Here is a 286,972-nt window from a genome sequence, read left to right on the forward strand (position 1 = left end):
CTGTGTCCAGCCGCAGCATCAAACTTGCTTCAACAGGAACTAGAGGACTGGCCAGAAAAACCCTTGGCCTTGAGTGCTTCCAGGGAGGAGTCTGCATACACACTCAGTTTCTGACTGCCTGCTGGCCAGTGTAATCTGCATGTTGGTGAATCCAGCCTATGCCAACTTAAACACGAGTTTTGTCTAAAGTTTATGTCTGTTTCTGGAGAGTACCTGGCTGAAGTGTCTTTTCTTCATTTGAAATAAAAATGTGTATATTGAAAGATGCAAAAGACGTTCAAGAAATGCACAAATCATTGTTTGAGGCAGGCTGAGCAGTGGGACTGAGTTAAGTAATGGATAGCATCTGTTTTGATTTTTGAGGGTTTCTAAACTGTATAGTTACACTAAACAATTTTGAGTAAAGAAATCTTTCCTAGGTAGCTTCCAATTTATCCCTTTGCTTGCTCAATCAGTATTGCTGTGCTCTGCCAAACATCAGTGCAGTTGTGTGACTATAGCTGACACTTTTAGCTAGATCAACCAATGCTTTCTCATGTTGCAATATATATATATAAGTAAATAGATTCAGGGACAAATTGTCCAACAAGAATCTGTAGCACAGAAGGGATTCTGGAGTCATCTTCAAAGCGTATATTGATATTTTTAAAATGACCTATGAGTGTCCCTCTATTTTGCAGGGAGTGCAGAGGGATTTTCAGTATGATAGTTAGGTTATTAAATTACTGTTGGAAATGTGGAGCTGACCTCCAGTGGCAAGTATTTCCGTGAAAACATTGGCATACACTTCATTTGGTGAACTTTCGTCTATTGTTTCTTTTCTAAAATCAAAATAAACCATAGAAATACATTGGATGAGGCATGAAAACAAAATAAGCCTATTTTGTTGCATTGTCTGATAAGCAGCTCAATCTAGCTGGTAACAAATGTTGGAAACAGCTACTTTTAGCAGATACTTGATGTCCAAGATGCCTTTGAGCTTGCACGTAAAATGAGATGAAGTTACCATTCGTTTTCTGCTGATTTTTGACTAGGGCTGATGAGAGACAACCCCCTGCACCAGCATTTCATTGCACAGTGCTGACTGACAGAAATGTGTTGCATTGAGTAACACTGTGAGAAGGTCTCTGGGGATGGGATTTTGGGCTCAGAAAGGCAGAGTGAGTGGCAGGAAGGTGATGGAGGAGATGGACACCCAGAGCTGTGACACTTCCCTGTAATGTGCTTGGTTTGGAGATCTGCATGGGAGTGCATCTCACACCTATCGTCCTGATGACCAGATTATACTGGCAGGAGCTCTAATCTGGTGAATGCTTCATTGTTTATACAAATTAACTGGTTCCAGCAGAAGGGAGCCAAAAAGAAAAAAGCCTTTAGGGAGCAGAAAAAGGACTTGAACCTGAGCCTCTTGCACTGAGATGAGGAGTTACATGTGTCCTTTTTAAATGAAAAAGACAGTTTTGATTTTTGACAATTAACAAAACCAACCCATGGAGTTCATATGATGGATTACTCAGTGCTTTCAGGCTCTTTATGGAGAATTTTGATTCAGCCCTTTAATGATGACCTCAAAATTTAAGGCATTTTCCTTATGACCTCCTAAATTTTCAGACTCAGGGTGCTAGAATAAAATATTTACAGTCTCTGCTGGCCTAGGCTATGTGACACTGTTTAACCAGATCCCCATCTCAAAAGCAGTGCTAAGCCTCTCGACTACCTTGCACTGAATAAACCCAATCTGATTACTAATGCTGTAACCATCTTTGGATCTCCCAGTAACTTTCAGGACAAAATCCTGTATCTGGCAGTTTTCCTGGGCAGAAAGGCCCCAAGATCCAGTTCTTTAAGCCCAGAAATTCATGCTAGAGTAGCATGGCTCCAGTCATTTTGTGAGAGCTCATTAACCCCCAGAAAAGAGAAAGATATGATAAAAAACAATGGACACCAGAATAGCAGAGATATGTTCTAAGGACAGGAAGTGTTATTTTTAAACTGCTTCAGAGGGTTAAATCAACAAAATCCTAACTGTTCCCTGCAGACTCCATTCACATCTCTTTGGAAGCATGAGGTCTGGACAGCATCCCCAGGCCAGATCGCACATCCTGCTTTCTGAGCTGGGACTCCTTGGACGTGCCTGTAGAGTGGCTGTGAGCAAACTGGCCCCTTTCTGCATTTGGTTTCTGGTGCTATGGCTCAGTCCAAGTCACATTCAGCAGTAGTGTTTCCACCAGGTATCAGATTCTGCAAATAAAAGCCCTCTTTGATATTTCACATTAGCACAGTGCAAGAAAACTGGGAGGCCAGATCACAAAATAGATTAAACTGCCAAATAACGATTATAGTGTAAACTAACAATTAAAATGCAAAACAGCAATTACAATGTAAAATAACAATTACAATGGAAAATAGAGCTCGGGGGAGGAAACATCAAGGTCTACAAACCAAAGCTAAGATCACTGCTATTTGTGCTGCCTTTCCTAGTAATGGAAAAATGCTGAGATGATTCTAAAAGCAAAATAATAAAACATGACCCAGGTCAGCTCCCTGAATCCTGATGTTCCTGATGTGTGGGAAACAGAACTGCATCTCTGTCATGCACTCCAATTCCATTTCTTTGCAGCAAGGTAATCAGCAGTTTTGCGGTCATAAGTTAAAGCTGAAACAAAGTACTACCATTCTGCAGATGCAAACAGAACGTATTGACACATACAGGGCCCTATGTTTTACAGTCACTTAACTGCTTTGTCTCACCACAAGAAAACACGCAATTTGCTCATTGTTTTGCCATGTGCTCCATAGCATTAAGAAGAGTGATCATTGATAAAATGGTAATAACTAGAGGGGGAGTGCAGCTCCATTTTCTCACTTCAGCTTGCCAAGATATGGGGAGCTGACTAAGCACTGTCCAGGCTTGGAGTGGACAGACAGCAGATCTGGTTATCTTACATATTGAGTGGAAATACGCCAAGGGGGAACTGCAATCTGAAACTAGCTCAAGTGGTTTGGCACAGAATGTGATATAACCTTCACATCAATAGCATTACCCATGAGATGCAAAACAAAGGCCACGCTATTGTATAAAATCATTCTTCCCTCTGGGCAGAAATGGATCTTGCTTCCTCACTGCTTGCCAGCTACCCAAGTTGGTTAGTAATTGTTTAACTTCATGCTGATGAATGAATGGTAAAACTGAACCAGAGCTGCAGAACACAGTTCAAACAGCAAGATAAAAAGGATGGATAATGCACAGAGAGCAGTGTCCAGAAGTGAAATGTGAAAATGATGACAAATGAGAACTAAGTTTCTAAATGGCAAGAAAGCAACACATGGAATGGATAAAAATTGAAGTGAAACATAGAGGGGGTAGCACCACGTGGCCTCTCTTGCCACGTGTTGCTGATTTTCTGGACATTTGAGGGTAAATGTTCGGGTTTGCCGTTCTGCATCACTGGTGAACGTATTACCCTTTCTGCTCCAGAACCAGCCTGGAGGTTTGACTCTGTGGGCACACTGCCAGCCTCGCTGGGGACGGGTCAGCCCTTTGGATTATACACGAGTTGGGCTTTATAAAGCTGGTAGGACTTCTAGGGTTTTTCCTAGTCTCTTCTATTATTCTCCTACTGAAGTTTAAATTTTGCTTGATTTTACTGGATGTTCCTACCAGTTTTGAGTTGGGTGAGTTTTCTTCTTAATAGAGAGGGCAAAAGTCAGTTAGCACCTATGGAGGAGGAAGGGCTGTCTGCAGGAGGAGCAGATATCTGGTGAGTTCAGACCATGATCTATAAGGGACAGGGGAAAGAAACTTTTCTCTTTAAAAAGTAGTATGTTTAAACCTCTGAAAATTAATGTTCTGCTCTGTGTATTTTGTGTAGCAGTGTAAAGTGAGGACCTCTTGGCTCATAGTTGTGAAGAGCGATGTGATGTGTTAGCTCTTCTTTTTCCTGCAGAGAAGAAAATTGAGTCATTTTATGGTTATTTATGTCAAGATGGAGCTGTGGTTGTCCATGTGGCACAGCAGCTTCTCCTGCAGGCAGTGCCATGGATGTCAGTAGGAGTACTTTTTTGGCATGGGATGACTCAGAACAACCTGTAACCAGCAGCAACCCATAGATTTGGGGACATTCTGCGTTGTATTATGTCTCATTAATTCACACATTCAGAGTTTAAAGGCTAGAGGGGACCCTTAGATCATCCATACTAGCTCCCTCCTACCTCAGGCTGTTTAACCTCACCCATCCACCCCTTTGTGAAGCAAGAAATCTGTATTTAGCTTCTTCCAGGAAGGCATCCAGTCTGGATTTAAAGATACCAGGAGACAGATGATCCATCACTTCATTGGGTAGTTAATTTCAGTTTAATCCTCCTTGCTCTGAAAACACTATGCCTTATTTCTCATCTGAATTTGTCTGGCTTTAGTCCCTACCCAGTCATTCTTGCTGTCTTCCCTCATTCTCAAATAGCCTTTATGTGTCTGCTATTTTCTCCCCAAAGTTTCTTCTTTCCTGTAGCCCAAGCATTTCTTAATCTTCAAAAGAACACGCTCTGTGTGTGCTGAGCAAGCACTGAGGTCGCTGTGCCCTCCTCTCCAGTGAAACACCTCCTGCCTTTCTATGTCCTTCAGAAGTCAAACACCAGTGTAGTCCATGGTGTTGCAGCACTGTCCTCCCTGCTCCTGCATGCCCAGGAAGGACTGTGCCCTCCTGCACATGCTTCTTGGGACCCTTTTTGCCATAGCATCCCTCTGGAGGTGCATGACATCCCACCCCTTGCTCTTAGCCATCTGTGCTAAATATAGCCATGGTAAAACTCATTTTATCTCGCTAAAGTAAGCAATCCAGGTGACAGATTGCTCTCTCCATGTCTACCACACTGCGAACTCTCAGTTTGCACCCAGATGTTACCAGTGATATATTTTACCTCTAATCAGAAGTTTCTAATCAGCTTCCTCATAATTTCTTTTACTGTACTCGTGAGCTGCAGCAAACCAATATGACACATGCTTTTGGAAAATATCATTTTAGTAACAGGAAAGAATTTGAAAACCTTGAGCCAAAGGGGTTATTTATATTTTTACTTCTACTTTTGTCTTCGACAGTTACATCTCTATCTGCTCCATTGGCTGCTGCACGGAGCAGCTTCACCCCGATCCAGGATTGGTTCTGAGGTTATGAACATTTACTCACTGATTCACTCCATGCACTGGGGCTTTTGTGAAATGGATTCATTTAGAAGTTTAATTACTGGAGATTAAATATATGACAGCAGAGGTAAACTGGAACATAATACTGATGCTCAGCCAACCCTGATGCTGCATATTTGACTCACTCAGCAAAACCCCACCAGATTTGTAGAATCACCAGTTACCTATGGACATTTTCAGGGTGCTGTTTGTAAGAGCTGGCTTTTTCATCTGTGATTTGTGTGATGTCGGAGGATTATGTTAAAAGTCCTAAAGTCTGCATCTCCTTTCTACGGCCTTGAAAAAGCACCCAGCTGTGGACTAAAGACAGTTAATGCTATATCGATAGTGGCCCTTTATGCAGTTTTTTGCAAGATGCTTTTCCAGTTTTATTTTACTAACAAAAGCATAACAGACATAGGTCAAAGCCCACTTTCAGCTTTACTGTGTCATAAAAAGTTATGATAGTTGATGGGAAAAGACAAAAATATGTTATTTTAAAAAGACTGAGCAAAAAAAACAAACCTAAAAGACAGGGGAAAAAGAGCTATAAATTTTTTTTTCCAAACTATTTTAATTAAATTTTGTAATAAGCCCAAGAAATCACCCATACTGATTGTGAGGAAGCAATCTGTGACAACCAAGGTACTTCTTGTTTTCCCCAGACTGCTAAGGACTGTGGATGGACCTCACCCATCCATTTGCTTGACCGCTTGCTTGCTCTGAGAGCAGCTCAGGTCCCAGCCTCTGACCAGTTCCCACCTGTGAACATCTTACACGGGATCACACTTTTCCCTTGGGATGTGCATTGGGTGCATGAGTGGATTTGCAAACCAGTATCTACCTGCCTCTGCTGCAGGGGCTGGGAAGAGTGCATGCAGCTAACACTGCTCACTTGGTGCAGAAGGGATGGGGCAGCAATTTGCCCCTGTACGTCTCTTGTGTCTGATGGAGCTGGAAGAGCTCCAAAGGCACATTTGGAGACTCATCCTCCTCAGGATCATAGAGTGACACTGAGATGTTGCCTTGTTCATCTACTATGAAAGACCAGCTGTGCCTGGAATACTCCCTATAGACACCAGTCCAAACTAAACCCTGTTACTGAGAATTTTCACCTGCCCAGAGGATGTGCTCCAGCACTTAATGAGCATTATTGCAGGGAGCAGCCTGAGTGGAGCTCATCCACCTGTGGTGGAGCATTAGGAGTATGAGCTGGCAGCATGAAGCCCATTAAAAGCACTGATGATTCAGTCTTGTTTGCTTGCTGGCTGATGAGGCTTCCTGGAGGTGGTGTGGGCTGCAGAGGGCCTGTCCTCTAGTCCTCCCTTTGTGGGTGTTTTGCAGGTAGGTGTGAGACTCTCTGTGCACCTGCAGGGTCACTCATGAGGGGGAAGAGTAAAGAAGCAAGGACTGAACTGTACAGGTTGTTTCCCTGCTGTCAGTATGGCTGTGTGATGGTTCTCCTTGCTGTATGCAGATGGTTCGCTTTCATACTCTCAGACCAAGGGTGCTGTTCTCACTGCTCCTGGATGTGCATTGCAGTGACTTTCTACTGGCACTGCTCAGGGGTAAGCAGTAAGCAGGAGGTTTGCAGACTGCATTTAGCTGGTCCTCTATTTCCTGATACAATTTTAGCTGGCTTTGTCTGGGCCATTCTTTTCTTGCTTCATCTGAAAATACAGGTCTAGCAGTTGGTGCAAGCAGATGTTGTAATGCCCCCACTGATTTCATTAGCCTACACTGATTCAAATCAATATAGGAATGGTTTTTAAACAAGGGAAGGGGGGAGGCCAGAATGGATTTGTCATGCTATGCAGAGTGATGTGCTCAGACACAGATCAATTCTGGCACTAGCTTGGATTAGAAGTAGAAAGGGCTGGCAGGTCCCTCGTCTTAAAGTTGGTTCTTCTGCCACGGCCATGGTGACGCAGATTGACCTTGTGCTCCACATGTGTGCTTGCATGCTATGCATCCCTTGAATAATAAAATATATGATTTTCTGGATTTGTAATTAGAAAATCCTGTCTGCTTCCAACATTTTCCAGCAGTTCAGCTAAAAGTTAATTTTGGGAAATGTGGAATCAAGTGCTGTACCTCTGGATTCCAGAACACATCCCTCCAAGAGATGCCTTTCTGGAGACAGCAATATACCACAACCATAATTTTGCAAGAAGAAACAATAGCAGCATCCTCATACATCAGGGATTGCTCTTTCATGTGGTGAGGTCAACACCACCCCCACTGCTCCATAGGAGATTACACTTCAGTTGCAAAGCACCGAAAGCATGAAAATAAATCACTGCTTTGCCCTGTCCAGTGGGTCAGAGCTGGGCAGCCAGGAAAGGCTCCAGCCCCCTGGTTAGGGGTCTCCCAGCACCTCCCCAGCAAGCTAAGCCTTGACTGCAGACATGCTTTTATGGTTATTTTTAATACATTTCAGCTTCTCACTGTAGGTTTTGGCACCCACACCCCCTCAAGGATCTTGCGTGCTGCTTGGTTCAGCACAGATTGCTGGATTGGGCTAAACTGTGACCTTTTAGTGCTGGGGTGGCAGCTGCTTAATCATATCCTCTGTGCAAAGGATGCAGGATCACACTTGCAATCTTCATGGCTAAGAAGAGCATGAACTTGAAGCATACTGAGGGCAGCTGAAAATAATTACTTTCTAACTGGTCTGGTGGAGACTGGCCCTTAGAAACCATTTGATTTGTGTAAGTAAGTTTCCTATACTCAAATGTACGATGTGATGAGCCGCAGTGCTCCTTTCTATAGTTCTGTGGTCTTTATGTCACTGTGATTTGAGCCAACTTTTAAAGTTCACATCGATATGCCAAGGAAAACTTCCTTAACAAACACAGTTCCTGCATCTGTGCAGTAGTTGGTTTTCAAAGTTAAGCATCCCTGCTGTTGCACGATTTTTTGGATGCCAGCAGTGATTAGACATTACCGTGGGCTAATTGCTTGTACAGTTTCAGTTTTTACCTTGCAGCCACCTTGAAATTTACAGCTGCAACAACACGAGCAAACCCTGTGCTCTCAGCAAATACAAATTAGTCCAAAACAAAACAAAACTGCTTTTTCTTGTGCTTTGTTTGCAGCTGTTTATCCCAGAATGGGAGAGCTGCTTACGCCCGTCCATTTGAACTTTATAAACAGACATTACCCAGGTCTATGGCAACATATATTTAGTGTCAGCCCTGAGCTTAGCAAAGGCACCTTCCCTGCTCAGTGAGAAATACTTGCATTTACGATTAGTACTGTGGATCTCAAGGTTTTTCCTTCAATGCAAGGGATGGTGAACTCTTTGTGGACAGGATTTGTGACTCGTGTTTTTTCATGTGTTTGATACTGCTGTTCAAACCAGATTTATGCAAAAGGAATTCTATTCCTGCTGTAATTACTGCAGGTGCACCTAGGAATCAACACACAGGGCTGCAAACACATTGAGGGATGTAGCTGAATTGTAGAATAATTAGGGTTCGAAAGAACCTTAAGCTCATCTAGTTTAAAGTTCATCATGCTGCAAGTGCTGCTGCTCAGCTCTGGACTGGGGCACATAAGCCATGGTTTGGAAGTGTTGTGGACATCTTTTTCCCATGAATAGCTTGTGTGGGTTTTAAGGGGAAAAAAAAAGGCATGCAGACACGTACCCAGTGGTGACTCTCTGGGGCAGTGTCGCACAAGGGTTGATGTCTTGGTCTCCAGAATGAATTTCTGTATTAACCAAGCTGAGTGTCCCTAGGACAGAAGCACGTGTACATCAGGGTGTATAACCTCCCTGTGGCAGAGCATCTGTAGATGATATGACGTGTTTCCAGCTTGTCCTGGCTTCAAAGAGCTCCCCTGGCCCAGGCGTTGCCACCTGAAAGAGCGAGGAGGAATCACCTTGCTGCCTTGTGCAGATTTTGGCATGCCATTATTAGATTCAGATGCTGGAACATATGCTAATGCTGGAGAGCCTTGCATCATGCCTGCGGAGGTTTGCTAATTCCAGATTTCAGAGCCTCCCTGGTCTTGCCAGAACATCAAAGCTTAGCAGAGCATTGCAGCACAAGGAAATTACAAAGGGCAGTACATGGCAGGTAATGGATTAGGGTCTTTTAGAGGACTGAATGTTTAGATCAGTAAAATGATAGGTAATTATGAACGCTATGGGACTTGAGATGATTCCAGGATTCATTTATGTCTAGCTGCTTTTTCTCTTGTCAGCATTTCCTCTGTCCCTTCCCCGGTATTCCCTATGGGCAGCAATGCAAGAGGCCAAGTGGTGCCTGAGAGGCCAAAACTGCTGCCCATCTTCTCCTTTTGTTCCCATTATGGATCTGCTTCCAGGTGCTGTTGGGCTCGATCCTGCACTGATTCCAGAGGCTGCTCTGTTGTTAGCAGTTCTTAATCTTGCCTGCTACAAAAAACATATGGCAAATTGGTCCTTCTGCCCTGTTTTATGGGGACAAATCCCCAAGCAAAGATCAGCACGTGAGCTCAGACACACACGTACCCCCATGAATGCTAGTGAATGCCAAAACAAAACTAGGAATAAGTAACAAAATCTGAAGCCACTTTGGTAAACTCTGCTTTTAAAAGCATATATTTGAGTAATTGTAACAAGATGTTTAAATAGCCTGGGTCAGTTTTAGTTCCTAATTCTAGGAATGGCTTTAATACAAAATGCTAGGCTGCTGTTTACTGGACATGGACAAAGTGCAGCCTGGTGAAGCGGGGAAGTGGATGGTTATATTGCATAGGTTGAGGAGGCTATAACTTGGCTTTTCTCTCTCCAGGCATAACCAGAGCCAATAATCTGCCACTCAAAAAGCTGCTTGAAGTGTTGATGTGCTGGTGAAAGCTGGGTGGGTCTGTAGCAAGGGCTCTCCTTGCCTCCTGGCTCAGCAGATGCATGTGCCCACTGGTTGGGCTGCTCAGGGGCAAAAAAAACCAAGCAAACAGAAGGTCATAAATTTGGAGTGTACTAACCTGCAACAGCTAGTAAGGCCAGAACAGTCTCTGTGCTGTTTGAGTTAAGGCACAATTTCTTGAAGCATTTTCCATCTATTGTGACTTCTAACAACATCTGTACTCCCGCTACTTTCTACCTTCTAATCTCTACTTCTCTAGAGCCATTGCTGCTCCCACCTCTCCAAAACCCCTCATCCTCTGTGGACTCCTAAAAATCAACAAGAAGTCCAAAACAATGCCATTTCCAAACAAAAACCATCAGCAGAGTTTCCCCCTGTGGTCCTGAGATGTTACACAAGTACTGTAAATGTTACGGGGAAGGTTCCATCCTATTTCCCCAGGGGAATTCCTTGACTGTATAAAGATTCAGGATTTACTATGTAATCCAGGTACCTTTTGATTTGAGCTGTGGCTGTGTTAGTCACACAGGAGAGGAGGTAACATATTTCATTGGAGCTGTTGGGAATTGGTTGTGGCCAGGAAATGAGAAAACGTGGCTGTCCCTCACCTACCTTTTCATTGCTTTCCTCCCTCCATGCTCCAGGCTCTCCTAACACATGGGGAGGCGTTCAGTGGCCTCAGGAAAGCATTTGTGCATGTGCTGTGCTCTCTTTGGAGATCAGGTAATATCTTGCTACTGTTAGTAGCAAGTACATTTATTTCCTTAGCCAAAAAATGGCAAAGCTTGACCTGCAACACTGGTGTCTCTAAAGCTTTGACCAGTAGGTCATTACAATATCTGCACCCCAGAGCACCAGCTAGTCTGTTTATTGCTTTTCTTTCTCTCCCTCTTTTTGTCATGAGCAAGAAATAAGAAACTGTCCTTTCCCCTACTTACCTCATTAGGACTTTAATAACTGAAAGCACATTTTTGGCAATTAATGTTGGCAGTCATCAGCATTTCTTTCTTTTTTTTCAAACAAGTCTGAACCTTTGCAGCAGCCTCAACAAAAAAAGAGGTTTGGGTTTTTGTTCCCCTGTCTTTATTTTTGGAAGCTTCAAAAAAGAAAGTCTGTGCCACTGTTGTGTAATGTTCTTGAGTGGAACAACTTTCTATACAGCTAGCAAAATAAAGGGGTTTACAGCTTTTCCAGCTGTTTTCTGTGATGCAATGTAAACAGTAAGAGTGATAGCTTTCCTTGGAAAGGCTCTGTGCAAGCCATACAATTGGATTCCAGCATGATAAGGTTAGGCTATGCTGTCTGCTGCTGCTTGTTGTTCTTCTCAAACTTCTGAGTCAGCAAAAACAGCGAAGAGAAAACATGCTGCTATCTTACCATCGCCCGTTTTCATTCCTTCCCCATGCCAGAAGGAATGCAATAAAATTGATGTAGGGACACAGGGAGTTACTGAGGAAGTTTTTGTGGCTTCTAGAGGAGAAGCTCTGGGCCTTGTATTGTGGGGAAAAACCACTCTCGTGGCATTTCCAGAAATAAAAACTTGCAGAATAAGGGAGAATTTGTGCCCGTGCGTAAGGAGAGCTGTGCAAAGCAGGCATCTATCCATCATCAGTACTAGTCATAAATTGCTTGGATTGGCCCTTGCGATGAAGTGCTGCATGGATAGATGTAGCCATGGGTGCTCTGGTTAGACACCAGGCAGCTCTGGTCTCAACTGAGCCTGGTTTTTACCCACCACATAAATTTTTCCTTGTGAAGGCACAAAGCGTATGATTTTGCCATAGTGGGGAAGTTGGAAACAGGCACAGGGTGAGAGAAGTGGAAGGAGGTAGTGTACCATTGAGGTTGATTAGATGCTGCTGGCCAGAAAGCCATGCTGGAGTAAATCTCAGCAGACCTAAGAGTTGGGGATAGAAGCTGAGCTGGAGCCAATACAACGGCATGGAGCCATAATACCATCCTGAAATAGTGCCCAAATGACAATGAAGCACCAGATTTAGATGGTGAAAGTGCATGGTTTTAGTGTCTAAGGTAATAACCTGCTTTGTTACTGAGACAGTGCTCTCCATGTGGGAGTGAGCTAGTGGAAAGCTCAATAAATCTTGTCTGCAAGAGCTGCAATTTCACATGCCGATGAAGCATGAATGAAGTCAAAGACTTGAGCTGAAACATCCTCTGAAAATGGATAAACCCTTCTAGAGCTCAGAATCCACTTGAGAGCATCTTGCTGAGGATAAAACAATCAACAAAGTGAGTCTATTTCCTTAGTTGTAGGGCTGAGCTTTCTAAAGCAACCATGGCCTTTTATTAAAGCCGAGGTAAAACCATGGAGGAGGCTCTGTACTGCTTCAGCTCCCATTGAAATCCACAAGCCCAAGATGCCTTTACAGACCTAGACATCACATACCTGCAGATGCCTCAGCTGTAAAGGTACATTTCTTGTAAACACTGTTATTTTATTGTTGAACTTCAAGAGGAAAACTCAAGTGAAAGATGGCAATGCTGCCACATCTGATTGCACTTCTCCATTACACTTTATCCTTCCACGATCTCTTCAGCTGGTAAGAAATGACAGGGTCTGATGATGATTTTGTGCCAAGAGAAATCATCTGAACCTGAACATAGTCTTCCAATGAGATTTTTAGTGAATTACAGAGGTGGTTTCTTTTTCCTCTCTGTTTATGTGCAACAAGCCCTCTCCTGCCTCCTCCACGCCTGTCTTTTTCTATGGCTGCAACGTCTGGTCATGCCCTGCTTCACAGAGAAGAAGCCAGGCATGTCTGAAATGTTTGTAGCTGTTGTTGCCAAGAGACAGGAGGAGGCTCGTTGGGTCTTGGAGCCAAACTGTTAGCTACTGAAAGTGTACCAAGGCAGGGGCTGTAAATGTGCAGTGACAGGTCCCTTCTTAGTGAGAGGAATGAAGGGAACAAGCAGCATCTTCAAAGCAATTTTGGGTCATTCCTTTAGGCAGACTAAACTAGAAGACAAAGTACGTTGATGTCAATGGTGGGTAACCATGCAGCTGAGAACAGAAGAGCAATAGCTCTGGTACTTTGACTTAACTGAGACACTGGTATTGATTGAAGGATTCAGTAATGATGTTTATCACAGTCTTTCCCCTAAAATCTCCAATTCCTGTTGAATCACCAGCTTCAGGAAAAACAAACTAGTATGAAGAGCTAGGAGAGAAACAGGCTTCCTGTCCCCAAAGATTTTCTAAATTTCAGAGATTTTCCAGTTCTGCATCAACACAAGGCCTTCCAAAATGATCTACAGAAAAAAAACTGAAAGAAGCATATTCAGGAACAATAGAGAGATAGAGGGCAAGGCCAGTTGCGTGGGCTTTGGGAGGTGCAGTTTGCTGTGAATAATGGTTCAGACTCTTGAACTTTATTCTCCTGTGTTCCTGACAAGCTGCCCAAGTAGGCAATTCCTTAACCCCTGTGAGTCTCTTACCACAGAGTAGGGCCTTTGCTGAGGATTACTGGCCAGGAGCTGAGAAACCTTTCTTGAGCAATGTCTCATCAGCATCAGTACATTCTCACAGAGTCATTTCAGGAGCTGACATCTCACAGTATAGATCTTTCACTGTCAGAATCCCACACTCTTCCAAATACAATATTCTAACAGGATTAGCAGCAGCATAAACACCAACTTTGATGAAAGATAGATAGTCAAACAAATATTAGAATACTGTGTCTCAGTGGTGCTTTCATGGTATCATCCAGTAAGCAATACATCAGTTTCCTGCAAGACTGCTAGAGCTTTCCATCACCTATGTATACTGACTGCAGTGCGTTGGGATCTGCAGCTAATTGAGAGATGCATCAGGACAGAAACCATCTGATTGTTCAAATACCCTTATTCACCTCTGCCTCATATGCCTGTTCCATGCACAGTACAATTTATTTTAGCCCGATACCAGCTATTCAGGGGAAACTCACTTGTACACAAGTTTCTTGGAGAAACTCCTGCAGCTCTTTTAGAAATGAATAGCTATGGGTATTCTGTCATTGAACCTTTTCAGACAGGGTTGAAATAAATTCTGTTATCAACTAATGATTCCTGCAGTGTTATCAGAACAGTGTTGTTAACGTGACACTTTATTGCTGTCCTGCCCATAGCTTCAAGATTTTTAGTGTTCGTGTTTGCCTAAAAACCTCAGCTTCTCTTTTTCGATATACAATTTTCAGTCTTCATGGTTAGCTTCATCTTGGGTTTAAACATAGAATCATAGAATCACAGAACAGTTAGGGTTAGAAAGGACCTTAAGATCATCTAGTTCCAGCCCCCCTGGCCATGAGCAGGGACACCTCACACTAAACCATGCCACCCAAAGCTTCGTCAACCTGGCCTTGAGCACTGCCAGGGATGGAGCATTCACAACCTCCTTGGGCAACCCATTCCAGTGCCTTACCACCCTAACAGGAAAGAATTTCCTCCTTATATCCAATCTAAACTTCCCTTGTTTAAGTTTTAACCCTTTACCCCTTGTCCTGTCACTACAGTCCCTAATGAAGAGTCCATCCCCAGCATCCCTATAGGCCCCCTTCAGATACTGGAAGGCTGCTATGAGGTCTCCACGCAGCCTTCTCTTCTCCAGGCTGAACAGCCCAACTTTCTCAGCTGATCTTCATACGGGAGGTGCTCCAGTCCCCTGATCATTCTTGTGGCCCTCCTCTGCACTTGTTCCAACAGTTCTATGTCCTCTTTATGTTGAGGACACCAGAACTGCACACAATACTCCATGTGAGGTCTCATAAGAGCAGCGTAGAGGGGCAGGATCGCCTCCTTCGACCTGCTGGTCACACTCCTTTTGATGCAGCCCAGGATATGGCTGGCTTTCTGGGCTGCAAGTGCACACTGAAGCCGGCTCATGTTCATTTTCCCATCAACCAACACCCCCAAGTCCTTCTCCGCAGGGCTGCTCTGAATCTCTTCTCTTCCCAACATGTAGCTGTGCCTGGGATTGCTCCTTTAAGTCTCTATATCCAAAAAGCTAAATAAAAAAATCCCTTACGTGTTTTGTTCATTCAGTTTTTAATTTTGTTTTTTAAGGAAAACTGTTGATCCTAAGTGCCTTGTTACTGTGAAAGACTAGCAATGACCAAGGGTGCATTACTTGTATCACCTTTGTATCAAAAAGAAGCATGTGCTACATTAAAAGCCATATTGTTTAAAATTAAACTTAATGTTATTACCATGGAAAATAGAAGGAAAGCTTTATTGCAAATACAGTTTACCAAGACAAATCCAAGACCCTGGAAATCTCCAGTCTAATTGCTGCACAGGTTGATAATGGAATGATTAATGCTGAGACAAAAGTGCAGAGCATTAGACTAAGGATGCAGAAAAAGTTTTTAGGCTAAATTACAGCTAATAATTATAAGCGTATTATTCAGCGACAATGCAAGAGAACCTAAGGATGGAAAACTTCACTCAGCGATGCTTTGAATAGGCATGGGCAGAGGAAATATGAGTTGCCAATGCTGCAGCTGTTGAGGTTACCGTTGTTGGTGTGTCACCCTGGGACCCTGAGCAAGGGACCTGCCCCACTGGGGACAATGCAGACCTCTCTGTGGGCAAGAGCAAGGTCATGCCTGCCAAGAGCAAGGTTTGCCCATTGAACTGTTCCTTTTTCCTTTCTAAATCATTGTTTTTTATTATCTCCTTCCTGCAGAGGCCCCTGGACTTTGGCTCAGCTGGTGAAGGGTGGGTTTGTAAGTCAATTCCTCCAACAAGTACAACCTGGTGCCTCTTTGCTGTTGCTGTCATAAAGGGCTGCACAAACTGGCACCAACTCTCCTGCTAACCAGAAGTCTGATTTCTCCTTCCAGTGAGGGGCAGCTGAGCTTTGAGTCTATTAGCTTTGGCAAGCTCAGTGATTTCTTTAATCTTCCAATATGTCTTTTTTCCTCCCTCCAAATGACCCTGGATCCTTTACTAGAAGGATGTTGTAAATCACTCCAGAACCTGGAGGGAAGGAAGTTAAGACACTCATCCAACTTCTAAACATGCATCTGAAATACCTCTTTTGCTCTAACCGGTATCAAGGATGTTTTCACAAATTGCACTTTATGTTTTTAGGAAATGGACATGAACTTAATAGCTTCCTTATTGCTGCTTTTTTACTCCCTCTAGCCAGTGCGTGTATTCCTTGACTATGCAGTGTGGCAACTCAAAGTCAATGGTAACTGCATGGACACCTGTAGAAACTTGGCCTTGGATGTACTCATGGCCTCTTGGCAGGCCTTCTCCAATTTATCTGGGATTGAACCAGCAGCAATTGACTTTCAGGAAAGGACTAGTAATTTCCTTTTCCAAGCTGAGTGCCGGATTCTGGCAGGACACAAATGCCTGCGGTGGAAGAAGAGCAAGGCTCAAACTTGTCTGTCAACTAGAGCTGCATTGTGAGACAGTAATGCAGGGCAAGATGATTCATTTACCCTACTTCCTGCTGGAGTGACATTTGAAACTTGTTATATTCTTTACTTGGAGCATGATAGTTCTAGGCTCTATTTAGAGTGGAACACAAGGAGCCATAGCTCCATCAGCAGCACTCAATCTGGGACCAAAGGCTGGATCACCTATACCTTGGTGCTGGCCAGTGCCTGACTCCATGGAAAGCTGGCACCGTCTTGCCAGCAAGAGCAGATTAGGCTGCTTGGCTGTAAAATGTTCATCAGTGTCTGTTCTAGCTGCAGGTGGTGGTGACAAGGAGCTCCCTGGCTGTGCATTAAACCCAGCACCCCTCTTTGTGCTATTAAGTGTGTTCTTCTGGGCTGACTAAATTACCACTGGACATCTGTAAAACACATTTATGTGGCTAGAAGGTTTCTGTAGACAAAGATGGGTTAGCTCTAGCTACCCTCCCACTTTAGCCCTAGGGTATGTTTCTGGTGTGGATGTCTCCAGTGACAAACGACATTCAAGAGTTAACAAAAGGCAAGAGAAGCATTTTTGGTCTGTGTTATTCATTAGTTGCTGGAAGCTTGTGCCAAACAAATTCTTATTGTTATGGTTGATTTGTGTGTAGATAGCAATGGATATACCTCTGAGAGAAAGGGAATTCTGTATATAGGAACCTGTCTCCAATGGTTCATGTTTTTATGGCTTTCCATGCACTGCGCTGAGTATTGCACGTTATTAATATGTATGCTATCTGATTGCTGAAACCCAGGGGGATACATTTGCTTTTCCTCATTCCTCAAACTTGCAAAAGTGCATTCATATGTTCCAATTTTTTCATGGTTACTGGCTTTATTGGCTTTGTTGGACTATTCACAATATTGTGTTAGGCATATATGCTTTTTGGAAGGAACAGAACCTTATTCTGACTTTTTTCATAAAGAAAAAGATGTGATAGCTTTGGGACAGATGCAGTTCTTCTGTTCTCTGTCCCTGCAGTGCATAGTTTTGGATTCCTCAGCCATGAATCCTGTACCTCTATACTGCAATTACTTAAGGAATAACTACAAAATAGCTGTATACAAAGGCAATAGAGCACCCAGGACACACTCTACCCTCCTGCACAAAGATATAGATTAAGAGTTCCTTTAGACAAGTGACACTGCTCATGCACAGGAGTCATGCATGGATTGTTAACACTGAAATGCATACACTGAAAAGTGTGCTAAATATTAGCAAATTTCACAAGTTCCTTATGGTGCAAGTAATTTTTCTATTTTTTAAAGGCCATTCAAACAATATAAAGCACCAAAACCTTTCCTGTTAGCAGGGGCCTGTTAAAACTGGGAATCAAATTTACCTTCTAGCAACAGCTAATACTTGGCAAACAAATGTCTACTGAGCCCATCTGCTGAAGTATTTATGCCTTGCTCTCAGTCTGTATATGAAATATACTGCTAACATAGCACTAGTCTAATTTAAAGCTGGGAGTGAAGCCATTGTGTATAGCAGAAGGCATGAGTGGGGGAAATCCAAAGATATTATTTTCCAGGCCATATTTGTTTTTAAATCCAAGACATGCTGCAATCTGGTTATTCCAGAGAGGAACAGGAAAAGGGAAATTTCTCAAGAAGTATTGTTATGAACCATGAAGATAAATCACCTTTTTCAGAGCTGGCTTAGCAGTAGTCAAAGAGCCGTAATTCCTAAGCAGGGAAGGAACTCGGTGTAACCCCTGTTCTGCGTGCCAGCCATAGTCTGTACCAGCAGAGCATTTGTTTAAAAGCTTAGTTCCTCCAATACCTAAGGGAATCCTGGTGAAAGGGAGCACTAATGACATCTGAAGTTACTAACTATTAAAAGCAAGCCTGCAGTTTAAAGCTGGCAGTGCATGAATCTTTTGTGATTAGAGGAAGAGTAACAGATAAGAAGATAAAGATATCTACCCGCTCTGACTCACAGTATTTGCAGGGCACAAAGGAGAAATGGAGAACTATGCTGTTACAAACAAGCCTCACTTCATCTGTCCTCTAACATTTCAATTGCTTTGAGTCATGACCATGCTTCACATATGCAGTTTTAACCACTAAAGGGGCAAGCAGAAGCTGTGCTCATTTCTGGCCATCCGACTGGGTCCGAGTTTGATGCCTGTAGGAGCAAAACACAAACAGTCCTCTGAGAGCAAATTCCAGAGACATCCTAGACTACAAGTGTTTGCTCCTAATGCTGTGATACTCCAAAACTCCAGGATGGGGCTGAATTCCTTTGGGAAGGGAGCATATCGTTGCAGGAGGATTCAGGTCTTTCCCAGTCTTCACACACCACCCCAGTACTGCTGTGGGACAGCCTTTTTGATGGACACATTATCTTTTACCACTGGACAAAGGGGCCCCTCTCCTGGAAGAGATCTCCTGGGGAGGTATTTCATCTGCCATCCAATCCCTTCCTACTGGCTAAACTCAGTCAAAAGGCACTGCAGGATTAACCCTTGGAAGTCTGGTTCTATTCAGGCATTTGGGTGACTTTGGTCAGCAATGGCTTTGCAGACTTTAGGCAGAAGCAAGCACAAGACGATGTCTTTGATTTTGCTCTTCAGTGTCCACAACTGAAAATGAGATCTGAAGTGCCAAGAAAATGAGAGCAAAAATAGAGTACAGAAATGTGTAACTCATCTAAGGTACTAGACAGTGACAGACTATATAAAATGTTATTGTTCAACAAACACTGTCTCTAATAAACTCCATTTATTAGTGTTAGCAGCTTGGCAACTTGGAAACCCCAGACTCCAGTTAAGTAAGGAAACAAAAAGCAGAGCCGTATGATGATACCCATGAACTACGCAGCTGGTTTCTGTTTTTAAAGATATTCTACTTTCCATATTAAATAAAGCTGCTTAGAGTGCAAAAAATCCCATATGGCTTTCTGGAAACTGAGAACCAAGTTCCAAAATAAAAAATCCCTGGCTGTGTACAGCCGTTAAAAAGAAAAGTGTGCTTCTTCCCTAACTAGCTACTGTAACATCAGAGATGAACCCACCCCGGTGGAGCAGGAAGTGGAGAGGCCTTCTGCTTCTGTTCCCAGTAGACACTTGGAACTCTGGAGATGCTGCAGTGGGAGCTGTTGATGTCCAGTATGATATGTGTGTAAGGCCAGGTCCTGCATCCCTACCTGCCATAGATTTCAGTAGGAATGGAAAAACCTCAGGGTTTAGCAGGAAAGCTCTTTACTCTTTTATAACAAGTTGACCTTCTTAACATCCTGGTAAGTGCAGTTTGACCTTATATACCCATTTCTGGTTACAACCAACGATTTCTGTTTAAAGATGATTTACAGAGCCATAAAAATATTGCTATACTTTATAAATCTTACGTATCTTTGTGAAATGAAGATATATGAAGTACTACCATTTTTGTTTGAAAGTATTTAAAGCATCCCCTAATTAAACTTTCAGTTCAGCTACTGATGACAGTGAAAGAGAAGATGGTAATTTTGCCATTGTTTTGGCCAGTCTCCTTCAGTATTTCACTTTCAGTGGTTGTCTGCTTTTTGATAATTTTGTTACATGCAAAGTCCTGGAAAGCTTCCAGCTCTCTGTATTGCAGTCAGCACGCTAGACACCCCCTGAAAAACACACTTGTGGCATTGGCCTGTCACTATTGCCAGTAGTTGGTTCTGCTTGTGCGTAGTGGTTACATGTACCTATGGCCAGGTAAAAACAGCTTAAGTTTTCTTAGCATGGTTATTATAATTTGTAACACTACCATGTGCTTTCAGAGTTCTTCTGCTCTGCTGGTTTCTGTACAGACACAAGCTGCAGGCCCAGGGACACACGTACAAGGGTGTTATTCTGGTGTCCTGGACTTCTGAGGTAGGCTGGAGTGGTCAGATGGTAATATTTGTCTAAACCTACAGATGTCTCATTCATCTGGAGGCTGGAACAGGCACCTGCAAAACACTCATCCAAGTTTAGTTTGGATTTTACTACTGCTTCTGTGGTGTTTTCACCTGAAATTTCAGGTTTGAAGCCACCTTTCCTGCCAGTGTCAGGATTCACAAAGGACATGTGACGTGGTAGCCCCACGTCATCGCTCTTCTGATGGGAAAGTTCTATATAAACAGCTGTTCTCATGGAATGTGACAGCAGCTTTAGAAACAGCCAAATGATGCTTTACTGGGGGTTTTATAAAATAATTTTGAATGTAGAGCATAATTGTGTTCTATCATGTGCTGTCATGAGTAGCCTTTGAAGAATAACAAAACAATTTAAGCAGCAGCACTTCAATTTGGGAAGGAGTTTTGGCAGACTGAATAGCTTTAGGAAGCAAATCTTTCCAGAGGCCAGGATGTAAGTAATAACACATTTATACACATGTGGATTAATATTACAGAGATAAAAAAGAAGTCAGAGAAGGTTGTCGACATTGTCCATCAGAGTAGAGATTACTGGTGAACTGATGTTCCTTCTATGCAGCTCTGCACACTGCTTCAGCTCTCCAAAGCCTTTGCAGGACTATAGTGTCATTCACCTTGTGCTTGCAAGCTATGAGGGGGGCAAAAAGCCTTCAGGGTAGGTGGTAAGGAGATAGTGATTGCAGGATTCAGCCTGTGGGTGGCCTGGCTGGGGGCTGAATGGTGGTTGAAGCACGTCTGCAGATGGGTTCCTTCATGAAGAGCTGATTTGGGTTAACAGTCCCAAAGCCCTCATTGCAGAGTACATGGGCTGCAATGGCAGCAGTCAGCTCATCCCCTGATAAAGAGGGAAGTGCTATTGTCAAAACACAAAGCTGCGTCTGGAGGGCTGGAAAGTGGAAAAGGCAGGATGGGAGGGAAAAAGGGATTCAGCCTCCCAGGACAACCAGATAAAAAGCCTTATATAAACTTTGTAGTAAAAGGTGAGTCTGCATTCAGAAGTGGCAAGATGAAACAGTAACTTCTTTCTCTCTCATAGCAAGGAGATAAGGACAAGGTAAGCAGGCTGCTATTTTGGGGAAGTGAGCCCCATTTTCTGGATCTGCTGGCCAGGGGTCACGTTGATCTCAAAGAGGAGGTGAGTGACTTTTCAGCTTCAGTGAAGAAGAAATGAGGAGGGATTCACTGGAGTGTGCAGGGCTACAGCTGCAAGTCTGGAGACAGAAAATCTTGCTAATTATGGACCAGGTTATTTATGAAGTGGGGGGCTGCATCTTGCAGGAGACAAACAGCTCTAACCCTAGAGAAATGCCTCCTGAGAGCCAGCAGCCTGGGAGATAAGCAGAGAGATCCCATGAAAGGAAAGTAAATAAGTAAAACAGAGGAAGCAAATGGCAAACAGATGCTGTCTGAAGGCATGAGCATCCTGGGTCACAGTATGCCCTGTGGAGAGGTCATGTAAAAATGGTCCATGTCTGAGCTATGGTGCAAAGGGTGGGGAGAGGAGCTTTGCCTTGTTCCAAAGCTTCAATAACTGCAAGAGCTGAAAGAAGAAGAAAACAGTCCAACTGAAGATGCTTGCTGTGTGGATTTGTCAGATCCAAACTCAATTAAATCCATGAGGCAGGAGAAGACTGCCAACTATCCAGCCACATTCGCACTTATGGTATTGAATCAACCACCTCTTTCCTGCCAGCTGGGCTGTCATCTGATAAGCAGAAAAGAATGAGGCTGCAGGCATATAATAAAACCATTCTGAAGGCAGTGGTGAAACACAGGCTGGTGATAGAAACCTCCAGAGCAGGTGAGGTTACCACTTGGGCTCCATGAGAGCTGCTGGCACAGAGGAATGCCACCTTCAGCAGTGCAGGAGGAGGCATGGGCTTGCCTGCAATACAACACTGCAGAATGCTCAGCTTAAGGGCAGGACAATGTTCCCTCTGCGCTTTACCTGGGGCACAAGGCTTTGCCAGGCCTTATTCTGCAGAGGCTGATGGATTCAAGGAGAATTTTGTTTAGTCTTGGTGGAGCCATTAAATAGTGAACTGGCAAACCTTCAAAGAAGAAGCATTAATACACCCATAAAAAGCCAACACAGACCGGATCAGCAGCCACATAAAGGAAAAAAAGAAAAAAAGAAACAACTTTGGGAAAAGCAAAGAATGGCTTATCTAAGTGTAAGAGCCACATAGCTGAACACTGGAAAGAAGTTTGTCACCACTATCAGTGCCTCGGGACAAGCCAGCTCATATACCCAGAGTGAAGCATCCTGTGGATCAGAGATCAAGAGCTGCTGCTGGCATCCTGAGCCAAAGGAGCAGTGTCAACACCAGTTTGGGGGAGCTGGCTTTCTGAAAGACAAGCAGGGAAGAGCTGTGCCCAAAAGGCTGAAGATATATTTTCCATAGATTCAGAACCCTCCTTCAGCTTCCTGCTTTAAGTCTTGGGATGGATGGTATAAATCAGCCTCAAATGAAGACAGGCTGAAAGATATATAAAATATCTTAGGGTATTAAGCCAGTAACAAATCAAAATGGATCAAAGCAGGGAGCTGCTGTGTGTAACACAGACTACTGCACTGCCAATTCAAAGATTAATTCTGTTCTGATTCAGTCATGGACCTGTCCTCGCCCTGGCTGCCTCTGTGTCTCTGGGCCTCCCTCTGGGATACAGGTCTCTTCTGCAGGTCATTGAAAGTGCTGACGCATCCCACATATTGTCCTCAACCAGGTTGAGGCCACAACCAAGTGGCTTCAACAGCCACTCAAGAAAAGCCTGCCACTTCTGAGGAATATGAAATGCATCCCTTCAGGCCCCTCTGTTTCTGCCTCCTTAAGATTGAGCCACAATTTGAACACATTTGAACAGCCTCTTTTTCTACCATGGTGCCTCCACATGCAACTGGAGGGAAAAAAGAAAAGGTTCTGCATCTGCCCTCCAGCAGGTAAGCAACAGTTTTTACCCCAGTGCAGTGGTACAATCTTTCTCAGATGTTAGGCAGTCCAAAACGTGATGGCTTTATGGTGAAGACTTACAAAAACATGGTGTGGGATACAGCTTATTTTCAATGGAAGAAACATTACAGATATGATTTACTTTTCTTTTACGAAAACTACATGTATTCCCTGGGAAAGGGAGAACCTGATCAGAAAGGAAATGAGAAGTGATTCCATCCCAGGGTTCAAACAGGACCAAGCCCAAGCCCTTTGAATATCTGAAAGGGGCCAATGCAAACCCAACAGAGACTTCACCTTTCTCCTGAACTCTATTTGAGTAGAAAAGTAGATGTTTTCTTTCCACCTCCCAAGTTCATGAGTTTCCCTCAGCCCAGTGAAAGAAGTGATGTATTTTGAGATACAGCTTGTTCAGAGAAGCCCTAAGAGATCGTGAGGTTTGGAAACAACACTTGGTCGAGACCCAGCAGAAGACTGCCAAGTACAGCATCACCCCATGAAACAGCACTGCCAGGTACCAAGGAATATGATAAGTAACAAGAGCCTGGGAAGGGGGGTAAAGGAGGCAAGTAATGAATGTACAGGTCTTGGAGGAAGGAAAGAAACAGCCTGAACTGAGAGGTTTCAGTGTATAGAAGGTAACAGGAGCGCTTTGGAGAGAGCTCAACACACCTTGGAAGTGTCTTTACATGTCTGATCCAGGTTTAGTGACCCTGTAAGGCAGTTGGCATCTTTGGTAAGATCTGATGGTAATGTCATTTAAAGAGAAAAGAGCTGAGGCCAAGTTTCAGATGTGCAGGCTCACCAAGGGCTTGCACCTGCAGTCTGCTGTATTACACATGCAGTCACTGTAAGCACATAAGCACATTAAATGCAGACCTTAAGTGTACCGCTGGCACATACACTTCCAGGCAAACGGTCAGCACTTCTTTAAAGACATTGCAGTGTATTGTAAGTATATAGTTCTGCTTTCATTGTGCCTCCAACCATGTCTTTTTCATAAAGAGTTTATTTCACTACTTAACTGACATCTAACCCTGGTGGTGGAGGGAGTACAAGTTGCAACTGGCTGTACCCATCATACTGACCTTGCTCCATTACCTCTCATTTGCACAGCCCTTCTGACACAGCTGTGATATTACCAGGCTGGGACTTTGCCTCTCAATTTTCACTGTAAGTGTGCCAAGATGGCTTTTCAATACTGTGCTTTAATCATGTTGCATCCTTTAGCGTTAGTGGAAACATGGCTCAAAAACCATGTCTCAGTATACCTCATGATTAAAGGACCACCTTACCGCCATTGTACTAAAATAGGTACATTCTGAACTGGTACAAATGTTGGGATTCTTACTTCTGGGAAGTAAACCTGAGCATCTGAGTTGTACCAGATACTGTTCATCCTTTGTATCCTCACTTACTTATTCTGTTTGCTCTTTCTGTTGTGCATTCTCTACTGCATTAGTACTATGATGATGCTACCTAAAATTGCTTCATCATTTGTCTACTGAATTAAAAGATCATCAGGGCATTAAAATGGTATTTAGTAGCTGCTGTTTACACAGATTGGTCATTAAAGATTCCAAGCTCCATTTAGCTCAGCACTTACAAAGCAACTCATAAAGCTAAGACTGCAAGGCCTCCCATTCAGCAAAGCATGTGCTTACATTCCATTAAATTCAGAGTTTTAGGCTCATCATTTTGACTTTTGCCATTGTTCATTAGACATTGCAGCTGTTTCTAGTGGTTGTTGTAAATGACATCTTTTCTGATGCCACAAAAAAATCCAGAAAATATCATCAAAGTCAGAGGGTTGAAGGCCATTTTAGAAGCCAATGTCCACCCAGCTGTACCATAAATGAGCTTGTATTTACATTCACAAGCTTTATACTTGTGAGTGAAAGTCACAGTGTGGGCTGTTCATTGCCATCTTAGAGGAGGCAGCAAAGAGGCAATGAAGGGGATACACCTTGACCGCTGCTGACTCAAGTGTCACCTTTCTGCAAGGTTGAAAAAATTAAAGCAAGTCACTGAACACCTGCATCACTCATTATGTTATTCAATGGAGCTTTTTGTGTTGGCTGCTTTGTTTCTCTGTCTCTATTGATGCTATGGTAGATTAATTGGCAGTACTGCAAATGTTCACAGCTGTCTACAAGATGTTGGTGAGTGCATCGTGTCAGTCAAGCATGCTATCACCAAGGAGATGAATTTATTTCATTCCTCAGGAAGACAGTTCTGTAATGTGACCTAATGAAATAAAATCTTTCAGCAAGCATTGGGATCATATCCATCAGTCTTCGGGTTAAACTAAAAAAGCTAAGCTTGGGCTGGTATTTTATCATCTTAACAGCTGTGTACTGAAATTTTAATAAAGTGGTCACGAGACAAATCTTGTGGCATAATATACGCAAGATGCTTATTAAACTTCAGATGTATAGAGCTTCTTACATATCTCCAATCTGGCCAAAAGAGGGTGAGTTTGTATATTATATGTATGCATACATATAGAGGTATGTGGTGTAAGAATTATAAAATAGCATTATACCTGTCAGGTAAGGTGATTATTATTCTCTGAGTCACCTAAATATTTCAGCCAAAGTGACTCCAATATGTGCTTCAGTTCACTGCTGTGCTTTTGTACCTTGTGAAACATGCACAGGCTGAATCAGTTGCTTACAGTCACTCTGGATTCAGGTCTTTTATGTATCTATTTATTTATATATATATAGGCTGACTGAATAAGCCTATAGCTCAAAGTGGCAACCTCTGCTCATGCAAAGTGCTGTGTTTTCAGGCCTTGCTTGCAGGTGTGCTGAGGCAAGCAGTGATGGGGAGGGTGCAGCATGGCCATTGGCCATAAACAATGCTGCCCAGTTGTAGCCCCTTTGCAAACCAGCTCTAGCAGAGCAAGTGGATCTTTTCAGATTCAAAGGAAGATCAAGGTGCTTTCATGCTGTGATTAATGTGAGTCTAGCTGTTTGCTCTGAGAGGGGAGGTTATAGAAACTATCTGAAGGTCGTGGTGGCTCCTTTGGGTTATAAAGTGATCTGTGGTACATGAAGCTGGGGTGAAAGAGGTACTGCTGCTCTCTGGAGAAAGATAGGCTACCTTACACTCTTTCTTGCACAAGGGCAGATGATCTGCATATGTGTGTTTATCACAGGCAATGAATTTGTGTATGTATTTTAACTTAAACTGTTGATGGAATTGGAAAACTCTGCCCTGTTTTGTTCTTCTAAGGAGTCTTTGCAGAAAGTCTAGTGTTATACTTTCTGAAAAAGTGTATTTCTGTTTTTTTGCTATTGGTCTTTTATAACAAAAGCAGTAGAATATATCCTGTTGAATGTTCAATTGACTTACCATAACAGACTGCCTGTTAAGTGTAGCTCAAATGGAGTCATTACACCCTCTATCAAGTTTCAGAAAGTGGTAACCTTCAATTATGTCTACAGAGACTTGTTTTTCAGGTGACAGAATATATCTAAGAACACTAACCAGATTCATTTTGATTTAGTTCTAACAATCAAAAAGAGCTAAGCTACCCAGAGCAAAAACATTTGACCAGCTATGAAACTTCCACTTTTTACAGTGCAGCCTAAATGCCTTTATAGAGCTCATTCTATGAGACCCCTGCTTAAAAGCATATTACAGGCTTATTGTTGTAGTTTTTTTCTTGAGTGACAAGTATTACTTGAAATGACAGTGCATCAATGTCAAGTGCTCTCAGCATTTCTAAGTTTTTTGGAAATAAAGTAATAGAAAACCTAGATAATATGTGTATGTCAGGGAAATATGAAAGAGGGAAAAGGAAATTGGCTCACTGAAACTATTTTACTTTATTTTTTTAATGCAAGTCTGAAGAATGACTCCTTCCAAATAGTGGTTTCCTGAATGCCATAAATCTTTCTGTTTTGGCAGCTTGTCTTGTTACTAGCTTTGAATTATTCATTCAAAATATACACTCTTAGTAGCATTCAGTTGTGATTCTCAGCCTTCACAAGACAGAGGTGTGTGGTTGAGTTGGTAGCCTTGGCTCAGTAGAGATGTGTATGTGTATAACTTTCGCAGTAGCCATGATTCACAACCCAGGGCTTGTTTCATAGCCCTTCTCAGCAAGCTGTGATGATGTACTCTGTTACTGGAAGTAAGTGTACATTGGAGGTGGAGAAGGAGATTTGTGGGGCAGTTTAAAGAGGCAGACTTCAAAATAAATGAGGTGATCTGGAAATATGCCCTTCTAATTAACACTGTGGCTGCTGAAAAAGCAGCTGAATCCCCACACCTTGTGTGGATTTCTTTCTGCTTTGCACAGGAAAAGCACTGCAGGGAGTTCTGATGTTCCAGCTAAAGGAGCAGAACTTTCACTGCAAAAGACAGGGCACAAAAGACTCTTGGAAATGGGATTTATCTTTGAGGAGAGCAGGGCTCTTTTCGTACCACAGCAGTTGGTGTGGGTGAAGCTAGTTGAAGGCTTTTCAATAGTTCAGGGATTGTACAATTCTTGTCCTAAAGAAGAAGTTACTAGCTTGGGTTCTCCACTTCTGCAGTTACTGGGGTGGCAAAGGTATGTGAAGGTAACTTAACCCTTTCCTCTTCTTTTGAAGTTATTTCTCCTTCCTATAGATGAGTAAGCAGACAAAAGCCTGGCTCGCCATGGCTGTGGCATCAGCAAGGTGGGTAGATGCGTTCCATCCCTTGGACGATGCTCTTCCCCAAGCTGCTGTTCTGCTCCCTCAGCTGCCTGTTCTGCCTTGAAGGTGCCACCTTGTTCATGTAGATTGGCTCTTGTTCATGCACATCCATCCTTTAAAGCTCTCTTGGGAGTGCACAAAAAAGGAGCTATTTACTGCCTATTTTTCAGTGTGTGCTGAAATGAAATATATATTCCATCATGCACAGTACAGGTCAGGAGCTTGCTTTGATGTAACAGTTGAGGCAAAGAGCTCAGTGGGAGTCAAAGAAAAGTGAAAAATGAACAAACCCAAATAAAGGTATTTGAATATTCTAACTTTAGGCTGTAAACCAGTGATCGACCATATGAGGTCAGAGAAAAATGTTTCCCAGCACAGCTCATGAATACTTATTGATTAGGAGCGTTACAATCTACACAGTAATGCCATGAATGATATTTGACTCAAGTGGACATTAATCTGCTCGTAGAGCAATGCTCTCGTTGTCTTCTGCAATAGCAAAGAAATTGATCAAATGGCTTAATACACACTTGAACATCCGTATTCTGAGTTCAGTCATTTGTAATGCTATCACATGTAATTATTGCTTATAGTATTGATTTCTTTAAAGGTCTATCAGTCAGACTGAACATTCCTTCTGTGCTGACCTACTTAAAACTTTGGTTTAGACTCTCAGCTGCCAGGCAGCATCTGGTGTTCCATCTGAAAATCTAGCTTCCTTTTTCGCAGACCCTACAGATTAATGTCAGACAGGTCCCTAATTCTCAATTATGTTAGCACTCCTTCTTGCAGTTAAAAGAGAAAGGGGTGAGGAAGGCAGGGTACTTGGTGTTCTCAGCCTGGCTGCTTTTATAGTTGAAAGCAGGGAAGTTTGAGTCCCCACCCCCATGGGACTTCATTAATACTTCTTGCAGGTGAACTTAGCCCCTCACAAAAGGGTTCTTTGTATTTTGTCTTTAACCAGCTCTTTGTTTGGGCAGATATCCAGCCCAGTGAGAAAAAAATGTCAATATTCTCTGTTGAATCAGTGGCATTTTCCTGCTCTAAGTTTCAAAAGGGAGTTTCAGAGACAACATGGTTATAATTGGGTGTAGAAATAAATGCATGGGATATATACACACGAGGAAGAAGTACAGAATTTACACTGAAAATGCAAGTTTCTCTTAACAAAGAAAAACTAGATGTCAGTGGGATTGTTTAATTAAAAATAAGCCACAATTGCTTTGCCCAAATGGATAAGGGCCTGACACAGCTGAGCAACTGCAATTCTTATTTACAGTATGTGGTAATATGAAAATAGCCAGAAGTTGCCCTTAAACCTCTGACCTGATGCTGACTTTTTTGCTATGTGTATATGGCTACAGAAGAGAGGAGAAATGCAGAACTCTCTTAATCAGAAATGCTTTCTGGAGAGTAGAAGTTAATGGTGCATTTGGGAGCATCTGTACCTGTGAATCGCTGCTGGCACCACTTGCTCTGTGGGATGGACTGGGACCACCAGCAGCAGCTCTGCATTTGTCCTGTGTGCAGCAGAAGTTTTCCTGATCCTCTAAACCACTGCATGTAGGTTGTGTGTTAAAGCCTTAAGTGGCTCAATTCTGCTTATTCTTCGTCTGGCCTCTCTACCAATAGTTGATAACCCAAAGAGCCTTGTACTGGTAATAACATCTGGAGAGAGGCTGAAAACGGGCAGATTTAATATAAGCTTCTGATTAGGCTTGCAAGAATAGAGGACAAATACTGTGCAGTATAAAGCTCTCTGGTGCCATCATGTCTCCTGTCACCGTTATATCTGAGCAGATAGATATAGTGCACATAGATAGAGGCTTTGATATAGTTATTCTTCTAATGCAGATGGCAGAGAAATGGGTGGAGAAATTCTAGCAGTGAGGCATTAAAGCAGCAGGAGTGACATCTGGATTCCTCAGAATATTTCAGTACCTAATTAAGGACAGGACAATGAATACAGCAGTTTAAATGTGAGATTAGATGTCTCACTAAATGTGCCAGGCCAGATTACTTTCTCTAAAACAGTTTATAAATGACTGTCTCATCCTGTAGGTGTTGCAGTGAGGTTCCTCTTCCTTAATGCAGATATTCATGTAAAAAAATTTGTTTTCCCCTGGTAAGCTTGTCCTCTGTAGTTATGAAAGTGGAAAGAGGAATAAGAAAATTGCTATGCTAGGCTAGTTTTGATTGCTGAGTTTGAATAGACTGTCTTCTCCTGGAAAGACACCCTGCACCTAAGCATACGATGATTTTTTCCTTCCTTCCATAGGGAGAATACGCAACAACCTTGGTAGACAACCATTGCACTTCATTTTGCTAATCTGACGCTGAACTGAGACCCATCAGTAGCTCATCTTCTTCTAAAGAGCAAAAAGAAGGGGTGGGGGGAAAGTCTAAAAAAGACCAAACGGCTTGCAGTTACTTCATCTCTCCAGAATGTAAACTAAAGTGAATCTTTGATGTTACATGCACAGATGTTGTAGTTGACATATCTCATGGCAGGCACCAAGCAAGAAGTGACGGAATGGCAGGAAGCTGAGTAGACCACAAACATCCAACGCTACGGGGATGCCCTGGAGCGGCAACCTACACAAACACAAGGATCTAACTCCACTCTTAATGAAAGCAGTGCTTTCCAATATACACTAGAAATCTGGGGCTGTACTTGGAGTCTGAATTTTAGCTGGGGTTACTGATGCTAAAGTAAGTCTTGGGGACAGCAGTCAATGTGCAAGCACCCTTCCAGAGAGAGGTGCATCTATTGCAGTCTGCCTGGATGAAATAAGATGTGATATCTGGGTTCTTTTTAAGGAGTTGCAGATTTTAGGACAACAAAAAGCTAACATATGTCTGTTGTTTGTCCATGAATTTAACCATTATTTTATTAGCTAGACAGATACTACTATTTTGCAATTTATAATGCTTTCTGTTCTTGGAGTATGTGTTAGCAGGGAGGATGTTTTCCTCTTGTCATACAAATAAACTTTTGCAAAAAAACTATTTCAAAGGATATTTGGATTTAATGGCAGACTCCTGACTCCACATATTTTATGCTTAGTCTTAAAATAGAGTTTAAATTAACCAGTTCTCATCAGTTACATCCATACTTCAGGTCTGGGATTTGAATGTGCAGTGTTACAGCTGTCCTGTAAGGGCGTCAAAGAAGGGAACTATAGACAGAGGTTTTGAGGGCAGTGTTGCATGAGAAATAAAAGGAATTGTGCATGTCTATAGTCAGCAAAATGTGGCAAAAAATCCCAAACAAAACCATTTCTTAATGGTCCAGCAGAGCTTGGCTTTTCTCTTGCTGCAAAATAACTGCACGTGTTTGTGCAGTCCTCCCATTAAAATGTGTGTTGAACCTTTGTGTTGTTCACTTAATTCCCCTTTTGAATCCTGAGTGGTTTTGGGAGCACTGTCTCGTACCATGTTAGCAGCAGTGCTCCATCCTCTGAATGATTTATGTGGCAATGCTAGAGTTTACAAGCTTAAAATTCTTACTGCAAGCACTGATGCAGCAAACTCCAGTGGAAAAGTCTGGCTGGAACAAACTCATTTCAAATGCAATCATAATGTTCACAGGTGATGTTTATTTTTCTCATGCTCTTCTCTCCATTGCCTGTGTGCTTCCCTCTGTACTGCCGTGATGAGATGCTAGCATGCTGTTTAATGAAAACCCAGTGTTAGACCCTTGCATGAATAAGTTGTTATATATGGTGGATGTAGCTGGACTCTGAGTGCATCCACAAGGCTACTGTTCCTTGTCCTCAATACAGTCCTTTAGTTTTTTATGGGTTTGATGCTGACAGTGGGTTGTTGTAATTTCTCCAGACTTTATAGTTTAAAGTTCAAGATATTGCAAAAAAGTATATCAAAATATGTGAAAACTATCAAGAAATGTAACACATTAGCTGTTAAATGTTACTAAGTAATCACCAATAGTAGTATTGGGAGGGAGAGGGAGTATGTTTGTGTGTTCCCAGCGGTGAGTCAGAGGGGACACACTTGGGACAATGCACTGTTTCTAATCAGTTATACAAATGTTGGTGAACGGCAGCGGATTTATCATCTGAAATTATTCCCCCCAAGTAGACTTTTTTTATTATTGTAATACCAGGAAACTAGTCTCCTTTTTAAGTGCTTTATTGAAATCATCTGGATATACTCTACCTAATAAAATGGTAGTCTATGGCTGCTGCACTTCCTGTGAGAAAGAATTAATCAGATATGCATAGACACTATAAAGGGGAATGGAAGTTGTATCAGTTGCTGTAACATAATGGAAAATATGTTGGATCCAGGTGTCAGTGGGTGTAAGGTGGTTTAGCACCGGGCTGGTCACTGGAGCCATATCCACTTTCATCAGCTGAAGATGGCGTATTTGTGTTGCAGTTGCTCACATGCTCGAGACAAACCAAGCAGGAGCACTGGTACAAATGTTTCGGGAATTATTTCCCTTGCAGTCAGCAAAAGCAATATTTGGAAGCTGTTCTGGGTAGAAATCATTCCAAGTGAGACGCTTGAAGGCGAGCAGCTTATTGTCTGCCTCTTGTAAAGAAAGACGTGGTGCATCGCAGGGTGCTTTGGAGATGTGCTTGTCTGAGCCATCTCGGATGACTTACTGTCTGATCTGTGCACAGAGCAACTTTGGCTTTGCTGTACAAGAGAAGCAACTGTGGATTTGGTTCCCAAGTCTGAAAGTGAAGAAACAAAGCTGCTATTCAGGGTGTCTGATTTTGCACTGTGCAAGCAAATAATGGCTTGCCCACATGTCACCGGCCATCTAAAACTCCAGGATGCTCCACAGAGGTGCAGAGAGCTCTGTAGAGCCACTTGTATAATTTAAGCCTGTATTAGGAAAAAACTTCCTTCTCAGTTGTTCTGTGTATGCTATTGCAGTTGTCTCATTGCAGTGATACCTCACAGCTCACTAATCAAACACTAAGTGACGTGGCTAATATAGACTATGTGTTTCTCATCCAGGGGCAAGTGGTTTCCCCCCCCACACCCTGAAACTTGTTTGCTTCTCTGCCTCTTACAGAAGAGATATCTGATTAAAAATGCCTTACTTCGCCCTCAGAGAACTGTTTTTTCAGTGGATGAGGAGGAAGCCAGTAAAGTTAAATTGGTCAATGCTTTTATGCAGATCATTTCTTTCTTTACCTCCTGGAGATAGCTGGGGAAAATTGCTTTGCTTTTCCAAGAGCCAAATTTAGCGTTAAAAAATGAGGATGTGGTCTGCCTGAGTATTCTCCTCATCCTGGTACCTGGTGGATAAAGTGAAAATGCTATCAAGAAGAAGGGAAATTCATAGAAGACCAAAATGATGAGGACTCAGAGCATGAGGAGATCAGGCTGCAAGGCAGACTGATATGGAAAAATGTAGTGTCTGGCAGTGAGATAACAGGACTTGTGTCTGTGGCCAGATTGGTTTTGATGAATGACCAGCTTAGTGACTCACTTCTTAGCTATCTAAAGAGATCCCAGTTAAATAGCGCTTACACTCAACAGTCTTCCCTCTCCCACTGTGAATTCATGGCTGGAAAGCGCTTGAATTAGCTCTGTCCAGGGTAAAATTTTGGTTTGGAAGACTTGCTTTATATCAAAACCATATTTTTCTTGTTTGAGAGAAAAGAATTTCCAAAACGACTTTTGTAGCATCCATCTTAAATAAGCAATAGATAATGTGGTGCCCTGTGGCCCGGGCTAGTACTTGTCTTCAAAGGCAGGAGCACTTAAAATGTAGTAACGAATGGGCCGTTTACTCATTTGCACCTTTCTGGAGACGCATACATTAGCAGTCAGTCTGGAAATGTCATGTGGTTGTGGATTCTTGCTCTGAGCTTATTTTGGCTTATTTGTCCCTTGTCAGGCCAGGCTGGCAGCTGCCTTTGGGACCTGATTACTTAATGCAGTGGCTCCCAGACAGGGAGAGCAGTGTGCCTGATGAGAGGGTCATCAAGGAGGGACAAGTTCAGGGATTGTCTGTGACTTCCCAGCAAGGCAGAGAATAGTGCAATGGCAATGGCTTGTCCCCTTTTGGATGCTGGCAATGAGATACATTTCTTCTTTGTCTGTTATTAGGTCAAAGTGTAAAAAAAAAGAAAGCCTTCCCCATGCTACAAAGCCCTGTGAGAATAATGGTTACTGTGAAAATCCTTCTGTCTGGTGGATCTGTCCGGAAGTCTAATAGTTTGCCTGCATGAGGGCATTCAGGTGACATAATACAGGGTAATTAAAGTGAATTTAAAAGGGTATTATGCTGCACTACCTTGTACTTATAGTAAGACAGCTTCAGTTCTGGATAAAGTTATCTGCCCAGAGGTCTGCTGCAGTCTTAACTCATCCACTGTGATTTTGCTGAGTGTCCCTGCATAGCTGAGGAGAGGCAAGATGGATCAGCAGACAAAGGAAAGTGCTGCAGATCCTTCTCTCATCAACTGTATTAATTTTAGCTGCTTCCTCAAGCCAATCCCCACCCACCTTTCAGCCTCAGTCCTGATAGCCTCCTATATTTCCCTGCCCCAGAAGGTCCCCTTCATCCTGCTCACTCTGTAGACATCGCAGTTGTGGAATTGCATGGACATTTTTTATGGTTAAGTTGAAGTCCCTTGTGCACCCGTGTAAATTTGGCACTTAATTTTTCATGTTCTTGAGCTATGTCCGCAAGCCTCTGGGTGCCAGTATAAATCTCTGAGATTTTTCCTCTTTTTTTGATTTCTAATTGCACAGAGGGTTTGTTTCTGATTTGCAAGCGTGAGGAGAAACAAGCTGCGGTCCAGCTGTAAGCTGTAAGCCCTGTGCATTTTTCTATGACTTTATTCAATAGCACTCCTCAGTAACACAGTGCCTTGCACTGAACCTCCAGAGCTTGACTCCTGCACACACCCAGGCAAGACAAAATATCTGTGGAGAGCAGTTAACTTTTGAGTCCAGCTTCAGGCTTGTTCCTCTGGCTACTAGGGACAGAAAGGCAGGCAGGACACCAGAGCTAGAGCAGTCACTCTGCTTTTATTGGTCATTTTTGTCCTGTTGAAGACAAACTACTGGGGTTTTTTGGCATACAGGTGATATCTGACTGTCATGGACTAGAGAGCTAACAGCATAGCTAGCATAGGGGTTTCATTCTGCTCTGAGTACAGTGAGTAACCAGAGAGGAGGACTCTTGATTCAGAGCCTAGGATGAATCTGCCTTCTGCAACCTACAGTGGTCCATCAGAGAAAGGTTTCTGGATTGGGGTTTTTTTGAGACTCCTCACAAGCAGCCATCTATAAATCTGCTCACAAGCAGGACACATTTAATGGTGTTTAGAGAATGATTTAACCTCAGGCAAGTTATGAACAGAAATTTCTATTAATGTACATCCCAGCCCTTTGCTAGCTGAACTCACTGGTAGCTTGAGTGACAAGAGTAAAGTAGTTCTTATTTAAAAAACAGCAACAACAAACAACTTATTGTGTGGTCTTCGGGGAAAAAAAACTACTAATTCAGTTGTATTTGTTAACAGCATTGCTGTTTTGAGCTTTTCCCAGCATCTTCCTGTGCTCTGCCTGAACTTTTGTTTTAATTGAAATCAAGGTATGCTGTATTTCCCTCTGACTCGTGGCTAGCAAAAATGTGAGGCTACAGAGTCTATGCACACTCCATCACTTGCTCAAGAGGCTGCACCATTCAAGTGAAGCATACTAAAAACGTAGCCTCTGCCTGTGGCCTTGACTCAGCCTTCCTGCTGCCTATCAAGAGCAGCTACGCTGCAGCAGCTGAAACAGTTGGGATGGGGAAACTTCTGCTGCAGAGAACAGGGAGAGATGCTCTGTGCTTGGAGAAAATCGAAATATTCAATTATGGCTTTCACTGTGGGCTCAGAATTGAAAATCTTGTTGTGGCATTTGTGAGAGGGGTTTCTTTTCAGTGTATTGTGGAAACGCCTCTTCTTTTGCCATGTTTTAACCTTCATTTTGGCTCTCCGTCCATCCAGAGATGGTGCTGAGGCAAATTTTGAATGATGAAAGTTGCATCCTTCTCTGCTGTAAAAATTCTTAATCTCTGTTCAAGGAAAAATCCCTCTTTTTATCAAACGTGCCCAGCCAGAATTTTGGGTCGCTGCTATGGATTTGGTACATGAGGGCTTACAAAACATGCCACTCCATCCTTACTATCTGACATGGGCAGTAGCTCTGCTTTTGGTACTCTACATATCAGTCTTTATCTGTGCCTCAGTGTTAGCTCTGTCACTTGGTTTTCAAATGGGAACACGTCTACTCCCTGGCAAGGAAATGGGAGATATCATTTCCACCAAATTGTTCCACTTAAATGACTGAAATACTTCCAGAATAGAGAAGTATCTCCTATTTGGTACTCCTTTAGACTAGAATTAGCTTTTGCCTACCTGATTTCTTATCAATGGCTCACTCCATCCATTCATTGCCATCTCTTTTCTTCTCATCTCTGTTTCATGGAAAGTGGAATTTCTCGCCATACATTGCTTGGAATATGATTGCTGCATTACACCTCAATCCTATACAAGGATCCTGTCAGTCCCTTTTTTCTTGCACTGAGACTACATAAAGTCTGGGGATGTTCATTTAGATCTTCTGGTGCAATTGACTCTTGTAGCATGTCAGAGGATATCAGATTTTGGCTGTTAAGTGGCTGATCTGGGAGGTGCTATGGCAGAAGAAAGAAGCTGGTCCCTCAGGCAGGGTAGATATCCTTTCTTATCTCTATTTAATGAAGGTGGGTCTGACTTTAAACATGCAGAAATCTAGTGAGGATGTGAAGTGACTTGTAGCTGAGCCTCTTCTTTCCCCCCTTTTGCTCATTTAGTTTGAGATTCCACATTGTTTCATCCCTGAAAAAGAAGCTCTTGTAATACTGGAGCATGCAGTGTGGGTGGCTTGAGGAAGCAATGCCTGTTTGCTCCCAAGTCAGACAGGGATGTGGGGAAGTAATAGTAGTAAATGTTTGTTTCAAAGCAGAGATCTTAGGTACTATTTCCTTCCTTGCTATTATCTTAAGAGAGGGTGAATAACATAAACCAAATGACAATGTATCACACAACCAAGGAATGTCCTGCAATGTGCTCTCAACTGGAGTGCTGGGGAGTGCTGGAGTACAACAGCCAGGAGATGCTGGGCTGACCTCCATGTGCATGGCTCTGCTCCAGTCCCCTCCTCTCCTTCAAGGAAAAGGGGAATTTTAGGGGAGTGCCATGTGTGTGGCAGAATCAGCTCATAATGTACAGATCCTCTCCAACTGTTGCCCTGGGGAGTTGTGTTATGTTATGCAAAGCTGCTGTACAGTCATCTTTGCCTCCTCTGCCTGTATTTCGCACAATGTAGCTGATCCTTCACCTCTGCTCCATCTTCACTTCACTAGCTTGTTTTGCTCTCTTTGGTGATTTCCTGAGTATGTTTTAATTGATCCTGCCTCCTCCCTTTCTTCAGTCTCCTGGCTACTGTTCATCTATTCTTCATGTACAAACATAAATAAACAGTTGAAAAGTGGTACAACTCCAGGTCAGAGCTCAGCTAATGCTTTCATCTTCAAAGGGTTCAGCTATCTGGACCATGAGCTGCAAGTCATGCCCACCTTAAGATGCCTTTGGCACCAGGGCAGATACACTTGTCGACTGGATAGGATCCTAGGTTTTTCCCCTCAGGTTCAAAGGCAGGTCTGTTACCTCTACAGCCACTCACCACTTGGAAATCATTTAATCTGAATCATTTTCCCTCTGTGCAAGGTCTTTGTTACAGGAATGAAATAATCAACTTGGTTTGTTTTTTTCTGTCTTCTGAGAAGAGGGTAGGAGTGATGTCTGGGTGTTGTATGCACGTTTGGTGAGAGGCCATTCTTTGTGCTGTTTCAAAGAGGTAATTACAATTGTAGCTTATAAATCACTGGGGAGGTATAGCACTGTCCCTTACTAATGCAGCTTTTTGCAAATGAGTGCTGATTATGGGCTTCCTGATGGTGTAATTGTATCTGGTCTGAACTTACCATACGGATTGCATACTGCTCTGATTATGTATTTGCGTCTCTGAGGCTGCCAGATACATACAGGGAAGCATGTGCGAGCTGACCTCTAGCAGAGGTTCCTATAGTTGCGGTTTCCTCCCTCTCAATCTCCTTTCCAAGCAGTGCTATTGCTCAGACAAAGTTTACCACCTAAACTAACTCAGCAGGACAGAGGACAGTTGTGCTAGGGTACAACTTATCCTGGGGGAGGATATTTTAGCCAGTTTGTTTAGGTAGTGTAAGTGGCATCAATGCTATGAGGGGATCCACTAGGGTTGCAGCCAAAATTCAGTGGCTTGTGTTGTATTAATAGACCCATTAATGACTCTTGAAGTATTAGACACAATAGACTGAAGTTTGAACTTAATAAAAATCTGGGAGCAAGTTGGCACAGTCAGTTCTAGTTGTGAAATATCTGCAGTTTTCTGAGCATCATAAAAGTATCATGACTCCACAATGCTAAGTGATGGTTGCTTACACAAATTAATGCCAAGGAAAAAGCTGAGCTGTTTTGCTAACAATGTTTCCTCCCCTTACAAACAGAGGAAGCAGTGGCTTTGGGATTAGCACCACTTAACGCAGCACGAGAACAATGCTATCTATATTTTGGGCTGCTCAAAATACTATAGGGAAAATAATCTATTGCTGGATTTCTTTGAAATTGGCAACCTGGAGCCACGTCCCATTAAACCCACTGGCTCCAGGACTCGGGAGGTCCTTCCTTTGGTTGATAAGTCTACATTGAGCAGTTCCCTTCTCTGCCCACTCGCCTTCCTGTTGTATGTTCCCCAACCATTTGGCTAAAACTGGTCTGATTTTTCACTGGATTATTCAAACCAGAATGAAAGGGAACCTGTCGTGTGTTGGTTAGGGTGCACTCCTGGAAGTGGAGTTACTGGAAATGAGGCGTTTAGCGACATTTTTGACATGGTATTGTTTAAATACAGGATAAATACTTAGGTTAGGCTGTCAGATCCTGTTGTGATGACAAGGTACCCAGGTACTACAGTATGTTTAGCTGTCTACATAGATGCTTATCTATCTAAATCTAGTATGGTTCTAGCGAGACTTTTCTAAAGTATCCAGAACGCCAGAAACAGCAACACCAGGGGTATGTTAGCATTTACAGATCACAAATAGCTTTTTACAGTTTGGGTTCCTAAGATGTTTGTGAAAGCAGACTTTAGACTCCCAGGCACCTTACTTGTAAGTCACTTTAATATTATTCATCCTGGAATAGGGCAGTAATTCAAAGCAAAAGTTCCTAAATTACAAGCTTATGCTCTAATGGGAAGACTGCAGATATGTTTTACATTCCCAGTTGAGAAAAGGGTTGGGGAAGAAAGAAAAATCATTTACGAAGGAGGAGAGAAGGGGAAGAAAGGAAACCCTTTGTCCAGTTTGGTAATAGTTCGCTGTCTGCGCGGGGGTGGGGGGGGTGGGTGTTGCTTCAGATATAGACAGTCCATAGAAGTCACTCGTAAAAGTCACATAAAGATAATAACTTAGCCCATCTAAAGAAATATTATATCACATCACTTGTAAATTGAGAAACTCTGTGGTATTGTTACAAAATTCTCATGAATATCCAGTAAATAGTCAAACAATGCTGTTTCTTCATGTCTGAAATAAGCTTGTTAACTTTGTTTTGAACTTTAGCTATAAACTTTAAAATAGGTTGTCTGTATGTTTATGTGAAGTGTCTTTCTGCCATGTATTTTCCCATCTTAACTTTCTCTGACAGTCATAATGCTTGGAGAAGGGATTATATTTAAATCCATGAGTTGAATTCAGGAGAGATGTGGCATCAGATTTAGCCCCATTACTCTCACAGCTGGTCTGTTCCTCAAAATACCATAGTCACATGTGCACAGCTTCAGGGATTTCTGCTCTAGCTTCCCATTGCACCTATGTCTGTGATGGATTTCTGCCATCATTACTATTTGACAGTGGATAGGGATAATATGACGTTTTCTCTCATGGAATCACTGAATAGTTAGGCTTGAAAAGGACCTTAAGATCATCAGGTTCCAAACCCCCTGCCACGGGCATGCTTGGTGACCTCAAGTATTTGCCTGTGTGCTCCATCCCATGTGGTTACTTGTCACTGGCTGATGTTGGGTATCCAAGTAGCCATTCCAGCATCCTGATTGCTCAAGACTCAATGACCTGTGGTCATACTTGAAGAGCAGAGTTACCCCAGTCCATCTCTGATGCGTCAGACACTTTCTTGTGTCAGTAGCTTCATGCGGGCAAAGAGCTGATAGAGACACAGACACAGCAAGGAGGATGTCAGCCTCTGCTATGTATGATTTTGCCAGCATTGTGAAATCAAGCCTTTTAAATTGAGTGCTGCAATTGTGCCTCATGGTGAAACCAAGCATAATATGCCCACATTTGTGCTTTGTGTTGTGATGGAAAAGGCAATATATATGAAATTGCCTGGCTTTGTGTGCAGTTCCCAAAATCTTTTCTTACCCTTCACACACCTGTATTTTTTCTGCATTCAGACTATGTGGTTTTATGTAATTCAGGAAGCAGACTTTTCTAAGGGGAAAGGTAATACATTCAGTCTTACCTATAATTTAAAAATAAAACCAAAAATGCTACAGAGCAGAAAAGAAATCACTTGGTTTTAGATGTTAGGAGGAGGGTAAGGGGCTATACACCTGAAAAAGCATTTGCATTTAAGTGTACATTTCAGTATGGACGTGATGTTCAAACAATTCAGATAGATAATTTCATTGTGCATTCAATTATCCCAGCTCATAAGAAATTAAAGTGAGCTAGTAATTACCTTCCAAGTATCTGTCAGTTCTCCGAGTAGCACTGAAGTGGGCTTTAATGGCTCATATGCACTGTATGCCTCTCAGCATGACAGCATGAGTTTGGCTTTGCTGTTGTTATGCTCTATTTCAGTGTATCAGTAAGTGTTGGAAACTGGAGACAGATAAATCTTTCCTTAAAATATGTAGCTAGCACAAGAGAAGCAGAGCCAGTCAAGCACTTTGTAAGCTGTTATCGTCACTTTTTATATTCAGTTGCAGGGGAAATATTTTGGGGTACATTAAGATCATGATTACACGATAGTCCACCAGTTCTAATGTGTTAAGTAATACTGTTCTTCACAAAACTTCGCTTTTCTACTCCTGTACATCTTCAGTTTTGGCACTTTACCAAGGTTGGGGATCCTAGCTCTGATATACCCTTCCCTACCAATGGTTCATGTTTTCTACCACTGCCTTCTGGTTTGGGGTGAAGGCTTATTGTAAATTGGGCTCCCACACAGACATTTACACCTCCTTTCCCACTCCCCTAATTTGGGGTGATATTCTTTTGGCCAGATTTTAAAATCCACTGAAAAACCTGGTGTGCCTACTGATGCCTAAAGGGGAGCTTTCAGGACACTCTGCGTCTTTCAGATTTGGTTTATTTGTATATGTCTCTAGAAAGGAACTAAGTTCCTATTGAAAAAGCAGAGCCAGAAAAACCCATTTAGCCTCCTAGGAAAGATTTAGGTGTTTGCCTTTAAACAGCAAAATATAAAAAGCTTTAATATAAATACATCCTGGACTTCACCAAAACTTGTTTACCGTTAAAGCTTAGCTCTGAGCTTGCCATTACAAAAGCTGATGTAAGCATAGCAGAACCCTATAGCACATACTTAAAAGCAATTTACAGTACTGAGAATCTAATAAAGGTAGCTGACAAGATAATTGCCAGATTATATGAATGCATTACCACCACTCTCACACAAATGCTCTTTAATTATTTTTTGGCATCCAAGGAAAGGAAGAGAAATGCTGAGTTAATAGGCAACATGTAATCCATCTGTGTTTGTTTTGGTGCATCCTGGATTTATGGAAGATACTGACAAGAGATGTTGCCTGGGGTACAATGACCTTTGTGCACAGGGAAAAAAGATTGCCACTTGCTAGACTAATAGTGTAAAACAAGAGAGTTGCTTGTCTTTGGATTATGACCCGGTCACCTAAAGCATGTGGGAAAAATGTGTTTAGATAAAGGCTACAAAATTGTTAACACTTTTAATTATGTTTAGATTACAGAGCATTATGCAACTAGCAGTGTCCATGTTATTGAAAACCTTATCAGCTGCCATTCAGTGAATGGCCCCACTAATAAAGTGCTTCATGGAATTTTTGCATGTATTTGTGCCTGGTGTTTGTCCAGCCACATCTTGGGGGTTTCTTTCCGAGGCATCCATCTGATCCTAATCCCAGCCAACAATAGCCATTTTAGTCTATTATACTCTATCACACAGTAATTACAGAAATTATTTCCTTGCTGTCATCATCATTGCCTTTGTAAGCACCACACGGATGAAAATAAGAAAAATATTTCTTGTTTAGACACTCATTTGAGCTATTATTCAGCCACTTGTCTGTTCTGCTTTATTGATCTATTTAGAAAATGACTTCAGGTTACAATGATATGGAACTCTTTGACAGCATCATTGTCTGATGCCAATTTTTTTTTAAATGAAGTTAGTCTATTTTGTGAGGGTTGAAGGTAAACTGTTCTTCATTTATAATAATACCATGTTTAAAGCTTGCTGCTTCAGATGGTAAAAGCAAAGGGCTTAATGAAAACTGACTTAAACTAGGGTAGGAAATACTGGTCATGCATTTCTTACAAGTAGAACAGACAGATGAATAATTCTTCTTGTGAAAGATGGTTCGCTGGCAGTGCAGAACACCAGGTCTATGTGACCGTGTATTTCTCCTTGCTTTAAGCATTCAGCATCCCTGAAGTACTCTGTGGAACCAAATTAATTTGTCGTCTTACAGACCTAAGGTTGGAGGTTTGGTACTGGGGAAACCATCAAATGGGGTGGTGGGAATCAGTGTCAGCATTCATCATTGCCACTTTTATGTGCCAGGGGAGGGAACACAGCAATAGAAGAGGAGAGCAAAGAGGCATGGAGAGGAGCTTGGAGAAGAGGGGATTACTCTTGTGACTGTGCCATAGCCTCATGCAGATCACGCTCCTCTTCTGTAAAGAAAGGGTGACATCATGCACACATGGGGCTGGAGACATCTGGCACAAACTTGTCTGATATCTTCTGATACCTGGCACAACCAGGTTCTTTGGGAGAATAAAAGCAGTAATCCTCTCCAGTTGCTCTATGGAGCAGAGAAGTGATGACAGATAGTAGATATCTGCTCGCTGAGAGTTGGTTGGAAGTCCATTTCTCCCAGAATCCAAAAGCTCGGGCTGTTTCTTGGCCCAAATCTATTTGTCTAGGTTTCCGAGTGAAAGCTTTCAAGAAAAACAAAGCCTTGCTCTGAGGTGTTATTTGAAAGCCCTGATTTTGACCTGTGCGGCTGGGAATATACTTGGAAAAAGTTTTGAGTGGTGATTGCTGTTCAAAAGCAGACAGGAGGGCTCCCCCTTTCCCCCCCCCCCATACTTCTCTTTCTTCCCCTACTTCTTTCCTCCCCTGCCCCTTTCAGACTACTTTGTTGTTTTTCCAGCAGAATAAGGCAATCACATATTCAGTCACCAATGTCATGCTCTTTGGCGAGATGTAGAATGTGGGATGGAGAAAGAGAATGGTAGAATTTCAGATAGTTGTTATATCTGGAAAAAACAGGCAACCCATTTAAGAGGATTTGTTCTCACCATCCCAGCAGCTACCAAGGTGCTTTCCCTGGATAGGAATTTTGAGACCAGCTTCCTACTCAGTTTTACCATTTCCTACTCAAATCCAATTTATTTCCACTGGCATCAAAGGGAAATCTTACTGCTTCTGTGTGTTTGCCAGCATGAGAGCAAAGCCTAGAGCTCTCAAATCAGCATACACCTTTTTTGGGTACAGTAAAGGGGTATGTTTGAAAGCATCATATTAGAGTTGTCCCCAGCACAGAGGGGTTCATCCTTACATTAAGCTTTTATGCTCACAAATGCATGATTGAGGAGTATAAGCTGATTTACCAACACTATTGATCCTTTAGGGTACTTAAACATGTGCACTCCACGGGCACCATTGTATAATGAACAGTGTAATTGCAGAACCTTTACCAGAACACAGGCACTGAAGTGATCTTGATCTGCAAGCATTGGCTTCTGTGATCATTTTGGTTTGCAGGCTCTTCGAGCTGAGCTGTACTGCGGTTGATGGTGAACAGTAAGAACAGGTTATCACCCTTAAACAAAACTCATTCATTTCCTTTATTCCTTTGTATTTTTATCCAACCAACAAATGAGGGTGAGGCAAACATGTACTTGGTGTGTAAAGATCTACAGAGGGAGAAATAATTACTCAACAGAGAATCTTCAGAGTTACTTTAAAGGTTTGTTACTTCTTCCCACACACAATTTCTACTTTCATAAATCCGATGTTTTCAACAATGCTTTGAATAATCTGGACATATGCCACCAGATTTTGGTTGAATTTCTCCTCTTCTTTTATGAGAAACACAGTAAGATCAACAGGCCATGTTTTTACTTAGCAATTTTGTGTATCGCTACTTTTAAACAACTTTACAATGATGAGTGAATCATTTCTCATGATATTTTTCTTATCTCATAGGTCTCTGAATCAGATTTCACCCCTGTGCAGTTAAGAATTCAGCACACTTTACTAAGGACAAAATAGGTGCTTAAATCTAAGGGTGGTTTTATCAGATATAAATGACTGTAAATCTATGCTGCTATTGTTTTCTGAAGGGTCACATGTGAGTCACTTTATTCAAGTGCTGTAGAGGTCCTGAGGTCTGTGAAATCTCTAGCGCACATAAAGTTAACCTTGGATAAGTGGTTGTGGCATCTGGTCTTTGGCTTCAAGAACAGATTTTGTAAATATAAACATTGCCTTTCTTTAGTATGCTCCAATACTTGCTTAAAACGCTGTTTGTGTGAAATTCCTAGCAGAGAGATTTGTTAGCAAATTACATTTGCAGAGCAGCAAAACCAAAGCAAACTCATTTGCAGGGTAGAATAAATGCACACAGGGTACTACATACAGCAGCCATCCACTTTTCACTGACAGCATCTTCATTTTAACATTATAGTGAGTAAAAGAAAATATCACAGGGCACAGTAAAAGCTAGTCTAGGATCTCTCCCTTTTTCTGGGGAGAGAGCAAGTATGGAGACTCCCATCACTGATTTTCTATTTAACATTCATGGTGCTTCAAGTAGTTATGCTGCTAGCAGGTAGAGCATCAACTGATTAAAGCTCTTTCTGAACTATTTCTCTTTTGCTGTAACTAATAGGCATAAATATTTACTCTGTAGTTATCAGTAAAATGTATTTTTCTCCAAGTACCAATAACAAATCTATCCCCTAATTAAGATGTAAAACAGCTGATAGCATTCATAAAAAATTTCCCTTTGACAGATAAAGAGAACAGAACAGTGCTGGTTTCACGGACCCTTTCAGAGAAACAGGAAAATAGGAAGGGAGTTAAAAAACTTTATTCTACATGCACTTTGACTCCCACATTGTTTTCTGCTCAAGATTATAAGCAATGTTTAGTTGAGAGGCTTCAGATTTGTTATTTCAAATGCTGTAGGGAATGAGTATTGAATTAACATTCAATATTAATCTCATGGTGGTACATCAGAGGCACCTCCAGCTTGTGCCCCCCAAGCTAAACCCTGTTGCAGTCACTGGAGGTATGTAACCTTTCAGCTGCTCAAAGATCATTCAGCAAAAATGTCATGAAATACTCAGCTCTTTATGATGTCTGCCTATGTGGTGCCTGTCAAGAGCTGTAAAGATGGATTGGTATCAAACAACCACTGTTTGGGTCCAAAAGGCTTTTAATAACTGTGTTACGATGCCTAGGAACTGCTCGGGGATTCTGTAACAGTAGTTAATGAATGTGTCTTAGTGACTAGAACAAAATAAAGTCAAGGCAGGCTGAAGTCCTGCAAATGGTTTGTAAATCCTAAACACGAGATCGATTCTATTCTTAACTTCATTCAACAGTGTTTAAATTGATATGTGAATAAGAGTGATAGAAAGATGGCTTCAGTCAGCTGTTGTCTCATGCTTTTGAGAACAAGCAGACTCAAATTCAAAGCATCTGTTGCAAAACTAAACGAATTCAGGTTGAAATTTATTTCTAGAAAAGCTGTCCATTGGGACATTCCTGTAGTAAGTCGAATATTTATTTCTACTGCGAGACATAATTGCATCTGCTGTGCGGTTTTGATTTTGGAATGTCTGAGGGCCAAATCTCAGTTGTTCTAAATGGGTATAGCTATTCTCCTTTATTTTGTTATGGAAAACTTTGCTTAAGATATCAAGCCATGAGGGAGATTTCTTGTGGGGATAAGATTTTGGATAGGTTCATTTTTTGATGGGTTTTGGAGTTTCTTTCCTCATGGAGATAGGGCCAAACTGCAAGTAGAATACAGACAGAAATAAATGTTCTGCTGTGGCTGTTAAAAACACTGATTTAAATATTTTCCTTAGTTTTTTGGGAAAAAAAAAAAAAAGGTATTTTCCTTTGCTCAAGTTTCTATTTCCGTTGAGCACATTAACATTTCATTTACAGCCTAAACATTTTCATTCAACATAGTGCCACTGCTCCTTGTTGGGAGCATGAGAGCTTGATGCTCTGGTCCTTCGCTGTGCACTAGGGTCCTGACTGAACTGACATCCATTATGGAGAGGAACACCAACTGTTCCTCTGCCTGATTTCCACTGACAGAGATTTGGGTTTGGGGGGCAGGGGGAGGAGTTGCGGGTATTTTGGGGTTTTGTGGGAATTTATTTTTGGGGAAGAAAATTTATTTGGATGTACGTTTTATCAATGTCCACAGTAAGGCCTTTTGTTCAGCAATAATTTTGCCCTTGAGGGAAGGGTTATATATGGTGTTACTTCCATAGTCTCCCAAAGTATCTCCACAAAGCTTCTCCATTGTAAATTATTGCATGTTGGAGAAGGTTTTTCAGGGAACATCAGGATGCAGACAGCGTAGGCACACATCCCTTTGCACGCCTCATTGCTGATGCCCCATGCTCTGTGGATCAAAATGTGACAGTGGTGAGATACCTTCATAACGTTACAATTTTAATTCAGAGGGTTTGGGACTTTCCAGGATTTTCAGCCTAACTTTGTTTCTTAGTTCTTTGTCTAGCTACTTGGTGCATGAAATAATTGAAATAATCAAATACTGAAATAATCAAACCACATTTGGTTTGGACATCTATTCAGGAGAAGGCTTCAAGTTCAACTTTGAAACTAGTTTGTGTATGAGAAATCTTTTCCCACTAGTTTACTTTGGCTAATAGCCCAATAAGCCTTACTTGTATCCTAGCCAAGATTTTTCATGAAGCATCAATAATTTACTGAGTACGTATGTTAATTTTTTTCCCATGGGACTACCTTTCTCCTGCAATCCAGTCTGGAAAAGAGACTTGCCACTAACATGACCTTGACACTTTGCACATTTCCTATACTTATACTCTTGGGTTCTTCAGAAAGCCAGCACCGGTGGGTCAGCATACAGAACTGTGAGTAAAATGCAGCTTTACAGTTGTACAACTCTGATATGAAAATCGTGATTTAAATAAATAAATATGGATGCTGGATGTGTGCCAGAAGACAGAACAGAGCTGGTTAGCAGAAACTAACTGCTTCATTAGCCTGATAATATGTGCTAGTTGAAGCTTCTGAGACTTAGAAATCGATTTCTAATTACAGGGAGTCAGAAGTGAGAAACTCAACTGAGGGACCTCTATCAGCTGTCTAACTCATCCCAGACCCTCATTAGGGAGTAGGTGTGACCAGGCTGAGGAATTGGATGTCTAATATTTGCCAGAATGTATCTGTCACCAGATTTTATTATGGGCTATAGTTGTCATTCTTCAGAATAGATAGGCCACACTTCAGTCTATGTTGCCTGCTGGAAAGCTTATGCCTTTCAGTATCAGAGTTCAGCAAATGTTGGAAAGGGTGGGAGAGGCTGAGAAGGGTGCATCTGGGGGAGCTACGTGTAAAATTTTCATTGTTAAATCCCCATACAGGGGTGCTTTCAGTGTGGACATGAGTCCTAAAGACTGATGTGTATTGGAGAAGTTGGTACTGAATGAGGTTATACAGCAAATGACTTGTGGAACTGCTTACCTACTCCTCAGGCCCAACTATGTCAAATATTTCTTTTCAGTTTGTCATGAATACTTATTGACAGAGGATGATGGATTGATTGCTTATCTTTAGAGACACAGCAGCTTTTGCTGTTGGGTCTGACTTGATGTAGTGATTTGTCAGCATGTTTGCCCTACTTCTTGAGACTGGTGAAAGTGCCAGCCAGTGAAAATAAGATGAAACCTGCTACATTTTAAATGAGGTGTTTCTTGGCCACTGATGACTGTGTGTAAAGTGCTCAAATTTATTGCTCTGAGGACTGAAGACCAGTTTCATGTTGAGTTTTAACCAGACAAACTGAACATGCTTTGACTTTCATCAGAAGATAGGCAACCCAGGAAGAACACTATAGTCCTCAGCCCACTGATTTTTTTCCTGACTTCATCCTCAAAAATCCTGTCCTTTGCTATTATAGTTTTCCAGGAAATCTATCCTTACCACACACTCAACTAGTGTCTGTGAGTTATTTACACTGTATAAGATTGCCCAGCTTGAAGCAGACTTTCCAGCAAGGGTGAAGGGCTCCAGCTGCGTAGGTCCTTTAAGAAGTCTTAAATTTGACAACCAAAAGTCATGTAAACAACTTAGTCATTACACCTGAAGCTCTGTGCTGTTGATTAGTCATCTAAAATAGCACCAGTTCCTTGTTTCTGGTCAGGCTGTGCATGGCTACAGGGGAGGTACTTAAATTCTGCTTGTGCTTTTGGGTAGCCATCCTCAACACCTTTTGGGTCCGCACACTGTGATGTGCTCGCACAGCTCTTGCATGGTCTGGGTTGTAACCTGTTTTCTCTCTTTCCAAAGAAAAAAATGTACCAGTTTCTCTGCCTGTTTTCATAGGGTACTGTGTTAATATTGACAAAAAAGATGGTTGCTGAAGAATACTTGTGAATGTGAAACAAAAGCTTTCATGGGTCTGGGTTTTATCTTAGTTACTTAGACATTTTGGATTGAAAGTTTAGTAGAAATGAACTTTACCTTTAAAATGAACAGAACTGCTTTTTCCATAGCTGTCGACTGAATACTCTTTGCTCTGGATCTCCAAGAGCTCTTGTGAAAGTCTTGCTTCTCAGCCACCAAGTGTGATTGACCAAGAACCAAGATCTATGGGTCAAAGTCACTATATTACTTTTACCTTCTAATCTAACTTGACTGACTGACAGGTAGGGTGCAAATGGTTTGTGGTAGCCCCACTTGTTGATGTCAGGACATGATTTTGTACTTTATTGCCTGTGGTGTAATTCTTCTTGTATGCTCCAAGTCGCTGGTCTAATCCTTTATGAATCTCAGTCTAATATCAGTGGAGTTTGACATCTGTAACCTTCCTTGTTTTGTCATGGGAGGGAAATCTCTTTTTCTGTATATTAAGAAAACCCCAAACGAACAAAAACCCATTCAAAACTGCTTTGATTGCAAATGCTACACAAACATTCTGAATAACAATGTGCTAGACGAAGCACAACAAGCCACTGCAATTTCTGAGTTCATATTTGGTATTCAACCTGCAGCAGGAATAACAAACTTGATAGCTTTGTTCACTATTTTATTGAGGACTGTCACTAACAATGATAAAAATGACAAGATGACAAGACCACATGTGCACTTAAGGGAAAAAAACCAAAACAACCCAAACCATGCAGGATAGTTCAATCCATAGATTCAATTTTCATGCTCTTGCAGTCTCTAAGGACTTGTATGACTGACAACTTTAATAGCAAAAATCTGGATCCGAAGGTCTTCCTCCACTGACCCAGTAAACCTTTGCCAAGTCATGATGGTTGCCTGATGCACAGCCTGAGTGTCAGCTGAAGAAAAGAGGAACACCTGGGATTCAAGAGCTGAAAAAGACATTTAAAAAGGAAATACAAGCTGAAGTGGAAGAAGGTCACAGGAAAAGAGCAGAGACTGGGGTAGGTAAAACTAATAGCATGGAGGAGCAGACATCATTAGAGATGAGGCTTCTCCTGCCTCGTGGATCATATGGATTTCCAGCCTGTGTTTTGTCACTAGTGATACCATGCTATTGTGATATTACTAATTTAAGCCTCGTTCTTCTCTAAATGTCCATTGTGTAGCAATGCTCTGAGCAATGGGCAATCTTCTACCTCTGAAAACAGTATCCGCATCTGGGTGCAAGCACCAGGCAAGAGGATGAAGCAGAGAGTAATGGCTTGTAAGAAAGAAGGCTCTGCTGTCAACTGGGAATGCCACAGAGCTGATCTGCAGATTTGAGATCCTATTTAATGTGATTTCCAGCAAATCTTTAATTGAGTTCATGATTATGGCTGACCAGCATTCTTACGTCGCTTTTATCTGGATTTCTCAAGTCTCACCCCATAAAAAGTGCTTTTTATGAAGATGTGGACCAGCCTACTGCACAAGTGACACATCACCTCCTGAAATCTAATAGAGCTGTCATCCTCGTGTTACTGTTGTATCTGTTAAAGCCATCAGCTTAACATCTGTCCCTCTGTATTTTATACATTACAAATCCACCCTGCCAACTCCCTGCACCAAGCCAGGTTCCCGGAAATGCTGCATTTCAAATGCTTTTAGAGTGGGAGGGAAAAGGGAGTGTTTCTTCATTTTTCAGTCAGCTGCATCTGATAAAACAACAATTTGTAGCACTGGGTAACCCCAAACATGTAAAAGCTGGTTTGCAAGCCATGCTGCAGTGTTATAAAAAGGACTGGAGCTCTTCAAACCCCATTCAATTGGAATCACATTGGGCCCAAATTTGCAAGAAAACCACCTAATTTCAGCGCTGAAATCTGTAACAAACTGGAAGTAATTCTCCATTAGCATGGAATTCATATAAATCAAGGCTTCTGCTTCCAAAATTGAATTACCCACAACAGCACAAGCTATTGTTGCTTTTAGGAGCAGACATTCAATACTAAGTGCGGTCAGTTCCAGGTGTTCAATGTTGTAATGAGGGCCAGGTTTTTTTGAGACATTTAGATACGTTAAACAGCATGTTGAACTCTTCTGAAAAATCTGGTCCTGTCTTGGCTGCTATGGAAGGGATTTTTGCTCTCAAAAATGCCCCCCAAAAAACCCTGAAAACCAAACAAAAAACTGATCTTTTTTTTTTTTTTCTCATTCCTGGTATTTTTGCAAAGTCCATTTTCTGCCAGGATCCTTGTGTTTAGTTTGATGCTACCCACAGGAAAGAAATACAAAGAGCTCATGTGTCGGGGCTAGCAGCAGAAAGCTGGAGAAAACAGTGATGAAATGGAGGGATCAGGAAGGGGAGCAGACTGCAAAGCATGGCTGGAGGAGCTTGCTTATCAAGTCCCTCTTCCCTGCCACACGTGGCTAACACAACTTCATCACATCCACATCAAACAGAATTTCATCTTCTTCTACTGCATGAAGAGCTGTGCACATTGCTATTAAAATCAATCAGTTTTCATAGCATTAGCTGTAGACTTGCAAATGCAAACTAACCAGTTGTTTTTCTAACCTTGTTTTGGTGCTTTATGCAGGTGCTTTGGCTGCCCCTTCCATAGGGGTCACAAACCAAACCAGCTGCCAAATACTTATGCAAAGCAATTAATTTCTTCAGTACTTTTAAACAATCAATGTGCAGATAGTGTGTTTCTGTTCGTTTATGGGCTGTACCTGACTGTGGGGCAGTTCTAGGCTAGAGTCTGTCTTTCTGCTTTCAACTTGGGAGTGAGTGAAAAGAGAAGAGCATCCTTTCCTAATTCTAAATTTTCCTCATGTGTTGTAGTTTTGTTTTTTTTCCTCATACCCCTTTGCTTAGACATAGCTGGAAAGTCAAACCATGTGCAAAGATGCTGTGTTTAGTATACTTCTATTGGGATTGACATGGGATATGGAGTGTTTGAAAGTTCATCTAGAGGGAAAAGTCGCAGTGCAGGTAGTTTATTAGCTGTGATGGCTCTTGATACCTTGAGAAACTCACCCTGTTACACCTGCCAAGAAAGACTGTCTCCTGGAAAAGTGAAGGCAGTTTATCTCAATAAATACTTGGATAAAGCGTAAAGCACGCTTGCTGGCTGGGTACCTGCAATCACAATGGGTTAAGACTTAACTGTGTGTGTCTGCAGCCTGATTATGTGCTACTGATAAACTTGTAATCAAAGAAGTAAAACTCTTTTGAAGATCAAAGTAACTGTTATTCACGTGGATGAGTACAATGTATCTGATTGCAGTCAATGGTCTAGCAGCATCTTGCAGCATCAAATATAACCAGGGAAACAAACAGGGGTGGTTAGGATGGGTGGATGAGGCTTTAGCAGTCTCTTCTTGGGCACACTGACCCAGTACTAGAAACAAAATACACTTTGCTGCAGTCAGCATTCGTCCAGTTCCTCTTCTAAACTGAGTTTTCAATCAGCTGGAGAGACCTAGGCAGATAGTGAAACTGTCAGAAATATTTTGTTGTGGAAAGCCATCCCGAGGTCTTGAGAGAAAGGAAAGCTATACTTTCTTTCACTGCTTCTTATTTTCCATTGCAGACATTGCCAAGAACCAAGAGGGGGGAAAAAGAGTCTTACTCAGCTAAGACATCTCTCATCCTTATGTTTTTCAGTGTTATTCATGTTTCATGGCTTAGGCTTCATCCTAGTACTAACATACTTTCTAGTGTAGTAATACTAACAATTCAGAGCTTTCAGTGCTCACTCCTCAGAGGATGCATTCGCAGCATCCCTCATCAGGACCATAACCCTGTCTCTCTTCTGAGGTTTGGGGGATGAGGGGCATTTCTGTAGACTCTGGGAACAGAGTTCAGCGAGTCCCAGAGACAAAAGTAGCTGCATGCCAAGAGCAGTGTTGATGGGGTGTGGAGGAGTTTGATTAATGTGCTGAAACTCAAGCTGTGTCTGCCAGAGGCTGGTACCAAAATAACAAGAAAAGTTGCAACAAGATACATGTTTGAGAAATGCTATAGATGGCCTCTTGTTGGCTGGGTCACAGTGAGGAGAAACGTGCCGCCTTGTATGTCTGTCCAGGCCAGACATTATGTTGCTGGTAGATATCAAAAAGTATGAGAGGAAGGGTAAATTGAGTATCTGGCGACAGGGGTTTTCCCCAGAGCTACCTGAATAGCAACCACAGAACAGGCTTTTCAATCTGAAGAAGGTCAGATGCACTAAAATGTGCCATAACTAATCTTTCCCTCATATCCTTTATTCTAGGCAAAATTGCCTGTACCTCTCAACACCTCCAGGAATTGTGGTGTAAAGGTCTGCACAATAATCCCAGTCTCATCTAGTGCTCGTGCTCTCATCTTTCGATCCCTCTCCTCTTTCATATATTCCAGCAATGGATTTCCCAGATAACTCCTGTCCTATTAATTAGACATGCTGTCACTCTTTGCCAGAGGAACTGTGTAGCACCTGAAAACCTGAAGGGGAAGAAAAGAGTTATTTCTTGATAAATGGTTTCTAAACTAAGAAATGTAAACACGTGAGTCAAAAGTACATCTCGGGGAAGAGGGAGGCTAATTCTAAGACACAGTATATTGCAAATTTTGGCTGCACTAAGATGTTCGTTTATCACTGAATCACAGAATGGTTTGGAATGGGAGGGATATTCAAGATCACCTTCCACTAGAGCAGGGTGCTCCAAGATCCATCCAACCTGGTCTTGAACTCTGCCATAGCTTCTCTGGGCACCCTGTGCCAGTGCCTCAGCACCCTCACAGGGAAGAACTTCTTCCTAATATCTCAATCTCTCCTCTGTCAGGTTAAAGCCATTACCCTTGCCCTGTCCCTTCATGCCCTTGTCAGAAGCCCCTCTCCAGGTTTCTTGCCTCCCTGGAGCCTTCTCTTCTTCAGGCTGAATAACCCCAACTCTCTCAGCCTGTCTCCTGATTATTTTCATGGACAATGCTTCATGAAGAAAAAAAAAAATGTGGTTATAAGAACGTTCTGCTCTTGCTACTTCCTGGTCATGGTGTGTTGTGCCTTGTTCTTGCTGAGATCGAATGGTGTCATTCTGATAGAGTGGGAAATGGGCTGGTTGACCACTTCTATTAGTTTTCACACACTCCATGTAACCAAGGACTGAAGCATAATCTGTTGGCACAAGGTTGACTGAACTAGGGTATAGAGACAAAGAAGTGTTTCAAATACTCGACATTTCAGTCTTGACCATGGTTTATATCTGATGTAATTTGGAGGTTTATTTTTATTAGAATCTGAATAGTCATTTCTGATTATCAGGCTGCATAGATCAGAAATGATACTTCAAAGCTGAAGCCATGCAGATTGCCAAAGGTAACACACTGTCTTTGCTTACTCAGGTTTTCAGTGCTGAACTTATTTGAAGTTGAGCTGAACCATGGAATATTTGTTTAGTTTGCAAATGTTGTCCACCCATCTGCTTTAGGTTTTGTTTGATTTCAAGAAGGGTTGGATGGTTTTGGCTTTTTGGTTTTTATTAAGGACATTGGGTACATTAATCCTCCGAAAAACCAAAATGCCCTCAAGATTAATTACATATATGGGTCAGCTATTTGCTGCATTCTACCCATACGAAGCAGGTGTTTGGATTGGCAAGTCATCCAGAAGCAAGGGAAGGACTTGGTAGATGAGAAACAGCAGCCTTTTATTTCATTTTTCTTCAAGTTTATGGTGAATCCAAGCTCTATATTTTATCCAGGAGTCAACTGCTTTGAATGCTGTGTTCTGCAAACCAATTCTCACAGGAATGGTTTCATAGAGTCATGGAACAATTGAGGTTGGAAAATAAAATTGCAATCCCTGTACAAAGCAGCATCATCTGCTTGTGTGTCTTCATCATAGCCACACATGAGATAGCTGGAGAAAACAATTAGATGCACCCATCCTCAGCTCTGTCTTTTCCAGGCTGAATAAATGCCATTCTCAGTCTGTACTGTCCTCCAGCTGCCTTGGCTACAGAACATTCATGTCTTGACTGCAGTACTCCAGAGGTAGCCTTTCTATAGGAATAGAGGGTAATAATTATTTCCTTGACCTGCTGTCTAAGTTCTTGCAAGTTCAGTGCAGTATGTGGTTGAGTGTCTTTGATGGCTCAAACCCAATTCCTGTCCACCTAGACCCCACCTCGTCCTCTGCAAAGCTGCTTCCTATTTAGATAATTTGCAGCATGCATGCAGATTATTGCTTCAGGTACAGGAGTTGGCACTGACTTTGTTGAATTTCATGAGGTTCCCATCTGCTGACTTCACCTGCCAGTCAAGATGTAACTGAACAGAGCCTTTCCCTCCGGCATATCAGCCATTCCCACCAGTTTACTATCTCATGTGAAAATGCTGAAGGTGCACTCCATCCCATGGGCAACATTGATGTTGCTAAACACAGTGATCCCAGTATCAAACTGTGAGGAGCTCCATTGATGATCAGCCACCAGTTGAGTGTCAAGACCCTGATTACTACTCTCTGAGCCTGGCAGCCCACTTGTTGGTTCCATACGTCTCCACATGTACCCTGAAAGGTTGGCTTGGGTTAGAGGACAGTACAACTGAGGACTGGAGAGAGAAAATGGGAAAGTAGTGAATTCACGACTAGAAGACAAGCATCATTTGCTAATGGCTTTCAATGGGAGGCGGTGAGCTCACTCTGTTTTCTCTTGGGGAAATCTGCAGTAGCATATTTTGGTGCTCCTGATACTTGGAACCCAGGATTGTTTTCCTAAGATCTACTTAGCAAATGAATAATGCTTCCAGCAGCCACCAGTGCTGCAAATTTGATACAGCAGGGAGCCCTCTCATTAGGTAGAAGGGATTCAGACTACAGAGGTTAAATGCAAGTGCTGGAATCCCAGGCCAGCATAAAGCTGCTCTTAAGAAGAGTTTGTTTGCCAAATGCTGATAGACAACTGTCTTTTCCTCAACAACTAAACTCTTGTTTAGCTTTATTTCAAATGTTTACTTTTCTGCTGGGATTTCAATAAAAGACCCTTGTCCTGCAGCAGCAGCAGCAAGTCATCCAGCACAAGAATGGGGTCTGTAAAACTGTCCTTGTTTTGTGCTTGTGTAGGTCTTTGAGTGAGAGAGCACGCTACCCATCTTGTGGTTTGCTTTTGGAAGGAAGTTAAGCATACATTATTTAAGTTATTTGTGTTATTGTTAGGTCACCGGGACAAAGGGGCTGACTGGTAGCAAGCATAAGGTAGTTGAAATATATGCTCTTATGAGTATTTCCTAAATAAATCCCCACCCTAAAACAACCCCCCAGAACAGGAAAAAAGGGGGAAATAAAGAGCGAAGATTAGTTGTTAGGTTTTGAGCTGCTTTGGTTTCTGAGTTGTCTTTTTTCTTCTGAGCTCCTATTAGAGTCTTGCATCACTTGCATCCAGTCCCCAGAAATAAGGCCGCTTATTTAGTTTCTCTAACAGAACTGTTGCTCTTGAAAATTAAATTCTGCAGATACATCACTGATATATCAGGTCCACCGAGAAGGCATGCATCCAGTAGTTGGAATTGCTCTGCTTTCCTGACAGCTTTTCCTTCTGCTACTGCATGGGGATCATCTCCCCATCACTGAACTAATACTACAGCAGCACTGAACAGGAGCAGAAATCTGTATTTTGAATTTCTATTTGATTTCTCTGTTTTAATATTTAAATGGTGTTGAGTAGTGAAAAAAAAGCAAGCTTCAAGTATAGGGCATGAGCAGGTCTCAAGCTCTGCAGATGCAGCCCCAGTACCTGTTGGGTGCACTCAGTATTCATAGTTTCTATGATGTTTCAACAGCTCCCACAGCATCCAGCCCAAGTGCAACACTGAATTCATCTCTTCCCCTGCCCCCTGAAGAGCAGGGAGCCGCAGAGGCAAAACCTATGGGTCCTTCTCCCCCACTGATGTTGACTAAATCCTGGGAGAGGGATTAAGGAGACCAGTGAAACGTTTAACCCTCCTCTCACCACAAGAGCAGTAGGGTCCTGGCGTGTTTACTTAACAACTGGGCATGTGCATCAAAGAGGCTGGTATATGAGAGTGGGAGAGAGGCTGAGTTTAACAAACAGTGCTTAATCCAGTTAGCTCTTGACACTGATGAAGGGGGCACAACTTGGAACTGAAGAGTTTGTGCTTCAGTATTTCCTTTACAGGACTGTAAAAGCAATGTGTTCCCTCTGAACAGCAAGCATTAAGGATCCTTTGCTGCTTTTAGGAAGGCAGCAGTGCTGCAGCAGATTTGTATGGTGTTCCCACAGCAATTCCCACTCCTCCCTGGAGCTTTCTGAAACCCCTCTGCCTTTTGATAGTGGCCCAGCTCCCCAGTTCAGTGCCTCGTCTTTGTGCAGGCACCACAGAGTCCTCACTGGAAGGGAGATAATACTTCCTGAAGTGCTCATTTAGCGCAGCAGGAGACAGGCAGTCAGCAGCATCCACATGGGTTATTAAGCTGCACTGGAAAGAAAGAGCAAACTGCAGAGTTGTATTAGTTTATGTATTATCAGCATTTGTAAGGTACCTGTTGCCTTAGTAACGAGGAACAATGCATATAGCTTTGACCAGGCAAAATCACCCTCTGGTCAGGGAAATAAAAAATTCATGGCCTCTCCTCCGGGGCCACTCCTCCTGTGCTTAGGGAGAGGAGCTTAAGAGACAGAAGAAACTGAGCTGGTTGTTATGATCATACAATCCTGGTTTCTGTTCATTCACAGCTCCTGGGAACCCTGCAGAGCTGCTAACAAGCTGTGTGTATATTGAGAGCACGTAAGAATATGTTGGAGGCAGGGGGGACAGAGGGGGCTCACGTAACCCAAAGCATGTGCAGTGCCTTTAAGTGCAATGGGCTTGGGGTTATTCATAGCTGTCCTTTAGGTGTCCCTCCTGCCCTCATGTCTAAAGGATCTGCCTGTCTGGGAGCATTAGTGGTACTTCTCCTGGCCCCATCCACCCTGGGAACTGGGCTGTTTCTGTGTGAGAGGAGTGACTGTATCCACTATTTGTGTGGCAATTCCATGTGCTGCACTGTTCTTACTTCTCTGAGTTTAGTATTTTATCATTAAATGGGAGTAATGGTATTACCCTACCTCATAAGCTCCCATAGGTCCCACAGTAGCAATTAGTCTTCTAATGTGGGCTGAAGAGGTGAATGCCTTAGACGCCACTCATGAGTGTAGGTCCGAGCACTGGCATAGTGTTCCCACTGGGGTATAGCAGGGTTGCACTATCTCCAGAGCAGGGATCATGGCCCCAGTATATGACCCTCTGGACTTTCAGATGCTTGACATTTGATATTTCCTTATGGAAAACTACCCTCTCTGTATAAATACTATAACAAGATAAACATTGTGCTCAGCATGACGACCAAGAATAATACTGCAAGGTCAACATAAAGGCTGGGATGGGTTCAGAAGACAATGACGACTTTGTGTCAAAATCAGGGGACTCATTGCACAGGTCCTGGCAGTTGCAGGAGATAAAGCAGCACTTTCTATCGCACGTGGGTCAGCTAGCATGGACTTGTTCCTTTTATTTATTCTATATGCAGGCTAATGACAATACAGTTATTGTTCTTACGCCTGTTTGCAAAGGGAAATGAACTGATGACAGGATTTTAGTGCCTTTTCATAAAGCACATGGGTCAGGTTTCTTTATTTTTGCCACTTTGTGCAGTACATCTGGTCTCACAAATCTGAGCTGCAGCTCAAGATCTATATAGGCAATTCAGAGCTTTGTTGTATTATCTTCTAAAGGACGATAAAATAAGTCTCCACTAGGGTGAAATAAGAGGTGAAATTCTGATAGTTTTAAACCTGGCAGCCAGAGAAAGCAAATCCAATTATTTGTGGCATTGAAGGTTTCTATACATGGTAGGCAACAGCACTAAGCTTACTTCAGTTTGGCTTGACACGTGTTGTCACAATTGTTAAACAAACATTAAAATCATATAATCTATTACTGTTCGACCCTCCTACCACTCTCTTTGTTGCATCAGGAGAGATTTATCTTCACTCTGTATCAGCCACTACAGTGGTTACCGCCTCTGTTACCTTGACTATAATTTTAATTGCCTATAGATGCTGCACTGATCTACTTTCTGACACTGAAAGATTTAACAGTGGAGTTAAGCTTCAGAATCAATGTTAACAAGTCTTATTTGGGACTATTTTATTTAACAGACTCTCATAGCTACTAGGGGTAATTTACAAACCTGACCTTCACTGACTGTCTGGAAAAACAGAGAATTGGCAAATACATTTCTTCAGCAATGGATCCTTCCTGATTGGGAATTACCCTGGCCTCTAAGTCATGGTCACAGCTTCACCTGCCCCAAAGCACTGCTGCTGTAACTTTTCACCAGATGATTTATTGCCCTCTGAAGGGCAAAATAAAAGCAAACTTCTTGTTCAATACACTTTAAAATGTGGCAGCAGAGGTGGAAGTAGCTGATTAGTTGCACTGCAGAGCCTCTTCCCATGTCTACCCAAGCTGATAGGGTAGTTTTAAATGTCCCAAGTAACAGGAGTCTGAAGCAAACACTGTAAAAGATATGGTATGGAACAGGTAGGCTTTGATGGAGACATGGCTGGCTAACCTAACAGGCATTCTTTGGCTTCAACAGCTCTGCATTGTGTGCAGTGATTTAAGCTCAATATGAAGGTTTCTGCTTTAAAAAGTAAAGGGGGAGGGAAATTGCATTACCATTCTGTTCCAGCAGACAACATGCCGTTGGGATCATACTCCCCAGTGAAAATTCCTTAGACACAATCTGTCTGTTCTTACCCATCATATTTCTTTCCATGCCAGTGGCTGGCAGGGCACTCCCATTCATACACAAAATCCAGGCTTTCTGGCTGCAGTGGCATTTGGAAAGGTGAAATCATGCAGCTGTTAGAGAAATTCACTTGCTCCTCATCAGAAAAGTAGATGAGCATTTTACAGATGATGGGTTTGGGCAGTAGTTCTGAAGTGATTCCACTCTGCTTTCTTCTACCTTCTGATTTGAATGCTGTAGATGCAGTATGTGCTTCACAGAAAATGGTATAATAAAGGGTTATTAGGCAATACAAGTGTGTTAAGAAGTGCTATCCACAAATCAGTATAAAATATTCCAGACTATTCTAAGACCCTATTACAAGAAAATTTAAGGATTTTTCATCAGTTGATTAACCAGTTACGAAACTGTGCCTCTTATTAAACTTTCATACCACGCATTAAATGTACAGTTGAAAATGAAAGGCAACTAGGCCATTTATTGCAAAACCAAATGATTGAAATGATAAAAAGGGGGTTGTGCTTTTGTGTGGGGATACTGCCAAGAGGAATAGGAAGAGCAGTCCCAAAAATGGGAATGCCACAATATGCTTTTACTCCAAAACAGAATCTGCTGTGTTAGAAAAATCTATCGTGGGGATTTGAGTGAAGTATTATCTAACCATCTGAGACACAGCCCTATAATTCATGGGTCATTGACACAGTAGAGAAGACCAGTTCTGGCTATTGTAGCAGCAGAGGGACTCTTAATCCATGGATTATTAACGTGGAAAATTGAAGGGGCTGTTACAGGCTTGTGGTTTATTAGACTATTGTGGATTTAGGGAGCTTTAATTTGAAGATTATGGACACAATGGAGTGCAACAGATCCCTTGACAATGTCAGTAGCAAGGCTTTCGTACAGGGGAAAGCTTCTGCCTGAATTCTGGTCTTCCCCATCCCATAGGATACTGTTTAGGGAAACACTTACAGGGCTGTAATCACCTTTGAAACTCATTTGATCAAAGCAACTCAGAAACCCACTTCTCTGAAGAGAATGTTCCCTGAACTATCCCACTTGCTAGCATTTGATTTACATTCAGCGTTGCTGTTTTGTCTTGCCAAAATCTGATGCTGTACATCGTTAGGTCCATGGGATGTTTTGCAGTACTAGTGAGCTGACTGAATGTCACATATTAGAGAAGACTAAAAAGTAAAACCTTGGGCTTTCACTGGCAACAGCTTTAAGAAATACCATTCTCCCCCTGATTGCTGAGCAAGCTTATCTGTGCTACTCATTCACCTTGAAGGACTAAGAGAGATTTGAGGAATTTGTGGGTATGAAGAGATGCAATGAAGCTTGAACACAACCACAGCTCAAAAGACAACCAGCCTACTCCAAAAGTCAATCTGGAAGAGTTTCTCCATTGCCCAGGCATCTTTTACATTGCATATTCTCCTTCTATCCTATTCTGTTCCAGAAACAGGGAGGGAACCAGAAAGGGTTGGTCTTAAAGTGTGGTGAGGAAGACTTAGAGTTGGCATTGGGGTCAGCTTTGTGACTGCAATGGTATTTGAGAATGGAAAGGCTTTGCCTCTGGAGAGCAGGACCATCTGTCACTGCAGTGTCTGAGCAGGTAAATCATCCACTCGGAAGGTCTCAGCAGTGGCATGCTCCACTGCAGAGCAAAGGCATGAACAGGACAAACTTCCCACTCAATTCTCTGATTTATGTCTGCAATAAAAGAAGGAGCTGTGAACAGAGCTAACAGAGCGGCTGCTTGGATCAAGGATCTTGATGTGTCTTCTGTGCACCTGCTTGGCTGAGGGTGTCTATGCTTGCACTGGTCAGATTTGCAGCTCTTGCATGAATGTCTGTGGCTGTGGGTGGATGGAGGCAGCAGGGAAGAAAGCCAAAATGCCATGTGTCCATGGCATTGTTTGTTTTATTGCACTGTTGTCCAGAAAAAGTACAATTAGGTCATGGAGCTCCTTGACACTGGAAGCTGAGGAAGTCAAAGCATGAATGGGATCAAAAGGAACTACACAAATCCATGGGTAATGGCTAATAAACGGCTTTTGAATGAGGGCTCAGACACAATGTTGGGATAGAGATTTCTAGAAACAAGGAGGACAACAGGAGGAACAGCCATGCTTGTCCTCTGCTCTAGGCTATCTCCCTAAACTGGGTACTGCCTACTCTTTCTACTTGATTTCAATTTAGAGCCAGGCAGAATCTTAAAGGCATTTCCAGGGAAAAGGACTAAAGGAAGAAGACATCTATAAGGTATGTGAATTGGGGAAGGGGAAGTGAGAAGGAAGTGGAGAGGTCTCTCTGGCCAAGAGAGAAGCAGAGAGGTGAAGTGAATGCTGCCATTTATTTGCCCACTCTCAATGGGATAGTGTCATAGGCACTATATAATGACATTCACAGTGTGAGGACAGGCTGAAGTCAACAAAGCTGTGCTTCTTCTGTTTGTCTCTGCTTTGCAAGAAGGGGATGCTGGAGGAGAAAGCATGTGCAGGACTTCAGAAACTGACTCAAGAGTTTCTAGAAGTGGCCTTGGGCACTAGGACAGTCTATATCCTCTGATGCTCCCGTGTGTACCAAAGGGTTGGTTTATATACAGAGTCCCAGTAGTTGTGCAGAGCTTTGATTAAATCGTTGTAAAATTGAGGTATTTCACTAGCTTGAGCAATTATTTTAATTAAGAAAACATATATTTACTTGAAATAAACTCCCGTTTCTCAACTATGCTTATGTTACGCAGATAGCTTGTTTTATATTTAGATAGAAAATGTTTCACGTTCAGCCTGGTAATAGCTGTTTAGCACAAATAACTATTTCTTCAATATTAATTTCCACTTCAAGTATTTACATTTGCTCGCTTTCCCTCCCTTGCCCTCTTCCATTCCCTCCCCCCACCAAAAATGTACTTAGATTTCCCAGGGAATATGAGTGGTTTAGAGTAATGCAAAACAAATGATAGATTGAGTGTATTTGCAGTGGCCTTTGAAAACTGTCCCAGTGTCCAAAGACTGCTCAGTTTTATTTCTCCAAGTGTTCTGTGCTTACCGCTGCAACATGTCATCTACACAGCCAGGAAGTTGTACAAGATACACAAGATTCAAGCCAACAGGATAAAATCCAAGTGATCTTTTAGCCAGCTTTTCAAATTCATATTACTTTGTGACCCAGAACTCCAGAAATGAATATTAGCTGAGTGGTCAAACACAGATGGTCCATATGAAGTTTTCTGTGTAACTTCGAATTTGACATGTTTTATATAATTTTAAAATATACCAGGGTTTTGAGCATTGTGCTATTTAATGAAGCACATATTGTTGCAAAAACAAGGACCTTCTGACAAGTGACTGTATTTGGCTAGATTTAAGCAGTTTTCAGTATTCATGTAGTACAGTTATTAATATTCCAGGCTAACCTACGGATGTATGAGCAATAAGATATTCTGAAAACGCAGATTGTAGAATATGCTCAGTTTGAAGTTCATAGAGTCTTAGAATGGTTTGGGTTGGAAGGGACCTTGAAGATCATCTAGTTCCAACCTCCTGTCATGGGCAGGGACACTTTCAACTAGACCAGGTGTCTAGTAGATGTCCTACAAACTTGAAGATGTTGATGCTTGGGTTTATGAAGATAGGACTTGACTACAAATGATTCTGCAAACTTGGGTCTGTAGTCAGGCACCAAGGTGTTCAACTTGAAGCTAGGGATGTGGGCTGGGGATCTTGCTGGTAATGGTGAAGAATCAATACCAGAAAGTCAACTCATATGTACAGACCTCTCCAAAGGGAGAGCCCTGCTTCACTAAGCACACCTATCTGCTTCTTGAGCCAAAGATGCTTGATTTTGATAAGTGCTGTATATGCCACTCCATGAAATGGGAACGCACCTTTTAATAGTGATGCACTGGACATCTGCAAGGACTCTGAAGCCTTAAACTCTAAAGTAGAAGTAATCTTTCCTTTGACTTCAGCAGATGTCTCCCACTTGTATGCAAGAAAATGTTTGTCTTTTTATCAGCAGTAGTTTTTAGGTTAGGAAATAGCCAAAAGTCACAACTTCATTTTCTCTTGAGCATGGCTCTGAATGAAAAATAACTGAGTAACTTCTATTTGATACTTGCACTCCCTCATGATATTCTATCAATTGCTTATTCTCCTAGCTCTGATTAATAAAGTGGCTGATTTTTGGTAAGCAATTGGAGTGAAAGGGGTGTGGGAGGTAAAAACACAGTAAAACTGAGGTAGGTGAGAGGTTCTCCTGGTCAGTATTGGAAGGAAGGAAACACTGAGTTCCTGGAGCCCTGGGCATCACTCCTCCTGTGAGAGGATTGTGAAATGTTTTGGTCATTTGGTTGCTAATGTTCAGAGTAGAATTATATCCTGGTTGTAAGTGTTTTGCCAGCAGGTGAAGCTTTCCTTCTATTGGGACTGAAGTCTAGAAAGCGTAATGGTCCTTTTTGACACTCGCTTTCAGAGGGGGTACCTGGGGCTGTTTGTTGCACAAAGTCTCCACTGTACATGGTGAATAGGTACTCCCCTTGCCATTGCTGTGTAGAACACTGAAACTTCTCCCCAAGTGGAACAGCACTGCCCAGACAACTCCTACTCACAGTACTGCTTTCTTCTGTCTCATGGCTTTCTTGTACAGTAAGGTCAGATAGAGAGCCATCAGGAGGCTGCTGACACTAATTCAGAGCAAGCCTATTCATTTCGCCTCAGCTTTGCCAAGACAACCATCTCTGCTATGGAAAGCCAAGGTGGAATTTCTTTCTCCACTTGATCAAAGCAGCCCTATTACATCCTTTTGGAGCTTTACGTATTAGCATCACATAACATCTCTTTTCACTTAACTACTCCATCCATTTATTATCCATCCAAATGGAATTTGGCAGTGCTTTCTGTATTCAAGGTTTTTTTGATCAGTAGTTGTATCTGTTGTTGGTCCAGAAAATGTCAGCTTTCATCTGTCTTCTCCCTTGCACGGGGCTTTTCCTTTTAAACCAAAATTGTTGTTTAAGTATTTAAACGTGTATTTGTTTAAGTAGCAAACTGGTGCGTCCTCTACTCATGTCAAATTTCACTAGACTGCATTTCTCTGGCTTTGCTTGTCTCATGGCTCAGCAGATAACATACTAATGGCCTGCAAGAAAACCCAGCAGGATGTATCCTGGAGAGAAAATGGACTATGTTTGGATTTCCTGATGGTCCTTCATTTGGATATTACTCAGGAAGATGTTAGAACTCCCGTGGAACAAATACAGCTGCTTCTTTGCATGTACTACATCCACAAGGAAAGATTATCCATGGTCACTCCTCTTATATCAAAAGTTGCTTGCACCTCCTACAGGAACATTAAGTTCTGTGGTTTTAGTCCAATAAACGGCTGCCATTTAATGCTCCAACCAATCCTCCTAGTAATTACAACCAGCAGGGTTCCCATGCTGTGCATCAGTGATGGTTCATGAACTTGCTTCAGTAACTTCCCATGAGCCATCAGCAGAGTTGACACAGCTGAAGCAGACAAGTCAAAGTACAATTATGTAGTTTTGTTGGGGTTTTTTTAAACCTAGTTTCCTAAAGTGAAAATTTCCACCATCACACTGTAAGTCAGACTCGGTGCCTGAATACGCTGCTAAGTTTCATCCAAATTTGACAGACAGATATGTCAGCAATAGCAAGATAAGCAACTGAAGAAAAGAGAGATTAAATTCATGCCCCCCAATCAGGAACAGAAGTTGCCTTGTAATCTCAAGTAAATCTCCAGATCCCACAAACTACTCATAGGAAAAGTATTCCTGCTAAAGGAGATGTTCTGATTTGATTTTGTGTGTTACTACCCAGAGACTGGCCCAACCCTGAGCCAAGGAGCCAAAGGAAACAAGGCTTTGCAGGTTCTGTTGCTCACAGATTGGCTTCTTGTTAAACGTATTCCTAACTTCACTGTCAGGGATGTGTGTGAGCCTTTGGTTTTTGGTTTTTAAGTATGCAAAGATGTTTTTTCCATTAAATATAGTGCAGCTGACCTGGGAGGTACCTTTCCAGTACTTTCTTTACTAATATTTCTTGAGCACAGGAGAGGAATGGAACCTAAGGGCAGGGGGCACAGAAAGCTTTATTGCATTAGATAGGATGGCAACCTGAGAACATCGTTGGTGTGGGACAGAGGCTTGTATAAGGTTAGAATGCAAACACGTCAGATTCACATAACATGGTGCAATGTCTCCATGATCCCAGAACTCTGCCTGGGACATTGGTATTTGGACTGTAACTCCTGAGTGTTGAAAAAAACATTAGACCTGTTGTATGGCAGGGAACATGCAAGGGCTAGTTTTCAGCTCTGTGGTTTTAGTAGACCCTCACAAGTGACAGAGGAAAGGTGTTGGAGCTGAACCCCATTTTTCAGGCATGAAGCTCTCCTCCAAGTCTACATGAGCATTTGTTGCGAAGTGTAAAGGAAGGAAAACAACGTTATAGGAAGCACTGATGCCATATGGGCTCTAGGTACCACTGCCTAGCATGAGGACAGTGGTTCTGATGATAAATATTTCATAGGTCATTCATGTCTGGCAAAGGTGAGCAGCAGTGCATGAAAATTTCATATTGCTTCATCTACTTTTTTGCAGCAGTCTTGTTTGCTGGAGGGCCTCACTCTCCTGATCCTTGCTGATGAGGGAAGAAATCCCTGGTTTTGACATTTTCTAAATAGGAAGAGCTGAGGCAGAGAAAGCTACATCTGTTGAAGTAAATTAGGACAGAAAGAGGCACACAGAGCAAGTCTCAAAATTCCCCCCAGATGTCCAGCTCCCTTGGGCACCAGGCATTAAAGAAATTCCTCTAAGTTTTCTATCTGCATCTTTGCAAACCTAAATCCCTCTGAACGTCTAGCACTAAATCATCCACCCATGGTTACAGAAAGAATTTGAAGTATCACAGGGAACTGATCCTTCTTCAGTAACAAAAATGGTGTTTAATTGCTGCCCTTTCCATCTCGTGTGCTGGGTTCTAGAGAGTTTGCCAGCTTCAACTGGGCACTTTTCAGCTGCCAAATTCTTTGTTGAGGGAAACTCCCAAACTGCTTTGCAACAGGAAAAAGCATGTATATATATATATATATATATATAAAAAAAAGTACCTATCAGTGTATGTGTGTATATATATTTAAAAATATACATAGTGTGTGTATGCATATGTTAATGTACAATAGAGATTTACACTATCAAGCAAAGAAGAAATGAGAGAGCTTCGAAGACTCTCAGCTCTCTTTTAGAGGAGAATTGTGCCTGTTGCTAGTGGCTTGTTTGAAGTGCAAGTGCTAGGTTGCACATTGTCATCTTTCTGTCCTAAAACATAAAGATGGCAAATGAACTCTAGTAAATTCTGAGTAGCTTTTTCCCTTGTTAACTTGTTTAATCTTTCCAGTAAACTCCTTCCCACCAGAAGCTCAGCTGGGACTGCTTGCTTAAATTTATTTTGCTTAAAAAACAGGAACTGGGCCTTAAACCCATTATTAATAAACAGTTTATTTTTTACCATGCAGCATCCAGTGTAATTCATACATTATTTTCCATTTAATTAAAGACACTCACCTTCCCAGCTGTTTCTCTAATCAGCTTAATCTAAAGCAAATAAATTCAATGGGTGCTTTGCCAGTAATGTCAGGGACCTTGGTGCAAAGACAAACACTTTCAGACTCCTTCTCTTGTCACCCTGGTTGTTACCAGGTCCTGATTTGTTCTGAGATATGCCTGAGCTTCTGGGGTCTCTGCTTTGTCACCAGCAGGTTGTCCAGGGTGGATGCTGCCATGCCTGGCCCACCTCTTGTCTTTATCTTTTTTCTTATTCCCTTTGAACTCAAAAGTGGACCTGTAAGATATTAAAGTAGCATAGGCACAGCTGTCCTAGGGAAGCAAGTTTGAGCAAGTGTCTGACTACGTCAATGGCAATGACCCTTCAAGCTAACCCGCATAGAAGATCATTTCCTATGAAACGGAGGGGATCTTTCAAGCAGCTGGCTGGAGCAAGGAGTTTGTCTGTGACTATTAGCCAGCGGAAAAAAAAAATAGGTATCTTATTTTTAGTCCTTTCTACAGCTGGCTTTCTGAGTCTTCTTAGTCCAGGAGTAACCAAATGAGTTCATGGAAAACAGTTCTACTGAGGGCTATGAAATACAAAGATACCATCCTGACTCCAGAAATCACCTCTGAGGTTTCAGGGGAAAAATAGGATGAGAAACAGAAGATAAAAGTAGCTGGAAATGTCTGGGTTGATAAAATACACCCCACTTTCAGTGACCTGCAAAAGAGGGGAAAGTGGGTTGATCCGTGTTTACAGAGATATGCCAAAGATGTGTGATTTTCTTCCCTGCATCTTGCCTTTAATTCACTTCTATTCCCAGTCACCATATGCTCCAGTGGCATCTGCAACATGATTCAAATGGGGGTAAGAGAGAGCATGTGATGTCTGCAGGTAGGAGAAACCAAGACATATCAATAATTACAGATAGTTAGGAGTTATTCTGAAAAATACATAATGTGACCAGCCATCTCTCTGTGATCTCCTCTAGCTTTTTCAGTACCCAGAAAGCTGCCTTGATGCTCACTGTTTTAGTGTGTAGGGCAGACAGAAAAGGGATGAAAATGCTCCTACAATGTTTTTTCAAGCACCTGAGCCACCTCTGCTGACTAAGTAGCTGCACTTTTGTGACTGTATCATCTGCGTGGTGAATCAGCACTGGTTTGCCATTAGGTAACACTTCTCGGAAAGGGAAATTTAATCTATTGGATTACTTTTTCAAGTAATTGGGGAGGGAATACAAACAGGGAAGCTTTGCAAGGCAGAGTTTGTTTTTACTTATGACATCCTTTAAAACAAAGATTATCCATCTGCTCAGACAAGTCCTTGTAGAGCTAAGGTTCAAAACTGAAAGCAGCAACCAAGCAGAAGTGTGCCAGTAGTAGATGTGACTCGAGAACTGTCGCAAGCTGTGGGCTATGAGAAATCTGCTTTGTTACAAGAACCCACGACGGCTTGAATGCTGGGTGTTTTGGGTTAGTTTCCCTTTTTTGAATTTTTAATGTTACTAGCTTTTGCAATTGAGTAGTTGGTTTGTTTGATTATCCCTATGAACCCTAGAAAAGAAAACTTTTTTAGTTTGGAGAAAACTGAAAGAGAAGGACAAAGGCAGACCCTCTGTCCTTGAAGGTAGATTACCTCTGAACCACTTGACCTGGTTTGGGATTGTTACCCTCAGCAGCCCTGCCCAGGGTCTGTTTCCATAAGGCAGGACCACTAACAAAAGCCTGAAGGACTGTGTTAGGACTAGGGACATACTTTGCAGAGCATCCCCTTCATGCACTGCAGGAGAACCAGAGCCAGTGCTACTTGACTGAACTGGGCCCTGTGCTTGTAGTTTTAACCTCATTTTCTGCTACAGTCTCCTGATACATGAAGAAAGCAAATTCAGGTGTGCCACTGTGTTCATTGAGGCAGCAAACTTGGAGTGGGGGGGAAGTGGTGTAGAAAATTCCCCTCCTGCAGTTCATGGTGTTCTTCATTAGGGACTGTAGTGGTAGGACAAGGGGAAATGGGTTAAAACTTAAACAGGGGAAGTTTAGATTGGATATAAGGAGGAAATTCTTTCCTGTTAGGGTAGTGAGGCACTGGAATGGGTTGCCCAGGGAGGTTGTGAATGCTCCATCCCTGGCAGTGCTCAAGGCCAGGTTGGACGAGCCCTTGGGTAATATGGTTTAGAGCGAGGTGTCCCTGCCCATGGCAGGGGGGTTGCAACTTGATGATCTTAAGGTCCTTTCCAACCCTAACTATTCTATGATTCTGTGATTTATAAATAGGTCTACTTTAGGATGGCTTCACTGTTCTCATTTGCAAGGCTTCTCTCAGATCTGAAAGTAAAAACTGGGCTGATTCCCTTCATTTGAAATAAAGAGGGGAAGAAATTTAACGCTGTAGGCAGGTGGCTTTAATGCAGTAATTCCCAGGAACATTCCTCCCTCATGCATGGTGGGGGCAGAGCTCTCAGCCCACTTTCCCTTTTGCTCCCTCTTCATTTCCCTGCCCTCTTCATTAGCTGATGATAGTTGTAACTTCCTGTATCCTTTTAAAGAGATCCCCCTGCACATCATCTGGGATTCGTGAAATGCAGAGATCTGGTAAGCAGCACAAATGGCTTGCGCTTGCCAGAAGCCCTGGGTAAGTTTTCAGCTGAGTTTATGCTTCGCCTCCCTCCACTCTAGAGAGAAATAATGTATGGCTTCATTTTCTCCAGAAAAACTTGCACCAAGAAGCAACAATCTACTTTGTGAAGGATTATTTTTTGCTGATTGAGAGGTGTTTGGAGATGACAGGCATCTGATCTCATCTTAAGCCTTAAATTGCAGTAAATCCTGTATTTATTTACTTTTTACTTCATCCAAATAGGACATTATCCTGCCTTTGAGTTAACACTTTCAAAGCTTGCCTCAGCTAAATGCTGCATGCCAAAGGTATTATTACCTACCAACACTGGACAAGGAGCAGCACAGAGCCACCAAGTGAAGTATGAAACGGCGAAAACACTAAATAGGATTATGTGGCTCATGAGACACAGAGAATGAGAACCAGCCTGCTAAGCAGTCTTTAAGTTGTACTACGTATATGTAACAATCATTTTGCTTCTGTATGGGGCAACTGAAGGACAGGGCTCTGAAACAGCCCAAGACACATGTTTTCTGTGTATGGGCATAGTATGTAAGGCCTCATTGCCTTCCTCATGCTGGCATCCAGAGGCTGGGAGTAAGAAAGAGCTCAATGGATATTTTCTTGGGGTCATAACTTATATCCGAATGAAGAAAATATGGCTTTGAATATGGGTGTGCAAAAATTCACTTCTGAAATGGAAAACTTTTGTTGTTAAATAATCAAGAGCACCTTACCCTCCCATATCCACAGGACCTGGCTAGCAGCTTTCTTAGGAATAGATTATCCTTGACTCAAATGGTATATTTACTTTGGGATGGGTTTCTAATAAATAGAAGTTTCTAGGTGTTCTGAATGCAGGGAATGTAAGTGGTAGGTTGGTACACTATGAACTTAAACAAAGAAGACTTATAAGACTAAATACTGTTTTACTGCCTATTTAAGACTTTGAGATGAAATGTTTGTATAAAAAGAAGATGCAATATGCCAGGACAGTGGTTTTATTTCTGCTATTACTAACACAGTGTTACAAAGACCCAAAAGGTCTCTGTAAACTCTCTGCTCTGACTGAGCTACGAATTAAGGCCAAGATGGACTTCTTTCAGTAAGTCCCAGTCACTGAGGCAAAGCACTCTTCTTCAGAGAGGTGTCCTGGGCAATAAGGCTAGAGGTGGTCTGATCAACAACAGAGCTAGTTCATATATGTTTTTACTGATGTGTATGGTCTTTTAACCCAACAATAATGTGTGCAGGTGTAATTTCTTTTAGCACAGAAGCACTAAACAACTAATTGCTTCTGTTATTGCATGTGTTCAGCTGCTTCTTGTTCTGAACATCCCACAGGCTCAGAGGGATGGTTTCTGTGCAGGCAGTAGCAGTTACCCTGGCAAATAAGTGTTCACCCTCTGTTTAGAAATGTAATTTTCTTCCCTTGTTTGTTGTGGAAAAAATCACAGGGCATTCTTGTTACAGAATTCCTTTCCTGTGTTTTGCACTCTTGCAATCTCTGCAATTATCTTGGGCACAGCAATTACTATTGTACCAGCTGTAATTCTTGCAATAGATGATCCTAACTAACCATTGCTATGTGTCTTGTGAAATTCCAGCACTGGTGAGTGTGAACCCCACCAGAGCTTTTATTATGGATTTCACTAATCTGTTTGGGTATGCATATTGAAGGCTTTGATGTGATTTACCTTAATGCTATAGCAAAGTGAACTGATAAAATTATTTACTTCTGAAATCTGATCTTTTATGTAGAAAAGTGCAGTTTCTGGCAGGTGGTAAGGGATGAGTTTCTGCAGTGTATTTTTCAATTGCTTGGCACCTCAGCTGAATAGCACAGGTTTTAGTTTTACACATCACTGAAAAAACCTCATAAAACAAGGTTCATGAGGACTATCTCTGTGTTTCAACAACTGTTTTAATTATTACAAAATCATTTATTTTAATAACTGCCATTTCAAAGTTATTTTTATAGCTCTATTTCAATTATAGACACTAGTTATATACCTATATTCATAAGAGGCCTTAAAAGTTTAATTTCTTTTTATATTTCTTTCATTTATATTGATTAAATGTCATACACTAAATAACTACCCATTAACATATGATTTGCCCATTAGTAATTACTTTGTCATCCTTACTTCCTCAGGCTATTTTCAACTTTAAGCCACTGTTAATCCATGACCCTTAGTGCTTTTGTCTCCAGGTCTGAATTATATAAGTATTATGGAACAAGAATTGAACTACTCTTGGCTTTATTGTACAATTACAGTCAGCTGATTGGCTTTTCTATTTTCACTAACTAAAATAATAGAGTAAATTCAATTATTTTAGGAAAGAATCATAAGAACTTATTAATTTTACTTCCTTTTTTTTTTTTTTTTTTTTTTGTAGTGTGGAAAAGCCAAATATTTCTAAGAAGAAAGTAAAAATGGAGGAAATCAGCAACTGTGTGCTTTTCTGGGTGTTCAGGATTGCTGCCAAATGGACACAAAGACAACCAAAGCAGGAATGTACCCCACACTCTGCAGTGGCCACTGCAGTGGTAATTGAATAAAATCCACTGAGAGGAAAAGAAAGGCACTTTGGTCATGGAGCCAAAATGGAAAAGTAGATGTGTTTAAAGGACCTTTTTGTATTGTGTCTCCTCAGACTCCTTCTCCTTCCATGAGACTACCCAAAAAAACAGAACACCTGCTGAATGTCAGATTTCCTTTTGGATGCAGGAGCACAGCATCACACAGCATGGTCAAGTCTCTTAACAGACGGGGGGGGGGGCGTTTGCTGTTGCTTGTGTTCCAGGCAAGCCATTTGATTCTTGTTTGAAATGCTATCTCTAAGCTGCTTTTGCTGAATTGCGTACTTTCATGAGAGGTTATAAACAAAAGGCCAGACTTCTGGAAGAGTTTGGCATCCTTATATGATACTGGTTTCCAAGTGGCATGTAAATAAGGGGTCACATTTTCCAAAGGGAGGACTGCCCTACCATCAGTGCTGTGAGAACTCTGCTTTGCAGTTCCGTGGATGTATTTAGGGGGAAACATTACTGTCAGGCTGAGTCAGAGGCCTAAATTCTCCTTCCTTTATCCATATAACCACATGAAAGCTTGTGCCTCCTATCCACAGAGTGTGCATGAATAATTTGCTTGGCATGAAACTGGAGCTTGCTAGCACAGTAACTATGCCTTTGTAAGCTCCATATGTCCCTTGCCTGGGACCTTTTCAAATGATATAAAACTGGTACTGTGACCAAAAAGAAAAAAGCCTGGGCAATGACTTCAGAAGCAACTGGGAGTGACTTGGAGCTCATGAAAGGACTCTTGACTTCAATGGTGTTGACCTAAGTCCATGACACTGGAGAGTTACATCCAGACCTTACAGAGATCCTGGAATGACCCCTGTGATCTGTGAAGATTGGGTTTTTAATCAGTGCAAAAGAGTCCTGATTTCCAAACACTTCAGAAACACTGGACTCTTTAACTGTACTTCTTGAAATACGCTCAAGAAATAAGTGTGCACACACATTGCATGTCCCTGGCCTCCTCTATGCACTGAACAATTTTTGGTGTAGAAGAGTTCCATAATGGAAGCGTAAACCTTCTGTTTACATCTAGAAACAAGATAAGGTACAAATTGCTGCAATACAAACTTCCTTGCTCTGGCCCTCCACTGACCTCAGCTATAAATGACGAGGAGCCTCCTTTCTCACAGTTGCAGGGTCTTTAGGACAAAGTTTCAGCCAGCAAGCACGCTTGCAAGGTCTTCTATGTGAATTTTTCCAACCGCCATGCTACTCATACACCATGGGACTCATGGCTGTGACCTGGGGATCAGGCATCCCCACTTGCAAGTTGCTCCAGACACCACCAACCACAGGGTGAGGTAAGTTGCATTTGCACGTATCTCCTGAAATCAAGAAATGAGCCATGGGCACTTTTGCTGAAGGGCTTTGGTAGCGAAGTGCACTCTTGTACCGCATTTCAGACTGATGGCAGGTATCTGTATGTGCTCCTATCTTCTGGATGGGTCAATCCATCCTTCATCCAATCATTTCTTTGCTGGGTCAGATAAATTGGTTGAAAAATATCCAAGTGAACCAAGTATAATTAGATTAAAAAGCTACTCATGCATTGTCCTATTTCTACAGATTTCAGTGGATGCAGAAGGAAAAAGATCTGCCAATAAGACAAAAGCTGGTTTCTAGGCAAAGGAACCTGACTCCCTGGTGACCTGGACGCATGGTCTGAAGGAAGGACACAAGGAGAGGGCTGGGGCATGAGGAAAGTGAAAGGGATTTCTGGTTTTGACAGCTGTAATTATAGCTCCATGCACTGAGAGAGCTCACAGCCTTTTTTGCTTAAAGCTCACAGCCATTGGCAACCCTAGTCTGGCTGCATACACATGCCATTGAGACTGGGGAGGGCTATTCTTAATCAGAATTTATTAAGCTGGGATTCCTATAACCATGTATGTTCTGGGTGCTCAGTGGAAGCTAAGCTATCATAACTGGTAACGATGTCAGAGCACAGGACAGTGCAAGGTCAAGCCTTTCAACACCAACACTGCGTTTGCAAAGTGGGGAGAGTTCCAGTGATGTTTGTATCCCCCCAGACAGGACTCAGGTCCTCTCCTCCCTGAACAGCTCAGCAGGGGACATCACTTCTGGCATGGGTCACCCAATGGCAGATCCTCAGAAGATGGACTGATGCTCAGGTATGGAACTGCTTACAAAGCTTACCTTGTTCTTACCCTGTCACCATTGAATGGTCACTGTTGGCATGCCCTGGAGATGGCATGGAAATGGATGTTAACAGAGCAGTAGTCCTTATGTGTTTAAGCAATGCAGAAGTTCCTCTTTTGTTCCTTGTGCTGTGCAGTGGGTTGCAAGCAAGTGGCTTAGGGATGGCTGTGAGACAGAAGGGCCATAGAGATGGCTCTTGGTTAGAGATGTTATGGAATCATAGAATGCTTTGGGTTGGATGAGGCTGCCAAAGCAGCAGAGAGGTGGTGACACTGGATCCCTTCTGATGCTCTCAGTATAAGCATGTCAGATCTTGAAAACTGCTGACTCCTGTCTCAGAGGCCTATTTTCTATTCACAGTGGTGTTCAAAAGTATTTGGTGCAGTCAGATATGCTGCTCTAAACCAGATGGTTTTACGTACACATAACCAGGGCTACAAAGTTACATTCGCATTATTTAGAGGCATTAATTCATTCGCAGAATCAAACAGGATAAGAATGTATTTGTTTTGATGAGCCCAGTATTACACATCTGTTCTTGGAGTGTTCTTTTGGCTCTTGGGGTGCTTGATGTGTGGGTGCTGGGAGATGCCAGCATGGCTCACCAGCTATGATGGTCTTAGGCTCTCAGCCAGCATCAGCCAGCATCTCCCTGTCCCAGTGTCGTACAAACACAAAAGTCTGCTTTTGTTGGTAGATGAAATGGCTCAGATTTGGACAATTCTGTTTTGAATATGGGCTCTGAATTACTAAGAGCCATGGGCAGGAACCTGCTATGAAAACAGTATAGAGAAACAATGCTGCTGCTATGCACGAGTTTTCCCTCTCCTGAAACAAATGCTACTCTTAGCTGGCCAGCCTGCATGGAGTAATGAATTAACTGAGTGTGATAAGGTAGGGGAACTCTGATACCAGCTCCATTTTCAGTCCTGTGTTTGTTCTGCAGTTAGCACAAAGGGGTCTTGGTCCCTTGGTAGGCCCTGTCATGTCAAAACAATGTCAGTTAAGTCAACAAATCCATTCATGTTACAGTGATTTCCAAGTCATGCTTCCTCCCTTTAAAAATTCTGGATGGAAATGTTAGGGATATTTAAGAATTAAGCTGATAAAACATGGGGAGAAAAATGTGGGAACAGCTGGCTCACAAACATGAGCCTGATTCCCATCACCAGCATTCAGTAATGCTATTTATATTCTAGTGTATACAGAAAGTAGAGGCCTGAAAAACATGGCATGTATATCCCAATATTCATGCATCATGAGACAGGGAATTACCCCTTTAGCAGCGCTGCCATGTCTCCAGGCATACAAAACATGCTGTCCATGTCACATCTCCTCAGGTCTGTCATGAACCTGCCAGTGATGAGGAGTCACGGTTATCAGGAAGGTCCAAATGATCCAAATCCTCTAACTATCTCTGAATAACACTTCTAGCTGGGAAAGAAATGTCATGCCCTCACACTGGGTGTATGTGAGTTCTATTGTTGGTGTAATCAAATTCAGCCCCTGATACTGTAGGTAATAGTGCTATAAACCTTATTGCAAACAGATCACACTTTGTTTTAGGAGTAAGTATATGAAAGCAACATCTAGAATACTGGCATGTTCCTTTCTCTTTCAGTCATGCTGCTTACTCCTACTGGCATCCTTATGGATCCTGTCACAGTTCATCCCTCCTTGCAACCAAAAGACAAAGTGAGGGTTGGTTTTAAAGTCTTGGGAATTTTGAGGACTGATTCATGGTTTTGTGTGCTTACAAAATTAGCTGCTTACTTTATTAACTGAAAGCAGGTAAGTCGTATGAATAAGTGATGATAAATACCTGCTTGTGCAATGAATAATTCATCAGTGAAAGAAAGTGCTGCAGGATAGTAGTACTTAAGATGGAAATTGCATAATGTCAGGTGAAGTTCCCAATGACTGGAAAAAGGGAAATATAACCCCCATTTTCAAGAAGGGGAAAATGGATGACCCAGGGAATTACAGACCAGTCAGTCTCACCTCTGTGCCTGGCAAAATCTTGGAGCAGATTCTCCTGGAAGGCATGCTAAGGCACATGAAAAACAACAAGGTGCTTGGTGACAGCCAGCATGGCTTCACTAAGGGGAAATCCTGCCTGACCAATTTGGTGGCCTTCTATGATGGGGCTACAGAACTGATGGACAGTGGTAAAGCAGTTGACGTCATCTACCTGGATTTGTGTGCATCAACACTGTCCCACACGACATCCTTGTCTCTAAATTGGAGAGACATCAATTTGATGGATGGACCACTCGGTGGATAAAGAACTGGCTGGATGGCTGCACACAAAGAGTTGTGGTCAATGGCTCAGTGTCCAGCTGGAGACCAGTAATGAGTGGTGTCCCTCAGGGATCGGTGTTGGGACCGGTCTTGTTCAACATCTTTGTCGCTGACATGGACAGTGGGATTGAGTGCGTCCTCAGCAAGTTTGCCGATGACACCAAGCTGTGTGATTCGGTTGATACGCTGGAGGGAAGGAATGCCATTCAGAGGGACCTTGACACGCTTGTGAGGTGGGCTGATGCCAACCTCATGAAGTTTAACCATGACAAGTGCAAGGTCCTACACCTGGGTTAGAACAATCCCAGGCACAGCTACAGGTTGGGCAGAGAAGAGATTCAGAGCAGCCCTGAGGAGAAGCAGCTGGGGATATTGGTTGATGAGAAAATGAACATGAGCCAGCAGTATGTGCTCACAGCCCAGAAAGCCAACCGCATCCTGGGCTGCATCAAAAGGAGCGTGACCAGCAGGTCGAAGGAGGTGATCCTACCCCTCTACTCTGCTCTTGTGAGACCTCACTTGGAGTATTGTGTGCAGCTCTGGTGTCCTCAACATAAAAAGGACATGGAACTGTTGGAACAAGTGCAGAGGAGGTCACGAGGATGATCAGGGGACTGGAGCACCTCCCATATGAAGATAGGCTTAGAAAGTTGGGGCTGTTCAGCCTGGAGAAGAGAAGGCTGCGTGGAGACCTCATAGCAGCCTTCCATTATCTGAAGGGGGATTACAGGAATGCTGGAATGGACTCTTCATTAGGGACTGTAGTGATAGGACAAGGGGTAATGGGTTCAAACTTAAACAGGGGAAGTTTAGATTGGATATAAGGAAGAAGTTCTTTCCTGTTAGGGTGGTGAGGCACTGGAATGGGTTGTCCAGGGAGGTTGTGAATGCTCCATCCCTGGTGGTGTTCAAGGTCAGGTTGGACAGAGCCTTGGGTGGCATGGTTTAGTGTGAGGTGTCCCTGCCCATGGCAGGGGGGTTGGAACTTGATGATCTTAAGGTCCTTTCCAACCCTAACTATTCTATGATTCTAATGTCAGTCTTCACAAGTCATTCTGCTACCTATAAAGAAAGGGATTTTTGCTCTCTGTCCTCTCTTCAGGCAGAAAACGGAGACAGTAAAAAACCCTCCTCTTAACACTCTGCATTTAGAAACAGCCTACATTTCAAGTAATTAAGGCTGATGATCCTGACAAACATTTGCCTCCAAAGAAATAGTATATTGTAAATGTAAACTCTCGAGATCCTTCCAGGCATACCAGCACAACTGTCTCCTAAAAATTCTTCCCAAGCCATCTGGTGCCTTATCTTTGTAGCCAAGCCATACAGTAACTTTAAAAGAGGATTGTTGCTTTAGTCTCAGGACCACAGATTCCCTTGGAATACTCCACTTCTTTCTATCAGGACCCAAAATGTCCAGCTGCAGTTCTTTGGGGAGATCCCTTCCTCATGTGGTTTGCAAAGGGGGTGAGGGAGAATGCTGTGCACTTCCAAACAGGGATTTACACTCCATTAATTCTCTCTATGGCAGCCCAGCCTGAGTGGCATGACATGAATGTGGCTACAAAGGCTGCAGCCACTTCACATCATTCTTGTAGCTCTCCCTGTACCTGTGAAGGGAATGTATGGTTTCCAGGTTTGCTCCTACATAGCGTTTGCCATCAAAAAAGGTATTTAGTGAGTGAGAGGGCAGGAAAGCATGGAGCAAAGATGGCTGATGGAAACAACTAGGGAGGGAAAGGACATCTCTGCTTCAGCTTTGCAGATCATCCAGAGTTTGCTCTCCCCTGGTTGCACACCACTACTTCTGATCCTGCTCCTTAACATCTCACCTAAATCCCATCATTTAAGAAACACCGAATTCTTACTAAGTGCCCTATTTTGGTTGCAAAAGCAGAGCTTGACAGTGAAGTTAAGTAACAAAGCCAAAGCTGCAGGCATCTGACAGCAGAGCACTGATCCAGCTACAGACCAGTGTAAGGGATCTTGTGTTAGCTGCTCAGGCAGGACAATGGCCTTTGTGAGGAACAGGCAGGTTGTTGCAGCCATGCACTCTAAACAGTGCATGGCTGAAAATAGAGCTTGCTCACCGCTCACTCATCCAGGGCAAACACAGCATAGTTGGGGAAAGACCAAATCCCTTTTTAGGTCTTGGTGACATATTTATATGCTGACTCTACACTGCTCTAGTCTGTTCCTTATCAATGCTGCTTTCTGAGGAAATTGGGTGCAAGAGTGTAGAAGCACATGTAGGAGAGCTCCTTCCTCAGCACAGCCTGCACTTAGCAAGCTAGAGACTTGCTGGAAGATGCACCTGCAGCATCATATTTAAGCAGTGTCTCTTACTCCTTTAGCATTAGTGGAGTGACCCCACATAACTGCTCTGGTTGGGTGCACCTTGTGGCTGTGCTAATGATGTGATGCCAGAAGTTGTGCCAAGTGATGGAGCTACTATTAGATTACCTCCTCCTTCTCTGTGCCAGACTGTGTCCAGCTACATGGGCAGTATTTTGAAGCTCCCTGGTTTTCAGCGCTGCACCTTAGAGAGAAGAGGTATTTTTCAATTAGAGAGAAGTGTTGTTTCAAGCTGTTGCATCTTGGTAATGGAATACTGGCTGTAATATATGCTTGTCAAGTATTCATAACCACAATGTGATATTGTAAAATCGCTCCTCCAAATGACAGAGGTCCTGATTCTGTCCTTCTCCAAGTCAATGGAAGTTTTGTTGATGAATTCTGACAGCAGCTGGATTAGGCCTAAAACATTCCCATTTATTAGCCATTAAAAATTGTTCTAATGTTTTTACAACTGGTACAGGCTTCCTACCACTGCACAAATGCAACAAAATCACAAAGACTTCCCACGGGAAGATGCCTTTACTTTTAGCTGGCTCCCTTGTGATACCCGTAGGGAAATCAAATGGCTTAGAGGAAAAGAGCTTGGTATAGAATCCCAGACTGGTTTGAGTTGGAAGGGACCTTAAAGCTCATCCAGTTCCAGTCCCCTGCCATGGGCAGGGACCCCCTCCACTAGAGCAAGTTGCTCCAAGCCCCTGTGTCCAACCTGGCCTTGAACACTGCCAGGGATGGGGCAGCCACAGCTGCTCTGGGCACCCTGTGCCAGTGCCTCAGCACCCTCACAGGGAAGAGCTTCTGCCTAAGAGCTCATCTCAGTCTCCCCTATGGCAGGTTCAAGCCATTCCCCTTGGCCTGTCCCTACAGGCCCTTGTCCCAAGCCCCTCTCCAAGTTTCCTGCAGCCCCTTTAGGCACTGGAGCTGCTCTAAGGTCTCCCCTTCAGGAGCCTTCTCTTCTCCAGGCTGACCCAGCCCAGCTCTCTCAGCCTGGCTCCAGAGCAGAGCTGATCTAGCCCTCGCAGCATCTCCATGGCCTCCTCTTGACTCACGCGAACAGGTCTGTGTCCTTGTGTCGAGGGCCCCAGAGCTGAACACAGAACTCTAGGTGGGCTCTCAGGAGAGCAGAACAGAGGGGAATCCCCTCCCCTGACCTGCTGCTGATGCTCTGGGGATGCAGCCCAGCACACAAGGGGGTTCTGGGCTCAAGTGCACATTGCCAGGTCTGGGGAGCTTCTCATCAGCCAACACCCCCAAGTCCTTCTCCTCAATTTAGTCTCTGCCCAGCCTGTATTTGTACTTGGGATTGCCTGAAACCATGTGCAGGACCCTGCACTTAGCCTTGCTGAGGTTTACATTGGCCCACCTCTTGAGCCTGTATCTGTAAAGCTGCTGAGCTTTTTCCCTACTCTAATGGATATTTGTATTTTATTATCTCTAAAGACAATCTGCTATTTGGGGAAAAGAATTAAAACAACCCTCCTAAAATAGTTTTACAGCTTAATGATCCCTGCAATGAAATATTACATTGTACACTGAGACTGCATGCAGGCTTCAGTGAGAGGGTGGAACTGATCCCAGGGTCAGAACACCATGACTGTGTCCTCGGCGAAACTGCCCATCTCATTCTCCTTTTCATAAGGTAATGGTGATACCTCACAAGGCTGTTATGATAATTAGCTCATGTGAATAAAAGTACATGGCTCGAGGGGTAAAGTTTTTTGTACCTGCAGAACTCCCAGTGTTCCCAGATTGCGTTTTGGTGTGGGATTACGGAACATCTGTTCTGTTTAGTCCTGCTAGTATTGCTGTTAACGTTTTGGCAAAGGCACCTGGAACACAGCACAGATGCATATGTACATAATATCAGAAGTCAAAAGGAGTGTATTCAGGTCCTGCTTGATTTATAGCCTGTCAAACACAAAGAGTAAACCAATCTTGTGTTTAGCCTGATGGCTTAATTTGCACAAAAATGGGAATGTCCAGAATTTAGTGTTTCTTGGCTCAGGACCTGCACCAGATTGCTACCTGTAGTAAAAAGGGTAGGGATCTATAAATGCTTGTCAGGCCAGTGGAACTGCCAGGCTGCAGCAAGACTCAGAACTTAGGCTACTCTGAGCATGCATTTTCCACAAGGCAGATAAGAGGTGCAAGCAAAAGTCTGCACAATGCTGGGAAGAGGGGAGGGGCGAGCTGGAACCAGCAGTTTTAAGTGGAAACGCTCAAGGGATCATTATGTCCATCCATGCTGACCTGAAGCCGAAAATCCCACACACTTCCAGTGCCTACGTGGGCTTTGCTGTTCCTCCCACCCAGTCCCTCATCCCTACTCATTTGTCTGTTTTTCAGGGTCAAAGTAGTTTCCAGGCAAACAGAGAGCTAGTTTCCTTTCATGTGAGTGGAGCAATATGACTTGTTTGCTTTTCCTCCTTCACCTCCTGTTCCCAAATGATAGTTCCCCACCCAGGCGAGGAGCAGGGCTGATGACTGCAAGAAGAGGGTTAGACTTGCATCTCTACTGCACCCAGCTTGCTCCCACAGCACACAGCTCCTGCTGCAATTCACTGGCTGGGAGGACATTTGAGTTGCACAGCTTGACCCAGACGAGGGCCACAAGGATGATCAGGGGCCTGACCACCTCCTGTATGAAGACATACTGAGAACATCAGGGCTGTTCAGCCTGGAGAAGAGAAGGCTGCGTGGAGACCTCATAGCAGCCTTCCAGTATCTGAAGAGGGCCTACAAGGATGCTGGAGAGGGACTCTTCATCAGGGACTGTAGTGATGCGATGAGGGATAATATGTTTAAACAGAGGAAGCTCAGGTTAGGTACAAGGAAGAAGCTCTTTACTGTGAGGGTGGTGAGTCACTGGCACAGGTTGCCCAAAGAAGTGGTGAATGGTCCATCCCTGGCAGTGTTCAAGGCCAGGTTGGACAGTCTCTTATGTCTGTGTCTAGTGTGAGGCATACCTGCCTGTGGCAGGAGGTTGGAATTTGCGGATCTTAAGGTCCTTTCCATTCTATGTGAGCAGAACACCTTCCTAAACTGAAAGAAAGGCAGCACAAGGTATCCTTGTTAGGACAGATGAGCAAGAGAGGCTGAAACCCAGTCTGCAAAGCTGTTAAAAGGAAATTAAATCTTTCACTTTCTGACCACACAGATTAAATGGAAGGAGAAAATGTTGGCTATCTTCAGTTAGCTTGTGGCATTGAAGAGCAACCATCAAGGGAAACAGTCTGCCTTCTGGGATAGTCATTGAGCAAGAGAGTGGATGCAGCAGATAAAGGAAGATGATGCTTACCCCGGAGACGCTCAGCAGCAAAGAACAAACATTAGTGACTGGAGATTACACACAGGGGGAAGGAAACACTAACTGGAGTGAAAAGCAGTGCAAAAACATCAGGAAATTTGGGTTCCTCGAGTGTATTCTTGCAGCAGTGCGCACTGCTTTAAATCTCCTATTGAAGTTCCGCTGTTGTGGTCAAGTTCTCATTTTGTAGTTTAGAGAAGAGGCATTTGCAGCTCAGCTTTTGCAGTATTTACATAGGTAAGACTTGCGGTGTTTTAAGGAGATTTTTCCATGGGTTGGTATGGGCTCTTAGAGGTTACTTCTGACTGGGTAAGAGCTTGGAGTCTGCGCAATTACCATACCGTAAGTATTAATAGATCTTTCCTAATAGAGAAGTCATTTGAATTTAAGATTGTAGCTTAGTTTCTCTAAACTCCACATAATCAGTTTACTCATACTTCGTCTTTCCTGATGCACTTCCTAATTGTCAGCTGTAAAGATTCAAAAGCTGCACACCATACAACTCTTAGGTTTGTTGGTGGAAATGGCACTGTAAGTAAGTAATGCCATGGTGCTAGAGCATGTTTAGGACTATTGCAAAGTCAGGATTTGGTCCCAGGAGTAAATTTCAGTCTGCTCTCAACTCTGCTCCATAATTGAGATCTAATGAGTCCCTCCATGCTTCAGCTCCCCTCTTCTGAAAGATAGAGGGGGTTTGTCTCTTGCCTATCCTCATGTCTGTATGTGCCAGGGTTTCAGATCAGTGAGCATGACTGTGAGGGTGCTCCTCCTCAAGACAGCCTTACTCCATTCAGCTCAGTGCCAACAAGAACAGGGTGACCCACCTGTGACCCAGCCAAGTCACAGGTAGGTGCTGCCACTTCTCACCCTGTGACAGCACTTGAGCTCCTTTGAACCCCACCTCAGAGCCAAAATAACTGGTTATCTTGTAGAAAACTGAGTTGAAAAGTCTTTGATAGGTTTTCCTGTGTCAGCAACTGAATAGAAGCAAGGCAGCTCCCACCAGTACCAATGAAGGGATACCGAGGTTTGCAGCAGTGGGATGTGGGATGTGAAATGGAGACCGTGGTTGCCCTGGGGCACTCCGCAACCCAGATAAAACAGCAGCAGACCCGTTTCCCAACACCATCCTGATCTGAGGATTGAGGAGATGCGGGAAGGCTGCACCCCTCTCCCCCAGGATACCTGCAGGACTAGCTCCACGTAAGCCTCCTCCCCTCCCCTCTGACTCAGCTCTAATGCTATGCTCAGCTTTTCACTCTCCTTCCTCAGGCAACTCTGTTCACTTTTCCTCACTCCCCCTTTGCTTGATATGGCTCAACACACCCAACAGGCAGAGCTGGCCCGCCCTGGTACTTCAAGGATACCTTTCTGCACCCACCTGAGCATGGGACATGGCCTCCTTCTCCTTTGCCATGACTTGTGGGGCATTATCCCAAGCTCCAAGCACTCTTATATCCCTCTTCCTATGAAGTCTGAAAGTTTGGGGAGCACATGGAAGTTGTGGGAAGGTCCTGGAATGCACAGGATGCTCCCACTAGCCCAGTGGAGCAACACTGCAGCTCAGGGAACAGGTATTACTTCTGCTGTGAGTTAAGTCATTTATTTGATGGTGAGACAGAAAGCATGAAGAATCAGAGCAAGAAAACATGCCTGGCGTGGATTCCTGGGCTGCTAAGTAATGATGTTGAGATTCCCCTTTTTGTTCATCCAGCAGCCCAAGGACCTTGGTGGCTTTTCCGACTCAATCAGGCCACAGCTCAGTGTGGGACGGGTGGGAATGCCCGTACTCTTTCATGCCGAGACAGGAAAGGCCATGCAAGCCAGGAGTTTGCCTGGCAGCCTCAGCAGGCTTTGCAGATTGAAGTTATTTTAGAACAGTCTAGTCTTTCCTCTGAGGGTTTCTTTCTTAACATAGGGGGATGAGCAAGCAATTAGCTGCAAGGATAGGAAGATGTTACTTGTGCAGCTCTTTGTGTCATTGAAAGCAAATCTGGTCCAGGTCTGCTCATGAGCAGGTGAGTGCATGGAGAATTGTATAGGGAAGAGCTGCTCCTGACAGAGGACAGCATGTACCAGAATGGGCACGTCACTGCTCCTGCACACCCAGAGTAGAAGCAGGGAGATGCCTCTCTGCTCCTCAGATCTGGGGGACCATCACCCAGCCACAGCCATGCTCACACCAGCCTAAGACTGGACATAGTGAGAAGACCCAATGCTGCTCTTGGAGCTGGCTGCATGCGAGGCAACTTCAGTCTGGAAGCATCCCAGCTTTGTCAAGCCCCTGAAGCCAACACGGGTGAGTTATCTATTGTAAGCATCCAAGACTTGAATTAAACACGGTTTGTAAGAGCGGGCACAATGCCACACTGGAAGGTTATGTGCCTTGCCCTAAAGGTGTGATAACTTAACTTGGGTCTCCACCAGCATGGAGATTCCTGCACTGTGCCCTGCTGTGCTGAGCTGTGGCTGAGGGCCTGCCCAGGAGCAGTTAATGACATATGGTTTTGCAAGTGATGCTTTGCTTATTTTGAGTTTTATATTCATTGTACCAAATTAGTAATTTACTGCTATTGGTTGAGGTTTATTAGGGCTTTACCAGTTAGTTTAAAAGAGCCAGGAGGTGCTGTTTGGCCAGAAGTGGATTCTGAATTGATGTATTTTAAAGCTTTACCTTCCTGCAGCAAACACTCATCTGTTCTTTGTCCCAAAGTCAAGTGAAGAAAGTGAACAACTTAAAACCAAGGTTTGGGGTTTTGGCTAAAGGAAGGGTAGAAGACAATGTTTAATTACATTGAACTCTGAAGGATGTCTTAGATTTCAATAGAAAAACTTCCAAATTGTAAACCAAAATAAACTCAGATAAGGAAATAATCTTTCCTTTCCCTCAGAATGCTTTAAAGAAGGAAAATCATCAATTATGCAAGAAAGCTCGGCTCTCCTCTCGGCGAGTGACAGGGTCGCTCTTCCCCCAGGACCTTGCAGCTCAGCAGCAGCCGGTGACGCTACGCCCAGGCCACTTTGCCTTCTTAAATCCATCGGTGAGGAGCAGCGGGGGCCGCGGCAGAGCCCCCCGCAACCCGCCCCATCCCGTCCCGCCGCAGCGAGGGCTTTTCTTGGCGAAAACCTGCGATTCCGGCGTTCCTCGGGAATGAAAGAAAGTGACATGTTGGAAGTGGGGGGAGAAAGAGAGAGAGGAAGGGCTGTCCCTTCTCCTGCAGGGCGGGATCTTTCCTCTTGCTTGATCTATGGAGCCCAGCCCCTTAAATTGGCTCCCGGGAGCGCCCCGGCCACCAGCCCGACGGGGGGAGAGGCGGAAAGCGAGGGAGAAGCAGGCAGGCGGGCGGGCGGCCGGATCCCCCGTCCCGGCCCGTCGGTGTCGGTCCCGGCCCGTCCGCCCCCCGCGCACCATGCGCGGCCCCCGGCGCCCCGCGCCCCTCCGGCCCGCCCGCCCCTAACGCCGCCCGGCTCCGGCGCCTTCCCCCGGCCGCGCTCCGGGGGGCGGGGAGGGGGGAGAAGGGGGCGAGAAGGAAGAAAAAAAGTAAGGATAAAAAACATAAGGGGGGGCGGGGGCAGGGGGACGAGAGGAAGAAGAAGGAGGAAAAGAAAAGCCAAGGGAAGCGGGGAAGGCTGCTCTCCTCTGAGGACAGCGCGCAGCACCATGCAGCTGGCGCCGCTGGCGCTGGCACTCACCACGCTCTTCATCGACGGCTTGAGGATAGGAGCGAGGAGGCAGAAGCTGCACCCCAGGCAAGGTAAGGGGGTGCTGGGGTTGGGGTACTGGGAGGGTGCTGGTGTGCTGCCCCCCCAGGGGGTAGGGGGCTCGGCCTCCCCACTCAGGGGCGTGTGGTTCTCTTCCCTTGCAGCCAAGCTGCTGGAGAAGCTCAGCGAGTACGAGATCGTGACTCCTACCCGGGTGAATGAGTTCGGCGAGCCCTTCCCCACCGATGTCCACTTCAGGCGGCGGCGGCGGAGCACCAGCGCTGCCCCCGACGCCTGGATGGCCGCCTCCGCCGCCTCCCACAAGGCACACTACAGGCTCTCCGCCTTCGGGCAGCAGTTCCTCTTCAACCTGACAGCCAGCTCGGCTTTCATCGCCCCGCTCTTTACCGTCAGCCTCCTGGGAGAGCCCGCCGCCCACCAGCGGCGCCTGTACGCCGAGGCGGCCAACGCCGACGTGAAGCACTGCTTCTACCGGGGGCACGTCAACGCCCGCCCGCGGCACACCGCCGTTATCAGCCTCTGCTCCGGGATGGTGAGACCCGCGTCCCGGTCCCGCCGGGCGCCCAGCGGCGGCGCGCCGGGGCGGAAGCACGGAGGAGGAGCGGGACGAGGGAGGGGTGGGCACTGGGATGGGGACGGCCCCTTCCCTCCGCCCCGCGGAATGGGGCTGGCGGCGCCGGCTCGCCCCTGTCGGGGGTTACTTCCACCCCGCTTGCATTATTCCGTGGAGTCCCGGCAGAGGGTGCTCCGCGGGTTTGGGGGGAGGAACTGCCACCCAGTGGCACCCCGGCGGGAAGGTCAGCGGGTCAGACCCGGGCCATGGACACCCTCCTGTCCCCGGAGTGCTGGCGAGGGCTGCAAAGGGGTGATGGAGGCTCCCCACAGCGCTGACCCCAGAGCCATCCTGCACCCCAGGGCATGCCCCGGCGGGTGATGAATGGATGCCTGGCAGCTCCTCTTGGTGCCCTGCTTTGCAGGGGAATGTTAGCAAAGGAATGAGCAGAAGGTCCCAGCAGGGCTGACCTTTCTGGTGCCTTATAACACCCTCGGTGCCTATCCCAGGTGTGCCCAGGGGGGTCTCTGCTGGTATCCAGCTGGTCGGTTGCTCCCCTGAGTGTGTCCACCCCGGCTAGTGCACGTGTGTGTGCATGGGCATGCCTCCCTACCAGTTACTGGTCATGCATCCCAGTGTAGGATGGCTTTTAGTCTTAGATATCTGGTTTACCCATCAAATCCCTATGTTCATAGTCGCATGCAACTAGGAGTGTTGGTATTTTATCATGAGCTGGGATTTCAGTGGCTGGACACCTCCCTCTGGTCCTTACATGTGTGTTGAAAGCCTGTCTCAGGGAGAGCTGCTGTATGAAAACCAGCACAACCAACATAGAGTTGCACTGAGACTTCCACCATACTGCAGCACCATCTCCCCTTGGGTGGGGGTGGTGTGGGAAATGGCACAGGAACAGGGTCTGGTAGACATGCCTCTCCTGTGCTTCTGACCTATGGATTAGTAATTTGCTTCCCATAAGTTGCAGTGGGGTGGCTGCAGGGTGCAGTGCAGGCTGCTGTTGGTGTGATGGGACCTGAAGCTCACATGGGTTACTGCAGAACCCGGCACTCCCTCATTAACCACTCATTGCATTGGGTAGTCCTGCTCCATGGTTTGTCATTGCCCAAAGCTAACCCCCTGCTCCTCTCTGGTCCCTCTCAGCTAGGCACCTTCAAGTCTGACGATGGGGACTATTTTGTAGAGCCACTGCTATCACTCGAAGAACAGGAGTACGAAGAAGAGCACAATAAACCACATCTAGTCTACCGACACCGGACACCTCCAATGAACTCTTCGGGGGACAGGCAGACTTGTGACACTCCAGGTACGCTTTCTGTTACTGCTCTTGGTGACTTGGCACCTATGAAAGGGAACTCATGCAGTAAAAACAGTAGGTTTGGGTGGGGCACAAGGGATGTAGAGTTGAGGGATCCCTCTAGAAATGGTGCTGTGTGAGCAAGGACCGGGCTCGTGGTGGTACTGCTGTCCTGGAGAGATGTGGTGTGCCTGTGCTTCTAGTAATGGGTTAGAAGGAAGTTGTGGTCAGGAAAAATGTTAGGTTTCCGTTTCATCCCTGCTGAGGCTGGCAAGAGATCCGTTGGGCTGTCTTGCCTTAAATATCCCATGAACATTTCAACTTGCTTTGTGTCCTCTCCTACGTGTAATTTCTAACCATCCTAATCTAATTTGTTCTCTGTCTGAAATTCTCTTTCTGTCCTTTAAATGACTTCTTGGTCTTGCTGTGCTCCTGGTCTTCCCTTCCCAAATGTGTTTGTGATTTGCAGTGTGTTATTTCTTTCTAGTGGAAATGAGAAGGTCCTAACACCAAGCCTGACAGTTCTTCCCTTATTAATCACTTTTCCATGGTTCATTTTCAAAGGCCTTTTTCCCTCATGGCCCTTTCTCCACCAGCACCATCTCCCTCACCTCCTCGCTCCTTCTTTCTAGTCATCGCACATATGAAAGAGCACAAGGCTTTATCTCCCCTTCACTTGCCTTGGTGAGCAATAGCCTTGCTCCTACTGTCCCTATTTTCTGCAGTGGCCTCCTGCTGCTCTCTGCTTCATTGACTTCCTGATTTTCACAACTAATCCTCTCCTTTGGCAGCAAATAACTAAGTTCTCTGCTGTTTCACCTACTGTTTTCCCTCCTCCTTTGGCCTGCAGCTAGATCTGCAGGAGCTTTAAAGTCTAAACAGAGTAGACCTTGACTGGCTTCCCTTGTGCAGGCTGCAAGCCGCTCATGTGCTGCAAAGTAGGTGGAGTTACTCAGGGAGTAAAGGTACCACTGGAGGAGAAGCGTGGTGCCAAACTCAGGCTTCATTTAACACGCGTGACTCATTTGGCACCCATGACTGTGGATCGTGGCTGTTGTTGAGTTATCGGTCTGTTCAGCTTGAACTGATCATGCTACCTCAGAAGATGCTCTGGTGCTCTGTGACCAGCCAGAGCTGATGCACTAGGAACATGTTTTTCTTCTAGAAGACATGTGGACGCATGTCCACATACAGGCATACGTGCTGGGGGACAATGGTACCTCTCACAAGGCCATCATTGTTTGTTCTTCCAAGGGTTGCTGCTGGACTATGCCATTCTGGTTTCTCTCTTCCAGCTGTTTCTGCTCCCTTCTTTGAGATCAGATGCAGGAAACTCAGAACAGTTGGAAAGAAACACGGAATCTGGCACATTGCATCAGTAGCCCTTGGAGGAACGGAGCAGCAGATCACAGGACTCATTGAATCGAAGGTAGCTGGGAGGGCTCTGGCTTTGGCTTGCGGTCTTCACTCTGTGCCATTATAACAGCCTGCTGTATTTCACACCGCTGTGTCATAGCTTCCATTGAGGGTATTATTCTTCTGGATCATGATTCACAAGAATAATGCTCCATCTGTGGTATTATATGTATGGTGTATATCTCTCTCCTCTTTTCCAACATGCTTTGCCTCTTGCTTATCTTTATTTCCTTGCTCTTCTCAGTTGCTTTGTGTAGTGGATGGAGAAGATCTTGCCTCTCACATACAAGCTTTAAGGTTCCAGATAGGTGCGACAGTTTTACTTGTCCTCCTGTCCTCTTTCTCTCCATCTCTCGCTTCCTCTTTCACCATTGTCCAAGGTTTTGAAAGAGAATGATGTATGGTGAAGAAGTCTTGGTCACTTAATTTAAGTAGCAAGTGCAGGGCAGCTTGGGCAATGCTCAACTTTGGTGTTCCCTGTGGATCTGGTGGAAAGAAGGCATCTCACATGTCTTTGGAGCAGAGGAGAAAAACCAAAATCTGGTAGCACTCACTGTTTTGAACAGGGTGCATCTGTCACTCCTAGCAGAGAATAATCCAGTGAGAAGAACGTGTGAAAAGGTGCATTTCCTTTGCAGGCTTCTGGCAGGGATTGAAATTTGCTCAAAGAGGAGATTAATGCAAAGGAAACCTTTGGTACCCACCCTGCAGTGAGCAAGTGAGCCTGCATTGCCGGGCAGTGGGGCTATTAAGAACAGCTTTCTGATAGTCTTCTTCCTGGAAATGATTAATAAGCAGCACACTGGTGTGCCCTTGCCATGATGATGTAATTATAGACTTATTGCAGTACCCAAGAAAAGTTTCCCTTGTGAGTTGACTGACAGGTTGAGTAAAAGCTTTCATTTCCAGTGGTCTCCTGGTGTTACTTTTGGTTTTCAGCATCCTCAGGTCAGCTTACAAAAACATGTATTTGATTTTCTATAGAAGTTTTAATTAGCCATTTCTGATAATGGTTTTAGGTCCTCTGACATATGAGATACCCTGCAGATGTTGTGAAAAAAAGCCTTTCTTCTCTGAACGCTGATGGATATCTAATGCAAACTGTGCTCTGCATATGAACTTTCATAGCATAACACCAGGGTCTCCTGGCAATGCACTTCAGCGTCTGGCGTATAGCTCAGCCACCGCAATAAAAACTCTTGACAAAGTTTTCCTTGGGGTAACAGGTTAATGTAGTTTCAGTCATAGGAAATGGTGCAATTTCTCCTCCTTCCCTTCTTTTAGTTAGTACCGTGAATCAATTTGTCATCTGGTCAAGGATCTGGCAGAATAATTAGTTGCACTTTACTGAATAGCCCTGACGGGATGAAGAGTTGGCCAGGTTGAGAGCGTGATGTCAGTAGGTGCAGCACCGCTACCACCCATCGCTTCATGATAGCAAGCTTTTCCGATCCAGATTATTAATATCCGCTTTTTTGAGGTGGAGGAGGAAGGGAAAAGAAATTCTGATCCTAAAAAAAGAAGAAAAGGAAGTGGCTCATTGCGAAGCTGGAGAGTGGAGCTTTCCTGCGCCCCGCGGAGGAACAATCTGACTTCGATGATAAAAGGAGCATAGCTGCATCCTGCAGCTGTGTCCCTCTGTGCTGGCCAGTACCGGGGGGCCAGCAGCAGCAATCTGACTGGCCCATCCAGTCTGACCCCCTGCGAGGAGCAGACCAGCCAGCCCTACCCACTGGTCTCCATATGAAACCCCAAAGGTTTGGTATGGCAGAGAGATGTCCAACTCCAGATGCCAACGGCACACTGCCTCTAGTCATCACCTGAATAAACCACTTTGGGCCACCTCTTGCTCTGCATAGAATCACAGGATCATAGAATAGTTAGGGTTGGAAAGGACCTTAAGAGCATCAAGTTGCAACCCCCCTGCCATGGGCAGGGACACCTCGCTCTAAACCATATTACCCAAGGCCTTGTCCAACCTGGACTTGAACACTGCCAGGGATGGAGCATTCACAACCTCCCTGGGCAACCCATTCCAGTGCCTCACCACCCTAACAGGAAAGAATTTCCTTCTTATATCCAATCTAAACTTCCCCTGTTTAAGTTTTAACACATTACCCCTTGTCCTATCACTACAGTCCCTAATGAAAAGTCCATTCCAGCATTCCTGTAACCCCCCTTCAGATACTGGAAGGATGCTATGAGGTCTCTTGTGTCCATTTCTGCTGCCTCTTCTTTCTCTCATGTTTCCCACATTTTCTGTCATTGATACGGTTTTTAGGTATATTTTGGTTGTTGGATCCTCTGGAGCTCTTCTCTTCCATTTTTTGGGCGGGGGGTGTGGTAGCGTTAGTGTTTTACTGAGTCTTATTCAACCATTCTGCTTGTTGGCTACCCCTTGTTCTAAGACAGATTGGCCTCCACCTGCCTGGTGGCACCAAGCCACAATTGCCTTGTGTCCATGACTATAAATGCAAGAATTGGGCTTTCTTGTCTCCCCAGTTCTGCTGCATGCTCAGCTATTACATTGCTCCAGACTTTGCCAATTCCTTGTTGCTTTTACTGTGACCCTGTTGCGGTGCTCCTGAATGAACTCTTTTAGGGCAGCTCCTTGTTTGTTCCCACTGCATTCATTTTGCTGCTCTCCTGATCTGTGCTTTCCATTTCCTTCCCAGCTTTGTTAGTCAAATACTCCCTGTTTCATAATTCCTTTATATTCAAGACCCACCAGTGGCTAAGATGAATGAATCAAGGACTAAATCTTTAGTGAGCATTAGCTGTTCCCATGACTTCTTGCTGGTCAGCCATGCCTGTCCTGAGGCTGGCGTGTCAGACGTGGGCTCCAAGGCTGCGTGTGAGGATCTTGCACTAAGTCCTGGCTCCTTAATGAGAGTGCTTAAAGTGGGAATATTCACCGTGGGCAAAACTCCTCATGCAGAAGCAGCAATAACACTCCAGCAGTGCCAAACTAGCAGGAAGATGATTAGAGCTTTTCCTGTTTCTGGAGGAGAGCCAAGGGGCTGCAGCCAGCAAAGAGGCCTTCCAGCAATTCGCGCTGAAGTGGTGAGGTTTTGGAAGCGGGCTCAGAGGAGCACAGGACAGAGCTGATCTTACCTGGGCAGAGCTGGCTGCTGGCAGAGGTGGGAAAGTCCAGTGACTCAGCTGCTGAGGTTGCTTTCCAAAACTCATATGCATTACCAGCACAGAGAGCTGCTGGGCACAGCCTGGAGGCTTAGCACTTCCCAGAAATGGATGTAAAAGGGTCTCAAATTTGCAGCTGGGTACTTAGCTGCAAAGTGTTGAAGCAGGTGGACTACTCAGGAGGCAGCACATGTACCACAAGCAAGGCTGTGTACTCATATGGGTGAGGAGGAGAAAAGAACCTGTGTGCGTGTAAGTTGTGTTGAAAAGGTTGCTGTAAAAAGCACAAGACAAATCAGCGTGAACCAAGTCTTGCCGCTGAGCTAGCGTGACATGGGCTTAATCAGTAATATGTCACTGATTTTTCAGTTGCATTAATGAGTAATTTGTAATAGATTACCCTTTCATAGTAAATGTAACAACCCTTCACACTGAATGTGACACTGGGAAGCCCCCAGAGCAAAGGAGTGCTACCCTGGGTCTTGAGCAAGCAAATGGTGCTGCCAGCCCCATGACTGCAATCTTCTTTCTGCATGATAATTAGCAACAGCCTGCTCAGCTATTACAGATAGTTGTCATCTCTTTCCCAGTGCCACCCAGATGCAAAGAGTCATTGATGAACCCATGGCACAAAGAGGAGATGGTCCTGCCACTGTGTTCCCATGTGCTTGAGGAGTGGCCAGGTTGAGGTTGATTGGGAGTGGGTCTGCTAATGTGTTATCAGTGCTGTGACCAAGGAGGTGACATGGGTGAGGATGTGTTGGGGGTCTGGCACCATGGCTGAAGCCTGACTTTGTCTCTTTCCATGTTTCATGGTCTCTTGTTTGTTCAGGCAGGTGATAAGCTCTTTCTCCAGCCTGAGCTGCAGTTTGAGGTATAAATCCCATGTTAGGACTGTCAGTGGTGGGGACCGTGGCCAAACAGGCTAGAGGAGGAAAATTTCATGCTCATTCTTCAGACCACTTATACATGTTACATTCTTATTTTATAGCAGGTTTGAGGCAGAAACTTTAAATGTCCTTTTCCACAGGGCTCAATGTTTGTGTTCTGGTGACTGGTCCATGGTGAAATCCTAGCTTCTTTTCAGTCAAGCTGTTGATCTAAAGCCCTCTTGTATTTTCGCTGTTCCTTTTGGACCATTTGTCTTCCTTCTATCTGTGACCTTACTTTGGTTTTCAACTCCTCCACCCAGCAGAACTTTACATTCTAGATGTCTGGTTTCCAGGCAGGTCTTCAGGCAAATTCTGTGCTGCTGGGTCTCACGTAGCCTTGGGGTAGCAGATCTGCAGGGAGGTTTTCCTAAGCCTTTGCTTCCAGGTTGAGCAATCCCTGTGCTCTTTCAAATGTCTGTTTAAGCTGTCAGCTTTGCTTTTGGCCTCAGGGTAAAACATTGACTTTGTTCTTTCCCTCAGAAAAGTTTCTCATCTTGAGGAAGTGAATTGTAATTTATAGTAAGATAGTAATTATTTCAGGTTTCCTTCCCTCCCAAAACCGGCAAACGAGAGAGTTACGTCACAAGTCCCATATGCTAATGTAATTAGTTCTTTTTCTGGCTTCCTATTGAGGTAATAGCGCAGTAACAGCCAACTAGTACTTGCTCAGATGGGCCTGGGATGTCAAGCATAAGCTTTTCCCATACTGATTTAGGAAGGGATCAGGCTGGGATGTTTGCGCTATCTTGCCGTGTGCTGGCAAGTGAAATAAGGTGTTAGACTGACTTTGGTTAAAAAATGTGATTACAGCCAATAATGCAGATCCCATACTGTAGTTTTGTTTTAAAATTTTTCAATGTGAGTTACAAGTGAGGTGCATGAATTATCTTGTTGTTAATATTAAAAATGTATCAAGTCTGGTACCCTAATGGTGGAAAACCAAGATTGTGTCTGAGCAAGTCATTATTGCTTGGTTATTGTTTTGCAACTTGAACATAGTAAGTGAAGAGAGTTAAATTACTCTCCTGGAATCAAAATTGATGTAATTGTAATTTTTCAACTACTTTTACATCGCCTGTGTGGACATCCACTGAGGAAGGGCAGGTGGGAAAAGCAGGGAGGTATCAGTTTGGTCCTTTCCATCTGTACCCCATAGCATATGCAAGTGAAAGTAAACAGGCTGACTATTCTGTGACTTCTGTGATGCACCATCCCAGTTCAAGGGATGGTTGGATGGAGCTTGGAGCAACCTGGTCTAGTGAAAGTGTCCCTGCCCATTGCAGGGGGTTAGAACATGATGATCTTTAAGGTCCCTTCCAGCCCAAACCATTCAGTGATTTTATGTTTCTCTTTCCACATGCCTGTATTGGCATTACCAGTTGAGTTTCTTTCTTTCTAATGGGATTTTTTTCTGATCTTTTGATCTTTCACTGAGTTTAGTACAAAGCTATGGTGATCCCAGTGTTGTTCCTGTTGGCATGGTACCTTCTAGGTATCACTAGACATGGACATGGATAACGTGTTGGTGCACTTGAGGCTGTCATGCATTGGAAGTTGAATTAAGAGCAAGCAAGCAAGCAAGCTTAGTATTTCAGGTGCTCCTGTGGGCTTGCAAAGAGGAAGTCAGGTTCAGCAAGTGCAGCCTCTAGAGCGCTGCAGGCAAATAGGTTTAATTAGCCCTGGCAGTGCCAAAGGCAGCAGTGCTGGCTGTTTTCCTGATGTACTGAAATACCACCAGTGTATGTCAGTGTGCCCATGGTATATTCATACTGGTGTCACCCACAACCTGGCTCAAATACGTGTCTACTCACAGGTGAAACACTGCAATGTACGTCAGCGAGCTGCCCAACCCCTTAAAGTATCAGGGTGGGTTTCAAGCTATTTTGCCATGTTTCTTCAGTCATGCTCCATGGCTAGTTTATTTTTCTTCTTGAATCAGTGGATTATGGAACTGGCATCAGTGACTTTCAGCACTGTAGCTTTCTGTCAACCATACCTTAAACCAATTTTGAACCACTTCAATGGTCCTTTTCTGCCTTGCACTTGTGAGGTGCAGTTATTTAGTTATTTCTTTTCTGTAAGATGATCTTGAATCATTTTCTGCCAATGGTCTGCTCAGATGTTCCTATCTGCTTTCTTAAAGAGGCAATTTATTTTGTTCATTAATCTGGTTTCTGTCTACTGTGTGAAATTGATAGCTGCTTTTGCATACAACTTTTTACCTTAGGCAGAAAAGAATTCTTTAAAGCTGGAATGCATTCTGACATACATCATCAGGAAAGGAAATGTCTGGAGTATGTGTGGTCTTGGGTGCTTGCATGGTATAAAAACAGAGAGTATTTTCTTACTAAGAGAAGTTGATTGGTGCTAATTGCAAGTCCATGGTTCTCAAGCATTCTGGTTCAAGCAGCAGGAAAAAAGGCAGGATCACCCTGAACGACATAGGTGGGCTCAGTATCACCTTGAGCCTTGGCACCTCCAAGGCTGAGTCTTTATAGCCAAAGCCACTGCAGGCGTCAGTGGCTGATTTTTGTATCAGTGATGCTTCATGCCAGTCTAAACTGCTCATGGCTCTGTAGTGTTGCTTTCTGGCCTTGAAGAGTATTTTCATAGGCTACAAACCCAGATTCCAGTCTCTGGGCCTGACATGGGAGACATATTCAGCACCATGCTCCTGGGCATAGACCTTTCTGAGCATCTTAACATTGATCCAGTTGGAGATCTAGGAAGCCACTTAGTAAAGTGTACATATATAACTCAAAGGGGAGGAAGGCAAGAAATTATCGAGGTGTACCTGGGTAATAAGGGCTTGTGATCTGTTCCTGGAAACATTTCTCTTAATAGCAAAGAAGACTTCTCTGTAGAAGCCCATTATTTTGATGCTCCTGGAACAGTCTGGGAGGGAACACTTTTGAGCCCATACCATAGTATGAACAATATGGGCAAAATTGAACTATTTCTCCTTCATATTTCTCTAATAATGGCACTTGTGAAGGGTCTGATGTTTTACTGCATTTTCAACAGTTTCAACCATGAAAGTTTGATCTATGCAGTTTTGTCCAGCTCTTGCTGATGAAGGCTGATATTTCAGTTGATGTCTCTGTTAAATAGGTTCAGATGAATTTGCATTGGAACACTTTCTGGTTTGCCGATTAGAATAATTAGGCAAACTTTCATTTCCACTCTTAGTGCAGGATATCTTTCTCTTTGGATACTGGCTGGCTCCAATCCTTCATTTCCCTTCTGATGTAGGTCACTGATCTCACCTCTAAAGCCTATTTCCCCTTTCTATCTATAGCAGCAGCTCCAATTGCGCAGCCACAGAGCTATCCAGAGGGAAGGCAGGATTAGTCCTGCTCATAGTTGTCTCAGTGTGGTGCAGGTCATGGCAGTTGCTGCTCCCATGTTACCATTCCTGGTGAGCAGCTGCTGGCAGCAAAGGGATATCTGTATCTGGAGATATATTGAAAGAAAGATAGAGACATAAAACATATTGATAGAGAATTAAAGCAGACCTAAAGCTAAGAAAATTAATTTGGTCAGGCTTAGGACCTGTGTGGGTCTTCCAGAGGAGACAGTTTCCATCCTATTTCCTGGCAAAGGGAGCCTAAAAACATGTTTTGATTTCACCCAGTCTGACCTCTGTATGAAGAAGACCCATTTTGCCTCTTGCCTCCCTTTTCCAAGTGATGACAGACACGTCAGTGGCTGCTGTTGTACCAGCTACAGGCAGCAAATTCAGACCAGCCAACTGTAGCTATAGATTGTACTGGAGTGCTTGAACAAGGTTTGCTGCAGTGGCTCCTGCAGGTCACACTCTGGAGGTGTGCAATAAATAACTTCCAAACGATGGTTTTATCATCTGTGCAGCTGGATCAGAGCAGGTCTAGGAGTGCTATGGGCCAACCACCGAGCGTCAAACTTTGTGTTAAATATCCTAGGCCATACATTCAGGAAAGGTCTGATAGTAGGTTAGTTTGAAAGGACCGTGCTCCATTTCTAGCTTGGAGTAGTTGTTAATGTTAGTAGCTCAAGAAACAGATTATTTTCCCACCTCATGATCTCTTTTATGTCTCTTTTTTGGTGGCTGTTTTCCCCCTGCTATGTGCAGCTTTCATGAACTTGGAGCTGAACTGGAATTGCTTGCATTGTCACCTATCTTATTTAATTATGCAAATTGCTTTCTATTCTAAGGACAAGTTAATGTAGAAACGGAAAGATTTAGAACTGTTGGGATAAGTGATCACTCTTAATTTTGGGGTTTAACTTAACAATAGCTACTATTTCAAAAGCAGTCCCTGGCTCTGCCCTGTCACCCCTTCATGAAGGCAAAGTACTCAGTCTGAGTCTCCTCTGCCCTCTCCCTTTGGATAGAGATTTGAAGTCCATTAATCAGTGGAAATCATCCATAAGTCAGCTCAGTGGGCTCTGGCCTGAGGCTTCTAGTGCAAGTGGGAAGATGCCATCAAGGAGGAATATCCCTGTCACAGGATTGGGTCTCCTTTTTAAGTCCCACATAACAAAGAAGAAACCAGGCAGAAAGAAAAATGGACATAGACCTCCAGCTCTGTCTAAAGACAGTGCAAACACCATAGACTAGCTTAGTAAAGCAAGCTGTTAAATGGACATTATTCCAGCAGCCTTTTAGCCAACTCTTGAATGAATATTAACTGTTAAATCAATGCATAGACTCACCCAGTACTTGAATTATTGATGTGTAGTTTGCGTGGGTTTAAAGTGTTGGTCTACCCATTGGGCTTTGTTTTCTTTTTTGCAGATTAAAGCAAATGTTTTATTGCTTCAACCCAACTGATTCCTGCCATGTGTAGATAGATGTTTTTCAGGTCATTTGCAGAGATTGAGAGCTTGCCAAGCAAACCATTCTTCTTCCTGATTTCTGTTAATATATTAACACAATAGGAAACTTAAAAAAAAGGCAAACCCAGGTGGAAAAACATTGCACCCTTTTTGGGTGCTGTGTGTGGCAGTAGGAAGCTGTCACTGTAAAACTGAACTTTTCTTCTGTAACATGAGAAAATCTCACTTCTGCTTGATTCAATGGCAGTGTGCTGCACCATTCAATAAGGGTATGGCTATTGTGGCCATTGTAACAGAGCAAGATAGGAGCAGCACCAGGCACAGTGAGTACTGGCAGTGCCTGTATGCAGCTCCTATTAATGCTGGTGGGGGTTTTATGGATGGGTTGAGAGCAGTGCCCTGCCATTAGTGTTTAATTTTTTACAGGTGAATGTGCACCATCTCTGAGTGTAGTTATATGCAAGAAAGATGGGTGAAGATAACAGTTCACCACTGTCAAAGTCCAGGAGTGGCTTTACATATAATGCACCCCCACTCACTTGTGCTTGGTTTTACAGTAACTAGGCTGGCAAACATACTGTATGTGACTTGTCCAAATAGCGTGCTCTAAGTGTTGGAGTGATTCATACCTGGAAAATAATGTCAGCTTTTGAAGGGGTGATGGGGCTGACTTGATCTATGTGCTGGACAGGGGAAGTGCACTGTTACTGATACTTGGCAGTGTTAGGTTAGCAATTGGACTCAATGATCTTAAGGATCTTTTCCAACCTAAATGATTTTGTGACACTGTGCCTGATCTCTGCAAAAGGAAAAAGACAGTTTTTCCTCTGTGCTGGGCATAGCTGCCTGTGTTGGGCTGTGGTCCTGCACAGTGAATCAGGTTGAGGCTCTTAGAATCAGACCTGGCATTTCATGGTTTTTGGGTTTTGTTGGAGTTTGAGGTTCTTTTTTGAGCATGTGACAACACTAGCTGCAAGATTTCAGTGCAAGCCTAGTGAATCCCAACAACTCGAATACCTCCTGTATAACCACTCTCTCCAAGGAATCCTTTGCATTTCCCTCTTCTGTTGCCATCTGCCAGGGAAGCTGCAGGAGAAGATGCTTTAGCCCCATGGTTCCATTTGGGGCCCTATGGAGCCACGGTGGTGAATAGTGCAGAGCTCTGCCTTCACACTGCAGCCTTGCCTTCAGCCTCACTTGAGCTCTATTGATCATCTCCTCATCCTTAATGCATTTTCCTTTAGCACTTCTATTTTTAAGTTGGTTACTTAAAAGGAAAATTTAAGGGACTGGCCGAGGGTGCAGAGAGGAGGGGAGCTGGTTGAAGGGCTGTTAGCACTTGCTCCTAAGTCTGGTCTTCTTCTCACCTTTAAGTTATTTGCATAGTTGGCTTCCAGCACTGGTTGGCACTGAATGAGTCAGGATAATGTCATGGTTGCCCACCAAGCGGTGCCAGCATAAGAGCACAACCTTGCCAACACAAGGCCATTGATTAGTGCAGAGGAACTAGGGCAATCCAATTATAACCACAAATGCTATTGGCTTTCTCAAATTCTTAGTCAAATAACTGCAGGCTCTCTGCCTTATTAAGGTGGTCTGGACTATATCAAGAAGGGAATTCATAGGACTCTAGGTAGTGCAGAGTAAACAGGATTTAATTCTTGAATACTGTATTGCCTATTTACACATAGGACAGAAGGACAGTATTTTTTAGATAGGTAGAAGCTGGCTGGCCCCCTTTGCCTGCCCTTGATACTGGAGAATGTATTTTATATGTCCTTTTTTGGAAATTATTACAAAAATATCCTAAGAGGAAACTACACAGGAAAAATAGCTAAGAAGTTTCCTATCATTTCAATCTTGTTTGAGCATCGAGTATTCCTTTGTTCCCTAATATTATGCTTCCTCTAACCTACTCAGTGGGTCAGATAAGGAAATGTGATATTTTTCACCACCATGACAAAATTAGGCTAAAGCTACAAAGATTGTGAGGGTTGCAGCCTAGAGTCTTAGATGAGTAGTTCAGATCTGGCTTTATATTAAATGCAGAAGCAAATAGTCTCTCATGGATGAATCACACTCAATTAGCTACTTCCTATGATGAACTGATTAAAAATTAAGTGGCATCAAATAAGATTGATTTTGCTCTTACATTTAAATAATGCTATAATTACATACTAATCAGATGGTAAATCTTAATTGTACACGTTCCATATGTTTTATTTGCCTGTTCTCCCTCTTCGCTTTGTCGTCTTTGTATCAGCATGGAGTATATTTTCAGGCTGCTTTCATGTTTGGCCTAATTGAATATCAAAAGCAGTATATGTGAAACTTCCTGAATTCTATTCTTTAGCCAGTGGCAGCTGTGCTATTAGATGACCTTTACCATTCCTGTAGCACAGAATAATAAAGGGAGGGGGGGAATTGAAGCCCAGCCGTGTTATTGTTAGAGACAGAAATAAATCATATATAATTGCTTCGCTATGAAGGCCAAATCCTGCCGTTCTTCATGCCTGAGTTAGAAATACAGGATTTGGACCTTTGTTTCCTGTGGTTTCCTGGCCACCTTGGACGTGCCCAGAATCCTCACACTGTCGCTGCGGTGGCTAATTACCATCATGGGGCTCACGTCGTTTTAAACTGAATGGCAGCCCAGGCTCCATCCCTCCTGCATGGGCAAGGAGACAGCTCTGCTGCAGGGAAGCTTCATGGGAATGTCCACCTTGAAGTGCCATTGACTTCTGTAAGGTTAGTTTAAAGGTTAAGAAAAGCCTTAGATGCTGGATTACATGGTGGCCTTCCACAGAGTGCTTCTGGTTTGGGTACTTGTTTGGAACAAGCCTGCTAACTCTTCATTGAAGTGAAATAGCGATTTTGACATGTGGTATTAACTTTATTCACTCCAAATTGTACTTGATGTTTTTGTCTGCTTTTCAATCATAGATCATGAACACAGTCACAAAAAGAACAAGCGGAAACACTGGAGAAGAGAGTGGGCAGAAAGCAGTATATTATCTGACGTGGAGATGTTGAAGCACAGTCTGGAAGTTAATTCATTTTCTGCAGATAGCAACAAGACTGGGAACATCATTGAAAAGAAGAGCCACAAACGAACAAAGCGGTTTCTCTCCTATCCTCGGTTTGTGGAAGTGATGGTGGTGGCTGACAGCAGGATGGTTGCCTACCATGGAGCTAATCTACAGCACTATGTCTTAACATTAATGTCAATAGTGAGTAATTCAACTAGGAGGAGTACATTTATGCATGGATCATTTTCTAGGCATCACAGAGCACACTTTCTGCTGTGTTCATTTGCAGTGCCATCAGTTTGCCAAGGCCAGGCATGGAGATAGTGCTGGGATTAGAGTAAAGCTTGGAATCACTAGTTGGAGTTGTCTTTCTTCCCAGAACCATCACAGTTCCTACATCTCTCCCTTCCACCTTTCCAAACACCAAGCATTATGAGAAATATCACTGGCCCTTTAGTCCATGTCTTCTTTTTATTTAAGCCCATGTGAAATAGCAACTGAATTTAAAAGGTACTTTGGGAAGTGTGCCTTCCAAGGGACTGATGCTAGCAGGCTACGCAGTTGCCTACCTTCCTTTGCTGTTGCAAGGAGAAGCAGCCTGTGGTCACCTGGATCCTTAGTATAGTGGTGGGATTAGCTTTCCTGGCAGAGAACAAGCATTTTAGTAGCTGCTGGTACTAGGATGCAGTAGTACCATCCCCAGACAGGCAGCTCTATAGATGCAGAGTGACTGGAATAAATATCTGGCATAGTTGTGTCACTGGAGAGATTTTCATCCTGTTTGAAGGTAGAAGTGCAGTGAATATGTGGTCTAAAACTTTCTACATCAAAATGAGGCAGTTGGGAGAATAAGTTGCCTTTGACAGTCTTGATTGGTGGTCATTGTATCTCAGAGCAGAATGATCCTGTAATTTGGTGAAATGTGCACTAAAGCAAAAGGAAATGTTTGGTTTCTGCAATACCAGCAGGTTTGCTTCATTCTGAAATTGTGCTTCTGGCAGGAGGTCTCTCCAAGTAGCATCAGAGCACTGAGTGGGGCAGAAGAGCAGCTCTGGCATAAAACTGTTGCAGAATGGAAAACATGCAATGTATTGTCTTGGTTGGTTTTTTCCTTGAATGTTAACAATAATTCTGAACAATTCTATTTGAATCAGGTGGCTTCTATCTACAAAGATCCAAGCATTGGAAATTTAATTAATATCGTTATTGTGAAATTGGTGGTGATACATAATGAACAGGTAATGGAAGTGATTTTCTTCACCTTCTGTTTGACAGTGGTGTTTGTAGTGGGCATTGCGATGAATAAGTAAATTCCTGCTGTGTGTTTCTTGTTAGGATGGTCCTGCAATATCTTACAATGCCCAGACAACATTAAAAAACTTTTGCCAATGGCAGCAATTGCAGAACCACCCTGAAGGAAGTCACCTTCAACATGATACAGCTGTGCTTGTTACCAGGTATGGTGATTATTCTCATGAAAACTAGAGCCTGTCATATATCAGAGGCCGTGAGCATGTCACATAACCAGCTATGGGAAATTATTAGGTTTGGATGTGGGTGCAGTGACATTTGCAGTTGTGGGAGCAGTGTAACTGTGAGCTGAATTGGGATAGCGTGACCAACATAGCGATAGATGACTGAGAGCTTTGGGACTGTCCAAGTTCTGTCCGTGGGTTCAGCATAGAGTGAAAAGCATTGACTGTGGTAGCGAGTTGGTTTGGACTCTGGATGATGTGGCAAACCAGTATGGGAAGGTCTGTTGGAGGACCAATAATTGTTTTTGGATGTTGGATGTTGTTATTATGCTTGTACCTTAACTTGCTGCTGCATTGAAAATTAATGTGTCAGGTCTGCTCTGCTTTCAGACAGGATATTTGTAGAGCACACGACAAATGTGATACTCTGGGTAAGGAAAACCTTTCCTTTGTCTTTTAATAACTTATTTTGCACTGACAATGTTAGTTGCCTGTGCTGAACTATGGGGTACATTTCCCTGTCATAAACCTCTGTTCTCTCCTAGGTCTGGCAGAGCTGGGCACAGTCTGTGACCCGTACAGGAGCTGTTCAATTAGTGAAGATAACGGACTGAGCACTGCTTTCACTATAGCACATGAACTTGGCCATGTGTATGTTTTATGTAAATACATTTACATTTAAATAGCCCAAGATTTATACTAGCTAGGGCTTGCCAGCCAGGCTAGGACTTGGTACCTGCTGGGCCTGATTATTTGAGAGGAGATAAATACACTTGGGTAGAAGACGCACCACTGAGGAGGATTAAGCTGTGATTCTGAGAGGTGGTGGAGTGCTCCAGAGCCCATCTGAGAGCAGCAGAACCACATTTTGAGGAGCATGAGCGATAGGGTACCCCAAGCAGCACCCAGGCAAGGGAGGAGTGCTAACAGATGTCCCTCATTACTGCATCTTCTCACATCTGCATGCAGATGGCAGTTCCTCAGCCTGTCACAGCTCATCCCACTGCCATTTGTGGTGCTACTGAAGGCAGCCCAGCTGTGTGTGAAAGCATAAATTTACCCAGGGCATCTGGCAGGTAATGGGAATGTATAAGTGAGCCTTATCCCCCTCTTTAACCATTTCATGATGGAAAATCTCATGCTGCTGGACATCCCCAGTGGAGATGCTGTCATTCAAGATTGCACCTCCTCCAGCGGAAACTTGTTTTAACTGATTTTAACTCCTTTTGAGAGTGGTTGGGGGAAAACTCATCTCAGATTACGTAGTCCTTTACCTTTACTCCCCAGCTGCAACTCTTAGCTGACTTAGCTCCAAACCACCTCATGCTTGGTTTGCAGTGGAGGTCTGTAGGTTTGAGATGGTTGAGTACTTGAGAACAGATCTCTCATTGTTTTAAACTCCCTTTTCTTCTTCACGGGGAGCTGGCTGAGATGGTCTATTTTTAACTACAGTAGTATTTGTTTAAATGAGATTTCCTGATGAAAAGTCCCCGAAGGTTTGGTGTTCCCCACACCTAACCTGTGGCTAACTCCTTCCCTAATGCCCCAGATCTGCCGGAGGGGTTAGCAGTGCTCCCGAGCAGGAAACGCCTCTTTGCTCTTTTACAGGGAGCAGAGTGGGAAAGGTGGTTCATTGGAGGTAATCTTAATGGGATATAAACTCCCCAGCCTTCAGACGCAGGATCACACCGGGTCATTTCCCCTTCTCCACTTCAAGCAGCCAAGCGCTTTAAGCCATTCTGTCTCCCCTAGCATATTTGCTGCATTTTCCAATATGTCATGTGCTGCAAGCTTTGCATGGGTTTCTGCTGATATTGATGCTTGGTGGCATTTTGTAAACCTGCTACATAAAGTATAGGAGCCAAGTCTATCCCTGGTGTGACCCTGTTTAGCCAACAGCATGAGGGATCAGCATGGCCCAAGGTATTCAACTGCATTAAAAAACATTTAGCAGGCAATGTAAGGTGCACACAACGGACTTCAGGTGGGCAGTGAGCTCAAGACATTTGTCTCCTTCAGAAACATATTCCCCTGGATCAGCTCTTGGGTCTTTGTCTCAGTTCCAGAGTTCTTTCTATTTTCATGGTGGTGGGACCAAACTCCAGCTTGCCTGCGGGATGCCAACTGTTAGTGAAAAGCTGAAATAGCAACTTACTTCAGTCTCCCTCTGGCTAAATATGTGTGGAGAGCTTACCAGGATGTTCTGTAGCTTTTTGCAGACAAGTGATAGGGCCTGCATTTGAGGAATACTTGTTGACACTTAGGAATATGTGCATATATTCTGCAGTGCCCGTCAGCGGTATATCTAGGAAAAGTTCTTGGGTTTGCTTACTTTTAGTTCACACTGTTGCTATGCTAAATACTTGACATTTGTTACTTAACTGACTCTGCTTTTCACTGCTGTTTTTCTCTTAGATTTAACATGCCACACGATGACAATCATAAGTGCAAAGAAGATGGAGGTAAAAATCAACAGCATGTGATGGCACCAACACTGAACTTCTACACCAACCCCTGGATGTGGTCAAAATGCAGTAGGAAATACATTACTGAGTTTCTGGAGTAAGGCCTTGCATATGCATGAGTTAGGCTGTTTTTACGTGTGCATGCATCCCATGGGGTTCCTTGGTTAATCTGAAGTCCTAGTGTGCAGTGTTTGGAGGAAATCACAGGGATTTGTGTGTGCACACATCCTTCATATAGAGCAGGAATGCAGCCCCGCTGGCCAGTCCCTGCCAGTTCAGCCTCATGATAAGCTGGCAAGGACCGACGTCTCTATGGGGAAGAATGTCTAACCCCATGGATATTGCTTTTAAGGAATGCACGTTCTCCTCAAACCTGAAGAGTGAGTTTTTCAAGCCCTGTGGCCCAGATACAGAGCTGTGTTTTAGGAGGCAGATTGCATCTGCCTTTCTGCTCCAGAGGTCAAGATAAAGCCCTGGCACTAACCCATGGTGGGAACACCATTCCGGGAGCCCACGGGTTAGTTTGATATGCGCAGTGATTACCCATTTTGCTTCGAAGCCTTCCCATGTGTTGTGATGGGGAACAGAACGAGAGCTGTGGTGGCAATTCCAGGAGCTGAGTCCCTTGGGCAGTTCTGCTAATCAGTGATGTTCTCTCTAAATAGTACCAGCGCTTGCTTAGCGACTAAATGCAGGTTGTGCACACTCATATACTTTGCCAGGATAGCTGACTGCAAGGTGGTGGATGGTTGTTGGCACAGCACAGTGGTGGTGGTGATGAATGGCTGATGCACCCTCCTGTGCTTGAGTCTGCAGTAGCTGTTGTAGTGCTTGTTAAATATGGCAAATGTAGTGTGCATCTGCCCTAAGGTTAATTCAGGTAAGCAGCAAGGGGTTCTATTCTCATGGCCTCCTATTTAACACTGTTTATCTGATTCGTGTTGTAGCACTGGCTATGGGGAGTGTTTGCTTGATGAGCCTTCATCAAGAACGTACACGTTGCCTCAGCAGCTTCCAGGGCTGATTTATGATGTCAACAAACAATGTGAGTTAATTTTTGGACCTGGATCTCAAGTGTGCCCGTACATGGTAAGTGGAATTCCACCCTGATATTGCCAGAGCAAATTAAGGCCTCCTGGGGATGGGTGTATCATAGATTCATAGACTCATATGGGTTGGAAAGGACCTTTAAGATCATCAAGTCCAACCTTTACCCCAGGACTGCCAAGTCCATCACTAAACCATGTCACTAAGGGCCACATCTACATGGTTTTTAAGCAATTCCAGGGATGGTGGCTTGGCCACTTCTCTGGGCAGCCCGTTCAATACCTTCACCCTTTTGGTGAAGAACTTTTTCCTAATATCCAGTCTAAAAATGGGAGGTTCACAAGCCATCAAATTACTGTAAAGCTTGTGAGTTAATGATAAATGCTAGGGGGATAATTTCATAAAAGGTCAGATATCTGGTAAGGTACATGGCACATATTTAATACTTCCATCTTTTCAATACCTGAAGCAGATGCAGTGTCGGCGACTTTGGTGTATCAACATCGATGGCGCACACAAGGGATGTCGCACCCAACACACACCCTGGGCTGACGGGACAGAATGTGAGCCTGGAAAGGTCTGTAGTAACTGGTAGTTATAGCCTTGTAGCTGTTTCCTAGGGCATAGGCTAAGCATATCAGTCCAAACCATCCTATCCCACTGATCAGTTGTATGGCAAACAGTTGATTGCAGGGGTGAGAGCCCAAAGCATCTTGTTGAGTTTTACTCCTGGTGTGCATGGGTCAGCTCTACCCCAGGTAATGTGATTAACATCAACTGCTTGGCATAACGTTGTTGAAAGCAGGTATTCCTTCTGGACTGCTTATCTTTTTCAATTAATGCCCTTGAGTGAACTCTTGAGCAAAACCTTTGCAAAGCTTCCCTAGGCTTTTATTAGAAATTTCCTATATGGTGTGAGCAATTAGTAATTTTGTGTAACATAAACTGGCCAACTGATATCATAGCTTGACAATATCAGAGTAAAATATGGATCCTATTGACATTTTCTGCAAGGAACATTTTTGGCAATAATTCATAGAAACTTCCAATTTCCATGTGCAATGTTAGTTTCCAGCTAGCATTGTGGTTTCTAGGATAAGTATTTAGTTTTTATTTTTCCAGATCTGAAGGAAAATAGTTGCGGATTTTGCTTCTTCTTTTATTGAGATACTGAAGCTTTCGGTGAAAAATAACTAGTTTTCATCATTTGTTGAATAGAAGTATTCTCTGTATACTAATAATCTAATATTAAAGTTTAATTAATTAAAATTAATAATCAAATATTAAAATAAGATCTAATAAAAAAACAAGATATTATTCTACAAGCTATAACTTAAAAATTTGCTTTTCAGGCTGTTGATGATCAGTTACAGTTTTCTTTTAGAGTCAACATTTTAATTCATAGTCTTTCGAATGCATGTTTGGGTTTGTTGTTGAGGGATGCGGTTGGAAATCCTATTTGTGTGCTACTCCTTGGAGCCAACTGTGCACCAGTGTTTAAAGTTTTATGTAAAACCCACACTGGTTTGAGACTCAGGATAAAGGGAAGGCAACTGTGGCATCCCTGTGACATGAGACCTTGTGCCTTCAACACCTCCATTGGTGACCTTGTGGTTGCTGGAAGCTCAGAAATAACTTACTTTGTTGAAATTCCAAAATTGGGGTCGCAATTTTGTTCTGACAAACCTGCAGTTACCCTGGGACGTGAGCAGTGATGTGCAAACAACTGCAGTTGGGCAGATTAGCACCTCCTCAGAGTTACCCTGTCATGCAAGAGGCAGTGTCCAGCTGCATGGCTTTTAATAAAGACTGTGTAAGCAAAAACATTTCAGCCCATAAATTTAGACAATTTAACAAGTCTAGACAAATTAGACAAGTGTGACCTGAACTTCTCTGCTGAGAGCAGATGGGCTCTTAAGAAAAGCTAATGCAGGCCACTCCTGTTCAGGCATTTGAATGCATTCTCATAAAAAGGCTTTATGGAGTAATTCTTTTATCTGTGTGTTGGCCTAATTCAAGCTTAAGTTTTGGATCATCATATGGCATCTCCTTAGCGTTTACTTGGGCTTATAAAGTATTGTGGTGTGACTCTCTCCTGGTTATTGGGGTTGTTTAAAGAATGATTAAATAAAAGTATACGAATAGTAATCGTTTCTATCTCCTGCTGTATGGCAGCAGGTAGCATATATGTTATGCATGCATGGAGCTTCACAGCACTTGTCTGCCCCCTGCTAATCTATTCAGTCAAAGTCAGCCCAAGGGTGGGAGCTGGATGTGGTGAATTATCTGGAGCTCCAGTGGCATGACAAAGGGAAGAAAAGTCTGTTGTAGTATCTCCCTTCCCTGCCATTGCTCTCCTGCTCGACTGTGTGTCTAAGTTGTTTTGAATTTGCTCCAGACAAAAATTCTTTCATTCTCTGCTCTGGAAGCTCATAGGAAGGAGAACCCTGGCTGGCTTCATAGCTTGTCTGTTGTAACTCAACAGAAAGTATTTTTAAAACACAAAAGGCATGAAGATTGTGCAGCCAGACTATTCACATTGTGCTTCCAAGAAACACCATTGCATTTCCATAAGATAATCTTGCTGTTTATTTAAAACAGCTGCTCCTTTGGGGTTTTTTCTCCTCCCTGATTTACCATCAACTACAAACTCCTGATTTTTAATCAAATCAAGGGATGAAGGTGGTTTCCTGGTTAATTCTCAACCAGGATGGGAGACATATAGGTCATGTCACGGTCTGTTAGCTGTGCTCATTCACTAGTTAGCTATTCAGTCGTCTTCTCTGGGTCAGTGGTGCCAAGCATGATTGTGGTTATATATTTAGCTGTGAGCATCAACATTGCTGCGAGCTCTCCTCCACTGGGACAGCACTGTTGAATTGGTGTCATCTATTTTGCTACGTTGATGATAGCTGTTGGACCTCTTTGTCCCTATACAGGACTGGCATAGGGGTTCCCAGCCTGCATTTTTTCAGCCCCCTAAATGCCAGAAGTTATGCATCATAAACATTTGTCCTGCAGCAATGAAACAGGCATTTCAGCTTGTTTTGTTCCTGTCCTTTACTGTGGCAGAGATTTTTTAGCCAGTTTCTATTTGGGGACTCATATTTTCAGAGGAAAGCAAATCTAGGGCACATTGCAGCCTTAGAGACTATGCTCATCTCTCAGCAAACGCCACTTTTAGGGCGCAAGCTATGAGTTGCTCATGTGTCCTGCAAATGAATAGGCATTTGCACTTGAGATCAGCTTTCTTCATCAGCAAAGCAATGTGACGAGCTGGCCATCATGAGCAAAAGGTGTTAAATATGCTGCAGAGCCAGTGTCCTATGGGCTGGATGCACAACTTTCAGCATAGCTTGATTTTACTCTCTTTTCCTAGATAGATTTCTCCAAGGTGGTTCATGAGGATGTCTAAAAAAAGGGAGATGAGCTCATGGTGTATCCTGACACAGCCTTGTTCCACTGTTAGTGAAGGAGCTGGAGAAATGCAGTACATGAGTAAATTCAACCCATTCCCATAAAGATCATTAGGTGTTTCCCTGCCTGAACAACCTCTGGTGCAGAGAAATATTACAAGCAAATATTTTAATGATGCACTACTTGTTTTCTTCTTTAAGTCTGTAAATTCTTCTAATCTGTGAGCAATCAGCAATGTTTGGGCTTTCTATAATTGCAGAGATTTAGACATCCACAGGAAGATGATCATACCTCTGGGTTTGATTCTGCTGTAGCAAGCACTGTTCAATAGGAGAGAAGCCCTACTCTCATGGTTTTGGGGACACCTTTCCATCTACTCTTGTGGGGCCAGAAGATCTCTCCTAGATCTCACCTCTCCAGAAGTCTGTGTAGCTGAAATAGCAAACACACCCCAAATGGACACAATTTATGCCATAAAAATGAGGAACAGGGTCTTGCCAGAATAATTTAAGCCAGTTTTCTGAACAAAACAAGAATTATAACTGGAAAACAAAAGTCTAGGCCAGGCCTTGGCAAATCCCATGTTATAGCTGACTGAAGAAAAAAAAAAAACAAAATAAACAACTTTGGATTGAGGAATTCATTTTTCTGTTTTCTTTGCCCTTTGGATTTGGAAGTTTCCTTTCCCGCTTTGTGGGGAAGTTTGAGTTTTCCCTCGTGTTTTATTCCCATTGCCTGTCTCCTCCCCTGACACAGTGCCATTCCTACTGCTCTCCAGGAAATCAGATAAGCAGTGCTGCAAGCGCTGCCGTGCTGTTCAGCACCGGTCAACAGGGAATATTCAGTGGTTACTGTTGTCCTCGGTCTTATTCCCATAAATCACTCCCATGAACTCAGCACCTTGCCTTCACTTCTCCATTTAAGGGTGTAGAGAAACTAAAATATGGAGGGGATAGACAAAAAGTAAAGTTCTGTTATATTTGATTGCAAAATCTTTGCTGCATGATGCATGTGGTTGAGAAAGAAGTAAACCTGAGTCTCGTCACCCAGGCTGGTCACTGTTGGTCGGTTCATAATGCCAAAGTAATGCAATCCCACCCCACCTTTCCCATCTCTTCCCTTCGCACGCAGCACTGCCGGTTTGGGATGTGTGTGCCCAAAGAGCGTGAGACACCAGTGATAGATGGAGCATGGGGGACGTGGAGCCCTTTTGGGACCTGCTCAAGAACCTGTGGTGGTGGCATAAAGACAGCGATACGGGAGTGCAACAGGCCTGAGTAAGTGTATGGAGCTACGGGAAGCACTGGGGGGTAAAGTTGGGAAAAGCAGCTGGGTTGCCCAAATGGGCTGCAAACCCCTTTGATTGCCCCCAGCCCATGTGTGCTTTGCCTGGCATGGACAAGGCATCATAAGACCCAAGGGGCTGCATCAAAAGGAACATGACCAGCAGGTCAAACGTGATCCTGCCCCTCTACGCTGCTCTTGTGAGACCTTACTTGGAATATTGTGTGCAGTTCTGGTGTCCTCAACATAAAAAGGACATGGAACTGTTGGAACAAGTCCAGAGGAGGGCCATGAGGATGATCAGAGGCTGAAGCACTTCCCATTTGAAGACATGCTGAGAAAGTTGGGGCTGTTCAGCCTGGAGAAGGCTGCGTGGAGACCTCACAGCAGCCTTCCAGTATCTGAAGGGGGGCTATAGGGATGCTGGGATGGACTCTTCATTAGGGACTGTAATGATAGGACAAGGGCTAATGGGTTCAAACTTAAACAGGGGAAGTTTAGATTGGATATAAGGAAGAAATTCTTTACTATAAGGGTGGTAAGGCACTGGAATGGGTTGCCCAGGGAAGTTGTGAATTCTCCATCCCTGGCAGTGTTCAAGGCCAGGTTGGATGAAGCCTTGGATGACATAGTTTAGTGTGAGGTGTCCCTGCCCATGGCAGGGGGGTTGGAACTTGATGATCTTAAGGTCCTTTCCAACCCTAACTGTTCTATGATTCTAAGGAGGAGCCAGCCATAGATTTGGTTTATGGGTAAAGTGCACTAAAAAGGGATCCATTCTAAGGAGAAGGAAGAAAAAAGCTAGTATCTGTGTGGGTTTCATGCCTCCTGTTTTCCTGGGGAAGCACAACCAGAGTGCCATTTCCAAAGGTATTTTTGTTTCTCCAGAGTTATGGATCAGAAAAGATGGAGAAGGGAAGGAGCCATGGTTTTATCCATTTTTCACCATTTTGCAGCTGTTTCTACAGGTCACTTTCTACAGTTTTCTACCATTTCACTTCTGCTTTGGCTGGATTTACAGCTTTTGGCTGCTTTTGCAGCTGTTCCTTTATACAGTTATATGTCATCTGCTGTAGACTAGTCAAAACTCAGCAGAAACCTGTGCCCCATTAAAAAGTGGCACTCAGAAATGATTGCCATCAGACTGGAATGCAAAATCCTGCTGCCTTTGAAATGGCAGGGATTTTTGCCATGGGCTTCAGGGAAACAAATGCATGGCCAGCAAAACACTATTAATAGGTTGAGCAACTGTTATGAAAGCACCTTGTTTACATAAATTGTGAACTGTGCTGGTGTTTGTTTAAGTGCCTCTGTTCAGCCCACAAGAGCAAGAAAGGCTGGACTGGTTGCTTTCTAGGGTTTCAGCCATGGAGAGGCGAGTGATCAGTAGAGCTGGTTGGACTGATGGGTTTTAAAACGAATGAGCAGGCTCATTCCTCCTTCTCATCATTGGTGTTGGACAGCTTACTGCGAAGGAAACTGTCATCAATGATGTGCCAGTGACAGTTTCATCACTGCTAATGGGAGAAAGGAGTGCTTGTAGCTGCAGCACCAGTGGTGAAGTGACAGAAGAGACTGGCTCAGCAGAGCTGGGCAAGTGTTGGAGGAGAAGGGCTGAGGTTAAGGGAGTAGGACAGCAGCACATTAAGTAACATGATGCTGAGAAGCACATGAGTGCAAAGGAGTTGTCATCTTGCTGTGCTGAGTCAGCACACACCATATGGTCTTCAGTAGCCATGAAGAGACAAAACTAACATGTTTTTCCACACACAAAACCAGCTATGCTATGCAGATGAACCTTTGGATGCTGTCAGTGAGATGTATCCCTCTCTTCTGGAGAGGCATCTGTTTGGACTGATAGCTTTTTGTGGTAGAAAATCTCCTTTATCCTAAAGGGATTTTGAATTCCATCTTCTCTTACAGCTAGTGTTTTGTAGCTTGGTGTGTCATGAGGCAGATTGCTTTGGCTGGGATTTGCAAAAGCACCTAAATGCACTCAGCACCAAGCTGCCTGTGAGCTCACATGTGGTTATCATTAATAGCAGTCATTTTCCAGGCCCCCTTTTGAGAGCTGTGTAGCTGGCAATGGCCTCTTCTCCAGCCCCTCAAAGAGCCTGTCCTAGCCATGTCCACAGAGCTTTACACCAACTCTGTTGTTTTATCCCTGTAATTTGACATTGTAGCGTGTGCTCCCACCATCTGCGTCCCTGTTATCAAAGGGCTGCTGAGGCAATGCAAGTGATGAGACGCTGCTGGGTACTCACCTGCCTTTCCTGCTTATCAAAGTACTTCACCCATTACACAGTGTTTGTCCTCTATATAGAAGGCAGTAAACCCAGCCCAGAAACCTTGAGTAAGGTCTGAAATAGTGTTCAGTAAGTCTTTTGTATTTAAAGATGATTTAGCTCTTTAAAGTGTTTTCTGTGCACAAGGATCTGGGGAGGGATCTTGCATGCCAGTAAAATACTGTGTTAAACCTGGCATTGAAAATGACACAAAATAAAGCTGCAGCTCTGTAATGTGCTCTGACACCTACGTGGATGAGTATCTTGCAGGGCTGTAGGAAGAGCTGTAAGCCTCTGAAATGGCAGCAGACTGTTGACATACACTGAAGGAATGCATTTGCTAATCAGACCAGACTTTTCCCACCAAGATTGCCCTCTTGGGAATTTGAGGCTGGCTGGTACAGACAAAGCCTGGGGCTGTGGGGCATCACATTAGAGGGTCTGTGGTGCAAGCCCTGGTTTTCAAAGCAAGGCTTAGCTGCAGAATTATGGGGAAAAGGCATATTTCATAAGATATCAATACCGGGAGCCTTGTTTTCAGGAATGGCTTTCTGGGTGGGGGACTGTTGTCTCTGGATACGAGTCGGATCACGTCTGCCTTTTAGTCCATCACAGAAGTATCCACCTGTGCTGAAAGCTGTCTAAGCTCAACACGTAAATACATCTATAAATAACTGTGCTGGCCACTGGCAGCACATGTACCAATTCCCTGTCCCAGTGCTTCCCAGGATACTGTAAAAGAGATCTCAGACTGATGTGTGCATGCTAGAGCTTCACAGATTTTTCTGCAGAGGCACATAGGCAGATGTGCAGATGAGCACAAATGCTCCACAAAATGCTCCAAGGGCATTTTGTGACAGCCTGGGTGTCCCCTACAGAGCTGTTGCCTGTGGGGCTGAGCATGTCCAAAGGATCCCCAAAAGAGTGCTTCTTGATGAGGTGCCTGTACCTGGTGCTTCTGGATAGCTAAGAGTTGGGTGCTGCCTTAAGGTCTGCAGATTAAAATACTCAATATTAGTAATTGCAGATGATGCATTAATCATCATGTTGCCCAGAGAAGCTGTGGCTGCCCCATCCCTGGCAGTGTTCAAGACCAGGTTGGACGGGGCTTGGAGCAACCTGCTCTAGTGGAAGGTGTCCCTGCCCGTGGCAGGGGATTGGAGCTGGGTGGGCTTTAAGGTTCCTTCCAACCAAAACCATTCTATGATAAAAATATTACATAGTGGGAAGTATCTGTATTTCCTCATGACACTGAAAATTGATATTATATGAGGCTGACTTTAATAAGAGGAGATTGAGGGGTGACCTTATTAGTGCATATAAATATATAAAGGGGGAGTGTCACGAGGATGGAGCCAGGCTCTTCTCAGTGGCAAACAATGAAAGGACAAGGGGAAATGGGTATAAATTGGAGCACAAGAGGTTCCACTTAAACCTGAGAAGAAACTTCTTCTCAGTGAGGGTGACGGAACACTGGAACAGGCTGCCCAGGGAGGTTGTGGAATCTCCTTCTTTGGAGACATTCAAAACCCGCCTGGACACGTTCCTGTGTAACCTTATCTAGGTGTTCCTGCTCCGGCAGGGGGATTGGACTAGATGATCTTTTGAGGTCCCTTCCAGTCTTTAACATACTGTGATAATGTGACTTCCTTTGAGGGACAGCTCTTACTCAGACTCTGGGAAAAGCAATTCTGCTTTAAAAACACCCTAAAGCTCTCAGGTACTTTGGGGCTGGTTTGCAGTGTGAGCAGTGTGAGTGTGCTTCAACCCCAGACACTGGCTGTGGGGAGATTTACTGCCACAGTTGGGAAGCAGACAGTTTGCAATATGATGGCAATATTTAGCATCGTTCGGTTTGTGGTGTGTCCCTGTGTTCAGTGTTATCTCAATCCTATGGGCCATGTAGAGAAAAGGTAACTATAAGGTAGCTTGGAATCTTTGGATTTTGTTAGACTTACCCTTTAAAAAGCTCTTGTATATTCTTCTTAACTAACTTACTATTTAAAAGTTTCATTTTTATTAACTTGATCTATGTTGGCAGCAATGTGGGTATCATAAAAATGTTGTGATTGCAGCTTTTTTAATGAAATGCCCTGCCAGAAATTTGTGTATTTTAAAGCATGCAATAGTCCTGGGCTGTGCTTTAGGACAAAACCTACCCCTCTGCATTTAGGGTAGGATTTGAAGGATCTGCACCATGGCAGTGTGTTAGTGAGGAGAGGATGCTGGCAGGAAGAATCCCATTTGTGTAGCAGGTGATGCTCTGCATCTCACCCCCAGCTGCCAGGACCAAAGAGTGGTTTGGGTTGGAAGGGACATTAAAGATCTAGTTCTAACTAGTTGTAGGTTTAGTGGCTATTTTGCAGCAGAGGCTGGAGCTGAGCCAGATGTTGTCCTGAGCTTCGAGGGCCACTCTCTGCCTCTGTATATGTCCCCCACAGTTAGGGCCCAGTGGCTTGGGATGCTTGGGATGCTTTTGCTCTCCATTGACTCCTCTGAAACTGTCTTCTAAAGGGTGAGGGTCTCACATCAGCAGGTGGAGACTTTCCCATGCCAATGGCTGAGGTGCATCTTAACTTCATCTCCCTTGAGTGCATGTTGTATTGGGTATAATTTTTCCTTTCTGGACAATTACATCTTTGCCCAAGCTGACCCTGGCAACATGTCATCCGGATGGCAGTATCTTTCCTTCTGTATCATAATGGGAAAAGCAAAGCTGCCTGGGTGGTGCTGCATATTGATGGAGGCAGCTTGTAGAAGCCTTCAGCATGCCCTCCCAATGTCATTTAAAGTTTCAGGAGAGAGCAGTAGAGATGGTGAGGGAGTTTTGGAACATTTAAAGCATGGTGCATCCTTTTTTATCTTATTATTGCAATTCATTATATACATAGAAGGCTGCACTTAGTCCGAACATATAAAATGTCCTTTGAACAGACAGTAAATAGCTTTTATCCCAAGAGTACTTTTCTTGAAGTGAGGTGAAAGGAGCTAGAGGTGAAAATGGGTCCTCATCAGAAAAGTGCCTTCTGCTGAGCAACTCTGATGCCATCCACATGCAGCTCACTCCCGCACTGCTGACAGGGGCTGGAGTGGGAGAGGCTTTTTCAGTCCCTGAAGTGAGCTGTTATCTGGTAAAGGCTCCATCTACATATGAGGACAAAAATAGCTTTATGACTACAGCCCTGAATCTGGGAGTTGCGAAATTCAAAGCCTCTTCTCCTTTCTGCTGTAGTGTGTAGTTATTTGCAACCCACTAGATCAGGCAAACCCTCAGCCATCAAATTCATAGGATCAGCGGGATTGTGGGGGAATGATCCCATACAGGATCCCTCAGTGTGAAACTACATCCTCAGATGGGGAGGAAGATGTTGCCCTTCCTCTTCAGCTTCTCTCACTATCACTTTTTTTGCCAGAGAGCAATTATTCCCGTTTTCATCCCCTTTTAGCATTGCATATATGGTCTTTTTTATTAGGCACCTGCCTAATCTTTCCTGTTTGTCAGTCTGGGATATTAAAGGCATGCACAGGGACAGAGCCCAGAATGGTGTCACAAATCCTGACTGTCCTGAATAGGTTGCAGAATTGGAGATTGCATCTTATTTCCAGCCTGATTTTGTTTCTGTAGGCCTAAAAACGGTGGGAAATACTGCGTGGGGCGCCGCATGAAGTTTAAATCCTGCAACACCGAACCATGCTCAAAGCTGAAGAAGGATTTCCGGGATGAACAGTGTGCTGACTTTGATGGGAAGCACTTTAACATCAACGGGCTGCCCACGAACGTGCGCTGGGTTCCCAAATACAGCGGCAGTAAGTGACAGGGGTGATGCAAATCCTGCCTCCTGGATTGCAGCATCGGAGTGATGGTGTTTGGATAACGTGCTTCTGGTTTTCCTCTCTCCTGTCCCCAGTCCTAATGAAGGATCGGTGCAAGCTCTTCTGCCGAGTGGCAGGAAATACAGCTTATTACCAGCTGCGGGATCGAGTTATTGATGGGACGCCCTGCGGCCCTGACACCAATGATATCTGTGTACAGGGCCTTTGCCGGGTAAGTATTTTTCCTCCTCTTCAGCAAAGGGTGATTGCAGCTTTGCACATCAGGCTGGTGCTTCTGCACCTTGCTCTACCCAGTTGTTGGCATGCCCCTTTCGTTTAGGTTGTAAAGACCTTTAGGACTGAGTCCAACTGTAACCTAACACTGCCAAGTTCACCATTAAACCGTGTCCCCAAGTGCCACATCTATGCATCTTTTAAATACCTCCAGGCATGGTGCCTCCACCACTGCCCTGGGCAGCCTGCTCCAATGCTTGACAACCTAATATCCAGTCTAAACCTCTCCTGGCACAATTTGAGGCCATTTCCTCTTGTCCTATAACTTGTTATTTGGAGAAGAGACCAAGTCCCACCTGACTCCATCCTCCTTTCAGGTAGCAGTAGAGAGCAATAAGCTCCCCCTGAGCCTCCTTTTCTCCAGACTAAACAACCCCGGTTCCCTGAGCTCCTCTCCACAGACTTGTTCTCCAGACCCTTCACCAGCTTCGTTGCTCTTCTTTGGACACACTCAAGTGGAGGAAGTTTGTACATCTGCCCTAAGTTATTGAGGGCTGTGGAGGTCTAAGCCTGAATCCAAACGATGCTTCCTTCTATGCCATGCCCTGGTTCTTCCCAGTCAGACCCCAAAGCACTTTACATTTCCATTCACAGTTATTTTTCACACTTTTCTCTATGGAAACAATTGATGGAGGAAGTTTTCTTTAGTGAAGGCATTGCCTGGTGCAAATGGCAGCTCTGATTCTTGCTTTGTAAGGAAGCCTTTTGTTTGGAAATGGTGTGGGATGGCCACACTGTAATTCAGCAGAAAAATGTGGGGAAGCAAAACGATTTGTCTCACAGCAGCCTTTTGCATACACAGCTTTTGTGTGCCTTAATTGGGAGGTTTGTAAATGCTGTTCTAGTCTGTATTTGCTCAATCTAGTTTTTTCAATGTCTCTCTTAAAGCAAGCTGGATGCGATCATGTGCTGAATTCAAAAGCGAGAAGAGATAAATGTGGTGTTTGTGGTGGGGATAATTCTTCATGCAAAACTGTTGCAGGCACATTTAACACGGTGCATTATGGTAAGAATCTGTTGCTAACAACTTTATAGTGAAAAATGCGAGTCTATAAAAGCCATTACCACACTTAATCTACAAAAAATACTGATGTCAAATGCAAAACCCTTCTAGCTATAGTATATTCTATTTTATAACTATTTATGCTATCCCTAAAGGAAAAGTATCAGCTTGTGTAATGTGGGGTAATTTTGCTCATTTCCCTTCCCCCTGTAAAAATCAAATGAAAGTCTGTGTAACAGCCTTGGCTTTTTGTTAAATCTTTTCTAGGCTATAATGTTGTGGTCCGCATCCCAGCTGGTGCAACCAATATTGATGTGCATCAGCACAGTTACTCAGGGAAGCCAGAGGATGACAACTACCTGGGTGAGTTGCAGTCCTTGTTTCGGTCCAGAAATCTGCTTTATTATCTGGTTGCGGCGATACATCTCCTGGTGACCTCTGCAAGAGAGGGTGAAGAATTCATTTAAAGGAGATGTTTTCTTATTGAGAATTTCTCATATGTCTACCAAGCACTCAGCCTTGTCTTGTTCCTTCTTTTTGTGCATGCCATCCTTGATGGAAAGTTTGGGAGGTTCACATTAGAAGAAATATCCCATTATAGCATCTCTGGAACTGGAAGGACTATTGAGCCTGGGTGTGGGTGGCAGCTGAGGCAGAAAGCTGGGACCTAAACAGACTTCCAGGTTCTGCTGGAGCCTCCTCACCACAACTTAACCCCTCTTTGCTTTCACTGTGCTTTGGCTTGAGACTAAATATGGCATACCCTGAAAGACATGAGTACAAACAAATTCAAAGAGGAAATTGTTTGCTATTTGTCTAAGAATAATCATTCTGATTTCACTTAAATTGAGCTCTTCTTTTCCCTGCCTGACAGCAATCCATAAATGTAAAGAAACACCCTGCACCAAAGATATTGGCTTGATTTAAACCCAACAAATAACTTGGCTTTTGGCTGTTAGATGTTGGTAGTCACTGTTACCTCTGTGTATGTCTGTAGAGGCAGATGAAAATGCTTGGAGGGCTGTGTTAGACCAATCTGCAGCACACACATATGGCTTAGACCAAGTGCTCACTGTAAATGGGGATGTTAAAAATGGGACTAGGTTGATGGTTTCTAGCCCATTGAAGGTAAAGGAACTCACTTGAAAAACAGCTAGGGGACACTACTGTGCATCAAAGAGAAACAGTGCTTACAGCTTTGGCTGTCTGAAACACCATCCATGTGGCTGGACCCTTCATTCATTCCAAAAGCTGAGTGGATCCTCTGTGTCCTCATTCCCAGACTGGGGTCATAGAATTGCATACTGGTTTGCAAGGGACCTTAAAGCTCATCCAGTTCCAGCCCCCTGCCACAGGCAGGGACACCTTCCACTAGAGCAGGTCACTTGCACGCTCATAGCCTCACTGCATCATTCTGAACATTCACAGCAATGAGAGATGGTGCAGGATGAATGCACATCAGTACCAAGAAAACCTTACCAAGGTGTGATAGTTTTCCATGATTTTATTCCTGTTGTCTAGAAAAAGCATTCCTCCCCGTGTTGTGCCGATTCCAACTTGTTCACCCCAGAAGGAGCCCCAGAGAACTTTTCAGTTCTTCTTGGAGGGCCTTTAATCTTCTTGGGAAGCAATGAAGTCAAATCTTCTTTAATGTTGCTTTAATATTGCTGGGAAACCATCTCTTCGTATTAGGCCTGACTAGAAGCAAATGAGAAGTGTGCATGTGTTCACTTATTTTGAAGCTCACTGAGTGTGAAATCTTGGGCCCAGAGTACTGAGAACCTTGTAGTTGCTTAACAATTTAGGAGGAATTTGATGTTGTCATCAAGTCTAAGACGTGTACCTACTGTTGTAGGAGATACAGTAAACGGGAAGGAATCCTTTAATGAGTTTTACTACTGCCTAATGACAGTAGAGCCTCCAAAGCATTGAATTTAGTTGAGTGGAGTGCCTGCTTTATGAGATTTCCTCCATCTATGTCTGTTTGCTACAGAGCACTGTTTTGCTTCATTATCTCCCCTCATTCAGTGTACAACCCTTCCCTTTGGTGTTTTGGTGTTAAGTTTGGATTTTTCAGTACAGAGTCTTTGTAGTAATGTAGCTGTGATGGGTGAAATGGTGGGGAAACTAACTTAGGAAATTAGCTACATAATCGCATTAGTGTGAAGCTGTGCAGCAGACTGCTGTTTTCAGGAAACTGTTCCTTTTATAAAGCATTTAGGCTTTAAGCCTTCGTTGCTTTCACATACCTTAAGATTTGGAATAATAAAAAGTACAGAGGGAGGAGGGAGAGGGGGAGATACTGATCAAACTCCCTATAATTACCTACTAGAAAATGACATTTGGGCAATTAGGGTTACATACATTTACCCTAAGAACACACCTGGAAACAACAGGGAAGCCACCCTATCCACACGGCTAACAAGGCATTTTGGGCAGGATTATTTCTGTGGAATATGAGGGATACAGGCAGTGTGTGCTGTGTACAGCAGCCAGCCCCACATGCCTTTTGAGTATCTCTCTGCCCTGGGTTATCGGTCAACTAGTTAGAAACAACTTCAAGCTTTCAGCCTCAGTTTTAATGAGTCTTTTCAGTGGAAGAAGGACACAATGTCTGTAAGAGCTCTGCTGCTCTGTTTACATCCTTTCTGTCTGAGAGTGCCAGCGGGCTTTTCCTCTCACTCAAATGAAAAGGAGCACTGAGAGCACATGATCCGTGTTATTACGTACGTATGAGTTAATTCTGCCTCTTTAGTTCTTGTTTTTTGCACCTATGCAGCCTTATCTAACAGTCAAGGAGACTTTATATTAAATGGAGACTTTGTCGTCAGTATGTTTAAAAGGGAAATCAAAGTTGGGAATGCTGTGATTGAATACAGCGGATCGGATAATACTATTGAAAGGATTAATTCTACAGATCGGATTGAGCAAGAAATAACGCTTCAGGTGAAGTATATGTTGTGTGTGGAAAAGTCTGCCCAGCATTATGGACTGAAAACAGTGGGCAGCAAAGGCTCTTCATTTATCTGCTTCGTCTTTTTTCCTCTCAGGTTTTATCAGTGGGCAATTTGTACAATCCTGACGTTCGTTACACCTTTAATATCCCCATTGAGGACAAACCTCAGCAGTTTTACTGGAATTCATATGGCCCATGGCAGCCCTGCAGTAAACTCTGCCAAGGTGGGTGCTTGGGAAGGCTGTTTTGTCCTGGATTTGTCTGGTATCTGAGCAGTGATGTCAAATCCCTCTCTGATTTCTTTGAGATTCTCATGTTATGGGTGCGATTGTTTCCCTGTAGTAATAGATAATATTGTACAAGGCCTTGTAGCACTGCTTTGCTGCTTCTTGGTTTCAGACCAGGGCACGTTTACAGCCCCTCTGAGCTATGTGAGCCGGGCAACCTTGTTTGCACTTGAGTAAGATCGAGCACAGGAGAAGTTATGTGGCATTTCCTAAGGCAGAAAAGGGCATCAGGGTCTGTTCTGTGGTCTGACATCCAGTTGTTGCCCCATGCAAGTGCTGACTCTGCTAAACACACAGGCGCCCATCCTTGCCCTTGCGTCATCTTATCTGTGTTAACCCCCTTCTGCTCTTCTTATACTCTTAACCCCCTCCCTGTTTCTGAAAGAGATTTAAACACATAATTAAACATCTCTTAAATGCTGCTATAGAAGGACTAAGAGAAAGAACTGATTTGATTGCTTTCCTGTATGACTCAAACAATGTGCCCTTTATCTGTGTAGGAGAACGAAAGAGGAAACCCGTGTGTACAAGAGAGTCAGATCAGCTCACGGTGTCGGACCAACGATGCGATAGAATTCCCCAGCCTGACCCCATCATGGAGCCTTGTAACACAGAATGTGAATTAAGGTGCACTCATCTGTGTCTATACATATACGTCATACATTTATTGTTGTTTACTCCTCTTCCCTTTTTCCTCTCACCAGAATTCCTTTTCTTACCAGCCTGTATTAGATCTAGAAGAAAAAGAAAAGGATTAGTAGTTGCCTCTTTGTCAGCCAAGAGGGATTGACATCCACCAGCTGTGTTTTGAGAGGCACTTGTCTACATTTTCACGTTTCTCTTGTTGGATTAATCAGTGCTATCTATAAAAAAGAAGAAAGAAAAATCACCTAATATTGAAAAATCTCCCTGTGCCTTGAAATTTGCATCTGCTTGAATCAGAAATGCTCAGCACTATCCTCCAAACAGCCTGCAAAGAAGGAAAAACACTTGCTCAAAGCAAAAGAGTAACTAAGACTTGGATTTATCACCATTTGCTGAAAGCAAAGATTAAGTGTGGAGCAGGTTTGGGGCTGTCCCCAGGCAACTCCTGGAGAGCTGGAATTGATAGAGAATGGCCTAAATCATCACAACCCGTTTTCCTTTAAAAAGCAATCTGTTTTCCTTTCTGGAACTTAAATATGGTGGCATTAAACGACTGCTGGTGAAGGAATTCAGATGGCCGTGTTCCCCAAGGGGTTTCTCTGTCTGTGTTCAAGCCTGGGCTCTCTATAGGGGCTCTACAGGGGCTGTAGTTTGGGTTGTCGAGGTAACAGCTGTTGCCATTGCAACAGGTTGGAAACTTGAGAAGCACAAATGCAGGAGTTTGAAAGCGGGCAGGGATGTGAGGGGTCCCGCTATTCAGGAGCTATTGACTCCAAATCCCCTTGATCTTATTCTTCTCCTGGGTGTGCTGAAGTTTACTCTCTTGGCTTAAGAGCAAGGCTCTTTGCTGGGGAGCAAGGCTATCACACCAGCCCAGGGGTGCCCAGCACCTCCTTTCCCAGGAGCCATCAACTCCTGTGGATTCCATGGTCTCCGGCGTCTCCCTGGATCAGGCCACATATCCAGCATCTCTTGTCGGAGATGATGTGTAGCAGGGGTGAGGCCACCAGCACTATTCCCTGCTGTCCATCACTGGAAGGAGGCAGCAGGGTAGGAATCTGTGTGTCCACGGGGAAAATCTCTGATCCCCACTGACACCTCTGGGGCTGGTGTGTCTTGGAGCAAGTCATTCACTCACGCTTCAAATAGCTGAAACTATTCTACAGACATCCTGCCATGGGAAGTGCCTTTCAAGCCTGTGAAGATTATTTTATGATGGTGTATTATTCAGCTCTTGGTTTTTAGAGGCCAAGGTGGCACCCCTTCAAGGCACATGGGGTGGAAAGCCTTCAAAGCACTGCTCCTTGCTTGGCTACGGACTGCCCAAGGCCACCTTGCATGGTCCCACATGTTTGGTTTGCTGCCTGTGAGAGGGACCTGGTGACAGCTCCTTCTGCAAGGAGCAATGTCAGTATTGATTGCCTTAGAGTTTTGGAAGCCAGAAAACATTGGGAAGTATTACAAAGAGCCAAAACTTCCAGTTCAAGGGTGTATATTCCTTATTCATAGAATTGCAGAGTGGTTTGGGTTGGAAAGGACCTTAAGATTATCCAGTACCAAACCACCTACTATGGGCAGTGACACCTCACACAAGACCATGTCACCCAAGGCTCTGTCCAACCTGGACTTGAGCACTGCCAGAGATGCCCACTTCTTTGGGCAACCCGAGCCTAACCTTATTTGTATCAAACACCCTTTAGCACATTACTTGCAGGGTCCCAGAGCCCCACCACTGATGTTTGCTCTCCTCGGCTCAGGTGGCACATCGCAAGGAGGAGCGAGTGCACGGCCCAGTGTGGGCTGGGGTACCGCACCCTGGAGATCTACTGCTCCAAGTACATCAGGCTGGAGGCGAAGATAGAGAAGGTTGACGACCGGTTCTGCAGCAGCCAGCCCAAGCCCAGCACAAGGGAGAAGTGTACCGGAGACTGTAATGTGGGAGGGTGGCGGTATTCAGCCTGGACTGAGGTAAGAGATGCTCAGTGGTACAGTGAACATGGTCTCTTTCTTGTACAGGGATGTGTCAGGCTGTTTAGTTTGCAAACAGCATTTCTATAAGAGTTGACCGCAGTGATTCTGCTTTCACTGCTTTTCCTGGAGGATGCTGTAGTTGAAATCAGTCTGGTACTCCTTATTTTCCTCAACTTATTTCCCTTATTACTCCTTATTTCCCTCAACTGATTTATGCCTTTAAACATCCCAAGGTCTGCCTTCATTATGTTAAATTCTCTGTCTTAGAATCCCAGACTGATTTGGGTTGGAAGGCACCTTAAAGCTTATCCAGTTCCAACCCTCTGCTATGGGCAGGGGCGCCTTTCACTAGACCAGGTTGCTCCAAGCCCTGTCCAGCCTGGCCTTGGACACTTCTCCCATGAAAGCCAGCACCACTGCCAGGAATGGGCAGGACATATTATCATCAGTAGAGGACTTCTGAAATTTTTATTCTTTATGGCTTTCAGCTTTTCCATAAACAAGGAAATTCCTGAGTGCAGGCCTGGAACCAAGAGAATGATGAGCCTGGGGCTTTTCAGGGAGGGCATAGTGATGAGGGGGTTTTGGCTGGTTAGAGGGAATTAATCTCTCCTAAAATGAGGATGAGCAGCAACCATTTGGGAGAACTGAAAGACAATGCTTGTAAAAGTAATAATGGGGTTATAATCCAGAATGAGTTTGTGAAACTCATTGCCATGAGCTTTTATTAAGCTTAGCAAGATTGACTTTTTAAAGGAATATATAGAGTAACAGCCTGTTACTTAAAGTACAAATTGTTCTTCCACAGCTTTTCTGCACTCTCTTCACAGTCTCGACTGCAAAGGGGGTGAAGGCAATAAACATGCTCTCATCCCATAATAGAGTGGCAGAAAGTATTTACTCAGTGTTTCTCCTTCCCAGTGCTCCAAGAGCTGCGGTGGGGGCACGCGGCGGCGGCGAGCCATGTGTGTGAACACCTACAATGATGTCCTGGATGACAGCAAATGCAGTCAGCAGGAGAAGCTGACAGTGCAGCGATGCAGTGACTTCTTGTGCCCCCAGTGGAAGACTGGCGACTGGTCCGAAGTAGGTGCTGGTCACCAGGGTGGGCTCACGCTGAGGGGATGACGCATGCAAAGAGACATCTCTGTCCCTGCTCATCCATGGTGTTTTGTTGTGCCCCGGGGCATGGTGGCACCGTGCCTCCTGCAGAAGGTCTCCCCAAGCCTGAACACAGGGAGGCTTGAGACATGCAGCAAGGTCACTGCTCAAGTGGCTGTTTCCCTCCCTGAAAAGCTACAGGGGTTAATTCCTCTCCAGTCCTGCAGTAATTTCTACCCAGTTTTTCCATGGTTCGTCCACATATTTGAGAAGAAAAATGCTCCTTTTCCCTTGAGATTGTCCTCATGAGCCCTCTCAGCTCTGGCTTTCACTGGAGGGCAGGATTTTGCCCTACTAATGTTTTGCTCAGCCTTCTGCCTGCTGTTTATTAGCGTTACTTCTTCCACTGCTGCTGGTGTCCTTTGCAATGCAACAAAGCCACATCTTGATAGGCTTTTCTCTGCAGCAGGAGCTGGGATGCTGGTGAGCAGTCTTCAGAGGCTGCTTGTCACCTTTGAGGCCAAATGGTTTTTGGTTCTGTGAATCACATTCTTTAAGAAAATAATTACAGCAATTGAGTGGGAACAGGGACTGTTCTCTGCAAAATATCTCTTCTGGGTCTAGCTGCCATCATCACAAGCACACATTAGCTGAGACCCTTAACATCCACACTCAAACCCCAAACAAGTCTTCTTGCAAGCCTTTGCCTCATGTTGTGCCCCACAGAGCAGCACTGGGGCTTTGCTCCATGTCTCAATGCAGCTGGAAGTCAAGAGCCTTTGTGGTCTTGCTTTGCCTGTGCTGAAAGGTCCCACCCTGGCTGTGCTCTCCATGCTCCACCTCTGTGCTGGACCAGCTCCTGAGAGCAATCCTGTCTTGATAAAAGATACAAGTTTTTCAGTGCACAGGGTCTGTAAGCAGTGATTGCAGCGGGTCTCCAGGGCTAGGGCTGATGCTGAGCTGTTAGCTCATCCCCAGCACCGCTTGAACTTGTGTTCTCCTCCTTGCAGTGCTTGGTGACCTGTGGAAAGGGGCACAAACACCGCCAGACCTGGTGCCAGTTTGGAGAAGATCGATTAAACGACAGATTTTGTGATCCTGAAACAAAGCCGGAGTCAGTGCATACATGCCAACAGCAAGAGTGTGCTTCGTGGCAAGTGGGGCCATGGGGCCAGGTACCACGGGGTTCCCCAGTCCATGGGACCAGGGTGCTGATGGCTGAGGCTGGGTACTATCCCTTCATCCAAAATCAAAGGCATTAACTGCATTAATTGACTTGCACAGCAAAGCAGCCCTCTGTTCGCTTGGGTTCAGCAGATGGGCAGCAGTAACAGTACCTGCCCTTTGTGCTAAATTTAATGTTTGTCATACTAAATTGGCCATGATTGTAAAAAAGAGAGGGTTTCCAAGGTTACACTCTTAAATCCATATTTAGGCATGTAAATACGTGGCCTAATTCTCACAGCAAAGCTGCTCCCTTTGAATAGCTTTTGTTGCTTTTAATGTTTTCCAGTTTCTGGGTTGGTGAGTGGTTTTTTCCCTGTTAGAATACAAGTCGCTCATTTCTCCTGGAGTGTTCTGGCATATCCTTTTCCACAAAGCTGTTAGCTCTTGACTTAAAAACACAGCAACAAACCCAGACCAGTTGTCCCAGTAGGACTGATTTCCCATCAGCAACATTAATCATTAGCTGCTTGTGCTACCATGGGGCTGAACAACCGGTTTTGAAGAAGGATATGATGCAGGTTCTACCAGACTGTGATCTACTGTGTGCAGCAAAATTAATCATTTAAATGCTCGCACCTTCATTCCCAAGGAAGCAAGTGAAGCATGTGAGGCTCTAGTGGGCACAGCGAGTTAAAACTTTGACCTAATTTAAAGCTGAAATGCATGAAGTGGAGGGAAACAAGGAGGGAAGCTGTGTTTTATTTTTGCTGCTTGTACTGCGTGCCTAAACACAGGCTGGGCTGATTAATGCTGTCTGTTGGAAGCAGCTACTCAGACCCAGCACTTCTTTTTCCCATCTGTCCTCTCCCAGTGCACGACAACTTGTGGCCAAGGCTACCAGATGAGAGCAGTGAAGTGTGTTGTGGGCACCTACGTGTCAGTGGTGGATGATAACGAGTGCAATGCTGCAACCAGGCCAACAGATACCCAGGTAAATCTTGCCAACCTCTTTCCATCTTCTGACAGTGTGTGTATGGAGGTACTCCAGCTGCAGTTTCAGGGCTCTGAATGCCAGTCCATGCAGAGGAGTACCTTAGTTTGCTGCGCAACCATTGAAAAGGTGTAGTACAGCACTCTCTTATAGTAGAAATGGGACAGAGAAGCTACATTCAGGGGGTTCCATCCAGACCCTCTCCTAACGTGGTTAACCTTACACTCTGAAACACCAGATTTCCAAAAAGATGACTTGTTGTGAGGGCATCAGGACTTTGCGAGACTTTGCTTATGGCTTGCATCCATGGAGCTCTAGTCATAGGATGGGATGTGTGAGGGGCTGTGCAGAGTCAGAGCTGAAGCTGGTCACTAAAAGCTCATGAGGTAAAGAAGCAGCAGAAGATGTATATGGGAAGAAAACCAGAGACCAGAAGGATAAAATGAGACAGGGCTTACCAGCCTCAGAGGTTGGGGTCTTAACACAGAAGACATCTCCTTTGGCTTGCATTGGGTATGGGATGCCCAGCTGCAGCCTAGGCTCACTTGGCTGTGGGACTTTTGCTGTGTGGTACCAAATGATGGCCAGGGGGCATCATTTCTTGTCTGCTGCATGTGACAGTATAATGTGCCAGCTACAGTTCCAGATACATCCCCTGGGCCAGTTGAATTGAGAGATGTTGCACCCATTGTAAATTTGCTGAAGAGACTTTTCCATGCTATGTTCACTGGTACTTGGAAGCAAACATGTAAATTCCCATTTCAAGCAAAGGATGTGTCCAGGGTGTCTGAAGGAGTTGAATAAAACAGAAAATTACCATCTATCTGTAATCTAGGAGAGTTGTAGTGCTGATGCCATGCCCAGTTTTAGTCCTGTATGACGTATAGAATCATAGAGTCATAGAATGGTTTGAGTTGGAAAGGACCTTAAGGTCATCCAGTTGCAACCCCCTGCCATGGGCAGGGACACCTTCCACTAGACCAGGTTGCTCCAAGCCCTGTCCAGCCTGGACCTGAACACTGACAGGGATGGGGTAGCCACAGCTTCTCCATGCAACCTGTGCCAGCGCCTCAGCACCCTCATAGTAAAGTTTGATTAGGGTCACAACATTTAGTAAAGGGCTGGTTTTGCTATGTCTGGAGATACCATAGTCAAGGGGTAACAAACCCACTTGTTGTCAGCCATCATTTGGCATGCACATCCCCAGTGTAAGTAAAATCACAGCAATGTGGAAATCGTTGATGCCATTTGTCCAGAGCTACTCTCTCTCTCGTGGTGACAATGAGTATTGATTTCCTTTTTGGCAATGACTTACTCGTAGGCTGATGGAGTGAAGTCATGGCTATTCACCATTTCTGTCACCAGACCTCCCTGGAGGCCCAGAGCCCTCCTGTCAGGCACTGTACCAAGGCTGAGCAGAAGGACATGACCACCCCCTAAACCTTGCATGCTTAGTGTGTGGTGAATGTGTGTATGGATATAGGTGGTCTGGTGGGCTGCAGGGAATCAAAGGGTCACAATCAGCTCAGTAGCTTAACCTCTATTAAGTGTGCTGCAGGTCCTGTGCTGAAGGAAGGGAGCTTTGAAGGGAGATAAAGTTGCTGATTTGCAGATGTGTGTTCATACCAGAACCAGAAAGTCTCTTAATGAACTTTCATCTTTTGCTTCAAAAACATCTGGTTTTAATGCATGGAGATGGCACATACTTATGGGGATCCCTTTTGTAGAGTTCCTAATAAGTCAAAAGTCCACTGAGGTTCCCGCATATGAACCCCTGGGGGTACTGATACCAAGTTTTGCTGATTCATCAACAGGACATGAGGGAAAGCCTGCCAACCCGCAAACATGCAGATCACATTTTCAAGACATTGTGTGTTGTTCATAATTACATTGAAGAGGAGGTGGTTTAACTGCAACATCTGCAAGTTCTTCATTTCCCTCTTTTCCCTCATATATTTCATATACAGGACTGTGAAATAGCAGCATGTCCTCCCCATCCAAATAGTCCTGAAGCCAAGAGATCCCTATCAGGCATTCATAGGACGCAGTGGAGATTTGGATCCTGGACACCAGTAAGCATGTGTTTTTAATACTTTCAGCATTATTTTACAGTAGACAATGTGATATTCTTAAGAGCATTTGACCAACTTTTCATTCCAAAGCCCTTGTAACATATATCAGGAAAGTTTCTAGTGGAGTTCTTGTCGTTTTTCCCTAGTGCTCCGCAACCTGTGGGAAGGGTACCCGGATGAGATACGTCAGCTGTCGGGATGACCAGGGCTCTGTGGCCGACGAGTCAGCCTGTTTCCACCTCCCAAAGCCATCAGCCACAGAAATGTGTACTGTGACACCATGCGGGCAGTGGAAAGCCTTGGAGTGGAGCTCTGTAAGCATTGCACTGTCTCTTGCATTAGAGCTTTGTAGTCCTCGTTGCTGGAAATTAATTAATTTCATTAGTGTTTCATTAATGTCACACTTGCCCTTTTATAAGTGGGGAGATTAAAGCTTTCTGCTGTTGCTTATTAGCAATAGCTATCTGATTTTCAAAGATGGAAATGTGACCATGTCTCCTTTTCCCACTGTAACGCAGTGCTCGGTGACTTGTGGTCAAGGTAAGGCAACGCGACAAGTGATCTGCATCGATTACAGTGACCAGCTGGTGGATAGGAGTGAGTGCGATCCAGACGACCTCCCTGCCACAGAGCAAGACTGCTCCATGTCTCCTTGTCATCCAAACAGCCATGACTATGGCAGGCCCATCCACCCTTTCCTCTATCCGGATCATCGCCTGAAAGTGCACCCTGGAGGCAGCCTGAACAGAAACCGTGCACATATACCAGGAGGCAATCAGTGGAGGATTGGTCCCTGGGGTGCTGTAAGTGACCTTGTTTCCTTATTGCTGAGGTTTTGTGTTTTTTTTTTTCCCCTGGGCTATTCCATGTTTTTCTTAAAGTCAGCACACAGGGAAGAGAGAGGCCTTTCTCCCTGGTGTCTGCTCTCTGCTCACACAAGCGTTGCAGTAGGGCACAAAGCATTGCTTCTCACACTTTGTATCTCCAAGATTCACTAGTCAGAAAGCTAATGGCATCATTTTCCATGAGGCAAAGGCCAGCCTCTGCTTCTTGGCCATATCCTGGGACATATACAGCTGCGCAGAGCTGTTGCCAAAGCACAGCAGAGCCTAAATGCCAGTTCCTCTCACCCCAGCCAGTCACAACACTTTATCATGGAAGTCCCTGAAGGGAATTAAACACAAATGGGGTGTCAAACACTGCATTAAAGGCAGTAGAGATTACTCACCTGCTTAAAACCAGGCTTGTGTTTATTTTCTTTGCTTAGTCAGCACCTAAGTCATTGCACTGCTATTAGTAATAGCAGGGTTTTGAAGTTAATAATGCCTGTTAGCTGTATTAGACTTCTAGCGGTGCATTCCCACGGTGCAAGGCACTGGGAAGAAGCTGGGAATGCAAAATTATCCCTGGACTCAACGAAGCCATGGGCAATTGTGTCTTCCAGTGCTCTAGCACGTGTGCTGGGGGGTTCCAGCGGCGGGTCGTGGTGTGCCAGGATGAAAACGGATACACTGCAAATAACTGTGATGAGAAAAACAAACCCGTGGAGCAGAGATCGTGCGAGTCTGGGCCCTGTCCTCAGTGGGCTTATGGCAACTGGGGAGAGGTGAGTGCAGCATTCATCCTGTGCAGGGGATGGCTTTCATTAGGGGTTGGCTGAAAAATGGGAGAAGAGGAGGGATACTGTGGTGATATTTATTAGAAAGGTTGGAGCTTGAAAGGCAGGCTTTGATAAATGAGTGAGCCCCAGCAGCTGCTTGGTGGTGTTTTGCTTTGCATTTGTCATGGGGGAACTTTCTTCCCAGGCAAAAGCGAATTCTGTGAAAAATGAGATCTTCCTTTTAAGAGAAGTTTAACTGAAGGCCTTTTTTTGTAATAAAAACACTGCTTCCTTCTGCAAATTAATTTGAGATGAACTATTAGGATGTTAACCTCCAGTATCGTGTTGGGTCTGGCAGTATCGTTGTGAAGCAGCATGAACAGCTTTGGGAAGAGAGAAGCTGAAGTAGCTGATGCCTGTCTGACGACATGCAGCTTGCGGTGGTGGGGGATTTGGACAGAGTGGGTTGGTTGGGAAAGAAACAACTGCTGAGTCTCAAGAGGTGGTAGTCCTTAGCATGACTGGTCAGCAGCGTTTCTGCTACCCAGGCAGTGATTGCTCTGTCGTTTGCTCCCTTCCAGTGCACAAAGCCATGTGGGGCAGGGACAAGAACACGGCTAGTGGTGTGCCAGCGCCCTAATGGAGAAAGGTTTACAGATCTGAGCTGTGAAATCCTTGACAAGCCACCAGACAGAGAGCAGTGCAATGTGCAGGACTGTCCTAGAGATGCTGCCTGGAGCGCTGGTCCTTGGAGCTCGGTACGACCATAAACTCTTTCTCTTTGTGAACCGTTTTGTGGATATCCTGTAACAACAGATTTAATTTGCTTCAAACCAAGGTGCTAATGCTTCGTGTCTTAAACTGCACTTAAAGAGGATTATTGACAATATAGTCAGAATAACAACTGTTCAGGAAGGGCTTACATTAGGGGAGCTCAAGTCCTTTAATTTGAAAGGCACTTTCTGCTAGGTAGCCACTTTTGTCCGTGTTATTACATTGTTCAAGCGCTGTGCATTATGAGTCTTGGTTCTGATGGAGTTCTTTGCATATGGATTTAAATCTGGCATTTAAGCAGTACATTGCCACTGAAGTTAAATTGTTCTGGTCTTTAATGGTAATACTGCACTGTGCACCTCCTGCTTTACCCAGTTGTGTTTTCTCTACCAAAAGCAAGATGAGAAGGGAAAATCTGGACTAAATTGCATTGACTCCCAAGCATGTACAAGTGTGTAAAGATGTGTGTGTATATCCCTACCTGCCTGCACACACAGCTGTATAGAAGGACATTTGCAGTCACACCTTTACTTTTATATCTTTTCCTGTGTATACATGAGTGTGATGTACTGTGTAAACGCACCTGTAAGCTATCTTGTGCATCCCTGGTTCTGGAGAGCTGTTGTCTGGCCTGATCTCCAGCTTCGGCTTTAGAAATCATTAGATCAGCAAGGTGGCGAAAGGCTTAAAAGCCCTGAGAGTTTTCTAATAACGAAATCGTGTTTAGAGCAGAGGTGTCTTCTGGTGCTCCTTTGCTGATGGAGGAGTCTGCTACAGAGACACTTTTGTGAGGGCAGGAGCAGCCCTGAACGACAAGGCTGGGACGTTGTTGTGGGCCCTGCAGCTTTGAAACGCTCCCTGCCCAGAGCAGCACTTTCTGCTCAGCACAGAGCCCCAGTGTGCATTGGGGTTGAGCCCTGTACAAGGGTGAGTGCTGCTCGGGATGCTCCTGGTGCACTGGAAACAACAGACCTGCCAGTTTTGGAGTGGCCTTCAAACAAATGTCAACCTTTATTGTGTATTTTGTTACAAAAGCATTTGAAGAAGATTTAAAAAAAAAAAAACTTAATCTGACTTAAAAGCACTTTACACTCAAAAAGAAAAAAAAGAAAGAGGCCTCTTTGTAATGTATTGGACTTTTTTAATTGTCATGGTTTGAAAAGTCAACTTACTAAAACGTAACCACGCTGGTTTCTGTGGGTGCCTTCAGTACCACTCCTCAATATCCTCACCATACCTCAATGAGCTATGCAATAGCCATCAAACTGCTGAACTGGCATTTAAACGGTGCTTCAACCAGTACAAGGGACAGAGATCTGAAATACATCATTTGAGGTGCTAATGTATCACTTGTATGCTGATATAGTTGGTGCTAAAAATGAGCGAGGTGAGCTAAACAGAGCTAGCGACCTGTGCAGTGTCTTCCCAGTGGAATTACCAGCTGGAAGTTGCTGCCAACTTTTGTTCCCTGTGCTGGACCATTTGCAAGAACCAAAAGTGTGGACAGAGTTGTGTTGCGTTTTGGTGTTGCTCAGCGTTCAGCCTCTTCACAGCTGTTCAGGAGCAGGCTCCGGGGCTGTGCCCAGTCTTCCCTGTCGGAAATGCAGGGTGCAGTCCTCGTGGTTTGGTTTCTGGTTGTTCTTTTTGTACCTAGGAAAAATCCCTTTGACTTTACTCGTGTTAGCCTTGGTGAATTATCCTTCCTTCGTCTCCTGGGAGAGGGTGGGATGTCAGGCAATCAGAGGGCAGAGACATCCTTCCCTGCCTGCAGCATCTCCTCCCATCTACCCATGGGGCTCCTGCAGGGAAGGGACTGCAGAGTTGAGCCCCATCACTGCCACAAAGTGACTTGATTCAGTCTTATTACCAAGGTGTCCTTTGGCTCTGATGTAGGGGATCCAAGAGCTGTTTGAAAACGGAATTGTACCTATGGGGCCAACAGGGCTCCGTGTCCCTCCTGCAGACGACTCCACATGTATGTCTACCTCGTGCTACTACTGTAGGTAGTAACATCCAAATTTTACTTTCTTTAGTGTGGTATCACCCGGATTTGCTTTAGCTCTGTCATCGGTTGCAAACATCATTCTGTCAGCTGTACATACTTCATCTGTTGGGATGGAGTGTCACTACCATATTTTTTGGTCACTTTTGAAACAAGAGTATAGTATTAGCTGAAACTTTTCAGCAGTATGGATTTATGTATTTATGTAAAAGTGTATTTATTTTTCCAATATTGTTATTTAATTTTATATAAATATTGCATACATTTACGATGTTTAATGTTAATGTTGAACAGTGAAAATTAAAGACAAATAGAATGTAATCATAAATGAATTTGTATAATGATTTCTTGAGTCTTTTGCTAAATTAAGGTCATATACCTAGTTTTGGTAACTTTAACTAAATTTTCTGAAATGCTACTGTGATGTTCCATCCTTTGACTTGTTTTTCTTTCTCTTGCTGTGTTCTCCAACAGAAACTGTCATTTCTAATAATTAAACACAGTTGAAAGTATATAAATTACGAAGTTTGGATAACAAATTTCTTGCAAGCATCACATTGGCTCAGGTTTACTCAAGTTTCAGTGAAATTAGTACTATAAAATACATACAAATTAGAGCAGAGAGAGTCTGAAGAGTCCAACACCCACAGTCCTCAGGTGAAATTCCACTGGGAACTTATACAGTAAAGAAGTGATTTTTATCTAGCTGGTTAAGTCCAGGTTTTAAAGAGATAATTAGGTGAATAAATGGAATTTTGTATGTAAATGATAACTTTATAACAGGAGACTTGTGAGATGCCTTGTCATTGTAATGTGTGTTCAAAGAGGACTAAGAGGAGGTGATACTTTCATTTCCTTGCTTATTTAAGAACATGTATTAAAACACTAGATTATCCCAGCATGTGATAGACCTGATCTTTTTATTAAAATAATGCTTTAGAAAACATGCAGAAACTGTCACCAGGATACAGAGAGTGTTTTTAGCTCCTCTGAACGCCCTATGGTACGAAAGCAGATCTCCATGCCTGCTCTTGAATACCGAGGGACATCTTGCCATGTTCTCCAGAACCCAAAGCTGAACCCATTTCCCTGGGAGCAGATTTGCTCCTTGCGTTAATCCATGTTAGATTCTGAAGTTACCATAATGTCCAACTGTATTCTGATACCATTATGAATAACGTAGAGTTAACATGTTGTGGGCTTCTCATTCCTTTCAAGTTAGAAAATGGGCACAGATAAGGTAAAACAGTTATATCACACAGCACCTTGTCTTGGTTCAGTTGGGTGAGTCATTTGAGCTTCAAAGCACTGGGATGGTAATCATTTGGCTTTGGCTTGTGGAAAATAGGTTGGTGGGGTTTTAAATTGTTTATTTGCTTGCCTGTTTGGGGTTCTTCTCTCAGAAGAGTCTTACAATTTCAAAAGTAATCATCTGCTTTGGCAAGTACTTACCATTCTTGAGTATCAAAAGTTCTAGCTGCTAACGCAATGGTTGTGAAGCTCTTTGTGCCTGCAAAATGGCAGGGTGTGCTTCCCCGCTCTTTATTTATAAGGCAGAGATGCTGCTGTCTTAGTTTTTGAGGGCCTTTCAATCTAACAATGGAGAATAGGAAGCTTGGCATAAAATAATTAGAATAGTATCTGGCTAAGCTCCAAACTCTGTTATTGTCAATGTGAATTCAGGTTTGGATTAGGACAACATTGCTGTATTTAGCTGAAAGCTAGTGGTATTGACAGCTTCACAGGGCTCTTTGGCTGCCTGCAGGGATGTGGGTAGCACTGATGGGGCTTTGGCCTCGGGGGAAACTGCCTGGACCACATCTGTGTCAGGGAGCTGATGCTCAGGAATGTTAATCTTAACATTGGTGTCAGTGGAAAGTTCACGTTATTTGTATTTAGTTCTGTCGAAGCCCCAACACATTGTTTATGAAATGCCTTCCCCATTCCCTGGCTGAAAATAGGCTGTTCAACAGCAATATTCTCCATGTCGTTGTTCTGATAATACTCGTAGCAGGCAGGATGTTGGCTCTTGCTAAGGCAAAAGTGATAACCAGTGGCAGATTTGGTTGCAAGTGTATATAACGCTGCTGTTCTCTTCCTCTCTTCTGCAGAAAACAAATTTGCTGTGACAGCAGCATTACTGAGCTGCTGTATGATTCTTTACACATGTTTTGCAATAACAAAGCCAGCCTTGAAAATGAACTGATAGGCATGCTGAACCCTTCAGCCACTCAGTGATTCACATGGTTTTTCCTGTCCTTCATTCACATGATGATGGCTCTGAGACTTCAACAGCAAGTCTGTATTTCTCTCTAGTGCCAGATATTATCAGAAAGCTAACAAAACCACTCCTACCCCGAGAGCCTGTGGGGGGAAGGATAAATGCAAAGGCTGCATGAATGATCCCAGCACCCATAATGCAGGCAGAGGGAGGCAGTGGGTGACTCACATGCTTTTGAAAAAACATGTAGAAATAGATGCCTTAGTGAAGGTTTAATAAAGCTCATCCAGACCAAAATGAGAACTTGGTAGCCTATGGCTATACCCAGCCATCTGCCTGAAGCTGTCTCTGTCTCAGAGCTGTTTACTGTATGCTCAGGCTGGCTCACCAAGGCTGTTGTCCCTCTTGAGTTGCTGCCTCCTCTCCAGGATCACTCAGACATACTGACTCCAGGGACCGCCTGTTTGGTGTGTTGATGAAAGGCAACACTTTGGTTCCCAGTCAGAAAAAGGCCTTTGACAATGCATCCCTCTTTGCTTTTGTTTACAAAAAGCAAACCAGACCCATTTCAGGCCTTTCCTATGCTCCCTGCTGTGGGACACCCATCCAGAGAATCCCACCACCTGTGCCCAGTTCCACAGCCATTCCAAACATGCACATCCCTCTGCCATAGATGGTAAATCTACCTGTTCACTGCCTTGGCCCTTCTCAGAGCTTGTCCCAGAGGGTAAATGCAGTTGGGGTTTTTGTTCAAAGAGTTTCACCCTGTTGCTCCTCTGGGGCAGCAGTGATGGATGCTCCTGCAGCTCTTTCCTCAGCTCAGTGTCCATCATCCCTGCCAAGGCTCAGAGCCACAGTTACAGGTGGGTGAAGCCAGCGGTACCCAGCTGCTTATTAGAGGAGCATCACTTTATTCCTCTCTAGCTACTTTAAAATCTCCAACTTTTTATTTTCCTTTCTATTTTGTTGTTTGCTTATCATTACCATCTTTCATTGCTAGTCCTGTTTCTCTGTAAATAAGGAGAACTAGATAGGTATACTGTTGCTATCAGTTCTGCTGTCTCCTGTTTGATAGTGTTGATGCTCCATGAGCAGGAAAACAAGCATTGAAGCCCATCAAGCCCTATGGCACTGTGTGCTTAACACTGAGCCTGCACTGAGGTGCTTTGCTGCATCCATTCCCCGAAGGACTTGATTTCCTGCAACTTAATTCTCAGCTGTTGCAATCCACACTCCTCCCATGCAGGCATCCGTTAGTCTTTGCACCCATTGTGAGCTGACCTGCTGGTTAAATATAGTGTCTTTTAATCTGATGGAGGGTGGTTAAAATGTAGTGTCTTTTAATCTGATGGAGGTGTAAAAGACTGGGCAGCAGTGTCCCCTGTAACTTCCTTAACCCAGTGACCAAAGGCTGGGGAGGTACCAGCGCGATGAACCGCAGAGAATGCCCTGTCTCATCTGCTCTCCCTCAGTATTGCTGCTCTCCCTCTCCTATTGCTACTGCTGGGAGCTGGACCAGTGGTTAGACTCAGGAAGGTTATTTTCTTATATCTTTAAACTCCTCCCCTGCTCCAAATGGTGCATCTTTTCCCAAAGTTCCTCAGTGCACCTTCCCACTCAGAGCAGGTAAATCTGTTACTGTTCACTGATGTTTCTTACCATCCAACCCATGCTTCTGTCCCAACTTACTATAAAATACTTGCCTTTCTCCTCCCAAAGAAATACATTGGCCGTTTGGCTGCATTTGGTATGCCTCCATGGTTGCCTTTTTTACAGGTCCCCCCTTACACATTTTCTCGGTGAGATGGTTGGTTTTAGGCTGTGCACAGCTGGCCTGAACTTGAACAAGTGGTGGGACTGCTGTTCAACAATGGCTGGCTTGTCTCCATGTCATCAGGTGTGGCCCATCAATGACTGCTGGCTTCATAAAGTCTGCAGATCTCTTATACGTGCACATATGCACATACTCACACATGCAGGAGAGAAATAAAGCCATAAATAAAAGGGCAGTAGTTGGGAACATTTGTCTCCCAAAGCACTGTCTGTGAGTGCAGCAACTGAAATATGCATCAGGCTACAGGAGCCAGGTTAGAGCAGGAACACAAGGATGAGCTGTGAGGTTCAGCACCTCCAAACAGATCCCTAGGTTGGGAAGTCTGTGTGTGTTTTTGTCCATATTCCATATTCACACTGTGTACCCCAAACTGCAATAATTGCTGTTGCTCAGATCCTAGGGGTTGTAGCACTTCGAAATAAGGATGTGTGATGATGAGGGACACTAAGCACAAAGATATTTACTGTGTTTCTAACTTTCCTGGTGACTGATTTGTGCAGTCATTAAGGAAAAATGATGTACTCAGTCTTGTTCCAAAGGCACTTAATGCTCTATGCATGTTTTAATTTTTACTAGCTCGCAGGGGAGCTGAGTGAGCCAGCAGCATAGATGAAAATGTGTCTGATGCTCAAGACCGTCTGCAGGCTGACAATGTTTGATCCCTACTGCACTGAGTCAGGATTAGTCTTTATAAAACCAGCAGCTCAGTGCTCCTACAAACCCCTGGTGTGATACACACCTGCGAAATAGGGCTGGCGTTCCTCAGAGAGCTCTGTGGTTCACTCCATCCAATACTGGAAAATCCCATTCTTTAAATGGGAGTTATAAAATGGCATTATAATACAACTGTTCACTAAAATATGAAGTGTCAGCCTGGGCTGCTTGCTGCTTTAATTGCTACTCTCTTTAAAGTGCCACAGCATGGAAAATAGGCTCCATCAGTGCCTTCCACATGCCTCTATACCAGTGTCCTTGGGTAGCTCACACACATCCTCCTGATTTGAGGAAATGCCATCTAACCCCCCCATTCCCTGGAGAGACTTTCAGTGGCCGTTTAGGGGCTTTTGCTTGTTTGGTGTTCAGGTTCAATAGCGTGGAAAAGGGCAGGGATGCAGCTTTTCAGGCAGTTCTGTGTGTTCACAGCCCTGCTGCTTTCTGTACACGATGAAGTCTTTGTGTGGTTTCTAACAATAGGGCAGGTGAAAGAGGGGGAGAAGGTGCTATTTACTAAGTGGATGCTATAGAAAGAGAGATGCAAGACTTCTACTGCAGTTACCCGCTTTTCTCCCATGTATCTTGTGAGGTTTCCTAGATCAGGGAAATTGTGTATTGACAGGGCTTTAAATCTTGCAGGAGTTAAAGAACCCAAGATCATCCTTTTCTCCAGGCAGTCTGGCTGCTGCAGGAATGGGCTGCAGACACACCAACCTCTTCCCTCTGCTGCAGCAACACATCCAGTTGAACCTTTTCCTTTGAGAAACTTGGGAAACTCTGTGTCTCTGCTGCAGAGCTGAGAGCAGAGCAGCTGGAGGATGGAGACCCTATGTGCAATAGAGAGCCAGGGCAAGCCAGCATGGATGTTCCTTGTCACCCATGCCCAGGGTGAGGAACTCTCCTTGGGGATGCTGGTGCAAAGCCTGCTCTTGTGCCCACTAAGTGCTGCCCTCTGGGTGGGCTCCTTGAGACATTTCCATAGGGATTCTGGACAGTGTTCGCAAACCTACTTGAACTGCACACTCCAAAATCCTTAATGTTCATGTATTTTTCTAATCTTCCCCTTTTTCTGGGGAGTCTGCTTTGATTAAGCATTTCTAAAGCTTCTTTCAAACTGCAGTGCAATGCTTTGGTGTGTTTTGGTCAGGTCTCTGGTCCAGCTGTCCTGCCTTGAATATAGAGACTACTCTTCCCTTTTAAATATACAAAAATCAGATGTATTCTCTGGCCTAGTATGAGCTAAAATCACCCAGCTGTGTGTGTTAAGGTAGGAGAGGAAAGCCCAGCTGGATGAATCCTTCCCTGCCATGTTCCCAGCCCACAGACATGGATTTCTCACCATGCCAATGCAGCTGGGCATGAGACCATGCTAAAACAGATTTGTGGAAATAAAAAGGTTTCAAAGAAACCATTTCCTAAACATCTCCTGAGATGCTGCAGCCACTGGAGAAATCATAGCATGGAGATGAACCCTTGTTTTAAGCTTGTTGACTGTCCCATTGAAGCCAAGGGAGTTACCTGCTAAATACCTTGCTGTGGTGAAGATAATGAAGTTAGTTTGGATGCCAGAGTCTATTGCTGGGTAACAACACACACACAGAGCTCAGACGTTTTAAGACTTCCAGTAAAGGTTCAGCTGGTGAGGAATGATCCAGGCTTTCCTTGGTGGTGTGTCTGCTCATGTCCTGTGTCCTTGGGAGATCTCAAAGGTATGGAAGTCACAGGGCTGTGATTTCACCATCTGATAGCAGCAGTGTGAGTTACAGTAAGAGCTGATACAGACTAAAGGACTCTGAAATGTAACTGTGAGGGTGCAAGGTTGCGCTCTGCTCATTGCTGGAGAAGTTTGCTGACATGCAGGAGCACAGCCCCTCACATTGCAGGGCTCTGTTGCTTTTCTGTTTTATTTCACCCAGCGTATGTTTCAGCTCGGATAGTTGGAAAGGATGAACAAGGGCTTACTTACTCTCCATATAATCCTTAATGTGTGGAAATCTAAACCTGCAAGGATTTATTTTAATTTCCTCCAAAAAGTTGCTCCTGGCAGAATCTGATAAAGCTGGTTTTAGTCTAATTCTTCCCGGCCCCCGGCCCTGCCCTTGGTGAGCTATCAGAGCATACCTATCTTTGGGAATTCGTTTGGTGATCACCACAGCTTGCATTCATTACCTCAAATACCTCCCAGATCGTTGGCTGGTGCACGGGAAAAGTGATCTGACAGCATTTTCTGAAGCTTTTCACGTTGTGGGGTGGAGGGGAAAGAATGTCCCCAGGTTCTTGCTGTTGTTTTGCTTTCCTGTCCCATGTCAAGCAGCTCTTCAGTGCACAAAGTTAACAAGAAATGGAACTGCTGTTTCTTCTTGAGTGTTCTTTGCTGCCTCTTTGTTTTCATCAGGATTTGTTCATTTGTGCCCAGGGCTTTGAATCGTTTTGGTGCCAGACTGGCCTTGCTCCCAGCATAAGCTCCCTGTGCAGAAGAAAAGGTCATGGTCTCTCACAGGAGACTCAGAACCTGGGCACAACCAGACAGACATTTTGTAGAAGTGTTTAAGAGCTTTGGGGGTACATATTCTGTTTTTAACCCTGCTACCAGCCCAGTGAATCAAGTAGCAGCCTTTCTATTTAGAGAAGTCTTAATGAATGAGACATACCCTCATCGTCCAGCATATCAGAAGGATGACCTTATTGCAGCCTTCCAACACCTAAATAGGCCAACAAGAAATGCTAGGGGCTTTTTCTGAGGACATGTAGTGATTGGACAAGAAGGAATGGATTTAAACTGAAGGAGAGTGGATTTAGATTAGACATTAGGCAGACGTTCTTCCCTGTGAGGGTGCTGAGGCGCTGGCACAGGGTGCCCAGAGAAGCTGTGGCTGCCCCATTCCTGGCAGTGTTCATGGCCAGGTTGGACACAGGGGCTTGGAGCATCCTGCTCTAGTGGAAGGTGTCCCTGCCTGTGGCAGGGGGTTGGAAATGGATGAGCTTTAAGGTCCCCTCCGATCCAGACCACTCTGAGATTCTATGATCAGCATAGGAAATGCAGCAAGGGTTAGTTTAAAGCAATTTGCACGTACTTGGTAGAACAGAATGATCTTCGTCATTGCTGAATTCTGAAACAGAAAACAAATTTCTTGTGGAAACACAAACATAAACTTGCTGCTGTGCTGAAGCAGAGTGATGCAGGAGATATTTAGCATCATGTTCTGACCTTTTTGGAAAGAGTTGATATGGAAATATTTTTGTCGTATTTATTTAAGCTTTTTTCTTGCCTTTATTTATACTAGGCAGTATATTTGTTTCAATGACTCAGCAGTATGCCAGTCCCCAGTCCTTGGCATATTAACAAAACTGATCATGTAATAAACATAACCCCCTTAAATCTGTGCTCTAATGCTCTTAGGAAAGTCCTTTTATTCTTGTTCTCCATGTAAAGCACCAGGTGTGACTGTGGTGAGTTTAGGAGATAATGAAGATAGTAACAAGAGGAAGGTTTAGTAGAGTCTTTAGTGTAATGGCTATAGCTGATTATTTTTTTAAATAATATTTCTCTGTTATTTTATGTGCCACAGTCAAATTGTTTCTTGTGGGTGTTTTTTCTGAAGAAACAACACAATGTGTTGGTTTTGCACCATTCTCCAGGCCTGGCCACCCTCCCAGGTTCACCAAGGGGTGCCATTTGCTGTGCCTCGGTCACAGGCAGGAAACAGTATTTCAGAGCAACATTTCCCCCCCACTTGAGTGGAGGCAGAGGCGGATTGACCATGGGCAATAATAGATCCTGGACTCTAGAAAGCTGAGTTAGTGGAAGAAGTCAGTACAGTACCTTGGCTACACCTCCAGGGCTGCATCCACAGGTGATGAAAACCAGTAGAAGTATTTCTGTTGACTGCAAAGAACCTTGAATAAGACTCCTGTTCCACAGGGTGCAGCCTGTCCATCCCCAATACTTGGAAGTATTTTCTGTGGGAGATGGGAGATAGCAAAGAAATAAAGAAAAGGAGAAGTATGAAAGGAGCAGGTTTGTTTGTGCTACTCAAATCTTGTAAAGAAGGCAGAGTCAAAGCTTACCTCACTATGGCAGTCTTATTGATAGGTATCATAAGTGATGAGGAGTCCTGATAATGAAATGCAAAGTTTCTCCAGGGTCCAAAATAAATAATGGGGCTGATGGCAGTGGCTTCCCTAAGTCACATGGCATTGCGATGAAGCCCATTATTAAATTGTTTTCTGCACGTTTTCTGCACATATGCTTAAAATCTATGTGCCAAATAAAAGCTGGAAATACCTGAGATGAATTAGAAGGCAATTATGAAGTAGTCTCTTTGCAAAGGAATTTTCGGTGTCTGATACTTGGCTACATTGGATTATTCAGTCTCTCTTTTCTGTCAGTGCAAATAAGATCATAACTCACATGTGCATGAAAGCAAATGGGTGATCTATATCTAAAAATGCACACTGCCTAACTTTGATTTATATTGAAGACAGACACAGAAATTATTAATTCCAGCATTCTGGGAATTACATGTAAGTATTAACAAAATTAGGCAAATTAGGCTTCAGCCTCTGAGTGCACCAAGGTATCCATGCAGCCTTCTTCTTTGATCCTGAGATAAATGTTAGAATCAGGCACCATACTAAAGTTAAGCAATTTGTAGATGGGGGATAATGACTTTGGAAATGACTAGTACTGTATTATTTGTGAGATCGAATATTTATCAACCAACTTCAGGTCCCCAGAAATACGCTTGCATTGGTGCACAGTGTGGTTATTCTTCCTTTAGAATAAGTATTATTATAAGGATTGAGAGTAAGTATATTATTCTTTTTGAATAAATAGAGGATCCAGTACTTTTTTAAAATTAGAGAAAAAATGCATTAGGCTGTACCTGCCTGGGGTATGTGGGGCAAGAGAGAGTCCTGATTAAGTCTGTAAATTTACTGTTTAGCTTTGGCTGTCACAGTAAAATGCCATCAACCTGCATGGAAAGCACTTACTGAGGAGCACTTGAATTATTGCTAAAGTATCAGTGCTGCTGCTTAGTCCAAAGATAGTAAATGGATAAAAGCATTAGAAGTTTACAACTGGGTTTGGTAGGATTTGACATTTCCTTCTTACTGCTGACGTTCATTGCCTGGGGAGAGATGTAGAAGGAGTGAAAAAATGAACTTCTGATGAAATTTGAAGGCTTATAAAAATAGGATAACATTAACTCAATCTTTTTTCTGTTGATGCTAAAGAAAAAAGTGAAGTTTGTGAATCTGGGTAACTTGTGAAAGTCTTACTTTAGAACAAGGGACAGCATTTCCTCTGTTTCTCAGTGCAAGGTTGAATGTTGCTCTTTGGGTTTGGGGTTTTTTTTGCCTATCTTGAAACTGGAACTGGGCTCAGGAAAACTCAGAGGTGGCCATCTGTGCCCCAGGTTGGGCTGGCATCTCTCTAATGGTGGAGAAGCAGCATTACTGGCCCCTAAACCCTTATTGATCACAAGGGAGGCGGGCTACCTTTTGTCAATCTGTAACACCTTGTAGCAGAAAAACAGCCCTTTCAGGATGTTACTTATACAAGATTTTAAGCAGCAATGTCTGGTCTGAAGAGTTACATCCATTTCTCTCCACATTGCTCTGAACTTTTCCATTTTGGAGCAAGTTACTGCTCTCTCACTGATTCTTTGTGGGCTGAATGAGTTGGAAGTATGGCTGTAATTTAAAGTAATCACAGCTGTCAATGCATATGCCAGTTTCTGTTCTAACAGGTCTTCCAGATCTGTTACATATATAAATTGTCAGATTTTAACTTTAAACATATTCATAGGCTGGGAAGAACTTGGGCTGTAATTTATTTCTTAGGAAATATACTGATGGAGTGCCTCCAAAATGAAGGTAGAAGCCTCATCTCTGAATGTTTGCTCTGTTCCGTAAAGAAATCAGAACACTTTATGTTGAGAGGTGGTTGAAATAGCATGTTTGGGCTCAAGGATTAAACCAGGGTGCTTATGACATAGCATATAATGAAGAAATTGAAGCTGAGCCTCTAGGTGCATCATGCTGAGAAAGAGGCTTGTTCTACATGGAACTGTCATATTAAATTCTTGTCGTGATTGCAGACCCCTTTGATTCCTAAATCTTTTGGAGGAGACTAATCTGAAATCAAAGTGAAGTTGCTTGGGGTTTGCATGCCAGAAGTGGTCACATTTGAAAAAGTTCAGTGAACCTGCAGAGGGAGGTTGAAACTCGTTGCTTCACTACAAAGCTTACAGCTAACATACCTGCTGATTTGCTTTTTTGCTTTGATTCTTCAGGCTCTGCTTTCTTGCTACCTTCTGAGTTGGTTTCAAAATGCATAAATCTAAAGGATGAGCATGTCCTGATTTCAGTCTGTTTAGGTTAAAAATACCAAGTAAATCAGTCTACACTGGTAAAACAGATACGAGCATTAACACAGGGGCATGGCAAAACTGCATTTTTCTCTTCTGCCTCTTCCTTTGTGCAGTTATTCCCCTCTGTAAAGGTGTATATCACACTTTACTCTCCTGATTTACCAACATTTGACCTCCCTTTGTACCAAGGTAAATGGAGATAATTCCTTTCAAGTTCTTCTAAGTAGATACTGAGGGCTCTTGCCTTGATCCCTGTAAGATGACTCTGCTCCTTTGAAACCACTGGAGCAATGCCAGGAATCCAGACTGTTATCCCTGCTGAATGTCAGCTGCTTTCTCTATTTTGATACTGGCATTTTGGGATGATTTGACCAAGAATATCATGCAATATTAAGTGCAAATGGAAATATTTCTGCCCTTCTGTATCCCCCTTAAGCCTTGTGTAGGCTGTGGGAACCTGGGGATGTGCTTTTTGGTCCAGTTATAAGAAAATGCCCTGGGTAGCCATGGCCCATATATAACCATATAGATGGCCCTGCATTAAAGCTGATCTGTTGTTACTTTATATTTACAGTGTTCTGTCTCCTGTGGAAGGGGCCAAAAGCACCGCAGTGTGTACTGTTTGTCAAAGGAAGGGAGACATATAGAAGAAGACTATTGCAAGCACCTTGCTAAGCCCAGCATGCAAAAGAAATGCAGAGGGGGCAGATGTCCGAAGTGGAAAGCAGGAGATTGGGGACAGGTGAGACACATTGTATACCCTTGTGCACCCTTGGATATTCTTCCTCCGTCAAATTGGTTGGAAGCTGCTTTTCCCATCATTTCTGTCCTCTGGAGTTTTTTAAGGGTGAAGAGTTTTGGGTGAGATCCTTAGGTGATATAAAACAGTGTAGCTTCAAGCACAGCAGTGATTTGTACCAGCTGAAAACATGGCAACTTGCTTTTAGTGTCTATCCGAAAGTCGATTCCTTGTTTATTTTGTTTCTGCTAGTAGAGGCATTAGTAGATAATATTAAAGAGAATCTACTACTTATTTGTGGTTTTAATATCATTATTATTTAAACTGTCACATCCCAAGCAAAACCTTCCTTAGTTCTGAGAAATCTGAAACTAATTTTATTATCAGCTTCCTGGGAAAGCTTAACGTAGAATCAGAGCTCTTCATTAAAAATGCTTTTCTCTGCCTTTTGTTTCTTAACAAGCTCATTGCTTGATTTTGCTTCGTTAAAAAGTCAGACACTGATGCATAGAGCAGAGGCTGCTGGGAATGTGAAAGTGCTTGGAGTTATTAAGCATTTTGTTTGCTGAAAGCATACCTCGAATCCTTGTTTTCCTGAAAAATAATGTCTTTGTCATCACCTTGAATCTGCTGCATCACATTTTTCTCTCTGAAACTCCCTTCTCCCCTCTACCTCATTAGTGTGCTAATCAGCAGAGGTATTGAAAATCCTAGACTAACTGAACTGTTAACTTGTGAAACACCATGTTCTCTTGAGGTCTGTCTTCCAAATTAAGGTACAAAACACCCGTTCTCACTGCATTCAAGTTCCCTGAAAGATAAACCATTCACATTGCTACAGGCACCCATGCAAATGTTAGGACTTCTGTTTAATGTCGACTATTAAAAAGGACAATAAAGCCACTGATGTTCTATAATTGTTTTCAGACTTGTACTTTTTCTTAATGCTTACCTTTGAATTCATAGGATAGGAGTATTTGTCATGATGTGTGTCAAGGGCTAAGTGCAGAGGTTCAGTTACTGAGGTCTGTCTGGGTCCTTTGCCTCAGGTATGGCTGGGAGCACTCAGGTAGCTGTGCATAGCCCTGTGAAATGCTCCCATATTGGAAATCAAGTCAATATTATTACCTTTATTACCTGCAGGACTGAAACCTCAATTTTATACAGGAAGCTAGATTGAAAAGGAGCCTGAAGCCATTAGATAGTCTCATCATATCCCATTTGCTCCTTATTTAAAGTATTTTTTTTACACCTAATAACTGTAAACATAATAATGTAATGGCCTGTTGATTGCATTGAAGCAAACTAGTATTAGTTGATACAAGCATGTGTTTTAAAATTCCCAACATTCTACTGCATGATCAGAGTTCATTTCATGCAAGTGGAGAAAGAAACCCAAGGTACTAGGAGGATCAGGTGATTTATGGCCTGAGGTAGTCTCTTGTGACTAGGCAATTAAGGAATATTTGTATGCTAGTGATAAGAATAGGCAGTGCATTTCCAGGGGTGGCTCCTCAGCCCAGGTCCCTGATGCTGGCTGTGCTCAGCCAGCTGGCATCTTGCTTGGGGAAAAATAAAGGCTTAGAAACACTCATTCTGCACTATCAAGCTGGGCTTTTGGAAGCTCTGAAGGTGGCTTCCTTGCATCCTGATCCTCACTCGTGCTGGCAGAGCTTCTTTGCCTGTGACAGATGAAGAGCTGTGGCTGTCACACATTCGGGGCCATGGCCATGGCCATGTGAGAGCACAGGGCTTGCATGGCTTTGCAGAAGACTAAATCCACCTTGGCCTTAGAGCCAAGGTGAATTTAGGTGCAGAACTTCTCACTGAGGCTATAGCACAGGCAGGCGTTCAGCACTCTGAATACCCAATAGATTGATCAGGGTCGGAACGGGCACCGTAACTCTGTGTCAACTTTCCCATCACCAGTGCCACTTTTGAAAAGAGGAGCCGTGATCAGTTTGCTCTTCGATCCGATCAAGAAAAAGCTTTCTGAAGGTTGGATTACCTCAGAAAGATAACCCCAAAGCTGAGCTGCTGTGAGCTGGCTGCCTTCCATCCTGGGTAAACCGGCGAAAGTCTGTGTGAGAAATAAGGCAGGGTTTTCCCACAAGAGTGCATCTTTTTTGTCACCACATGTGCACAGGACCTCATGTACCTTTAAGGTTTTTGGGGGGGTTTATTCTTTTTCATTTCGTAAAACGAATGTTTCAAAAATCAGGATTAAAAAATACAGAAACGGTTAAATTGAATCCCTGCTGGCAGCTGTGCTTCGCTTCCAGGTTTTTTTCTCTCTGAATGTTTTGTATTCAGAGGCTGGATAATTCTTTTCTATGTTGTTATGAATCCACTTTCCTGCAGCAAAGCATTTTTAATATATCTGTAATATCAGAAGGCAAGCAAAAAAGGCTTTTTCTCCAAGTTTTAAATGTGCTTGTATCTGCACTGAAATGTCAGATTTAATACGTTTGCATCTCCTAAGTGGTATCAATTATGGCCATTTACCTTTCACTTAGGAAAAATGCCAACATTTATTCTGCTGTGTGGTATTTACATATTGTAGCTACAGGCTGAAATCCAGGCTGGTCTGAAAACCCAGGTGGAGCATCAGGTAGAACTTCCCTATAGCTGTGTTGGCACTTGGCAGTTTGGTGATTGACTTTCTCAGTGGGGAAAGGAGCACTCCTGGGAAAACATATGGACATTGTTGAAAGGACTAACAGGCTGCCTGACTCATGGCATCCCGTAGGAGAATATATATAGGTACAGCAAAAGCTGTCTGCCCCAGACTGAGTGTCTTCTGGCAGTGTCAACCAGCTGTATTTCCCCAGGGTAGACACAGGTTGGCTGTTCTGAATTAAAACAGACAGGATGAAAATTATGTTAGAAACCTTCTTTTCTTACCTCTGTAATAGAGTGGAATGGTGTGGTTTTGAAGCCAGCCATAAATGCAGTGAAAGAGTTCACCCCCCCCACTGCAAATCCTCGCATGCATTCGATCAGGGTGCAGCATTTATTCTCATGGGCTTACACAGAGGCCAAATTTCACCTAGGCACACAGTGAAATGAGTCTATGGCTTTACCTGGTGCCGTTCTTTGCCCAGCACAGATAGGGACCAACCTCTGTCTCCCCAGACTCACTCTGCCTGGGTGTCACACACAGCACAGCACACCCCCTGTGAAAGACCCACTGCATCGCTAGCGCTCCTTTATCATAACATACCCAGGCATGTGCCTTTTAGGTGACTGATAAATGCAAACCAAAAGGCATTTTGGAGCATGGTATGCATCCTGGTGTACATGTTTATCCAAGTTTGTGGCCCATTATTCAGTTTAATTGTTCCCTGTGGAATGCATAGGACAAACACATTGCTGTTAATCACAGGGCAGAGGCGCAGCATATGGGAAGCATTTGCATCACCAGTGACAGAAATCTCACTGCTACTTTCAAAAGTTACACAAAAAAAAAGTCCCTTCCATCATCTAACAAATATCTGGAGGCAGGCAGATATTCACAGTCAGCTTTTCTTTGGTCTTCTTGGCTTTATGGGGTATTTGGATAGTAAAGCGGAGAATTACAGAGGAATACGCTGCAGAACAGAGAATTGCTTCCCCTTTAAGCGCTGCTTAATTCCCTGCCTTAAGAAGTCTCACTTCTATGGGTATTGCAATAACGGGCTGTAAACTTGTTTTCTTAGTTCCTGATGTATTAATAAGATTACTTATATTAATGGTTAATTCAGCAGATGGCTAACTGTAATAGCTGTGTTGTAAATACATACCTTTGATTTTTACATGCTTTCTTTATAAATGCAAATTCTCTTTATTCCAAATCTATACAGTATACTTTAAGATCTAGCCAGGAAAAATCCATACCAGAGGGACATTAGGTACTACTAAACACATTACAGTGTGCAGTCACAACACTAAGAAATGTTGCATGAAACTAAAAACAAGCCGTTTAAAGCACTTTAGTGGAGATGATAATTTGAAGATGTCTGAGAAACAGAGGAATTCGGGCTCTTTTTGCTGTGCCTAGAAGTGGGGAGGAATGTGCCCACAGTGTAATGAAGGAAATGTGAAATGCAATTCATTAAAAAAAGACAATTATTTTCACAAACAGGCTTGTGTGCATGGGCATGTTTAGATGCTCTCTGAAAGAAACCCCAGCTTGTATCATACCTTTACCTTTCTACTGCTGCACACTTTCTTCTTGTCGTGGTTTAACCCACTTCTATATAATCCAAGTTTGCTTTTCATTAAAGTCCACTCCAGTTGTGCCATTTGGTACATTTTGAGCTATTACCTTCTTGAGCTGAGTGCTTGTGAAGTAATAGGCAGAGCCCGTCTCTGAAATGCTGTGGTTTAAGTTTAGCAGAAGTTTTTGCAACAGAAATCCTGGCCGGGAAATCCTGACCCCACTGAAGCCCACTGCAAAAATTCCTGCTTGCTTGAGCGGAGCAGGGATTTCTGCCTGCAGAAAAGCCTCCCCTGGAAGTTTAAATGCTGGCTTTAGCGCGTTGCTATCACAGCCGCCGAGTTCAAAACAGAGGGCGAACCCATAGAACTTACCGTGAAGCTGCGACCACCACTCACCTTTTGTCCCTTCCTGCAGTGCTCGGTGTCCTGCGGCCGGGGCGTCCAGCACCGCGCCGTGCACTGTCACAGCGGCACCCCGAAGGCAGCCGAGGAGGCAGAGTGTGACCCGTCCAGCCGTCCCCCTCCGCAGCAGGACTGCCACCTCCCCGAGTGCCCCACGCACCGCTGGGCAGCCGGCGAATGGCAAGCGGTAAGCGGGGTCCCCCCCTTCCCTTCCCTTCCCTTCGCTGGGGTCACGTCACTTGTGCTCTCATGTGTGTGGTGCAGGATGATGCTGGAGATGGGGAGTTGCTGAGGCTGGAGATCAGTGCTGGAGGGACGGGGTTCTGGGGTTGCAACCTGGGCTTTCCAAAAGATAAAGCAGAGGAAACACTCACATGTGCTGGGTGGAAGGGGGAGCTGAGAAGTACCTCGATAGGGTTAATATATGGCTTTGTGCTGCCCTGTCTTTGGCTGGGATCTATGCAAATGGTGAGCAGGTTTGGGGTAGGGCAGATTTGGGTCTGTTCCTGGAGGCTGAGCCCTGCTGTGCTGCTCCAGCAGTCAGCCCTGTGCTTCTGGGTTTGAAGGACTGGTAATTCCCACTCTTCTGCCCCCTTCCCCCAGCTCCTTCTGCCGTCTCTTTCCTTTCACTGAGCTCCTGGTCCATGCTTTTTGTCAAGCTATAAGCAGAGCTGAGATGCAGTGTCCCACAGGAGATGGTGCCCACTGTGGCAGGCTTTGAGGTATACAACAGGTTAGGCAGAAAGAGCTCAAACAAGGCACCAAAATGCTGAATTTTGTTCTGGCTTAATTCAGTTTTTAGTTATCCCTGCCTCAGTCCTCATCCATCCCTGTCGTATTGTCCCAGGCTCTTCCCAGGGACTGCCAGCCTTGGAAATGGGAAAGGTGATGGAGCTGCCAGCTCTGGTGAGCTGACTCCTGTGTCACACACCTGCAAAGGGACCACCACTCCTATGGAGAGGATGTCCTTGTCACATGGGGAGGAGGGGACTGCACATCATGGGCCCTCCATGGGGATGCAGGGGGTGGAGGGGTCCAGCATTCACTGACAGTCAGGCTGCTTTTATATGGCTCCTGCATGGCCCAGGGAGGTCTTGAAGTGGAACAAAATTGGCTGAGGTTCCTTTGCCTGCTGAGACACTGTAAAGAGGCCATGGTGTAAATGCAAAACAGGGCCTCATGCTCCGGTAACAGAAGATAGAGAAGTGTTGCTGGATTCCTACTCAAAGCCTCGGTGTTCACAGGCACTTGAGAGCCTGCTCTTGTTATGTCACTAAGGAAAAAAAGAAAGAAAAAAAGGGAGAAGATAGGAAAAGCAAATTTACTGGTAAGAGAAAAAGCATCTCACATGTACAGAGGCTGTGCAGCTTCTCTGCTGCTGCAAGGAAAGATTCAAGGTGAGGTCAGCACCTGTTTTTCTCTCATCCTTCCTCTTTCATGAGCTATTTCTTGGCTCCTCACTGTGCTGAGCACCCCAGACTGCAAGCACTTGGGTGTGTGACATTGTCTGATATCCCCTACTATACAAGGCACGTTGGCCTGGTAGGAATGGTGTAAATAAGTTTAGCTTGCTACATGGTCTGGTGTGAGGTGTCCTTGTTCATGGCAGGGGGTTGGAACTGGATGATCTTAAGGTCCTTTCCAACCCTAACTATTCTATGATTCTATGATTCAGAGCTAAGCTGATGGCTCAGTGGTACCCAACGGAAACATCCTAGCCTGGAAAAGAAATGTAGGAACAGCCCAGGGGGCTCAAGCAAATTCCTTGCAATGAACTTCTGCTTTTACAGAGCCCGTTAAATTTCCTCAGCTAATAAATTTACAGGCGGCAAAGTAGGTCAGCAAACAGCATGCAGTTGCAATCCTTATCCAATGGTGTAATTAGCTCTGAAAAGCCGCAGCTCCTACCCCATCATTTTGCTTCTTCCCTTTACTTTTACAACTTCTCAAACCAGTGGCAAGAGGCCTCTGCCTGCCTCTACCCTCCCAAGCCCTTGGTGGGAGGTGGATGCTGATGTTTTCCTCAGTTTCCCAACACTGGGAAAGAATTTACTGTGTTACAGAGGTTTGGGTTTTTTTTTCCCTGGGGAGCTTTGCTAGGGGAAAGCTGGGCTGAAAGTTTCCTCACCCATAAATAACCATTAATAGAGACATGCAGGAGATCCCAAATGTGAGCTCTGCCCTTTGGCTGACTCCAAAGCAGTTCTGAGCACTTATTTTGTTCTGATGTACCTGGTGAAAGAAAGTAATAGCAGCTTCTCCCTAGCCATAAGTAGGGGCTACACATTATTCATAGTGAGGAGGCAGAGACTGCGTTAGTATCTCTGAGCAGGGAACAGCAATGAACCCTAATTGATATGAAAGGCAGGATGTAAAATAACATCCTAGCGCTGTCTTATTCTTGATTTCTTATCTTTAAAGGGAATCTGTAAAGATGGGGGTTTGTATTGTTCCTTTTTGTTGTTATTTTTAGGAAAAAAGTTGGTCTTGCCAATGAAAGGAATAGAGAACTTACTGGAAACCATTTATTGGTCTGTTGGTGTATCGCCATTAATTAGCTGTCCTCAATACCCCCACCAGGGAGAAGAAACTCAATAGAAAGGTCCTTGTTAATGTCGAAGTAAAACTCAGACCATGGTCACAAAGAAAATGGGAATATTGGGGAGAGAAAAGGTTTTTTTAATATGAACCTCTCTGAAAGCTGCAATGAAGTGCTTGAATCTTTGACATTTGCCATTTGGGGGAAAATCATTGTCTGACTGGGATTGCAGAGTTACCCAAGGCATGTTTGGAGTGTTCGTGGCTTGGGGTCTCATTTCATCTCTGTGTCAGATTTTGATTTAAAATAAGATGCCAAAGAATGCTTTTGCAAAGCTATGCCTTTGGGGTTTTTAATTACTATTATTACTCTTCCAAAACAGTTGCAGAAGTGTTTGAAATTGTTCTTAATTTGAACTGCCAGGAAAACAATTCAGAATATGGGAAATGAGGCAAAAGAGACGAATATTGTCAGATGCCTGAGCTGTTTTTCAGCCCTTGCCATCAATAGCTTTTATACCCTGGCTCCTCTGTTTTGTGGGAGATTTAGATCAGTCATGAACATGAGATTTCATACAAAATCTGTCACCGTATTAAAAGGAAAAATAGCCTTTTCATGCTATCTGAACTGTCCACTTCCTACATGAATAATGTTTTATAACCTTGGGGTAGCTGATTGGAAACTCTGCAGTGTTTCTCTTAGATTTATTTTATGATGGCCTCGCTGTCTTTGAGCCATATTTAATATCTCAATGGGATTAATTTAATTGCCAGTTATACCTAAAAATACAAATAATCAAACTTTAATTTACTGATGATGGTAAAATGCACAGAGGCTGGCTCAAGTTTATTTGGTTATGCAACCATTATTTTCAGAGAAACCCAAAGCAGGCTGGTATGTGCTTGAAGTTGTCAATCTCTCATCAGCAGCTAATGGTTTTAAACAAGGAAGGGCTTTTGATATGATAACTCTTCAAAACCAGTGTCAAAAGATGCATTGATGGCATAGAGGCTGTTCATCCTTTTAAAATTAAGCCTGGTCCAATGTACTTTGCAAATTTAGGCTTAATTATACATTAAGGGCAGGAGACAAAATCAGCCTTGTGTCTTCCTAACCTTTGCAAGGTGTCTCCTTTGAATGTGAGCAGCAGAGGGCTGAAACATTTCACTCTGTGCTAATGACCATGTGCTGTGCTGGTGTAACCCAAAGCAGAGGCAAGGCAGGCTCTGAGCATCCCATGGCACTGCTCTCACTGCACTGGAGAGTCCCTTTGTTGAGAAGGAACAGGAAGGTTTGGGGTTCATGCTGCCCCTGAAAGGGAAGCTGCATGGTGATGGAACATAATGATTCCTTATTCACATGCATAAACCCCTTCCAGATTTTACTTATATAACAGGGAGATATCAGAGAAGGGCAAATATAGCACAGCTTGTTTGCTGTCTGGGGAAATCAAACTCCTCCAATACCCACAGGATCACTGTGTTTCGGCACAGACCTGGGAGAAGCTTCCACTCCAAGGACTTTTATAGCAAGAGAGTAAATAAGGTTGAAAGCACACGAAGCCCTTGGGGTCTTCTGGCAGACTGCGGATTTTGCAGTGTTGACTGTTGCCTGAGAGCTCCTAAGTTATTCCTTCAGAATAGATGCTGCTTTGTGGGGCTGCCTCTCCTTCACCATTGCCCTCCGCTTTGCTCAGTTACCAAATGTTTACAACCAAGGTTGCTGTGACATTCCTGGTTTGCTGCTCCTGCTACGGATTGATCTGAGTTTTCAAAGTCTTGGTTCTGACAGCTAATTATGGAAAGTGAAAGCCTGACAGTGCCTGTGCTTTGCAATTAGCTGAAACCACTAATATCTTGCTAATCATGGGCCAGTCAGGAAAGCAGGAGTCACTTTGGGGAGTCTGGAAATGATGTTTGGAGGGTGAGACTCTAACTAAATTAAACTGGGACAGTCCTAGGTGACTTTAAGTGGTGTTTCTGTACAAATAGGGATGGTCTGATTGAAAGTTTTATCCTTTTCCTTAGGGGAAGACATTTCCTGCATGTTACATAAAATGATTATTTTCATGCATGTTTCTCCTTGTTAATCCAGTTAGTTGAAAGTGTTAGAAGTCCATTTCAGGATATAACTTTAAGAAAATAGGGCTTTATCCAGACAGCTGCTTGTACACTGCTGTAGTTTGTTTTATGTGTGTTTTCTGTAAGATGCTCTCCAAGCAGAGACCCACTCCCAGGATCACAGCATTTTCCAAGATGAGCAGAGGAAGAACAAAGTCCTTAAAGTCTCCAGATGCCCCCAGGGAGGAGTTGTGCCCAGCTAGAATGGGTTGCTCTTAATATTGCTCAGGGCAGTGTTGAAAAGAGAATAAACCCATAGGGCTGCCTCTGCTGCAGCAGCTGCAGAGATGTGCTCCATGCCATGGCAGGGCAGAGTGCTGCTGCTCACCCGCCGTAAGGGACAGGGGAAGGGAACCCCGCACACCAGCCACAGCCAAGGGCATATGTTGGAAGGGGGATGGCTGGGTTGTCATTCTCCAAACAGCTGTATTTACTAAGGCTGAAATAGAATCACAGAATGGTTTCTGTTGGAAGGGACCTTAAAGCTCATCCATTTCCAGCCCCCTGCCACAGGCAGGGACACCTTCCACTAGAGCAGCTTGCTCCAAGCCCTGTCCAGCCTGGCCTTGGACACTGCCAGAGATGGGGCAACCACAGTTTCTCTGGGCACCCTGTGCCAGGGTCTCAGCACCCTCACAGGGAAGAACTGTCTAATGTCTAATATCTTCCTAATATTCATGTATCCCCTCTTTCAGTTTAAAGCTGTTTCTCCTTGTCCTATCAAAAGCTGAGGATTGGCCCCTTTCCCCCTTGCTGCATCTCCTGGCCTGACATGCCCATCCCTGCATCTCTTGGTCCCATCACTGGACTCCACATCTGCCCCATCCCAATATTGCTACCTCAGTTTCTCTTCTCTCCCTACATTTGGAATTTGCTGCAGAGGATGGGAGCAGTTTGTCACTGGATGCTCCCTCAACGCCCAGCATCAAATTTGGCCTTGGGTGATACCAATGCCAACACAGGGCAGAAAGCCATCTACTTACTCAGGCTGCCAGGAGGGCTTGCTCTGGATGTGGGTTGATTTGCTAAAGTCCCTGATGTGTTGCATGAGCTGTTGTTTGTTGCAAACAGTGCATGAAGACATGCGGGGAAGCATCCCGGTACCGCAAGGTGTTCTGTGTGGATGAGAACAAGCAACCGCAGAACAGTGGCTACTGCGATGCCAGCAAACGCCCTCCCGAGATGGAGAGCTGCGGGCTGCCACCCTGCGAGTACGTCTGGATCACCGGAGAGTGGTCGGAGGTGAGTCCCCATCCCTGTCCCTCCATAGGGGATGTGCTGCTCCGCACCAGGCCCCGCTGTCCTCCTCTTGCCACCGGCCTCGGTGAGATATTGCAGCCCAAATGAACAGTGGCAGGGCAGCGCTGCGTGGTGTAATTGTTGTTTTGGGGCGTTGTTTCAGTGTGCAGTTTCCCTGCTGGAGAGATAAGAGCAGGGCTGTGGGAGAAGACCAGGATATTAAAGACTATAAATGCCAGCATGCTCAGCATCCTAACTAATACCTGGAGCCAATTTTCTTCCAAAGCACGTTGCCTCCAACAGGCACCCTCTGTGGGTTTGTGCTATTTCATTTCATTTATTTGGTTTTATTCCCACCCCCTCCCAGTGAGCTCCGTGAGCAAGGGTCTGGGTGAGCATCCAGGGGTAAAGGTGAGCCTGGATGTGACTGAAGGGACATCCTTCCCTGGTGTCTCTGGCATGAGCAAAGGCAGCAGGTTCACTCTCACTGCTGGGTGAGGGCTCAGCAAGGAAAGCAGATGGGTTTTCTTTGTGGCAGGCGCTGCATGCAGGAGGACCTGGGCTAATCTCAGCCTGTTTCCTTATGCTGCGAGTGAAGGATTACTTTCCACTTGGAGGAGCAGCAGAGAGGAATGACAAGGCAGCTGCTGACACAGCACTGATTAGAAAGAAAGAACAAGGAAAGGGAGAAAAAGAAAACAGGCTGGGTCTGAGGGGGAGGAGAGACAAACCACCCAAGATAGCGCAGGAGGGAGAAACGCAGAGATGAGAATTTGTTGGAGAAGCCTGGTCTCCTGGGTGGTTTTCTAATAGAAATATCAAGGTGCTAATATCAAGCCCTGGCTGCCCCTTGCCCAGACACCCACCACTCCCTCCCGCCTCCTGTGACCCCCCTTCAGGCCCATGAAGACACAAAGGTGGGCAAAGCTTCACAGAGCCAGAGCTCAGCTCTCCCCATCTCCCACTCAGCCTGTTGGTGAAGAGGATAGGAGCACTGTCTGCCCTCTAATTACGAGGAAAATCTGCCCTTTTTGTCTAGTTACTGCCAAGTACCTGCTATTCAGGGTCAATCTTGACCATTTTCTTTCTCTGTGCATCCCATGGCAAAACCCAAACCAAAACAAAAAAAGGGAAGGAAAAAAAGAGAAAACCTAAGTAACAGGGGCGCTTCTGAGTTCTCAAGGATCTTGTGCACCTTTCTTTGCCCTGAGGGAGAGATTCCATGTGCCCAGGAGCCAACCTGGAGCAGGGAGTCCTGGAGAAGCTGTAGGGGTGACACAGGGAGGAATAGTGTGCTCAGTGTCAGGCACTGGTCCACTTGTAGCCACTCACAGTATTCATGGCTGGCTTAAACAGTTACTAATGATCGCTCAAGCTGTCAAGCCTGCTTTTCCTTGCCATTTTGGGCAACCTTCCTAAAGCATGCAGTGCTAACAGGCACTTCCTCTGCTCACAGTGCTCCGTTACATGTGGGAAGGGATACAAGCAGCGCCTCGTGTCCTGCAGTGAGATTTACACCGGAAAGGACCACTATGAGTACGGGTACCAGAACACAGTCAACTGTCCTGGCACACAGCCACCCAACATCCAGCCCTGCTACCTTGGGGAGTGCCCTGTCTCAGCATCCTGGCGTGTGGGCAACTGGGGAAGCGTGAGTTTGGCAAACTTCTTTTTATAACTGAAATCATTGGAACAAACTATTTTTTCCTTACACCAGGAGACACGGTCTGAAAGTTTGGTGGGGAAATGCTTAAATGCTGCATAAAAGAATGCAATGAATACCCTCATGCAGCAACAGCCCTGGTGTGTGTAGGGCCCATGCTCCAGACTGAACCCCATCGTATGGGGAAGTCCCAGCAGCTACAAGTAGAATCATGATTTCAAGTTTGGATGTAGCCAAAATTGGTGGCAGTGTTGATAGTCATGATGAATGCTTAGTCAGAAAGTGGGGTCTTTGCCAGAAAAGGAGTGCTTTGAAAGTGTGGCGCTAGAAGGATTGATGGATAGCTGGCAACTAGGATTTATCTTGTCCATGTGTATGAGCAAGACTTGGGAACCACCTATAGGCCGAAATGCTGGTAATTTGAGCCTTAAAAGGATTTTACTTTCTTCCCTCTCCACATGACCTCCTCCTTATAAATGCTGGAACAGGGCAGGGGAAAGAACTTAGCCTTTCTGCTAAAGTTATTTGTGTTGAGCCTCTTTTGGGGGCCTGAACTACAAGATCAGGTTTTAGTTAAGGTGATAACATTTCACTTCTTGCGCTCCTGAAATCCTTTGAAATGTGGTGTTCCTCCCATAAATCTGATTTATTAACCCAGCTCAGGCATTTGTAGGAATTTGTCAAACCTTTACAAGGCAACAAGGGTCAAATCAAGCAAAACGTAGTGGAAATTGTCAAAGTAAATGGCAGAACCATTTGAAACCTAAGTTGCTCCTGCTCCATAGGAAGCTTCAGATCATCCCTGAAAGTCAAGGCAGAGGAGTTACAGCAAAGAGCTCAGCCTCAATTAATTGGTATTTTCCCCAGAATTTCAGTGTAAAATGTCCAACTCATTAATACAAGCTCATTACAAAGAGTATCCATTTCAGAAATCCAGACCTTTCTCCTCACTTTGGGCTGCTGAACGTCCCAGTGACTACCACGTGCCATGACCCTTCTCATCTCTGATTTTCAAAGGGATTTAATGTAAAATACCATCACCTTTGATGGACAAAGAGAGTCCTGCTCAGCTCCTTAGTTAAGTTTTATGGATCTGAACCTAATGAAGAATAAATGACAAGCTGTGAATACCATGAGCCGTTGAAGACCTCCTTTACGGTGTGCTTCTTTAGACTAATCATTTCTCAATAGACAAGCAGCATCATTTTCTTGGCAGCCCAACCTGGTATCTGTAGAAAGAGCTGATTTTCAGTTCTCCAGTACTTGAAAAAATAAGCTGTGGAGGTGGAGCAAGATGCTCCAAACTCCCATAGCCTGTGCTTAGCAGCAGCCAACTCAGACAAGCTGCTGCTCCGTAGCTCCAGTAACTTGTGCAGTTTCAGCATAAAGATTGCCCTTGATTTGAACTGTTTGAGGATGACAGATTTTTGCTGCTTGCACAGGTTTTTCCAGAGGGTGAGGGGAAAGAGGGTTTGGAGGCTGTGGGTTTTTTGGTGCAATATGGATAGAAAGTACCAACCCACATTGTGTTTGTTCTGAGGGCCCTGTCAGTGACCCAAGCAATGTCTCCCAGCCACCAGGAGAGGATTTCTGCCATTCAGGCCTTCTGGTGAACATTTCTCCCTTGTATGACCTTCCTAATGTAAGATGTAAGCAATTTCATGAGCACATGGTTCACATTAACCAAATGCCTCATCCAGTAAAGTGTGCAAGTGCTAAACAAAGTACAGTCATTTTCTTGAAACAATTAATGATGATAATAGTGAAGTGATTAATAATCAAGAGGACTACTCATTTGATTAAAATTAAGTCTGGGTTTGAATACTTTGCAGGATCAGGGGCTTTGCTGCTGTCTCTTGGTACAACAGCCTGTGCCTGTACTTCTGAAGCCCAGAAACCCTGGAGATAAAGCATGAATCTCTGTCTTGCAGTGCTCTGTCACCTGTGGAGTTGGAGTCATGCACCGCTCAGTGCAGTGCTTGACGAACGATGACCAGGTCAGCAGCTTGTGCCATGCAGATCTGAAACCTGAAGAGAGGAGGACATGCCACAATGTCCATGACTGTAAGTCTGCAGATTTGCCTTTCTCATGGCTTCAACAACTTTTCCACTCAAACTAGAGATACGCAGCGTTTCCAAGCACTGGGAGCCATCCAGCTAAGCACTAAGGCACTTCAGGGAAACCTCTTATAAGATAAACAAGGTGCTTTGGTGCTTTGGATGCCACACGGTGTTACAAAACGAATGTTGATGTACAGTTGCTCAGTGACTACAAGTGTTTCTGTTTTGTTTCAGGTGAATTACCAAGGAGTTGCAAGGACATTAAAAATCTCAAAGGTGTCATTGAAGATGGCGAATACTTCCTTCAAGTCAAAGGGAAGACATTAAAGGTGCATTTCAGCAACAGATTGATAGCTAATGAATTTCCCTAAGGTGCAAGAGGACCCTGTGTGTGCTTTTCACTTCTGCTCTTGGATTTTCTACCTTTGATTCGCTTGCCCATCCCTTTGCACAGGATTCATGACAAAACTCTGGCTTCTCTTTCTCAGGTGTATTGCTCTGGGATGCAGACTGACAGCCCCAAGGAGTACGTGACCCTTGTAAATGGGGATGCAGAGAATTTTTCAGAAGTGTATGGATACAGGTAGGAAATCCCTTAATCCTGAGCTTCACACTGGTTTTATTTTCCATGGCAATATTTTTCGGTCATGAGTAGAAAGGGTTTTCTTTTGATTTAGATTGCATAACCCGACTGAATGTCCGTATAACGGGAGCAGACGAGAAGACTGCCAGTGTAGGAAAGATTACACAGCAGCTGGGTTTTCCACCTTCAGCAAAGTAAGGCTGGACCTGAACACTATGCAAATAATAAGTGAGTAAAAACAGGGCCTTGCCATTAAAAACAATATGTTTATTTTACACAAATGTAGCTGTAACTAGAAGCAAGCAGTAGTACTGTAGTGAGCAACATTCCCGAGCTCTCCTGTTTTGAAACTTGGTCACTTGTTTGCTGCTTTAAGCTTAGAGACTGCAGAGTACCTCAGAGATGCTCATACTCATTCTCCGTAATACGGAAAGACATTAAAACAGTTGCTGGTACATCTGCTGTGCAGAATGACTATTTGCATGCTCCTGGCAAGCCAGGGCTTTTTAAGGACTTCATTTGGTCTCCTATTTTCAGATGGGATTCAGAAGGCTTAACCTCATTTAACACACACGTGTGTCAGGAGATCCCAGCGCAGGGGACTCCGCTGGGGTCAGAATGCTGGTCCCTTTGGGCCAGGGTGGAGGAAGCTCTTGACAGAGCCAGATGATGGGGAAATAACTTGTGTGGAGAGTGATGGAGCTGAGGCCCTGGATTTGCAGGGGCAGAGGGGAATGTAGCTGTGCAGTATAAGTGATACCCTGTCTTTCTTATCATTCATGGGAGCTGGGAGCCTGCAGCATCCCACAGGGTCACGGTTTCAGTCCCACTGACTCCAGGGATACTATCAGTTTCCATCAAATGATTTAAAAGCACAACATATTGTTGGGGGTTCATTCAGCATCTAGCAGAGATGTTTTTCAGTGAATCAAAAAATCCTTCCTTGTAAAATGACTCTTTATCTGATAAGGGTGTTTTTTTTTTATCACTTAATTTTCATGCCGTGAGACCTCCCAGTCTATGAGTCTGTAAAAAGCTACTAATAGTCTGTAAAAGCTCCTAGGTAAAGAGCTCAAAAGAGCCACCCTTGGGAAATTTGATACCAGCTCCCTTTGAATTTCAAAAGGAGCTGGGCACCTACCTCTGTCAGGCAGGAGCTATCTCACATCCCCATCTAAATGAGTCTTGATTACTTCACATCCCTCCAGAGCAGAATACCCCAATTCCCTTTGAAACCCCGACCCCTGTGCTAAGGCAGCCGGGAGAGCACTGAGATAGTTGTTTGCCTTTGTTTAAAAGGGAGATTTAGGAGGTTCCATGGCTTTCTTGAAAGTGGGTAATTTTCTGATGGAGAAATAAAACCCAAGTCATAACCTAGGCCCTAAATCACCAATGTGCTTAAACTGAACTGTGAAGTTTGAGTGTTTAAGTGTCTTGTTAAAGTCAATGCTCACATCCTGGGAGTCACATGTGGGATGAATAGAGGGATTTAATATTAAAAATCCAGCAGTCTTAAGATTAATGTGTGAAACGGGCTTTAGTGAATTTAAACGTTAGCAAAGAGCATATTTACACTTGTGTTGTCTCTTCCCCTGCATCTTTCTTTCCGTGTTACTCACCAACTATTCTCCACAGCGACTGATTTACAGTTCGCACGGACACATGATGGACGACCTGTGCCTTATGCCACTGCTGGGGACTGCTACAGTGCAGCCAAGTGCCCGCAGGTATTTCACAATAGCATTTCATAGCAACTGGTGACATTTGTTATGTTCAGGTCCTCTGTTAATTACTGCTGATCACATTAGCCCCATTTCAGTGAGTGTCACATTCTCATCTTAAGTGATTGGAAGCTTCATTTTGTCCATGAGGGAAGCACCTTCCATTTTCCATGAGGGAAAATGTCAGGTCATTATCAGGCCACTGTTGGCACTGGCTAAGGGACATTCCCCTGGGCCTCAGTCAACAGTAAAGGGTTTGGGTTAGAAGGGACCTTCAAGATCACCTAGCTCCAATGGCAGGGACAACTTCCACTAGACCAGGTTGCTCAACGCCCCATCCAACCTGGCTTTGAACATTTCCTGTGCATCAGGGCAAATCCAGCCTGTCCCAGAACCACGAGGTGCTGGCCATAAAAGTATGGAGCTGGGCACAGGCTAAGTTACCTCCTTGGAAGCTCTAGGAGGTGATGTAGGATATCTATTCCAAGCCCAGTTGCTTGGAAAAAATACGCTTTTTTTCGAAGTCTTTAGGAGATTGATTAACACTTTGCTATAGGTGGATTGCTCCCTGTCCCCAGCACAATTAGCTTTTGTGGAGCTGGAGGATGATAAAGTGATGTGTTTGGGGTTAGAACTAGATGATCTTAAAGTCCTTTCCAGCCCTAACTATTCTAGGATTCTATGTTTGGATAGTCCAGGCTATTTGGTGGACCATATTTGCAAAGAGCATTAACCAAGGAGTCGCTGCAACACACAGTAGAGGGCAAACCTCTCCATCTCCTTCCCTTGGTACTTTCAGAGCTGAAGCTTTTCTGCATAGCTCAGCAGCTTAGGGATTGACTTCCTACCTCAGGAAGGCTCATGAATGTTAATATCCATCTACCTGACCCAGACAGTTTGATCCTCACAGAAAATCAGCATTCCCAAGGCAGCAACTGCAAGGAGCAGAGCTAACAACCATCTGGTACCATGCGGCCATGCTGGGTTGTGGGTTAGCCTGGGAATGTGTCCAAATGATCCCTCCTTGGTTCCCAAAACAGGCAGGGCTGGGGTGTGCCACGGGGCTAAGGGGAAGGCCGGTGGGGCTGTGTGTTGGATGAAGGCGTAGCCCTTAGTTTTCCATAATTTTGGGAGATTTGGAGATGGGGTGGAATGAAGTGAAGGACACTTTTAAGAAATAAGCAATTGAAAGAGTTTTGATTTTACTGAAGTCCAGACGGGGGAAGCCCGGTGGAAAATAGGGAAAACACGGACAAGTGTGCCCTCTCCAGCTGAGGAGGGAGCAGTGAGAGCGGCTGCAGCGCATCCCTGGGGTACCTTTCCCATCAGCTGTCGGAGCACGTCATGCTCCGCAGTTTGCCATGGAAAAGCCAAGAATGCCCTCAGCCGGCAAACCGCGAAAAAGCAGTGAAAACCCAAGATAAAACCCCTCCTTCCTGCAGCCACCAAGAAGGAAATTCCTAACCCAAGGCATGCTGTGATTCAAACAATATGTGCTAATCACTGTCAGAGCAATGGAAGACATTTAAAACATCGCTGGCAAGATCCTGTTGGAAAAGTGGTACTATGGCAAGCCACAGGAGGCCAAAGCATGGGGGTTTGGGGCTAACCAGGCTCATCTGCTTGCTTTTTAGGGTCGCTTCAGCATAGACCTGTACGGGACAGGCCTGTCCTTAACGGGAAGAGCAAAGTGGCTCTCACAAGGGAATTATGCGGTGTCAGAAATCCAGAAATCCCCAGTGAGTTGTAATTTTACCTATGGTTATACCTGCTCATAAGGCTCTTCATTGCCATGTTATGTTTCATGGTAACATCTTCCAAGTAGACACTAACAAAAGAATAGCATCTGACATTAAATCGTTGCCTGTAATTGCACGGGGAGAGCGGGAGCTAGTGGGTTTAACTTGATGTGAGTTGTTGCAATTAATTAGTGAGCCTGCTTAACCATGAGTGCTGTGGGGTAATATCCTTAATTAGTTGTCTGAGATGTCCAGCACAGAGTGCATAACACACAGCAGGCAGGACACGTGGTCAGGGCTGCAGAGCAGGGATTGACTTGCTGCAGGGGGTCTGTGTGCCAGTCGAGTGCCCTCAGTAGGAATTGTTCCCAAAGGGCTGCTAATAAAGTGAGGAGGATATGGACTGTCCCACTGGGATGGGTTTATCTGCTTGGGAGACACTGGAGTCCTCACAGCTGCATTGCAGGGCACTGTCCCCTGCATCTACCTGTGGCTTCGCTAACCTGTGGTCTCTGAGTAAGCCAGACAGACCTTCAGAATCACCCCACACCCAATTCTGAACTTGTATGGCTTAATCTGCCTGCCTGTTAACACCCCCATCACTGTGTACCTTCACATACTGTTGCTTCTGTGTCATGTTCTGAAATTGGAGGACTGCTTTTTTAGCTGTTACTTCATATGAGTCATCCCAACTGCCCCTGTTAAAGCTCTCCAAACTTACGGATGTCACCGTAACCATTTCATAGAAAGCAATTTGCAAAATATCCTCTCCTGTACTGCTGTTGGTATCCCTGGCTCTGGGGAGCCCCATGAGCCTCATCAGTGCTGGTACTCTTAAAGGAGAATTAAATGCCACTGGTCCAACCACATTGCAGCAAATCATCCTGCAGTAGAGTTAGGACCAGCACAGACCTGGTAGCTTAGTTCTGGCAGGTGCTTTGCTATTCTCCCTTCCAGAAAGAAGATGCAGCCGACTTGGGGGTTGTGGAGAGCAGACACCACCACAGCTAACAGAATTAAAACAAACTTTAAAGAATAAGGGTCAAGGAGACAACTCTTACCTCCGTCACCCACTGGCATCTGTCAAGTGCTGCTCCAACGGTGTAATTGCCTGCAGGATCAGAAGACAGTCAGGCATCATGAGAAGAGATGATAGCAGCCTGCTGCAATCACAGATCAATAGTGTCAAGGGCAGGATGGAGCTCGTTTTAAAAATAAATGCTTTGTGCAAGCTTGTCCTGCACTTAGGTCCAATTTTCTGGTAATTGAGGGCTGAGCTCCCCTCAAGGACTCTCTGTCCATCTTAATGACCAAGAGAAGAAAGACTCTGCAGAGGTGGGATGAGGAAGGTCAGATGGAGATGTTAATCTCCTGACTCAAGACCAGAGTTTCATCATCCTTGCTGAGCTCTTCTGGAGACTAGGCTAACCCCAGGACCTCTCCACATTTCCCTTTGTCTTTTCTGGCTTTGGAAATGCAGCACTGGGGAGGGACAGCACCTTAGCAAGTGGCAGAGCCTCAGCCCATAGCTTTCCTTCATGTCAGTGCAGCCGCTCCAGTCCTTTTTCTTCCAAATGGATGTGTCTTGGTATCACCTGCAAATACCTTTCCTGTGCCCTTCACGTGCTCAGACACAGCTGAGAAGCTGGTATTGTCTAGATGCAGTTTTGCATGATCTGAGTTTTCCACTCACTACAGTTATTTACTGTGGGGCAGTTTGGAGAAAGCAGATATCCTTGAGATGCCCCTCCAAATGGTCTTCTTGAGCATCTTTCAATGTAATAGATCAAAACTACCCTTTCTTATTTGTGTTCACCATCTAACCTGGTAGCACTAAAGAGAATTACATTTGCATGTATTTAAATATAACATTGATTTCATAGACTGATTTAGACATAATTTGTTTTCCTTTCGAGGCATTTTCTATTAAAAACCCTTACTAGAATAACCCAGATCCAGCCCTTCCACAGCATGGCATTCCTGAACCCTTACCTGAGATGTTATTTCTAATCTTGCCTGCAGGATGGTACCAAAGTAGTAGGAAAATGTGGCGGTTACTGTGGGAAGTGCACTCCATCATCTGGAACAGGCCTTGATGTTCAGGTGTTATAGCCATGGTAAGTTCCCTGCTGCTTCTGCATGAAGGGAAATCCTTCCCAAAACATCCTAAAGGAGCAGAGACAGCTTCAGAAGATGATGGTCTGACTTCAGTGTGCACCTTGTCTGTATTTCCTAGGTTGTCTGCAAGCGGAGATGAGACGAATGAAGGATAGCGATGCAATACCTCTGCCTTCCACTTTTTTATGTTTATGTATGTATATAGATCGCATATTCTTAATGTACAGGTTAATATTTATGTTTGGAATTATTTATTTTGATTTAATATTTTTGTACGTAAAATCATTATATTAAGGCTGCTTTTCCTATTTTTATTTTTTATTGTTAAATCCTGCAGTCAAACCACTGCATTTTGCGTACTCTACATTATATGTAGCATTATGACAAGTGATACTTTATTGTCACTGTATTCAGTTGTTTACTTTCAATCAGTAATTTTCCTTCAGTTACGGGCTGCTTTTGCCCTCTACGGTGCTACACAATCTGCATAGGGGTATTTTTGGCATTTCAATCTGTCTTTATGTTAAGGAAAATAGACAAGATGTGCTTAAATTTTATTTTTAGGGATTAGGCTGACAGCACTCGAGGAAAACATGACAATGAATACAGTGCTAGTTGCATTAGCAATCTTTATCTTTTAGGTATGTTTTGAATTTCACATGACCTCTGTGGCCAGTGCTAAAAGCACTGGTTTGGTGCTAACATGGTATTTATTAATGCTCTGTAGTTTTAGTTAATCCACTGCCTTTATCAGTGAAAAAGGGAAGAAAGCAGAAAAATTGTCAGGTTCAAATAAATTGATCTTCAGGTCCTTTCCAACCCTAACTATTCTATGATTCTAAATTAAGATCTACCCAGGTTTAGGAAAATTCCTGCAGATGGATCTTCAGCTCAAGCCCTTTTTCATAGGGCCCTGAAGAGAACTTGCTTTTTAAAAACCATGTATTTTTCTCCTAATTGCATGTGCCACTGTGCTTCCTGCTCCATCTGGAAGCGGGGTATTAACTCATCCCAACAGGCTGATCAGCCCATATGTTTCCCTGGGCTGTGTGCTGAGAAGTGATGCGGGTTCTTATGGACATTGTCACAAAATCCTAATGGGAAGTTGAAAGCACCCCTGCAGTGTTATCTCCCCTGGGGCCAGTGTGGACCGCAGGGGATGTGGGACAGCAAGCCCAGCCAAGCCAGCCCTTCCTCTTGGCCAGGGGACTCCATTGCAGGCACCTGCAGCGTTTCCCCAGCTTCCTACTCACTCACAGACCATCTGCAAAGGGAAGCTTCAGCCTTATTTCAACAAGATCACTCTGTACTTACAGATAACTCTGCCCCCCCCTTCAAAAACAAGCTGCTTTACGCCTACTTCTGTATTGCTTTGGATCTTCCTGGTAAGGCATCTGTGCTCCTTGCCTGTTTGCCACCCTATGTACAACCAGGCCTTTAGTATTGGCTTTGTTATATATATATATGTATATATATATGTATATATATATATATATATAAATTGAGGAGCCATCTCCCATAGGCATCGAATGCGGCTGTGCAATAGTTCCTGCCTGTACACAGCCCACCGCTGACAGCACGCCGCCTTTGTGCAGAGCTTCATAGCACATTGAACGGGGGTGATGTGACCAGATTATTTTTGTAGTCTATGACTATGTCCCTTATCTCTTTCTCCACAATTTTACTTAGTGATAGGAAGATGCTGCCCCTTCGCATTCTCTGTCGGGGCAGCCAGGAACACAAAGTACAAGGAAAGGAAGCTTTTCAGCACAGAATTGCCAGCAGTTTGGGAAAATGAAGATGCTTATCTGCTACTTCAGATAATTCTTTTGATTTTGGATGCAAACAGTTAACAAACACAACCTCAGGATCTTGTGTGAGTCTTTTGCAGAGCTCCCCAAAGGATGTGTAATCAGTTTGTTACAAAAGAGTTGGATAAATAGGGATAAACGATCTGATCCCTGAATTCATACCTCATGTGCACTGGGCTGTGTTCAGCCTTCAGAGTGAAACCTGTCAGCCAGCCTGACAGTCAGGGATTGACACACCCACGTCAGTTGGGAGACATCTCACAGGCAAGGACGGCTGTGTTACAGTCCAGCAGCTACAGATCTGATGAAAGAAAAGGGGAAAAGGGAATGGGAAAGGGGAAAAGGGAATGGGAAAGAGGCAAAAAGGGAAGGGGAAAGAAGTAGTAATGGAAAAGTGATTTGTTTTTAAATGATAATTGCTTATGTATAACTTCTGTAGGGGAAAAAGGAAAATTGCACTATGAACTTTAGAAAGAAACAGTGGTGCTTAGAAAGTACAGGTTTATATTTTCTCTAATGAAGTGAACAGCTAATTATAAAAAGAGATATTATTTTGACCTGTACACATTCGTTTCTACCATATAGTTTCATAGCAGCTATTAACAGAGCAAGTGAAACCTAAAAGAACTTTAAATAAACTACAAGGGGGAAAAAAATGATAGAGCACTGATCCTATGGTTCATTAAAGGGCTTTGTTAAATAGGAACAGACTTTGAGGACATTAGGTATTTCTTGTTCAAGAAACAACTCTGGGGGTTTTATATCAATGTCATTATTTTTCTACAAACTGAGGTATTTTTTGCAAGCACTTTCCTGTACAGTGTTTCTTTTCTTTCTGCTTATACTCAAAAGGAAATGAAAAGACCCATAAGACATGTCTGTATGGTCTTTCTGCATTTGCCATCGTATTTCAATACATGTGTGCTATTATAGAGGCAAAATACTTTGTACACAAGGGAATAATACATTGAATGGTAAACATTCCTTTCTGTGCTGGTGTTTATTTCTAAGCTTTGGGTTCCTTGTTTCATTGTCCCACACAAAAGGAATAAGGGAGGATAATAATGTTGTTTATATGGAGACATACCCCAAACCCACATTGGGGTCTGTGGACCAGGGACCATCTTGGAGAATGGCCCCAGCCATCCACTTGTGTCCTGCCAGCTGGACAGACTGATGCTTCACAATTTCTTCTACAAGAGGAGTGATCTGAGGTACAAAATGCACACAAGCATATCTCAGAGGTGCCCCATGCAGCTGGTGACTGGCTGGTGCTGCCATCCATGCACCAGGGACATCCCTTTCCATGCGACAATAAGGGAGCCAAATGTTTTTGAAGGATGAGCTGGGATGCTGGACCTGGCCCACACTGCTGGCAGTGCTATGTAAAGAAATATGCAAAACCAATAAACTTTTCTAAGTTTGGAAAAGAAAAAAAAAGTATCAAATCTACAAGAAAATTTGGGTAGAAGAAATTTGGGTTGAGAGAAAGCAAATGTGGGGACCAAATGTGGAGGGCAACCAAGTGACAAACTACAGCAGAATCTTATATTGGTTCTTTAAGGACTTGGGGGTGCTGGTTGATGAGAAAATGAACATGAGCCGGCTTCAGTGTGTGCTCACAGCCCAGAAAGCCAACCGTATCCTGGGCTGCATCAAAAGGAGCGTGACCAGCAGGTCGAAGGAGGTGATCCTGCCCCTCTACTCTGCTCTCGTGAGACCTCACTTGGAGTATTGTGTGCAGTTCTGGTGTCCTCAACATAAAAAGGACATGGAACTGTTGGAACAAGTCCAGAGGAGGGCCATGAGGATGACCAGGGGACTGGAGCACCTCCTGTATGAAGATAGGCTGAGAAAGTTGGGGCTGTTCAGCCTGGAGAAGAGAAGGCTGCGTGGAGACCTCATAGCAGCCTTCCAGTATCTGAAGGGGGCCTATAGGGATTCTGGGGATGGACTCTTCATTAGGGACTGTAGTGATAGGATAAGGGGTAATGGGTTAAAACTTAAACAGGAGAAGTTTAGAAATTCTTTCCTGTTAGGGTTGTGAGGCACTGGAATGGGTTGCCCAGGGAGGTTGTGAATGCTCCATCCCTGGCAGTGTTCAAGGCCAGGTTGGATGAAGCCTTGGGTGGCACGGTTTAGTGTGAGGTGTCCCTGCCCATGGCAGGGGGGGTGGAACTAGATGATCTTAAGGTCTTTTCCAACCCTAAATATCCTACGATTGTTCCCTAGAGGCTGCAGGTGAGAGTGAAGAAGCTGCATTTTTATGTCCTCCCTTGTATGCTCCTCATGCTCTGCCTCAGAAAAGGCAGCAGATCTCTTATTGCTGGCAGCTCCGGCCTTTTTCAGCTTCTATGTTTTCAATCCAAAAGAAGAGAGGATACCTTTCTCGTGCTGTCTGAAACAGTCAGATGGAGAAAACAGAACAGGTGATATTTGAAAAGCTTGATTTCTTAGTTTAAACATCTTAAAGGCATCTTTCTTTTCTATCATTTATCCTTAACAAATGATTACAAAGATTTAAAATGTGGGCTGCTGAGTAATTAAGCCACCAGGGAGTGTGAATCATACTTAACCTTCTGGCACAGTATAATGAAAGGGTCATTTTAATACTTTTGATGCTTTGATCCAGTTATTCCATGAAAATTACAATGCTCTTCTTCAGCCTCATTGCCCAACCTAGCAGGACTAATTGGTCCAGAGACTGAGGTGATTGATTCATCTCTTCAATGTTCTCTTCTGCCTCAACAATGGACATTACTTCCTCTATGGAAAAATAAAATGCATTTTGTTGAAGACCGTTGGAAACACAAGGAACTAGTCTTATATCAGCACAGTTGGTAGAAAACCTTCTTCACCTTCACAGCCATGCTTTGAAACATGGGAAGAGGCAGAAAAGACCAAAGAGGGCAGTCTGGGCTTGAAAGACAGTTTTTCATTGAGGCACTTCTAGATCTGGACTAGTGAGTCTTTCCAACACAACTCCTCTTCCCAAACAGATGATTGAGGGCTAACTTGGAGAAAGCATTTCTGCTGGGGGAACAACACTGAGGTGAGGCAGAAATTCCACCCAAGCCAGGAGTCATTACCAGTTGAAGCAACTCAGCCCATGTGGTAAGTTCTCCCATCACATCACTTGAGCTTTTCAAATGAAGAACTCTTCAAATCAAGTCTTTTTAAGAAATACCCTTGAGTTCATCCAGCAGCTGCTAACCTTAGCTGATGGTCATTTAGTGGGAGGGGATGAGTCCCCTTTCAGGAACAAATTCCTGGCAGCAGCTCTCCAGCTTGCATCATGCAGGAGGAAGGAGCCAACAGCCAAAACTGGTGTTTGTCAGTCTCACTCCAGTATTTTCCAAGTATTTTTGCCTGTGCTGGAGTAATCCAGGCAATCAGTGTTGTAGCTTTCCAGAAGGAGGCTTAGTTGACAAGTTTCTGACCTCGCTTTGCAATAGTGAGATGAAGAATGTTGAGAAGTTATTTTTGGCCTTCAAGGAAAAGCCTGAGTTTCCACTTCAAAGTTGGTTTAATTTCTCAGCTATTTTATATTACTAAACATAAGACACAGATTTTGAAAAAGCAAAATGAGGAGAGAATAGTGTTTTGACCTAATCCATACACTTGTTGTACTTTATTTCATGGAGTTTTTTGTTTGCTTGTTCCAGTTAAAAAAGACCAACACACAAACCTGTGAAATTTTCCGCTGAGTTCTGCCTCCTCTAGCTATAACTCTTACTTCTGAAGTTTTTAGAGACATGATTTATTGACTGTTCATACAGGTACCATTTTAAGCCAAGGGAAGGTAGAAATACATTTCTCCATTATGAAGAAGTTTCAGGTCCTTCAAGGCAGCAGCTGGATATGAAATGCAGAAGCTGAGGCCATGCACATCAATCCATTTCCACCAGGAAAACCTCAATTCTGCTGGGAGCATAAGAGCCCAAATGGTTTCCACGTTGCACCTACACACAGGCTTAGGTGCATGCTTGGATTTAATGCTCCTGCTCAATCTGCACCATCGGCAGCGATATCAAGCTGCAGTTACTTAAGAATTTGTCAGTAGTCAGTGTCCCCATCTCTGAGAAGACAGTGTGAGAAGAGCCAAAATTCTGGAGTAACCTCTGAGTACAAACCCCTTTGTATGCTGGGCTGAGGGTGCAAGGGATGTATTTTCTCCTTTAATATTATTACTCGGCTCCCTTTATATGCTTAGAATTTCTTCATTCTTCTTTAATTTGCAACCACACTTCTGATGAGTAATCAAATTAATCAGGTCTTTGCTATATTGTCCTTTATGAATCCATCCTGGCTGCCTTGGTGACCTTCCACTTTGAAACTATTCACTGCTCACCGCCTGCCTTCATCCACCTCCACGCAGAAAGGAGTATTTGCTGTGAAATGCTTTAATTGCTCAAGGTACCAGGGATGGCTCCCTGGAGAATGCGTGGCAAGAATAAACGTGTTCAGGTTAGCCACCGGCAAACACAAGTGGGGGCTTATTTGCTCCCGTGCCTCTATAATCCCCCCCTCCCCGCCCTGGCAGGCATAAGCGAAGCTGCCTGCAGCAAAGGATGAGAGCAGGTACCAGATGCTGCCAGGGGCTGGAGCTCTGGTCTCACGCATGGCTTGTGTTCCCTGGATGAAGTCGTTTCAACTTCAGGTCTGAGGTTTTTAACAGCCCTTTGGAGCAGGGGCCAGATTTGTGGTGCTGGGAGCATACCATTGTGCGCTTGCCCCTGAGGCTGGTGCCTTACCGCAGCTTAGCTAGAAGAAACACGTATCTACCAGTGGCAACCAAGCCCCACTTGAGAGAAGACAGCTACAGATAAAACATACCCACATTTAGCTGAACCAGCAAATAACTGAGCTCTGAAATAATAAACCACATATGGCTCAGGCCAAGCTGATGAAAGGAGGTGTCGTTCAGCCACGGAGGTTTGCTTCATGCAGGGAATAACATGATGAGTCTGAGCCTTGGCTCGTCAGAGCAGGAGCCAGTGGCCTTTCTCCTCATCTGTGCTGGAGCTCAGCTGCTGAAAGTCTTGTCTGTCTTCCTTTCTCCTTCACTGCTCTCTTCCCGGGGGATACCTGAGCATATCATGTCTGTTCAAATATCTCAGGGAACAATCCACCAGGATCAGCAGCAGATAATCTAAGGAAACCTCAGACAAGGGCAACAGATTGCTCTGCTGCCTCTGTCTTGAGCTGCTGTCCCTATCCAGATGGGGCAACCAGAGAGATGATGTCCTTTTTTTTGGAGTTATTCCTGGATTCTGCTGACTGAACTACACAAAGTGGGGTGTCTTCAAGTCCTTCCACCGGCTCTTGAACATCCACAGCTTCATTGTGCTCTGTATGTGAAACACAGCACGTGTGCCTTGTGTTGGTGTGTAGCTCACCTGGAATAACCCTGGAATGCTGCATGCCTGCCCTGGGCAAAGCTGCCTTCTTCAGGTGCCTGAGATAATCTCATAATATCCTCCTCTTCATCAGCCTTCCTCCACATTGTGCAGGTGATGTGTGAAGCTCTCCAGGTATGACTTTCTTTCAGATTTCACTAGTTTTTCCTATTTGATCATTCCTAATGGCCTGGGCATTTCAAGAGCCTAAATGTAGAGAAGCATTTGACTTGGGAGTATTGAAAGCTTTAGACAGAACGTAGAGCCTGGGCTGCTTGCCTTGGCCAAAAAAATGGTATCTCCAGCAGGTAAAAATAGCACAAATGTAAAACCCGACAACATTCATGGCCAGAAGAGAAACCATTTATAGCATCTTGGGAACCTCAGGCACAGTATTCTGAATTTTCCTTTCCATAGCTACCTAAGTTCTGCCTGATTTGAGTGCCATAACCACTGTCAGTCTGGTTTTGTCAGGTATCTTACTCCCCTATTTATCTGCAGGTTTCAAGCTTATTAAACACTAAGAAAAAGGCTCTTTTCTTTTCCCTCAATGAGAAAAGACAATAAAGCAGTTTTAAACCAAAATGAATAAAAGGATCTTTCCACCTGGGGGATGGCAAATATATCAATGTGAGAGACTGAACAGCACTTGTGATGCTTCCAGCAAGCAAAGGGCAGGATGGCTTTGCTCCCAGCAGCTCACCTCCTGCTTTGGCTCCTGGCACTTGCCTCTCCATGAGTTCCCCTAAATAGGTTTAGTTTTTCTCATCTTCAGGAATGGTCCTGAAAAGCAGAGGTATCATGGAAGGAGTGTGAATTTACATTGTAAAGTGAATAATCCTGCTGAACCACAGAGCACGAGGGAGTGAGGGCTGGGGATAGCAGAAAATTACTTGTTGCTATAGCGCAAGGAGGTTTAGTGCAAACTGTCAGAGCCCCAGCTGATTGCTTTGTTTAGCCTCAAATTGAGAAGCATTAAGGAACCGCATGAACCGGGGCCATCTACCACCCACCTCTCCTCAGAGGGAGGTGAGGTAGAGTTGTGCTTGAGGGCTCTGGAGCTTGACAGCAAGGAAACCCAGCTGTGGGGAAAGCTGTAGTGCTGTCATTTTGGGGAGTTACAGTGAGGACGTGGAAGGGGCTGGAAAAGTGGGAGGGATGGGAGCAGGGCAGCAGATGGGATGCGTTTTGTACATGGCATAGCCCATGCCCCAGCACCAACACTTCACTGGCGGTCCCTCCAGTACCCAGTTTGTGAGGGGCAGAGCCCTTTTTTGGAGGGATAAGCTTTATGTATCCCTTTGGCTACACATTCCATAACAAGTGCACGGAGTGGGACTGGGCTGCAAGTTTATATTGGTGTGGACTCCAACTCCCAAATGCTATTTACAAGGAAATTGAAGCTCACCTTCAAAATTAACAATAGATGGCTATAAATCTTACTCAGTTACCTAGCAACTAACACAATAAAATCCTAAGGTTAAAAGGAGAAGGGTTGTTTGGAGATACCTTGGGGAGTACAAAATGGCAATTTGCATTCCTGGGTGGGAGGACAAAAAAGAATTTCCTGGGATATTTACAAATCGGTGTATTGAAGAAAGAAAAAATGTGAAATTACTCAGTAGGGCTTTAATCAAAATACCTCAGAACTGACAAATACAGCAAAAAAATAGTAGTCAAATGGCTGTGATAAAGAGCACTTGGAAAATGTATGGTGATCTGCAGAAATGATGGAAGGGTTTTGTTAAGTTGCTAAGCCCACTTTGTTGCTGTTTCTGACATCTGAAGTGTGTGTAGTGCAAGCTAACAGTGTAATAAATGTTCAAAGGGAATTTGACCAGTTTGTGCCTGATGGAATATGCCCTAGAAAAGCCTACGCAGTGCAAAAAACATTTAAAACCAAAGTAACATAGCATGATTCATGCCGGCCTGGGTTCCTGTTATGCACAGCACAGATTGAAATTCCATATCCCCACCTCAGACAGGGGTTTAGGCACAGCCTTTTCTGCCTGCAGTAACTACAAATCTCAAAGATGGAATGAGCAGAAACACTGAATTGTTTCCCTCCTAAAAGACCCTCATGGGGGCACCTTTACCTGGGAAGAAGGAGGCTTGGTGGAAGAGCTATGAACTAAAATAGATGCCTGCTACCTAGCATGCCCCTCCATCAGCTGTGGCAAGTAGAGGCATCTTTAAGCTCTTCTTTTGTTGTTGAAGGGCTTCAAACAGTAACTGCCTAATAACAGTCAGACATTTATTGCCTTCAGGGTACTTTATGGCGACAGGCTTCGTGTTGAGTTGCAATTCAACTGCGCAGGCTGCTAGCAGAAGGAAACATGAGGAACAGCCAAATTCACCTTGACATCGAGGAGGGGAGCAATGTATGGGTCCAGCAGACAAAATAGGAGCTGTTCTCTACCTTACTCCAGGGTTCTGTTGGTGGTATTGCTGCCCCAGTGCTGACAGTTAGGGCTAAGCTGTAGGAAGCACAGGGGTATCAGAGCTGATGCTAAGAGCATTCCAAAGGTATTTTGGAGGTGATTTCTTACCATGAAGCACGGATTGCAGGATAGAAGAGCTGGGGGCTCTTTCCTGGAAAGACTAGCAAAGTTTCCTGGCTCCATACATGAAAGTGTGTCTGCCAGCTAGCTCCTTTCCAGAAGTGCTGGGCCAGAGCTGCAGGCAGACTTCCATAGTCTCTGGTGGGATGGGTTGTCCCTGTATTTCCCAACCCCTGCGTTTGCAGCTACTAATGTGGACATGCAGCTCCTCTTCCTGCGTGGTAAGAACTGCCTACTGAGCTTGGACACAAGTGACTTAGTGCTCCTATTGCTCAAGATGATATCCCAAAGGGGATGGAGGTTACTGGGAGAGCTGTGTCCTAATAGCATCTCCTTTCCACCACGTACAGCAGTGAGGCAACGCTACAAATGAGACTTATCAGAGCTGCGAGACTGGGGACAAACCCTGAGACCAGGCAAGCAGAACAGCTCTGCAGCAATGTGGGCTTGTTCTTTCCACCTTCTGCTGCCAGAGGCTGATTTTGCTTGAAGAAGTGTATTTATCTGACCAGGAAAACAGCCCATGTCAGCCCATGCACAGCTGACCATGATGGACAGCTAACACAGGAGCTGCATTTTACCTTTCCTTGAGATCTTTGCTTTTAATCATAATTATTTCTGCAGTACCAGCTACACTGGCAAGCAGGAAAAGAAGAGCATCTCTGTCATTTCCCTCCTCTCACCCATTCATAACTTCAAAAAGGAAGGGGGCTCATCTCACAGTGCGCGAATGGAGCAAACTGGGTTTTAGAAGGGTTTAGTCATGGGAAGGGCTGGGGAAGGTGTCATCTCTAGGCAGGTTTGGTTGAAAGACAAATGGGAGGGGAAGATGGTGTACAGAACAATTTAAGTGACAGCAGAAACAATAATTTGTCAGACAAAGTGTCTGGCATATATTATCCATGTGTGTCTGTTTCTGAGCCTATGTGACAGCAGTATCTGACACCCCCTACCTCCAAGCTGAGTCTGTCTCTTTTAAGAGAAAGATCTACGTGTTTCTAAAAGCAAACCTACAAGAACCACTTTCAAAAGGACCTTTTGTGGTGCCACAAGTAGGGCTGGAGCTGTGTTGCTGTCCCCTGTCCAGGGGAACATGCCAGGATGTATGCATCATCCCCTTTGAACATGGTGACAACAAGGGAGTGGGAGTTTATTTCCTGAGAGATCTTTACTCTTGGCAGCTTTTCTGGGGGAGGAAAGAGAAGAAGTGTTCAGGCCAGTGAGATAATGTTTACCCTCGTTTTCCCAAATACATCCCAGAGATGATGTTCTGGCCTGGCTGTTTCCTTATGTAAATGCAGCATCTGAGCATCCCTAAAATGTGGACCGAGACCTCCTGACTAGCCCTTCATTTGTCCTGGATACCTTGGGCCAGAGGGAAACTGCTCTTTCCATGAGACATTTAGAAACCTAGAAGTCACTAAGGACCTGATTCCATTGGAGTCTTTGGTATACACATATTTTATGGCTCTGGGTGGTACATGATTTCCCCAGGCACCTCCCAGACATACCAGTATGGGAGCAGTGAGCACTTAAAGATCATCCAGTTCCAACTCCCTGCCACAAGCAGGAACACTTCCCACTGACACACTAGTGCAAGCTATGATGCTCAGAGCTTTCCCTGCCTCTTGCCTGCATAATAAGGAGTCACCCACCAGCGTCTGAAGTATCTGCTGAAGTAATGCTGGAGGATACAAGCCATGAAGGGTAGCAGGAAAGTTCCATGAAGATCTTGGAATGGAGGGAGGGGACCAACCTGCCTCATTTTAAGAAGCAATTTAGGACCTGCCTCTTCATCAGAAGACTGGAGCAGTGATTCAGTGCAGCCACACCTCCAAGGAATTTACCCTCCAACTTCGACTTACTTTTGCTGTTTTAAACTTATAGCAGATGTCCTCACCAGCCCTGTTATTGAGGGCGCACAGCATCTCTTGCAACAGCAAGGCAATTAAAAAGGATTTGCGGGTCACCTTTAAAGCATTTCCCACAGCACGCTGAATCTTGTTATAAGTCCTGTATCCAATAGTGCTTTTATTTCAGCAGTTTTAATTGGAGTTTTAAATATTCTGGCTCTTATGCAAGACACCCAAAATGCCGCAGGTTTTCAGGCTCTCTCTTGTGTGATGCTTGTTCCCTGAAATCCCATTGGCCTTCAGTGGAGTTAACAGTAACCCATCACCCTGATACTACTGGATCTGACATTAGATTCAGCTTATAGGTAGGGATATTTTAATATGAGGCCAAATCTGCAACCAGTTGCCACTATGTGATAAAATGTGTGTGCATTTAAGAGATCCCCTCCTCCCTCAAGAGCTTATAGCATATTCATGCACCACTGTATGAGCTGAGAACTGGGAGAGAAACCGAGAAGGAAAATGATGAGGAAATTTAGCAGATGAGAGCAACGGAGGCAAGCTGGAGGGTTTTGGAAGGGTAAAAATAGCAATGACAGAAAAACAGAGCCAGGAGGGATGTCAGTATTTTCCAAATGACATGAAGAAAGCCTGGGAAAAAGAACATTTTCTCCATGATAAAATTCCCTGGTTTTCCCCCCCCAACATTTACAGGGGGAAAGGCTGAGTATCTCCCTGAAACTTTTTGCCTGAGACTCTTCAAACCACGCAGCTCCCAGCCTCATTTCTGACCCCAAGAGAGGAAGATACAAGCGAAAAATTGACAAAAATGGGAACTTATTAAAGGGGGGGTGGGAGGAGGAAGGGAGAGAAAAATCAAAGCGTTCTGTATTTAACCAGCTGTGAGGTAGCAAGGCAAAGGAACAAAGAGGTAGGGAAGCAGGGGAGGGAGAAGCAAGGTCTGTGAACAACCACAACCAGGGGGTGAAGCTGTGAAATGCTAATGGCAAAGCTGCTCCATCCCCACTGGGAACAAGTTCCTGAGGCCCCCTGTGCTGTGTGAAGCATGTTTGCTGCTCCCCCTTCTCTCTCTTGTTTCCTTCTGCTCTGCCTTGCGCCAGATGTGCTGTTTGATTGCAAATCCCCAGGGGTATGGGCTGGTTGTTGGCTGTGGGCACCCCTTTGCAGCACACTGTAGACCTAACAAGAGCATGCTGTCGTGTGGTGTCATGGTTGCCCAATGGCTCCATATGCGCCACAGCTCCTAGCCCCACGTGTAGCTCAGGAAGGAGCTCTGGGGCTCTTACAGGTGCTTTGTGCCCTGGTCCAACATCCCAGGCTGCAAACACATTTCACACGACAGTGTTTCTAATCGTGTCTTGTGTTCCTAATCATGTCTGTGGACTAGAACTGTTCTCCATGAGGAAGGGAACAGAAGCCCAGCAGGAACCCGGGCTGTTTGCTCCCTGCCTTTCCCTGTAACAAAAGAAGCCCCTCTGACGTGCTCAGAGCAGTAACTTCAGCTCTGAAGAACCCATTCGTGCCCCCTTCATCTCTTGTTTGATTAACACCCGTGCTCCGGAACGTAACGAGCTGTCTGAGCGCTGCGCTGCGGAGCGCGGCGGGACACGGGAGAGTCGTTCGTTAACTCTGGAGCGGAACGATGACAGCTCCAGCGGGACTCGGGAACCGTCGGCCCGGGGTGGGGGCGCGGCAGGGCCCTCCCGGGGCGGTGCCTGCCGTGCCGAGGGGCGGGGTGAAGGGGCGGGAGCGCTGCGGGCGGAGGGACGGGATGGGGCGGCCGCTGCCGTGCAGTTGGGCTGGGCTGGGCTGCGCTCGGCGGCGCGGAGCGTGGCGGTGCCATGTTCGGCCGCGGCTCCCGCAAGCGGCTCTCCAGCCGGTCGGTGAGTACCGGAAGCGGGGTTCTGCGTGCATCCCCCTCCCTGCCCCGCTCCAACCTGTGGATCTGTCCCGCCGCCCGCTCGGGCTGTGCCCTCGGTGTGGTGCGTGTGGATCCCCGTCCTCGCCGCCCTCCAGTGCCCCCTTCCTCTGGGTGCGTCCCCCTCGCTCCGTCCCCTGCACCTTCTCGCTCCCGTTTTCCTCCTGTCTCCCGGGTGCGTGTTCCCTGTCCCGCAGCGGAGGGGCCGGGGCTGACTTTTCTCGGTCTTTTGCAGCTGACGGCGTCGGCGGAGCCGGAGCGGGGCCAGCCCTGCAACACCTGCGGGGATCAGTGTCCCGGCTTCGCCCTGCACAAGTGGAGGTAAGGCCCGGAGAAACTCCCGTGTCCCCTCGGCCCGTTCCCCCAGAGGGCAGCGGGATCCCGGTAGATCTCGCTCCGCCTCTCCCTTCGCAGGGATTTGTGGCTCGCTCCCAACTCCGTGCGCATCCGAGGTGTGAACGTGGCTCTTTGAGGAGCACTCGTGTTAATCTTAAACGTGTTCCCCACGCTGGCCGGTGCTCTGGATGGGTGGGTTTGCCAGCCCTGCCGTGCAGCATGCAGGTCTGTCCGTGCCTGCCGCCGGTGCGGGGCGCAGCAGGATCCGGACCGGGACTGGGGTAACTGGTTTGTTAATTACCACTTTGCAGCCCGTCTGCTCCCTGCTGCGGTCAGGGCCTCATCCTGCTGCCCCGGGTTATGCTGAGGGCCAAAACCACCATCACCTGGTGAGGACAACCTGTGCAGGATGGGGGTGGGAAGGGGGCATTTGGGCTGAAAGGGTTCCGTATGGTTTGCACCAGACCACCACGCGGAACTCGTCTCCCATTATGGTGGGATTTATCCCCTCTGTGATGCCAAGCAGAGATGCAGTTGTTGAAATGGACGAGGGGTGTGTAGGATGAACAAGTGTTCTTGTCTGTTTCTGTTGTGTCTCTTTACAAGCCCAACAGTGCCAGCGCCTATGAGGCACAGCAAGCTCTGACCTCATACTCGATCTGCCCCTTCTCTCCTCCCTGCGTTGTGCTGCCTAGAAATGAATGCCTTCTTGTGGGTGATCTGGGACAGGGTGATGTTAAATCTGGGCTGTGGGCTCTGGGAGCTGGTGCACAGACTTAGTAGGCCATGGAGCCCTTGGTGACCCTTTAACCTGATTTTATAGGGTTTACCCTTTTCTCCAGCATCTGCCATGCTTGGTACTCTTCCAGGCTTCTGCCCTAGTCTCAGAGCTGCATCCTATCATATTAAAGCGTGGGTTCAAGGTGAGGACGGGGATTGATTTATTCCCTTTCAGTTCTATCATAGAATCATAGAATAGTTAGGGTTGGAAAGGACCTTAAGATCATCAAGTTCCAACCCCCCTGCCATGGGCAGGGACACCTCGCACTAAACCGTGCCACCCAAGGCCTCGTCCAACCTGGCCTTGAACACTGCCAGGGATGGAGCATTCACACCTTAAGCTTTAGCCTTGTAAATCTTCATTTCCTGATGCATTTACTCTGAGAGGTGGTAGGACAGGGACTGTGGGCTGAGCTCTGCCCTGAGGGGTGTGCAGTGGCATGTGAGGCTTCACTGTGGTCCCAGCCCTGCAGGTGCTGGTGGCACATCCAGGTTCATTGTGCCCCAGTACAGAGCTTCAGAAGATGAAGGTGTAAATGTGTCCCCTTCATCCTGGGCTGCTGTGGTGTCCTGACACTCTCCCAAGGGCAAGTCTGCCACAAGTGTGTTAATAGATTTATAAGGTCACCCACGAGTTGTCTTCTTGCCAGGGCTTATAAATGGTTTCCTGAACTGTCCCAGGTTACCTGGAGTTGTTGCGGAGCAGCTTTATAATGCTTAAAAGTGTCAAGGAGAACTTTCAAATATAGGGTAAGAAAATCCATGGTCACCAGAACTTTCTCCTCTGCTTATGAGGTGCTGTGGTTTGTGTTTCACCGTGTCAGAGGGTGCAACTGTCCTGTAGCTTCTGACGAATTAAGTGAATTTTGGTTGCATCCCATCAAAGGCCAAGTGGCTCAGCAGAAGAGACACCCAGCTACTTGGGGTTCAGGTAAGAGTGGTGTTGTGGCTCTTCCCAGGTTGTGCCCTCTGCACTGGCCCACTGTACCACATCCTGCAAAGCCCTAAGTGCAGGAGGAGGTGGAGCAGGAGGCTCCAGCCTCCCAGGACCACTCGTAGCTGTCTCCTGGCTACCCTTCTGTGAGGGACCCCTGACCCTCAGAAACCCTCCTTGATTTTGGATAAAACTGCATGGAGTCTACCAGCAGCCTTCTCTGAGGAAGGAAGGGCTACCTCCCCTGGAGCAGGAGAAGGATGGGAGCCCATTGGGTACCAGTGGGAGTCAGCATCCAGAGGCATTGCAACTTGTGTGCTCCATCCAGGTTTGCACCCCACTGAGCCAAGTTAGACCTTACACCAAGTTACCTTATACTGGGGACTGGACAGGCTGGGAGGTCTCCTGCACATACACATTTAATTGCCTTGATATAAGAATAATTAGGCAATTAAATAAAGACAACCTATTTGCCAGAACACAATTGAGAAGAAGCACATTCGTTTTTTACTAACTACTGGTCTATTAAAGCCAGGGACATATAAGAAGGGCAATTATTAATAGTAGTTTTGAAGGTTGAAAATGTGCTCCGGAGGCTGTGCCCTCTGTGGTATAACCAGCTGTTGCTGGGGATGCTCACCACCACCTTAACATGCAGAATGGGCTTGGAAGAAAACAAGGGTTTCTGAGGAGATCCACAGATTAAGGACACAAACCCTGATCAATTAGCCATTAGGGATCTGTAAGCCTTTTTATAATCCTTTAATAGTAGAGTTTTGCTGATAAATGTAAGTGGGACCTTTCTGCTTCGAAGATGGGAATTGGTGATATGCTTTAGGGAGAAGAAAAAAGGTTTATAAGCTCTCAGGCACTGAAACCGTTGCTGATATAGCACTGTCATGTACATAATTCTGCAGAAATGTGCATTTTCTAGTTACCTGTGATTTTAGGTGTGAGCTGTACAGCTACTCTGTCAAACAGGCAAATGGCTTCATTAGACACCAAAGGTTTCTGTGCCTGTACGTTCCCTTAAAAGCCACTTTTCTCAGATTTGAGAGCTGACTTTAAGCACTGGTTGAATTGATCGTTCCTGAGCCAGGGAAACCACTCAAAAATGAATTGTGCTCTGCAGAACTCTTTTCTTTTTAGAATAAAACTGCTCTCTGTGCTGTAGGTGATGTGCAGAAAGATAATGAAAGCGTATTGCTAAGTGGCTAAAAAATGTCCCTGGTTTTAGAGTCCGTTTTTTGAATATTCTTAATTATGCTCTGAAATTATAATCTCAAATTTGAGTGAATTATCCTGTAAAAGTGTTGGCATATTTAATACTATTTTGGTGGAAGCAAGGAATTGGAAACACCCCGTGTTGCAGACACAGTTAAGCTGGAGCTCTGGTACCTCCTGTGTGCCACAGATCCCTGCCTCTTGTAGTAACGCAAATTCAATTTTCAGTTTGAAATCATTTAGCCCCAAAGAGGAGAAGGTAAATGGCTTGTGAGCGTGTGAAAATGAGTGAAAAGAATGAAGACTGAGTTCCACCATCCTTGCGTACGTAGTCTGCGATACACAGCTATTGAACTATAACAGGTATAACCCCCAATTTCTCATGGCCTGAACAGCGAAGTGACTCTTCCTCTAATCTCATCCCTTTATTTTATAGTAGGTTGTTAGTGAAGTACATAAGGACTGCAAAGTTCATCTGTGTGGGCTGCGGTGTGAAGGATGGAAACTGGGTGTACATAATCAAAGCCTTATTAATAACAGATCAATACCTGAAAGGTGGCTTTTGTGTGGAAAAAGTGAAATCAAATTCAATAAAAATCCTCCAGCTCCTTAGGAGCCCAGTTGCTGTTTCCTAATCAGATCTGCATTACATTAAACTGTGTGCCATTCAGCTTGTTAACAAGCTTTGGCATTAAATAAAGCTGTCACTGGAGTTCGGTGAATGAATAGCCATTAAGAGTGTCTTTTGCATAATGTCTTGCAGAGAAAAGCCTTCGAGGGAGGTGGTCCGGGAGGAGGGAGGGAATTTATAACCTAGTCCTGGTGCAATTAGTGTGAATATGCAAACCTTAAAGGTGACAAATGGTTGGCAGCTCCAGGAAGGGAGTGAGTGGCTTTTGCTGCTGTTAAGCCTACTGTGAAGAACTAATTTAGGATTTACTCTGGGCGAAGAAAAATTACAGCCTTAGTACTGTATTTAAAATAGCGGATCCTTCGTATTGGGAGATTGGCATGTGTTTAACACACAGAGGCATGGCTTGTTTTCTCCTTGAGAAAGCCATGCAAAAAAGAATGATACTCTTGCAGTTCAACAGACCTTGCTGTTCCCTGTTCTCTATCCAAAAGCACCAGCTAAAACTGTAGATGGAGGAGACCTGGATCTCAAGATGGTATTTGCGCTCTGGTTTGAGGAAGGAGGATGTACCACCTGGTTTGCGAAGCCTGCAGAGGCAGTGGCATGCCGCTGATTTCAGAGGGAAGGCATTCGGATGCTGTAGCAGATAACTTTAGAAATAGTGTCTGAAAACCTTTAGAGAAGTCTTTGTTGCCATAGTTATTCTTCTGGTTTGCAGAAGCATTTAAATAACAGCAGTAAATATGACATAAAGTCTGGTTTACTGGGGTTTTAGTTTCAGTGTGAGATGTTTTACATCTCTTCTTGGAGTCTCTCTTTTTTTCCTCACGTATGCCATGTAATCTGTCCCTTGAAATCATGTTTTGGTGGGAAGGGGTCTGCTTCTCTTCATGTGTTGCTGTCACACATCATGGTCCTAATATCAGTGATGTGTGTTTATACAGCTCTTAGTGCCTGGCCCTTACCTTCCAAGGCAAATTTATGTGACTGTTGACTTAATGCTCCATATTAACAAGTTAAGTTTTCGTGCCTACAATTGTTTTGACCATTTATGTGTTCCCATAACTCAGCATCCCACTGTAATGTACTGTGGTCAGTGCCGAAGTTTGATGTCCTTCAGCATTGTTGGTTCTTGGACCATTAGCAAAGACAAGCTTTTTACGACAGACCACCTGGGGAACCCAGATGGTACAAGGTCACCCAAAGGCTTGTGATTAACCACAAAAACCTATGGGCAAGGAGCATCTGATGGACAAGAAAAGAGATGTGTGTCATGAGATAGTGACTTGATAAATTAGGTGGTTGACCAGAACCCAGAGATGTTTGGGGTTGCTAGGTGATGGTGAGTAGATTGCTTTACTTCTTTCTTTGCCTTGTTGACTGTAGGCAGGGAGTTGCCTACAGTCAAGCAGGCAGGCAAGCAATGTCAAGCAGTGAATGTTTGTTTTCTTTTCATGTTTGTCCTGTGCCCATTGCTCTGGATATATCTGTTCATGTGTGGCGAGCAATGAGAAACCCTCCCTGTGTTTGCAGCCTGGATCCGCATTACCTGGCACTGGCCCTGCTAGCACAGGGACATTCCAGGACACCCATCCCAGGCACATTTGAGTCTCTGGTTTGATGCACAGTGCCTTAACCAGAGAGCAGAAACAATGATATTTGTAACACAGCACGTGAACAAATAACACTGAATTCTGACCCATTTGTTTCTACTTTAAAAAAAAAAGAAAAAGTACAGATTATTGCTTCCATATGTTTTCAGCATTTTTTGTAGGTTATGTATCTTTCACACATGAATAACTTGCTTTGTGCCTCTGTCTCCTTTAAGATTTGGATATTCCACACTACCCTGCATTGTTTATTTGAAAGGCTTTGATGGTGTGAGAATAGCGATACCTTACCTTGAATGGATTCATGGTTGCATCGCTTTTGCAGAGAATTGTGCCGGGCCTTGTGGGTTTTAGCTAGCTCTAGCTCTTCATTTTACAGTGGGGAAACTGCTGCAATAGGTAAAATTCAGCTGGTGTGGTCTGCTCCAGAGGTGAATTGCTGAGGACAGCAGGCTGCTGTCCCCAGGGGACCTGTGCGTGTCCCCAGGGGTGGTAAAGGAGTCGCCTGTATCCAAGGATGCTTTCACCCTCTGCAGGGGATGCAAAAAATAAAGATGGTCTTGTTTGCTTATTTTTCAAGCCTTTCACAAAAGGGTTGGTGGTGTTAGCTTGGGTTTAGGTTTTGTTTGTCATAAGCAGCTCAGAAAGGAGAAGTCATTCCCTCAGGTTACTCATTGACAGTCAGTGTCCTTCAGACTCAGTTCCCCGGGGGAGTTTGGTATAGGTGGCTGCTGAATCTCAGCTCAGGAGGATGCAGGGCATGGACTTTGCTTGGCATCAGTGGCTTCAGCTGACCTGTTTACTCACTCCAGCATGATTAAGCACTTGTAAAAGTGTTTGAAAAATCAGGGTCTACTTTTTCTTTGCATTTCCAACCCCTGTGGCAGTAAGGAAGAAGCAGGGTAACTAGTGATGGCCTGTGCTGCTGTCAACATTCCCACAGCATCTCTGCCAAGGAGCAGCCGAGCTGTTGGGATGGGAATTTGGGTGATTGTAGTGTCAGGATCAGCTTTGTCCTGCCCAGGGACAACTTAACGTTTTAATAAATGTTGAGCACACAGCTGAATTTAAGGAACTCCCAACCCATTTTTTGGCCTGTCCCTTCCACGTCTTCATGCCCTGCTGCTGAAACAGCACTTAGAACAGCCGAGACTGATAAGGTATCCTGTTTGTGTTGGCTGGGAGACAGGATATGCACATTAACAGAGCATTACAATATTGGAGGCAGTGCTGTCTCTGGCGAAAAGCCTAAAATGAATTCTTTCATTTTTTGTATGCGCTGTACGAAAGAGCAGGTGAGGTATGCGCTTGTTTCCGGGCAAGCCCGCAGAGCCTGTTTGAAGTCCTTTACAAGCCACTCGGGATTGTATTGCAAGAACTCAAAGGAGCTTGAGACGCTTCTTGATTAAATTTCAGCTGAACACAGAGCCCTAGTCTGCAGCTGCTTTAAGCAGGGTCGCTCTGCTGCTGGGCTTTGCCCTGCTCCATCGCTGGCAGAAGCTGGAAAAGCAGACTTTCCCCTAGAGAAAGAGCAGTGTGGGTAGGTTTTCTGTCTGTTTTGAAGCAGCTTTGTGCAATTTTAGTTTTGTGAATGGGGTGAAAAACCACTAATAAGCTGTTGTGGGTTTGGGGGGTTTATTCTGTTTCTGGAGTGCTGTGAATGATGCTGATGAGGGAGGGGGCGGAGCAGACAAATACCGGAAATTTACCATGGGTTTGCCATCCTGAAAGGGGAATGGTAGCTGGTAAGTGCTTTCCCGGTGCCTCAGCCGTGGAGCTCTGCTGCTGGACACTGGCAAAGCGCAGCTTCTTCACAGAGACTTTAGGGATGGCATTCCTTGTGACAGACCTGCAAAGCTCAGAAGCAGGATGGACTGGCTTGCAATGGTACCCATTGGTGCTGGAGGCTGTGGTTATGGATTTGGGTGCCGCATAGCGTATGATTTAGTAGGATGTGGTGAACTGATTTAACAGCTCAGTGCTGCTGGATGTGTAAAGTCCTGAGCTTCTTATGCATCACCCTGAGCCCAGAGTAATCAGTTTTTGAAGCCTCTGATGAGAGGAGGCTGGAGGAGGTTGGAGATGAAGGATCTCATTGGTCCCATGGCACACTAGGCTGAGCTGTCTTCCTTGCCTTTGGCTTTCCCATCTGCTTATTGAGTTTTCCTGTACTGCCACAAGCCTCATCCCTCCTGGTCCCTCTTGCTAGCTCCACAGCAGTGCACAGTCTGCTCTCCCTGCAGGATGCATCCCACCAACCAGGGCATGCAGTACGTGCTCTATGGGGAGGGAAAACTCCTACTCCTTTAATAGCAGGTCTGCAATAGGCCTTTGTCATGAGCAGTGTATGGCATGAAAGAAAAAGCTCCTGGCCACCAATTTGGAAAGAAAGCCAAACTGGGTTGATAAAGGGTGGTATCCCCAATCCTCAGCTGGAGGACCCCCAAGTGCTCTCCTCTTTGTTGCTCTCCACTGTAGAGGTCTCTTCAGTGCTTTCAAGAGTGTTTCTTTGGTTTTGTTCCCATTCTGTTTGTCTTTTAAAAGTCAATCTGCAGCCTTTTATTTTCCAAAGACATTCTCCCCACTCATTCCCCACCCTGCCCAGTAATCCATCCTTATTGCACCAGTGAGTCACTCTTCAAATAATCAATTGTGTTTTCATTGTCTGGGTTGTAAGTCTATCACCAAGATTAAGTTTGGCCGATAGTATCAGCGGAGACCTTTGACAGATGGTTTTGCAATTCATGATGCTCATTTGGATATTTGCCTTTTTTTCCCCCTCTGATGAATAATCTCCCAGCCAAGCCGGGCTGGGGACTCTTCCCTGTGCACACAGCATCCCTGTGGTCACTATCTAATGTCTGAAGAATTTGTAACATTAGCAGAATTGTCTGATGGGAGGAAAACTAATTTCAGGGCAAGCCTTCCGAGCATGGCTGTAAAGAGACTTCTGGTGGGCTGTTGTGTCCTCACAGGCATTGGTGCAGAGCCTTTCTGGGGCCAAGAGGTGAATATAGAAGTTGGGGTGCTCCCCTCTGCTGCAGGAGGGGCCATTTCTTCCTGCCTGTGGCTCTTTGCTCCCCACAGGGCCCTGATGCTAGAGCCTAACACTTGGAGAGCTAAGTATTACAATTATTATTACTGTGGAGGGAGGCACTTTGTACTCAGCCATCGCAACAAATATTTCATCCCCTATCAGTTGCCGTCGTGCAGATGCTGCTGCCATGGTGATAACAGACATAATGGCTGCTCTCTCTGATAAGGGGAGTATATAAATATAATTACTGAAATCCCTGTGCAGAGCCTGTGGATGGATGGATGGAGGAGAGTCAGTCTCCCTGTGAGGGGTTTCTCTTGCTCCAAAGCCCATTGGGAAGAACAGGAGCTGCTGGCAGTTGAAATGGGAGCTGCTTGGCCACATCTGTGAGCAATTAGTAAAAGATGTCTATTCCACCACCACCACCTCCTTCTTTCCACTTTCTTTCCTCCTCCTCTTCTTCTTGAAGCCAAGCCATGGGGTGGGAGAGCTGGGAGGAAACCCCCAGTTGGAGTTTTAGATTCTTACAGGCAGCCAGTGCTTGATGAGGTCGCACCCTGATAGCAGGATGCAGGTCTAAGGACCCAACCCAAGCTTGCAGGAAGCCTCCTGCAGCCAAGGAGCCAGATATTATTTAGATCAAGCTAACAAAAAAGTATTTCCATGGCAGCAGTAACCATAGGAAACCTCCCTAGTGCATCTCAGGTGGTTAGTGTTTCCTTGCCTTTAGCTGTTTGCTTTGCCAGTGAGCAGTGGTGATGAGTGCTCTGTGCCGTGGTGACACCAGGAGTGGTGGGTGAGCCCGGCTGTCCCCATCACAGGCTGTCCCCAGGGGCTCAGCAGCCATGCTCCAGCATGCGTCACAGCTTCTGGGTTTCTCTTGCACTCTAGTTGGTAAAAGGATGCTTTCAGAGGCTTCTTTACACGCCTTAAAGTCTCAAAACTACCTTTTTACCTTGTGTCAGCTCACAAATGCGTGTTTGATCCTTAAATACCCAAGGCATGAAAGTGAATTGGCTCCCAGGGTCCAATTCTTTTTCCTTTCTATAGCGTCTTAGAAAGATGCTTTTATATTCCCTCTGGCTCAGCTCATGATGCTTGGCCTTCAACCAAGATGGGGAATCTAGGACAAGAATCCCTGAGAAAAGCAAGATGAAAAGTTATAAAAAAACCCCCAACATTTTGTTGAGGAAAAAGTGCTGGTAAAAGATTTCATTTAGAAAAATAGACTGGGATATTTTTGATCAGCTTCATGTGGGCACATTTACAGGAGGGCATAAGAGGCTTGTTTTCCTGGTTATTGCCTCCTCTAGGAAATCCAAGCTGTGAAGTGAATACAAATGCTGGAAATGGAGAGGTTTTGCAGTGAGTCACTGGAAGGGATGTGGAACCAGTTGTGCTGGTGTGGCTGTACTGGTTGGCAACCAGCTCATCCACCAACAGGACAGGGTGGCTGTGTGGAAGCACCCGGGGCTTAGGCATCACTGGAGACTGCACCCATGGGTGCTGTGGCCCCAGGGGCCCTCTCCCAGGGCAGTGTGGAGATGCCCACAGCTTTGCAGAGCAGATGAGCCCTGCTTGCAGAGCCAAGGTGTTGCACAGAGTCAAGTTAAAAAAAAGACATCTCCTTCTGCAAGAGCATGAAGCAAAGGGGGGGAAATACATCATGATGCCAGTAACTGGGATCTGGATCTTTGCATACTGCTTGGTGCTGCTTCATCCTCCCCAGGCTGTCGTGTCAGGGACTGGTCCTTGGGAGAAGGCCTGGATGGTCTTTGACCCATCTGCCTTGGATGGATGTGGTCCTCTTTGCAGGGATGCTGATGGGTTTGTTGTCTTGTAACTTGCCCTGGCTCTTCGCAGATGATTTGATCCCTGGTTTTGCAAACCCACAATCCTACAGAGGTCAGGCTTTTGCTTAAAATGATGCAGCATTTGAAGAAGTGGCAGTGCGGCAGGGACAAGGCTGATTCCCTTCGTCTTGCCTGCCAAACAAATGGGAACGCTCATGACGGAGATGTGCCCATGCCATATTAAATCTGTGTTTGGTGCCATAAAGACCACGTGCTGGAAACGCAGCCCCTTTAAATGTCAGATTTGAGAAGAGCTGGGACGTGAGTAGACAATAAAAGTTAATATTCTTAAGTCGGGATTGTGCAGTGTAGCTTGGATTTTCAATATCGAGTGCATAATTTATTACAAGATGTAGCAGTTTCAAATACATACATTTGAATATGTTTTAATATTATCTTTCCTTCCAGTAGCAGGAACAATGCTGCTTTACAAAAGAAAAATGATTTTATGTTGCCACGTGATAGTTTCAGCTTGTACCTCTAATAGAGGAGCGATGTGCTGAAGTGTGAAGGCTATCTGATAAATGCCTGCATAATAAAGCTATATTGTTTGTTCTGATTTCCCTTTGCTATTTTCAAACGTATAAATAAAACATTTTCACACTGTGCCCTGTGCGTTTCCAGCCCAGACTATTTACTTTCTGCTGATGCAGCCTGTAGGAGATAGGAATCTTTCAGTCTGACAGGAGAAATCTGGTGGCATTAGTCCTGCGCATTGCACTCCAAGTGATCAAGTAGAAGTTGAATAAATATTTTGTCTGAAGTAAAGTTAGAAGTATTAAATAAAAACCTAATAAATCTTTTCAAACAAAGAAGCATTTGTCTCTGTGTACAGCAGAGGGCACTCGGCATCGCTGCTGCTTGGGGCTGTCTGAAGGGCAGAAAAAAAATCACTACGCTTTAATTTGCAGAAATAAAATACTGTGTGTGTATATTTGCTTATATATGTGTGTGAGTGTGTCTATAAAAAGACACAGGGTGGCATATATATAAAAATAATTCTGGGACATAATATAAAATGTAATACTTGTAGTGGTTGCTGAAGTTGGATGGAGCGCATGTTGTGTTGATTAATGCTCAGGCTGGTGTTACGTTAAGCTTCAGAGGGGATTGAGGCATGCTGAGAGGGGAAAACAAAGAGGCCCCAGCTAGTGAATGGTTGCAGGCTTCATCTTCCTTGCAAAGACAGAGTCTGGAGACATCTTATGACATCGGGAACTATCCCAAGTCAAGGAAATATCTTGAAAGATGGATAAAATTGGGGTGTGTGAAATCATGAGTTGTGCCTCCTAGGAAAACAGCAGCACATCTGGGGGCTGGGGGGTTCTGTGCTGGAGTTTGAAGTGCTGTGGTCTGGTTCCTGGCAGAACCAATCTGGTGGAATTGTCGGGTTCTTGTCAAAGTCTGCAGGATGGTTCTTACCCTCTCTTTAGAAGTTATCTGCTGTTTAAGGACACCTAAAATACTGAGTTTGGTGGATGGAGCAGGAAGCAGGGCTGTGTGCTGCCTGGAGCATCATTACTTGGAAGATGAAGGACTTGTTTGCTAATGAGGGACCCATTCCTGTAGGTACAGAGATGTCCTTAATTGCCCAAAGCCAGTCATTACAGCTGGAGCCTCTTCTTGTGTAATAAGAGTTTTCTAATAGAAATAGACTTATTTTTTCTTTCTTTCTCCCCTCTTCTAGCTAACTGCACAGACACTACCAAGATGTGTTTCTCATTGAACTCTCAGTGCACCTTGTGGGGTTTTTTTAAGTGCTCAGCTTTTGGCTTCACTGTGGTGCTGTTAAAAGGCTTAGAGTAGCTGGATTTTGTGCTGTTTTCCTGGTGAAACAATAAGGTACCATCCTGAATTTTCACACTTCAGTCATTAATTCAAGAGGAATTCGGATTGCCTCTTGTCTCCCCCATTGAGCTGCTTGGATTGGGCTTAATTTAAATCTCTCAAAGCGGTGTTCCTGCAAGAGGCTGGAAGTGTCAACACTGTTGTATAAAATATGGGGCTGGTAAGAAGAGTGAGAGGGCATGTGGTTCAAGATAACCAGTTTATGCAAAATACACAGCTGGGTGGATTTTGCTGCTGAGTATTCGTGGAATGTAATGATCAGAGAAATATGGAAATGTTGGAGGGGCTTTATAATAATGGGTGCTAATTAAAATGAAATGGATTTGGGTGGTAGGGAGTAATCCAAGATTACAGTAGTAAGGCTTTTTCTTAAATAGGCCCTGCTATTTGGGAGGGCAGCAGAGCTCCTTGTTACATGGGATTGTGGCAAGCAGCGTTCACCCTTGCCTTGTTATTTCACAAGAGCTTGGGACAGCTAAGACATGAAATACATGAGTAATTTCAAGGGTAGAGGCTGGCCTGTGTGTTGCTAAACACCTCACTGGGATAGAAATGCTGTTGTCCTGATGTGCCTGGATAATTGCTTTTCTGGAGCTGGGCTCTGGGAAGGATTTGTCCCATTACAGTGATTCCTCATGGCATGTTTTGGAGCTGTAAGAGCAGCTTGGGCCTGCCACTAGCAGATGCTCCTGCCTGGGCTGTTGTGCTGGGAAGCACTGGGAAGATGCTACTGGGGATGAACTCTTGCAGCTTTGGGACTGGGACTGAAAGCAAGATACCACTGCAGGATCCTGGTTCTGCCCCACTGGCTCCAGGTTTTCGGGCAGGAGCCAGGCAAGTTTCTGCTGCTGCTGCTTAGCTTTTCTTCTCCTGTAAGGCTTTATTGACCTCTTTTTTCAGTGCTGACCATGCCACAAAGCACCAGACTTAGCACACCAAGTGCCTCAGGCACCAGTCTCCTTGGGAAATAATGGTTATGAGATGTTTTGCAGGAGCTTGTCATCATTACAAGAGACTTGGCAATGTGTAACTCAAAAGGCTGCGCTCGTGGGCAGCCCAGCCTTGTGCTAGAGACTGGTGAGCCTTAGGACTCACCTTAGCCAATGTCAATAGAAATGAAACTACTTAAATACACAGTTAAAATATGTTGTTATGTTAGCATGTGGACCTCCATGCAAGATTGTTCTTTAACTGTAGCCATTAAAGGACCCCCATGGAAGATATATAGGAGGCTGGTAAAAATATTTCCCAGTCTTAACTGCTTGTTTGCTGCCAAATGGATTTGGGGCTGAGGTGAAAGGCACCTGGGCTTGGGATATTTCTATCAACTTTGCACCTCCAAAACCTTGGAGGCAGTAAGTGGGTTAAAAAGATGCTGTGTACTTCCTTTCAGGTAGTGAAATCCAGCTGCCCTGCCTGCTGGCTTTTCTCTTCCATGCTGTCATGCAGGGTGCCCAAGCTGTGGTAGCACAGAAGGTTGTTACCAATGGCTAGCACATCGTGGTTCATGTCCTCGTGGGCTTTTCCAGGTGATCCAGGAACTTAAGTAGTTCATAAAAGGAGCAAGTAGCCAAATGGACCAATAAAAGGAGCTAGTGGAAAGGCCCAGCATACTTTATAAAGAAAGAAAATGGATCCTCTAACGTGAGGGTTGTGTCTTGTAAAACTTTGCAGGGCTGCTGGTGCTGTTAAACACTGGGTTTCTGCTCCAGCCAGTTGCTGCAAGCACACACAGTGACTGTTTAAACTTTCTTTTTGGCCTGAGCTCTTCCAAGTTTGGGGTGAAATCCTGGCCCTGGGGAAGTTACTGGGAGACATGCCATGAATTTCCCAGGGACCTGGAAAGCAATGCTCAGTGCAAGACCTGTGATGACAGCCGTCGAATAAAAGCCGTCTGGCCTTTGTGCAGGGTGTTTTAGGCAAGATAAAAATACAGCTTTATATCTTCTTAATGCTCTGTGATGGCAACAACTGCAACTAGAAGGCCAAAATTTAGCCTGACTGTGGTTCTCACTGGGAAATGCCTTTGTGTGATCCAGGAAAAGTTAAGCCTTTTGAATATGAGCGATGGATGAGTTTGCAGTAGTGGGACAGGGCATTGCACATTCAGTGTTTCTAACCATGGTAACCTTGCAAGTGAAATTTCAGCCAAGTACAGAGGGCAAGCACAAGGCTGATCAATGATTTAAATCCCACCTCCCAAACTGTTTAAAGTGCTCATTTAAGTGGGCACATGAGCTTGGGTGCCCTGCAAGCTTGAATGGGTTTTATGCACCATCTATAGCTGCACATCTCCCTGTGCTGCTGTGAAGCCTGTAGGATGGGGGGGCACAGCATCCTTGGAGGCTGAACCCCTTCATATCGTTGACTGCACATGCAGGGAGTTGCAGGAAAGCAGAAAACAGGTATCTTGCTACTGATTCAACATTTTGTGTATCTGTGCACAGGAGTATCTGCAGCTTTGACCTTGATGCTACCCAACCTGCGAGATTTTGAACTAAATCTCTTTAGTATTCTCCTTGTGCAGTTTGGATTTGTTCTGATGGACTGCAGAGATGTGGTGGTGTTCAAGCTAGGCTTGAATTTCTTAGCTGATAAAAATTTGATATCATTCTTCTATCTTGGCCCCAAAGGGCAAAACTGCAGAGCTCAGCTAATCTTATGAAATCCGTGTCTTTTTTTTGAGCTGATGGTTCCTGAGAATGGTTTTTTTCTGCACCCAGACTTTAAAAATGGGTCAGATTCCCAATTTTCAACCTGTAATTAAAAATTGGCTCTAAATCCAGTCTCTCAGCTCCTGAATACTGAAGAGAGACAAATTTTGTACTGTCCCCTCCACAAAAAGACCACAGAAAGGATGCATGTTGGTGTGTGGCCTTTCACTGGGCCAGGGATAGGGTGACCCTGACTGCTACCAACTCCACTAGAAGGGCCCAGGTTTTAAAGTAATGGCATTGCATTTCCCAGTCACTGGAAATCTTTATGGTTAAGGCGGGGGGGTTACCTTTGGAGGTGGCTTGATCATTGCCAGCTCTGGGAAGCTGGGTGTGCTGAGCTCCACTCCTCACTCCTGATGCTCAGCATCCCTTTGGCTACATGGGAATGTGATGGTGTCTGCTCTCAGGGATAGTGGTGCTGTGGGGCTGGATGAAGTGCCATGCTTGTGGCTACTGGGACCCTTCCTATGAGCTTTCTTCCAGAAGCAGAAACAGCCTTCACCTTGGAGCTCAGCTGCCACTCTCACTTTCTCCATGACCACCGTTAGAAGGGATCAATGGTTGGCTTTGGCAGGAGCTGTTTTATTTCTTGCTTGCAAATGTAGTGATCTCAGCTGTCTGCAGGGCTGCATGAGGCTCGGTATTAGAGCTGCTTTGATGTCTGCACTGATACATCTTAAGGCAGCTCAGAATGATTTTATACAGTAGCCCCAAGGTGCTTGCACAGGAAAAAAAAAAGCGCTTTAGAAATGTAAATTTTGTTTGAGGACAGATTTTTCTCTCTCAATTCAGGATGAGGCAGTGAAAATGTAGCATTTAATTAAAGTTTGTAAGGGTTTGGAAATGAATTGCTATAAACATAAAAGACATAATCAAATGCCTACCTAATCCCCACCTTAAGGGCACATTAAATGCAGAAAGAATATAATGTGTTGGAGACTAGAATTGAAAAGCAGTGAGGATTTGGGAGCAGATCTCTTATAGCTGGAGCTTCTAAATTATTTTACTTCGGGCTTAGGGATTTAAATATCTACATGTTACAGATAAACATGAAGCAGCCCAATTCTCAGCTGGCACAGCTGGCATCATTCTACCGAGTCATTTTAGCTACAAATCCATGAAGCATGGCCTTGTGACATGCATTACAGTGTGAGGTCTTGTCCTGATGGTGGAAGAGATGGGAATCAGCTCTAGGTTCATCATCAGGTAAAGGACTTCTCCTTCTTGGAAGCTATTTGGAGAAAAGCACCTGATAGGTTTCCATTATTGGAAGAGAACAGGGTGAAGAAGGGAACATGGTGTTGCACAGTGTCAGCGAGGAGTTAGGCTTCTTCTGCTGTGGAGCTGCCTTCTGCCTGCTCCAGCTTCAGTTTCAAAAATGAAATGAATAAAAGTGAAACAACCTTTTATCCTGAAAGCCTCAGACAGCAGGAACCGATTGCTGTTAGCTCTCAGGGTCTCCAGAGAAATAAAATATGGACATGTTGGAGCTGCCTGGCTCCATCACCATCTCCTTGCTGTTGTCCCTCTATCCCTAGGCATTCTGAAGAGCTGTTTTTTCCCCGGGAATGACCGAGTCCTCTGTATGCCCTCTAGCAACGCATTATCAGCAGGTTTTGTTTTGCAGTTAGTGATATTAGGCTTTGTTTGGGTTTGGGTAGAAACCGGGCTGTCTTCTGTGGTCTTGTTTAAGGCATTGTGATTGGTATGGAAGTTGTGCCTGGCAGTATTCAAGGCTGGGTTAGATGGGGATTGGAGCAACCTGCTCTAGTGGAAGCTGTCCCTGCCTATGGCAGGGGGTTGGAACTGGATGAGCTTTAAGGTCCCTTCCAACCCAAACCATTCTGTGATTCACTGACATTGGGAATATTTCTCTGGTGGAGGAAGAGCAGTGAGGTATCACCAAAAAGCACGGTTAGACCCACATCTCACAGTGCTTTGCTGGGATGGTGGCAGCAGAGATTTGTGGTTTTTGGGACTGAGGCTTGGAGAGGTGGGATGGGGAAGGGCTGCAGGGCATGGGCACCGGGGCTGGTGGTGATGATGACAATGCTTGGAGAAGCAGAGATGGTGGTGGGGGATCACCCTTGGCAGTACCGCCAGCGAACCAGCAAAAGATCAACTCATTCTCTAAATGAAAGTGGAGGAAAAGAGCTTGGACAAAAGGGAAGTGGATGAAATACCCAGTGACAGAGCTGAAAGGTGCCCAGCTTAAGGGTAGAATTAGTCCTGTGTCTTACACTGCAGGGCCCCATGGAAACGGGGAGATCTCTCTCTTTCTGTTGAATTGGGCTCTATGCCAGGTGAAAGAAAACATTTTCCCAACACCAAATGGAAAAAGGCAAGGCAGACGTCTTAAATGAACTGTTAAAGGAATAGAGCCGTGAAAAGAATACGTTTGCTGTGTGCTGGGGTTATGCATTTAACAGATTTTTTCACTAGATGTGACCTTTGCAGTTTGCAGACAGGGCAATCTGCTGCAGAAACTCAAGTTGTACCAAAGGCTGAAGGCAAACATTGGGATATCATCGCCGTTCCTGCGCTTTGCTCAGGAGGAATGGGCAGTATCTCTCTGTCCTCCTTCAGAATCTTCCTGCATTTCTCCTTTCCCCTCTAGCCCTCTTTCTACAGATCACTGGCAACCCTGCTCGTGCTTTAAAATAACCCAGGCTAAAAAGTGCGATTTGCGTTTCAGCGATTTTTGCTTACACCCACATCCTATATTTATTGCCGTTTAAATCGTCTGCATTAGCTTGGGATGTGTTTCATTTGAGCAAGGAGGAAAAAAACTTGACTCTGTTGCTAACTGTTGCTAAGGGAAAGGAGATATTTATTCATCAGGGCACTTCTTCAGCACTGCGAGGCTGGTAGCCATGGAGGAGGGGTGTAAGGAAAAGAAACGGTTATGTATTTAAGCCCTTTCTCTTATTGTTGTTGGATTCCTGCCATATCTACTGATGGTCAGCAGATGTCTTTTTCTCCCCTTCAAGTGTTACGCATCTTGGATTAGAGGTGCAGCTCGGGTTATGGTGCAGGGCAGCTGGTCCTCAGGGCTTGGCGTGAAACCCAGGGGGTCCCTGTATGGATCTGCAGGGCTTTGGTGTGTCCCTGGTCCCACAAGCATTATGAGGCTCCCATGTTTTTCCCTCAGCCTCTCCAAAGAGGCTTTCAGCATGTCCTTTTAAAAGTCCCCATCAAATCAAAGCCACCATGAGCCAAAAATGATGCACGTGGCTGCATTCCCTCCGCGAGTTACTGCTGCCGGGGGACGTGCAGCAGTGCTGTTAGCTGGCTGTCACTGAGGCAAGAGGTTTTCCTTCCAGGTGTCATAGCAACGAGAAAATATTGTTTTGTTGGAGATCAGATTGAAAATTAAATTTGTCTCTTTCCTGGTAAAGTGAATTGCTCGCTCATGAAAAATACAAGTCGCTTTGATCAGGTTAGATACCTCTGTGAGCACCTCTGTGCATTTCCGAAGTGAACTTCACAAATGCCTCGTGCCACGTTATGTCCCCGCTGGATTTGAGTGTCCCGTGACCTTGAGCTGTATTTAATGTTCGACTTGGGTTGAAAAACTTCCTTGGTAAAGCTTCCTTAGTGCTCGTAATCTGCTAAAGCTCATGGGGGAAAAAACAGGTCTGATGAGTGTCTGGAAGCAAAAGGGATGACTCCTCAAATGTAGCGTTTCTGTTCTTTCTACTAAAAAACACAGACAAGCAGACAGTAATTTGGTGGTTTATGAGGTGCTCTGGTTTTTGCAACACAGCACGGAGGAGGTGAGTCAGGTAAACAGGACAGTTTGCAGTAGTGCTGGGAAGAGGGGAATAGCATGAATGTCTCTCTGAGGTTCCTTCACACCCAAAGTTACACACTTTAGAAGCCAGGTGTGATTTCTAGATATTTGGTGTCCCCAGGTATTCTTTCCGCATCTGCAGCATCGCTTGTACCAGTTTGGTGCCCCTGCATGAGAGACCACCTTGGATTGCTCTGAACCACGTTAGCTTCCTTCAGCAGGGTCACACCATCCTCAGCCTGCAGGTTGGGAGACTGAGGAGTGTGTGTCAGCACTGGGGCCACAAAGATGGCCAAGGCTCTCCTCAAAGCAGCACATAGAAGCTCAACCAAGTCCTGTCTGTTTCCTTTTTGGCTTTTAGTATAGTAGTGATAGCAGATTTGCTACAGCCAGACTGGTTCTCTCTTGAGTTTATCTGTAATTAAGATTCCTTATGGATAAGGAAAAGACTTTTTGGTTGAAGGTAAAGTGAAAAATATTTTCTTAGAAAGCATTTAAAAATCACAGGCATTCTTCAGCAGAAGTGAACACCCCTGTTTCCAACATGTTTGTTTCTTTCCTGAGGCATTTGTTAGCATGGATAATTTGTGGATGTAACCAGCTGTTTTGACTGTATGAACAACTCTGGCCCTGGAGCACAATATAAAAAGAGGGCTGCATGATTCTGTGGTGCTTTGATTGGAAATGACCTCCAAAATGTTGGTGACAAACGGAGGCCAGGAGCTTCCTCCAGATTATGTGGGGTGCACAAAGTCTAGCTGTGGGTGAGAGGGGCTGTCCCATTGGCCAGTGTCTCTTGAGCTGCTGTGTAGACAGGCCATTGGCATGGGTTGCCAGATGCAGGAGGAGAGGGCAAAGCCACCTAGAATATAACCATTTATATATAACATTTATATATATATGTATATATAACCATTTATGTATAACATATATATATATAACATTTCTAGAAGTGCCCTGGGGGCTTTTAATCCTGTCAGCTTTCTGGGTGCCCAGGTCTTGGTTCAAAGTGTGTAATTAGCTTCCATTTTTATTCTTCTCCTCGGTTTCTCTGCAAGGGATTGGGTTCCTGGGGACACAGCAGCTCTGCAGGAGATGCTGCTTTCCCTCACGCCCACCCAGGAAAACCTTGGGCCCTGCATCTCACGTGTGTGTCACAATGTCTGCGAGAAAAGAGGGCAGAAGAAAAGGCCTTGTTTGTTCAAAATGTCAATGTTGAAATTATAATGGAAAATGCCCCATTTTTTCCCCATGGAAATCTGCACACAAAGCCTTTTCCAGCCAGCTCCCTCCTTAAGCATTCACTATTGATTTGTGAAATCAAATCGGGCTCGGGCAGTATTGTTATCAGCCACAAGCTGATGGAGACAGTTGATGCCGACATTGATTTTCTGTTGCATGTGGAGTTCATGGCAGACCGCACATGGTGTGGCACCAAAAATGTGTCTGCATGGTCTCTTATCACCCACTTTTGGTAAAATCCTCCTTCTTTTCCCCAAACTGTGGTCTGTGGGGACCTGCATCCTGGCAGATGGGCAGTGATGCTGCTGACCGCTGCCTCTCCGCACCAGCAGGCATTCATTGTGCATTTGTTTTTTTGCCTGTGTTCATCTTCCGTGTTACAGACCTGTACCTGCAGAGCAGTGTTGGCGTGATGATGGGGGTTATTATATTGCTGGCGTTTGTTTGTCTTCTTGTGTATTTGAAAAAGCAACACAAAAACATCGATATAAACAGCAACATCTGTTACAGAAGCCTGGCCCAGGCAAATTGCTGCTTTAGAAAGTCGGCGCAGATACTCCTGTGATTCACTTCAGTGCTTGCCAGAATCACATCATACCCACAGTGCTTTATTCCAGCTACCATAGGTGTGTCTTTTTTTTCTCTTTTACACCCACAGCAAATGCTTAAAATAAGAGCTCTGTAAAAGGGAAAAAATAACTCAAGTTTATTTTCCTCTGGAGCCCGTGGATCCCTGGAAGTTGTTATTAGAGGTGAAGTCATCACAGAGGAGGCTGTAACCCTTGGGAAAGGGTGTGGGCAATGCTGTTCTTGCAGAAAGAGTGATGGTGATGGTGGTGGCATGTCTCAGGACAAGGGGACATGGGTGCCAGTGGGGAGACTGGAGAAGCTCCCATCTGCCTTTTGCCCACATCCATCGCTTTGGCCAGATGGAGATGGAGTATTTCAGTGTGCATCCCTCCTTTGGTGCAGTGGCACTGGGAACAGAGCGGATCTGCCCCAAGCTCCACCATGTCTGCAGCACCATCAGCGCCACCCTGTCTCTGGCTTGCAGTGCCCAGACCACACCAACAGCTGGAGTGGAGCTATTCTTTCTTTCTTATTTCACATTAAACAGAGTTGGATCCTTGTTACCATGGAAACCAGCAGCCCTAATTATAAGGAGTTTAATTCACTGGATGTAGAAAGATATAATTCTTTTTTCTTTTTTTTTTTCTGTAAAAAATAGAGATAAAAAAGACACACCTATCATAGAGTGATAACCCCCTACCTGACATAAGGTTAATCTTGAGTGTACTTCTGCATGAATGGTGTCCTAGAAATAAACAGAACGCTAGTACTACTGTGTCTGTAATGGTGAGCCAGGCTGGGATCAGCAATACCACCCTTTGCTGCCCATTACTTGTGCTGCCTTCAGGCCAACAACACTGAAAACAAATGAAAGTCATTGCATTCTGTATGATTTCCCCTTTTTTTCCCCATGCCATTGCATCACGTGAAGCATGAAGAGAGGAGATAAAGCCAGAGGGCAGAGGTGAAAATATCTCCTGCTGGGAACTCCAGATTGCAGCCGTGGAAAGAGCTCAGCACCGCTTGGTGAGGGAAGGACTGAAGTCTATGCAGAGCCCATGAATAGTCCCATTGAGCAACTGCTGGGCTGGAAGTTAAGCAGTGGCTTAAGTGCTCTGCCAGATCTGCTGGAATTTGCTCCTTTAGCAGACAGTGGTGAAGCAGCATTAAGGTTTACATCAAAACAGGATGCGGGTAGTACTGTATAAAGAATGCTGCGTCTTTGCAAAGTGGCCTTTGCAAGTGGTCTCAGGGTTCATCCTCCTCCTCATGCTGTCCTTTGAGGGAAATCAGCTGAAAACTGCAAATATTTGGGAGTATTTTCTGCCTTGGCTTTCTGGGTTCTTTTTCTTTAAGCAAGGCAAGGAAACCACCCCATGCAGGTCAGAGCATCGGTTGTATTTGGGTCAGGAGGGTTACCAGGGAGGGGGGACAGAGATTTGCACATGGAATTGATTATTTTATTCCATTTTTAGAATGTGCTTACTGTGGTTTAAAACTCAAATTTGTCTTGTAGCAGAGATACTTAAATCCTGGTCTGGAACCGTAGCTAAGAGGAGAGCATTTAATACTTGGTAAATCCCTATTTCAAATAAACATGTGGGAAAGTGGCTTTCTGCTTTATTGGTGAAGAAACAAAGCTGATACTTTAGAATATATCCAGTTAGGTTTCTCTTTCACATGAGGATAAATACATTTAGGACTGTGTCCCTCTAAGCATGAAAAGCAGGGACTGATGTAGGGGTGTTTTGGTGTAACTTCATCCATGTTTGTGACATGAGCTTTTTCCAGCTCTGGGTGTGCTTGCTCATTTGTTGGGAGTTCATTTTCCACCTGGGAATGGCTGGTGTGTTCTTGTTGTATGGCTTCATGAATGGAGCAAGACTCATTGGATTTATGGTTGGACTTGATGACCTTAAGGGTCTTTTCCAACCTAAATGATTCTATGACTGCCACCCTTGGTTGAATCAGTGTTTGCATTGTATGGAGAAACAAAGCTGTGAAGGGTTGGAGGATCACAGCAGTCCAGCCCAGGGAAAGCCTGGGCTGTTCAGTGGTATCTTTCCATGGGCTGCATCCAACTGAGGCATTGGCTGGGTGGGACATGCTGGTCCCTCATCAGGATGCTCCTCCATTGGAATAAGCAGTTCTGAACAACCTGGGCAGAGGGGCTGCTTCCATGTGGGAATGCCACTCTTGTCTGTGCTAGTCCAAGGGTTTTATCATTCCGATGTGTTAACTGCGTTTCAGTTTTGCAGGGGTGATCAGTGCCATCAGCCACTCATCTAAGGCCTGGGGGAACAATTTGGGAAGCAAATTGTGTTCCCGTTTGTAGGAGCAGGATGAGTGCCTACACCCTGTGTGTGTGCCAATGGGATGAGGGAACTGGACACCCTGGGGATGCTTGTTCTGCAGATGATTTCCAGTTAATGGTGTCATGATATCCATGATCATGGTGCAAATCATGTGCTTAAAGATGTGTGCATGGGTGGTTTATCAAAGGCAGCAGAGTCTACTCCTGTGCATGATACTAGGTGTGTGTTTAGGTACGTGGCTGAACTGTAGCAAAAGTAGCTTACCCCTGCCAGGACTTCAGCTGTGCTCTTTGTGGACTGAAAGAATGCTCCTGCCTTTTAAATACCTCAGTATTTTTACATCCATCTCTGGTTTTAAAACTCCATCACCAGGGGATAGCATATCCATGTCTGACAGCTGTGACCAGGTAGGAATTACAATGTCTTGAACAGAATTTATGAAACCACAAATTACCTTTTGCCTGTTGAAAATTAAAACAACACTCGTGGTTGTGGACTGGCACAAAGGAACCACAGTGCTTTTTACACTTAACAGTCACCATGTGACTGATATAACTTTTTAACTTACATGTACCCCCCCCTCACGTTTGGAATGTGTAAATATATATTGTGCACTAAAAAAAATTATAAAAGCCAATAGGCAAGAGTAGCACATTGAAATCTATTTTACGTGTTTTTCTTAGGCACAGTTAGAGCCATATGTTAAAATAAACTTTAGCAATGGCAACGATTCTTGTTTGAGATTATATCTTAATAAAATAGTATGTGGGTGGTAAATACAAGCAGATGCATTTCTGCAGAGGGATCAGGATTCAGCTATTTTGTATGATGTTTATCTAAACCATCCCCACTGAGCAGCACCCACCTGCATCCCTTGTGTTAGGATGTGGTCGCATTCCCACTGGTGCCAGTGGGACATCTCCAGTAGGGTCAATGGGCTGTGCTGCGGCAAGGGTGCATGTCCTCTCCTGCCCATGGCATAGATGGACCACGGGGTGAGCTGGTGCACTGGGAGCATGGTATGGGGCTGCTTCTCTGAGAGTATCTGTAGAGCTCCTGCATCTCCTAAAGTCCTTGATAGATGTGGTTATGAGAGAGCAAGGCAGAGCTAGGTGTGTGAAACAAGCTGTCATGCAGCCAGGGCTGGATGAAGGCACTGGGAGCATCCTACCCTGTTCTCCAGTGTGACGTGGCCCAGCGTTGGAATGGTGAGAATGATGGGCAGGCTGGGTGCTTTAGGCTTTTTTCCACTGGTGCGGCATCCGAAGCTAGTACTGGTGGAGACAGCCAAGTGTTCCCTTCTACACACACACAGCCTTGTGGTGGGGACCACAGGAGCTTCACGTGTCAGAACCTGGCAGCAGATGGTGGAGCAGTAATGACAGGAGAAGAAAGATGAGAGCTGAGTTTTCATGCTCTGCAGACAAACTCCAAACCAGATTCAGTTCCTCCTCAGTCAAACATCCCAAATCTGCTGTAATTCCTGAGGGCTGGCTCAGTGTTCACCACCATCCTTGATTTGCAGCATGAGGATGTCTTGCTGGCTCCTGAAGGAGCCTCACTTGAGTAAAGACTGTCGGATTCATCTTCTTTTTGCTTCAATTAGATCAGCTGGAAATGGGCCCCATGGTTCTCTGGCAGATTAGGTGTTTCCTGATGCTGTTTCACCACTCCGTGTTCCTCATGAACATCATTCCTGTTAACACAAACACATTTCCAAGCGCTGAGTGGCTCAGGGTCTGGATGTATATGTTTACCATTGTGTGCCTGTGAATATTTTTGTTCATTCTTGTGTGCCTAAAGCACCCTGCAGTGTAACAAAGTCATCTTGATGCTCACATGGAGAGTTATCCAGGGAGCCAGCAGCCTTAAGCCTCTCTGGTATAGGGACTGCAGTGTGCTCTTCTGTACATGGCAGTTTATTTTTCAGATAACACTTAATTTTGAGGAATTGGGTGATGATGGGGTGCTGGCAGGTCAGCCTGGTGCCCAGCGCTTTGTGCTTGCTGCTTTATGCACTCTGTCTCTGGTTTCATAAGCCTGAGCCACCCTCTGTTCATTTTCATATCCTCTTACTTTTCTGTTCAAGACTTCAGAGAGCTGTGGATGAAACTGTTGTTTCTGGACATATATACACATATACACATATTTTTAAGCAGGAGAAAGTAACAGGGGACAGCTGCACATTGGGTTATATGAAGAGTTTCTGGAAACCACATCAAATGATAACACCAATTTGATGATGAATGCTGGGAAGTTCATCTCCCAATCCGATACAGACGGTTCACTCATTATTTCCATTTTGAGGGCATTGTTTCATGTTGTATCGGTCTGGTCACTTCTGCAAACACAGTGAAGGCCAGGGCTGCACCTCCATGGTGTGCCCATGCCTGGTTCTGTCATCTCTAAATTGCCTTGCGCTGCTGCTGGCTTTTTTGGTAAGTGGTAAGGGGAGGAGGATGTGCAGGGGATATCCCTTGGATCTGGTGTTTCAGCCTTTCTACCCTTGAATAAACAGGGTTTTCATGTTGACAGTGCTTTCCCCCTAACTCAAGGATCTGCAGTAAATTGCATTTTCACCTGTAACGTTCTGCTGCTCTCTCCTTGTTGTGGTACTGGTGTAGTGAGGTGCAGTGCAGCATCTGATGAACAACTATGTCTGGATTAGACAGTGAGTGATGCCCTGGTGTCACTGTCATCAATCTAAGGGCTGGGAAAGGGACTGACTCTACCTGGGGTTAGATTGAGGTGACTGTCCTCACTTCCTATGGTGCCTTGGCCCCTCTGGCTCCCATCCCCGTGCTGTTTATCTTCACTGCTGATCATTTACTTAACTTTGCATTTATTCAGGGTTTAACTCCGTCAGCCTTTTTTAATTGGTAGGGCTGCAGCGTTGTTGTGCTAAACTCAAGACAGATGGTGCTTAAACAGGGACCACACACGGAGACCTGCATCACTGGTGCTGGCCAAGCAGGTCCTGTGTGGGTACTGGTGGTGGGAGCTTGCACTTTGCTGGCAAGGCATAGGGGCTGTGCTGGATGCAGCGTCACCCCTCCAGCTTGCCCATCTCTTCTTTTTCTTGTGTCAGAGTTTGCTAGGCCTGGCTACATCACTTCCATGGGGTGCCTGTCACTGAAAAAGCCCTTTTAGCTGGCAGAAGGGTGTGGGAAGGGCCCTATAGAGAGATGGCCGCAGTGGTCCCTTCCCCTTGCAGGCAGTGCAGGTATGGGGATGGAGCCAGGCAAAGGCTTTCTAATAAGGCAATGTAATGCCTGGTTATTTAGCATTGTGGCTGGATGTAATTAGCTCAGCACAGCATTTGCCATGGCATCTGGCACATGTTGGCATGAGCAGGAGGTTAGCTCCCTGCCCAAATGCTCAGCCAACTTGTTTCATTGCTTGGAGCCAGGAGAAAGGAGATGTCCCCAGTCCTGATCCTAAAGATCTTGTGGCTCCTCAGCACAAGGAGGAGGTGAGTACTGGGAGTGAGGAGCCATGGGAGGGGACACAGGTGATTCTCCACCAAGAAACCCCCAGCCTTGTGCTCAGCTGCAGTACCTTCCTCAGGACCCTCCCTGAATTCACACTCCATCCCGACCTATGTGGCTGTGCCAGTACTCAGATAATCATGGTATCAACCCTCTACCAGCTCTTTCTGGGGGTGAACTGTGGGCAAGGAGGGTGTAATACTAGCTCCAGAGAGTAAGGCTCCTCATGGTGCTTGCAGGACTCTCTTAGAAGATACTGGTAGAAGTGAAAGGGAGGAGCACTCCCTAACTGCTTTTGCTTTTTGGGTTTATGCTGGGGAAGGGTCTGGAGCACAAGTCTTATGAGGGGCTAAGGCATTTAGCCTGGAGAAAAGGAGTTTCAGGGAGACCTTATTGCTCTCTACAACTACCTGAAAGGATGGTGTAGCCAGATGGGGATTGGTCTCTTCTAAGTAAGAAGTGATAGGACAAGAGGACATGGCCTCAGATTGTGCCAGGGGAGGTTTAGATTGGATGTTAGGAATGATTTTGTCACTGAAAGGGCTATCAAGCACTGGAATGGGCTGCCCAGGGAAGTTAGTGGAGACACCATCCCTGGAGGTATTTCAAAGACGTGTAGATATGGCATGTAAGGACATGGTTTAGTGGTGAGCTTGGCAGTGTTAGGTTTACAGTTGGACTCAATGACCTTAAAGGTCTTTTCCAACCTAAATAATCCTATGATAAACTTGTTCTCTCCTAAAGAGGATTACAAGGTCTTAAGGGTAGAGATACCACTGTTGACACATGTGTGTGTGGTGCAAGCTTTGCAGCTGGGCTTCGCCTGTGGTGTAGATGCCCTCTCTTCTGTTGGAGATGACGGGCAGAACATCCTGAAGTGATGGTCTTGCAACCAAAACCACGTCTTGGTAACCTCAGACTCTGAGTGGGAGGCTACGATTCACAGGAGCCTTCTGAGATTAGATTTACCCCTTAGATTTCTTAAGACTTCAAACTTGAAGAATCCACTGTTGGCCAGACCTGTCCTCTCTTGTCCTGTCCTGCAGTAAACCTGGTGGTCAGTGGTTTTGTGAGCTGCCAGGTGAGCCATGTGCTGACCGTGTGAAAGTGCAGGGTTTGTGCAAAGGCTTTCTTGTCTCCCACATGGAAACTGGTTTGCAAGTAGAAACAAAGAACGTGGGAATGGTTCTGCAACTAGAAACTCATCTGTCTGTGACTCCAGTGGGATAAAGCAGCTTCACACCTTCCTTAGAGTAAATGGTAAGGTAACAAATGCTGGGATCCTGGCAGCTGAATTAAGGGTGGTTATCATAGGGTTTTAGGAGAATTAACATGCAGTAAAATAAAAATGAATCCTGGGAAGCTATAAGAAGCACAAGAGGAGAAGACCCATCCTGTCCATCTTCCTAATGGCTGCATGCTCACAGATGATCTGATCTAGTCAAAGCAGCTTGGGAAGTGAGTGGATCCATAGCTCTGAACCTCCAGTACATGCATGTGATGGGGAAGACAAGGAGGAGATGTCTCAGGGTGTAATTCACCCACTGCTAAATAAAATGTGATCCCAGGTTGTTGGATGTGCTACATCCAGGATGCTGTTACATGCATTTTTATGAGGCATTTTATCTCAAAGTGCCTTTTCTCTCGAGGACCCTTTAAAGTTGATTTTCCACATCAACTTATTTTAATAATTGCATCATGTTTACTGATTCTGGCTCATGAACTTATAATATCTGAATGTTGTAACTACGAGGAAGCCAGCCTTTCTGGGGAGCCTGCATTGAATAAACGCAGTACAGAGGAACAGATATAGCCAATTAATCAGCTTGCATCCAGCGAAGTGACTCACAGTCTGTTTATCCAGGGAGCTGCACCTTACTTTGGGCTCTGCCCTGAGGCAGGTAGAGGAGAGGTTACCTTATTTCCATCACCTGAAAGTCTGCTTGTGTAGAAAATGAAAAGCAGCAGAGTGGAGCCAACGTTCAAAGGTGAAGCCTTAGAGCCTGAAATCTCTAAATAGGAAGAAGAAATAGATTGGGGGAGGGAAGAAAAAAGCTCTTTGTTGAATTATTTGATACGCACAAGTAGTAACACAGATGAGTAGTGAAAGAGTTGAGTCATTGGTGAAGTAACTAAGGAAGAAAGTGAAGAAAACAGGATTTGAAATAATTTTTCCTATGGATTTTTCTTGTTGTTATTGTTTGGTACCAAACATGTATCAGTTGCCCAGTCAGTCATTCAGGGAATACCATTTTACTGGGAATATTCTTTATCATCACCTCAGCAACTGATCTGTGCTACAAATGGGTTGCCATAATGTTTTCAAGCTGTAATTCCACTTCTCCCCTCTTGTAAGGCTCTTTTTGACTCTGGAATGAAAGGGCAACACAAAGAAAAAGCTGTTCAACTTAACTGCAATCTGACATTTCCAGTCAGCAAAATGGGCCTTTGGGCATGTTTGGGACTTAAGAAGATGACTTCGCACTTTTGGTTGGCTCATGGTGCCTGGTGAGCCTTGACTGTTGCAACAAAATGCTTAGAACTCCAGCAGCATCCTGGTAGCAGGCTGGGGTTCCCTCTGATTTACACCCCATCGAACCTTCCCACATTTCTCAGCTTTTCTGCCAAAATGTGGGTGCAAAGCTTCGCAGGCCTCCATTCAGGCACTGCACTTTGTGCCTGCCTGTTAATAAACAGTATTTACATAAGTAAGAGGGTTGAATATTGCTTACAGCCCTCGTTGGGTGTAGAGTAGCTCTCCAGTGATAAACTGTTTATATCAAAGAGGAAAATAGTGTTTAAATGAAATGGATAAGCAAATAGCTGGGTTTGGCAAACAGATGTGAGAAATGGAGTAGCAATCAAACCCTGGAGTAGTAATAGTAAGTAAAATAGTGTTCAGGCTGTTTGGTGTCCTGGTTACGGTCTGCATTTGGTCCAGCATCCAGGAATGGGAGGTGAGGGACCTGGTGACCTGCTGTATGGGAGTTTCTGGTGAGAATTTCAACCGATGGTGAAGAGTAAATCACTGAAGAGCAGGAAATATTTCAGCAGCTTTGGGAACAGCATGTCAATGGCAACTAAACAAGTGTCTAATAACGTTAGGGCGGAGAACAGCCTTTTTCTCCTAAGATCTCTCCAACACACAAGTGCCAGTTTGTACTGTGATGCTCACTAACATGATTTATTACTGGCCTTGTTACTATATGGCCTTTCTAAATGATTTCTTTCATTAATTCCAAATGTTTGTTTGGTCCCTTTCGAATAGCAAAGGAAAGAGCCAAGTCTGACGATTTGAGTTTGACATATTTATTGAGATGTGTGTACTCTGATTATCACTCCCCAGCTTTGCAATGGGTTTCTTTACTCTGAATAGGGGTTTACATTCTGCACATGGAAGTACTGTAACAATTGAAGCATCTTGACATTTGTTTTCCTTGCTGCATGAACTCCAGCCTCACAATCTGTCCCAGTCATACAGAGCTGGGAGAAGAATTCAGTGGAACAAAAGTAAGGTGTGGTAATTGTCATTTAAATCCTCTTCTAAGGTAGAAAGCCCTGTTCTCTGTTGATAAAATACTTTATGGTCAAAAAAAAAGGAATCTAGGTACAAAAGAGGCACAAATTAAACACTAGCCAGCTGTGTAAAGTCTGCTTGGAAAAATGTAAGCAATATATATGTGTACTTGTACTATAGGTATATTATATGTATACATACTAGTCTTTTTATTCTGTTTTATTTACAAAGAGAGCTTTTTGCAATCTCTTTTTATGAGTGACGTGGTCCCATCTGGAAACAATTCTTTCAGACATGCATCCTACACAATAGATCACTATTTTGGTGTTGAGTCCAGTTCCCCCGAGCATACAGTATATCCAGGCACTGGATGTATTTCTTATCATCTGTATTGCGTCGTTAATACTGCACAAACTGACCTGGTAGATGTGCAGACGCTTTTGTGTGGTTGGTGTCATCTCCTGCAGCCAAACAAAAGAGCGTGCCAAGGAGCTGAAGTCACAAATCTGGGCATGGAGCATGCTTATGGGGCTGTTAACCACCACCAGCTAATTAAAGTTGGACTTCTCTTTTGTAACCTTCTGACCTGACAGATTGCTGGAGGTTTTTGTTTTGTTGGGGTTTTCATTTTTATTAAAAATCAAAATAAGCTTCAGGTTGAGAAGTCTGAAGAGCAGCAGCATCCGTCTGGGATGGGTGAAGACAGCTTTGCCAGCCTGTAAGGTAGCTGTGTAGATATACTTTGGAGGCAGCTGGATTGGGGGTCGTGTACTTTATATATGGTGCTCATCTGGGCCCTCTCTTGGCATCCGTGGCACTACACTGATTGAAATGAGCCCCCAGCTATTCTCCTTAAGGTGGGAATGACTTTTCCCAGTGTAATAAAAATGGGAACATTTTCTGCTGGAAGCAGATAGGAGAACATGGGAAGTTCGCACTGTGGATGAAAGTGTGACGGAACCCCACTCCTACTCCAAAAAGGAAAAGAAAAACCCCTATGTAAAGTGTATTGGAGCCAGGAGGAGGGCAGAGGGGTGCGTGGGCTCAACCTTGCTGAAATCCAGCAGGATTTGTTACTGCAGTGAAGAAGTGTTTGAGCCTTTCTCCATGTTTGTCTGGAAGGAGCGATGTGTGCCCGAGGAACCATAGAAACAACAAATAATAGCAGCAGCACTAAATGGCTTGCCCTAATCAAAAGCAGACTGTTGTGGTTCTATTTGAGTGCTGTCATTACAAGAAACTGTGTAATGAGTTTTGGGGTTTTTTTTTTGCTTTTTCATTTGCATCAAACAGATTCCCTGTATTAACATTAGCAGACTTCCATGGAGCCTGAGGTATTTACCAATTCGATGGCGCTGCTTCAGTCTTGGGGGAAGATTTTCAGTTCTTATTTAAATCACCCGAGAGAGTTATGCTAGGCAGATTGGAAGCATGAATTGCCTGGAAAATAGCATGCATAAGCTTTGCTGTCAGTGAGGTCTATGGTCCTGGACCTTCAGAGACCCAGAACATATACACACACACACACACACACACACACACACACACATATATATGTATATATATACATATGTATAAAAATGCATAAAATATGTAGTATCATATGTGTATTGATTTACTGCATTGTGATTGTGATGTCAAATATCCAGAGCAGAGAAGGTAAAGATGGAGCATCCTTCTGCTATCAGCAGGTGAGGCTTTCTTTTCCTCATTTGCTGAAACCCCACTTGTAGGAAACTGGATTTTGGTAGGTGATAATTTGGTTTACTTATAGGGTAGTAGACTTACTAATTGAAATGTAAGTACTATGGCTTTTTGGAGGAGGAGAAAATGTATCTCAAAGAGCTGTGTTGACATTTTGTGTAGTGCAGAAAAGATAAAAACTGAAATGCTTTTCCTGCCTTGGTTTTAAGAAGCATCAGTGAAAGCAGGTTCTGCTGTGGCATTAGTTTAGTTTGCAAACGAAAAGCGTGTTTGTGGTGGATAGAGTCCATCCCTTTTTGCTTGTCATAGAAGCAACAGTTTCTCCAACAGCTACTCGAAAGCAAACTGTCCTCCAGCTTCAACCTCGCATCTCCTGAAGATGTTAGCAGGGATCATGTCTGCTCATGTGTTGGTTACATCAATGAATAATCACACCTCGCTGGTGCATTGCATGGGTGAGAGAGCCTTTGCACTGTGAAGGTGATGGCTGAGGCTTTGATGTTAGGTCAGTAAACCTTTAAACACTAGCCAGGAACTGTGAAATAAACTATAATTTTGGAGCATCGTAAGCATAGTCATAGTGGTATGATATACTGCTGGTGAGGTGCAGTGAACAAGCAGTGCTGTGAATAGAGAGCCCTCTCTGGAGTAAATCGCAGTGGCTACACCTTGGGTGCTTAAAGGTTTGAAGAAAGCCTCTGGAAAGGATGAGCAGTGGTGTTTTGCTTGTGCCTGGGGGACAAGCCAGCCCTGCCAAGGGGCTTTCCAGAGGAACTCCACTGAGGAGAAGGTAGTGCCCTGGAGAAGTGCCTCCTTATTTCTCAGGACAAGTACGCATGGTGATCCAGGTCAGTTTGCTGTGGGTTAAAGCATGGAAGAACCAGGATTATATCCTTCGTCAGAAAACACAGCCTGCAGATAGCATGTGATATCCTCCAGTAAAGCATAACAATGAACGCTTAAGGGAACGTTACAAGCATTTTAATGACTTTTCCCAGGTGTGTCTGTCCATTTCCTGCTTATGTCTGATGGACCTGTAAAAGCAAGACTCAATGAAACCATATACAAGCAGCATGGGACTGTCTAACGAGGAAGGACAAAGCTGGTCTGAGGTTTCTGGAAACAAAACTGTGAAGCCAATTCAGGATTCTTTGGTTCTGGTTAACATTTTGTATCCCAGCCAGCTGAGCACTGGTGAGAGAGCAGGGCCCCAGGCTGGAGTGTGATGAACAGGGGCTTGATTTATCCTTTGGGATGGTTGTTTCTCCAAAGAGCATCCCATGTGGGAGCACCAGTGGGAGCAAGGTAACCTGGGCTGCAGTGGCCACCTGCATCCTTGTCATGTTTTGATGGTGCATGAAATCTGTCTGTTATTCTCCAGCTCCCCTTAAGCTAATAGGACAATTTCCAGTTGATCATTTTCAGGAAAAGAGTGTTAGAGCAAAATCTCTTCTTGTTTCTGCAGTGCTGTGTGGTCATTCCATCTGCTAGATCATCCCTCATCAGCTGAGATGTTGGGTCAACTCCCTGGACTAGCGCATCTGTACAATTCAGCATATGTTTAAACTGGAGATGAGCGTTTTCATTTTCAGGTCAAGAGGTACCTTATTTAATTCAGTGTTTAGCTTTCAAGGATCCAGAGAGCTCTCAGTTTTGGAAAACTCAGTCCTTGTGTCAGCTTTTGTTCTCTTTTGGCATCTGGATGTTAATTATGGGTGAACCGAGCAGCGATGCTGACGAGTCCGTTCCCACCAGTAAATGCATATGAAGAATAAGAGTGTCTTGGCTGGAGCGAGCACACACTCTGTTTATGTGATTCCACATACCTTTGAAATCAATGCACAAATCCACATGTCACCATGACACGTTCTCAATATATTTAGCATATGTGCTGAGGGAGCTGGAAATAATGGAATCAAAGTGTAATTCAGAACACAGCATTGTTGGTCCAACTTCATTTATCATCATCATTGCCCTTATCAATTGTGATTTTTTCTGTGGGCTGCTGTTGGGCAAAGGATGGCTGCTCTGTGGAAGGTACTGTTTGTGTATTTGGCTGCAGTGCAGCTGTTTGGGGCAGAGACATGAGGTTTGAAATTCCGTTTTCATAATATTGTTTTTCTGCTGTTCACGTTTATGGCAACTTGGAAGTAGAAAGCACTTTTGCACATGATTTTTTACATTGTGGGGAAGTGGTCCAAGAGTATTCGGTATTACCAAGATGTTTTTTAATGGGAAACATCTCTGTAGATACAGACTCAAGTTTTCAGAATTGCATGCTCAGTAACTACCAATTGTATGCTCATTTAGGGCAGATGCATCCCCACCCATTCCCTTCACTTTGTGTTGAATAGGATGATTTGTTTGGTTGTGAGGCATGGAGAATTTAGATTAAAATAAGGGAATAATAAATGTTGCAGAAGTTTACGTGTGCTGTGTTTAAGGTACAGGAATTACTAACTGCTTTTTCAGACACCAGCACAACCCAGGTCTGTGACTATGTGATGAGGCAGTTCATTTCTTATGCTGCCTCTTCCTGCATGCATGGATGTAGCCAAAGTCCGAGATGTGTGCAGTTATGTACACAGTCAATGCACTTACCCTTTGGGACAGAAGGCTGGACTAGGGCACTGTCGTGGTTTAACCCCAGCCACGCAGCTCGTTCACTCCCCCGCTTCTTTCCCTCCCCCTGCTCCCAGAGGGATGGAGAGGAGAATCAAAAAGAATGCAACTCCCACGGCTTAAAATAAGAACAGTTCAGTAACTAAGGTATAACACAAATCACTGCTGCTACCACCAATAATAATGATAAAGGAAATAACAAGGGAAGAGAATACAACACCTCAGCACCAGCCGACCGATAACTCATCCCCCCAGCCTGACCAAGCACCGACCAATACCTCCTCCAACCCCAAGTCCCAGCCCTTCCAGGTAACTTTCTGTTACATCCTGGGCATGACGTGCTGTGGTATGGAATACCTCTTTGGTCAGTTTGGGTCAGGTGTCCTGTCTCTGCTTCCTCCCGGCTTCCCCTCCTCCCTGGCAGAGCATGAGGCCCACAAAGTCCTTTGCCAAACCAAAACATCGTTGTTATCAGCTCTGTTCCCAGGCCGAAAGTCAAAACACAGCACTGCACCAGCTATCAAGAAGGAGAAAAATGACTGCTACAGCTGAACCCAGGACAGGCACCTTGCATGAACAGTCTTTTTGGGCTATTCTGATCTCATGAGACCCTACCTGGAGTCCTGCATCCAGCTCTGGGACTGCCAACACAAGAGGGATATGGAGCTGTTGGAGTGAGCCCAGAGGAGGCCACAGAGATGGTGCGAGGGCTGGAGCAGCTCTGCTCTGGAGCCAGGCTGAGAGAGCTGGGCTGGTTCAGCCTGGAGAAGAGAAGGCTCCTGAAGGGGAGACCTTAGAGCAGCTCCAGTGCCTAAAGGGGCTGCAGGAAACCTGGAGAGGGGCTTTGGACAAGGGCCTGTAGGGACAGGAACAGGGGAATGGCTTGAACCTGCCAGACGGGAGTTTTAGATGAGCTCTTAGGCCAAAGTTCTTGCCTGTGAGGGTGCCGAGGTGCTGGCACAGGGTGCCCAGAGAAGCTGTGGCTGCCCCATCCCTGGCAGTGTTCAAGGCCAGGTTGGACACAGGCTTGGAGCAACCTGCTCTAATGGAAAGTGTCCTTGCCTGTGGCAGGGGGATGGGACTGGATGAGCTTTAAAGGTCCCTTCCAACCCAAACCATTCTGTCACAGTCTATCACAGTATGCTAGAGATTGGAAGGGACCTCAAAAGATCATCTGATCAGTTGGTTGAAATACTGACTTTATATCTGGTGCACACATAGTTTTGCAACAGGCTACTAGTTTTATACTATTCTTTGCTCTTGAAAAGAGATCTGCAAGGTGTTAACCATTCATCAGAGGTTTGCTATTGAATTCTGTGGTTGTTCAAAGTTCCCAGCAGCTGTTCGCTTTGAATCTTCCTGATATATATTGCAGAAATCACTCTCTTCTACAGTAATCATTATAGCAGGGAATATCTTTGCCCTGGCTGCTTTCTAACACAATCCATTATTGCTTGGGTTTGTGCGTCAGTGCACGAGCGTTTTGGCCACCTGCTGATACCTCAAATACTGTTTTGCATACAGCGAGCTGAGTCCTTTTGAAATGCTTCTAGCAGTGCTGTATTTATCATAAGGTATGAAAATTAAGTCTTTTACTATACTGTCCTTATAGGTCATAGCCTTCTGTTGGGTTCTTAAAAGCCAACTGTGCAATTCACAGTTGGGCTGTCAATAAGATGCCCGGCACTTTCCTGCAGTGGCTGTAAAGATTTGTTTTGAGTGTCTCTCTGGATTTCGCATGGTTTGATAAATATGCTTAGTCTATCAACCTTCCCTCTCTGTTTCCTGCAGTGATAATGGATTGTAGAAACCTTAATAAGCAAATTCAGACTGATCCATTGAGTAACAGAGTTGAAAGACATCGCGTCTTTCACTTGGCAAACAGAAGCGAGATATTAGGGCTGCGAGTCACAGACCTGCGTAAATTTAATGGGGAGGTTCTCATCATTTCCAGGGCCTTTGCCTAGAGCTGTAAAATAAATTATCTTCATTAATTTTAATATTTTATGAAATCTTTGCAAAGTGATGGCATTCTGGGCAGATGAATACAAAAGCTATAAAAGTCACATGTGCCATATGTTATATGAGCATCGAATGGGACGCCTGGGATTCTTAGCATCAATATCATTTTAATGTTGACTTCAGCAGTGATTCATGACATACCCATCCCTGATGAGAATCCCAGTAGTGTGAGTGGCATTACTTCAACATGCATTTGCTCTATGCAACTGGTTATTTGACTAGATTTATGAGAAAACAACATTTGTGGTGTTTGTTTGGCTGTTTCAGGCTGCATAAGGTCTGCATGGTGTCATAGCACAACCCTGGGCTGCATCCCCTCTGTGATACCTGCAGAACAGGGTTTGCATCAGACTGCATCTCACCACCATATGGTGAAGTCTCATTCATTCTCTGTTGAATAGCTGGGCTCAATTACACCAGGTTGGTGCTTTGGTGCAGATGTGAGTTCTTTGACAACGCTGGCTTCCTGTGCTAATGAGCCATCTTGGGTTTCTGCATTAAATCCACCTATACTATTTTCTCTTCATACTTCACACTCCTTTCATTCAAGCAGACCTGGCTAAAAGCAGCAGTGCAGATGCACGTGTAATGATGTTCTCTTAGTCCTCCTGATTCTAAAGTTTATTTGGTGGGAGGTGTTGTACCCAGTCAGCGTTACCAGGTGCTGTTTGTATACTGGCAGCATTAAACAGGACTATACTTTTGATATTCGTACAGAATCTGTGCAGATCTCTCTAGAAAGGGGTCTGCCAGCTGAGTTTGGGTGGGGATTTTTATTATTTGTTCCTTGAAAACCCTGCCAGCATCAAAGCTGTGCTGTGCCAGCACAATCCTGGGCACTGCTTGCTACCTGGCTCTGCATTTTGCCCTGTCTCTCCTTGGGTCGTGCATCTGTTCATTTATCTCAGACCCATCCATCATTTGTTTAGCCTCCCTCACTCTTTTGGAAGGGGGATGCTGCAAGAAGCCACCTAGGCATTTTGGTGTGCTGTGCCCCCCTGTAGTGCCTGCATCCTGCATCCCACAGCAGTGGGTCCTGGGTCCCTGTGCTGGCCCCAGCAAGGCAGCCAGGATAACTTGTAATTACCTTAATGCACTTTTAACCTGGAGGTTATTCTGCAGCTCACAGAATGGTTTTAAAAACCCTGTCCTGAGGGCTTTCCTGTATGCTGGGTTTTAGTACCATTAACAGGGAGCACAAACTGTGTGTATTTTTCTTCCCGTGTTCCCTGCTATTTAACCTAACAATCTAGTGTCTGTAAAATGGCCAGTGCTCTTCCTAAGGCACTAATACAATTTGCGTTAGATACTCAGTTTTCAGTTTATCAGGTTGCTGCTTTTTCTCTATAAAAGCAGGTCTTGTGCTGCAAAACCCCTGCAAATACATTTATTACTTAGAACAGAGAGGATTAGTTGTCAACTTATGTTTTCATAGGAATTGGCACACAGGGCATGAATCTCTAGCCCAGTGGAAGTGTAGTTGCTGTTAGACAGTGTTTTGTACCCTTTGCTGTCTGATTTCCTAGCACTGCAGATGCCCAGGGAAGGTCTGAGCAAAGCCTAAGCCCTGGCTGTTGTGTACATACCAGAAGGAATCACTCACAGCAGTCTGGATTGGCACTGTTAGCTTGTGTTCTCCTCTTGGATACCTCTTGAGAGAAAAGCTAAAGGTCCCTAAAAGCCATCTAATCAAGGCAATCTAGGAGCAATTAAAAACATGCAGGTGTCTGTGCTGCAGAGTAGGTTGTGGGCATTAATGAGTAAAGCATTAAGAAACAAACAGGAGAAAGGCACTGGAACTGTTCAAAATAGATAACACCTTAATGGGTAAGAGCATCACCTCCTGCTGCCAAATGTGCCTGAAGCCACTTGCTGCCTCCTGACCAGGGGGAGAGGTGTGAGGCCAGTGCTGGGAGATGTATGGGCAACGCATGGTGCTTGTTGGCTGCCAGTGGGGAACAAGCCTTGTGTGGACTCTCACTCATCCCCTGGGCACACCTCATCCCTTGGGCATCCATTCTAGGCAGAGGCTGCCCCAGCAGTGATCCCCTCCTCTCCAGACCTTCTGAATCTGAGATAGGAAGGCAGGAGGCAAAGGCAGGGTTAGGCTTTGTGATAGCACTGCCATGCTGCTGATGCTGAGGCATGCTCATGTTTTGCCTTTGCTTTTTGATAGCAGGGTATTGCTTTAAATAGGTTTTCTTGATGTGATTTCCACTCTATCCTTTCCCTTTGGGATTTTGGTGTGTGAGGCAGGCGGAGCAGGTTTCCTAGGAGAGAGACTGCAGCACTGTGCCTACTCACCCATTGCTGTCCCTGGTTGCGTGTCAAATGCTATCTGTGCTCCATGGCAGGGCTGAGTCGCTCAGCACCGTGACATCCACCCTGGTGTTATCCATCTACAGTGCTGGAAACCTCATCAGCCTGAAAGAGTGTGGGGGCAAAATAAAGATACAGCTCTGTAAAGGGCATAGAGGTGTCGCTGAGGCCAACCCACAAAGCCTGAGAGGGATTCAGATCTGGTACCAATCCCAGCCATGGGGTAAAGATGTATTGTGGGGTGCTGGGAGGGAACTCTCCAGCCAGTAATGTGGTTGCAGGGAAGAGAGAAGGAGGAAGAAGATGAGAAGCCATACATGGCAGCCCTGGCTGCCCCCAGAGCTATTGTCATCTTTCCCCTGGTCCTGAGACACCAGTTTGGGTGTCTGTTCCCAGTTGGCAGGACACTGAGGGGTTAATTCTGAGCATCCCTCTGCTCAGCAGGACAGCAAGCCCTAGCAGTGCTTTGGTTTTATATCGCTTGGCCAGTACAAGAGAAGTGATGTCAGAGGAACCATCTTTCAGTGACAATATGATTAATTCCTTTTTAAGGGAAAAATAAAAAGGTTTAAGTATTTCCCCCCCCCTTTTTTTGCTTTTACTGGTCTGACAGTAAAGAACCAGTGATTAATTGCATCAAAAGAAATATAATAGACACCTTTTCTTGGCATCATCTGTATTTTGTGTGATTTTGCTGTTATCTTGTGGCTCAATGCAGAAAAAATTATCTCTGAGGCTGCTGGAAGGGATGTTAACTTCCTTTTCCTTATTACAGATTGATCTTTGATATTTGCTTCTCTCTGGGAGCAATTCTATTCCCACAAGTGATACAAGCCTTCTGCTGTTTTCCATACAGTGCACTGGAGTAGTTCAATGCCTTTTGGAGCCTTTATGGGAACATTTAATAAAGATTTGATGGTTGCCATATTTTGGAAGTTACATGATAGGAGAAATCATATATGGTTTTAATAGCAGAATATATATATCTATGCTATTGATTTCAGATAAACCAATATTTTTCTAATATGGCAGAGAAATGGTGCCTTCTTTTTTTTTTTTTTATATCCTCCAGAGTGTGAATATTTTTCCATCTGTAGTTTCCAGTAAAATGGATTTTCAGTCCCTCTGAAATTTCTGCCTGAGTCCCAGCAATATTTGCTTAAGAGTAATCAGAGTATTACCCAAATCTCTGTTCAAAGCAACAGTGACCTTAACAGTGGTAAGCAATAATTGGATTATTTTCATAGATGTAGGAAGATTCACTGTAATAACAAAAGAAGAAATACCAAGTGATAACACTACTTGTCTGCAGCACTGTAAGCCGCAGCACTGTCTGCAGGATAGTTTTAATAGCTTAGCATATTATGAATACTGAGTAAGGAAGGCAGAGACTTGGGAAATAGACACCGTCTTGTAGTTTGGGGTGGTTCATGTACTATGGGGTGTTTCTTTTGATGGCGATGATGATGATATGTAGAATCATGGAATGGTTTTGATTGGAAAGCTTAAAGCTCATCCACTTCCAACACCTCTGCCACAGGCAGAGACACCTTCCACTAGAGCAGGTTGCCTTGAACACTGCCAGGGATGGGGCAGACACAGCTTCTCTGGGCACCCTGTGCCAGCGCCTCAGCACCCTCACAGGGAAGAGCTTCTGCCTAAGAGCTCATCTCAGTCTCCCCTCTGGCAGGTTAAAGCCATTCCCCTTGGCCTGTCCCTACAGGCCCTTGTCCAAAGCCCCTCTCCAGGTTTCCTGCAGCCCCTTTAGGCACTGGAGCTGCTCTAAGGTCTCCTCTTAAGGAGCCTTCTCTTCTCCCATCTGGACCAGCCCAGCTCTCTCAGCCTGGCTCCAGAGCAGAGCTGCTCCAGCCCTCGCAGCATCTCCATGGCCTCCTCTGGGCACACTCCAGCAGCTCCACATCCTTCTTATGCTGGCGGTACCATAGCTGGGCACACGTTTCTTAGCAGTGCTGCGTGCAGGTCAGTAGCATCCCCATGCACTGTGGGGCTAATGCCAGCAGGATTTCTCCCAGAGAGGCTGAGCTGCTGCAAAGGCAAATTGGAAACTGTTTGGAAGAACAAATCCATACCAGCACAGTGTCGGGTGAGCCTGATTGCCTCACTCTCTGCTTTTAATTGTAATAAATTATATGGCTCTGCACGGCAGGGTGCCGAGCCTCTTGGCTGAAACTTGTGTAATTCATGGAAGTGTTTACACAAAAGCCAAGTAAATGTTAAGCTTCTTACAGATTTCAGTATACATGAACCCTTGTTCTATTCAGTTTGGAAGGCTGGCGGAAGCAAAGCAGAGCATATGGCTGTGCCTCTGGGTGGGGGACGGGCGTGTATGTGAATTGTGTGTGTTAAAAGATATATTTTATATAAAAAATATGACCTTTAACTCTCCCTGGGGTGGGTTTTGCAGTGACCTGTCTGGTTCCTGCCAAAAAAAAAAAAAAAACCTAAGAATTCTGTATAATTTTGGTTTATTAAGAGATGCTCAAGGGCACAAGAGAGTTTTTGCTTCATGACCACTAAAAAAGAGACCGTCAAGGCTACCGGTGTTCTTTGAAGTCCTCCCGTGTGCCCACATGATGCTTCTAATTACTGCAAATGAGCCTTCTGCAGCACATGCTGGTGTGTAATTCAAACCAGTCCTGCTCACCAGATGGGATCCCTCCCAAACTAGACCTTGGCGATGTCTGTCCCCATGGCAGTGGCAGGGAGCATGTCACACAAAGCAGGATAACACCATGGTCCTGACCTCTCACGGCACTTGTCTGTAAAGCATTGGTCCCTTCAGCCTGGCTGTGCCCATGCACATTGAGAGGCAACCCTTGGCTCTAATACAGTGTCTGGCCACGCAGAGCATCAGGTCTTTTCGCCTCCCTTTGACCTAAGAGGAGCTGAAATCTGGGACCCTGCACATCAGCCAAGCTCTTGCTGTTGTACTGATGGGGCCAGGTTTGCTTTGAAACAACAAAACCAAACCAGGGTGTTAAGAGAGTTTGCATTAAGACATTCCCTGGGCACAGTGCAGCTGGGAGATCTGTATACCTGGATGTCATTTTACTTTTAGAAAGCATGTTAAGGAGCATAACAACCTCATTGCCATGCGAATTGCATGTTTAAGAGTATTTAGTTGTTCTCATTCCCTGTGTACAGCTGTTTTAGTGGAGAGAGCAGAAGAGGAAGGGAGTTGGTGTTACTGGAAACGATAAGGATGCTGAAGCAGAAACCACAGTGCTCGTCTTGAAGCACCCCTGTAAGTTTCCTTTCCCAAAGCATCCCGTTACTCAAGGGACCTGCAGGCTTTTGGACCCCTTTCCTACAAAGAGGAGAGGTGGCTTCTCTTCCTGTTGCCTTCTGAGGAGCCACAATTCTTTCCTCTTTTAGACATTTCTCTTTGCGCTGCTGAGCGGGCAGTGCTGTAGTGTTGGGAATGCTGCCTCTTCCCCACTGCTCCCAGGGGTTTCTCTTGTGGCTGCTTGCCTCAAGTAGTTTTAGCCTTTTTACTGCTCCTGTGAAAGGAAGAATGTACAAAAACAAGTAAAAGAGAGAGGAAAAGAAGAAGGGGGGAAGAAAGGTTTATGTTTCACTGGCTGTGGTTTTCTAAGGATCCCTGATTATTCATCAGCAGTGGAAAAAACTGCAGAAGATGTAAATAATCTTCAGGATTATGCTAAAGCCAAGCTTCAGTCATTTTCCTGGGAGGAAAAAAAAGCCCGAGGCCTGTTCATTTAATAGCTATCAACCACAATTTCTCTAGGGCTTCTTATATTTTTATGAAAAGGATCAGTTGTCTTGAAGAGAAATGGTAATTCTGGTATCTACAAATGCCCTTTGGTTGGGAAGCGCCTGGTTCAGGTTGGTGTGCTGCTTTTATTGGGCTTTTTCCTCCCATTTTCTTCTTAGGATACTATTGTATATTCACATCCACGGTTACACACTAGCATGATCAAAAGTAAGGAGTTGGTTTATCATGAGATGGCAAATCAGCAGCTTGCTCTGCAGTGTCGGCTGTGTTGAGATAAAAACACTGCATGATTTGTAGCTTTCCTTGTGTTTATATTGGGTGCCAGAGGTACTTGAGTGATTTTGCAAAGTGTGTATACATAGCAGGCAGGCTTCCCAAAAAGTCATGCTATCTCTTGAAATCTATACAGGATCTTACAGACCCTGCTGGGCTTAATTTCAGACTGTGGAGTTTGTCGTTCAAGGAGGGAAAAATGGATTTGGTGTGTCTTGTATTTAATGGAGTGCAGCAAAAAAACTATCACAGGCATTGTTCATCTTCACAGTTGTTTCCATTTTAGTTGTAGAAAAACCCTGTCCTAATAAAATAAGACTCGCTTATTGTGCAGATCTGATGCACCAAGATTATGGCTGCTGGTCTGTGGGGTCACTGCCATATGGATTTCTTTGGTTTATTGGGTTTCAGTGTTGAGAACTGCATGTTTAATCGTTGTAAAAATGCCAGGAGCTGGGGATTTGGGGATGCTTGGAAGAAAGGGAAAGTGGAGTGTTCTGTTGCAGCTTTCAGAATGCCAGATGTGCTGCAGAAGCCTGAGATTGCTCGAGCTGCCAGGGGCTGGCAGGGTTTGGGCTGCTCATACAGGAGGAGGGACTTTTTACAAGGGCATGCAGTGACAGAACAAGGAGGAATGGCTTTAAACTAAAGTGGGTGGAGAGTGGTGAGACACTGGCAGAGGGCCCAGAGAAGCTGTGGCTGCCCCATCCCTGGCAGCATTCAAGGCCAGGTTGGACAGGGCTTGGAGCAGCCTGTTCTAGGGGAAGGTGTCGCTGCCCATGGCAGGGGGTTGGGACTGGATGATCTTTAAGGTCCCTTCCAACCTAAACCATTCCATGATTCTATCATTGTATGATGATCTGCATACAGCTTTTACCCTTCCCTTCCATCCACCCTCCTGAGAAGCCCATCCACAGCAAAGAGAGGTGCTCATCCCTTCCATGGTGAGCCTGGGTGTGATTAAGCAGTTGCTGGTACCAGGCATCGTGGAGGTCTGAAGTCCCTCTCTGCTCTGCTCCTGCTGCATTCCTCAGGCTCTGGTAATTTCTGTGGACCACAATGCCCGAGGTGATGATAGTGGGGTGAAGAAGGGAAATGTCCACCATAACTCATGGCAAGGGACCACATGGTCCAGCAATGAGTATCTCCCCTCTGCCTGCAGTACAGCTGAGATTACATTTCCCAGCAGGCAAAGCTGCAGCTGAAGTTTCAGCTGTGGGAAGCCTGTTGACTGCAACTACAGACCATTTTTATGTTTAATGAAGACTTGAAGAGGCATCATGATCCACCCATCTGGGTCTCAGTGGCACGTGGGTAGTTTAGACCGTGCTCCAGCTGCTGCAGAAAAGCAGCCAGCGAGGTGCCTGGCTGGCAGCAGCCTGCGCAATGGGGATCTTTACATGTGTAAATGTTGGGCAGACAGGCACAAAAATCCCAGCCCAGAAAGTGGTGTTAATAAAGATGCCTGGCTTTGTACCAGAGAGCCCTTTGCGTGGTGGGGATGCTCTGATTTATTGGTGCACAGGGCTTGTCTAGGTGGGACCTCTCTTGGGTTTCATTTCCAGGAGCCTTTAATTCAAGGAACAGTTCCTGTCACTACAGATTCAGGCAAAGAAATGGCTGAGGGAGAACTAACTGATGTGTCCTAAGCTGCAGGAATGGAGTCATGGTATTTTTCATAATTTGATTCATTAAAATCATAATCCTCCAGTTCTGTTTCTGAGCATCCTGGCTGTCTTATAGGTCTGTATGCTCCTACAGCAATATATTCTTCTCCAGGTTCACGCGTATCTGGAGTGATGGCTTGTGAGCTACTCCGGTGATGCTGAAGAAAACCAAGAAATAAAGGCTTGGAAGGGGGCAGGGAACGGGTGTGATGCCAAGTGGAACAGCTCTGTCTTCTCTTTCTAAGAGAAATCATCTGAACACTGAAGGAAACAAGGCTCCGTTGCACAGATTAATGTGTGGTGTTTGAAAGCAGCCAAGAACATTTTATACACACACACACACACACACACACACACACACACACACGGCAAGGCTGGAAGGAGGTGGGAGGTTCCTCTCTGCAGAAGCCATGCCTTTCCTTAAGAGGGCATTTTAAAAGATTATAGGAAAGGAGGGTACAGAGGTCTCCAGGAGCGCTCAGCTGCTCCAGTGGTTTAACTGCCTGAATGTAGCACTTTATAGTTGGGATTAACATGGGTATTTCTTAATCACGTGTCACCTTGTCAGGAGTTTGAGGGTCAGGGCTGCAGGGCTGCACGGTGCTTGCAACTGGAGATCTCACCTTTCCTTCTGGTTTTTATTATTACAACAGTTCCAATTAGTGCATATTGAAAGGAAGATGTTGTTAAGTTGGTTTCTTCTTTTCTTCCCATGGAACTACAGTTGAAACTGGAAAGGTGAGGGGGAAGGATTGTCCTCAGACATGGCAGTGATGTCTCTGGTGTGGGTTGGCTCGTGGGTCCACAACCAGCTTTGACCTGTGCATTAGGATGTGCAGAGTATCAGCGTAAACATGGTGAGCTCAAATCTAAGCAAATCTGGCCAGAAAGCAAATAAAAGAAGTGATTTAGCAGTGCTCATGATGGTTTAAAAGGACCTGAGACCATTAGCTGTTTTACAAGTACTTTACAACTGGCCTTACTGCCTTTTATGTCTGCGGGTCTCCCCTGAGTGACCACCAGCACTGCAATGCCTGCAGGGAGGAGGCTGCTCTTCTGTGCCCTGCTCACAGGCAGGGTGATGTCTGCTGCTGTTATTGAGGGTTATTTTGTTTTTCATTTGTTTTTTTCTCCTTTTTCCTTCTTTTCGCCTTTCCTCCCTAATTCCAGAGGGGGCTCGGGGAAGCCCACCTATTTGGTCAGCAAGGGGAGTCGCCACCAGCCCTAATGGGATGCACTCAGAAGAAGGTTCCTCTTAATTTCCCCATGCTCCTGCCTGTCCCTACCCCCCTCCAGGAATGATTGCCTTTATAATCAACATCACCGCAGAGGAGAGGTTCTTCTGCCTGGAGACACTGCAGGGCGATGAGGCTGAAGCTTTCTGTATAGTCATTAGCGGCACAGAAGTGAGCAGCAAGCACGCAGCTGATAAAAGTCTCAGTGAGCCATTTGCTCCTGTAATGATTGTCTTTTATGCATAGATAATATGGATAGAGTTGCACTTCCAAAGCCCACTGTCATCAGGGTGGCGTTAGCTGACCTGTTAATCATAAGGGGAATTAATGGGAATTGCAGCTGGTGGAGGCTCCCTCTCCGAAGAGCTGGTTCAGGGCATAGCACTGGAGGGGAGTTTAAAAAGGAATCAGCATGTGTTGTCCTTAGAGCTGCAGTTAAAGTGGCAGAGAGTCAGTCCCCAGGGAAGAAAGGGGGTGTGGAGGAGATAAACTCCAGGAGGAGATAAACACCAGATTAACAGCCTAATTCTGAGGAGCATGAGCACATGTGCATTTTCATTGCATCCACTTGGTAATCAATGGAGGCTTTTAATTTAACCAGGAGGGAGACCAGGGCCACCAAGATTTGCAGCCTTCGTGGTGGCTGTACCCAAAGAAAACCCATGTGAGATGGTAATGTGTTACCTGTCTTGATGGTGCTCCTGTGGTGTACACTGGTTTAGCACCATTGAATGAAACGAATAGAAATTAAAGGATTCCTGCTGATGCTTTACACTGAGGATCTGTCTTGCCTCCAGATACTACCAAACAGCTACTAGATACTTGATAAAGCATTTCCTCTGGGTTTTCTTTTTAGGATAAGTTTCCTTTAAAATGCCGTATATGCATGTAGACTGCAGAGATTAAAAGAATAGTTTATCTCTTCCATACAGAAGACCCAGAAAGTCCTTAAGTATGCTTTATAGTGGTGCTTCTCAAAGGAAGGGATGACCGCGTGGTCTTAAATATCCCAAATGTAGTCCCTGCATGCCTGTACACGCATACACAAGAGCTCTCTAAAGAGCAGTCAGAGAGGCTGCTCAGAGAGACTGTCCTTAGGAGTTTATGAAGAATAACACAGGAGGTTGCACTGAAATGCTGTTCCTGCCTTCAAAATGCATGTGCAGTCCAGAGTTTGAAGGGAAGGACCACAACTGCTGAACAATCCTGATAATAAGAAGCGTTTTGCTGGGAAGAGGAGAATAATGATAGAATGAGTCATTTCTTCCTCAGCAGTAAAGGGAAGTGGCATCTAGTCAGTTCCATGTTTTTAAGGTCTATTTACCAGGGTTGGGACTAATCTGATATGAAGGTTTTCTGCAGAATTAGCAACCAGCTTGTACTTTGGGAAACACGATGAAGTCATCCTTTTCCAGGGCATCTGGAGAAGAAAGCCCTCAGTGAAGGCAGTGTTCTTCCCCAGCACAGGCACTTGTGCCGTGGGCACTCCTGTGCAGTGCCAGACAAGGGGGAGGTTTTCTGTCCATGTCAGCTCCCTCTGGATTCTCCATTTCCCCATTGAGCAGTTATGGTCCCACTGTGATCAGTTGGAAGAGGGGGACTGGTGTGCAAAGAAAGGGCTATTTTGTGAGCAGCTGAGCAGGTGCCTGGAGCAGGGCATCTTGTCTGGCAACAGCGATGCTGCAGGGTGGTGCTTCCTGTCGGTGTCACAGATCAGCAGCATGGGTTGGGACCCAAAACCAGCAGCCTGAGCACATTGCAAATACTACTGCTATGCTGCCACAAACCCTTACCTGCAGGTCTCCTACATGATTGCAACCCATAGGGTGAAAGCCTCCATGAAGAATATCTGTCCAGCAAAGGGGAGCATCTCTCATAAGTGATTAATTTCTTGTTGGGACCCTCAGGATGTCATTTAAGGAAAACAAGTACATGGCACTGCTCTCTGCTGTTGCTTGGCTGAGGCTTGCTCTGAGTGGCACGTGGTTTGCTCTAACTGCATGTTTGTTATGGGGAAGCTCAAAATGTCTCCATTTGCCGTCCAGTGTCTAGTGGTGAGGTGCTACTGCTCACCTACCAAACAAGCTAGGGAGAATACAGCAGTGAGGGAAGCTCAGACTTGCAGGGGAGGGTGGGGAGAACATATTTTGGGTAGCCTGTCAGTCAGCTTGACACTAATTGGTTGCAGTAAGTAATCGTTCTCCATGTAAATTAGACTCCAATTTCCTCTGTAGTCTGTCTGTTTGCTGTGTGGGCTTCGGTCTTTAATTAGGCGCTCACGTGGCAAACCTGGTTTGTAAGCTGCTTTTGTTCTAGGAGAGCCAGGCTCAGCCATCCCCGAGGCTGCCCGCACTCTTCCAGTCCCACTCCCGAGTCGGAAGGTTCTTAGATGAACACTGCCAAGCTCAGAATAAATTCTTTTAATGTATGTTTTGATTATTTCTGTATTTAAAGCTTGCAACAGAGGGGGGTTGAAATGTGAAGAGCTTTATTGGACTTACAATGGGAATATCCCTCAGAAACGCTTTTATCTGCATTCGTGGAAGCTGTGCTCATTCCTGTATGAATAGACCCCATTCAATCACTGGCCTCTGCAAAGGCTGGATGGAGCAGCTTGCCCACATCTGGATCCTGCTGCTTGTTCACCGGGACACCTGGATCACATACTGCTAGCTGTATGCGTGCATTCGAGGCTCACCCAGGCCCAGGTCCTGGAGCTGCTCCAGGGTTACACATCTGTAACTGAGTTCAGAAATGCAGAGTTGCGTCAGGGGCTTTTATCCCTGTTGCTTGCAGATGAAGGCAGGGTCTCTGGGTCTGCAGTAGGGAGCTTCCTGTGGTGTAGCTCTTTGCTTCCCAAACTGCTGTCAATAGCCCCCAGTGAATCCTCAGTGTCAAAAGGGAGTGCTGTGGACAAGCATCTACATCTGAGTGCAGCAGAGGAAGACGTGTCTCTACAGCTAATGTCTGCACCAGGCTGGGGAAAAAAAGCAAGGAAAACCATATGTGTCAGCTGGGCAGGCTGCTTGCCAGCAGTGCTTTATGATTCAGTAGTTACCTTTGTGAAATTCAGTATAAATTTAGGAGCCATGTGCTAACCGGTTCCATAAACCTCTGTACGTGATGCAGTCCTGACCCAGGTATGTCAGTGGTACCATTCAGCATTCTGATGAACACTGGGATTGTTGGCATGCTGATATTTACCTTGTTGACTTTGGATCCAGTGGTACGTACTGGGAGTTGCTGGTTTTCTTTGCTACACACACAAGGCTGTGGTCCCCTCAAAGTGGGTAGAGAAAGAAACTCTTTTGGGAGAAAGGGGTGAAGCAAATAGAGCATGGGGGGATGGTTTTTATTGCTTCTCTCTGTGTGATTTATATATTGGCAAGGTAACTTTGCTTTCATTCTGCTAGTCAAAACTGGAAGGGATGTTGACTCCATGGAGAGCTAAATTTGGGTAAAGGGACAGGATTGGATTAGGGCTTATGCCTTTCACCAATAAGCTATAACTGTGGTGGGCGTCACTCGGCAGCTGGGCAGCAGCCGGAGCCTTCCTTCCCTTTCCATCTGACGGCAGCACTGGTGGGGTGCAGGCAGCGATCCGGCATGGGCACTGCTGCCGGAGGATGCACCATGGGCCACAGCACCAAAGGCGTTCTCCTCACCGCTCCCCACCCTGCCCTTCTGCCTTTGCCTGCTCCATGAGGGTTCTCCAGTGTGCCTGTTTAGCCTGGGTAAGTGGTCGCTTACTTAGTGGTTCCCGATTTATAGCGTATGAAAGTATAAGCTGCTTTAATGCTGTACAAATGTTTGCATTGGGAAATGAGTTTCCTTTCCGGCTCTGATTCCTGCCTGCCTTTGCAAGTGCTGGTTCTCACTGCCGGCAGAGCCCAGGGGCCACCCCCAGTGCTGGGAATTGCCATATCCCCTCCTAATATCCGACCCCATGGACATAGTAAAACTTTTCCGTGATGTAAACACGACTTTTCTCACCAGCCCTTGAGCTGTTCCTGCTTTTTTCACTCTGAAAACCCCTGGAGAGTAAAACTCTGCAGGAGGCTGGAGATAATCTTCAGCCCTGAGTTCCCAGACTGTGTCTTCTCAGCTGTTGCAGGGATTTGTGTGGAATGACAAAACGTGAATTTTGGACTTTTGGCACCTGCGTTTAGAAATAACCTTTTATCCTGCATTAACTTTGGATATTGGATTGTTTCTGTCTTTGTTAAAGAAAATGTCCAGTTTTCTTTGAGGCAAAACAAAGGCTTCTTTTAAGTGAAACAACGACTTCTAAGTACTGAATCAAACTTGATGAATCCCACTGCTTTTGGATATGTTAGAAATTAAGCAGATGGGAGGCTGTGTTAGTGACAAACTGTGTGCTTGGTTGAAAACAAGGATTCATTCCTGCTGGAGAAGGCAGAGGATGGCTGCACTGGTCAGAGGTCCTGGGGCTGTTTATGGAGTGGGGGTGTTTAACAGCATCCTCTGTTTGCCTTCATTTGTGTGCTTTAGGAGCCTTCTCTCTTCCAGCAGATGTTTTATCAGTGCAACTGGTGGAGTAATTAGAAGGAGGGATGTGGCACTGGATGCAAACGCCCCCTTTGTGGGGGTGGGTAGGGAAATCACAGAGGCCATCCCAGGAGCAAAGTCAAAACAAGATGCCAAAAGCAAAACACATATGGTCCCAATGTATTTGACTTCATTTCTGCAAAGGGGTTGTTCTACTCTTGCACCAAAACCAGGCAGGGGCTGTGTCCTGAAGCAGAACTCCATGGTGCTTCTCACAGTGAATTCCTCTCAACGTGAGAACCATTCCCTTGGGATTTTTGTGGTGGCGGCTGGGGCATGATTCAATGATCTGTCTGTGGGAAATTGCCAGATCTGAGTATATTCCTCAGTGGCTCTGGCACAAGGGATGGGGTGACATGAGAGCCTTCCCCCTTCGAAGATTGGGCCACCCGGATGTCTTGAAGGTGCCGGTTGCATGAACATGTTTTTTGCTTTGCTACCATTTAAATAATGGCAGCAACATGCTGGTTCCTCTAATGATCTTGATTAAGTTATTGGTTATTTCCTTAATTAGCTACTTGATCTACTTACACCTTAAATGAGTGAATTTGTGCACTCAGGGGAGGGGGGGGGGAGAAGCAGCTCCTTTTTTTCACTTTTAAATAGGTTTTTTTCCTCTCCAGAAGACAGCTGTCACCTTAGGTCAATAAGGGAGCTTAGATGAGCTGCTTCCCTCGTGGTGCCACATCAGGGGCCTGTGAGACAGTCGCAGTGTTAGCGTGGTGACTAGGGACCATGCTGGGAGACTGGAGCATCCTTCTGGCCACTGCAGGTCCTTCACCAGCACAAATGCCTTGGGGGTGGGAGGGGGATGGAAGTGAACTGCTTCCAGAGGCTGAGCAAACTAGCACCATTACTTTATATGTGGATCTGCTGACCTATAAATCCAACCAGCCGTTTCAGACTGGCCAGGGGAATGTGGCAGTGTTTGCAGATGTGATGCCAAGTTGGGTGTTGGTGCTTTCCATGGGCTGGCTCTCCTGGCTGCAGTGGATTTTAAATGAGACACTAGTTGTACGTTTATTCCTGGCATCAGTTTTATGCAAACAAAATATAGAATCAGAGAGTGGTTTGTGTTGGAAGGGACCTTAAAGCTCATCCAATTCCAACTCCCTGCCATGGGCAGGGACACCTTCCACTAGAGCAGCTTGCTCCAAGCCCCTGTGTCCAACCTGGCCTTGAACACTGTCAGGGATGGGGCACCCACAGCTTCTCTGGGCACCCTGTGCCAGCGCCTCAGCACCCTCACAGGGAAGAACTTCCTTATATCTGATCTCAGTCTCCCCTCTGTCAGGTTAAAACCATTCCCCTTGTCCTGTCACTACAGGCCCTTGTAAAAAGCCCCTCTCCAGATTTCTTGAAAGCTGCTCTAAGGTCTCCCCAGAGCCTTCTGAATGTGCTGTTTGTGTGTGTTAACTGGGATGGGGATGGAGTGGTGTTTTAAAGCCAGTTCTAGAGGATAAAATGCAGCTTTTAATTTCAAGTGGCCTTTAAGTTTCCCATGCATTAGTGTACAGCACTGCAACAGTTCCTCTGTACAGCACTGCAGAAGCAGCCTCACCAGTTGGCACCAGTTCTTCACCAGTATTTGCGCATGCACCACCATTTGTTGCTTTCTCTCCCATATATCAGAGTAGAAAGACTCAGATTTTTCACTTTGGAGGCTCCTTGAGATGCATGTAACAACAGCCTGTGCTTCAGACAAGCCTATTTGTTCATGCTTTTGTACTGTTTATTATTCTTAATGATATTCCCCTTGTTAGCCTTAGCTTCACACCCTTCCCTGATGCAGAACTCGCTGAAACACATTGCGTGATGAGCCTGCTTCCATATATAAATTGGAGAGACAGAAGATGGGACTCTCCCAGCTAAAATAGAACTAAATGCTTGCCCTCCAGTTACATTTTAGTATTTGTGCCAAAAAAAAATATGTATTTGGGAGGAATTACCAAAAGTTCTGACACATGCAAGCCTTATTCCTTTGAGTCTTTTATATTCTTAGCAGTTTGGCATGAATTTGGACTGTACAGCTTTCCTTTCTCATATGAAACTTTTCCCATGGCCCATGTAAAAGCCGGATCATCACCCCATGATGCAGAGCTGTGGGGAGCCACACAAACATGTCTCTAGCACCACGCTTGATCCAGCTGGGATGTGCTTGGATGGCAGCACTCAATCTCATGTGTCATGTTTGGCAGCATGCACAGCCCCTGTAACCAGTGCTGCCTGTGCTGGCTAGTGCTGGACACTTGGCAGTACGTTTGTGGTCTTGGGTGATCCCAAGGAGATCCAAGGAGAGTTGCAGCTTTTGGTTTGGTTTGGTTTGCAAAATAGCTTCTGAGATGAGGGTTGGTGGGAAAGGCTTGAATATATCAATTCTGACGGCTTAGAAAACAATATCCGAGTACTTCTGTATCATGATCACCATGACATCGTGAATGCAAGGCAGATCTCGTGGTCAGCTGTGCTTTGGACACCATGGGTGAGCATCACAGATGTAGCAATACCAGAGCAGCAACGGTGACACCTTTGGGTGATCCATGTTCTCTTCCATGTCTGTCCTGGATTGCTTGTGTAACCTTGGACAATCATGGGCATCGTCCAAGTTTCAGATGGATGAGTTGCAGCTCAGGGGCTGGTCCAGGGATGCCCGTATCACAGTGGTGTGTGCAGTGCACCGCTGTTGTGGCCAGTACCTCCAAATGCAGTGGAATAAGACAATAAAACCAGGCTAATAACGGTACTCGAAAAGAAAGTATATTGCTGGCTTGTCCCCTCTGCTTTTCTTTCCCTGCAGATCCTGGGAGGAGGCACCTGAGATGAAATATTTGCTCTGACTGGGTTATATTTCTCTTTGCATTCCTTGGAAGTTTGCATTTGGATTTTGCCCTCTTGCTGTTGGTTTAGGCAGTGGTGTTTCCAGCAGCTCGGTCGCATGGGTATAGTTCCAACTGTTGGTATTTTGTGCAAAAATAAAAATGAAAGAAAGGCCTGGGGAAGGAAGTGGCTATTGAATCACAGCGGGGCTCACAGGAAAATGTGCATTAAATATTTATAAGATGGCATTCATTAACATTTTTACTGTGTTGGCACTGGGCAGTGCAAGAAGGCTGTCAGGAGAGTTGGAGTCTGTTACACAGCCCTAGTCCTGGAAAGCGCTGCTGCAGAGGAAAGGTATGAACACTTGCTTTGTTACCCCAATGTGTTCCTCACAGCTAGCACTGCATTTGGACCTGCAGCAGTAAGCAGGATTTCAATAGCTTCACTCAGTAAAAATGCTCACAGTAAGTTATTTCAGGTCTGGTTTTTCTTTCATGTCTTTAGGTGAGTGCAAGTGACTGACACTGACCCCCTGGTTCGCAGGCAGACAATTAGAGAGATAAGCCTAAGTGACTTCATGTGTCTCCTTTTTAGATTGCTGAGTTGCTGTAAAGGGCTGGGATTAGCAGAGATTCTCAGGGCACTGGAAATTGACTGTGGCGGGGGGTCTTGTCCAGCATATGCTGCAGGTATCAGGTTATGGAGTGAAGTTGTCTGTGGACATGAAATGATGCCAGGAAGATTAAAACTGCTGATAAAATGCTGTTAATGCTTGTTTCATTAACAACACAAGTTATCAAATTACTCTGGTGCTGTAAATCTGAAGTGTTTCTTATGTTTAAGTGAAAGTATTTGAATGGTTGCAATAGGTTTATTTTACTGGCCATTGCATCCTCAGATAGAGGATCGTGACAAAGGATGTTAAATTTTCCACAGTGTAAGTGGAAGATCAAAGCAGTAGCAGCCAGATGAGTTAAATATTTCTTTGAGATGAGACAGGATCTTGTGTCACATTTTAGGACACCTTGTTTTGGATCAGGACGCTAAGCCTGACGCCGGCCCCAGGCTCATGCCACAGGCTGTACTGGTGGCACAGGTCTGATAGATTTGGGATCAAAGGTCTGTGATGCTGATCCTGTCCCATGCCGTTAGCCACAGCAAGTGACATGAGCAGCTCCGGCTGCGCCCTCAGGCACCTTCCTTGGGTGAAAGAAAGTTCAACTTGGTGTTACTGTCACTGGGAGACAGCTTTGTCCTACTTCTTAACAAGTGTAGAAGGGACTTACACAGCTATAAGAGAATTGCCTCCTTAACCTGAATGCCTGTTGGATAAAATAAAACCCAATCTTGACTAATTAACGAATAGACTCATTGCAGATGTCTCTGCCATCCATTTGTCATAGAATGGTTTGGCTTGGAAGGGCCTTAAAGCTCATCCAGTTCCAGCCCCTGCCACGGGCAGGGACACCTTCCACTAGAGCAGGTTGCTCCAAGCCCCTGTGTCCAACCTGGCCTTGAACACTGCCAGGGATGGGGCACCCACAGCTGCTCTGGCCACCCTGTGCCAGTGCCTCAGCACCCTCACAGGGAAGAGCTTCTGCCTAAGAGCTCATCTCAATCTCCCCTCTGTCAGGTTAAAGCCATTCCCCTTGTCCTGTCCCTACAGGCCCTTGTAAAAAGCCCCTCTCCAGATTTCTTGTCAGCTCCTTTAGGTACTGGAAGCCCCTCTAGGATCTCCCCAGAGCCTTCTCTTCTCAAGCTCTCAGGTGAGCTGTGTCTCAGCCAGGAGCTGGGGATGGTCAGTATCACAGCAAACGGCTCGTGCTCCTCTGTTGCTTTCGCATGCTGCTTGTCAAGGATGTACAAATATGTTTCTTTGCACTAGGAAATTAAAGAAATCTTTGTTCTGGCATCATGTGCTGTGGTTTTTAACCAGTTGATGCACTGTTTGTTGGCATCCTGGTCACTGCCTGTTTGCAGTTACTCCTGAGCATCCCTGCCCAGCCTGGCTGGGGCTTCATTCTTTCACAAGGGGTTAAATCTCCTCAATATAAACATTTCCTGCTTTCCAAGCATTTTACTCATTGTCTGCATGTTCTCAATTTCTTAAGCACTGTAGGAAACTGTCCCTTGCATGAAGAGCTTAGATCTCACACCTCCAAACATCTTCCCGGTAAGCACTTTCTCAGTGTCTAACGCCCACTAAAAAACAGTGGGAGCTGAATCCTTGACTACTGCCAAAATATCCAGATACTTTGAGCATCTGACTGCTTTCCTTGACCACCTCTGTTAGAACAGGGGGTAGCAGGAAGAAAGTGAGAAGAGCAATCCCTCCTGGAGCACGAGCACCAGGAATGAGTCAGAATTAGTCTGGGTCTAAGCCACAGCATATTTTGCAGCTTAGTACCTGTAGCCTGTCACATAAGCAACTTTGCAACCTGTGTTGGCTGTGGATGATGATCCAACCCCTAAATTCGGTGGTTAGGGATGCCTGGAGCCTGGTTCTTGTGCTGGTGGGCTGCCAGCAAGCAGCATTTTCACCTAAATCCCCAACTGATTTCAAATGAGCATTCTACCCCGTAACTTCTCCATCATTTTAAATGTTTCCAAACCAATTAACTCTTGGTAGTACAAATAATCATTGCACTCTAGTGCAGTATATCTGCTTTCCAGTCCTTTAAAATATTCTCCTATGGAGACATCTCATTTGTTAAACCATGGCTGCTTCAGCTTTTGGTGAGCTGCAGAGCAACTCTTCTGTACTGTATACTCAGGGCCAACTCTCTGCAAACCTGGCGGGGATGGGGACAGGTGTGTTTCAAAGGAATGTATCTTGGGGATGCTTTGGAGAAGGATGTTGGACATGAGCCCATCCAAGGAGGATGGATATATATGCCCAGTGTAAATTATTTTTATCATGTTTTGCCATTTTCTGTAGAAGAGCTCATCTCTGAGGCTCCAGGGACTTCAGAAAGTTGAGTATGCCTCGACACGGAGGTAACAAGGTTTTGTTCAAAGCCATTTGCAAAATCATAGTTGACACCAAAACTAAACCCAGTTTCATGTCCTTTCCATTAGCACAAGGTGCTGCTTGCTCAGGTGAAGGTGGAGAGGCTGGGAATGCAGTGAAGTGATTTCCTATGTGTCTTACATGGAATGGAAACTTCACCAAGTCAAAACTCCTTTCAAAGCAGAGATGTTACAGCAAGTGTCAACATCCTTCTTAGCCATGGCTTTATGCACGTAGCAGCCGCTCAGGGCAGGAAGGCAGCTGCCAAGCTGTGATCGCTGCTTATTACACTAATTATAATAGTCTCGCCAGTATTGTGAGCTTCCCTTCTCCTTCCCCCAGCTGTCTCTCTGGTCATCCATGGTTGTCCATCTTTTTGACATACATGCTTGAAGTGCTTGGTACCACAGGGAGCCCAGCTGCGCTCCCCCCTCTGCTACCCTGCGCTGATAGAAAGGAATGATTACAGTTTGCACAGAGAAGGAATTTGGGGCATTGAGCTGTTTGCCCTGAAATAAGGCCATGGAAAGGTGAGATGTTGCCCCAACTCCACATTTACAAGGTTCTCAGGCAGGTGAGCTACCCTGGTCCAGAGCATCCCAACCTGTTTGGGACGGCGGGAAGAAGGTAATGTCCAGCACTGGCTTCATTGCCTGTTTCCCTCCATATTTTGGGGGTTTCTGCTCTGTACCAGTGCAACCGGTCTTGCTTTCTGAACCACAAAACAATGGGACTCACTACATCTCTAGCAGCAATAATTGCTTCTAGAAGGCTGATGTGTTTAGCCTGCTCGTGTTTAGCAAACATGTTTGCTTCGCCCTTTGAAGATAATGCTGGGTGCAGCACAGCATTGTAGGGGAAAAAAGGGGAAGAATGGCCTGTGGTTTTCAGTATGTTTAGTGAGCAATGGCTGACAGGAGCAATAGCATTCTCTAATGCTGGTGTCCCCCCTGTTAATGGCTAGCAGTCGGGTTTCTCCACTTCTTGTGGTGCTCGAGCGGTAGGCTCAAACAAGCTAGGGAGCATGCCTGGAGGGCAGCAGCAGCCTGGCACAGTGTTGCTGATGTCCCCATGAGAGTGGGGCACTCCTGAAGTCCCCTGGCTGGGGACATTTGTGAGCCATGCCTCGGTGTGGCTGTGATGACAGCAGTCAGCGTCTCCTTGCAGGGTGGCTTTCAACCTTTACTAGAGGTGGTTTCTAGGTGCTGGGGCTTGTGTGGCATAGAGGGATGCTTGTGTGATGCCGCCTGCATGGGACCCATCAGGGGAAGTGGGAACTGGTTGAGACCTGGTGTAGTAGGGAGCCAGCGCTGGAGTCAGGGGCCATGCTTCTGATTCTCCCTTTCCTGATATAGTCTTAATTCCTCCCCGTGGGTCCTGATCCCCCCCCGTTCCTCTAGTAGATGATTTAGTTGCCTTTCCATATAGATCACGATAAGATAAAAGCATGGCCATGTTTTACAACCAGGGGAGCAGGTTTAGAGGATGGCAGGTTATACAAAGAAGGGATGCAGGTTTCCAGCTACATTCTCACTGCTGCGGCTCCTTTGATGAGGGCTGTGATTGATGCTGCGTTTGGAAGCAGGCAGCCATCAGCCAGCGATGTGCTGACCTTTCCTTGACGGGCTGAGCAGCTCTAATGATCTTGATGGGGCTGGCGATATGTATACTGAGTTTGATGTACAAGGCTTGACACAGCATGGAGAAATGGGGCTGGGGTATGACTGACAGCCCTTTCTCATTAAGGGTGGTGAGGCATGGGACTTTTCCAGTGGTTTCTTTCAGTGGGAATGTTTTGCCCATTATAATGTAGCAGAGAAGTTTTTCTGTTAAATATCTTCTTTTATATATAGGTTCCAAGCAGTTAAGAAAAAAAGCTGAGAGTGAAGTAATTTGCAGGCCAGAAGGCTTATCTCTTAAAGGGCTGTTCAAATTAGACAATTAATTAATATTTAGTGAGCTAAGTTTACCCTGCCTTTAATATTTATCCTTAGGCAGATAAAGCAATGCAATAGCTCACGTCCAGGATTATTATGGGGTATTTTTTGTAATTTATTTGTATAAAATTTCAAACTCTTGACTTCTTTCAGGGAACATTAAAACCTTTTAATTTCCATGAGTCGAGCTGTGTATAAATCACACCCTGGTTGGCACATCTCTTGGGTGCTTGTGGCAAGAGTAATGAATTTCATGATTTGTTATGAGCTACTAAAACCAACACAAACACAGAAAGCCCGTGGTAATCTCAGCATATCATTCAAGAAAGCAATTTATTCCTAAGTATGAACAAATGTCAAGCCACGATAACAAATTGTTATTACTAATTAAAACAAAGGGAAGAATAGCAAACATCTCTTGCCATTTGTGTGCAGTGCCAGCCTGTCTCAGGGATGCTGGAGCTCCATCCAGCTTCAGGCAGTGGGGCAGCCGGGCTGTAAACCTCTACACAGCCCAAGACACGTTGATCTACTCTGTGTGCTCCAGGCAGGATCCAGAGCCATGGTCTTAAGCTGGGCAGCATTCAGGTTTAAATCAAGATGCTACTTTTCATCATTTTATTGTTGAGGGTTTAAAATGTATTTAAAATTGAGGTTAGCTGGATCGTTGAAGTCTTGTTATGGATGGAGCTTGGGGTGGACCAAAATAACACATCCCAGTCCATCTGCGTGCCCTGGCTGGTTTTATATCATCCACGTCTACTTTATGCTCTCAGTTATGACATGAACACCTATTTTGTCACCTTTCTTCCCACTGAGCAGTTAGGAGGTGAGGAGCTGGGTGCCTTCCTGACCATGGCCAATCTCCCTGTGTTTGCAAATAAACTGGGAAATTCCAGACTCAAAGGGATCATGAAAGCCCATTTCTGTTCATGACCCAATAAACAGTCTGGTTTAGGGAGGTAAAAATCAGACTTGTGTTGCTTGGCCAGAGCTTGGGACTCAGCTCTGAGCTCAGAGATAGTTTAGCATCGTATCTAAGTCCAGGGTGGGGGGATGCACAGCTTTTGGGTGGAGGACCAGGTTGTGCATAGCTAAAGCAGAGGGGAGCTTTGTAAGCAAAGGCAAGAAATCCTCAGAGCATAACCAGTGACCTGAAACGCTCTCTCAGACAGGTTTGAAACCAAAAGATAGAATAAAAACCATCTAACGTGACAGCAACTGACAGAGTCAGGCAGCGAGAAGGGCGGCAGCGAGGGAGTCCTGAGCTGCTGCCAAGGCACATGTTAATGCAGACTTGCAGGGTTAGTTGGTTATCCTGAAAATACATCTTCTATTTTGTGTAAATGGAAAGTTAATTTGTTGCTGATCAGAGTTTAGATCTTTGGAGAACATACCACCAGATAAGCTGAAGATCTATGCACTTCCTTCACAACATATATTCAGCGAACGCTTTATTGTTCATGGAAAGGCCCCAAGAAAAATATGTCATTAAAACATATATAACTGTGTTGAGTTTATTTAGCTTGAATTACAATACAGCACTTTAATGAGGCTTTTGTAGACGTCATTAAAGGACACAATTAAAGAGTGTTCAGAAGAGAATACGATCAGGGCTGGCAAAGGGGAGAAAACCACACACGCACCCAGATTGTTGTTCGCATTCAGTTACAAATTTGATTTCAGCGTACAAAAGCAGAAAACATGGTATTGCCGAGTTAAAGCCGGAGGCCTTATTGTTGTTAAGCTCTCCAAAGCTTCTTGCAGTAAGTTGATTAAAAAAAAATAGATAGAGATGCAGTGATGGATTTGAACGCCATCCATGGCGTGCTGCACGTGTTGCATCGGGGTGTGCAGTTCCTGTCTGTGATCTGGGAGTGTGCGGTGGGGTGACAGTCATTTTGGGGGGCCTTGTCATTGGGGGTGCAGGGCAGTGTGCTGCAGCATCACCCTTCCCTTTGGGTGGTTCGGTGCTGCCAGAGAACACAGGGCACAAGGTTGTCACCCTGCTCTGCCCATGCAGTGGAGGATGCTGCAAAGGTCAGCCCTGTCTCTCTGGGTGAATCCTTAGGAAATACAGAAAATAGTCTCTAAAATCAGCCACAGATTGGGCTGTACATCTCCTTCTGTGCCTGCTGGGCTCCATGGTGGTTTAGAAACTAAATTCCTCCTTGCAGACCACCAGCACAGATCTTTACCCATTTCTCTGGCAAAAAGGAGTGCGGCAATGGTGACAGTAGGAGAGGGTCTGTCTCAGGCAGCAGCCACAAATAGTAGCCCTAAAGAAAAGTGGAGGAGGCCAAGGTTTGGGGATTAATGAGCTGATGTTGGTCTTTGTGTGCCTCCCTCCATCCCATTTTTCTTTGAGGTAAGGCATCCCTGCTTCTGGCAGAGAGGTGTGGGGAGGATCTGCTGCCTTTCTTAAAAACATAACAAGAATTAAAAAGAGAGCTCAACCTCATTGAAAATCCTGACCTGTATTTCATTACTAGAGTTCTCCAAGGATCTTTCCCCATACCTTGGTCACATCCCTATGTGACTTCCAAAGAGCCAGGTGTTTTTGCCAGGAGGAGTGGGCTGGACCCTGTCTCTCTTCTCTGCTCACTGCTAACAGCTTTTTGCAATACCTTGCCTTTCCCCTCCAATGTTTACTAAGCTGTACCCTCTCCAGCCTCTTGTTCTCCTGCTTAAGCCTTCCCCATGGCCATGGGAGCACAGCTCTGACTGGGACCATGCTGGCACCCATCCTGGCACCCAGGCAGGAGCGCTGGCTCTGCGAGCAGAGGTTTCTCTGCAAATTACAGGGACGAGCGTGGGAACGGAGGGGAAAAAAGCCACCGAGTATCCAATTCTGCATTTCTGTGGGTAGAAAGAGCAATGGGAAAGCAATCTGTTATTGTGCCTGTCACTGTGAGCCAGAACGGGCTCCGTGCTGGTGGGAGACCTGCCATCCACTGATCCCATGTTGCATGCAGCACAGAGGACAGCCTTTGTCCCCCCACAGGCAGCATTTCAGGGCAGCTGAGGCTGGAGCCTCTGTGACTTCCCAAGGTATCAGTGTTGTGCAGTGCCATGGCACGCTGCAGCAGAGGATGCTCACTAAATAATTCAAGAAAGGCAACTTGATCTGACATTCATAAGGTTAATAGCCCAGGGACCTTGAGGGCAGCAGTCTGCTGTCACTGCACATGGCCATGCCATGTAGCTCATTGTCATTGGGAGAGTCAACAGTGTCACATGGAGCTCTATTGATTGATGGACGATTTAGATCCCAAGGTGATAAAATACAGTGTTTATGAAAAATGGGAGCTTTGTTTTTGTTAAAATAGTTAAATTTGTGATTTATTAAATTAGCCAGAGGGATGAGTTTATGCAAATGGCAGAAAGTTTGAAGTTCGCTGAGTTTGGATCTTTGTCTTTAAACTAGCAGCAAAGAGCAGAAGGATATGGCTACTTTTACAAGCAGAGTTATCCATCCCTCACCTTTGCATCTAAGCAGAGGCTTCCTGTTCTTGACCTTTCTTTATTTCAGTAGCTAAGGTTTTACTTCTGGTCATTTGCTTTGTTGCTGGCAGTTGTTAGTGTCCATTCTGATAATGGTGCAAGTCCTTCATGTGACCTTTGATAATGTCCTCCACCAGTTTGGTATTTTCCTTGCTGCTTAATGAGACACCCCTTTCACCTGCATAATGTGCAGAATCCATCAAGAAATCTTGTGTGCCTTCTGGAGTTATTCCAACCCATGACCTTTTCACAAGCCTTGCAGTAGGTAACGGCAATATGGAGCAACTGCCAGTGAACCAGCAGCTTTCATAGCAGGAAGGCTTATTTCCACTTTCCTAAGACAGCTGTGTGTCCAAATGGGGCAGCTTCTAATCTGATTTCTCATCTCAGAAGAGCCAGTTTGTTGGAGTTACTGGCTGTTTAGCTTTGCAAGTATTGGAGCAAGAAGTCTGCCAGGAGTGATGACGATTATACGTGCTGTTTGGAGATATAAAGCTCTTCTCATAGCTGAGATGTTGTAAGTGTTGGTCTTAGTGAGACCATAAGATTACATCAGCTCATGATTCTAACTCCCATTTTGTCTTTGTGGATCAATTTATACTTAAAAGTTTGCAGTTTCTGGTGGGATCCCTTTCTTGAGTGATCCACTTGGCCAAACCAGCCCTGTCAACCTTCCCTCTGAGCACGGAGCGGGCTGGTTGGTCCTGCTCAAGTGGCACTTGGAGCATTAAAAGACCCCTTATAGCTAAAGGGCCTTTGCCCTTGGAAGTTAATACAGATAAAGTCAGGCATTTTACTTGCGTTTGATGAAAATTAGCACCTACAGGACTTGATGTGTGGAAGGACACATATTCTTTGTGCCAGTTGTAGCCCTGAGTCACTGCTGTGTGCTTTTAGCAGTAGGTTTACAGGGAAGGTTGTTACAGTAAACATGGGTAATTTCTGCTCCACAGCACTTCTGTTCAACATTACCATTTTACAAGCAGGCTTCTTTCTTTGCTTTTGCTCAAGTCAGTTTTGTCTCATTTCCTTTGTATTGTAATTAATATGCTTGGAATTTAAGAGGAAAAATGCATCATCCTGGGGCCTTGGAATGTTAACCATAAAGAGGCAGCTGGCAACCTATGCACAACCCCAGTGCAAGCCGGAAGGGGCAAAATGCACCACTTTAACAAGCTGAAGGCTCAAGGGAATTTTTTCCTACAGGTTCTACTGCTCTGCGTAGTTGGGAGGACTCTCCTTTGCAATTCAGCCATCGCCAGTAGAAGTGGAGGTGACACTGCACTGTCCTCCATGAAAGAAAAGTCTGACCTTGAGATTTTGAGTGTAATTCCATATAATGAAACCTAATTTATGAGCCTTAATAATAATAATAAAGCATTTGAGACTGCAGGAAGACTCACAGCTGTAGTTTCTGCATCTGTATTTTGTAAACACAATTAACATTGCCAAATATCAAGGGCTCTGAAATCTGGAGCCAGACCCCAAAAGTCAGGAGCATGCTAGAAAAGCACTACATGTTGGGCAAGTTTTATTTGCTTTCTGTATGTTTCTGAGCCCACAGAAACTAGGTTTTTATAATTTCACTCACCTTTTGCAAATGCAAAAGCTAAGAAGTACGCTCTCCTCCAGCTGGCTTGAATTAGAGATTCATTTGTGAACACCTAATTCTCAAGCAATGGGCTTTAAGAGCAGCAGAAGAGATTTGGCAGCGTAGCTCCCTCTCTGCCTTTACTTTTCTGAGGGAAGGGAAGCATGGGGGTAGGAGTCTTCATCATCCCTGTTGGGGTGGTATATTCCTGTGGCTCACAGTACCTGAGACACACATAAAAGGTGCAAATCTTGTATCTCTCCGGGCCGTATGAAAGAAAATGTGTTAAAGTACATGGTAACCAAAATGCCATGCTAATAACTTTTATTTCCCAGAATATTTAGCCCTGCTGGTGCACAAACATGCTGCATCTAAAACCCAGTGGGGAATCAATAGCAAACGACTACAGAAAATAATTAAGAGGGCATTGAAAGCCAGGAGAAAAATGATAACGTTGCTCAGAGATGGTTGCTTTAATAGCCAGCATACCTAAGAAATGGTGCCTGAAGTTTGACAGCAGGTTGAGGTTTGGTCAGCATCAAATAAAGGTGATAGTTTGGGGAAGGATAATTGGTGTCTTCACACCATTCATTTTTTGGGCTGCTGGTGCAGAGCCAGCTCTTTGCAAACATGCAAGCCAGTGAAAAGGATGGGGTGGTGGGGGTGTCATTCCTCTCCCTTTCCCCAAGCAGCCTACAGGATTTACTGATTCTGAAGAGCAGCTGATTTCCATGTAAATAAATGGGAGGGTGGCCGGCCCGTGGCGTGGTCCGGATGCGGTGACTTTGGCTTGCTGACATCATTGCTCATTAGCATGCAGGAGAGGAGAGCAATGCAACAGCAGAGCCCCGCGCCGGCAATTATTCTCCATGGGCTGCATCTGTCCTCGTTAATGCTTTGCGCTGGGTTAGCAAATCGGACATCCTCTTTGCCACCTCGAAGGGTCATTTAGCAAGAGGCAGGCTGGAAGGGGGAGCTGCTGAATTCAGTTGAATCGGGAGCAGAGACGGAGGGCATCCTCCGGAGCCACGTTTCAGAGCAGGGCAATTGAAGCAAGAGCTCAGGACGCGGGCAGGAATGGCACGTTGCTCCATGACAGGTTTCCTTCGGAGACACGCCGCGGTCTGAAGGGCTCTGACAAAAGCCCGTCTGGTGGCAGGCAGCGTGTGTCGGGGCGGTGGGATGCTTTATGGCACTGCGGTGCTTGGGCTGGTCCTGGGAGCTGCCGACCAGCCGAACGGTGACTGGTATAACTAGGACAGCTGAGCAGCCCGCTGGATTCTCTCCTCTTGTGCTGTCGCCGTCGGTGCGAACAGGTAAGAAAGTGCCTTTTGGCAGCACCTTCAAAGTTGTCGTGGATTTTCAGGAGGGGTAGAAAGTAGGAAAGAGGAGGAGGAGGAATAAGAAGCATTCTGTGGATGCACGTAGCTGCGTGCTAACTTTGCTCAGTGTGCTGTTGGTGGTGAGCACTGAGGGGGCTGCGCTTTTTATCCTGCAGCCTTTGCTGTTCTTGTTGTTTACAACTGGAAAAGGTTAATTGTTAAATTGCATTTCTGCAGCTGCAGGAAGCCGGGGAGGAACATTGATGCCACCGTAATGGGTTTTTCAGTTACGAGATAATCAGGAAGGCTCAGCTGGCTCCAGATAGGAATAAGTATTATCAAAAATCCTCATTTCTCAGTGTTAATTTCTTTGCTCTGGTAAATGCAGCTTCTGGAAGCCTGGGTTCTCTGCGCATTTTCTGAGCAGGCTGCGTGCAGGGTGGTGTTGTGGCTGAGGACATTACTGTTCAGATGTTTATTGTGGTGGTTTTGCCTTCCTGAGGGTAGAGAGTTTTAAAGTAATAATCTTTCTACGTCCTTCTTTTTTCATGCCAGAATGCCTCACTATAAACCAACCTTGAACTGCAACCTGGGGGTATGTTTTTCAATGCAATCTTTCCAAGTCAAATTTCCTTTTTCTCTTGTTCCTTGAAGGAACGTTTTAAGCAGATGTGACACAGACATGACCTGTGACCATAGCAAGATTTTAATCCAGTTACTCTTTGTTTTGTAGCTCTGATTCCGTGGCAGTGCTAAACACTGATTGAATCTTTTCAAGCCGTTGAGGATTAGCGCCGGATAGACTGATGCCAAAATAATTACTCACACCAGATGCAGTGTCATCCTTTTAGTTTTAGCTCTCTTATCTTGTAACTTATCTCACTTATTTTTATTCAGCAATTATTTTTTCTACTGAGGGAGCACTTACATGTCTCACATCACTGCGTTGTGTTTATAAGGATGCCAGCTAGAGCTGCGATAAAGATTTGTAAAGTAAAACTATCTGCCGCTAACAAGATTATATTTTGCTGCTTATTTTAATCTTCTCCCATTGCGTGTGTTCTACCAGCCACATTCAGCTTAACAAAATGACCTAGCCTTGCGCACTTGCTGCTGGCAGACTTGCTCAGGCTAAGCCAGCACGTACACAGATGAGGCTGGCAGTGATTGCTTTCACAACCGAGTTGGTCTTGCCTATCTCAGGAGATGTGTCTAAGCCTTAAGTTTTGAAATCATTTCAATTTTCAGTGCGGCTCATCCTGCTTCTGAGCATTTTGCCTGTTAGCCAGGCTTTTTCCTTTAGGATGTATGGCCTGGGAGGAGCTCGACTTGCAGCTTGTTTACTGCTTCCCATGGTTTCTGCTTGTCATGCTGCTAATGCAAACTGGTGGAGTCCCTCAAAATAGAACTTACAGCCCCAGGGCAGATCACTGGGAACCTGCTTAGCTTAGACTGAGATCAGTGAGATGGACTGCAAGCCTGGCACAGCGTGGGGAAAGAGAGGGGCAGGAAGAAATGCTCCCTTGAAGAGCATTACAGAACCAGGGCTCTGCAAACTTGAGAGGACAGTGAGGACCCACATGCTGAACAGAAACAGGGTTCTTCATGAAGATCTGGTTTGGGATCCAGAAGGAGAGCCTAAATCTTGCTAGAGCCACAGGCTTGGAGGTGATTAAGTTCTTTCAGTTAAGCAGCAGAAAGAAACCACCCTGTGATGCAGCTCTGCATCTTGTTAGGCTGTGAAGCCACCAAATAGTATAAATAACATCTGACCATCTAACCCACAGGGTAGGACAGAGGCTTTGCTCATGGAAGGGAGTGCTGCTGAACTCAGCTCAAAGGGAGGGTATGATGAGGGTCCTGCTCCATCCCTGCTTGCTGGCTCTCAGGGCAGTTCTGTTGGGTTTGTCCTGTTATGGGGGACATCAAACCCCTTTCTGGTGTCTATGGCTCCTGTGCCTGCCCATCCTGCGCCTCCCCCTGCCTTCCAAAATCATGAGGTTAGCTTCAGCATTGTTTGCCGACCAGCTTTGGGATTGCTATTGCTGTCATTGAGCGTGGTGTTCTCTTCAGCCTGAAAACAAGGGTTCGGTTTCTTCTCCATGACCAGGATAAAATACATGTTTGTTATTGTTTCTGTGTGCTAAGAGACCTTTGAGGTGCAGGGGAACCAACCAGCGCAACCTAACATAAATATGTTGAGATGAATGGTAACCCTGTGAGCTGGCAGGCTGCCTCCATCATCTCATATGTGACAGAGCAGCCTGTAGGACATGTTTGCTCCTGGTAGCATGGATGGGAAACAGGCTGGGGCTCACAGCACCTTGTTTTTCCTCTTCTCTCTATTCCCCTTGCTTGATCTGCAGCTCACATGGGTATAGCACTTTTCCCACCACTGTCTAACCTCTATACTGCAAAATACCTTGACGGCTTCAAATACAGAGTTCTTTTGAGATCTGCTGAGTTATTAATATCCCTTAATTTAACCATCTTGTCTTTATACATCCGAGTTTTCACTGTTCATGTCATGGGTTGCAGCTCACAGGAGCAGCCTGGCAATGTGGTTGAGGTCAGGAGGGTGTTTAAGCACCCTGGGGCTCTTACCAGCTCACTAGGAGAGACTGGAGCCCAAGCAGGGACCTCTGTTCACTTCAGAGCACTGGGGTGCTCCTGGGCTCTCCAGAATGACTTGTGACACTCCTCAGGTCCCACAGTGTGATTTAATCACAGGTTGGAAATGTTGGTTGGGGTTGAATTCATGTTGGGGTGTTGTTGAAATGTCTGGCCATGGTTTCAAGCTATGGTCCTGCTTCCTTTTTTGCCCAAGAGGGCACCAAGACAGCCTAGATGAAGGATTTGGGGGTCTGTACGTTATAATGTGTTTTCTCCCAGTTTCTTGGTCTCATCTGAGAGGAGCACAGCCTTGTGTGCTGACGGTTGTTGTCTGCAATGTCGTGCCTAACCCCAGACAGCAAAACTGGAAGCAGCTTGAAGGCTGCCCAGAGCCATGCCACAGGGAAGCAGGGGTTTGGGGACAGGGCAGTGGGGTCCCACAGGCAGATGTTCCATCTGCTTGTTGAATTGATGGTCCTGATTCACTATGAAGGCAGACCAACTTGGAGACAGCTTTTGCTCATACATGGCTACAACTGGCAATACTGTAGATAGTTCTATTTTTCCCTTTCTTAATTAAGCAAGAATAACTTTTGGAATGGTAAAGGAATTTTACAGAGTCTTAAAAATAAAATTAGACTTCAACCTAAGGCTGAGCATGGACAACTTCAGCCAGATAGGAGGATTTTTCCAGGAGTGGAAATGGGGTTTGTAATAAAAGCTTCAGTGCTACCCTGGATGCATTCACAATTGCTGCTGTTGGTGTTGTGGAGGTCAGAGGGGATTTAAAACAAAGCAGCACTGGAAATCTAACGTGTCTCAAACTAATCAAGTGGGTAGAGAAGATGGATGGGGAAGATGGATGAGAGCCTGACTTGCAACTCTTCCATCCTTTCTGTTGCACACCTTTCCAGAGATGAGTAGCTACTCATGCTACTCATGGCTGTCTGGGGCTCCTAGGAGCTTTTGGTTCAAAGTACAGTGTTAGAGAAGTTGGAGAAGGAGGCAGAGCTTCAGCTGTCACTGCCTGTTTTGAGGACAAAAGCTTGGGGCTCCTCTGGTGGTGCTGATGCTCAGGGGAAGCCATGGTTGGGTGCTGCCTGTGGGTACCCCCAAACCTCAGCTTCCCATTTGTGAAATAGGAGAGGGGTGCCCGTACTGCTGTGCTCTCCCTATGGCAGTGAAGGACTGTGTTAATTTTTCAGTTAGATAAATGTTTGCCATGCCTGTGGGGTGTGGAGAAACGGTTCTGCATAGCTGGAGCTTGCTCAGGGTGGAAAGATGCCTCATTAGCTCTCAAATGAGGGGAGGAGATAACAGGCAAGGATAATAAGATGCCCTTGTTAAGAAACTCAGGGGTCACATGAGCTGCCCCAAATCCTCAGCCTCTCCTGTTTCTGAGATGTCTTGTGATTTACTGGCTGGTGACTGACCCAAAAGCCTCATTGCAATCAGAATGACGGGAAAAAATCAGGCTGCTCTTTACATCTTAAGCCAAGCAGGAAGGGAATTGCCCCTTTGAGTTAGGCATCCCATCTGAGCTGAGCAGACGATTGCTTTTTTGAGGGATTCCAAATCTTGCATGTTAACATGTGCACAAATACATGCAAATCCTTTACTACAGACTGAGCAGAGGCATCGCTTGCCCCGTCGTGGGCTGTGGCATTCATGCTCCTCACATTGTCTGGAGATGGAGCTGCTCCCTGATACAGCCCATTTGTTTCCATCCCAGAAGAAACAACTGAGAAGCAGAGATAAGCAGCCCTTTGGGGGTGTGGAGTGTGTGTGATAAGGGCTGTTTGCTGAGTTCCTTCTTTGTCTGAGAGGAATTTTAACATTTCTGCCACTGTTTCAAACTCTGCTTTCAATCTTGCTGCTGCCAAGAGGTGATGGGCTCTTCTGCTGCCCTTGTTTCACGCAGCTCAGGCTCACAAGTCTGAGCAGGCTTGGCTTTGGTGGTATTTACCTCTTGCATGCCCACCCAGCCGGGCCAGTATCTCTGGCTGGAAGAGCAATACGACCAGGAGCTCTTCCAGCAGACAGGATTCTGCTGCCCTCACAGCCCCAAGGGAGCCTGATCCTGCCTGTGCCACCCAGACCCCAACTCATGCAGACTGCTTGCTGGGAGATGCTCCTCCACTGAAGCTACAGAGCATTTGCAAAGACACACTTGCCTTGGCTTCAGGCTGCCCTGGTCCTTCTTCCTTCTTTTTTTAGCTCTGCCTGTGCTTTTGCTGTTTATTCTCACAGCAGAGAGACCTCAGCTGTGTTCAGAAAGCTGGGGGCACGCTCACAGCTCTCTCCAGAGCCTCTTGCACAGCACTTGTGTTTTCAGCGTGGTTTAGCTTACTGTTGGTGCCACTGCAATGATGAAAGGGCTGTGGGAGGCTCCAGAGATGGCAGAGGCTGTGCTTCAGTAACCATGGTGTGCAACAAGACACTGCCTCATCCCAGAGACCTCGCAGGTCAATTGAGCTTGTGTTGAGCTGTGTGTAGTTGGAGCTGGGCTGGAAGCGTGCTTCTGCATCCTAAACAAGAGTCTCTGAAGCCAGGTTCTCCTCTTGCTGTGTGGGGCCCTGTTTGCTTCAGATTCCCCTCGTGTGCTGGTTTTCCTCCATAGATGATGTGTGGGGTGTTGGATCCAGTTTGCACCATCCCCCTGCACCAGTGGATGGGTGGGGATATAACTGGAGATGGGGATTAGAGCTTCCTCTAAGGAGAGGTGCCAAGAGCACCACGTAAAAGCAGCCGTTGCAAAGTAAAATACATCCATCTTGTAACTTGCTCACACGAGGCGCTGGCCTTGAGGAGAGCAAACTTTTCAATCTGTTTCTGAGCCAGTTGCTGCTTTGTACCATGTGAAGTCAATTCAAGGCAGGCTCCTTTCCAGCTAAATCTGACACCAGGAAATGTTCTTGTTCTCCTCATTTGCTTCCCGCCATCCTGGCCCCACTGCAGGGCAGCTCTGTGCAGTGCTCCCCATCCTGTGCCTCCTGCAGCAGCATGGCTGATGGCTGGTTCCCTCGCTTCTTTCCACAAGCTGCTCCACAGCTCTTTTTTTTTAACCCTGCATGCCTGAAGGTGGTTGTGCTGGCAGCAATCATTGCTTCGTTGGGAAATGCAACACCAATGGGTTTCTCCTCAAGTGATGCTCTAGGATGTTGCTTTTAGCAACAGCACCAAAGTATCTCCAGCTTTGTGTCCTCCTCAGTGCTGGAGACCTCTCTTAATCACCAGGGGAAGTACTTCCCTGGGATGAGCTTGCAGACCCTTCTTTAACATAAGAAGGACATGGACCTGTTGGAGCAAGTCCAGAGGAGGCTACAAAGATGCCCCAAGGGCTGGAGCAGCTCTGCTCTGGAGGTGGGCTGAAAGAGTTGGGGTTGTTCAGCCTGGAGAAGAGAAGGCTCTGGGGAGACTTTAGAGCAGCTCCCAGTGCCTAAAGGGGCTATGAGAGATCTGTGCTTTGGAGAAGGGCCTATAGTGACAGGACAAGGGGGAATGGCTTTAACTGGACAGAGGAGAGATTGAGATGAGCTCTTAGGCAGAAGCTCTTCCCTGTGAAGGTGCTGAGGCACTGGCACAGGGTGCCCAGAGAAGCTGTTGCTGCCTCATCCCTGGTAATGCTCAAAGCCGGGTTGGACACAGGGACTTGGAGCAACCTGCTCTAGTGGAGGGGGTCCCTGCCTGTGGCAGGGGGGTTGAAACTGGATGAGCTTTAAGGTCCCTCCCAGCCCAATCCCAATCCCAGGCTGGCATTCTCTGCAGTGAGAGAAAGGCTCAAGAATGAAGACGGGATTTCCAGAGAGTGGTTTGTGTGGTTTCTTCTTGCTTAAAAAACCCAAACAGCAAAGCTGCCGACACTCTTCACAAGTTGTGTGGGGCTCCTTGGCCCCGCTGGCAGCTGAAGTCATTGTTGATGAAGCTTGGTGGTGGTTAGGTGAGGCTGTGTCTGTTCAGAGCCAAGCTAGCAGGTTTCCCTTTGCAGGACATGCCACTCCACCTGGGCTGTGGCTCCCTTTATATGGTAAAGAATGCAGCACACTGAGCATCTCCAGGCTCCAAAGCTCTTCCCACAAGTAACAAGGGAATAAGTAACGAGCCATTGTTGGCAGGAGAAGCCGGACATGCTGCTGGCAGTGGCCCTGTTTCCTCTCCAACACCCACCAGCTCTCCATCGTAGCACCAGCACCCACAGCACATGGTCCCTGCAGCATCTGTGTGCACAGCCAAGCACTGGCATGTGCATCATCTCACTTCATCCCACTCTGCTCTAAGTGCATTAGGGGGATGCTGCTTTTTCAATTTCATCTCACGTTTGAAATGTACATTTTTATATTAACTTTTTACTGCAGGGAATTATTTTTAATTATAGCGAGCTGGAAGATGATAAAATAAAGTTGAGTAAGTGAGACCTATGTGAAGAAGTCATGGAAACCATATGATAGAAGTGGAAAGACACTCTTAGGACACTGAGTATTGTTCCCATGAAATTATATATCCTAATGTAAAGAAAATAGTTGTAATTAAAGCTGTTAATCTTCTGCATTTAATGAGGGGAAAGGAAGAGAGCTGAATGTCTCAGGGGCAAGATCTTGAAGTTTGTAGTTTGCCCAGGGAGGTGGCGAAACCCCATGCCTGGAGATGCTCGGTGTTTAATGGTGCAGAGTTTTTACAGAGCCTGTGGCCCTGTTTGACATTGCTGATGAGTAGACAGGCTACCTGTGTCCTTTTCATCCTTTGCTCTTCTGACCAGGAGAAGCTATCCACTGGTGGTACCTACTTGCCTGGATGGGGCAGGAGTAAATCAGCTTACTCACTCAGTCCTTGCAGTCCTGGCTGTATGTGGTGTGAGCTGTGGGATGGTGGTTGTGTGGGTTCTGATTGATCATACACCTCACCTGTTAAGTCTTTTTGTTTAACACCATTATTTGAAGTCCTCGAGATAGTTGATTTATGTCATTTATTAAAAGCCAAGACCTCCAATACTCTCCTGCCATCTTCCGTCTCCTGGAGGGGATGTGTCTGGAGCAGGGAGGAGGGAGAAACGTGCAGACTGGCTTTGTCCCGATCACCGTGGTTGTGCTCCTGGCTATCCGAGCATTGATTGTTGGGTTTGCTTCGCTTTGAAGCTTGTGATTGATATCCTGAAAACTAAAATTTAACTAAGCAGTCCTAAACCTTCTTAGAGTAACTATCTCCAATGAACCTGGAGCTATTAATTATTCTTAGCATCTTGTTGCATATTGAGCCTGCTTCACGTTGTATTGCTAAATGAGATGGGAACAGCAAAGGAGCAAGCAGCTTTGGTAAGGTGGAGGGCCCTTGCACAGTAGCTGATTAATTAAGGTATTCACATGAAATGGTGCCTTGGTTATTTCTTAAGGTAACAGCCAGAGGGGATGCTGAGGCTCTTTGACTGGACACAAACCAGACGTGAGGGGTGCGAGGGGGTTGCAGTGCGGTTTAGATCTGATGAAAGGCAGGAAATGGGAAAATCTGGCAAATCTCCCTGGCTTGACTTAACGGAGCCTCTTGACTTTTGCTAGAGTGCATTTTTTGTGCTGCAATGGCCAAATGGAAAGTTAGACTCGAATCTGGGTCTGAGCACTGGTATGCTTAGCTGGCTTGGATGCAGTGGTGAAAAAGAAGGGAAGGTATTCGAAAATCACAGCCCCTGGTTGTTTAACTGTTGCTGCCTTATGGATTTCTTCGCTTTATATCTGCAATGGTAATTTTTCCCTTGATTTTTGTGTGGTACCTTTTTATTTCTGAGATGTCTCTTTTCTGCTGCCCAAGTGAAACTGTATCTTATTCCTTGTAAGTCAGTGTTGTTTCATTAGAGCAAATTAATTCAGAATCCGGTGTGGTTACTTTAAAATAGATACCATTGACCCATATTGTGGGAGAGTATTGTGGTTTTATAATAGAAGCCAATTTATCAGTGTTCTCTTTAACCTCTTTTTTTGTGGGGCTGGGTGATGTTTTCAACCAGGTTAGTCCTTTGCTGTGAAGGAAGGTGAAGGGGTGCAATGTCCTTGCAGCCCTGCAGATACATGCTCAGGTTCAAGCCCATGAAGAAAACCCCCATGGACCATCAGCTGCAAGAGCAGACCCTTAAAAGAAGTGCTAAAAAGTGATATTTGCAGTGAATGAGGTTAATGGCTGTTAAATTGCAAGCTGTGGGCTGTTCTTTTAGTTCTTCTTATGCTTTTCCCCTCCCCATCCAGCTCTCAGGCACTATGCAACCTGGTATGCTGCTGAGCCAGGCGGTTAAGATGCTGTTGTAGTGTGACTGTGGTTTTTGTAGCCTCCCTTAATTTAATTTAGCTTTATATGTTCAGACTATAATCAATTTTTATGCTACTTTAATAAGCAAATTTATGCTATCAGCATGCTAAAGGGACTTGCCATTCACGGCTTCCCAGTCAAACCACCATTTTCTGTATTAGAGAAATGCCCAGCTGTCCTAAATTTGGGAAATGCTCAGCAATTATTGGCTGGCATGGTGATCTGCACCAGGAGGGCATGTGGCCCTTGCCCACACTGGCCCCTGGAAATGCTCCTCATGGTGCAGTGAAGGGAAGAGCAATTACATATCCCTAAACATCGGGCAGCCTGACTCAGCTTGATTGCCAAGTGTTGTTACAGCAAATATGGACTTTTATTTCCTCCTTGTAAGAGAGACAAATCCTGCATTAGAAAATGCCTGAACATAAAAAAGGGTTGAGTTTAGGATCTGCAAGCCAGCTGCTGGCTACTAAAGCAGGAATTGCTTTGCTGTCTTATTTCAAGCGCAACTCACCGGGACACCTATTTTTCCTCTCTCCTCACCTTGCAGGAAGATTTGCCTTCACTGTAAGTGCTCCCAAGAAGAGCACATTGTAACAGTTATGCCTCTGGAGATGGAGAAGACCGTCACAAAGCTCATGTTTGACTTCCAGAGGAACTCCACTTCTGATGATGACTCGGGCTGTGCCTTGGAAGAGTACGCATGGGTCCCCCCCGGCCTGAAGCCAGAGCAGGTAAAACTGACACGACCCAGTTGTAACCACCAGAAACAAACTGGTTTAATATGCTTTTTGGACATAGATGCCCTGATTTTTCTCTTAAGGGGGCAAACACTTGTTGCATCTGGCTGTTTCTGGGTGCACTAGAGAGACTCGCAGAGACGGGTTTGGTCTGAATGCACAAATGGAACAAAACAGAGATGTGATCCTTGCAGGACTTGTGGTTTTCTGCATCTGTAGATGTAATTGGTATTTGACAGTGGGGAAACAAAGTAATTCCAGGGTGGCGTTTCTTGTGGTTGTGCAAGGGGTGGGTACAGATGTACCTACTACTGCTTCATTGGAGAAAAATGTGGTGGGACTCCAGTGTTCCCCAGGGACTCGGTGCTTTTCTGCCCTCCGACCACTCCGTTCTGCAACCAGTGCAGGGCAGACAGTCAAAGCTGGTAAAAGACACTAAAAAACAAGCCAAAATCTTTGGGATTGGCTTTTTCAAGCATAGTCGTTGTGCCTTACTGGAAGGAATTGCTCAAATTGTTCAGGTCTCTCAGAACAGGAATTGAGCAGGATGGATTAGACCTCAGCATGCTCTCTGTGCAGAGCACGCATTGATTTCTGCTCTTTGCAGTTTACATGATTCGCTTGCTTTTTATGCTGATTTTTTTTCTTTTAATGTGTTCAACTCAGAACTTAATTTGCAGAGGAGATTGCAAAATGAGCTTAGTCTTGATAATTGCTATGGCAATCATTTTAAACTGTGTAAGGAGGCTGGGAGAGGGTGGAAAGCTTTCATTCTTAGTGTTGTAGTGGCTGTCCTTAAATACTGTGTTTTCCTGAGCTTTTATTCAGAAGGGCTTAGGCATTTCCTGAAATATTTTGGCACCACCCGTAGGCTGTAAATACTATCTGTCTGATTAGAGAAAATCCAGTTGTTTGGTGGTTTGGTTTTTCTCTGCTTGTCTTTACAAGCCTTGCTCAGTGTTTGTTTAAAACTGCACAGCACTATGTGTTTCATTTGGTGCCATCCAACCATGCAAATCAGGCAGCAGCCTTGTTTTCTGTCACATTCCTTATGTCAGAGGCTCCCTTTGTGCCTCCCAGGAGGTACAAGACACGGTGTATGGAGAGATGCAGATGGTGCTGAAGTAGCTCTGCTGGCCCTTCATGCTGTGGGGACATGAACCAGTTGGGTTTCAGGAGTCCGGTTGGAGGACCATACCCGTGCTAGTGCCACCTGCTCTCAGCATCACCTTCTGTCCAGGCATGTTGGTGGCTTCTGGAGCCCAAACTGGCCTATGCCTCTGTAGCTTTGGGGGGACATACTGGTATTTAGTGCCAGGTGGCACCTGACCAGGTAGACATGTTTGCTGTTGAGTCCAGCATGGCATGGACAGCAATTTAAACCCAATTCTAGCGTGGCAATGACATATTCCAGAAGACATGGATGCTTCTTTGATCACTCAGGTGCCTCTTAAGAAATAGCATGCTGTGAGGGAGTTTGGGATGCTCAGGAGCAAATAAAAGTCCATTAGCTCCAGCAGTCGGTACTCATGTCTCATGCATTACTCAGGTTAATGTATTTTTAGGTTCTTCCAGCGTCTGTTCCTTGCAGAGGTCGTGGTGCTCCTCAGTCACCTGCTTTCTAATTACGCTCCTCTGTCTGTGTTGCTGAGCCTTTTAGCAGATTTGCCACTTCTGAGCTGTTTCTAATCACTATGGAGATGAAGAGCAGCCGTAAGCTGAGCCAAAGACAGGCACTGAGATCCTTCAAGCATAGCTCATCCAACAGCCTTTTTGGGACCTTTCATGCATCAGATGAGCCACTAAGGAGACAAAAGCGAGGTGTGACTTCTCTGGGCTGTGAAAGAGCCATGATGAAGGGCTGGAGGGTGAAGAACAGCACCATGAATTTCTGTGGGGGTTACCACAGTGTGTCACTGCCTAGCTGAGAGGTGCCCTGGAATGCAGGAGGATGTCCTTTGCCTCCCGCAGGGGTATGAGGTACTTCTACAGTGACTTACTGGAGCGAGGCTTCAGATAGATGAGGGGCTTTCTAGTGGATGAGCCTGGTGTGCATATAGGATATGGAGCCTCCAAAAGGCTGATGTCTGCTGTGGAGCAGCTGGTGGGCTCTGCTCTGGCTGAGGACACTGCTGTCAGCCGGGGCTGCAAATACAGATTTGCAGGCAGTGATTTTTTTTTTTTCTCCGCCTTCCACTGTTTTGCTGTCGCATTTCTTTGACATGAAACAGATGAAATGAAACAACTTTTTTCTCTGCAATATTCTAGTTTATTAAAATCTCTCCACAGCATATGAGCTGGGGAGGTAAGTGGTCCCCATAAAGACTAACGCAGCTTTCTTATTATGCTTGGACGACAGCATTCCGACCTCGCTATTCTTGGGAGACTGTGTTCATGTGTTACTCAAAGCAGCAATTTACAGAGTATCAGGGGGAGAAGTTGGCCGGCAAACATGACATCGGTTTTTGGCAATGTCCATAGGTCATTTCAGAATTTGGAGAGTCCCTTCAATCCAGAGCTTAAATTAATAACTATAATCTGAAGGGGAATCAACTCAAACCTACAAGGCCTCAGTGGATTCCTGGAGACAAATTCAGGCATCGTCTGGCCTGTGGTACATGTCAACTCTTTGAAAATCATGTTGGTTACTTAATGTCCACTCCTGAAGAGAAAACAAAGCATTGGTCCAGTGTTCACAGACACTGCATTGAAGAGCAGAGCCAGAAGTTATCCCTTATGGCTCATCAGTGTGCAGGACTACAAAATGCTTTACACAACAGCCATAAATATTGTGTATTTCTAAATATCTGTATAACACAGGGATAAAGATTGTATTATAAAAAAATGTAGTATCATTGAATGAGGTATGGTAAAAATTCATCTGGAAAAGTGGCTCAAATTTATGACATCTCTGCTCAAGAAAGAGGGGTATAAACTGGAAGGAGGCTGGAAATGCTGTTTCATTGAGGAGCCTAGAAGAGCTTTGTTTGTTCAGCCTAGCAAATCGAAGGGTTATGATCAATCCCTGTGCATTGGAGGAGGAACAGCAGTTATTCAAGCTCCAACTTTGGCACAAGAACATAGATATAAACTGGCTCCAAATGCATTCAGGCAGGAAATTGGAAGAGGTTTCAAACCATCAGAGGTGTAAGGCTCAGTGGCAACCTGCCAACAGGGAGAGCAATGGGTAAAAACCCAGCACTGAGCTCCATAAATTACAACGTGATTAGAAAATGTGGTTTCTTGTAATAGCAGTCGCTACATGGGATGGCCAAGAGGTTCCTGTGTGCTCTGTTACCACTTGGATTGGACCTCAATGAGAAGTTGTCTCATGCGGAAGAGGGACTTCTCTTCTGGAAGATATGGATGCAGATGGGAATGGGAGAAATGGCTGTATGGGAGGGGAAGCAGACCTTCAGGACATGGGCTTTGACAAACGCTCTTTTTTCCTGCCTGCCATTTGATGGCCAGATGAAGAAGTAAGTGTGGAAGTCTTGCACTGGGCAGACACCAGGAGAAACATATCCTTAGCAAATCAAAATCCCAGACCTGGCTGCAAAGACAGGGGAAGGCAGCTTCAGGAGCCAGTTTGTCTGCTGGGGCTGGCAGTCCGACAGCTGATCCTCCTTCCACTGACATAAGTTTGAGTGCAGATGCTTAAAAATAAGTACTTTTGAGATGTGTTTTTCACATTTTTAGGCAAGGCATATGTAAATACATGTGAATGTGTAGCCTTGGAATCCTGGGGCCTGTGGCTTGGAGAAATCCAAAGGGGTTAGAGCATGCCAGCTTGAATTTCAGAATACAAGGGATTTTTGAGGATTTCTGTCTTTATTGTGTCTCAATAATAGGAGCAGCTGGTTATAGCCACAGATTTCTAATGAAACAAAAGCTGAGGCTCCACTTCAGCTGCGGTGTGGCTTTCTGTATAGCTCCTGCATGCCAGCATTCAAGATCCTTATATGTGCTGTAAGAACTGAATTCCCTCTGGCTGTCAGCACAGTTGCTCTGATCAAGTCACTTAAAAAGTTCTGAAAGTCTCATCTGAGCTAGAATTTGTAGCATGAAGGTTCATGGACTATTTTTCTCTAAGGCAAACATTAGAGCTTGGACCTCAAGAGCTTTGCAGTATGGTGTGAAGCTCGTAGCTGTCATAGGGAATTTATTCAGGGTCTAACGTATGTGTTGATTCCTGTCCTGGATCTTTTGCAAGACCTTTAGCAAGGGCTTGAGTTATAAAACCTCCAGGCTTCATCAGTTGCTGTTCAGGTTGCAAAGTGGGGAAAGGAGAGCGGAGATGAACCTACATGGAACATGCATTAGCACCTTACTAAAGATACCCGTTTTCACCACCTTGGTGTGGTAGAAAGTACATTATCTGGGCCAGTCATCTCTGGGGGATGTGTACCTCAGTTATGCCTGTTTGTCAAGGTCGAGTGCAGTTTACCTTCTCATCCTTTCTTGAGCCCTTTAAGTTCACCAAACTGTTTCACTCCTCCAGAGATTAAAGCAAGGAAGTAACAAGATAGACCACAGCAACCCTGTGCTCCAAGCCTGCCTAGTAAATGGGAAGCAGATGAGCTAATTTATGGCCTCATGAAGGTCTTTCTTGGTAGATCCTGATTTGGAGAGCACAGTGGATGCAAAGCTGAGGGTACTGAAACGGAGCTGTAACTCATGTACACCGGTGCCAGAAGCTGCAGCTGCCTCTCACTCTGCCCCCTTGCACACATGCACGCTGTGGTGTTTTACCCAAACCCTGCGTTTCAGCACATTTTTCAAAGCTCTCCAATTTCACTTTGAGGTAGAAGTGAGTCCATCACCTCCCCAGTGAACTCTTTCAGTATCTAAATAGCCCGGCAGTTAGCGACTCTTATTTCAAGGCTGGAGCTTTCTAATCCAGCCTCCAGGCATAGGACTGTGTGGAATGCTTCCCAGCTGGATGGAGCAGCAATCCTGCACATGAAATGCTTTTTCAGTGTACAGTCCCAGTGCTGCTCAACTTGGGGCAGCCGGGGTGGGTTAGGAGATCCTGGAGCTGTTTTCTCTGCCCTGGAGCATAGCAGATGGAGGAGGTGTGAGCGTATCCCATGCTGCATAGTAACCCCCATGACAAAACCATTTTGCTGTGTGCCTGTATCCTGGGTGTTTTCCTAGTCATGGTGAGCCAATGTAAAAATTATTTAATCCTTGAATAATCTTATTATCGGAGAGGGAATCAGCTTCAGTTGGTGGGGCTTGGAAACAAAACCACTCACCCAATGTGGTTTATTCAGTTATGAAGTAGATATGTGGTGGTCATCAGAGGTAAGAGGCAGGGAATGAGCAGGGAGTGGAAAAGAAAACAGATAAACCCTGGTCTACACCATATAAATGTTCAAGGCCAGGTTGGACACAGGGGGTTGGAGCAATCTGGACTAGTGGAAGGTGTCCCTGCCCATGGGCAGGGGGTTGGAACTGGATGAGCTTTAAGGCCTATTACAACACAAACTATTCTGTGACGCAGTGAACTTGTCCTGGAGCTTTACTCCCATGTACAATTACAGCTTTTCCTTGTTGTGCTGTTATTCTAGTATGCTACCCATGGCCTTACCAGCACAAGAACAGTTTAAGTGGCAGATCCAGGTCAGCTCTGGTCAATGCAGCAGATGATCATTACAATTGCTCATGCTCCTAGGTGACTGTAAGGGGCGTGACTGCCAATCAGTACCTTGCAGCAGAAAGGCCACTCTCAGATGCTTTTGAAGACACTTGTTTCTGGCTCCTTTCAATTCAATTTCTGCCTAAAAAAAAGAAAAATGATGGCATGCACTTTGACAAGTCTAAAACTTGTGGATATACGGCCTTCATTCAAACACTGCTCTTTGATGCCAGCAGGAAGCAGTGTTTCTGCGGGATCTCTTACAGACCAAGAACTACTCCAAAGGCTTGGCAAGAGTGGATGTTAACTGGTGAGCAGCAACGCTCAAACAACTCTGCTGCCGTTAGCCATGGGAGAGAAGTGCGAGGAGAGCCTCAAGAGCACGCCAGAACAAATAGCACTTTGGAAAATGTTGTTTCCTTTGTTCCCTGCCTTTGTCCCTGCAACTCAGGAGCAGGATTCCAAGAACAAACTCAGCACTGTGGGGCACTGGACCGCCTGGCACGGGGGGTACATCCACCTCCCACTGCTGCATGCTGGCACATGGGAGTGTTCATGGATCTGGGAGTGGTAAGAGTCTGTTCCCAACCAGGGCTACTGGGTCTCAGGGGACCCTGGCTCCCTCCTGGGATGCATGCCTGGCTGTGACCCTGCGCTTAGCAAGCCCAGCCAGCAGTTCCCAATCTCTTCTCTGTTTCAGAGCATCTGGCCTTGCTGCAAGGATTGTTTTGCTTCAAGAAATAAGTAAGGGCTTTGTATGCCAATAGCCACAGACAAGGAGGACGTGCCAGTGTCGGGCCAAAGCACAGTAAACCCATTTTCCAGTTTTGCACGTGCTGTCATCTGTGGAGCTCATGTATGAGCCTACGTGTACAACTACTTGCAGCATAGAGAGGGTTATTTGCATGTGGCTTGTTCAGGTATTTTCCTCTCTGCTTTTCCAAGGGAGGCCAGCAGGAATGAGAGACATGCCAAATACACTGTTTATGTGTCAATTCTAAGCACTTGGTGTAAGAGATCATTTAATGCCTATGTGTCATTCAAAAGCCAACACTGGGGAGGAGCAGGTGAGCTGCAGGAGCAGCGCTTCTTGCCCGGGCCAGCACAGGCTTGTCAAGCCACTGGCCGCCTTCCTCCTCCTGCAGCCGAAACTCATGGGAGCTCACAAGCAGTGAGACAGGGATGGAGCCATGAGTGAGCACAAGCTCATGGTGCTGTACCACTGTGGTACACCCCTGGGTGGGATGGGATGGGCATGGTCCCAGGGGAAGCAATGCTGTCCTGGGCATTGGGGAATGCTGGCATGTGTGGGTTGTGAACCAACTCCACTGGGTGTGATAGTTTGCTGTTCCTAAGTGGTGGCTGACCCACCATGGTCCCCTTTTGGGGGACACCCGCGTTCAGGCACTCTGCTGCACACAGGCCAGCATATACTGCTCTCAGTGGGCGTTTTAGAGCTGATTTTGCAGTTTGTTTTCATGAAAAGCCAGGTGGGATTGCCCAGCTGGATGTGCCAGAGATGTTACGGCAGAGCAAGTCTGCACCCATCAGCTGAGCCATGCCAGGACACCACGTGCTCCTCTGTAGTCCATCCCAATGGTACGGTCATCCCAAACAGCCAGGTTTGGTGGATGCTTTCAGTCGGAGTGTTGTACTAGAGGCGAGTACAACCAAATGCTACATCCCAACAGTAATTTGTGGCATGAGAAACATATTTCCCCCATCTCCTTTAATTCACTGATCAAAGAGATCCTTTATCAATGGCTTAAATTCAGAGGCTGGTTGCAAATTTTTCCTTCTGGGAGAAGGTGTAAGACTTTGCTTACAAATATGCTCAGGTGGGTTTTGTCTTTGTCACCCGTGGGGCTGCCAGGCGAAGTTGCAGTCCTGCCTTTATAGAGCAGGGGTAGGTTTGTAAACTGTCAAAGTTAAACTGGAAACACACCCCAAACCTAGGAAGACTGCAGAACACAAAGGCATTTGTAAACTTAATGTAATTACTTTCTGCAGTGCCTTTGAATAAAGTTGGCTCCACTTTAAAGGCTTTTTCCTACCCTTGTTTTACATTACGTTCTTTCCTTTCTCCTGGTTTCTTTCTTTCTTTAATTTCTATCTTTCCCCTCCCTCTGCCATCCCCTTTTAGCTCCAAGCAGCTGTTAATTTCCAAAATGTGTATTGGTTTTTGTTAGCAAAACTTGGTGTTGGGACACTTTCCTTTTGAAGGTGAGAATAACACCCTGGGAAGATGGATATGTGCTGTGCCAATTCTCGTGGTACAGAGCCCGTCCGAGTGCCTGGGCAATCTCCCCAAGGCAGGATGGGGCTTGCCTGGCTGTCCACAGCACCCACAGCCAGCCCATCCCCATGGCATCTGGGGCCTCATGACGTTTGAATCCTTATTTTAACCCAGCCTGATGTTTTCCAGATTCCTCCGGGGTTTCTCCCATCCAGATGTTAGCAGAGGTCAGAGAGAAGAGGGGTAATGGGGGGAAGTTGAGGATGAAAGCCTGGCCCCACAAGTGTCTCCTGTGTGTTAATGATGCTTGTTAGGATAAGCATGGGCAGAGATCTGTTGTGAGGGGAAGCAGCAGGATGTGGAGCTGCTGTGGTCTAAGGCAGAACTATTTAATAATAAAACAGTTAAAGATACTGCACAATTTAGAAGGGAAATGTTATCCATCCTGGGTCATTGCCCCACACTGTTTGCTTATCTGCAGCTCATGTTGCATAGCCTGTAAGGTCAGCGAGGAGCCATCTGCTGGTGCTTGGGAGGTCTGGATCAGGCCTTTTGGCCCTGCATGGCTCACTAGTTACAAAGGCTTGTGCGTGCTCCGGACCAGAGCTGGATGGAGGACTTGTTTTAACCTTTTGTACAAAAGCCAACTGCAGACTGAGCAGTTTTAGTTTTCCAGCAAGTTAAAATTTTCTGTAGGCCTTTTCCCTGCAAAGCCAGATTGATCTGAGAATCCCCCCTTTCCTTCTTTATGTTAACTAGTTCTTGAGCATCACAACTGGGCTGTGCCAACCCAACTGCCAGCCGCTTACCCGTGGAGCTGGGAATGCTGTCAGCGGCTGGCTGAGCACAGAGGCAAGGGACTCTGGCAGCCTATGACCCCATCCCTCAAAGGCTTGGCTCTCCCATCCACAGATGTGGGTGCATTGCATCAGGAGTAGGTGATGGATGAGAGAGCATATTTGCACAAGTATGGGTTAATGTCAGCTCAGGGAAGTGGTGTCCTTCTGCTCTTTATCTGCACTCTGGCTGGACCTCTCGGGACAGGAGTGATTCTCCTGGTGCAAGGACCTGTCCATCCTCCTTGTTCAGGTTTGTCCACAGGTAGGATGGTGTATGTAAAGGCAACAGCAGAGGAAGCCATTGAGAGGCATGACAAAAGGGTTTTCTCCCCCTAAGCTCTCTTGTGGATGCTGGTCGAGGACTGGCAGCAGCCTCCACTCCATCCCCTCCATGAACAACCCTACAGAAGTTCCCTTTGGCTGATGCAAATCCAAAGCAAACCCTTTCAGGTTATTTCAGGCAACAGAACACAGGTTGGAGCCTGTAATATTTATTTTGTTTTGCTTTTCAAACCGAATTGCCAATCCCTGCTGAGCTACATTGCTGCTGTGATGGGAGCCGGTTCCCGCGGACCTGCTGAGACTAAATGGAAAACTTCCCAGCGGAAGCAGGAGAGCGGAGCTAGGCACGTACATCCAGCTGCGTCGGGCTCCGGGGAAGAACTCGCATCCCTGCTTTTTGCCCAGGGTTGAGCGTCTTGTAGCTTGTTGCTTTAGGGAGCAGCATGATGGAATTTGGCAGCTCTTCAAAACAAAGAAAAGTCATTTCTGGTCTCCACCAACTTCAAGGACTCTGTGGGCAAAAAAATGCCGTTGAAAGGAATAAAAACACAAACTAACCAACCTGAGCACAGGGGAAGGCAAGCAGCCTGTGAGGAATTTGGCAGGAGAAGTCAGGAGGTGTCCGTAGCAGCTGGTAAGGCTCAGCATGGCAGCGCGGTAAGAGGTACGGCAGCCAGGGCATCACCAGGAGACTATCAGCTTCAAGCTCTGCTATGGACTAGCTGCATAAACTCATGGAGCTGATTTAACACCATTATGCTGCAAACAGTCCTTTCTAGCATCTATATTTGCTACTTCATGTAGCGTGTCATAAGAATTTAAGTGTATTTATTGTCCTTTGATGTCCTTGGATGAAGGATGCTCTATAAATGCAAAGTAAGTATTCTAATGTACGTAGCTTGTTTTCTTTTTAACATAACAAAACACTTAGCAGCCTTTCTTTGGCAGTTTCTGTAGCTGGTGGGTCTGCTTCTGCTGTGCCTTAGCAAAACAAACTTAGGGGTTTGAAGTGGTGTATGTTCAGCGTGTTCCTCAGCTTCGTGACACAAGTAGTTCCTTTGTCATCAACCCCGCAGAGTTATGGGCAGAAGTCTGCTAAAAATCACCCTGTCTGCAAAACATAATGATGGGGAAAGATGAATGTTAGAGTTGGTTTGGGGGAACTGGGAATTGAGAAAAGCAGCCGCAGCCAGTGGAGCAGCTCTGAGTGAGACCAGGGAGTGAGCTGAATGCAGGGAAACTATTCCTGAATAATGCCAGGTTTGGGTATTTATTCCTGAATAAAAAAATAATGTCTTGTTGAAGGTTACAGCAGCCTGTGAGCCCATGGGTGAGCTCCCCTGCCCAGCAGCCCTGCCTCTGTGTTCCCATATCCCCTTCCCTCGCAGACACCCACAGTGGATTGTCATCCTGCAGATGCTGCTAGGGTTGTGTGGACAGAGAGCTTCTCTAGGGAAAGCCAGCCCAAGTGCTGCTCTCTACACAGGGGGGGGGAAAGCTGATCAGAAGCCACTACAAAACATCGTTAGGGAGAAGCCCTGAGAAAGCTGCAGACAGTGCAGCCGCTCTGAGATGAATTGCTGCAGTGTCTCAGAGCCGAGGGAGCATCTCAGGGGGTTAATCTCACCGCAGCAAAGGCAGAAAGCTGTGTGCACCAGGAAAACAGTTTGCATCTCTTTAGCTAAGTGCAGATTTAAGGAAGTCATCCAACCCTCTGCTCCTGCCTGAGCATCCAGAGGCATCCAGGTCTGCAAAGGCTCCTGATCCCAGCCAAGCTTTCCCTTACCCTTACCTTCTCCTGGTTCTTCCCAAGCCATCAGCATCACCGTTGCCATTTCAGAGCTGATCCTTGGCCAATGAATCTCATCCCAGTGCCTGGCCCGGCCCTTGGATGCACATCCCAGGTGTGGCAGTCGGAGGAGAGAACGCGCTGGGGTTCAGGGTGTGCTTCCTCTCTGGGCTGCCACCAGGCTCCTCCAGTGCCGTGCCCCACCACACTGCCTTTATAATAGCAGGTTTTAATTACACCCTTCGAGACAAAAGAGAGAAAAAAAAACACGAAGCCTCCCAACAGATTTTATCTGCTGTTTATTTCCACAAATTGCTGCAGAAGAAAGCCCGGAGGGTTTTGATGGAGGTGGAGGCTGAGATAGCCGGCAACACGGAGGCTGCCGGGGTGCAGCCTTTTTAACCTCCCCTGCTGAGGCAGGTGCTGACACATCCCCGCAGCCGGCAAAACATGCTAACGCTATGGAGGCTGACAGAGCAAACGGTAACAAGCTCTGCTGCCTTTTCTCCATGGGGAAAAGGCAATAGAACCAAAGCAAAGCATGGATGTGTTTTCCCTGCTTGAAATCATGGGGAAGACCTGGTGCCTGCTGGCTTGGGGGTGGCTGGTGGCTTGGCCAGGGGGCCCCACTGCAGTGCTTTCTCTTGCTCCATAGGTGCACCAGTACTACAGCTGCCTGCCTGAGGACAAGGTGCCGTACGTCAACAGCCCGGGAGAAAAGTCTCGCATAAAGCAGCTCTTGCACCAGCTGCCACCGCACGACAATGAGGTTAGTAGCCAGAAAAGGTCCTCAGACATCCCTCAGGGCTGCAGGTGGGCAGGCACCTCCTGGGGTTGTTCGTAGTACTTGTGGCTGGTCCCTTCTCAGCCCTTTCTGCTTTTTGGGTTTATTCACTTGGAGTTCGGTCATGTTGCTAGGTAAGTGCTGCATTTACTCCCTGCTTCTGTGGTGTTGGAGGTGGGGAGGGAGTTGTTTGTTTCCAAAGTCAGCTTTTTTTAAATCACCTTTCTTCAGTTCTCTGAACTAAAAGCATTTTCTGAGCCTGAGGAGGCCAGAGCTCTGCTGTGAGTGGCTTGAAATGCTGTTGAGATCAGCTAGAGCCAGATCCAAAGCTGCCAAAGTTGGTTTTTTCCCAAATGCTGCTTCCGATTCACCTTGGGAATTGGAGTACATGTGCTGAGGATGTTACGTGCATAAGGCTCACTTGGGCTGAGCCGTATGAGCTGGGAGAGCCTGGCAAGCTGGGTGTTGAGCCAAAACCAGTCAGAGTAAATGAACCTTCACACATATCACAAGAAGGATGTGAGGCAGCAGAAAGGGTCCAGTCTTTGACATCCTGTTCTCACCAGTGACAGCATTGGCCTCGGGTAGCCCATGAAATTTCCCTGTGTAAACAACAGGAAAAAACTGTTTTCATGCTGCTTTCTGAAGAAACCGCTCTGGAAAGTACATGAGGTAACGTGTTTCATCTAGGTGAGATTTTAATGAGTTTGCCTGTGCGTGGCTGGGTGCCATGGGCACAGCACGGCGCTGCCAGCACCAGGGGAGCTCCAGGCACAGGACAGGGGCTTCTTCCTGCACACCCTGGAGCCCCAGCCTGCCTGCCCGCCTTCCTTGGCAGCCACTGAGAACCCATAGCCTCCAACAGGTGAAAACTGTAGGAGCAGATACACATGAACGCTGCTACTGCAGCAGGGACTCATCAGAGGCAGGAGTCTCCATGTGTTTAGTGCACATCAGTAGGGTTTGCTTCCAGTTTCCCCTCATGTTCGGTTTCGCTCCTTTGAAAATTCAAGGTGTGATAGGACAAGAGGTGATGGGTTCAGACTTAAACAGGGGAAGTTCAGTTTGGATATAAGGAAGAAATTCTTTACTGGGAGGGTGATGAGACACTGGAACAGGTTGCCCAAAGTAAGTGGTGAATGCTCCATCCCTGGCAGTGTTCAAGGCCAGGCTGGACAGAGCCTTGAGCTCTGTCTCACACTGACACGGTCTAGTGTGAGGTGCCCCTGCCCATGGCAGGGGGTTGGAACTGGATGATCTTAAGGTCCCTTCCAACCCAAACCATTCTGTGATTCTCTGTTGAGATTCAACCAGCCAAGAGCTTAGCAGAGTTAAAATAGTCAGGAACACCTCAGAGTTTTATAAGCTTTGGAAATGTTGCATTGTTCGTTGTATTATTTTATTTTACTTATTTCCTTGTTACCTTCCAATGCAGAGGTTTGGCAAATGTGCAGACTTTACCTTATGCTGGAAGAATAGCTGGAGTTCCTAAATAGCTCCATCATTTGCACTGGGAAAAGGGCCTGTGCTCTTAAAACACTAATTCAGTATTTTGAAGCTGTAAGACCTTTGCTATAAGGAGGCTGGTGGGGAAAGCATGGAAGCTATCTGTCTGATTGCTGGTCTGGGTGGGATGCTGAGGACACAACTTTCCTACAAGCTGAACACCTGAAGAGCAACCTTTCTCCTGCCCTCTCTTCTCACCTCTGCCTCTTAATATGTTTTACCAAACCCTGCAGTGACTGAAGCCCAGATAGCTGAGTTTCTTCAGCCTCCCCCAAGCCAAGGGCAGAGTTTGTTTCTGTAACCCCCGTGCAGAGGTTTGCAGAGCCCGTGAACTGTGGGTCCCTGGCCAGGGACACCCCTAACACTGCGCATCACTGGTCTTTTTTAGGTCCGCTATTGCAATTCGTTGGATGAGGAGGAGAAGAGGGAGCTCAAACTCTTCAGCAACCAAAGGAAGAGGGAAAATTTAGGGAGAGGCAATGTCCGGCCGTTCCCTGTAACCATGACGGGAGCCATCTGCGAGCAGGTGGGTAGTAACCAATGAACTGGTGCAAGTGGGGCAGCTTTTGTATCATCACTTAGGTGAAGCTCTCAGGAGTGTAGCACCCACCCCATGCCCCCCACCAGCTATGAGCACTGGGGTCCATTGGGGTGCATGCCAAGAACACCCCACAGTATTTCACGTGGAGCAGTCATTTCAGCTCCTGGCCTTGTGCAGGGGGGTAGCTGTTTATATCCTGGCCACAAAATGGGTGTGGAAAGAAATTGAGAGATACCAGAAAGGAGCTGTGAATTAGCACCTTCTGCTGCTGTGGTTGTGAAAGCAGCTTGTTGGTGATGGGTGGCAGTGGGCTCAACTGCTCCTTTGTAAACATTGGGTTTTTGAGACCCCACCTGGCGTACTGCATCCAGCTCTGGGTCCCCCAACATAAGAGGGATATGGATCTGTTAGGGTGAATCCAGAGGAGGCCACAAAGATGCTGGGAGAGCTGGAGCAGCTCTGCTATGAAGACAGGCTGAGAGAGCTGGGCTGTGTCAGCCTGGAGAAGGCTCAGGAGAGACCTTAGAGCAGCTTCTAGTGCCTAAAGGGGCTGACAAGAAAGCTGGAGAAGGGCTTTTGGCAAGGGACAGCACAAGGGGAATGGCTTTAAACTGAAAGAGGGTGGTTTTAGATTAGATAATGGGCAGAAGTTCTTCCCTATGAGGGTGGTGAGGTGCTGGCACAGGTTGTCCAGAGAAGCTGTGGCTGTCCCATCCCTAGCAGCGTTCAAGGCCAGGTTGGATGGGGCTTGGAGCAAGCTGCTCTAGGGGATGGTGTCCGTGCCTGTGGCAAGGGGTATGGCACTAAATGGCTTTTAGGTCCCTTCTAACTGAAAGCATTCCATGATTCTGTGGTTTTCTGACAGTGCGGTGGCCAGATCAACGGAGGGGATATGGCTGTCTTCGCCTCTCGAGCGGGACATGGTGTTTGCTGGCACCCTCCCTGCTTCATCTGCAGCATCTGCAATGAACTGCTGGTCGACCTGATCTACTTTTACCAAGATGGGAAGATCTACTGCGGCAGGCATCATGCCGAGTGCCTCAAGCCCCGCTGCGCGGCGTGCGATGAGGTAAGAGCCAGCTCACCCTGGCTTCTGCCACATGCCATGAGTACTTCCAGTAACAGCAGAGCCTTCGTGCTGCTGATTCTAGCCAGCTGTGTGTGGTGGTCCTCCCTTTCCTCTCTTTTCCCAGAGGAAGCTTCTGGTGGGATGAGTGCTGTGTTTCCTACAAGATGGTAGTGACTGAGTGAGTGCTGAGTTGAAGTGGGCTTTGAGAGAGGTGATTAATGGGCTAAAGGAAGCTGAACAAATGGAATACAAAGTGAATAGAGAGAACTGTACAGAGCCGCCTCTGAGCATTTCTGAAGTGTCAATCTCTGTTTAAAAAGCTGGTGAAGGAAATTGTTCTGGCTTTTAAAGTTATGAAAGCCATAGCGTGGAAAACCATGTGTACTATAAAATACCACGTCCCCATCTATGCAAGCATGTAATAGTAAACATCCAAGGCTATAGGCACTTCAAATATAAAGAGCATTGACGTATGTATCCAATTAAATTTGTAGAATTACCAGTAAAAAAAACAACTCCTAACCATTCAACTGACCCTAGTTCTTTGTGGCTTAGGCTGGGTAATTTTTTTATCATGTATTTTTTATCCCTGCAAATTCTCATGTAAGTCTTTCATTCAGCTCCTTCTTTAATGCATATTTCTTCCCCTGAAACACTCACTGCTAACTGGGAGAAAGAATAACTCAGGAGTATGAGGAGCTGCAGAGGAAAAGCTTTTGGTGTGACCTGTGCTGGGGCAGAGTGAGGGAGCAGAGCTGGGCTGCTCCTTACTCCCCTGGCTTGGCTTTGGGAGTGGGGATGTAAAGCAGAGACAGCAAGAAAGCATCCACTGAAAACATCTGAGATGGCTGCTTCACCAGGCTACTCTTAACAGCGCTCTGTGCCTCAGTTTTCCTGCTTGTATAATGGCAGCGATCATCTTTATAAGCACACAGGCTGGGGAAGAGACAGCAGTGAGGAGCCTTGTAGCTCTGTCTTCTCTCTCCTCCAGAAAGCTGCCACTTCATCATTTGTACTCGTGTCCCTTTTTCAGAGATGGGTAAATGTGTTTTAGTAAGTGGCTGCTCTGTTCTTCAAAAGCCCACCAGATCGATCGGTTGTATATAAGCGTGTTTATTACCCTGATCGACCCCTCCTGCTGATGGATGTGCTTAGGAGCACATTACTGTGAGATCTGCCTTAACACTTCATAGTCCTTGCACTAACGTGGTCCTGAGGTATTTGCATTTTAATGGATTTCCTGAAGAAGTGATGGGGTGCCCCTGCAAGAACAGGAGTTTCCCATGCATCATGAGGGGGTTAGCTGTAAAACTGGGAGGCTGTATGAGCAAAGGGCACATCTGCTGTGCACAGGCAGGAGACAGGAAGGTTGCTGCCCACATCCCAGATCCCATTTCTGACCAACTCTGCTCCATATTTGTGTTTCCCTCCCCAGATCATTTTTGCTGATGAATGCACCGAGGCTGAAGGGCGGCACTGGCACATGAAGCACTTCTGCTGCTTTGAATGTGAGACGGTGCTGGGGGGGCAGAGGTACATCATGAAGGATGGCAGGCCCTACTGCTGCAGCTGCTTTGAGTCCCTTTATGCTGAGTACTGTGATACCTGCGCCCAGCACATCGGTAAGTGCCACATCTGCAGCCTGCAGTGTGGTTTCTAGCAAGAAGAGCTGTTGCAGTAAGTCTTGACAGCAACCCGGGGCTGCAGGCAGGACTGCGTGCCACCAGGGAGTTAGCACAATAATCTATTTGGTTAAACCACTGCTTATCCGTTCTTGTTTCTTCTCTATCAGAGAGTAACCTCAGGAGCTATTGCAGCCACTGAAAGCTTTCTCTGGTCTAATATAATGTATGCTTCTCTTCCTTTAAATCCCATTTTCCTGTAAACAGCCTGGCTCTTCAACTCACAGATACTTCCCAGCCAAGCTTGCCAAAGGATCACATGTATTAACGAGCTACTGACAGGAAAGATGCTTGTTCATTAGGCATCGTTACTGTTTCTGTTAGCCTTTTCTAGTCAACCCAAAAATAGTTGTTCTCACAGAAAGAAATAATGCACCAGAGTCAGTTTCGGTTTCTAAAGCAGTGATTTGAAATATGCTTTATTCTGGGGGCTAGCTGAATCCCAGCACTCAGGGGTGGTAAGCTGGGCAGAATGGGAAGCCGCCTTGCTGCTCTACCCAGCCCTGTTTGCCACTTGGCTGAGCATTTGCTCGCGGGTGCATGGGCAGCTCTTTCTTTGTCCGTAGAGGTGAGCTCACGTGTTCAGTGTTTCATAGGCTGCAGGGAAAGAAAAAAAGCCCCAAACAACCATTTTGCTCCTGTGCAGCAGCCAGATGGCATAGTGGGGGGAACTCAGTGATCAGCAAGGCACTTGGAGGACGTGTTTGCTGTGACCTACAGCACATCCTTCCCCAAAGCTCAGATGCGGAGCGGTGAGGAAGCAGCTGTTAACGCTTCTCACATGCTCCCTTCTCTCCTGCTTCCCCCATCTGCTATTCTCTCCTCCATCCAGCCAGCTGGAGCCTGCTGACTCTCAGGTTTTGGGGGCAGAATGCCTGTTTTGGTGTATATCTGCACATTTCTAGCAAAGGAAGGACTGCAGCTATCTTGGTGCGAGTTGCTTGTAGTAGTCACTGGGTGTTGTGCTTAATAGCTACATAAATCAGAGATAAGACTTATAAGGCTTGGAGTTGGGTAGCTGAGGATGTAAGGTCCTTCCTCTGCAAGATGGCTTGGGCGCATTGGAAAAGGAGCTGATAAAATCCCACCCACCATCCGCAAGTGTAGCACTCCAGTCTGTATGAAAGCATTTCATTCTTTATAAGGAAAAGAAAAAACCCAATTGCACCAAACCAAACCAAACCTAGTTTGGAATAAAAAGGGCTGTTAATGTACTGTTCATTTGTAAACTGTGCGAGCCCATGCGCTGCACACGTGTGGTGCAGCACCCCACCGTGCTGGCCAGCCCACCCTGTGCAAGGCAGTTTCTCAGGTAACAGGGGCTGTTGCCAGGAACAGCAGCTTAAACCAGTGAATGAACGTTATAGCTGAAACCTCAGGAGCTTTTGCTCACAGCTCTGACCAAGAGCAATGTGCGTGCAGCAGGCATGTGCTCCCCAGGGTTTGGCTGGTGGGGAGCGAACTTGCTGCATCAGTTCCTTTAGTTAAGCCAAAGGGGGAAAGGCAGGAGCGTGCACTCAGATCACTGGGGCTGGGTCTTTCTTTTCCCTTTTAGGGGCCCCAGTAGGCAAAATAAAGTTAGGATGGGGTCGTGGTAGCAGCGAGGGATGGGGATGTCATCTGCTTTGTTGCATACTTAACCAGGGCAGCAGGAATTCCTCATTACAGTTCAGTTGGAGGCTTTTTGTTGTTTTTTTTTTAAATAGGCAGCATATTATTGCTTTGACTTCAAGGACTTTATGGAGAACTTCTTGCATTCCTTTGCTTTATGAACGGAAATATCCCCGTTTAATACGAAATAGCTTGAGGCTCAGTTCTGCTGCCTTTCCCAGAGCTGAGTAACTCCCAAGCAAAGGCCTGCAGCCTGCAAGGAATTAGAAACGGGCTTAACTTCACACGTCAGAGAAACCCTGCTGAAAGCTTTCGGTAGTGAGCCAGGCTGCATGTTGCTTGTAGTTGAGCACAGAATCATGGAATGGCTTCAGTTGGAAGAGACCTAAAGGTCATATAGTGCCATATCCCCTGCCATAGTCAGGGACACCTTCGACTAGAGCAGGTTGCTCCAAGCCCCATCCAACCTGGCTTTGAACACTGCCAGGAGTGTGGCAACCACAGCTTCTCTGGGCACCCTGTGCCAGTGCCTCAGCACTCTCATAGTGAAGAATTTCTTCCCAATATCTAATCTAAATCTCCCTTCTGTCAGGTTAAAACCATTCCCCTTGTCCTGTCCCTACAGGCACTTGTGAAAAGCCCCTCTCCAGCTTTCTTGTCAGCCTGTTTAGGCACTGGAGCTGCTCTAAGGCCTCCCAGAGCCTTCTCCTCTCCAGGCTGAACAGGCCCAGCTCTCCCAACCTGTATTAATAGGGATGTACATGTTAAGTGCAGTGTGAGGTGATGTACATGGGCTGACTCTGATGCTGTGCCTCTTCCCCTTCAAGGTATCGACCAGGGCCAGATGACATACGACGGCCAGCACTGGCACGCCACTGAGACCTGCTTCTGCTGCGCGCAGTGCAAGAAGTCGCTGCTGGGACGGCCCTTCTTGCCCAAGCAGGGGCAGATCTTCTGCTCCAGGGCCTGCAGTGTCGGCGATGACCCCAATGGCTCTGACTCCTCTGACTCAGCTTTCCAGAATGCGCGAGCCAAGGAGTCCCGCCGCAGCGCCAAGATCGGCAAGAACAAGGGGAAGGGTGAGGAGGGAGCACGCAGCCCATGCAACCAGCTGCAGGTCACCTCCAACCGCCTCTCCACCGACGTGGACCCTCTGTCTCTGCAGATGGATTTGCTGAGCCTGGCCAGCCAGACGCCGAGCCTCAACAGGGAGCACTTGTGGAGGAGCAGGGACGAGCTCTATCACTATGGGAGCAAAATGGAGCAAAGTCAGTCTCAAAGCCCTTTGCAGCTTCTCAGCCAGTGCAACATAAGGACCTCCTATAACCCCAGCCAGGTCCCAGGCTCGCAGCAGGATGTATGGGCAAAACATTTCAGCAATCAAAAGAGGAGCTCCTCGCTGGCCATGAAAAGCCACAGTGGCAGCTTCGTCCAGGACTGCAGAGAGGACTACTACTCAGGGAGGCTTCGTTCACAGGAGAGCTACAGCGACATGTCCAGCCAGAGCTTCCCTGAGACCAGAGGAAGCCTCAAAGTCCCTAAGTACGAAGAAGAAGAGGAAGGTGGGATGCCAACGCCTCAGTGCCGCACCCGGCACCCCATCAATGCCCTCAAGTTCACAGAGGACCTGACGCCTACCGAGCAGACTCCCCGCGGCTCCATGGAGTCCCTTGCACTCTCTAATGCAACAGGTACATCACCCCTGCTCCCAGGGTACCACCCTGTGACCATCCCAGATCTCCTCCATGTGATGGGGTCAGTGTCACAGCTGGTGTCTTTCCATTACAGGGGTGACTGGCAGCTTGGGGACTGCTGTTCAGTGCCTGCTACCCCTCCTCTTGCTCTGCTTGCTGGTTTACCAAATGCAGGGCTTTATGGACTGCTGGCTTTTCCATGTTAGCTCAGAACAAATGTTTGCAAGCTCTTTAATCCTCCCTTTTATGAAGAGGGAGGGGGGAATCAAGGCCAGCTGCTAATGCAGAGGCAGATTCCAGCCTTCAGCACTTTGAAGGACTGCTGTCAGCTGCCCTTGCAGGCTAAAACTATTTTAAAGTGCTTTGAAATAAGCCCTTTTTGCATGTTGCACAGTCCTCGAGCATATGACTAGTTAAAAGAAATTCCTCCCACCATACGCATGGCTCTGTTTCTCCTATTCCCCAGTCCTCAGATAGAAACTGCAGGGGAAAGCCAGGCGAGATGCTTGTCCCATCAGGCTGAACCCATTTCTCATGAGTGCATCCTAGGGTAATATTTCTCAGTCCTCTCACCCCAAACATGTTTGGGTTTCATTCTGCGGCCGCGGGGCTGGCTGTGCATGCATGGACGTGTCTGCAGCAGGCTCTGGTCCGTGGCTCAGCACTGGGGAATCTCAGTCCCCTGCAAACTCCATCCTTCATGCAGGTAGTTTGCATTATGAGATGGCTGAGCTCATCTGGCAGAGCTAGTGCTTGCTTCCATGTCCCTCAGCAGAAAACTTCCTGGGAAAAAGAGATGGGGATGCTGGCAGCGGGTCCTCAGAGAGCTGAATCCGAGCTCCATGTTCTGCCCTGCCTGGACAGACAGGTTTGCTCTGCTACACCAGTGCTTCCTCCTCAGCCTGCTCCTTGGTGTGTTTGTTTAGGGAAGTTGCCAGCCCTGTGCCAGAATGTGAAATGGTTCCTGTGTTCAGCCGGGATCTTCCTAAGTGGCACAGCAGTGGAGGGGAAGAGGAGAAACTAATGAGCTGGAGAGGGTTTTGCTCAAACAGCCTCAGATAGACACAGAGGAAAAAGAGTTGTGAAATGGTGAGGGAGTTGGGAATTGCTCTCCAAAACAAGGTTTCCATTAGCAAAGCTCCACATTTCCAAAGCTGTGTTCCTGAAAACTCCTATTGTGTAAACCCCATCAGTACAAAGAGTCTTGAGCAACACCAAGTTCAGATGAGCAATCCCTGAGTATTGGAGGGGTTGTTGCATGCTTTGGAGGTGAAGTGTTAACAAGTTATTGAGGATACAGGTCAAGAGACAGGAAACGTGGCAAAGCCTTGGCATTAGAGTGGAAATCATTGCATTTCATTTTAGAACCCCCTTTTTAAAATGCTGGGAGGAAACCTTCCAAAGGGACCTGTCCCATACGTTCCCAAAGCATGACTTTCTTTACAGGCAGTGCCTGCTGTAAAGACTGGCTTCTTTCCTGCTTTCTGGAGCAGAGGCTCAGCATGATGGGGCTTGCAGTGCATTGAAGCAGTTCCTCTGCAGAGTGAGGTGATAACATTTTTATTGATGTGTAGGATTCTAATAACTTGCCTTCCTCCGGGACCTGGCTCAGCTCAAGCTGGGGGGGCACTGGGCAGTAACAGGCAGCTCCACCAGGGCCGTGTGTGCAATTACAGAGGACTTAATTATCATCCCATTTAAATGGCAGTGTTTTGAGGGTGAGGATGTCAGGGTGCATCACCCCAATGCTTTTTCCATCCCCACTGCCACTGAGCAAGCAGTCCAGCAAGCACCCCGTGAAGCTCCCCCCGTAAACTCCACACAAGGTCCCTTTGAGCTGCTGATGCGTCCATCGCAGCTGCTTCACCTTATAAAGTGAAGTAACACTGCATCCGTCTTAACATTTTATGGCATCACTGAAACCCTTTTTTTCTTTATAGGGAGCTGAAGCGCAAACAGTCCCTGAGCTGCAGAGCACATGTTAAAAGCTGGACCCTCCCTGGCAGCAAATTTTGCTGTGGTGTTTCTATTACAACTAACTAGCCAGAGGCATCCGTAAGAGCAGATAACTCATAGGGTGTGCAGCATCAATCCCTGTGTCCCTCGCCAGAAGGCTGTCTCCTGCAAACAGATGCTGTCCCTGTAATATTTGTAATGCATTCAATGATAGACTCGGGGTCACCCATTGGATAGGTCAAAATCTTTGTGATCCCAAGTGTCCTGCAAGACCCCAGGTTTCTCTTTTTCAACTTAGTCGCTTGAAAGCCAGTTCCTTGTGGATTAGTAAAGCTGTGTGACACCGTGTTAATCCTGGACATTGCCCTTAAAGCACTGGACTGTGCTCTGCTGTTTCACCATGGGTAGTAGTGCACCAGCAGACCCTGGAGTTGCAGGGGTAGCTTTGACCCTCCTTGTGCTCTGTTTCAGGGTTCAAATTAGATGGGAGCATCTCTACGATCCTCTAGGTCTTGCTTGTGTAATTGCCACAAATGCTAATGTGTTTTAAACACATCCTCTGAAAAAGGGCAGTTTCTTGCTGGTGGAGGGCATCTCCCCTTTCCTTCCGTATTTCTGTTTGAAAGTCCCTTTTCTGTCATAGCTGAAGGTTGTGACAGACTGATCTGCTACAGCTTCTTGCAGACTGGATGGTCCTCCTGCCCAGCATGGCCATTAGCTGAAGAGGCAAAGAACAAAAACGATTTCCCAGCACATTCTCCAAGAGAGAGCTCATTTTTTGCTGATTTTATATTTCCTTTTATATTGTATTTCCTTTGGCTGCTTTGGGGCTTTTTTTTAATGGCATTAGCAACAATGCAAAACAGTGGATGCTGTAGCAATGTTTACCCCATAGCTCCCTTCATGAAGCAATCAGGATGATGCTGAGATGGAGTTTGTCCAGGAAGCTTTTCTCATGAGGAGGATCCTACCAGAGGTTAATCACTTCCCAGAAGATACTCGGTCCATCACAGCCATGCTCCCAGTGCTTGTGCTCTGCTTTGCTCCACTTGTGCTTGCACTGCCCTCTGAACAGGTTTTGCAGGTGCTTTATGTGCCTGGCAGCTGAATTAGAAACCCAGACCTGATCTCTGCTAATTCCAGGCAGTCAAATCCTCAAAATCCCAGATGGTCAGATAGCCCAGTAATGCTAAATGTTATTCTCTGGGAACAGTCTCTGTGTGCAGCTTGCAGACAGAGCAGGAGTACTTTGGAAGGAGAAGTCACATTGAACGGTGACATGTTGAACGACAAAAGGAGAAGTAGAGTTTGAGCATTCCTTGGGGAAAATGAGTCTGGGTGAGGGTAACAGTCTCATCTGTCACAGGCATAATCCAGGGGAGAAGAAAGATGTTAAACTGGTGCCATTACAGGGTGGAATGTGATTTCACATGTGTGGTGCATGTTTCTCCAGTTATCTGTGTTGTGAGATGCCCAAAGGCCCCAAAAAGGTTGTTTTTCCAGGGCTAGACAACCACTGGGATATACCCAGAAAGCAGAGAGGAAAAAACCCTATCTATATGCACGGGTTAGTGCTGATCCCTGTACATCTGAATTGCAGAGTGACCTGAAGGCATCGTCTGGCTCCAGTCCCCTCTTCCTCTTGCTTGAGGAAGAGCTGAAAGGTTTGGGGTGAGAGGAAGAAAAGGTCCCATATCTCAGGGCCAGAGTTATGTTTTCCAAAGAAACAATGGCACAGCCTCTCCTGCACTGAGGGTTTGGGACACCCTCATGGATGGTAGTAACAGGCTCGAGATGAGGCATCCAGTGGCTAGTCCCCATCCCTGTGTCCTCATGGCACTGCATCCCACCAGTGCTGCTGTTCCCCCTGGGCTGGAGAGGGAAGCCACCCCTGGCGCTTCAGCCAAGTTACACAAGCCAGGAAATGACACATTGGCTGTTCATGACTTTTTCTGAGAAAAAGTAGGCTCCCAGCTCTCTAGCACGCTCCTACCATCCTCTTTTCTCTAGACATGGTCAGCGTAAAACTGCTTCCAAGTCAGGAGGTGGGATCCCTGGAAGGATTTCTTGTGATTTTGAGACCTAGGTATAACATTCCTAATCCAAGCTGAGTCATTTTGAAACCAGACATGAAGACAGAGGTCTTCCATCCCAAATGACCAATGCCAAAACATTATAAAGCTGCCAGGAATGTTTCTTCTCCCCCTCACCCGCCTTTTGCCGCTCAGCAGTGGGAAGCATGGCATGCTTGGCTGTGAGAGCCAGCCATAATCATGCCTTCACCCCATTTGGCACATGGACGCACACAGGATGGCAAGTGGGGGCACACCATAGAGGCTCTCAGCACCACAACCCACTTGGTGAGCGCTCTGCTTTCCCTGGAATTGTTTAGTTTCCTTCATTTCCAGTTACATAAGGGTTCTGCTTTATTTCTGCATGCCCCGAGGTCACTCAGAAGTGAGACAAGGCTGAGCTATAAACAAAGCCTTGGGCAGGCTGTTTCTCCTTCAGTTCCTTTTTAGTTCTTGGGGTTGAACTTGAAATAAACCCTGTTTCAGGGTTGGTGAGAATGTGCCTGCCTGGTGCTATGAGAGAGAGAAGGCTCTGACATGGGTGGCTGGACTAGAGAGATCCCATCCTGTCCCCTCTTGTATCTTCATAGCTGCATTTAAACACTGCGTTGGGTGCAGTGTTTTGGTGCAAGCAGGCACCCATCTGGGGCTCAGGTGGTGAGGGCTGTGATGCACAGGTGTATGTGTACATGATGATAAATGTAAAGGCAAGAAGCAAGCGTCAGCATAGCCTGGTTTGTTTGCAGTATTGTAAGTCAGGGCATTTTGCATTCCCCAGGCAGGCTGAAGCAGACGATGCTATCTGTGCAGTGGATGTCTGGCTGCAGCAGAGCCTCACCCTGTGTTAGCACAGCTTTGCTGGGAGTTGAATGTAATGAGGGCTGGAAGCTGCTTCCCGTCACAGGGGGCTTCATTCCCAGCCTCCCACCCAGCATACGTGCTCCCTGCGGCCCCTCTGCTGTCATTTACCAAGTGGTTTAATAATTCATAATTACTGCAACTTGCAGCCCCGGTTTAGCAAAGCACCCAGTGAGATTTCAGCGCCTTCAAGTGCTTTGTTGTGGCAAAGTTGTAGAGGTGATGCTTATGAGGATTATCTCTGTGCCTTATTTGTTTGTTATTTCCCTTGGCAATGTTGATGGGTTAAACATAGTTCTAATAGGGGTGGGGAAAGACTTCAGAGGGGATCATACGTCGTATTCTTATCAAACCTTAATGTTAAGCAGAAACCTGGTTTGCGTTCCTGGTTCTGTACCAGTTTTATATTGAATGCCTGCAGACAAGCTACAGCTTTGGCTTGTGTTCATCCAAAAGGCGTGTTTCCATAGCTCCGGAGTGAAATATTGAGCCTGGCAGCCCCACGCAGTGGAGAACAGCAGCAAAATAACCTGCTATGTCCACATGTGCCACGGTGCTGGCTCCAATCTGGCTATGGGACAGCTCCCAGCCAATGCACCACAGGTGCCATCTCTCCTCTTCCAGTGCAAGAGCCTCTGGGGCAGCTGCCAATGGGTGCACTCAGAGCATCATTCTACACAAGGGAGGTCTAGTGGGGTCAACACATCACCCCAAGGTTTGCACCCATGGAAAGGGCTTGGTGATGGGGTAAGAACCATCCAGATCAGGGCTCCTGCTCTCCTGGATGGCCTTGGGAAAAAGATTCTCAAGTTTCCTTGTTAGCAAATAGTTGTCACTGTGTGGTGGCTCCCTCACATGCTCTTTCTTCCAGGTTAGGGCTCTGTAGGGGTATCAGCTGTGTTCCCAGGTGAAACACTTCATTAAGAGGGAGCTGCAGCGGCTGTAAATAAATACTGGTAATTCAGGAAGATTGGACCTCAGTGCACTGGTGCAGCTCTGAAATGGCAAGTGACTGCATAAGAGGAGGGTCGGTGCCACCTTCACCCTGTCCAGGGAGACCTGGAGCCACCCTATGCATGCGCAGGCACCTGCTGCCTTTGGGTGCCCAGGAGACCCTCAGGTGCTGGAGCCTGCTCCAGCCCTCCGCTGTGATTGCACAGGAGGTTTTATGCTTTTCCAAGCTGAAATTTTCCTTGCAGGAGCTCCCCAGACCTGGAGAATAACGTCTTCCTCTCCTCTTTGCAAGCATTTTTTTCTGCATTTGAAGGCTGTTATTATATCCCCTTAAGCCTTCTCTTCTCTAGACTAAACAACCCCTGCTCTTTCAAACTTTATTCCTAGGTTATATTTTCTAGATGAAACTTTTTAGACAAATGGTTATTGCCATCCTCTGAACTCACTGCAGTCAGACTGGAGGGCTCCTGGCGTGCTCCCACCGTGCCTTGCTGAGGCTGTGTGGCTCCGCAGGGATGGGCAGGATCATTTAGAGAGCTTTGAAAGATTAATCTGAGCCTACCCCCCAGTTGTGATGCTTTACACCTTGTGTTGATGTTAATGTAAAGTTAAGGCTTGTGTTTCACAAGGGTTAGAACTTGCATCCTTGAGAAGTGAAGGGGGCTTTGGGTGCAGCCTCAGGAGCATGAGCTCCATCCACCCTGAGCTGTGTGTGCTCTGTGCTGCCATTCCTCTTACAATCAACATTTCCCCAGCAATTCTAGACCTTAAAATATGTGTGCTTAATTATAATTAGGCTGCCTGGTTGAACAGCCAGAAACATCCCCTGGACATAATAATCACTGATTAAACCTTGCGCTCCAAGCACGGGCTGTATATATATTACAGGCTCCTCGTATGAAATTGCTGCCCCTTGTGCTGACCAGCACTTTGAAGGGAGAGAGACAAAAGCACTCACAGTGTGTGCAAGGGGCTGGACACCCTCATCCTGTGTGAATTAAACCTGTGGAAGCCTTGGCTCTGCCTTTCCAGGAGCTGGATGGAGATAGCCATGGTGGGAGAGCCAAAACTTGTGGGTACCATCTAATGCAGCTGCTGTCACCAGATGAAGCACTGGCTCACCCTGTGTCCCTATGAGGCAGGATGAGATTGGTCCCTTTCAAATGATGCTGCCAAAATCCATCTGCTGACAGCACAGAAACATCCTGTGGTGTTTAGAGCTGTATTCCTGCACAGTGCTCTTGTTGCTCATTCCTATTGCAGTTCTCTTAACAAAGGGTTGCATAAATGTCACCAAGGGCTCATTTTCCTTGGCGTCAGCTATTGTCTGACAGATCCGATTAAGGCCACACTCGGCTGTCAGCAGCCATGATTCACATTCAGGTTAGCTCTGCCATGAATCCCACTGTTATCCTAGCTTTTTTGGGGGGTCTTTGTGCATGTTATTGATTTGCTTTTCACTCCTGGAGGTGCTACTGGGCTCCTCCATGGTGGCACAGGAAGGAGATGGGGAAGCAGTGCCTGATGTGACGAACAGCATCACTGGGATCAGAGGCAGAAGACTGGGGGTCCAGCAGGGAGGAGTGCCAGGAATCACTCACTCCTATAATGGGAACAGGGAAAGCAGGGATGGGGAACCTACACAGAACCTGTGCAGGACTGTTTCCAAAGGGCAGTAGGCAGGTTGGGTTGGGTCACTGAAAATCAGTGTGGCTTAGGAAAAGATAAAAGGTGTCAAGCTGGCTTGGGAAGTGTGCCCTTTTCAAAGCAAAACATGGCTTTTTCGTGTTTTGTTTTGTTTTTTTAACCTAGCCTCCTCCTTTTCCTGTAGCTTTCAGGGATCACCTTTGCTTTACCTTCCATAAACTCCAGAAACATCCCCATTGGCAGCAGAAAGCGGAGGAGTAGAGAGAAATGGCCATGGCAGCTGGGACTCAGGAAGCAAAGCCAAATCATGTGAGACCCGGCAGCAGCTTGGGCTCAAGTGCTAAAGCTTTCCCTGGTGCCACCGAGGGGAGGATTTGGAAACGTTCTGCCCATCCTTGCAGGATCTGTTGATCTTTTTAAGGCTGAGTCCAAAGAAACCCTAAAGCAGCTCATGAGAGGAGTTAGGGACAGCAGCCCTTGTTCAGGTTTGGCAAGAGCAGCAAATGCCAGAGGAGCTGAGCTCTTGACGAAATGTAAGCAGCTTTTGTGAAGGGGGAAAAAAGAAGTTTATTCTTGAATTGTGGGCTGGGTTGTTGTTTTATTTAATTAATTTACAAAGTCATAAATTCCTGGTTATTGCATAAGGGCTGTGCGTCATGGGGAAAATCCTGCTGATGGTGCACAGCTCTCTGCGTTTGGTCTGCACAGGGAGGCTGTCGGAGAGGGACGGGGAGAAGAGTGCCAAAGCAAACACTGCGTTTGATTTGGGATGAAATGGAGCTCTTTTGAAATAGCTTGCGAAACGTTTTGTCCTGAGCTTGTAGTGCAAACGCTGGCTCCTGCCAGTTGTCAAGCTAACATGGGGATAGTCACAAAATAGGCAGGAAACACCCTTAAAACAGGTCAAGGACTAGGGCAGTGTGGGGTGTGTTGAGTTTCTCATTGATGGGCAGGTTGCTGAGCAGACACCCCACTTCTCTGCTGTCGGGTGAAGGCTTTCTGGGCTGGAGGAAAGCATCTTGCAGGAGCTCAGAGATGGCTGGCACATGGGAAAGAGCCAGTGGTGTCTTAGAATCACAGAATGGTTTGGGTTGCAGAGACCTTAAAGCTCATCCAGTTCCACCCCCCTGCCACAGGCAAGGACACCTTCCGGTAGAGGAGGTTGCTCCAAGCCCCGATGTCCAACCTGGCCTTGAGCACTGCCAGAGATAAGGCAGCCACAGCTGCTCTGGGCAACGTGTTCAATGGGACCTGTGCAGCATAGTAACAAGCCTGAATTAGTGGCCCCATTTTAAGCTGCTCCTGTTGTTATTCAGTCCTCCAAAACATATTGTTGCATAGGGTGTGGGTGCTGGATCATGGCACCCTAGTTATCTCAGCATGCAGGAGGCCTCAGGTTACCTCTGATGCAGAATTTCTCACTGGTATTGCTAGTTATTCCTATCAAGTTGCAGGCAGTGTAGACATATGGGGAAGGGAAGTCGTGAAAAGCAACTCAAGTCCAACTCAAAACACCTTAAATTGGTGTGATTTCCCCAAAGGAGGAACTGCCTGCTCTTTAGGAAAAAATAAAATCATCCTCTTAAAAGGGCTCTTCGGGACAGCATCTAAACCATGAAGTTATTATTTAAAGCAAAAGTATTAGGCCAAAACCAGCCTTCTCCCCCCCATCTCTACTGATAGAAATATCTCCTTCTTAACTCTCTTTTTCTCCTTTTGCCTGTTCCCTGCAAAGGCCTCTCAGCAGATGGTGGAGCCAAGCGCCAGGAGCATCTCTCCAGGTTCTCAATGCCTGACCTAAGCAAAGACTCGGGCATGAACGTCTCGGAGAAGTTGAGCAACATGGGCACCCTGAACTCCTCCGTGCAGTTTCGCAGCGCCGAGTCCGTCCGCAGCCTGCTCTCAGTGCCGCAGTACCAGGACATGGAGCCCAACCTGCACAACCTCGCCAGCCCCCTCGGGTACCGAGAGAGGGCGGCGCACGGGCGGATGCACCAGAGCTTTGACTATGGCAGTGGGGTGCCCGGGGGCAAGCTAGGGGCACAGGACGGTTTGAGGCATGCCCCCATGAGCGAGCGCACACGCCGCCGAACTAACCTGCAGGATGATGACCGGCATTACCGCCCACACCGGCCCCGGCGGTCGCGGCGTTCCCGCTCGGATAACGCCCTGCACTTGGCCAGCGAGCAGTGCTACCGGCTGAAGGAGAGACCCTCGCTTCGAGCCAGGGAAGACTACGACCAGTTCATGCACCAGAGGAGCTGCAGGGAGACGGTGGAGCAGGGTCCCCGCAGGGACGTCTACGGCCACTGTCCCCGGACAGTGTCGGATCTCGCCTTGCAGAACCACTTGGGTGAGAGGTGGGGGCCCTACTTTGCCGAATACGACTGGTGCTCGACCTGCTCCTCCTCTTCGGAGTCTGACAACGAGGGCTATTTCCTCGGGGAGCCAATTCCCCAACCCACTCGCCTCCGGTATGTGACCAGTGAGGAGCTCCTGCACAAGTATGGCTCATACAGCATGCCCAAGTCTTCCACGTTGGGTGGCAGGGGACAGTTACACAGCCGGAAAAGACAGAAGAGCAAAAACTGTATCATATCCTAATGGCATCATTGCCAGGCACCTTGGGAGAATGTAAATTAACTCACAAACTTGCACTGGCTTAGATCATGTAAGTGCTTTTATTGTAACAAAAAGCGATCTGAAAGAGTAGGGATTTGTGAGAAGGTTGTAGACTGGCTTCTAGAAATAGTCATAATCCTGGGCACGGTGAATATATTTTGCACATCTTAACTTTGGAGAAATAAAAGAACACAGAAAAGTTCACTTTAGCCTCTAATACTTACCCAGTAGTTTTTCCTCTTTCTCCCAGATACTGCCACCCGTTTGAGTTCTGTTTGTCCATACGTTTTTGGTTACCACTGTTGACTCTCAGCATCAGTTTGCTGGTAGCTTTTGCTTTCCACCACGATTTTGTTTTCCATTAGCCATGTCGGTAGGTGATTTGTCTCTCGGACGGTGTGGGAGCCTAAGTTATTTCCGTGATTGTTGTAAATGCAATGTAAATGAGAGTTTGGAGAAAATATTTTTGTATTTTGTAATATCAGAGGAATTTCTATATCTTAGGAGTCATTGGGAAAATGCATGCACATTCAGAGTTGTTTTCAGCCAGAGCTGACCAAACAGTACTTTGGACCCCCCTCTTTTCCATTCTGTCATCAAACTTCTTAAGGTCTATCAGTGAGAGTTTGAGTTGTCATTTGTTTTGAGGTGTTTTGGTTTGGTTTAACCCTTTTTTTCTGTTTGTTTGTTTGTTTTGATCCTGGTCAATAAAGGGAATGTTTCCTGATACATTAAGTCTTGTAGAGGCCTCGGTGGCATTTTGAATTCTGCTCATGCCTGTGATTTGCAGGTTACACTCCATCAGTCAGATACAGGAACCCTGATAGCTGCAAATGGGACTTATTTTTATTTTAATTATTATTATTAAATAGGAAAGAACAGAACTACCAAATGTCTGCAACGTTGTAAATGACCAAAGCCAGAGAAGGAATTTTACACCTCTGTAGAGAACGCTGAAGTTACTAAACGTTGAACTATTATTTGGAGTAAATAAAAGTGTAAATGGTGCAATTGTGTGATGTCAGCATGACGTTGTTTTGAATATAGACTTGTCTTATGGTGCTCTAGTCTCCTGGGTTATGTTAACTGCTGTTCATTATGAAGTGGAAGTCTCAGTATTGCCTACTGCCTAACACATAAGAGAACAACCGCAAACCGCTCCCCATGGGCATGATCCTGCCCTGTTTGGGGTGGGGCTCAGCCCCTGCCAGCCCCATCCTGGCAGAATGTTCTATATATAGGGCTCAGCTGTATTGTATTATGGTGGATGTGAGTTTGTTCTCCATATGCTTTAAACCATTGGGGTACTGCCATCGCAGCACATCCCAACAGAGAACTGCAAACCAATGCCAGGTTGTCCCAGTGCTTCCTGGAAAGGAGCAGGTTTGCAAAAGGGGCTCTTGGCACCCAAAGATGTAGGTTAGTGCTTGAGGGTGTTAAGATAAAGCTGGGCTTTAAGCCAACATCACCCTCGCTCCCTGCGCTGCCAGCATCTCGGGGTACCCCTGCACCTCCACTGAGTGCTCCTGCATCCCGGGATGAGGATCCCCATGCAGGGATAGCACCAGCACCCCTGGGCACACACAGGGATACCCCATTGCCTACTCAATGCAGCAGATGCAGAAACAAATCTTGAAGATGGGTGTCTCCATACCACAGACTATTGCTAGGAAATCTTTTGTTGTTTGTAAAAGACAATGTGATAATTATTATTCCTTTAAAGAAGAAAAGCAAAAAAAAAAAGGAAATGACACTTAAGTATATTTAAAAAAGAAAATGTTTTTTTTTCCAGTTGGAATAAATGGAAATATTAATCCAAAGGGAAGTCTCGTGTATGTTTTTTGCTCTTAAGGAGAGTTGGTTAATTTTGACTAGAAAACTTGATTTTTCTTTAGCTGGTCTTACAATAAAAGCACACAAACTAACCCAGCCCCATCCCAACGTGATTTCAGTGGGCAGGGAAAGCTGACAGAGGAACATCTCCTGCACACCACACATCTCCTTCCTCAGGGTTGGTGACCCAGACCCATTTTTCAGTGTTAAAAAAGCAGAGTTTTCACCCGCTGTAAGTCAGCAGAGCTCAGCCAAAATCAGTGCCAGGCCTGAGGCTTACACGGGGGGAGGCTTCAACATGTCATTTATAAATAACAGCTTTTTCCTTAGGAAGATCACAAACCTTTCCTTGTTTTCTAAAACAGACCGGGTAAGTTGGGTAGCGGTATTGCTTTCAGTAGCAAGTATGATGCTATAACTACAGGTTATGATATAATTGGCATTTATAACGTACAATTTAATTTGTTGTCAGTGATTAAAAGCACAATGAGCGTTGTCTACCAGCCCTGAGACAGCTGAGCTGCTCTTTGTACAACAGGAGCCTGGATCACTCAGCAAATAGGAAAGAAATAATCCCCAGCCTTTCTCCTTCATCTGCTTGCTGCCTCTCCCTGGGGTAACTTAACACAGTTTAAAGACTCCTTGCAGCAGAATTGCAGCACCGTTCTCTGAGTAATTCTGTACCAAAATCCAGGGCCCAGTGCCCCTGTGCGTGTTGAAAATGGCTCTTCAAAACCCAGTACTCACCACTGAGCATTTCTGCATCCCTGCAGAACACTGATGTGCTACTGAGCTTTAATGCAACACCAGAATCAGAACAGATGGGCAAGAAAGTGGGGAGATAAGAGTATCTTGGGTGATGCTCCCCTCCACCAGGCCCTTCATCAGCACAATAGGAAGGACTCAGATCACATTTTACAAGACAATCAGTGCTGGCAAACACTGAGTTGGTACAATAAAAGTGCAAATGCAGCTTCCAAACTTGTTTCTGTTTTTCATATGGGCTCCAGCATCCCTTACACATGGTTAAAGGAAGAAAAGCTTTTTTTCTTAGCCCATTTGGAGGATGACTAACCATTCCTGACAAACCCACTGAGCTTGAGGGATGGAGCTACATGTCTGTCAAATCTTGCTCTGTCGCCATCTGGCCCCACTGGTTTATCTCTCTGAGCACGCTGTGGTGCCAGCACCCCATGGGAGCGGGGGGCACGTACAGCCATTTCCATCCACATCCTTGAGTAAAGGTGACACCACCTGAAGAGTGGGAAGCATTTTGCTGGGGCCCCAGAGAACTGCATTCCCAGAGTTGCACTATC

At 45.3% G+C, this 286,972-nt stretch overlaps 2 protein-coding genes and 4 long non-coding RNA genes across 13 annotated transcripts in view; 4 read left to right on the forward strand and 2 right to left on the reverse strand.

Annotated features, from left to right (window-relative positions):
* The window catches only part of LOC133217245 (uncharacterized), a 10,664-nt gene extending 9,814 nt beyond the window's left edge, over positions 1–850 (forward strand). The window contains exon 2 of the long non-coding RNA XR_009726839.1: positions 1–850. This exon is cut by the window's left edge and continues 525 nt beyond it. This is a non-coding gene — a long non-coding RNA (uncharacterized LOC133217245).
* A 5,602-nt stretch (positions 851–6,452) lies between these two features.
* Positions 6,453–72,615, forward strand: LOC133217176 (uncharacterized). Its single transcript, XR_009726817.1, has 2 exons — positions 6,453–6,523; positions 72,431–72,615. It is a non-coding gene; the product is annotated as an uncharacterized LOC133217176 (long non-coding RNA).
* Positions 9,299–12,799, reverse strand: LOC133217246 (uncharacterized). Its single transcript, XR_009726840.1, has 3 exons — positions 12,443–12,799; positions 10,974–11,078; positions 9,299–10,094 (listed from the first exon to the last, which is right to left on the reverse strand). It is a non-coding gene; the product is annotated as an uncharacterized LOC133217246 (long non-coding RNA).
* Positions 72,616–85,540: 12,925 nt separating the features above from the next.
* On the reverse strand, positions 85,541–86,668 carry LOC133217152 (uncharacterized). The gene is made up of 2 exons (XR_009726812.1): positions 86,434–86,668; positions 85,541–85,884 (listed from the first exon to the last, which is right to left on the reverse strand). It is a non-coding gene; the product is annotated as an uncharacterized LOC133217152 (long non-coding RNA).
* On the forward strand, positions 85,877–166,974 carry ADAMTS9 (ADAM metallopeptidase with thrombospondin type 1 motif 9). Of its 5 annotated transcripts, none has more exons than XM_061362321.1 (40): positions 85,877–86,495; positions 86,607–86,995; positions 88,175–88,337; positions 101,579–101,865; positions 102,819–102,902; positions 103,000–103,121; positions 103,530–103,570; positions 103,685–103,790; positions 105,555–105,701; positions 106,552–106,693; positions 107,121–107,228; positions 111,200–111,345; positions 117,263–117,444; positions 117,546–117,682; positions 118,633–118,750; positions 119,015–119,110; positions 121,527–121,693; positions 121,798–121,927; positions 122,491–122,617; positions 124,393–124,603; positions 125,528–125,692; positions 126,718–126,882; positions 127,746–127,865; positions 129,833–129,937; positions 130,084–130,251; positions 130,456–130,740; positions 131,382–131,543; positions 132,119–132,295; positions 146,034–146,201; positions 150,814–150,987; positions 156,531–156,701; positions 158,155–158,349; positions 160,293–160,425; positions 160,657–160,751; positions 160,911–161,005; positions 161,100–161,233; positions 162,641–162,732; positions 164,361–164,465; positions 166,488–166,582; positions 166,702–166,974. In XM_061362321.1, exons 1-39 carry the CDS (start codon positions 85,892–85,894, stop codon positions 166,575–166,577), a joined length of 6,306 nt encoding a protein of 2,101 aa, XP_061218305.1. In that variant the 5' UTR covers positions 85,877–85,891; the 3' UTR covers positions 166,578–166,582; positions 166,702–166,974. The 5 variants fall into 5 exon arrangements, 4 of the variants coding, with proteins under 4 accessions (XP_061218305.1, XP_061218306.1, XP_061218307.1 ...); XM_061362322.1 differs by having other exon boundaries at positions 86,315–86,495; positions 107,124–107,228; XR_009726811.1 differs by lacking the exon at positions 166,702–166,974 and having other exon boundaries at positions 86,315–86,495; positions 161,100–161,199.
* Positions 166,975–179,976: 13,002 nt separating this feature from the next.
* On the forward strand, positions 179,977–284,834 carry PRICKLE2 (prickle planar cell polarity protein 2). Of its 4 annotated transcripts, XM_061362325.1 has the most exons (10): positions 179,977–180,111; positions 180,382–180,467; positions 253,851–254,034; positions 265,483–265,596; positions 267,506–267,643; positions 268,524–268,727; positions 270,163–270,349; positions 272,848–273,711; positions 281,687–281,734; positions 282,937–284,834. In XM_061362325.1, exons 1-10 carry the CDS (start codon positions 180,070–180,072, stop codon positions 283,803–283,805), a joined length of 2,736 nt encoding a protein of 911 aa, XP_061218309.1. In that variant the 5' UTR covers positions 179,977–180,069; the 3' UTR covers positions 283,806–284,834. The 4 variants fall into 4 exon arrangements, with proteins under 4 accessions (XP_061218309.1, XP_061218311.1, XP_061218313.1 ...); XM_061362327.1 differs by lacking the exon at positions 281,687–281,734; XM_061362329.1 differs by lacking the exons at positions 179,977–180,111; positions 180,382–180,467 and adding an exon at positions 229,229–229,377.
* The last annotated feature ends 2,138 nt before the right edge of the window (positions 284,835–286,972 follow it).

The sequence above is a fragment of the Neopsephotus bourkii genome, unplaced genomic scaffold (genome assembly GCF_033783945.1).
Source record: "Neopsephotus bourkii isolate Nb327-2 ecotype Australia unplaced genomic scaffold, CSIRO-AGI_Nbou_v1 NB_1120, whole genome shotgun sequence".
NCBI classification, from domain to species: Eukaryota; Metazoa; Chordata; class Aves; order Psittaciformes; family Psittacidae; genus Neopsephotus; species Neopsephotus bourkii.

Excerpts from the sequence above, each read along its gene's own strand:
- ADAMTS9 (XM_061362321.1), top strand. The coding sequence starts at position 85,892 with ATGAAAGAAAGTGACATGTTGGAAGTGGGGGGAGAAAGAGAGAGAGGA. Across the intron at positions 146,202-150,813 it reads AAGCAGGAGATTGGGGACAG|TGCTCGGTGTCCTGCGGCCG; the intron begins GTGAGACACATT and ends CCCTTCCTGCAG. Across the intron at positions 158,350-160,292 it reads GTGTGGGCAACTGGGGAAGC|TGCTCTGTCACCTGTGGAGT; the intron begins GTGAGTTTGGCA and ends TCTGTCTTGCAG.
- PRICKLE2 (XM_061362325.1), top strand. The coding sequence starts at position 180,070 with ATGTTCGGCCGCGGCTCCCGCAAGCGGCTCTCCAGCCGGTCG. Across the intron at positions 267,644-268,523 it reads CGGGAGCCATCTGCGAGCAG|TGCGGTGGCCAGATCAACGG; the intron begins GTGGGTAGTAAC and ends GTTTTCTGACAG. Across the intron at positions 273,712-281,686 it reads TGCACTCTCTAATGCAACAG|GTTTGGCAAGAGCAGCAAAT; the intron begins GTACATCACCCC and ends GCCCTTGTTCAG.